A 287,093-nucleotide genomic window follows, 5' to 3' on the forward strand; every position below is an offset into this window, starting at 1 on the left:
GGCAGGCAGATCTCTGTAAGTCTGAGGCCAGCCTGGTCTACAAAAGCTAGTTCTAGGACAGACCCCAAAGCTACAGAGAAACCCTGTCTCAAAAAAACAACAACAACAACAAAAAGAGGGGTCACTTGCACAACCACGGCATCAGGCCAAGTCTACATCAGCAAAAGACCTAAATTCCTAATGAAAATAGGATAATTTCCCTTTTTAAATTCTTGAGATAGGGATCTCCGTGTGCAGTCCAGACTGGCCCAGGGCTCACAGAGATCTGCCTATCTGTCTCCCTAGTGACCTAAATTACCCATGAAATTCCTGTTTGATGCTTACCTCTCTTGACGAAGACGTACTTCCACAGAAGGAAAAAGTAATTGTGCAGTTGTCGGACCCAAATCTGACGTCAGGAAAGGAGAAATGTTTACTCATCTTACTAAAGCCATCCAGCAGCTGTCAGAGATGAAAAGTCTGGCACTACAGCGTCAGTACCCACTGGCTGACTGTGTGGATGGCCAGATCTCAATCGGTAGAAGTAAGGATCCTTCCCCCATTACTGCCTTGGAGCTAAAGAGTTGAGGCAGCACTGAGCAGTGACAGTAGTCAGCAGAGCCGTCAGACTTGACACTGGCAGAGCACACATGGTTCATCTCATGTGCCGTGAGCTGTAACCTTACCTTAGACCTTAGTGTCTCCCATTTGGAAGTGTTGGGACCCTGCTGCCTTATTATCACCTCAGGACCCAATGGGCAAGGCTTGCGGGGACCCTCCCAGGGATTCCCGAATTACACTGTGAGTGACCTTCGGGCACAGAACCTGACTTGGCTTTGGGGACTAGCTCCAAAGATGCTGCTAAATGTAGACATGCATAGTTGAGGATGTCCCCAAGACCAGAACTTCCTCTCCGGATAATGGAAATTACAAATTTTTTAAATTTATATTTACATGTGTGTGTTTTGCCTGCATGTGTGCCTGTGGGGGTGTGGTGCTGAGAAGAACGAGAAGGTATTGGATCTCCCAGAACCAGAGTTGCAGGTGATTGTGCTGGGAATTCAACCTGGGTCCTCTGGAAGAGCAATCATTGCTCTTAACCACGGAGCCATCTCTCCGGCTCTGGGAATCACAGTTGCTGTGCCTTCCCTTAAGGGAAAGGAGAGACTGTGTGGAACGTCCATTTTGTTTTGTTTGGTGCTGGCAGATTTTATGGGTTGAATCCTTTAGGCAAATGAAATTCCTTCACTGACCTCTGCATTGAGAGGTTAACAACACATAGAGCGTTTAGGTTATTATTTATCTGTGTAAACAGCAAACTCTCTGGGTACAGTGTGGTTCCCATGGTGTTACATTGTAGGAATTGCTCCAAAGGGATGATCAAGTTCACCTGAGTCAGAGGATGTTCCTCCCTCTGGTCAGGTGCAAGGCATCAGGAGGGTTGCTGTCCGCCTCCAGCCTCTGATTCCCTTCTCTGAGAGCCCAGAAGCTGTCATCTTGATTTAGATTCCTCTAAGCTTTGCTTCAAGGTGCTGGGGGAGTCTATTTCTCTGCAGTTCACAAAATTGTTTCCAGAGGCCTCCATCTACACTCAACATACTCAAGAGTGTCCGTCTCTGGAGTCTACACTCCTTTTACTAATAATTGCCACCTAAACTTCACAGTGCCAAAAACAACTGAGCACTTACTGTGAGCCGGGTGTGTGCTCACATGTGTGCTACTGTGAGCCGGGTGTGTGCTACCGTGAGCCGGGTGTGTGCTACTCTGTGTCTTCCATCATGATTCTGAGTACAATTAAGAGACCAGCATGAAGAAAGGTGTGTGTGTGTGGAGGGGGAAGACCAGCATGAATGGTGACCGGATGGGTTGAGTCTAAGAAGCGCATCTTCAAAGACCATGTTAGCCTCTCCTGTGAGAAATACTACCTTTTTCTCTTTTGCCTTTGGTTTTTTGTTTTGTTTTTATGTTTTATTAATTATGTATACAGTATTCTGCCTGCTTTTGTGCCTGCAGGCCAGAAGAGGGCATCAGATTTCATTATGGATGGTTGTGAGCCATGATGTGGTTGTGGGAATTAAACTCAAGACCTCTGGAAGAACAGCCAGTGCTTTTAACCTCTGAGTTATCTCTACAGCCTGCCTTTGGTTTTTTGAGACAGGGTTTTTTTTCCATAGTCCTGGCTGTCCTGGAACTCACAGGGTTGGCCTAAAGTCACAGAGATCCACCTGCCTCTGTCTGAGAATATGCCACCATGTAGCTCACAAAAAATGACACGGAGACTTAATAATTACAAAAACTGGAGCAAGCTTAGGCTTGTCCTACTAGTTCTTATAATGCAAATTAACCCATATTTTTACATCTCCGTTCTTTTACGTGGCTCGGTTACATTTATGCTGTGCTGCCCATCCTCCTCCTCCTCAATTCTGCCTGTCTTCTTCCCAGAGCTCTAGCCAGAAGTCCCTGCAATACCTCCTGCTATTGGCTTTTTAGCTCTTTATTAAACCAGCCACATGACACATCTTCACACAGTGTATAGGAATATTCCACAATACCATCATGCCTGGCAGAAACACTACTTTTCAATGACAGAGTCCAGCCAAATCTTGATTTTGTCATCTACTCTAACTTAACAAGTTCAAATAAAAGTTAGAACCGAGATTCTGATGTGAGACAGAAGGACTAAATCGAACCTGTCCAGCTTTAGCAATTACCTGGTACGAGGACAGTCCATTTCTAGATAGAGAGAGATGATGGAGCCTTAATGTGCGTGTGTGTGTGTGTGTGTGTGTGTGTGCTTTTGTATCTGTGTTTGTATGTGTACACTTGTGTATGTGCATGCTTTGTGTGTGTACATGTGTGTACATGTGTGTGTGTACTATGAATCAAACACAAGGCTTTGTGCATGTTGAACACAGCTGTACCACATTGGTCACATCCCTACTCAGCCCTATTACACAATTTCTTTTAGTTTGATGCAACCCAGATGGCCTTGAACTGGTCCTCCACACCTGTTTTGTTTTGTTATTTTTTTTTAAGGTTTTGGCCTTTATGCCTGATAGGCAAGTACTCTACCGCTGAGCTGTATCCTCAGACATTTGTTTATTTTGAGACAAGAACTAAGTTATCCAGGCTGGCCTTGAACTCATTCTGTAACCCAGACAGGCCGTTAACAGTCTTCCTTCCATTTCAGACTCCTGTGTAGCTGAGACTACAGGTATCAGCCGCACCACCAGATATATCTCTGTAATGTCAGAGAGGAGAAGCCTTCTATCTCTGTTCCTCTGGTGTGAGGAAGAGCCGACTTCATGGGAACACAGCGGCTGCCCTGGTAGAAGTGAACCACATGATGTCTTTCCTTAGTGGTGTGGCCAAGCAAGACTGAGGGGCTCAGTACCCTTTGTGTTGGTCCCCAGCTGTCCATCTAGGTTATTTAGGGTCCAAACTTTGCCACAACCAACAAGCTTTACAGGGGTACTGCTCAAAGTGGCAGAGTCCCCAAAACAGAATTCATGTGTTTTCAGCCACAATACTGCTGTTGAGAGAACAGTGTTTATGAAGTAGCACTTTTTTCAACTCAGACACTCAGAAACGGTGGATCCATGCATGGCACGGAATCAGAATGTCCCCTGGTCACATAGGTGACCAAAGGCAAGACAGTTGCTGGAGGAGAAAATACCTCGACGTTATGTTCTCTCTGTCAGATTTGTCCACTATAGGAAACTCACCCCCAAGTGGCCCAAACAATAAAGACCTTTGTATTCCGAAGCGAAGATGTAGGGCAGGATGCAGGGCTCGTGCGAATGACTCACCAAAGGCATCGCGGTCCCTGCCAGTTACAGTGTCCTAGTTCTGTTCCCCTGGAGCTGGAAGGTAGTCACCAGTGCTCCTGGCCAAGAAAACAAGCCAGCTGCTTGCCTGAGTTCAGATGTGGAGTAAAGTTGTTCAAATCAGGCATCATTCCCAGCAGCCGATCACAGTTCACTGCTTGGTTCAAATTCGTTGGAAGTTTCATAGCCTTAAAAAGAGTCCTTGGCAAAAGAGAGAAGCTTGCGGTGATTGGGTTAACCTTAAACTAATTTGGTTGGGTCTATCCCCAGAATTGCAGACACTCCCTCCATGGTATTGTTTCCTGACAGTAGGGAGGAGAGATAATTCCATCAAATAACAGTTCCCACTCCAAGTGTCCTCATCCGTTCCTCTCCAGTCTCCATCGAGGAGGAGGTCTATGAGCAGGTCCAGAGCCTCATCTTGTCCAAAGTTTAGAGTTGAGCCCCTAGCCTTAAGCCCGGGGTATGGAGGCAAATACCTTTCTTCTTTGATTTTCTTCCCTTTCCAGTGATACTTTCTGGTCCTTCCTAGAGTGAATCTCTTGGAACTGAACAGGAGAAAAGTGATTCTGGAGCCCATGGATAGTCAAATCTCTGTCCCCTTCAGCTGCAGTTCAATCCTGTGTTGAATAGATGACCTTTGCTCAAGCTGGCCCAAAGCCATAGCAACCGGCACAGAGGCTAAGAGTATTATTAGATACAACTTTAGGTCAGGCTTTGGAACAATAAGATGGTTAAGGCTAGGAAGTATGTACTGTTCTGTTCATGTCCTGTTCCACACTCCAGAAGTCTGGGCAGAGTTCATGGTTTTGTATCCCTCAAGACAAGGTATGCCTAAGCCAGTTGATGTAAGAGCATCAACAGCCCTTTCTGGGAAAGTTGCTCCCACCCTGGAAAAGGTCACATTCATTCACGCATGCATTCATTCATTCGAGCGTTTATCGAGCGTTTGCCAGAAGTACAAGGCCTGGGAACACTAGTTGTGAATGATGTGAACACAGTCTCTACTTGCAAGGAAAAAGGCAGTCAGCCAACAAGGGAAACAAGGGCAAGTACTAGTCACTTTTTCATTTCTGTGGCCAAATGCCTGTGAGGAACAATTTAAAGGAGTGAGGGTTTCTTTTTGGCTGATAGTTTTAGGGGTTTCAAATCAAAATGGGGAGGGCATGGCAGAGCATATGTCCAAATCTTGATTGCCAGGAAGCAAAGAGAGACTTCCTGTTCCGGTAGCCCCCTCTGACTTCTTTTTATCCCATAGGCTCCTAACCTATGGGATCATGCCACCCACATCCAGGGCAGCTCTCTGGGAGCCCTCGCCCTTGCAGTGTGCTTTACTGATCTAGGCACACTTCTCAGCCCAAGCACGTTGATCCTCTAGATTACCCATCATGCAATAATCCTGGAATGGAAGACATATGAACACCTCAATCAGGGCTGTGATGTAGGTGAAATGGATATTAAGAAGTATCTCTGGCCAGGTATGATGGCACATGCCTTTACTTGCAGTACTTGAGAGGCAGAGGCAGGCGAACCTCTGTGAATTAAAGGCCAGACTGCTCTGCATAGTGAATGCCAGGCCAGCCAAGACTGCATAGTGAGACCCTGTCTCAAAAGAAAATCCTACAGATAGATGATAGATAGATAGATAGATAGATAGATAGATAGATAGATAGATAGATAAATGGATGATAGATGGATGGATGATGGATAGATGGATGGACAGATAATGGATGGATGGGTGGGTGAATGGATGGATGGATGGGTGGGTGGGTGGATGGATGGATGGGTGGGTGGATGGATGGAGATAAAGTGTATCCATGGGGCTGGAGATGACTTGGAGATTAAGTTTAAGGCTGCTTTTCTAGAGGACCTGAGTTTGGTTTCCAGGATCTACATGGTGACTCACAATCACCTGTAATTCCACTTCCAGGGTCTGACACCCTCTTCTAGCATCTGAAGGCACTGTATACACATGGTGTGCAGACATACAGTTAACACACAAATATATACATTAAATTATATACATGTTTTTCTGTGTGACAGCCCTGGGTGTCCTGGAACTTACTCTGTAGACCAGGCTGGCCTTGAACTCACAAACTCCTCCAGCCTCTGCCTCCAGAGTGCTGGGATTAATGGCATGTGCCTACACACCCAGCTAAATAATAATTTTTCAAAGACTTACAGATGTATCTGAATGTTCCACTGAGAAAGTGACTGTCAGAGATTTTAAAGAAAGCCAAGTACTTTTCCATTCAAGTTCTTTAAAACATAAAATTCATAAATGGAGAAACCAAAATAGCACCATTGGGAATGACAGAGACTCCATTCAAAGATAAAACTTTGGGTCCCAAGATGGCTCAGAGAGTGCTTGTGGACAATCTGGTGACCTGACTTTTATCCCTGGGACCCATACAGCAGAAACAAAGACCTAAGTCCCATAAGTTGTCCTCTGATCTTCAAGCTTATGTCATGGAGTGTGTGTGTGTGTGTGTGTGTGTGTGTGTGTGTGTGTATACAGTGTGCTCGTGGAGGCCAGAAAACAACCTTGAATGTCAACCCTCAGGCGCTTTCCACCTTTTGTTTGAGACGTGATTGTCTTTGGCCTGGAACCTCACCACATAGAACAGGCTGCTGCTCACAAACCAAGCCCTTTGCCTATGGAGCCGCTTCTCTGGTCTGGAAACCACTTCTTCTTCTTCTTCTTTTTTTTTTTTTGATTTATTTATTTATTATGTGTGCAACATTCCTTCCTTGTATGCTTGCATGCCAGAAGAGGGCACCAGATCTCATTACAGATGGTTATGATCCCATGTGGTTGCTGGGAATTAAACTCAGGACCTCTGGAAGAGCAGTCAGTGCTCTTAACCTCTGAGCCATCTCTCCAGCCCCTGGAATCCACTTCTTTTAAAAAAAATTAAAGTTTATTTTATATATATGAGTGTTTTGCTTGCTTATATGTGTGTCCCACATGGATGCCTGGCATCCCAGAATCTAGAAGGCACAGCCTCTGATCCCCTGGAACAGGTGTTACAAATGATCTGGAGATACAGAGGGCTGTGAGCCACATGGGTGCTGGGGACTTGACTCAGGTCCTCTGAAAGGCAGTAAGTACTCTTAACCTCTCTAGACCCCTCCCCCCTTTATTTTTCATCTGTGTAAGTCAGGATCTCATACAGCCCAGGTTGGCTTCAAACTTACTATGTAGCTGAGGATGGCCTTAGACTTGCTTCTTCTGCCCCTACCTCCAAAGTTCTGGGATTACAGGAACGAGCATGGTTCTAAGTCTTGGAGACAGTGTGTATGGATGCTGTCTGTGGCTGATACTATAGGCTAGTCCATTCTTCTCCTCTCTCCTCTTTTGCCTCGCTCTGCTGTAGAGACTACATCTGGAGGCTACATCTCCCAGGCTCCCATGCAGTTAGCAGTGGTAATTGACATGTTGGGTACATGAGAAGCAAGTGGAACTGTGCTAAGGAAGTTTCTGTTGAGGGAATGACAGCGTGTGATGTTTCCGAGTCTTTTCCACCTGGCTGACATCTGAAACCCAAGCCATGACAGTGAAGTCAAAACCAGAAGCAAAGTCACCAGGATCGCAGACGTCCATTCTGTGTCACCTAGGAATCCAGCGGTCACAGAAATGCTGGGTAAGAAGCTGGGATGTGACTCAGTTGGCATTTAACCCATGAAGTTCTATATTAAAGCCCAAGCATATAAACCAGGTGTGCTGCACAGGTAGGTGTGGTGCACAGGTGTGCTGCACAGGATTGGTGCACAGGTGTGTTGCACACCTGTAATCCAGTAGAGGCAGCTGAATCATAAGTTCACAAGGCCATCTTTGGCCTACATAGTGAGTTAGCAGCCTGTCTGAGCTACACAAATTCCTTGCTCAAAAATAAGGCAGGCACTAGATAGGCATCACAGCCCCCAAGAGCACTGGCTACTCTTTCAGAGGATCTGAATTTGGTCCCCAGCATCTATGGGGTGGGGTGGGGGTGGGCGAGGCTGCAGAGACTGCCTGTAACTCCGTCTCTTAGGGAGCTACCCCTCCTGGCACCAGCACACACGTGGTATACACCCACGTAGACATATGCACATAAACAAAAATATTTTTTTTAAACTCGAGCAAGGTAAAAATTTCTGTTTCCTGGGATACCTGTGTGTAGCCTTGGGCTCATGCACGTACTGTTATTTGTGGTTGGCTCAGTATTTCGTGCTGAGTCTGAAACTGTTCCTTTAGCCATTAACATCAAGGCCATGGAGTAAAGGGTGACCTGGGACACACTCTGGGTTCAGAAGTGTTTAGACTTGAACGACAGGAGGGAGTCCCAAAGGAAACAGGGGTTGCCAAGGTAGCATGTGACAGGAGCAGGGACAGAACCAGAAGCGGGTGGGGAAGGAAGCTAGGAGAGAGAGCCAGAGGCTGCTTCCAGGGCTCCCCACCCCCCACCCCAGCTTCACTGTTTAGGCTTGCTGTTCCCCCCGCCCCACCCTGGCCCGGGCCCCACCCCAATGACAATATAAGGGCAGCACTGCCCCCGACTTTCAGGCTTTGGCTGCAGACCCCCCCGACCATGCCAGCAGACCTCAGCGGCACCTGGAACCTTCTCAGCAGTGACAACTTCGAGGGCTACATGCTGGCCCTGGGTAGGACCTGAGGGTTGTGCAGCAAAGGGGACAATGGAGGGGAGCAAGACTCTAGCTTCGGGTCTCGGGGTTGAGCGAAGGCAGTCTGTCCTGTCTTGTCTGTTCCAGGTCCTCCTGTCTCCCGTGGGTTATGCTCTCAGTTGGGTTATCCTGCTCAGTCCTGCCCTTGTCCCTGACTCTCCGCACCCATCTTCAGCCCCTCTGTCCCCCTTGTCTTGTCTGACAACCAATGGTCTCTGCCCACCCCAGCCTGGTCCCTCCGTGCCCCTTAGATGCGCCAGTATTCCTGCCTACCCAATTCTGCGTGGGGACGGTCGGGACCCACTGGGGCCTGGTCTCTGAACCAGGCGGATAACAACTACAATCTCCTCGGGAATTCAGTTCCCCTGCCAGAGCAGGGTCTGCTCTGAGTAAGGAACACCACTGCAGACTCCTGCAGATGAGCAAGCCGGTAGAGTCAGCTTGGGCTGTCCATGCATGCGGTGGGAAAACAGTCCTGGACCCTGTTCTGTGACCACCAATGGGGTGTATGAGCCCACAAGAGGGCGTTTGGTCACTGTCCCTGCTTCCCAAAGGACTCCCAATATGTTGCTGCCCTGGCAAACTGAGTCTGTTCAGCTTGCTCTGATTTTACGGATTTGGCAGCCCCTGTTATTATAAGGGGAGTACCACGGTTTGCTTGGCAGGCTTGTTCTGGGATTTATTTGTTTGGGTTTTTTGTTTGTCTCTTTTGAGACAAGGTCTCGCTTTTAGGTCGAGCTGGCCTGGACCTCACTATGTAGACAAGGCTGGTCTCAGACTCCAGTAAATCCTCCTGTCTCAGTCTTCCAAGTATAGGGATTACAGGTCTAAGCTACCATACCTTGGTACACTTGGTACTTGACAAACTCTTCCTTTTGCCTTCCAGTAAATAGAACAGAATTCAACACCCCAGTAAAAGCAATTTTTAAAAAGTCCTCTTGAGGGACTAGAGAGATGACTCAGTTAAGAGCCCTTACTAGCTGCTTTTCCAGAGGACACAGGTTTGGTTCCCAGTTGCCCTGTTACAGGGAATCCAACGCCCCCATCTGGCCTCTGTGGGTACTGCACACACGTGGTGCACAGACATACAGGCGGGTATCACATATACACATGAAATAAATAGATAAAATATTTATATATAAATATAAAAATATTTATAAAAATACTCTTAAGTCACTGCGTGTAGTGGTTCACATCTTTAATCCCAACACTTGAGAGGCAGAGGCAGCTGGATCTCTATGAGTTCAAGTTCCAGGACCGCCAATGTTGTTACACAGAGAGACCCTGTCTCAAAAAACCCCACAAGAAAAAAAAATTCTCTTGAGTCAAGCATGATGGTACACACATATAATCCAATACTTGGAGATAGAGGCAAGAAAAGCAGAAGTTCAATGTCACCTTCAACTCTGCACCAAGTTCAAAGACAACATGGGTTATGTAAGAGCCTGTTTCAAAAGAAATTTTCCTCTGACTTACACATACATACCCACACATAAGTAAATGTAAAATGTTAAGATAAAAATATAATAAGAACAATAACTTTCCAGGTATTGACTTTGCAACTCGTAAGATCGCCAAGTTGTTGAAGCCACAGAAGGTGATTGAACAAAATGGGGATTCCTTTACCATCCACACATACAGCAGTCTAAGGAACTATCTTGTTAAATTCAAAGTTGGAGAAGAATTTGAGGAAGATAACAAAGGCCTGGACAACAGAAAATGCACGGTAAGGCAGTAGGGTGTGATTCAGAGGTAGGGCTCTCACTTTGCATGCATGAAACCCGGCTAGAAACCTATGGTGCTAGAAACGAAAACAACATAGACTTGGGGCTGGAGAGATGGCTCTGCAGTTTAAAGCACTTGCTGCTCTTGTAAAGAACCTGGGGTCCAGTTCCCAGCACCCACATAGCGACTCACATCCACTTCAACTCCAGTTCCAGGGATGCCCTCTGCTGACTTCTGTGAGCACCAGGCATGCACACAGTATACATGCATACATGTAGGCAACACACACACACACACACACACACACAAAAATTCTGAAATGTAGCATAGGCTATCAGTTTCACAGGTTAGCTCGGCATCATCCTACCTGATGATATTAGGGATCCTGCCAGAGCAAAGCATTCTTTTCTCTCTTCCTTCACGCAGAGCTTGGTTACCTGGGAGAACGACAAACTCACTTGTGTGCAGAAAGGGGAGAAGAAGAACAGAGGCTGGAGCCACTGGATTGAAGGGGGCCAGCTCCACCTGGTACCTACCACATTTTGTTCTTTAAAAACCATTTTTGACGGGGAGGGGGAGAGTTTTAAATCTCTATTTCTTTATTTTTATTCGTGTGAGTGTATACCTGCATATGTGTGTGTACCACATGCATGAAGTGTCTGCAGAGACCAAGAGAGGGCACTGGCTCCCCTTGGAACTGGAGGTACTGGTGAATGTGAACTGCACAGTGTGAGTTCAGGGAACTGCACCCTGGTCCTTTGCAAGAACATCAAGTACTCTCAGCCTCTGTGCCGTCTTGCCATCCCCTTGTTCTAATTCTTTATTACATTTTTTAAAATTTTTTTATGATTTATTTTATGTGCATTGGTGTGAGGTTGTCAGATGCCCTGGAACAGGAGTTACAGACAGTCATGAGCTGCCATGTGGGTGCTGGGAATTGAATCTGGGTCCTCTGGAAGAGCAGTCAGTGCTCTTAACCGCTGAGCCATCTCTCCAGTCCTCTTTATTACATTTTTTACTATTTTAAAAAATTGTCATAACAGTATATTTTATCATAGTCTTTGTCCTTGCCCAAGTCTTCACAGACTATCCTGTCTCCCTAACTACCTGATTCCATGTTCTTTCTCAGAAACCAAAATAAACCCAAAAAAGAAAGACAGGATGAAAGAGAGAAAGAAAGAAAGAAGAGAAAGAGAGAGAGAAAAAGAAAGAAAGACCAAACTATAACAACAATAAAAACTTAAAGTCTAGTTTGCATTGATCCACTTCCCCTGAGCATGGGGTTAGCCCTTGGAGTGTGGCTGATAATACCCAGTACTGTTGGACAAAACTAGTTTCCCTTCTCCAAAGAAAGTATCAATTGCAAATAGGTTCGTGGCTAGGGGCGGGGCTTTGGCCATTTTTTTTTCTCCCTGGTTGGATTTTGTCTGAATCTGTGTAGGTCCTGTGCATGCTGTCACAGTCTCTGTGAGTTCATACGTGCATCAGCCCTGTTGTGTCTGGGAGATGCTGTCTCCTTGGAGTCACCCACCACCTCTGGCTCTCACCATCTCTCAGATCCCTGAGCCTCCAGGGACGCCTTAAGGCGTCCCACTCAGTGCTGAGTGAGCCAAGGTCTCCCACTGCCTGCCCGTTGTCCCATTGTGGGTCTCAGTCAGTGTTCATCCCCGTCTCCTGCTGGAGGAAGCCGCTCTGATGAGGGCTGAACAACGCATTAGCCATGGACAGTCGCCCTGCCTTTCTCGATCATTGTTTTTCCTTTTCCTTTTGCAAGTTACCTTCATGTCCTGCTCAGGATGGTCTGCCTTTTTATTCAATATTGCAACATTTTCTGGGGACTGGAGAGATAGCGTAGTGGTTAAGAGCACTGACTGCTCCAGAGGTCCTGAGTTCAACTCCCAGCACCACATGCGAGCTCAAAACCATCTATAGTGGGATCTGATGCTGTGTCCTGTCTGATACCTTCTTCTGTCATGGTCAACCATGCAAATAATTTTTTGTTTTGTTTTGTTTTTTGAGACAGGGTTTCTCTGTAGCTTTAGCTGTCCTGGAACTTGATCTGTCAACCAGACTGGCCTTGAACTCAGATAACTCCTGCCTCTGCCTTCTGAGAGCTGAGATTAAAGATGTGCCACCGTTGCCTGACTAAATGAATTAAAAAAACTCATTTTCTGTGACTGGAGCCATGGCTCTATGATTCAGAGGACTGGCTGCTCTTCCAGAAGGCCCCCACTCAGTTCCTAGCTGCCACATTGTGGGCCACAACTGTTTAGAACTTCAGCCTCCTCTGGCTCTTTAGGCTTGTGTGCACAGACGTAAATGCAGACAAAACACCCATGCACATAAAAATAAGAACTTATGCCAGGTGGTGGTGGCATATACCTTTAATCCCAGCACTCAGGAGGCAGGCGAATCTCTGTGAGTTCAAGGCCAGACTGGCCTACAGAGTGAATTCCAGGACAGCCAGGACTGTTACACAGAGAAAACCTGTCTCAAAAAACCAAACAAAAATCAAAAGAACCTTTTACTGGGACTGGAGATGGCTTCAGCAAATGAGAAGATGGTGCTCTTGCAGGAACCTGAACCTGACTCCAGCACCTGTGTTGGGCTCACCGCTCCTCTAACTCCAGCATCTGTGTTGGGGCTCAGGGCTCCCTCTAACAACTCCAGCACCTGTGTTGGGGCTCACCGCTCCCTCTAACTCCAGCTCTAGGGGATCCAACACCCCTTTTTGGCCTCTGATGTTAAGGGCACTCATGTTCACATACCCCACACAAGCACACACACATAACTAAAAAATAAAAGTAAATCTTGAAAAAGGAATGTTGTATAGCTTTCTAGATAGTTTTTCTGTTGAATTCACTGTGTATTTATATTTTTTACTTTATTTCTTTGGACTTTTTGTTTTGTTTTATTTTGTCTTGAGACAGGGTCTCTCTGTGTAGCTCTGGCTATCTTGGAATTCACTATGTAGACCAGGCTAGCCTCAAACTCAGAAAGCTGCCTGCCTCTGCCTCCCAAGTGCTAGAATTAAAGGTATGCACCACTACTTCCTGTCTAAAATACACATTAATCTAAAATTTGTAATTTTGCAATAAATTAAAAGAGATTGTTTGTTTGTTTGTTTTTCAAGACAGGGTTTCTCACCCGGGCAGTGGTGGTGCTCACTTTTAATCCCAGCACTCAGGAGGCAGAGGCAGGCAGACCTCTATGAGTTCTATGAGTTCGAAGACAACCTGGTCTACAAGAGCTAGTTCCAGGACTGGCCCAGTTCCAAGGAAACAGGGAAACCCTGTCTCAAAAAAAACAAAACAAATAAACAAACAAACAAACAAAAAACCCAAAACAACAACAACAAAAAAAAAAAACAACAACAAAAGAGAGGCAGATTTTTCTGTGTAGCAGTTCTGGCTGTCCTGGAACTCACTCTGTAGACCAGGCTGGTCACAAACTCAGCAATTTGCCTGCCTCTGCCTCCGGATCAAAGGTGTCTGGCGCCACTCTCAGCTGAATTCACCATGTGTATTTAAAATCATATATTAAGGTGGCGAGCTGGCTGTTTCGTGGTCCATTTGGCTGAGGGACTGACATTTTAATGAAACACCCTTGATTGAAGTATCGAAGAATACCTTGTAGGTTGTGGTGGTACAGCTCAGCTGGTGGAGTACACACTCGGCACGTGGGAAACCCCAAAGTGTAAGCGCAGCAATTGGGAGATAGCAGCAGGAGTGCCAGAAGTTCAAGGTCATCTTCAGCTCCAGAAGAAGTTGGAGATTAGCTTGAACTATATGAAATCCCCAAAATAATAGTGTCTTGGGGTGGTCTCTACTATGAATAAAGCTTAGGTCCCTGGTGCATCTTGTTCCCTTGAGAGGCTGAGAGGCCAGGATACGGCTCACTCGGTTGCTTCTTTAAGGCCTCCTCAAGAGGAGCATTGATTTTTTTTCACAATCAGAACTTCCTGACTGCAGCTTACAGCTCAAACTAATCAACAGCTTTAAAACACAATCTAGAAGGTATAAAATTCTGCTTTTCGAAAGTATAAAACTGGGGCCAGATTTGGCACCGAGCGCCTTGAATACCAGTAACTGGGAAGCAGAGGTCAGCAGATCTTTGTGCATTTGAGACCAGCCTGGTTTACATAATGAGTTCCAGGACAGCCAGGGCTATGTAGAGACCCTGGCTCAGAAAAAGTATAAAACCGTGCCTTTGTTTGTGGGTTTACACTAACTCCAGGAAAGACCATCAGGATTAAATTGTTGACACCTGTTTTGTGTCAGAATGGGCGAAGTTAGGGCAGAGAAGACCCTACATGTGGTGTTGGGAGGCAAAACCCCATTTGGTGCCAAACATGCTGAGAATGTACACCAACTTTCTTCTTATTTCTTCTTCCTCCCCTTCCTCTCACAGGAAATGTTCTGTGAAGGCCAGGTGTGCAAACAAATGTTCCAGAGAGCCTGAACCATCCTGCAGCAGAGCCCACTCGAGGCTGCTAAGTGCTGAACTGCCCGCAGAAGGCGTGGGTGTTTATCTGTCCTGGTAATTGGAAAGATGTCATTCAGCCTGTGCTAGAAGCTATTTGGCTGCAGAACAACTTCAGTTTGAATAAACCTGTCCAAGTGTGCTAATTGTTTTTTCTTTCCAAATTTAACGTGATCTCTTTCTATCTATCATTCTATCTATCTATCTATCTATCTATCTATCTATCTATCTATCTATCTATCTACACACACACACACACACACACACACACACACACACACACACAGACATTTGAGAGAGGGTCTTACTATGTAGCCCTGGCTGACCTAGAACTCACTAGGTAGACGAAGTTGGCCTTGAATCCACCTGTTGGCCTGCCTCTACCTCCTGAGTGCTGGGATTGAAGGCATGTGTCACCAGGCCAGGCCCAACACAACCCTCTTTTCTTCTTTTCTTTTCTTTTCTTTTCTTTTCTTTTCTTTTCTTTTCTTTTCTTTTCTTTTCTTTCTTTTGAGACAGGGTTTCATTGTAGCTTTGGAACCTGTCCTGGAACTTGTTCTACATACCAGGCTGGCCTCAAACTCACAGAGATCCGCCTGCCTCTGCCTCCTTAGTGCTGGGATTAAAGGCGTGCACCACCACCGCCCAGATCACAACCCACTTTTTAAAGGAATGTTTGAAAACCTGCTCCAGTGTGAAGTGCACGCCAGGGAACAGGACATAATTGCTGCCTCCAAGGCTAGTGAGAAAGGTTGCTGAAGTAGCTTCGGAGAGGAACAGGTTGTGGCACTGGCAAGGGTGGGGTAGTAGAGGTGACCTTTAAACAGGTGCAAACAGGAAGCATTTCCCCGAAAGGTCAGAGGGGAGTGTCATAGGGCTTTCTTTGGACTGCCAGCTCCTGAATCATGAAACACAGAGTCTTCTTATTAAGTATGAAATTTTGGCCTTAGCTTAGGTTTGTTCCCAACTGGCTCTTAAAACTTAAATTAAGCTGTGTGGTGATGATGGTGGTGCACCCCTGTAATCCCAGCACTTGGGAGGCAGATCTCTGGGAGTTTGGGGCCAGCTTGGTCTACAAAACAAGTTCCAGGACAGCAAGAGCTGTTATACAGAGAACCCTGTCCCAAAAAACCAAAACCAAGACAAACAAAACCTCCCCATCAAAACAAAACAAACAAAAAATTAACCCGTTTACGTTTTACTATGTGGCTCATTACCTCTCCCCAGCCCAGTGTGTCCTATTTCCTCTGAGTCTGTCTGGTGAATCCTGCCTTCTACCGATTGTTCCCAGAGTGCCTATCCTGCCTATCCTCTCCTGCCTCTCTACTGACTGCTCAGCTCCTCATTAATTCAATCAGAAGGTGCCTTAGGCAGGTGAGGTAAAATTGAGGCACATCTTCACAGAGCACCCAAAGATTATCCAACAACGGGAGAGCTCAGGGGAGTTGTTTGCTCCTACATGGCAGCTCACACAGCCTTGAATGTGCAATCCTTTGGCCTCAGCCACCGATGCTAGGGGTACAGGCATGCTACTTCACATCAGGCATGCAGCCTGGGATGATGTGTGAAGGGCTGAGCACAGGAAATGCATGGGTAGGGGGAGAAGAAACTGGAATGACAAGGAAGGGTCACCAAAGAAAGACCTTGAATGACAAATTTTAAAAAGTCCCAGTTTGGGTGACTGCAGAGATGGCTAAGAGCCCTAACTGCTCCTCCAGAGGACCCAGATTTAATTCCCAGCACCCATGTGGCAGCTAACAACTGTTGTAACCCAAGTTCCAGGGAATTCTATACCTTTTCCTAGCCTCTTTGGGCACTAGGCATGTATGTTGCACATAGACATACATACAAGCAAAATTCCCACACTCATAAATAAAAATTCAGGGCCAACAAGATTGCTCAGTGGATAAAGTCACTTGTTCTCGAGCCTGACAATATGGATTCAATCCCCACATGGTGGAAGTAGAGAACTGACCCCCCTCCACAAATTGTTCTTTGACTTCCACATGTGTATCATGGCATGTATGTGCACACACACCCAATGTAGCAGGAAGGTTACAATAAGGTGTGATGATTGAATACCAATTTGACAGGATCTATAGAATAGGCAGAGACAAGCTCTAGGCATACCTGGAAGGGATTATCTGGCTTTAGTTAATAGAGGTGAGAAGGCCTACCCTAACTGGGAGGACCATTGTCTGGTTTGACCCCCTCCCCACCTTAGGTGGGCTTGTAACCTGGAGCTGTGAGTCAGCGCAAACCCTTCTGTCTTTGTCTCCCTATCCTCAGGGTATTTTGACACAGCAATAGAAAGGTAACCTAAGCAGTAGGGGGCCTGCATGATCACAGAGGATATGCAGATAAGAAAGTACCAGCAGGAAGACCTGTTAGAGAAAGTCCCAATAGCAGGCTAGGGACTCAAGTCTGGAGAGAAGCAGCCATTTTAGATGGAGAATCCATGGCTCAAGATAACTGGTGTGTAACGCCTGGATGGAAGATGAGCACCGTGGGAACTTGACAGCAGCTGAAGGAGGAGGAAGGGAGATGGAGGTGTGTGGGGGTGTTGCACAGCAGTGGGGTAGATCAAGGGGCTGCAGGGCAATGTGCATGAGTTTGAAGTCTAGGGACCACCCAGGTAGATGGGACCACCACTCCACTCCGGAGCCTGGTTGAAGTCAAGCATAGGGAATCTAAACACAATTAGCATTCCCTGTCCTGGTGGTCAATGTTGCAGTGTATACAAGACTTTATGGATAGTTCATTGATATTTAACTTTTTTTTTTTTTTTCTGACAGGGTTTCTCTGTGTAAGAGCCCTGACTGTCCTGGAACTCACAAACATCCATCTGCCTTTTCGCCCAAGTGGGGATTAAAGGCATGCGCCACCACCGCCCGGCGATATTTTAACATTTTATTTGAAAATATATAAAAGAAACATTGTGTTGGCCATCTTCACAGAAAAATGCTAATTGTGCTGAAAGTCTAGAGGTCGAGGCTTCAGTCAGGGACTCTTCATTTTCCTCATCAAGATGATTTTCCCGTCTGCCTCGGAGGGACTCAGTAAAGATTTGGGGAAACAGCAGATAGACCAGGACCATAGGACTCGAGCGTCTGAAGCCTCAGCCCCACTGTTTATGCCTGGAAATAACCGAATACTTTCAGAAGGCAAAGGAAGGACTTCAGTGGAAGCAAGGATGTGAAAGCTGCGCCAGGTCGTGGATGCATCTTCCCGCCCACGGCTTTCCTTTTCCTTGCTTGCAGGCTGGCGCCAGCGGTCGGCGCTAATAGGGCTCAGATTGAAAGAGTGGCCACCGCGAGTTTCAACCCGAAGCGTCCACCAGGGGGACTTCTTCGGTGTGCAGGGCTGAGAAGGGCTGCCACGTGTCCGGGTGAGGACCGCGGGGAGCCGCGGGACGCCGCGAATACTCGGTCATCCCCCAGAGCGAGGGCTGCGCTGTTTGTTGGCCAGGTGCAAAGCTGCAATGACACAGAGAAAAAGCAACTTTTATAGAAAAAAGAGGAAGATTCTGGCGACTCCGCTTCTGCAAGGTGTCTGAAGCGATCCAGCTTCCCTGGGAGGATCAAGAATTTCAGCTCGCAGCCCGGACTCCAAAGGGACTGGAGAACAATGGGAAGTCTGTGGTTAGGGAGTGACCTGCAATTCTCCACAGGAACACCCGGCGAGAAGCAGAGAGGGCACTTGGTCCTTGGTTGTAGCTAAATTTTATTTATTCCAGCCCAGTAGGGATACATAGACCCTGTCTAAAAACGATAAATAAAAACAAGCAAACAAGCTGGGCTGTGATGGCCCACACCTTTAATCCCAACACTTGGGAGGCAGAGATAGGTGTATCTCTGTGAGTTCAAAGCCAGCCTGTTGTACAATAGCTAGATCCAGGACAGCCAGGGCTGTCACACAGAGAAACCCTGTCTTGGAAAAAAAAAAAAAAAAAGCAAACAAAAACAATTAAAAAATAACTTTAGTTTACATGCAAGTGTGCACACACCTACACACACACACACACACACACACACACACACACACACACATTCTTTTGGGCAGGTAGGGGTTTAGAACTTTATAGCTCTGGCTGGCCTGGAACTCACTGTAGACCAAGCTGGCCTCAAACTCACAGAGATCCACTTGCCTCTGTCTCCCTAGCACTGGTATCAAAGATGTGGACCACCATGCCCAGCTTAATTGTTGTAAATACATACATAGATATATGTGGGTCTAGTAGATGGCTCAGCACACAAAGTCACTTAACCCTGACAACTTGAGTATGACATCTGGAATTCACATGTTAGAAGGAGAGAACTGAGTCCTGAAGGTTGTCTGCTGACCTCCACACCTGTGTTCAGACATGCACACAAATAATAAGTAAATACATGTTAAAAATACACCTAGAGAAAAGACAAGATCTCCTGAGTAAATTGGGAGCATGGGGACCTTGGGAGAGGGTTGAAGGGAAGGGAAGAGGCAGGGAGAGGAGCAGAGAAAAATGTAGAGTTCAATAAAAATAAAAAAAAAAAACACACCTAGGGTCTAGGAAAGACTTAGAGATATAACGCCAGTGTGAACAAGAGCTGTCTCCATGGCAGCACACTGGGCCAGCGTGCAGAGTCCCCTGGGCTCAAGTGAGCATTGCAAACAACAAAAAGCACATAAAACTGACCATATTGGTCACTTTAAACAACACAAATGACAGCACTAAGACCATGCATACTGGCCAGATGCGGTGGTGCTAGTGGTCAGCCTGGACTATAGAGTGAGTTCCAGGTCTGCAGGGCTGTTACACAGAGTAACCCTATCTCGAAAAACCAAACCAACCAAACAAACAAACAAAAACACTCATACTGCTGAGTGTAGTGTGCACGCCTTTAATCCCAGCATTCAGGAGCAGAGGACTGTGAGTCTCTGTGAGTTTGAGGCCAGCCTGGTCTACAGAGTGAGTTCCACAACAGTTAGAGCTACATAGTGAGACCTTGTCTCAAAATTAGTAAACAAACATTCATTCTGTCAGGTACGGAGACACATATGTAATCCCGACATTAGGAGACGGTACGTTCAGGAGTTCTAGTCTAGTAGAGAATTCAACGCCACTAGACTACATAAGACCCTGTCTCAAGCATGCAAATAAAAACCAAATCAAAACAAAGGATCTTCCCACCCTTGTGCCACCCCCCACCACCTGAAGAACCCTTTCCTTATCCCATATGGATGCTCTGTCCCCAAAAAGAATTTACTTCCCAGACCTCCACCATGTATCTGTCTTTAAGAATGTCACCACTCTAGGAACCTTGGAGAAGGGAGATATTGCAAAAATATTTGTATTTCTAGGTGTGACATGGTGTGTGGGGGATCAAAGGGCAATGATGGGTACCTTCTTGTCAAAGGACAGCGACGGGTATCTTCTTGTCAAAGGGCAGTGACGGGCATCTTCTTGTCAAAGGGCAAAGACGGGCATCTTCTTGTCAAAGGGCAATGATTGGTATTATCTTCTTCAGTTGCTCTCCACTTTTGTTTTTGAGACAGGGTCTCTCGCTGAGCCTAGAACTTGCTCATTTATTTGGACCGTCTGGCCAGTGAGCTCCAGGGAGAGGGAACTGCCTGCCTCAGTACCCTACTGAACACCCAGTGCTAGGATTACAGGCAAACACAGGCACAACCACAACACCTGACCTTTTTCTTTTTCTTTTGAGACCGGCTTTCTCTGTAGCTTTGGAGCCTGTCCTGGAACTAGCTCTTAGTGGCACACACCTTTAATCCCAGCTCTCTGGAGGCAGAAGCAGGTAGATCTCTGAGTTGAAGCCACTGGTCTACAAAAGAGTTCCAAAAACAAACGAGAGAGAGAGAGAGAGAGAGAGAGAGAGAGAGAGAGAGAGAGAGAATAATAGAAAAAAGAAAGAAGTGAATTCTGATCCTTTGCCAGAGCAGTAGATGCTCTTTTATAATTTTTCAAGATTTATTTGTATTACTTGAAGTTCCGTGTACTTGGGGATTGTATACGCATCAAATAGGCTGCTGGTAGAGGGAGAGACATGGAATTCCACCGGAGCTGGAGTTACAAGCAGTTGTGAGATGCCTGACATGGACCTGTGCCAGAGCTAGTGTGTTCTCTTAACTGCTGAGCCATCTCTCCAGTTCCTAAGACTGAGATACGCCTCCCTGTGTGGCTGGACCACGTTCGGCTCGCCCTTTCTTCCACAGCCTTCTTTCTCACTGTGTAACAATGCCGCTCTGGGCACATCACACCTGCAGTCCCAGTCCTTGGTTGGCTGACGTGGAAAGATGCCACAATCCAAGGCCAGTCTGGGCTACAGAGTGAGTTTCAGTCCAGCCTGGTGGGACACTCTAAGACTCAAAAGCAAGCAAAACAGTGTTTAAAAAAATCGTTTTTGAATTCCTGTCCCAATCCTTTTGGCTGGGAAGTGGAATTCCTGGGTCATGGGATAATTCTGTGAAAGAACGGCCAAAGTCCTCCACAGTGACATCACTAGTTGACCTTCTCACAACCCACAGTCAGGGCGCAACAGCCAACAGCTGTCAATCTCTGTCTTTTGACAGTACCCATCCCTGTGAGTGTACTTTAATAAAAAAGATGGTAAAATCTATATCGCATAAAGTTGACTATTTAAGGCCCAGAGAAGCAGTCTGATGGTCTAGTATGAATGAAGCCCTGGGTCTAATACACAGAGCTGAAAAACAAAGTTACAGTTTTATTTTTAAAACGTTTATTTTAATGCATATGTATGGGCTTTGTCTGCATGTCACAGGTGTGCCTTCCAGAAGAGGGTATCAAAGCCCCTGGCACTGGAGTTATAGATGGCTGTGAGCTATCATGAGGGTGCTGGGAGTTGAACTTGGGTTCTCTGTGAGAACAGCAATACCCTGAGTCATCTCTTCAGCCCTTGTTTTCTTTCTTAAAGATTTATTTATGTGCATTTGTGACCGTGGGTGGACAGGTGTGTGTGTGTCCCTGGAGGTCAGAAGTGGTTGTCAGGCTCTCTGGGAGCTGGAGATCCAGAGCTGTGAGCAGCCTGACATGGGTGCCGAGAACCCCACCTGAGAACTCCCTGAAATAGCAGCAAGCACTCTTTTTGGTTTTGTTTTGTGTTTCGACACAAGGTTTCTGTAGCTTTGGAGCCTGTCCTAGAACTCTGCTGGGATCAAAGGCGTGCACCACCGCCGCCAGCTACAGCAAACACTCTTAACTTTTAAACCCAATCACACAATTCAGTGCACCAAATAAATACCCTAGAGTGTTGTCCAATCTATCACCGCTGTCTACCTCGATAACTTCTTGCATTGAAAATTATTATTTAGCCAGACGGTGATGTGCATGCCTTTAATCCCAGCACTGTGAGGCAGAGGCAGGCTGGTTTCTGTGAGTTCAAGGACAGCCTGGTCTAAAGACAAGTTCCAAGACAGCCAGGGCTACATAGTGAAACCTTGTCTCAAAAAAATCAAAAATACAATTAACCAACCAAACAAAACCCCACACTGATGAACAATGAACTTCTGAATACTTTCCTGCATCTGTTTTAGGAGGGTTGGCATGGGCTTCCAGGTCAGGCTACAAGAACTTTTCATTCCCTCAAATGGGAGCTTCATACCCAACAGGATTCCACGGAGCTTCTGCCGACCCCAACTTGCTGTCTGTCTCTGTGGATTTGCCTATTCTGACTCCTCACATACATGACATCATATAATAAATATGTGATTTCTTCCACCAAGGATATTATCTTCGAGGTCCGTCTGTGCTGTAATGTGCACCAGCCATTTCTTCCCCGTTTATGTCTGGGTGACATTCCATTTTCCAGCAAGGCCATGCATGACTGGCTCACATCTGTCAATGGCTGTTTAATGACTTCCACATTTCAGCTGTTGTGAACAGTGCTGCGATGAACATTTTTGTATTAAATTCTGCTTGCATATCTAATTTCAGTTATTTGGGATATCTGCCCAGGCGTTAAATCTCTGGGTAACATAGTATGCGTGTAACTTGGTGAGGGGTTGTTAGCCTGTTTCCCACAATACTCAGATCATTTATAGTCCCAAAAGCAGTTTATGAACTTCATATTTTTTCCTTTCTCCCTTTCTGTTTTTATTTCTCTTTCTTTTTTAATATTTATTTATTATGTATACAATATTCTGAAGGCCAGAAGAAGGCACCTCATTACAGATGGTTGTGAGCCTCCATGTGGTTGCTGGGAATTGAACTTAGGACCTTTGGAAGAGCAGGCAATGCTCTTAACCACTGAGCCATCTCTCCAGCCCCTTTCTCTTTCTTTTTTGTTTTGTTTTTGTTTCTCTGTGTTGCTTTGGAGCCTGTCCTGGAGCTACTACCTCTTGTAGACCAGGCTGGCCTTGAACTCACAGAGATCCGCCTGCCTCTGCTGGGAGTTGAGTGCTGGGACTAAAGGTGTGCGCCACCACCACCTGGCTTGCTTTATTTTCTTTTGAAATTTTTCATTTACCATCGTCATCTGTATAAGATGTGTATATAGAGGTCAAAACACAACTTAGTGAAGTCGTGGTTTTCTTTCCACCTTTATGTGGGTTCTGGGGATTGAACTCAGGTTGCTGAACTTACATGATAAGAGCCTTTCCCCACTGAGTCATCCTGCCATGGATGGTTCCTATTTTCTACATTAGAGGTGTCTCCTCTTCGTGGGTGTGTCTCTGTGTGTCAACAAAGTCTGCACACATTCAAATCAAACCCAAGACCTCCTGCATACTAGGTGTGTGGCACTCAGCTACACCTCAGTCTTCAAAGGAGAAGGAAGACTGCGAAGAGAAACAGAGAGGGGTATAGACTCAGTTTTTTGCTTGAGACAGGGTTTCTCCATGTAACCCTGGATCTCCTGGAACTTGCCCAGTAGACCAGGCTGTATTAAAAGTTTGTATCACCATGCTTGGCTTGCTTTTTTTAAAAACCAGATATTTTCAAGAATTGGAGAGATAGCTCAGTGATTAAGAACACCGTTTGCTGTTCCAGAGGACCTGGGTTCAATCATCAATACCCACAAGGTGACTCACTGCCACCTGTAATTCCAGTTCCAGGTCTGACAAGTTCTTCTGGCTTCCTCAGACTCCAGGTGCAAACTTTGATCACAGACATACATGCAGGCAAACACTCATACACAGAATTAATAAAAATGTTTATTTTCATCTTTATTTGTGTGTGTGCCCACAAACTCTTGTGTACACGTGTGCAAGTGCATGTGAGAGAGCCACACGTGAGTGCCCATGGAGGTTAGAAAAGATTGTCAGATCCCCTGAAACTGCACACAGGCAGTTATGAGACACCAGACATAGGTAATGGGAAGGGAATTTGGATCTTCTCCAAGAACTACTGAGCTATCTTTCCAGCCTTGTTTTTTTTTTTCCCCCTGTTTGTTTCTGAGGCAAGATCTCAAATAGCCCAGGCTGCCCTTGAACTGAATTTGAAAAGTAGTCAAAAATGACCTTGAACTTCTGATCCTGCTTCCTCAGCCTCCGAGCACCAGAATTACAGACCTGTGCTGCCCCGCCTCCTTTGTGTGGCCTGGGTATTGTGTGCAAGGCAAGGACTCTGCCAACTCAGCTACATCCATAGCCTCATGAAGCTATTTTATCATAATTGCTTAGGTTGAATTCAACTCTGCATTTATTTGTAGAGGTTCACCATGAATCATTATTAAGACCTTAGAATATGAAAGAAGAGTCATAAAAAGAATAATGAATTCAATATATATTATTCTGACATTGAAAAGGAAATTTTTTTAGGTCACACCAAAAGCATTAGTATATTATGAATAGGCATAATGAGTAGATCCTTAAAACTGTTTCATAATTTAAGTAATAAAAGAGTGTGAAACAAAAGATTTAAATTTGTGGTTGATTTACATACAATAGTAACATTGGTGAGCATGAGCTGATATAATCACTACACGCCATGGTGACAGCAAAGCCAAATGGGTTGATGCACACATTGACGCAGAATATTATAATTAATCAGAGTATAATCCAGCACTTAGTGGACGGGGGAGGAGTAGGAGGCTCAGAAATCCAAGGTCATCCTGGTCTAGATAGTGAGGTCCAGACCAGCCAAGACTACAGAGTGAGACTCTTTTAAACAGAAAAGACGTCCTCTCTAAAAAACACAGTGGTACACACCTGTGATCTCAGGGTTTGGGAGGTGGAGGCAGGAGGATCAGGAGTTCAAGGTCATCCTTGACTAAATAGGGAGTTTGAGAACGGTCTGAGCAATGTGAGCCCCTAACTACCTAAATATTGATAAAAATCCCTTGCTCTGGGGCTCTAACTCGCTGGTAAGGTGCTTGCCAAGCATATGGGAGGCTGTGGTCTGGAGTTTAGTACTGCAAAATAAGAACAAAAAACTAAGAATCATCACTTACAAAGATTTAGGAAAGGGGCCCGTGGAATGGCTCAGGGGGCAAATGTGCTCGTCATCAATCTTCCAGAGTTTGATCCTTAGAACCCGGAATTTGGAAGGAGAGCACTGACCCCGGAAAGTAGTCCCCTGACCTCCATACACATGCTATAGCAGGCACACGCCCATACATACACACTCAACACACATAATAAATAAATGTAAAAACATTTCATTCTTTATTATTTAAATACTTTTAAATTTTTTGTATTTATTTTATTTTTGTGTGCATTACTGTTCTCCCTGTAAGTATGTCTGTGAGCGGGTGTCAGATCTTAGAGTTACAGACAGTTGGGAGCTGCCATGTGGGTGCCAGGAATTGAACCAGCGTCTTCTGGAAGGGCAACCAGTGCTCTTAACCGCTGAGCCACCTCTCCAATCCCATAAAGATGTGGTAAGTTACATGAAGTTTTTTCTTTTCGGCAAGGAGACCCCGAGTGCTCACATGGCTCAGTGCCGTCCTTGTTTGTAAGGAGATGAGCGAGCTGGAGACACGGGCACTGGGTTGTCGATCAGTGTGTAAGACCTGCACTCTCGGGCGTGCGCCTGTTAGAGGAGACACGGGCCTTGGGTTGTCGATCAGTGTGTAAGGCCTGCACTCTTGGGCGTGCGCCTGTTAGAGTAGACAGTGTTGCTTTAGCTTCTCCTTATTCCGTTCTAGCCACAAAACTGAAGCTGGATTGACCCCACGGACAGAACATTTTGACATTAAATTTTAAGCTTAATATATTAGTGGAAAAATTTTGGAGCAAGAGATAGAATTAGCTCATTTGGCTATAAAATGAAAGCAGGGTCAAAATGTTCCCATTTCCAAGGGATTCTGAGCAATAATTCCTGACTGGATGGTGGTGGCACACACCTTTAATACCAGCACTTGGGAAGCAGAGGCAGGTGGATCTCTGTGAGTTTGATGCTAGCATCTAGCATGATCTATAGAACTGAGTTCCCCAACAGCCAGGGCTGTTCCCAAAAACCAGAAACAAACAAAATAAATTCCCGTGTTTTGAAATGGGAAAATATGGTTGGAAGGAAAATTGCTGCTGGGTAGATTTGTGTGGTGATAGTTTGTTTGTGTTTTAACAAATAAAGCTTGCCTGAAGGTCAGAGTGCAGGATGTTTTGCTGTGAAGAGACTTCATGACCACGGCAATTCTTTTTGTTTTGTTTTGTTTTGTTTTTTTGTTTGTTTTTTTCGAGACAGGGTTTTTCTGTAGCTTTGGAGCCTGTCCTGGAACTAGCTCTTGTTGACCATGCTGGCTTCAAACTCCCAGAGATCCACCTGCCTCTGCCTCCCGAGTGCTGGGACTAATGTTGTGCACCACCACCACCTGGCTGACCATGGCAATTCTTATAAAGGAAAACATTTAATTGAGTCTATTATCATCATAACAGGGATCGTGGTGGTGTGCAGGCAGATATGGTGCTGGAGCTGGGAGTGCTACATCTTGCAAGCAACAGGAAGTAGACAGACACACTGGACAGTGTCCTGAGCATAGGAAATCTTGAAGCCTGCCCCCCAGTGACATACTTCCTCCAACAAGGGTATACACACTCCAGCAAAGCCAACTTTCTAATAAAGCCACTCCCTGTGTGCTTATGGGGGTCAATTACATTCAAACTACCACACTTGGCTACAGCTTGATCTCCACAGGACTGTGTGGCTATGCCTAACGATAGGCACGTGTGGTTGCTAAACCCAGGAAGTAAGCCCAGAACTGCTGACTCAGGGCCTTGATCCATTCTTGTTCTTAGGAACCCCTCATCATACAGCATTATGGGCAAAGCCCTATACAGGACACGGAGGTGAGCTGGTCAATTAAGGCATACTAATCATGACCTTGCCTGTGACATACAGACAGACAAGGAGAAAAAACAGAGAGCTAGACTACATGTTAGTTACATGTCAGAAAGGTTTAAGAGAAAGCATGAGCAACATCTGAAGGTTTTTCGTTCTTCCTTTCCTGGGGATGTGGCTCAGTGGCCTCTCCCCAGTCCTGTGCAAAGGAAAAAGATGAGTTCATCTGGTAGACGGCTTAGCAGGTAAAGGGACTTCCCACCAAGCCTGTTGACGTGAGTGCAATCCCGAAACCCACACAGTGGAAGGAGAGAACCCATTTCTAGAAGTTGTTGTCTGGCTTTGCAAAAATGAAGACTTGAGTTCAACCGCTATATGGAGGCATGTGCTTGTCAGCCCACAACTGGGGAGGTGGAGACAGGAGGATCCCAGGGCTCACTGACTAATGTCTAACCAACAAGAGACCCTGTTTCAAAGGAGGTGGATGGTGTTCCTGAGATGATATCCACGATTGTCCTCTGGCCTCACATACATGCACACACATACATAGATGTGCACAAACACAAACAGGAACACACACATGTATACTTTTGGTAAATTAATGAATGCATGAAGGAGGAAACCACATTTAATCCAAAAGCTAAAAGCTAAGAAGGAATAAACCATGCAAAATAAACCACTGATCCAGGAGATCAATCCTCCAGGCAAAGGAGACACCACTGTCAGGCGCCAAGGAGGGAAAACGTTTACCTTTCTGAACCGTGAAAGGGCAGTGGAGTTGAAGGACTGCAGGAGGCAGGGTGTGTTGTTGGCGGAGGCTGTTCGTTTGTTTTCGGGTGCTTAGACCCGAAATAATCACACAGAAACTATACTATTTGCAATACTTCTTGGCCAATAGCTTAAGCGTATTTTTAACTAGCTCTTATATCCTAAACTAACCCATCTCCATTAATCTGTGCATCACCATTAGGTCGTGCCCCACCGGCAAAGTTTTGGTGGGCTCCAGTGGAGGCATCTGTCTCCTGTGGCAGCTACATGACTACAGACTTGACTATTATAGATGACTATCTATTAATCTGTATTTCTTAATTATTCATTACATTTTTAAAGGAGTTGCACAAACATGATGCCTTAATTAAGAGCAGAAATATACATATAATAAAGGTGACCTTAAATTTGTATCAGTAGACCAAGATTCATACCAATGCAAAGCATCCATCTTTATAGCATATCCCCCTTTAAATGTAAGGACCATTTATAAACAATATTTGGGAATTTGGATGTAGTTTTTTATAAATTATTTTTTGCTTTTTGTTGGGCAAAGTAATTTTTGGGGCTGTTTATGGCGACCTTTTGATGGATCTTGTTCCATAAATCCACACTAGTCTGGAAGGAATATATAGATTTTTATCCTCTGTGGAAACAAAAGTAGGACTTCTTTTAAAGCAACATATCTTTAGACCCAAATTTTGAAGCCAAGATACCTTTAAAACATATATTGGTTTAGCTTAGCAGTCCCCAGAATCAAATGTCTCTCTGTAGTCAAAAAATTAAAAGAAAACACAATATGTAGCCGGGCGGTGGTGGTGCACGCCTTTAATCCCAGCACTCGGGAGGCAGAGGCAGGCGAATCCCTGTGAGTTCGAGGCCAGCCTGGTCTACAAGAGCTAGTTCCAGGACAGGCACCAAAAACTACAGAGAAACCCTGTCTCGAAAAATCAAAAAAAAAAAAAAAAAAAAAAAACACAATATGTATAATCCAGACTCTGCATATATTCCATATTTATGTGGTTTATTTTCTTTTACTTCTTTAATCTATGACTGTCTGTACTCTTTTATATTACTTTTACTGTCTCTTTAATAACTGTTTTATTTTTTAAAACTATTTTTTGTAACTGTTTATGTTCTTTTTTTTTCTCTATCTAGCCTACGTACATTTTAAAAACATACTATGACCCATTTAGAGGTTCATTTTTATTTGTCTTTATTGCATATCTGTAATCATTTTTTGACCAGGAACACTTTTAAAATGGTAAGCAGCTTGATTGTAGTGGCCGTGGATACTGGCTCCGCCTCTCTCAGCCTTTTAATATGGTGGAAGCACATTTACCACCAGCTCTGGGACTGCTGGGTGTGAGCATTACTCATCATCTCAACGCTGGGAAGCAGTTGACCCGGGCTGCCACCAAGTAACTTGCAGCATGCTGTCCACAATCCCCATTCAAGTGCTTTGTCTGAAAAGACAAGAAAGACAGGTAGCTAAAATGCAGAGGACCTTATGGCTCCTGCCTGAGCAGGAGCTTAGGTTTAGTTAAGTGAAGGTTAATTAGGCAGCTGCCTGTCAGTGTAGCAGTTCTGCCTGAGATAATCATCTTACAGGAGAAGGGATTCATCTGGCTTACAGTTTTGGAGGTTCCGTTCTGTGATTGGTTGCTCCTGCTGTTTTTGGGGCAAGGCAAAGGAGAACATCGTGATGGAGGGGTGGTGAGTGAGACTTTGCACTTCATTCCCAGAATGCAGAGCGGGGACGTGTAGCATGACTTCTAATTATTCTTTTTTTTAAATTTAACTTATTTTATTTTTTAAAACAATCTTTTATTTTACATACCAATTTCAGTTCCCTTTCCCTCCGCTTCTTCCACTCCCCCTACCTTTCCCCCACCTTCTAATTGTTCTTAATAATAGAAACTTGGAGTCATATATTAGGGGGTGAAAACTGAAAGATCAGAGAAGCAGAGCAGACAGTCAGTAGAGAGCTCCTATCTCTACCAATGCTCAGACCTCAAAAGGGGCGATCCTGTCTCTATGAATCTCTGTAGTTACACAGAGAAACCCTGCCTCAAAAAACAAAACAAAAAAAAATTTTTTTTAAAATTGGCATCCTGGCCCTTCCACAGCATGCTTCTTTGTCATAAGCCTAAAGACAACAGGTCCAAGTCCTCATGAACCAAAAACAACTCTCTCTCTCTCTCTCTCTCTCTCTCTCTCTCTCTCTCTCTCTCTCTCTCTCTCCTCTCCAGGGTCTCTCTACAAAACCTGGCTGTTCTGGAACTCACTATGTAGACCAGACTGGTCTCAAACTCTCAGAAATCTGCCTGCCTCTGCCTCTCAAGTGCTGAGCCAAGGTGTTTGTGCCACCGTACCTGGCTAGGAATGTTGTTTGACATTAAAGAAATGAAACACTGTTGTGTGCTGCAAGACACAAAAATCATGGGTGCCAGATGAGCTGATTGGTTGTGATGGTGCACACTGGTAGACAAATGCTGAAGAGAGTTCAGGAGCTGGGGAGTCTGAGTACCACCTGGGCTACACAGAAAGAATAAAGGAAAGAAAGAAAGAAAGAAAGAAAGAAAGAAAGAAAGAAAGAAAGAAAGAAAGAAAGAAAGAAAGAGAAAGAAAGAAAGAGGGCTGGAGAGATGGCTCAGTGGTTAAGAGCATTTGCTGCTTACAGAAGACATGGGCTCAGTTCCCAGGCCCTGTGTGTGGCTCATCTGTAACTCCAGTTCATGGGGATCTGATACCCTCTGCTGGCCTCCTCAGGCACTACATACATGTTGTGTACATATACACATGCAGGCAAAACATATGTACCCATAAGAGAAATCTAAAAAAAAAAAAAAGATTTATTAAGAAAAAGGAAGATGGGAGGATGGAAGAGAAAGAAAATGCAAGAGAAAGAGAGAAAAGAGGAAAAGACACAAGAAGTAGAATATTTGCTTTATTTGTTGTGAAAGCTGAAGAGTAGGTGAATCCATGGAGACAGAAGGCAGATTAGTTACAGGAGGTAGTGGCGGGAAGAGGAAGGACATTTAGTGTGTTGGAGGGTTCCTTTCTTGGGTGATTAAAATGTTCTGGAATTAGAGAGCAATGATGTTAATCAGCTATAACTATCTTAAAGCCATTGTATACTTTACATGTGTGATTTAATCTGAGGTTACATTGCAATTACGACGTTTTCAAAAAAGACAATGTAATTAGCGTCAGTGTAACTAGGGTCCAGGACAGCTCACGCAGAATTCCTTTTCTGAAAAGAAGAATGCCTTCCTGAAAAGCCTGCAGACTTCAATTTTAGTCACAAATTCTTTGCATATCTAGTAGTCATGTTCCCGTTTTTAGCATGTAGCAAACAAATTGTAGCTATTTTAGTCACTTCTAGGCCTTTCGTCTAAGATCAAATGTAACTCGTTTAAACTAGAGTAGAATGTTTAAGATTATCGTTCAGCTAGGAGTAGCTGTGCACTTGGGAGGGTGAGGCAGGCTGATCTCTGTGAGTTCGAGGCCAGCTCAGTTTACATAGCCAGTTTCAGGCCAGTTAGACCCTGATACAAACAATAAAGAGACATAAATAAATGGTACAGTTTGATAGTCTGTGATGGTGGCGCACATTCCAGCAGGAGGATTTCAAATTTCAGACAATCTGAGATACATAGCAAGATCCTGTCTAAAGAACAGTTAAGAACAAGATTATGGCTTGTGTACGCCAGACAATATATACTTTGAAGCCAATTTCGGATTTTCATGGTACTATTATTTTGCTCAATTTAGACATATATTGTAAAGAAGTTTATGTCGGACTGAGCGGGCTGTACAATGGGCTTCCTTAAGAAGTTGTTTAACACATTTCTCAATCATTTGAAATGTCTCTCATTCACTGACACTTTCAGATTGTATCAATACTCTCTAGCACAAAGAAGAGCGCCTCTCTAAAAGAAAAAGGTAAAATAAAATAAATTAAGTTCCTGTTAGTTTTTTTCCATGGGCTTTCCTGGGGGAGGGGAAGAGCGCAACAAGGCATCTGCAGCCTGGTGCAAAAACGCTCCCCGCAGAGAGCAAACGTTTCTCCGATTCCTCTCTTCTAGTTTCTGCCGCAGCTCGCAGCATCCAAGAGGTGCGGGAGGCCAGATTCCCACGTCGTTAGACAGCAAACCCGCACCGCGGAAACCCTAGGGGCCAGCAGCGACCCCGGCGGGCCCGCCTCCGGATTGGCGCAGCCGACCCTCAGCGTGCCTACCTGAGCCCCGCCCACCGCGCCCCTCGCCTACGCGCGGTTTCCATGGAAACGCCCCGCCCCGCCTCCCTCCCTTCTTAGCCTGGCAGCTCCCCTCCCACCCATCCCCCCCCCCCCCCGCCTGGCGCCGCTGGGGGGGGGAAGGGGGTGGGACAGGGGGCGGGGACAAGATGCAGGGGAAGAGGAAATCGGCGGTGCGGCTCCCGTCGCTTATTGGCTGCCGCGTCCGGGTGCCAGAAGCCCCGCCTCCCCATCGAGGGTCACGTGATCCCTTTCAAAGATGGCCGCCCTGTTGTTTTGATGAATAATACTTGGTGGGGCGAGGGGGTAAGAGTAGGGTTGGAGGGGTAGGAGGATTCACTCTCCCAGCGAGGGCTTCGCCAGTCCCGTCCTTCCCCTCCCCCTACCAGGGTTCTTGCGTGGAGGCGGGGCGAGCCTGGCCTGCTTTTAGAGGGGAGGGGCTTCCCGGTCCTACGCTGGGCTCCGGCTGGGCTGCCGTAGGGTCGCGGCGCCTCGGGGGTATCCAGTGTGCAGCGGAGCCGTTCCCGCCAGGGGCCAGGGGTGGGACCCGGAGCAGGGTCTGCGGGAGAGAAACGCAGCTGCCGCGTCACCGCCACGAATACACGGCGCGCAGCGGGCACGAGCCGAGCTGGAGACCGCGCCGCCCGCTCTGGGTAACCTGGGAAGCTAGGGGAGTCTGTGGAGCCTGGAGAGGACCCCGTAGCTGCGGCCGTGGCCAGAGGAGGCGGCTCAGGGCGCTTGCAGCTGGAGGAGGTTGGGGCGATCCGAGCGACCGGAGCCAAGGCGATTCAGTGCCTCGTGTTCTTAGTTTTTAACCTCTGACTATGCAATTCTGAAACCTCCCCCATTGGGGGGAACCAGACAGCCCGCTAGATACCTTCCCGTCTCCTTTGCTCCCGCCCTGATCTCAAGAACTGAGGATCTCTTCCCTAACGCCTTTCACCATTAAGAGGAAAGCGATGGAGGAGCTGAGCGCTGACGAGGTGAGGAGGCTGGGGCGTGGGGGGCGGGGGGGCACCTTGAAAGGATTACTTGGCAACTCTTAGGCGCTTTGGACGGGGACGATTTTGCGCTAGTGGTGTCGGGCTTTTGGGATCGGGAAGGCGACAAAATGGCATTTTTAAGAATAATGAGATATTGTGAAAGTAGTCCATTCATCATCAGGTTGGTTGTATTGTAAGAAGCCCTTGCTCTACTTTGGGCTACGGTCTCCTCAGTATGTTTACTCAATCACTAAAATACTCCAGGGATAGAGAATAGAGAATGCAAGACCCCGGAGAGGGTCTCATGTTTTCTTCTCCTTTATTCTCTTTCCTTGTATCTTCATTCGGAACTTCACTTGCTTTTTTTTAGGGTCTGAAGACAAGGAGAACATCTTGAAGGTGTTCGGTCTTTTTAAAAGGGTTTTCAAGAAAGAGGGCAAGATTTAGATCATGATATATTGTGTATGCCTGTGTCTTTAGAGCTTTAAAGAGCACTAGTATAAAATCATAATATTTAATGGTTGTTTTAAAAGGAAATATTGGAAATCCCAGATACATGTGGCCATTTCATTGTATAAGTTGATCAAAGATACCTTTGTGTTTGAGAGGTAGTTACAGATTCCTTGATATTTAACAGTGTATATCCTTAATAGTTTAAAAGATTCCAGTTAAATCGTAGTAATTTTAACAGACTACTAATGACTGCTGGTGTTCTATTTTACTTTTTTTTTTTTTAAAGCTCCCCCTCCCCCTTAAACTTGGGTTGCGCTGTGTATGATTGTCAGAAAAACAGTGGCGGTTAGGGCACAAGGAATTTCCTGTGAGGTTGACTTTTCCCGTCTTTCTACAAATTGAAGGCCTTCTTTTCAAGACCCCCGCTGGTTTAGTTTCTTCCACTGCTTCTTGTAAACTTCCCCTGCAGTGTATGGAAGTAGTCGTCTGTCATCAGGTTGGTTGGAAGAGGTTCTTGCTCAGCTGTTGGCCATGGTCTTCTGTTTATTTAGCCACTAAAATTCTCCAGGGATGGAGCCTGCACATGGGTGAGTGAAGGGTCAGGTGGGAAGAGAAACAATTTTGAGGATTGTGATACTTGAGTTGTTAAGTCATTTTGTGTCAACTAACTTGGTTTTCCTCAACTACAGCAGGAGTGTAATCTTAAATCAGAAAAGTCTTGAGCAGTTTCAGGAAATACTGCCTTGGAAACATCTGGTATTTTTTTTAAAGTTTTTAAAAGTATTCATCGATTTTTCTTTAATTTTAAAAAGACACAATCTGTGTTTTTCAGTAATCTTTTACTTCCAGAAAGTACTGTTTTTTTTCTTCTGACCTCTAAATAGTTTGTGTTTTAGAGGCCTTCACAGATTTGAGTTTTTCCTAATTTTTTTTCAAACCAATATAGTATACAGACTGGCCACAGATACTGTGTCAAAGGTGTCTTTTCATTTTGCTTAGTTCTTGAGATGATGTAACTCTCTTAGTGACCATGAAAGGAATACATATAACCTTTGTGGAAGAAATTTTTCAAGGTCAACAGGACACTAAAACATTTATGAAAAATTAAATTCACCAGTGCAGGATTAGTATAAAGTTAAAGTCAGCAAGTTAGTTGGCCTGACCACAATGGCAGTATGATAAGTGGGCTTTTCCCCCTCATTAGAATCTAGAACAGAATCTCTTTAAAGTTTTCTTTTTTTCTTCTTTTTCCCTTTTTTACATCTCACTGTGTAGCCCTGGCTGGCCTCCAATTTACAGAGATCTCCCTGCCTCTGCTATGGATGCTGGGAATTAAGTTGTCTACCAACTTGCCTAGCTTTAATCCAATTTTTTTTAATACTGGGTTAAGTACATTTCTCATCAGATAAGTTTTCAAAGTTTTTTTTTTTTGCCTTTGTATTGTTACTTTGTTAGTAGAAACCTGGATCACAGATATTGCAGGTGATGTTGATTTGGTTAAAAAACAACACACGTGAATTATTGACTGTTGAAGGATAGCTTCAGAATTAAAGCAGTCACGCCAGCGATCCCCTCACCTTAAGTTAGGAAACTGGGTTAAATCAGAGTTTCATATTTTAACAAAATGAGAATATTTGTGAATGTTTTCACAATAAAGGCTAGAAGAATAAAAACTGACTTAACCAGACTAGGTCCCTTTCTCATAGGTCACCTTGGATTCTCTTACTTTTTCTGCGTATTTGAAAGGGTTGTTGGACTGCATTGCTGTGTGTTATTTATGTAGTGCTTTACAGTGAGCTCTGTACTCCGCAGAGCAGAGCCGTGACTAAGTTCAGCCTCGTTTAAACTCCTTACATTCCACAGCATCATCGTTTGCATTATGTTCTTGCTACTCACGTGTTGTTCTCATGGACCAAGGCAGTGCTGCAAGTCGGGCAGGCGTTTTCAACTGCTTTTCAACAGTGGTAATGAAATTGCCTTGAAATGATTTGTACCTTTTCTCCCCCTTTTTCTCTTATAAATCTTCCTGACCTACTTCTGAGAGATGGCTGCCTGGGACTCAGGGTGTGGTCAAGGCTTTAGAAGAGTTAAGTGTTGTTCCCAATATATGACCTTGGAGTTTTCTTTATTTTTTTATTTTTTTTAAATCATATTTAACTCTTTTTTTTTTCTTTGAGACAGGGTTTCTTTGTAGCTTGGAACCTCTCCTGGAACTAGGTTTTGTAGACCAGGCTGGCCTTGAATTCAGAGATCCATGTCTCTGTCTCTGTCCCTGTCCCTGTCCCTGTCTCTCTCTCTCTCTCTCTCTCTCTCTCTCTCTCTCTCTCTCTTCTGCCTGCAGAAGAGAATAAAGGTGTGTACTACCACCGCCCCGTGGATTTTTCTTTATTTTTAGTACAGGGTGTGGTTATATATTCCAGGCCGGCCTTAGATTTGTAATCCTCCTGCCTCAGCTTCCCAAGTGCTGGGATCACAGAATAGCAGTGTTCTCTTAGTGGAAAAAGATTGACAGTTGTGAACAGCCTTAGAATGGTGCAGCCATTGTTTTATTTGGTAAAATAATTCAATGAAGTAGGAACCGGTTTGTATATTTTATAGGTGAGGAAACAGATTTAGGTTAAATAACTTGGCAAAAGAGACCTGATTTAGAGGTCACATGGTTAGAATTCAAACTCCAGCCTCCTGATTCCCAAGCCCCCTTTATTACATTTCACTGTTTACCAGGTGGCCATTGACTGATCACAGCATCTGTATAAATATCCTGTTACCATTATCTCGCTGACACTCCTAGTTTCTGTAAAGCGGTGTTTTTTGTGAGTACATTCATAATGTGGTCTGGTCTTTTTGGAATTGATTGACTGATGTGCAGTAATGTTCCCTCACCAATTCCCCCCAACCCCAGCCTCAAATGGTTCACTCCATAAGTTAGGAGGTTTTGTTGGGGGATGGAGATAGGAATCTAAAATTACAATATATAGGGGCTGGAGAGATGGCTTAGCAGTTAAAAGCACTTGTTCTTGCCGAGGACCTAGGTTCAATTCCCACCAGCCACTCGGTGGCTTTCAGACATCTGTATCTCCAGTCCCAGGGTGTCTGGTGTCCTCTTCTGACTTCTCCAGGCACCAGGCACATATGTGGTACGTATGCACATATGCAGACAGAAGACTCACATAAAAATAAAACATAAAATTTATTTTAATGTACAGTGTAGTTGTGCAATGTACCATTGTAGAGGTACACATGAGACACTCAGAATAGGAAGAAGGGATGCCCTGTGGAATGAGGTCTTAATTAAGACATTAGAAAAAGGTTATGCTGTGTTGTTGCCCCAGAAGGGTGCTGGGAGTGGGTGTGAGGGACAGGGGCTCTGAAAACAACACCAAGTCATGGTGCTGGGGCGTGGGAGTTGTTTGCTGGTGGCACTGACTGTCATCAGCCTTGGAGAGCTGTCTGAAAGTTTCAGCTCTGTCTGTGAGACTGTGATCTCTCCCCTGCAGGGTGTTAAGGCTTTAAGATGACTGGTCGGAGGCTGTTGTTAACCATGTGTCAGGCAGTAGAGCTCCATGGGATGGAGATATTGACAGTGAGAAGTGGGGGCAGGCACACCAGACATTGACGGGGAGAAGTGGGGGCAGGCACACCAGGCATTGACAGGGAGACATGGGGGCAGGCACACCAGGCATTGATGGTGAGAAGTGGGGGCAGGCACACCAGGCATTGACAGGGAGACGTGGTGAGCAGGCACACCAGTAATAAATACTGAGGTTCTAAATTAGTCTGGTTTTTTCCCTTCTTTTCTTTTTTCCTTCTTGTTTGAAATGAGATCTCACTGTCCATAGCCCTGACTGCTGCCCTAGCACCCTCTGTGGTCCATGCTGGCCGCAGCCTTGCAGATTTCTCCTGCTTCTGCCTCCCAGGGCTAGGGTGTGCTCTCATGGCCCGTGCTAGAACCATGCTAGAACACTTCACTGACTTCATCCAGTTCCAGCACCAGCTGTGAAGGAGAGGGGGACGGAGACTAACTTGGTTCTAACTAGGGGCAGGGTTGATTGGGCTTGAACACGGACAGACTTTAGAGAAAGCAAGGTGAGTTCTTTGAGATTGTTGAAAGCATTTTTTAATCAGCTTGAGTCGTGGCTCAGCCAGCTAGGAGCGCCTAACGCTCTGCCCCGGTGCCAGGTGTCGCCGGTTGGAATCCGCCCGGCGGCAATCTGTTCGTTTGGGGCTGGAGAGATGACTCAGTGGTTAAGAGCACTGACTCCTCTTCCAGAGGACCGGGGTTCAATTCCCAGCACCCACATGGCAGCTCACAACTGTCTGAAGATCCAGTTCCAGGGGATCTGACACCTTTATACCAATGCACATAAAATAAAAAGTTAAATAAACTATAAGAAATGTTTTTTTTAAAAAAAAAAAGAAAAAAAGAAAGCGTTTTTTAGTTTGGTGGTACAATTCCATTGGGAGAGTGTTGGTCCAGCATTCCTGAGCCTCTGGGTTCTATTCCCAGCACTGTATATAACCAGATATGGCGGTGCATTCCTGTATTTGAGAGTTTGGGACACAGAGAAGGATGAGAAGTTAGTTTGAGGTTGTCTTCAGCTACATAAGAGTACAAAGCCGACCTGGAACACATGAAGCTTGTATCAAAGATACCCAATGAATAGGTGAGTTCACCTGGGTTCTCCCACCTGACTTGTGTACTCTTATTGCATCAGTTCCTTTTTTCTCTCTCTCTTACCCAGAGATACACGTTTGTTTGTTTGTTTGTTTGTTTGTTTGTTTGTTTTGAGGCAGATTTTCTCTGTGCAGCCCTGGCTGTCGTCCTACTGGAGACCAGGCTGGCCTCAAGCTCAGTGATCCACCTGCCTCTGCTTCCTGAGTGCATTTACCTGCTTCTGCTTCCTGAGTGCTGGGATTAAAGGCGGGCACTACCAGTGCCTGGCCATTTATTTTTAAGTGTGTGTGTGTGCGCGTGTGCAAACATACATGCGTGTGAGAGAAAGAGTGCACTACTTGTGCATAGAGTTGCCTTCAGAGACAGGAGGCCGATCTTTCTGGACGTGGATTACAGATGGTCGGTTGTGAGACCTCTGATATGGGTACTAGGAGCCAAACTCAGGTTTTTGCAAGAGCAATGTTTGCTTCTCATTGTTGAACCATCCAGTTAGCCTTTTGCCTCCTCTTTTTTTTTCTTCCTTTGACAGGGTTTTTCTGTGTAACAGTCCTGACTGTCTTAGAATTCGCTCTGTAGTCCAGGCAGGACTTGAACTCAGAAATCTGCCTGTCCTTGCTTCCCAAGTGCTGGGATTAAAGGCTCCACTGCCTGTCCCTTTGCTTCCTCTAAAAGAGGAGACAGGCTAGGCAGTGGTGGCGCACGCCTTCAATCCCAGCACTCAGGAGGCAGAAGCAGATCTCTGTGAGTTCAAGGCCAGCCAGGACTACAGAGTGAGTTCCAGGACAGACTTCATAGATACTGAGAAAAAACAAAAACAAACAAAAAAACCCCAAAAAAACCCAAAAAACAAAACAAAACCTAAAGAAGATAAAAATAAAAAAGAGGAGACAGAATGATGATGGTGACATTTACTGGCACTTCAGAGTTCTTTGTGCTAAGCTCTGAGCTCCCTGTACACCTTTGCTATTATCTCTATTTTATAGATAGGAAAATCAAGGTTGATAGAAATTAATTAGCTCGCCAAAAGGCATGTAAATAGACAAGCACTCTACCAGTTGAACTACACACAGCTCTAAGACATACAGCCAGTTTAATGTGGGCTCTGGATCCCAATCTAGAGCCTAATTGTGGAGTTCTCAGTCCCTTTTCTAGAGCACCATTAGAAACCTCCCTTATGAGTAGGGAAGAGGGGCAGTGGAAACCAGGAGACTTTTATTCTCCAGTTGTTGTGGCTGAGAGTACAGGCCTCAGACAGCCCTGGATGCTGTGTGGCTTGAAGGCAGGAAGCATCTGTAGTGGGCTTAGTCGCGGTTTGCCCTTAATTTTGCTGCTATTCCTTGCTGTATGCCCAGTTCTACTGAGACCTGCTTCTAGGTCTTCATTTCCCTCAAAGGAGGCAGACACATAGGCACAGCAGATGGTTTTTCATGATCATCCCTATAAAGGAAAATAAAGTAGCCCGAAAAGATAGTGAACACTGGGGTGGCTTTTGTGGTTTTTGTTTTGTTATTTGTATGCCAGAATGTAGATGTGCATAGGTGGTTGAGAGACATCATGTAGGTGTTAGGTGCTTTTAACCACTGAAGCCATCTCTCTAGCCCCAAAACATTGGTAAAATGAATTATTATTATTACTATTATTTTAAGATAGGGTCTCAATATGTAGCTCTGGCAGGCCTACAACTTTACGTATACCAGTCTGGCCTCAGACTCACAGAGATCTATCTACCTCTGCTTGAGGTCTGGGATTAAAGTCAGTTATTATCAGTTGGCATTTTTGAAGGGAGAGAAGCTTTGCTGTGTAACCCAGGCTGGCCTCAAACTCCTGAGCTTAGAAGAGCATCAGCCTCCTGAGTAACTGAGACTCTAGGCATGGGACACTACCCTTGGCTTAGAAGAAGGTTTCTTGCGTCTGTGAATGCGTATACATGCGTGCATGCGTATAAGAAGATCAGAGGAGTCTTTTTGCTTGCTGGCCTCCTTATTTTCTGAGATAGGCCTCCTCGTTTGTCTTAGTCATTGTTCTATTGCTGCGGAGAGACACCATGATCATGGCAATACTTACAAAAGAAAGCATTTAGTAGAAGCCTTGGAGTTTCAGAGTCTTAGTCCATTATTATCATGGTGGGGAGCCTGGCTGCAGGCATGGAGTAGTCGAGTGCTGCTGTATCCTGATCTGCAGGCAGAGAGAAAGAAGATGCTGGGCCTAGTATGGGCTTTTTGAAACTGCAAAGCACTGTGATGCTCTTCTGCCAGCAAGGCCACCTCTTTATCCTTCTCAGATAGTGCCACCTCCCAATAACAAAGCTTTTAAATATATGAACCCTTAGAGGGAGCATTCCCACCCCCGCCCACCTCCCACAAGTCTTCTCTGTATTGCATTGACTGTTCTGGAACTTACTCTGTAGAGATCCGTCTGCCTCTGATCCCAAGTGCTCGGATTAAAGGTGTGCACCACTTGGGTCCTTGGGGCTTGCTGTGTGGTGGCCATAGTGATGAGAGCTGGAGTCTTCTAGAGTTCTCCCCTGTGCGTGTCAGCCGAGATGCCTCTGTTTCCACATGTTAGTATCTGGAACCGGGACTCTTCTCACTGTGACTAGTGTAATTATTCTTGACCAGTTGGTGTGTGACACAGCCATTTCCTGGCATGTGCAAATGTGGTTCTACCTGTTGATGTCGTCCCTTTGAGCACTAGACCTGCTAAGTTTGCTTGCCTTTTTGAGTGTCTTCAAAAACAAACATGCTTTGGGTTGGGAAATGGCCCAGAGGCTAAAATGCCTTCTCCACAAGCACGAGGAGAGAGTCTGCAGCCGCCAGCGCCCACCTAGAAAGCCGCTATGGTGCTTGGGCCTTGACGCCAGCGTTGAACAGGGAGACGAGATTCCCCGGACTGATGACCAGCAAGTCAAGTGAATTGAGGAACACCAGGTTTAGTGGGAGACCCTGTCTCAAAAGCCAGGGCGATAGAAGCGACACCAGCAGCAGGCTTGTGGCCTCCGCGCGGGGTTTGCACCACACACAAGTTTACAGCACACACTGTGCTTTCATGTGGCACCGTCAGCGAGCATTACTCTGTCTGAAGTGGGATGGAAACAGCACTGGGGTCTGGGTTTGCCATTGGAGTCCTGTCAGCAACTCTTCATTGTAAGGCAACAACCAAGTGTGTTATCAGCGTTAGAAGGGCAGAGAGCGTTTCATGAAGCTGTGCTGCACTTGGTCCCTGAACATGTAGTTAGAGTTGCATTTTGTTTTGTTTTTGAGACAATATAGCCTTTTCACAATATAGCCTTAGCTGATCTGCAGCGCACTCTCTATATAGATCATGTTGGCTTTGAACTCACAGATGTCTGTCTGCTTTGGCCCCCGGAGTGCTGGGATTAAGGCGTGCACTACCTGCCACACCAGTCTCTAGGGCCTGCTTTTACACCAAGCATGCATCTGAAGGTCAGAGGTGCACCACACTGTTTAAAAGAGACCTCAAAGCAAAGCAACCATGCATGACCTTGTTTTTTGTCTCCTTTTCACACAGGGTCTCACTGTGTCCCATGTTGACTGTGCCCTCGGGCTATAGGCATAAAGCCCGCTTGTGCCTGTCTGTTGACGGGGCATTTTGTTTGTCATGGGCAGCCTTAGTTTTTTCTCTTACAGGTACAAAACGTCCTGGTGCAGCTGCCTGTCTGCAGCAGTGAGACTTTTGCTCTGGTCCTTTTCTTTCTTGAGATAAGGTCTCACCATGTAGCCCTGGTTTTCCTGGAATTTGCTGTATAGACCAAGCTGCTGGTCCTGCTTCAGGATTGCCCCTGTCTCAGCCTCCCCAGTGTTGGACTTAACGGTGTGCACTAGCATGTCCAGCTAACAGCTCATAGTTTATGAAAAACTGTATGTGTTTTTAGACGTTGGGGCTATTGCAGTCAACAAATAGGAACCTTCTGCCCACGGAAGGCTTGCACTGCGCCTTAGGGTTTCTGTTGTTACGTAGCACCATAACCAAAGCAGCTTGAGGAGGGGAGGAAGGGCCTGTTTCACTCACAGCTCTCAGGTCACACTGTCACTGAGAGAAGCCAGGGCAGGAACTGAAGGCAGGAACCTGGAGGCAGGAGCTGAAGCAGAGGCCATGGAGGAACAGCAGTTACTGGCTTGTTCCTTAGCCTTCTTCCATAGCCCAGGCCTAGGGGATGGTGCTGCTCACTGGACTGAGCCCTCCCACATCAATTGTCAGTCAAGACACAGCTTTACAGACATCAACACAGGCCAGTCTGGTCTGGGTAATCCTTCAATTGAGACTTTTCAAATGGTAAGCTCTGTTAAATTGACAATAAAAACTAACACACATTTGATATTATGTTATCAAAGAATCCTTTCTGTCTTCTGTGAAGAGGATAGATCAGTAGGGAAATGGTGACTTCAAAGAGGTTAGGAGGCTGTTGCAGAAGCCCCAGGGAGAGGCGGTGTGTGTTTGTGTGTGGGGTAGCCAGAGGTGGTGGTGGAGAACGTGAGTCAGACCATCAGCAGTTTGGAGAACAGGCAGACTTGGGTGATGGGCTGGCTGGCTGTGGGGTTGAGAGAGAAGTTGAGGATGCTGGAGGAGTCAGCATGTTACTCCGTCGATGGTGATTAGAGAGAGATACTGAAGCCAGGTGGCCGTTGATTTTTCTCCGACAGAAGTCTGCCAGGAGGCGAGAGCTGGTGTGGCCACTCTGCTCATCAGGGCCCAGCCACTGTCTTGGCCTTGTTTCCCTAACTAAGGCTTTGTCTCCTGGTGTGTGTCCACCTGCACTTCGTCAGAGAGAGGAGAGGAGAAGGGCAGGCACAGCCTGGAAGAAGCACACATCGCTTTGTTCACCTCTCTGGGCAGAGGCTGAGCCACCCACAGGGTTACTTGTTGGGAAGGCTGAGAAATAGTTTTCACTGGACAGCTGAAAGTTTTCATGTTAGGTACTTCTGTCTAGACCTTCTTCCCAGATCTAAAACTGCACCTTCCCGAGGGAGACAGCCCCACATTAGCTTTCAAGTCCAGGAACCTTAGATGGAAACACAAGCTCTCTCCTGCCGCTGCCACATATGCTGGAGTAGGGCTAGGATGTTGGAAGTGCCTTGCTGGGAGAGGAAAGAATGTAGCTTATGGGCGTACCCCTTCCTGGCCTTTGACCATTGTCACCTCCTTCTAGGGCCTTGTGTGAGGGCTTACTTTTGCATCGTTCGGTGTGGGTTTCTGCCCTCCCAACCAGCAGCCCCTTTGGTCCCTCCGTGGCTCCTCATTTTCCCCAGTTGTCCTAGTTGGGGTTTCTATTGTGTGATGAAACACCAGGACCAGAGCAACTTGGGGAGAAAAGGGGTTATCCTGTTTATACTTCCAAGTCACAGTTCATCACTGAGGGAAGTCAGGGCAGGAACTCAAGCAGGAAGGAACCTGGAGCAGGAGCTGGTGCCATGGAGGGTGCTGCTAACTGTTGCTCCTCATGACTTGCTCAGCCTCCCCTCCCTCCCTCCCTCCCTCCCTCCCTCCCTCCCTTCCTCTCTCATTCCTTCCTTCCTTTTTCTGGTTTTTCGAGACAGGGTTTCTCTGTGTAACAACCCTAGCTGTCCTGGAACTCATTCTGTAGAGCAGGCTGGCCTTGAACTCACAGAGATCCAAGTGCTCGGGGTTAAAGGCTTGCGCCACCAGCAGGTATCTTCAGCCTATCTTACAGAACCCAGGATCACCAGCCCAGGGTCCACCCCCACTCACAAAGGGCTGGGCCCTTCCTCATCAATCACTGATTAACAAAATTCTCTGCAGGTCTGCCTACACCCTGATCTTATGGAGGCATTTTCTCAACTGGGGTTCCCTCCTTTCTGATGCCTCTGTTATGTGCCATAACATTAGCAAGTATACTTCTTAATGTTTTCTTGGGCCAGTACTGAAGCTGGCCTGGACACTCTTCCTGAAATAGGACAGTTTCTCCAGCTTCCGCCCCCGAATGCTGACAAATTGGCTTTCTCCGTCTGAGGAAACCTAAACCGTAGGCCTGGGCACTCCTTAGCAGCTCCATCAGATCCATGCTTATAACTTGCTTTTATCCCTGGACGCTGATGCCACATTCCCTACAGTGGCCTGAGGCCAGGAAATACTCAGATCTGAATTGTTCAGCAGCTGCCCTACAGCTGTAGGCTATGTTGGCGTTTGAGCTGTTTCCTAAGATGTCATAGATTTAAACATTTTGCTTTACTTATTTTATGTGTTGGGCAGGGGCATAGCATAGGGTCATGGCGTATGTGTGGAGGTCAGAGACCCCTTGCTAGTGTTGACTCTCTCCTGTCACCTTCAGGGTCCCAGGGATCAAACTCAGGTTGATAGGCTTGTGAGTAAGTGCTCTGCCTGTGGAGCAGTCTCAGTTACCCGGATGTCCTAAGTTTTACCAGATGACTTACTGATGCCTAAGGAGGGTCATCTGCTCTCCATTCTGCAGCATCCATGACCGTGCTGACCTCTGAGTCAGGGTCATTAATAGCTGTCAGTAAGAAGCAACTTCCACTTTTCAAAATCCAGATGGTAGTTATGATGGTGATTTAGCAGATTTAGCAGGATAATAATGGCCTAAGCTGGCCTTGAACTCACAGAGATCCGCCTCCTGAGTACTGGGATTAAAGGTGTGTGCCACCACGGCCCAGTGCATTCACATTTTTAAATGCCTCTGGAGAGGTCAAAATTAGGTGTCTTTATCACTCTCCACTCTATTTTTTGAGATGGTCTTTCTGAACCTGGAGCTCACTCATTGGCTTGGCTGCCTGACCAGTGAGCTCCAGGGATCTGCCTGTCTCTGCTCCTACCCTACACACTGGGCCCAAAAATGTGCTCCTTGAAAGCCCAGTGCTGGGGCCCTGAACTTGGCAGGTATTTTACCAACTGAACCATCTTCCCAGCTTGTTTTTACAAATTTAACGTGTGTGTGTGTGTGTGTGTGTGTGTGTGTGTCTGTCTGTCTGTGTATTCCGCAGCACTAGTATGGAAATCGGAGGACAGCTTCTGTGGAGTGGTTCCCTTTTTTACCTTTATGTGGATTCCGGACCGTGAACTCAGGTTGTCAGACCTACATGGTAGTTGCTTAGGGAAAAATGTAGATAGAGTTGACTGTGGGACTTAGCAGTGTGGTTGTCACGAGACCTTGATAGGACCAGTTGTCCTGCTGCCTAAGTTAGAAGAGAATGGGGAAAGTGAGCTTGGAAGTGAGGTGTAGACCCTGGGAAACCCCTGAACGTAGTGGTGGAAGCCATAGGTTTAAATGAGAAGAAAAGTTTGGAGGATAGGTTCTTTTAAATTTTATTTTTCCCTATTCTGATCACTACTTTTATCTTCTTTTTACAAAGTTAAAATGGGTGGAGGATGGTGGAGGCTGGAGAGATGTCTCATTGGTTAAGAGCACTGCATCCAGAGGGCAGGAATTTAATTTCCAGCACCACATCACACACTCACGACCATCTGTAATTCTAGTTCCAGGGGATCTGACGCCATCTTCTGACCTCTGCAGGTACTGCCATCATATGGTACACAAACATACATGAAGGTAAAAACATTTATACACATAAAATTAGAAAGAAAATTAAGCTTGGGTTAATTTATTTATTTATCAGGTATTTGTATACATTTGTATGTTTGTCTAGTCTGATGCTTTGGGCCTGAGTCCCATATGTAAATTGTGAATCAGTCTAGAGAACACTGGATCATATTGTATTTTTTCTTTTGGCTTTTTAAAGCAGTGCTTTCATTATTCTGTAGCCTTGGTTTGTCCAGAACTCTCTATGTAGACCAGCCTGGCTTTGAACTTGTGGCTTTTATTGCAAGTATGAGCTTAGAAGAGTCAGCTCTGGTGGTTCGTTCCAGCTCTTAGGAGGTGAGGCTTCATCCTGGTGCTATACAGTATATGTGTGTGTGTATATACACACACACATATACACATCTACTTATATACAATAAATATATAATATACATACACATACACACATATACTTATATACAATAAATATATAATACACATACACACATGTACATATAATATATAATACACACACATACACACACATATATGTAGTTCCAGCTCCTCCTGGGTCACATCGCGACTTCTAGCCCCTCCATTCTGGGCTGTATAGTGAGTTCCCTCAGTCTTGGGCTGTATAGTGAGTTCTTGTTCATCCTGGGCTGTATAGTGAATTCCACCCCGTCCTGGGCTGTATAGTGAAGTCTTGTCCATCCTGGGCTGTATAGTGAAGTCTTGTCCATCCTGGGCAGTATAGTGAGTTCCACCCTGTCCTGGACTGTGTAGTGAATTCTTGTCCATCCTGGGTTGTATAGTGAGTTCCACCCTGTCCTGGGCTGTATAGTGAGTTCCTGCCCTGTCCTGGACTGTATAGTGAGTTCTCGCCCCTCCATTCTGGGCTGTATAGTGAGTTCCTGCCCCTCCATCCTGGGCCGTGTAGTGAGTCCTGGGCTGCCTGCGACCTTGTCTCAAAAGAACAACAGCTTAAAAAAGAAACTGCTGACAAACATGCAAATGATGAAAGATCTGATTGTTATTATCCAATTTAACGTTAACAAATACGTGTAGGGTGCCTTCTCAGGGGCATGCTGAGGTCGGGGATGAGAGAGGCCTGGTCCTCCAGTGAGGCAGCACTCCTGTCTGGGCACAGGAGCAAACAGCTGGAGTTGATGTGCTAAGTAGATGGGAATAGCGTGCTGTGGACGTGTGACCATCTGAGGTGGGGGCAGGAGAATGTGGGCTTGCAGAATAGGCCAAGGAGGATAGAGACTTCACCATGTCCTCTGGGCAAACTGTTCATTGTTCTGGAATTGTTTCTAGGAGTAGACCTAGGGTGTTGCTTTTGTTTCTGAGGCAGGGTGTTTTTGTTTCTGAAGCAGGGTGTTGTTTATGTAACTTCTGTTATGTGTACGTCTGTTCTCACTCGTAGCCCAGGCTGCCCTCAGGTGGGTGCCTCTGATTGCACGTGTGTACCATCGTGCCTGACTCGGAAAGGTTTTAGTGTGATTATGAGGCACAGGCGAGCATTTAACCCCCAACTCACTGTCCCATACTGCCAAGCAGCAAGGGCAGCCTCAGCTGTGGGGAGGACTTGGGAGGAAAAGGAAAAGGCATCTCAGTTCACTGTTAGTTTCCTGTCCCAATACTGGTCACTCTGCCTTGAATGGCCTATTCACTGATATAGCTCCCGTTGGAACATAGACTCCCAGCTCATGCTCATTTTTAGCCCCTTTGTCTAAGTTTTAGCATGGGGCTGGGCACAGAGTGGCCCAGGACAAATGTTTGTTTGAGTACATGGGTGGACAGAACATGATAGTGTGTCTCTTTGTGACCCCAGTTCTTGCCTTGTGTTAGTGGCTTTTGTTTTGGGTTTATTGCTACATTGAGGCGCGTTAGGTAAGTCGAGGGGATGCTTGGAAGAAACCCTTTCATCAGAGTCGTGATTCTGAATCAGATACACCTGTGTTTCCTTAGGACTGGCTGTTTGGGTGAGCCTCTCTCCGTGTGTGGGTGACGGGAGCACTGGCTCCTGGTGTTGTTCTTCCGCTCGCTGGGTCTGTAGTGTGGCACTGTCTTTCCTGAAGGTTGACTTGTAAACATTTGATAATATTGTTGGTGCTCACCCAACTTCTAACAAACCTTTGATATGAAGTAAAGCCATCGGCAATACTGGTCATGATGTAGTAGGCTTTTAGCAAACTGATCCTGTTTATGTGCGGTTAGTTGTTCCGGCTGAGGATTAAAGCACAGCTTTGCTCGCATCGGGTAAGTTCTTTATTACTGTGCTATATCTCTAGCCTCCTCTCACCATTCTTACAGTTTACAAAGTGTCACGATGTAGCTAGACTGACTAAGATGTGTGTGCCTCGCACAAAGGCCCAGTGTCGCACACCTCATTTCCCCTATTTGTTTGTTTCTTTATTTAATGTGCACTGGTGTTTTGCTTGTGTAAGGATGTCAGGTCCCTGGGAACTGTAGTTACAGACAGTTGTGAGCTGCCATGTGAGTGCTGGGAACTGAACCCGGGTCCTGGAAGAATACTCAGTGCTCTTAACTGCTGAGTTATCTCTTCAGCCCCTGTTTCTCCAATCTTAGTAAAACTTTTGCATTTTATCATGTACAGTACTATTTTGAGCCTGTCTTTAATTTTTTTTTTTTTTTGAGACAGGGTTTCTCTGTGTAACCACCTTGGCTGTCCTGAAACTCAAAGAGATCCACCTGCCTCTGCATTGTAAATGCTGGGATTACAGGTGTATGCCATCACTGCCCAACAAAATTTATTTTTTATCTGGATGTTTTGCCTTCATATATGTATGCATACTGCTTGGGTACCTGGTGCCCTTGGAGACCAGAGGAGAGCGTCAGATCCCCTGGAACTGGAGTTAGAGACAGTTGTGAGCTGCCACGTGGGTTCTTGAATCCTGGTCTTCTGAAAGAGCAGCAAGTGATCTTAACTGCTCAACCGTCTCTATCCTTTGATAGTATAAAGTCTTGTTTTCATGAAATATGAATTATACATGAGGCCATAACTTACATAAAATATCTTTAAAAAATATAATCCTGCTCGGCGGTGATGGCGCACACCTTTAATCCAAGCACTTGGGAGGCAGAGGCAGGGGGATCTCTGTGAGTTTGAGGCCAGCCTGGTCTACAAAGCAAGTTCCAGGAGAACCAGAACTACACAGAGAAATACTGTCCCAAAAACCAAAACCAAATAAGAAAAAAAAAAGGTGTGTGTGTGTGTGTGTGTAAAATCCTGGGCCAGATAGCTTTGCAATAAAGAGTACTGATTGCTCTTTCAGAACACTCAGATTTGATTTCCTAGAATCCACATGATGGCTCACAACTGTCTGCAACTCCATTTCCAAGGACTCTGACCCCCTCTTCTGACCTCTGATGGAAGCAGGCACACAGGTGGTATACAGACATGCAAGCAGACAAAATACCCATACAATCTCTACATAAATACATACATACACATACATATATTTATCTTATAGTATTAGTGGGGGTTTTTGTTTTGTTTTGTTTTTTGCTTTTAAGATGGGAACTTACTATAAATCTTAGACTATCCTTGACTTTGGGATCCTCCATCCTCAGGCTCCCAAGTATTGTAGTATAATTTTTATCTGTAAATACATATTAGACGGGCACATCAGGTATTTAGGTCTGTTGTCTGGGGTTTCTGTTTTGTCCAGTTCCACGCAATCGTTAAGTCCCAAAGAAATCACACAGTGGTCTAAATTAGTTATAAACTGATTGGCCCATTAGCTCAGGCTTCTTATTAACTCTTATAACTTATACTAGCCCATTATTTTAGTATATGTTAGCTACAGGACTCCCTACCTTATTCGGTGGGGGAGTCACATCTTGCTTCTTCTCTGGTTGGGTCAGGACTGCGGAGGAATGGGCTTCTTCTTCCCAGAATTCTCCTGTTCTCATTGACCTGCCTCTATTTCCTGTCTGGTTGTCCCCCTCCCCCATACTTCCTGCCTGGCTACTGGCCAATCAGTGTTACTTAAGATATAATTGACAGGATATAGACTAATGTCCCACAGCATAGGTCAGTCACAAATGGTGTGCAGATTGCAGTTTTTCTTCTCCCTGAGACAGGGTTTCTTCCTGTAGCCCTGACTATCTTGTAAATCACAAGACTGGACTGGCCTTGAACTCAGAGATCCTCCTGGCTTTCTCTGCCTCCCAAGGGCTTGGATTAAAGGCGTGCACTACCACTGCCCAGCTCAGACTACAAATTTTCAGAGATAATAAAATATATTTACAGAGAAAAATTTAATATATGGATGTCCTAATGTGGAAAATTAATTTTGGGAAGGAAATAAAAATTACTAGAAAGTGAAAAAAAATTAGTAGCCTTTATTATTTATAGTCACTTGGCCCCACCCCATTTTTTAGACATTATCTCACTCTGTAGCCAAGGCTGGCCTGGAAGTCACAGCAGTCTGGCCTGTCACTCAAGTAGCGGAATTGCTGCCTTGAACCACATCAGCCCTTCTCTAGAATTCTTTTTGTGCAATTTAACAATAAAATTCCCATATTTATAATATTGGGAACATATGGGGGGTTTCAGAAAAAAGTAGCAGTTAAAATTTCTGAGTGAAATGAGAGAAACAAAGTTGTTAAAAATTAAAAAGAATAATTTTCTTTGCTGCATATAGATTCTCCTAAGAGGGGCTTGTTTGGTCCATTTTCTGACCAAACTCAGGGAAGTCATGCTGGGCGAGTACTCTACCACCCAGCCAGAGTCCTCCCACCTCCAGGAAGAATGTACTTGGGTGTAAACAAAGATCATTCCTTGAGACAGTCAGAGAGTGTAAATACAAAGTGTCAGCACACATCTTTAACCCCAGCACTTTGGAGACAAAGGCAGGTGGACCTCTGAGTTCAGAATCAGCCTAGTCTACAGAACCAGTGCCAGGACAGAGGGCTACATAGTGAGACTCTGTCCTCAGACCCTCCTTCCAGGAGCATGTTAACACTAAACCTGTCCTGAGTAAGAAGCGTATAGCCTGTTTGAACTCATTTGCGATGGAGGTAGCATCTTGGCATTTCTGGGCTAGGATAGTAATGTTGTGTGCTAGCGTTTGTCTAGCCTTAGTTAGCATTATTATTCTGTATTAGTTTTGACCTTGTGATGTAGACTAGCCGTCCTTGCTGAAATGTTTCATCACAAGAAGAGCCACCTTTTGTTTGTCTGAGACCTGCTTTTACTATGTAGCCCAGGCTGTCCTAAATGCCTAGAGTTCTTCATTTTCCTTCCTCAGGCTTTTGATTGATTATAATTTTGATAATCAATTAAAAAACATAACTATTTCTAATTAACTGGTTTGATTTTAATTTTACGCTTATTATTTGTGTGTTTGTTTATGTGTTGGTGCACATGGCCAACAGTGTATGTGGGGTTGGTAGTGGGGGTACAGGGGACCATTCTTTGGAATCAGTTCTCCCCTTCCTCTGTGTAGGTCTCATGGGTTGAACCCGGCTCATCAGTCTCACGCACAGGCATCTTTACCCCTGAGCATTCTTGCCAGCCTGTAGCAGGATTTTCAAAAATTCTTTTTTACTTAATTTTTCAAGACAAGGTCTTGCTGTGTGGTGCAGGCTTTGGGAGTCGAGAGATATACCTGCAGCTACAGGTGTGTGCTCCCCTTCCCAGCTAAAATATTTTTAACTTTTTTCCTTTTTTTCTTTCACACCATGTCCAGTTAAACAATTACTTTTGTGTATGTGTATGGTTGGTGTGTGTGTGTGACAGAGAGAAGGGGGGGAGGGAGAGGGAGAGAATCCTTTCCCCAGTACTCTTAAAAAGGCTTTTGGTGCCGTTTGACACCTGGGGTTTACCAGTTACTCGAGTCGGTTTTGTGGACCAGTGTTAGAAGCAGCTACTGCTTGGTCTCGACTCATCATCTCTAAGTGAGATTAGAGAAGGATTGTCTGTCCTTATGTGTTTGGTGTTTAAGGGTGTCAGGTTCCCTGGAACTGGAGCTACAGACAGTTGTGAGCTGCTGTATGATTGCTGGAAATTGAACTCGGGTTCTCTGGAAGAGCAGTCAGTGCTCTTAACCATTGATCCATCTCTCCAGCCCAAGAATCTTTTTTTTTTTTTTTTAAGCTGAGTGTATTGGCACATTCTGTTTTTGTTTTTGTTTTTGGAGACAGGGTTTCTCTGTTGCTTTAGAGCCTGCCCTGGAACTCTGCTCTGTAGACCATACTGGCCTTGAACTCATAGAAATCTGCCTGCCTTTGCCTCCCCAGTGCTGGGATTAAAGACCACTGCCTGGCCCTTATTGACACATTCTTGTAATTCCTCTTGGAGAAGCTGAGGCTGGAAAACCACTGAAAGTTCAAGGCCAGCCTGGGCTACACAGTGAGACCTTGTTTCAAAAAAGCAAAACAAGCTGGGTGGTGATGGCGCCTTTAATACCAGCACTTGGGAGGCAGAGACAGGTGAATATATGTGAGTTTTGAGGCCACCCTGGTCTACAAGAGCTAGTTCCTGGACAGGCTCCAAAGCTACAGAGAAACCCTGTCGCAAAAAACCAAACCAAAGGGCTGGAGAGATGGCTCAGCGGTTAAGAGGTTAAGAGCACTGACTGCTCTTCCGGAGGTCCTGAGTTCAATTCCCAGCAACCACATGGTGGCTCACAACCATCTTTAATGAGACCTGGTGTCCCCTTCTGGCCTGCAGGCATGCATACAGACAGAACACAATATACATAATAAATAAATATTAAAAAAAATCCAAACCAAACAAAACAAAAAAAATCAAAAGAAAAAGAAAAAAACAACCCAAACTGAGGGTGTAACTTTAGTGGGAGACGTCTTACCCAGGTTCAACCTCAGCACCAAACAAAACCCCCCAGGGAAGCCAAAGATGGTGGCCAAGCCTTAATCCCATCACTACTGAGGCAGAGGCAGGCGGGAAGTCTCTGAATTAATAGGGTGCCTGGGCTACTAACAGTGCTGGGCAGCCAGGACGACATAGTGAGGGTCTGTCTCAGAAAATAAAAACCAACCAACCAACCAAAAAACCCAAACCAACCAAATGAGCTAACCAGGAGCAGTGCAGTTAAGCAGTTTCTTTTGGGGGCTGTCCCCTGCCATCTGATGTCTCCAAGTGGGGTCTCTGGATGCTCCCGGTCTCTCCTGCAAACTCTTAGTCAGCTAATGAAGGTGATGTGCCCTATGGCAGCTTTGTTGCACACTCATATTATTGTCCTGGAGCAGAACCTAAACCAGAGGAAAGCAGTATCTGAGCCTCAAAGAGATTAAAGAACAGAAGGATGGGAGACGGCTCTGGGCTGAAATGTATCGGTGTGATTTGTCTCTGAGAAGACTGTTTCGCGGGTCTCTGGGGGACAGTGTTCATTTGGTCAGCAAATGTTTGCCAAGTGCTCTCTGGATGAGACATTGTCAGGGCTGCTGAGGCTGGAGCAGTGAGCAAAATAAACCAAACCCTGCTCTCTCCGAGTCAACAGATGCTAATCGAGATGGAACTGTACAGCACCATATTCTGATGCTTACTGTGCAGGGCAAATGCTTCCTGAGAGGCGATCTTGGTAGATGTGGCTGCAACCGACCGAGGTTGTGGCTAGACCCAGCTAGAGGGTCACTGGCTTTGAGGCTGACTGAAGGTGAAGCAGTATTTGCTCAGCCACGGCCTGTGGTTATTGCTTTATTTTCAGGTCAAGAGGTGAAGTACTTCTTCCCTCCTCTCCCCTTTCTTCCTCCTCCCCCACCTGCTCAACATAGCATCTCATTGTCTAGGTCAGACTGTCCTGGAACTTAGGATGCTGCTGCCTCAGCCTCCAGAGTGCTCGGATTACAGGAGTGTGTCACCACACCGAACTCAAGGGCTTTTTGAAAAGTTTGTAGAGCTCAGTGACTGTCACCCTCCTAATGCTGTGACCCTTTAATACAGTTCCTCATGTTGTGGTGACCCCCAATCATCAAATTATTTTCATTGCTACTGTTATGAATCATAATGTAAATATCTGACATGCAGGATATCTGATATGTGACCTCTGTGAAAGGTTGGTTTGACCCCCAAAGAAGTCATGACCCCCAGGTTGAGACTGCTGGTCTAGAGCCTGTGAGACTGATCATTGGGTGAAGGGTCTTCCCATCAGGTTTATAATGGGAGTTTGATCCTTGGGCCTCACGTGGTGGAAGATGAGACCCTTGTGCCATGGTGTGTGTGCAACCCCTCCCTCAAATCAAATGTTGATGAATATCTTGGAAAATCCCCCACCTTTTGAGTCTTTTGGGGGACAGGGTCCCATGTAACCCATACTGCTCCTGAACAACCTGTGTATCTATTGATGACCTTGAACTACTGATCTCCCACCTCCCAGATGTTGAGATTTGGGATTCCAAGAATGAACACTGTACTAAGTGTAAGCCTTTATTGTTATATATTTCTTTGTGCTGTGCTGTGCTGAGGATGAAGTGTTTTTTGTTTTTGTTTTGTTTTGTTTTTTTTTTGTTGTTGTTTTTTTTTTTTGAGACTGGGTTTCTTTGTGTAGACCTGGCTGTCCTGGTACTCGCTCTGTAGTCCAGGCTGACTTTGAACTCATAGAGATCCACTTGCCTCTGCCTCCGAAGTGCTGGGATTAAAGGCTGTACCACTACTGCCGAACCTTTATAGGTTTATTTTGTTTTATGTGCATAAGGATATTTTTAACTTAAATTTTGTTTCATGTACATGGGTATTTTGCCTGCTTGTATGTCTGTGTACCACTTGGCATGCCTGGAGCCTGCTGAGGCCCGAAGAGGGTGTCAGTGCCTGTGGACCTTGATTTGCAGGCTCTAAACTCTTGTCAGCCATTCAGGTTTTCTGCAGTCTGTCCTAGTTCAGCTGACTTTATATCTCTTTATTTTAGAAAATAATTCAAATAAGATATTTAAAAATTGTAAGGAAGGGGCTGGAGAGATGGCTCAGTGGTTAAGAGCACTGACTGCTCTTCCAGAAGACCCGGGTTCAATTCCCAGCACCCACATGGCAGCTCACAACTGTCTGAAGATCCAGTTGCAGGGGATCTGACACCTTCACACCAATGCACATAAAATAAAGTTAAATAAACCATAAAAAAATTATAAGGAAGCTGGATGGTGGTGATACACACCTTTAATTCCAGCACTGGGGAGGCAAAGGCAGGCGGATCTCTGAGTCTGAGGCCAGCCTGATCTACAGAGTGAGTTCCAGGATGGCCAGTGCAAGAATCCCTGTCTTGAAAAATCCATAACCAAAACAAACCGAAGCAAAATTCAAAAGCCCTGTAAAGAATAGCATTAAAAGTAACTCTGTGGAGATACGCAAGTTTTGAGCTGTGTCCTTTGGGTCATACAGTGGCTCAGTGGGTGAAGGCGTCATGTGGATGCTGGCGGTCGAGCGTGCGTCCTCTGCTTAAGCAACAGATGCTCTTAACCGCTGAGACGTCTCCAGCTCGCTTGATTTTTTTCTTTTTAATGGCTTTAATCTTTTTTAGAAATCACGCCTTCCTTAGTCCCAGTTTTAAACATGCTCCCTTCTGGGCAAAATACAAGATTTTCAGATCTTTCTACTTCGTTTTTTAAAGTCCCCAGTTCTCATTGGAGGAGCAGCTAGCAATAGTCATGTCCCAGCCGGGGTGCCGGGCTGCCCGGAAGCCCCTCCGCCATATTAAGTAGTTCTCCTTCTCCCTTCATTTAGAGTTTTAATACAGTTTCCCTATGTATCTCAGGCTGAGCACAGAAATGATCTGCCTCAGGCTCCAAGAGATGGGACTGCAGGCATGCTCCACAGCCTCTGGCTGACCTGAGTTTCTTGCAGATACTTCATACCGTAGTTTAATTAAAACTCCTCCAACACCCTTCCTTCCCGTGTATGTGCGCACGTGTGTGTGTTGAAGCCTGTAGAAGCAGAAGGTTGAGATAATTCAGTTATTTTTGTTTATGGCTCTGTATTATTATTATTATTATTATTTTTATTTTTATTTTGAGCCAGTTTCACATTGAACCTGGAGCTTGCCATTTTGGTTGGCCAGAGAAACTCTGGAAACCACTTCCACTATCCAGCTTCCCACTTCTGGGATAGAGATACAAGCCTCTATGATCTTTTGGGCTCCAACAGTTATCCCCCACGTTCCCATGACCTGGCACTGCAGGTACATGCCTCCTGCCTGACTGCCTTGCTTGCCTGAAGAAATCTCTTGTATTCTCAGTTTACAGAATTTTTTCTTCATGTAGATAGCCAAGCCTGAAATCTACACTTTCCAGTACTTCTTCATACCTCACTTCCAAAGAATGACCAAGTTCTATTGTTGTGCTCATTAAAAAATATCTCTGAACTTGTCCTTTCTCTTCTATGTTCTTCATAGTAGCCGAGTGTCATCTGTCCCAGTTACTCCCCTGCGTGTACACTTCATTCAGTCTTTTCCTTGCCTTCCTGAGCAAGTCCAGACCTCAGGGTGGTGAGCGATTTTATCTCAGCCTGCCTGCCCTGACTTGTGGCTCAGCTCATCTGGACACACTTGCCTTTGCTGTGGGAAGCAGTGTGGGTTCCTGTAAATCCACCTGCCTCTCAGTGCATCTCCGTCCTTCACCCTGACTGCTTTCTCTCTCTTTGATAAAGAAACCCAAGTCAGATGTGAGCATAGCTCAGGCTCTTGACCCTGGGAGGGATTAAAATGACATTAATCCTCAGTGTAAGAGAACCCAGTAGTGAAGGTGAGATGCTGCTGTGTGTCCGCACACTGCCGCGTGTCTCCCGGGAATGGAGACCACTGTAAGACAGAGCACAGCCTCCTGGACTTAACACGCCATGGGATTTCATTCAGGGATTCATGAGTCCTCTTCTGAGACTTGAAATGGAAAGATGCCTGAGTCACAGCATCAGAAAGAAAGCTGAGTCGTGCTCTGACTTTCTTCATCTTGTCATAGCCGCTGTGGCGCTCTGATGTCTTCCCACCCTGCTTCCGGTCACCCTGGCTCACTCTGCTCCACGTCCATCACACACTTTTAGTTTATGTATATGTAGTATGAATTCTAGTTGGTCTTAATAGTAAAAATCCAGTGTCAGATATAGGGTTAATGCTGAAGATCAGAGAAGCAGAGAGGCCAGCCGTAGAGAGTTCTTTAACTCTACCAATGCTCAGATTGAAGGGGCGGTCCTGTCCTTAGACTGCATCTCTAGACTTCATCTGTCCACCAAACCCCAAACTGCTATGAGCTCCTGTCTCCTCCCGTCTTATATTCCTCTCTCTGCCCAGCCATATTGCTCCTGTCTCCACCTCCCTAGTGCTGGGATTAAAGGCACGAAATCCCAAGTGCTGGAATCGCCATTGTGTGAGCTCTGTTTCTCTTTTAGACAGATTAAATCTTGTGTAGCCCAGGATGGCCCTGAACTAACAGATCTTTCTGCTTCCCAAGAGGGACTAAAGGTGTTTGCCAGCACTGCCTGGTTTCTAGTGGCTTAGCTCTGCCTTCTGATCTTCAGGCAAACTTTATTTGTTAAAACATAAGCAAAATATCACTACATATATATGTGTGTTTTTTGGAATACATGTATTTGCACCATGTGCATACCTGCAGTATCAGAAGAAGACCTCCTGTCCCTTGGAACTGGAGTTTTGGATGGTTGTGAGTCACCATGTGGGTGCTGGGAATTGAATCTGGGTCCTCTGAAAGAGCAATAAGTGCTCTTAACCACTGAACCATCTCTCTAGCCCCATCAACTCTCAACTTTTTATTCTGAAAGACTTCATATCTACAGTTAGGTTGAATAAATTGGAATTATCAGCTGTTAATTTTTTTTACCTTTCAGTTTATAAATTTGTGTTACCCCCCCCCCCCCCACACTGTGCTGAAGTGTTTGCGGGTTTGGTGTGCCATAGAGACGCGGGACATGGGTAGTGGTGGTTGAAGGCCTCATGGAGAAGGTGACACAAGAGACAGAACCAGAAGGGTGCCGAGCAGTCCCGTGGATCGGAGCATGCTAGGGGAGAATGGGCAGCTGGCAGGAAGTGTTCCTGGCACTAGGTGTGTTGAAGGAACAAGACTAGTTCTCTGTGTGCGCAAACTCCCTTCCTTGGGGGCTGGGACTGCATTCCCCGTACACTGATGGCATGTTGTGGCAGTTCTAGGAATTACTTCTGGATTGGGTAGAGTTCACCATGACTTCTTTCCTTTGCCTGAATAGTTAATAGTGTTTTCCAGTGGGAGTTGCCTTGGCACCCTGGGTCTTAGTGGGAAGGCAGGATAGAGCATAGCAATGTCCAAATGTTTCCAAGCTTTAGCGATGCAGTGGGAAGTAATGATGGTTTTCATTTTTGTCATAGAAACAGTGAAAGAAGAAATGAAAAACCCAAAAACTTGCCACCTTGCCACTTACATGTTATATGAGATTTGCACTGATAGTTTCTGTCACATGGTAAATGTGCATCCTCTTAAATGTAAAGAAATTAGTGCATGTCTGTAGCAACTTGCCTTTCAGTTCAGCTTCTTAAAATCTATAGTAAACGTGAAAAGCATAGATATACACTCCATTTAAAATATACCCCATTTTAAACCCCAGTCACTGAGTGCAGTTAGAGGAAGAAATCACTGGTAGAGCATAGCCCTCCATAGCCCTCCATAGCCCTCCATAGCCCTCCATAGCCCTCCATAGCCCTCCATAGCCCTCCATAGCCCTCCATAGCCCTCCATAGCCCTCCATAGTCCCCCATAGCCCTCCATAGCCCTCCATAGTCCCCCATAGCCCTCCATAGTCCTCCATAGCCCTCCATAGCCCTCCATAGCCCTCCATAGCTCTCCATAGCCCTCCATAGCCCTCCATAGCCCTCCATAGCCCTCCATAGTTCCCCATAGCCCTCCATAGCCCTCCATAGCCCTCCATAGTCCCCCATAGTCCCGTATAGCCCTCCATAGCCCTCCATAGTCCTCCATAGTCCTCCATAGCCCTCCATAGCCCTCCATAGCCCTCCATAGCCCTCCATAGCCCTCCATAGCCCTCCATAGCCCTCCATAGTCCTCCATAGTCCTCCACAGTCCCCCACAGTCCTCATAGTCCCCCATAGTCCTCCATAGTCCCCCATCACTGCAAGCAAGCAAACAAAGCAAAAGGAAAATTGGGACTGGGAGGTTTTTCAGTGGATAAAGCCCTTGCTTGCTTTGTAAGCTTGAGGCCAGAGTCCAGTCTCCAGCATCTAGATAAAGCCTGGCGGTTGTGGTGGCTCTCGTGCAGCTTGGGAGGAGGAGACAGGGGTGAACTGGGGTGCTGGAGATCTGAATGCTTGGTCAAGCAAGAACTTTCTCAATTATGCTGTCTCTCTAGCTCAGTGGTTCTCAGGGTTGCAACCTCCTTGAGAGTAGTGCAACCCTTCCACAGGGTGGCATATCAGAGATTTACATTATAATTCATAGCAGGCACAAAATTACAGCGATGAAGTAGCAACGAAAATAGTTTGATGGTTGGGGGTCATCACAATGTGAGGAACTGACTTAAAGGGCCGCAGTGTTAGGAAGGCTGGGAACCACTGTTCGAACTTCTCCTAATCTTGTTTTCAAATCCAGTTAACTAAACCTAAGCTAGTTACTATGTGAGACGCTCAGGTTTAGGGTGAAGGGAGTGACTGGTATGTCTGCAGCACAGGCAGCAGGAGGAACTGCTCCGTTGTAGTCAGAGGACTCAGGACATTTCCTTGGTCTGAGAGTGGCATACATCCTAGGTTCAAGTGAGTTTGTCCCTGTTACCATTTGCTGTAGTCGAGGCTTTTGTCTTCCGTATTCTTGGTAGGAGTGTGTCCAGGGTCTGGCTTCTTTCTGTGATGCCCGCTCACATCCAGCAGTTGTACTGGTGCATAGCCCGGGTGAGGGGTGGTGGTGGTGGGGTGTTGGGGGGGCCGTTTGTGAACCTCTCGCCTAGTTGTCAGTCAGTCACCAAAATGGGAAGCATGGCTGTGATCTGCTCTGTGTATTCTCAGTCCTTGGTAACTGGAGCGGTCGGGGAAGAATGGCAGACTATATTTTCTTTTTGATCATATGGAGAACAGCAAGAAAAGCAGCCTAAGTATTTTGCTCTTGAAGCATATAATAAAATTTGTGTCTTTTTGCTTTGTTTTTTTTAAATATTTATTTATTTATACAATATTCTGTCTGTGTGCATGCCAGAAGAGGGCACCAGACCCCATTACAGATGGTAGTGAGCCACCATGTGGTTGCTGGGAATTGAACTCAGGACCTTTGGAAGAGCAGGCAATGCTCTTAACCTCTGAGCCATCTCTCCAGCCTAAAATTTGTGTCTTAACTTTTGTTTCTTTCTCCTTTTGGATGAAATTGACTTTTATTTTAATTCTTTTAGATTTATTTTTATTTTATGCATGAGTGTCTTCTATCTTTTTGTTTTTTTGTTCTTTGAGGCAGAGTTTCTCTGTAGCTTTGGAACCTGTCCTGGAACTCGCTCTGTAGACCAGGCTGTGAGGCTCAGTGAGGAACCCACATAAAGCCAGACGCAGTAGTGTGTGCTTTTATTCCCAGTGCTTGTGAGGGGTACAGGAAAGAAACTGCCTGGATGACCACTCTATTAGGGGAAGATTTTTTTTGTGGGTAAGAGAGAAAATAGCCAGGGATCTGGAGGAGTGCCGAGCAGAGAGAAGAAAGCAGCCTGGACGTGGGCAAGGCTGGGGAAGGGGGGTGGCGGGGTGGGTGGCGGGGGTGGGAGTGGGGGACAGCAACAGACCTGGCATAGCCAGAGTAGCAAGATAGGGCAAGAGTGTGGGGCTGACAAATGATACAGATTACATGAGGCCAAGTAGCTGGATGGGAGGAACTCCTTTTGGGGATAGAAAACCTGTCTCATCAGTTCCTCAGGAGCGCTGACTTTTATCTAACCACCAGAAATCCTGTGGGTCAGTTTGAGCTTATTTCTAGACATACAGGGGTGCGAAGTAGGGGGTGAAGGGTTGCGGTGGCTGAGACTTGACAGATACCCTGGAGGAAGGGAGGGCAGCTAGCATGCCCAGTGCAGTGGGGAACAACAAGACCCAGGTTTTACTAGGAGAAGGTGAGGACTGTGACTTGGGATTGTCCTCTGACTTCTCAAGTTCAGACTCACCTGCACAGCAAACACAAACCAAAACCAAAACCCAGAGTACTAGCTTTGCCTTGTTACTTTTCTCAGTATATTGGTTTCGAGGATGGTTGGGCTGCTAAGCCTGGGAATGGTTGTGATGGTCTTTAGTACGTGGATGTCCTTGTGTTTGTGCTTTGGTTACAGAATGTCCTTTCTCTTTCCCTTTTGCAGATTCGCCGGAGGCGCCTGGCCCGACTTGCTGGTGGACAGACCTCCCAACCGAGCACCCCGCTGACGTCTCCCCAGAGGGAGAACCCTCCGGGACCTCCAATACCTGCATCAGCCCCAGGCCCCTCCCAGAGTCTTGGTCTCAATGTCCACAACATGACCCCAGCTACCTCCCCCATAGGTGCAGCAGGTGAGCCTCAGCCTCCGACCTGGAAGCAGTTGTACCTCTGATGTCATCATCCCGATGTTACCACTCAAATTAAAGCAGTCAGTAGCCTAAAGGTCACTGCTGCGTATTTCACTGTTTCAGTTCATTTTGATAGTGACCGGTGAAGACTTGCAAGCCCCCCCCCCCCCCCCCCCCCCCGGCTCCACCAGCAGGCTCAGGTCTGGCCTTTGAAGCTGGCCAAGACTGATTTGACTCTGCTGGTTTTGTGAATTTGGTTGATGTGTCTCTCCTCCACCCCATTCCTTCTCTCTAATAGCATGTTCTTTACCCGAGTCCTCTGTCATCTCTTAAAGTACTCTAGGGGCTGGGGAGAGAGCTTGATGGGTGATTCCTGCACACGTGTGAGGACCCACATTCTTATTCTCTGGACCCTTTTAAAAACTGGTTCGGAGACTCATGTCTGTAACCCTAATACTGAGATACTGAGTAGGTAGGGACTTTTAAGACTCACGGCCAGCCAGTCTAGTCAATAGGTAAATTCCAGGTTCAGTGGGAGGCCCTGTCTTAAAAAAATAGGAGGAAGATACCCATTATCAACTTTGGGTTCTTTTTGAGGCAGGGTTTTTCTGTGTAACCCTGGCTGTCCTGGAACTCACTCTGTAGACCAGGCTGGCCTCAAACTCACAGAGATCCACCTGTGTCCTGCCTCCTGAGTGCTAGAATTAAAGGTGAGCGCCACCACCACCTGGATCCACCGCCAGCTTTTGATTCATGCTCGTGAGCACGCGCGCACACACACAGAAACAAACAGAAAAATTATTTGCAAATGCAAGATTGAAATAATGGTCAAATGGCGACTCTCTTGTGTTTGGGCTGCATTGGTACAGACTTTTCCTCTAAAATTACATTGGATGGCAGACGTGTTGTGGATGGCAGAGCACTTGCCAGCATGTGTGAGGCCCAGGGTTCAATCCCCAGCTCTACAGGAATCAGCTCCACCTATGTATTTGTAGCTGTCTCCTGGTACAAGTTCTTTTCTTTAAAATAAGTGAGCTCCTAGGCGGGCGATGTTCAGGGTCTTTTCCTTCTTAGGAAAAGATGATATCCACTCATGCGTGTGCCTGAACGTATTTTCTCACATGACTCTTCTATTAAACATGGTAATCTCATAGTTTTGGCAGTTGCGGAGAAGGCGCAAAGGTGCTGTGAAAGCTGTGTGTGTCATTTCTAATAATCTGATGTCCAGCTCTCTCTCCAGCTCTGTGAGCTCTGCTGTAGCCGTCCAGACAGCCCCCTTTCTCTTGAAACCTAAGAGCATTTGCAGTTTCTGTCGCCTTGGGTCCTTAACCCTTAGTGGTGGCTTCTCTCTGTGGATAAAAGCCTGTCCATCATTCTTGTAGTGATACAGAAAGAACACCCGTGTGAGCACGTGGGCTGAGTAGCTCTGGCAGTTTGCAGATAAGCATTCAGGATTCCAGGACTAAGTTGTCTTTTCCTTGGGAAGTATGTTCACAACTGTACTGCCTCCTTGCTGTGATTGGGCCATCCCTGCAGTTCTGGAATTTGTTTTCCTTGCTAGGTTGTAACACAGTTCTGGTTACATCCATTCCCCACCTGCTGTCTGCCTCCTGCCCTGGAGCAAGGCTGGAGAAGAGCTCCCACAGTCACGTGGTCTGGCCATCTCATTTAGAATCCGTGATCACAAGTTTAAGTAGACCCAAAAAGTCCAGACAGCTATGCCATGTTTCCCTGTTCACTTTCCCACTCTGCTACCAAGTGTGCAACACCTCATTCTCCATGCACACTCTCAGTGTGGAGGAAACACACATGCAGAAGGGAGCCTGTATAAGCTTCGTCATGGCTTCCATCTGGCTCCCTGTTCTTGTTAGGACACACTGTGCTGCCCCATCAATGCCTGTACTTGTGATATCATGTCCTATCACCACGCAAAGCCGCGCTTCCCATGGCTTCTTTTCTTTCCAGTCTGGGGAGATTTTGTACCCCAGGTGAGCTTTCGCTAGCTGTGCCGAGACATCGCAAGCATGTGCACAGTGCGGTGCTTCTCCCTTCGACACCGGTGAAATGGAGCTTGTTTCTCCCATTTCCCTGCAGCTCCCACACATCTCCAGTCTTCTGGAGCAAGTCCTGGTCCTCCGTCTTTTGCTCTTCACCCTGTGCAAACCTGAATGAGTGTGGGGTGGGAGCTCTGCTGAGTCTGTTTATCTCTGTTAGCCTCACTTGGTGGCTTCACCCTCTCTGCTTTGAAACACCCTTAGCTTCCAGAAGATCATCTTGTCCTGTCTCCATCCTCTCTGTTCTTTTTCGGTTCCTTGCAGGATTCCTTTCCCTCCCCTGATGCACAGCAGGATGCCAGGGTTCACTGTTTAAACTCTTGGTCTCTTTATCTGTGTTTATTCATTTAATTGATCTCATCTTGTTTCTTGCCTTTAATTTTTCCTTCCAATTTGATAACTCCTTGGTTTACATTTCCAGCTCAGACCTGTGTCTTGAACTTTAGACGCTAGTGACCCAATTGACTTCACTTTCATATCTAACTGGCATCTCATCGTCCAAACGTTAGAAGTGATTTCTGTGTGTTTGCATGTGTGTATGTACAGGTATATGTGCACATGCCTATTCCTGTGTGTGGAGGCCAGAAATGGATGTCAGCTGTCCCACCTTATTTTATGAGAACTTACTGAACCAGAGCTTGTAAATTTGGCTAAACTGCCTGACCAGCAAGACCCTGAGGTCCTCTTCAACTCTGGAATTGTGGCTGCGCACTACTACCCCCAGCTTTATGTGGGTCCTGGAGATCTGAACTCAGGTTCCCCTGCATGCACGGCAAGCATTCCCAGCTCTTGAGCATCGAGTTTAGGGGGTGGTGAGATGACTTAGCAGATGAATGTGCTTGCTAAGCAGACTTGATGACCTGAGATCAAACTCCAGAACCCATATAAAATTGGAAGGAAAGAACTGGCTCCACAGGGTGATCCTTTGACCTCCCTATACATACTGTGGTGTGCATGAGTTGTCCCCCCCCATCATAATAAAATCAAGTTTTGATATTTCCACATATCTTACCCCAGACCTATAAACTAGAAAATCAAAATCAAACCAGGCAAGACAGCTCAGCAAGTAAAGGTGCTTGCTGCTAAGCCCGACAGCCTGAACTTAGTCCCCTGGACCTACGTGGTGGCACGAGAGAGCCAATCTCAGCAAGTTGTCCTTTGACCTACTACTACTACTGCTACATGCGCGCACACACACACACACACACACACTCACACACACTCTCTCTCTCTCTCTCACACACACACACACACACACACACACAGTAGCAGTCACCCTCACCCCACCACGCAAATAAATGAAGGTGATTTTTTAAAATAAATAAAACCCAAACCAATCAAAGAAAATGTTTTTAGTGTCCCTTTCTCAGGAAAACTCTCTTTGACCGCTATCTGAAATCGCACACATTCTAATGTAGCACTGCTCCTCTCGGCCCTGGCCTCCATCCTACTTGTCCACCTTGAGTTTTCTTGTTTTGATTTTGAGACATAGTCTTGTCGTGTAACACAGGCTGTCTTCAATCTTGGGATCCACCTGCTTTTACCTCCTTAGTGCTGACTTTCCATGCCCAGAGGACCATGTCTGGCTGTGTGCCCTGTCTTGTCTACCTCCCCTGATGGTATAGAAACTCCCTGGGTCAGGAAGTTGTGCTCACTTTTGTGTCCCCAGTGCTGTCACTAGAGCCTGGCAGAGGATTTAAGGTGGGGTGAATTAGTGAATGAATCACCAAGAGGAAATGACCATACAACATGGGCTTATGTAGCTTAAAGAAATTCCCAGAAATTATGACAGTTGTCATTTTAAAAATGAAGAGTTGTCAGGTATGGTATGCCTTTCTTTAAACCCAGCACTTGGGAAAAGAGGCGGGTATACCTCTAAGAATTAATGGCTAGCCTGGTCTACAACCAAGGCCATATAGTAAAACCCTGTCTCAAATATAAATACGTTTAAAATAAAGTAAAGCTGCCTGGTGGTGGTGGTGCACGCCTTTAATCCCAGCACCTGGGAGGCGGGGGTATCTATGAGTTCAAGGCCACACTGGGCTACAGAGTGAGTTCCAGGACAGCTAGGGCTACACAAATAAATCCTGTCTCGAAAAGCCAAAAAAGAAAAAAAAAGCAAAAACAGAAAAAGGACAAAAGAAAGGAAGAAGGAAAGGAAGGAAGGAAGAAAGAAGGAAAGAAAAAGAAAGAAAGAAAGAAAGGAAGAAAGAAAGAAAGAGAGGAAAGCAAAGCTCTAGGCTGCAAGCTGACTCCGCTGTTTCAAGGCACTTGTCCATAAGCTTCATGGCCTGAGTTCAGTCCTTAGAATTAGCATAGATGGAGAAAACCTCCCCTCATACACACATGCCCATACTCACACACACACTCACCCTGTACACATATGCCCATACTCACACACACTCAACACTTACCCTATACACACATATCCATACTCACACATACTCGCCCTATACACACATACTCATACTTACACACACACACACACACACACGCACACTCACCCTGTACACACATACCCATACTCACACACACTCACCCTGTACACACATACCCATACTCACACACACTCACCCTATACACACACAGGTGAATAAAGAGATAAAATTTTAAAAATGAAAATGAAAAATTGGAAGAGGCTAAGGCAGGAGGATCGTGAATTCACAGCAACCCTGGACAGTATGGTGAGACCATCTCAGAGAGAAGAGGGAAGTTGCCCTGTGGAAGTGATCGCTTGTGTGTATTCCCTGCCAACCTGAAAACTGGTCTAGAACGGCTGTGAAGGAGAGATTTGTATTTCAGAACGAAGAAATGTGTTTCCCGTTAGAGCTAAGTCTGTAGGTCTGTGAGAGAGCCTTTCCCAGCATGCGCTCCATCCTACGCTCCAGCACCCCAGACACAACACGTGGGACAGGAAAGCTCCACCAGTGTATCCGGCTTACTGTGGCTGTAAACAAGAAGTGTTTACGCCCTTGCTTCCTCCTTTTCTCTGTTGCTTACTTATTTATTTAAGATTGGGTTTATTGAGAATGGGTTTCACTATGTAGTCCTGGGTAGCCTAGAACTTGAAATGTAGACCAGGCTGACCTTGAATGTACAGAGACCCTCCTGCCTCTGTCACCTGAGTGCTAGGATTAAACGTGTGGTTGTGCCACCACACCTGACAAGATTATTTTAAATCATGTATGTATGTATGTATGCGTGTCTGTGTGTGAATAAGTGCACGTGTGTGCAAGTGCCCACAGAGACCAGAAGAGGGCATTGGGTCCATCGGCGCTGGACTTACAGGTGGTTGTGAGCTTCCTGACATGGGTGCTGGGAACTAGACCAGGACCTCTACAAGAGCAACAGTGTTCCTAACCGCTGAGCTGTCCCTCCAGCCCTTTGCTCATCATGTTGTTTTGTCCCAAGCCTCATGCCAGCACATTCTCGTGAGTCACATCGGGCCTGGGGAGAGCAATGGTTTGGTTGGCAGCGTTAGAGTCAAAGTAAGAGAAGAGTTTTATGCAGGTCCCTCCGTTCCCTGAAGCCAGCAAGTCTGCCTCGCTGTTTCTCCTAAAGAGAAGTTATCTCTGTACTATGCATTTCCTTCTAAAATTAAAGAAACCAGACAAAATACTTCAGATGGATATGGAAATATAGGCAGTGCCTGTGAACCCCTCTGCGGAGGCTCTGACACTCCACCTGTCCCCCCCCCCACACACACACACCATGGGCCCTAAAGTTCTGACCTTGTACACCATTCCTGAGGCCTCTTGAGTTTTTCACTGAACTGCACTTTGAACCTAAGGATGGAGAGAAAAGCCCTCTAAGGGAGCAATGAATTCAGTTGGAAGTGAGCAGAGAGTTGTTTGGGGAAGTGTGTTCTGTAGGGATCCCGGCCATGTGTGGGGAGGTGAAGGCAGGCAGTTTCACAGGTAAAGTGAGGAAGGTTATGTAAGTTGTTTTGCATTGTCATTGGTCACATGAATCAATAATAGGAGGGCTCGGTCCAAGGTTGACTGGGGGAGTTGCTAGGCAACTGTCCTTATGGAAAGGTTGCTGTGGCCTTTCAGCAAGGCCATGGTTCTCTTTTGTTAGGTGTGAGAGTGTGGGAGCGCCTTGCTCATGCTGCTCTGGCTTCGCCTTGGTCTGGGTTTGACAAGAAAGACTGAGTTACACGACACTTTTGAGTCTCTTAAGACCTGGTGTGTATTTGCTAGACTTCCACTGCCAGTGATTGCTGATTGTGTGCTTATGTGGAGGCCAAAGGTCAGTCTGAGGTGTCATTCCTCAGGTGCCACCCACGAAGCTGCTAATTCGGACTATATGTGGTGTTAAGTCTGCCCTGGGCCTAGGGATGTAGCTGTGAGAAAGAATACCTGCATAGGATGTGCAAGGCCCTGGGTCCAATTTCTAGTGTCAGTCACGCATGCTACCTTGTTTTTGTTTATTTGTTCTTTATAATTAGTTTTATTTTTTTATTTGTTTAGTACCCGCCAATCCCAGTTCCCCCTCCCTCCTCTCCTCCTGCCCCGTATGTTTATTTTAAGACAGAGTCTCCTTGTGTAGCTCTGGCTGGCCTGGACCTCTCTCTAGACCAGGATGGAATTAAAGGCATATGCCACCATACCCAGTCACAAAGCTACCTAAAAAAAATAAAATAAAATAAAGGGCTGGAGAGATGGCTTAGAGGTTAAGAGCATTGGCTGCTCTTTCTGGGGTCCTGAGTTTAATTCCCAGCAACCACATGGTAGCTCACATATAGTGAGAACTGGTGCCCTCTTCTGACATATAGGCAAAAATGCAGACAGAACACTGTTTATGTAATAAATAAAATTTAAAAAATAAAAGAACATTATTAACTTTGAAAGTGGGATAATCCTCGTATATTCGCTTCAGGCGTCATCCTCGCTCCCCGGAACTCTCTTGTTGTGCTTTATCTGACGCTTTGGTGTGTCTAGGTTGTTGCTAGTGATGTACCAGATGCTGTAATGTCAGTCATGCAGCCCCCACCTAGTATTTATTTCAGTCTTGCCGCACCTTAGAGAACAAGGCCGTGCTATCCCTGAGGAGAAGTCAGAGCAGAGTCCTAGGGCAGTAGTGACTGATGCAGGGCATAGAAGTTCATCCTGTGTGCTTGAAGGTCACGCACAGCGTTAGTGGTTGTGTGCATTTCGAGAATTAACTAAGTGGAAGCTGTTCTTTCGCAGCGCATTGCCTTTGCCTAAGAGTGGTACCAAGAGGACAGCAGAGTTGTGATCTTTTGTTCTGTTACCATTTGCTTATATTAAAATCCTTTTTCCTCTTATACTTGGTTCAGGCTTGGGAGAAGGAAAGTTTTGTGTGTGGTCTAGAAGCTGATTTACAGCTGGGCATGCAACTAGTGGAACAGTTTTCACCTCCCGGAGGCCTTGAGTTCCATTGCTAATAAATACAAACAGCTGGGCATGGTTTATGCCTGTAAACCCGAGACTTGGGAAGCGGAGACAGGAAGATCTCAAGTTTGTGGCCAGTGGAGGCTACACAGTGAGATCTATCTGAGGAAGTGGAATAAATAAAAGCAGATCTGGCTAGAGGCAGAGACGCAGGCCAGAGCCCCTAGGCCGAGGGCTGCAGCGGAACCCAGAGACCCTGGAGGCTCCTCCTCTTGGTTGGAGCGGTTCATTAGCATGCAGTTGTGTTTTCCTGGGGCTACATTAATCCCCTTGTGAATCCAGAGCAGGTGTCGTCAGTGTCTTGCTGGTGACAGGCATATCTATGCCAGTTGTCTCCATCGTCCTGCCACTCCTGCTGGGACAGCCTCTGCAGCCTGATCCTGGCGCCGGCTGTGCACGGTACTGCTGGCATTCCTTTACCCTGTTTGCAGGTATTGTGAAGGCAGAGGAGCAATACTGAACACAAGAACTCCTGGAAAATCTGTCCCTTATGTGTGCATGAATACACAGTTGTACACACTCACAAATACCAGAAGACAGCATATAAAGGGGTAGAGATTTTTCTCCTTTATCCCCATCATTATTCAGGTAATAAACTGTGACACTAACTTAAATGACAGGTTACAGAGTTCATGGAAAACTGCTTGATGCCACATCTATAAAGTTAGAAATAGCTCTCAGATTCCGTGTGCGTGTGGTTGCATGCATGTGTGTGTGGCAGTAGGAGGATAACCTCAGATGTCATTCCTTAGGAACCTTCTTCCTTTTGTTTTGAGACAGGCTTTCGTAGACCTAAAACTCTGCCAAGCGGCTAGCTAGCTTCCAGAGAGCCACCTAACTCCCTCCACGAGCTCACAAGTGTGCATTGTGCCCAACTTTTTCTTCTTAAAGCATAGACCCTGGGGATTTAACTCAGCAAGTGCTTTACTGTTTGAGCCATGCTCTCAGCCCCTTTCTTTTAGATTTTTAAGAGTCTTTTTTTTTTCCCCCCTCCCCGATTTTTAAGAGTCTTGTTATGTATAGGCTAATGTCAAACTCCAGACACTTGGCTCTGCCTCTTGATGCTAGGATTACAGCAGGTACTCCCATCATGGCTTCAGAGAGCGTGATTTTACCTATAGAAGAGGGTGAATGCAGGGTTGGATGAGCTCTTTAAGATCAGCCCACATCCCTGTCTTTTATAAAAATATTCTAGTTTATGTGTTTAGTTTATGTGTGGGGGTGCTTCATTTGCTTGCAGGTCTGTGTACCTCATGGATGGCTGGTGCCTGTGGAGTCCAGAAGAGGGCACCACATCCCCTGGAACTGGAGTTGGGGATGATTGTGAGCTGCTCTGTGGGTGTTGGGATTCAAACCCTGGCCCTCTGGAAGCGCCCTTAACCACTGTGCCATCTTCCCTTTTTTGGGTAGATTTTTCAAGACAGGGTTTCTTTGTGTGTCCCTAGCTGTCCTCGAACTTACTGTGTAGACCAGACTGGTCTTGAACTCAGAGATTCACCTGACTCTCCCTTCCAAATCTCTAATTTCTTTTTTCTTGTTTGTTTTTAAAGGTTTTGGGGGTTCCTTTTGTAAGTTCTTTGCATTTATTCATTCATTTATTCATGTGCATGAGTGTGCCTGAGTGTATGTGTATGTGTGTTTACTTGCCATGCCCCATGTCTGGAGTTAGAAAGCAACATTTTACTTCTATTCCTTTTGAGGAATGTTGTTGCCATGTGGGGTTGTCGGGTCAGGCTTGGCAGCAAGGGTCTTTTCCCCCTAAGCCATCTCACCGGCCCTGGGATGCTTCTGAATATTATAATTCATTTTTATTTTTTATTTTTCCCAGCAAGCCTCTGGATGTGAGAGACAGGCAGACAAGCAGGCAGACATACAGACAGAGGCAGGTTGAAAGGATGACCAGAACAAGTTCAGCAATAACGAGTCCTAAGTGGGCATTTGGTGTGGTTTGTATCCGAGAGGGCCTGTTGCTGAGGAGCCATGGTGATACAGGAGGAAGGACTCAGCGAATCCCTTCTTAGTTTCTTCAGTGTCTGCTTTTCCCAGAGTGTGAAGTGCCTTCTACAACCTTCCCCAGCCAGAGCCTGCCAAGAGTCGAGCCCCCTTGCATGTTTGTAGTTCATGTGTATTAAGAGCAAACATGGCTTTCTCTTTCGTTTGCTCCATGCACCCTCACTTTTAAAAGATTGGTTTTGTAAGTTGATAGGTGAAGGTTGTTAATGTTGATGATGAAGTTATGCCTAGGCTTTCACCTTTCAGTATCTGGCCTTCGGAAGATGGGAGAGGGAATAAAACAGTCTTAATCTCAGAGGTCACTTCCTCAACTCTGATTTCTCTAGCAGGAAGTGGAAGAGGGTGGCAACAGCACAGCGTGGTTTCGGGAGAGAGTGACCTTTCGTTGTTGCTTTCATGTGTTTTAGTCATGATATTTTATATTCTAAGTAAAACTGAAGGGGCCACCAAACTTTGTAAATTTTTGAAACGAGTAGATCATTGTGATGTTCAGAGATGACTATGTGATTGATTGTGGGGAGAATGGGGTGTGAGCACATGTGATGGATTGTGGGGAGAACGGGGTATGAAGTCATATGATCGATTATGGGGAGAACCGGGGTGTGAGCACACATGATAGATTGTGGGGAAAACCCGGGTGTGAGCACATGTGATTGATTGTGGGGCGAACTGGGGTGTAAAGACCTTTGAAGGGCAGGACAAAGTGAATTCAGATGATCTCACAAAAATACTACAGACATGCTGTACTGTCAGTACGCCATGGTGCTTTGTTCCTATTATGTATAGTCTGTTATATATAGTACACTGTCCTAAATAAAGTTTTTATGGTGTGTATACCCAAGTTAAGGTCAGAGTGAATTCTTGAGTGCCTTTGTGTACCCTATCCCCTGCCCAGACAGGGTTTCTCTGTGTACTCCTAAATGTCCTAGAACTCACTCTGTAGACCAGTCTGTCCTAGGACTCACAGAGATCCGCCTGCCTCTGCCTCCCTAGTGCTGGGATTAAAGGTGTGTGTCCTCACACCTAGCTAAGGTGATTTTTAAAGTTCTGTAACAAATAAATTTTAAGACATTGTTGAGCAAATTTCTCTGAGAAGTAGTCTGCCCCTCTGCCCTGATGCTAGTTTCATGTCACTGTGAGCTCTGTGGGGTCAAAGATGGTGTCACTTTTTTATTTTCTCCAATATATTTCATCATCAAATGGACGGATCTGTACAGAAGGAGATGGAGCGGTGAAGTTCTGCTGTATTTTCAACATGTCTGAGAGTCTCAGTTTTGCGGCTAAGTCGAAAGACCGGCCACAAACACCTACCCTCCCACCATCTGATTCTTTCATCGACATTTGTTAGTGGCTCCTTTGCATGTCTGTCAGTTCAGTAATGTATCTTATTTCCAGTGCATTTCAGGAATGTCTCTGTACTGTTGGGTTGGTGAGATGGCTAACTGGGTGAGACACCTGCCTTCAATCCATGGAACTCACATGGTGGAGGGAGAACTGACTCCTGACAGTTGTCCTCTGACGTCCATGGGGGCACACAGAAGTGCACACATGTTCTCTCTCTGTTTCTCTCTCTCGCACTCATAAAATATACTAAAACAAAATAAAAGACGACTTCGCTGTTTTGTCATTTTTTTGTCCAGGGCCACAGTTAGAACGTCTGAGAGTCATTCCAAGCACCCCGTGCAGCGCCATGTACGTGACGCATGACGACAGTCATGATCTCTTGCTGACACTTACGGGGTCGGCTGACAGGAATCCTCACTACCAAGCATCGTGAGGGTGTGTGTGTTGCTGTTGCCTTTACTCCTGGACTTGTGTCACATGGGCCTTTCTCTGTCTCACCTCTTGTGTTTAGGAGTTGCCCATCGGAGCCAGAGCAGCGAAGGAGTCAGCTCTCTGAGCAGCTCACCGTCCAACAGCCTTGAGACGCAGTCTCAATCCCTCTCCCGTTCCCAGAGCATGGATATCGACGGCGTCTCCTGTGAGAAAAGGTAACTTGATGCCACCTGTTCTCACTGCTTCTCTTGGAGGACGGGAAATCTGTACTCTAGTCTTTAGCCTAGTAGTCTGAAGTGACAACCCAGAGACACCGTGTCATTACCAACCTGATTCCAAATTTCATTCCTAGGTTGAGAAGTTTTTCTGTTCTGAATGAAATGTTCTTTATACAGTTGCTTGAGTCAAATGTCTTTATGAGTTAGAGAGGTAGCTCAGCGGTTATAAGCAGGTACCACCTCTCCACAGAATTTCAGTTCAGTTTCCAGATGCCTTTTATGAGACGTAAGGTATAGATGATTAAACAAAATGGCCTCATAATAAACAAGTGGTACATGTGAATAGATCTCAGCGTGTAAATGATAATACCAGTGGGTGCAGCAGTAGCGAGACAGAGAAATCAGAAGGGTTAGATGGCTCTAAAATATTCAGCAGCCATAGCAGGTAAGCCAGAAAGGCTGCTATTAGACCAAGCGCCCTTAGATTCTTGTGTTTAGTGTCTCCCGCTGTAACCCTACCATGTAGTACCAGAGTTCCACAGTTGACCCTTCTTTCCACATTTTGTGCCCTGGGCCTCCTTAATTCACTCCTCTTGGGCTTTGGGGCCACTGCTGAGGACTAGCATGGCAACACCAGGTTTGTAACCCAGCTACCAAATAAAGTGAGAGCTGGCATCGACTTTGTGACAAAGGGAGGACTCCGGCCTGGGCAGAGCGCATCTAGGTGCGGGATTTCGCCACGCTACTTGGCAGCATGCACTTTAGACTTATGAACTGCTTACCTCTGAAACTTCTAGTTCCAGTATTAGCTGAAGGAGGTAAAGGCAAACCGTGGGCTGTTGTGTGTCCTGTAACCCAGCTTCATGACTAGAAGGAAGCTTTCTGTGACGACGAGTTTACCTGCAGCCATGACAGCTCCAGGTGTGCACACGCTTAGAAATATAACATCAGCGTGCCGAAAGCGAACACTGACAGGGTGTCAAGAAGCCATCGCCATCTGTAAAACCATCCTCAGGGGCTTCAGACATGTCTCTTTTAGCCAGGAATAGATCAAGGAGAGGATGGACATGAGGAAACATACAATCTAATTGATCTAATTGAAAAATATAGGACTTTACGTGCTCATCAGGTAGAAAGTTACAAGAATCAGACACATAAGGGCCATGTGTTTTGACTTGTATATTAAGCCAGAAAATTAGCATAGAACTTAATAAAATACCCTTATACATTTTTTTGTCAAGGAGAAATCATAGTGGAAATTTGTATGGCTCTAGAATTAGAGCAAGGCGTGATGGGACCAAAGCAAGACCTGTTGAGACGTTTTGGTTGGTGAGACAGAGTGGCTGGCTGTGGAATAGAAATGAGTACCCCAAATGCCACATTTGTGAGAGTGAGACAAATGACAGAGCATCATTCTTGTTGGGGTCAAAGGGATGATTTAGTACCTGGTGCTGGACAGTCACTTAATGTAAATAACTCTGCTTGCATCATGCATTGTTTAAAAATAGCACGTCCTGAAAATCCATTCTGCTGATAGCTTAGATTTTGAAAGTGATCTCAAGGAAATGATCCCTTGGGAGAATGAGTCCAGCACGTAAGATGGACTAGATGCTTCCATGCCAGTTCATGAGGAGCTCTTAGGTTTTCAGAAGGGAACCAGTGTTACTCTGCTTTCCTGATAAATGCAGGTTGATATGTTAAATAAAGCTTGTCACAGCTTTGACGCTGGGAATTTAAAAAAAGATGAAAGCCATGTTTGTCTTTTGTACTTAAAGCATGTCCCAGGTGGATGTGGATTCGGGGATTGAAAACATGGAAGTGGACGAGAACGACCGAAGGGAGAAGAGGAGCCTGGGTGAAAAGGTTGGTGAGGAGGAGGACGCTCCGTTCCTGCTGGCTGGTCCCTGTTCCCCCACAGAGTTCTCACTGCATAGTCCAAGCTTCCTTGGAAGTGTCAGTCAACCTGTCTATTTGGGTTGGGTCCCTGTGTTTTTGTTTTGTTTGTTTGCTTGTTTTGGGTTTTTTTTTTTTTTTTTTTTTTTTTTTTTTTTTTTTTTTTTTTTTTTGAGACAGAATCTTGCTGTATAGCCCTGGCGGGCCTGGGCTGTTCACAGATCTGTCTGGCTGTTTGTTCATCGTAGGGATTTGAAATTTAATTTTTGTGGGTCTTTACTAAGACAGTAGATCATTTTATCTTTGGCTGTATTCTGAAATAATTAAAGCAAGGACATGTAAAATGTACCAGCAAGTACAGACTTGGTGAGGCCTTTCTGTCTTTTTTATCTGAGCTCTGATCCCTGGGCTGGGTGACTTGGGTTTGGGTGTGGATGTGGGTATAGGTGCCATGCAGGTTTGGGTGTCACGTGTGGTATAGGCCAGTATACCCCGTTCCATTCAGGAAGTTCACAGAACTACTTTGGTGACCTTGTAATGGTTCTTAGACAATAGCTTCCTTGTGGTGCGGTCTCTGTTTGTGAATTTATTCATGTTCTTGTATGTAATACTGCCTCTGTCATGAAAGCTGTAAAATTCCTCAGAGGAAAGTGTTTATGTACCGGGGACGTAACCTGGTTCTACAGTGCTCACTCAGCAGGTAGATGACATGGGCACATTTTGTGCCTCATTCTTCCTGGTTACTCCTGACAGTGCCTCTGCTCTCCCATCAGTAATGACATCAGCTTAATGAGACCTTGACATTGTAACTTACTCCCCAGCCCACAGAATCTCATGTGTACCTCTGGATGTCTTGAAACTTGCTTTGTGTAGCGAAGACTGGCCTTCTGTTTGTAGAGATCCATTTGCCTCTGCTTCCTAGCCTGTACCACCTGCCCGGCTGAACAGTTTTATGCATTTAAAAATATATCTGTTAATAAATGAATAAAAATGGAATCAAATGTCTTAACTCCTGTCTCCTACTGTAGATTAATGCTCAGATCTTCCCACTAGGAGACTTCTTCAGGTCCTGAAGTGTCCGAAGAGCAGGCCTTACAGCTGGTCTGTAAGATCTTCCGCGTCTCCTGGAAGGACCGGGACAGAGATGTCATCTTTCTTTCTTCTCTTTCTGCGCAGTTTAAACAGAACCCGAAAGAAGGTGGGTTCTTTGTCAGGGTCCCCCCCCCTTGCACTTGTGTGTAGAATGTGAGACTCTGTGGGTCTCTGTCCCCATGGTATGGAACCGCACTTTTTGTTACAGGGCTGCTTCTGATGGAGACACACCTGTGTGCTCACTTTCTTTTCTTTCCACTGATCTGATTGCTACATGATTTTTTTTTCTTTTGAGATTTTAAAATGGGGTTTTACATCTGCATTCATATGCTTGTGCGTATTGTGCATGTATGTATGGTCAGGTGCCTCTCAAAGCCAGAAGAGAGCATCAGATCCATCCCCTGGACTTGGAGTTACAGATTGTTGGAGGCACATGTGTGGGCGCAAAGAACCGAAGTTGGGTCCTCTGGAAGAGCGGCAAACTAACTGCCAAGCCATCTCTCCAGCTCCAATATATATTAAATAAACAGATGGTTTTACTGTCTCAGGCGAGGTTTTTACCTTATGGTGGAATACTCTCTGAGAGGGCATTAGTGCCTGAAAAGTTGCATGCAGGCTGGCCCCGGGACTCAAGACAACCATCTGTGGCCTGCTGACTTCAGCCACAATTGAGAAGATCTCTTACCTTACTGCAGGTCCGTTGTCACTGTGGGCTTAGTGCTTACCAAGCGATGCGTAGATAGTCAATCCAAATCTTTTTATTAAATTACTTAGCAAAATGGAATATAATTATGTTTTGTTGTCTTCCTAGATTCTATTTTAAGAGATTAGCTGTACTAAACTATACTAAAGGTATTTTGCAGGCACTGTGGCGCAATATAATCATTTGCAGTAGAGGAGGGGTAGGGCCACATCGCTGGGATACAGCTGTCTGGGTTGTAGGATCTTTCGCCTTTTGCCCATTGAGGTCTATCCCTGATCTTCAGGAGGGCATTTGTATATGGAGTGCTAAAGAGATACGTTTTCAGTGCACAGTCACTGTTCACGGTTACAGTTCCCTTTTCACCCGGCCTGCCTTCTTCAGGGCAGTGGAAGTCCTGTGTTCCTGGAAGGTCGGGGGTTTCTGATGTTAGTGTCTTTCTGATGTTAGTAACTGGCTGGGAAGAGCCAAGCGACTGTGGGTTTTAAAGACTTGCCACACAATGCTCTCGCTCTTAACTCCAAGGTTATCACGATTCCCTTGTACACATCAACCATAAGTTTTAATGCTCTAACTAGGTGAAACTGACGTGGATCAGGCTTTGGTTGTTGGTGTCTAGGATGTATCTAAAGATCAACAGCAAATCAACCAGGAGCTACAAAGAACAAGAAAGAAACTAAACTGGGATCTGCTCCAGAAACCAGATGGTGACTGAATATGGAGCCCTTCATAGAACCTTTGGAGCTTGGACTTTCTTGCTGTGTTTGTCATAGTATAGCACAGGCAACTCTGGTAGGGACTGGTTTCTTTCTACAATAAACAGTCATCCGTGGTAGCTCTCCGGCTGCACTCTAACTTGGTTTAAATAAAATTTAATTTTGGATTAGTTTTATATTTACAGGAAAAAAATGAGGAAAATAGGAAGAACTTATGCATAACCTTTACTCAGTTTGCTCTAATATTACCTCTGTACAACTGGTCGCTCAGCTTCTTCTGATGTCATCTCTATACAGAGATGTGGTCGCTCAGTTTCCCTTAATGTTGCCTCTTACATAGCTGTGGTATGTTTACTCAAACTTGGAAATGACTATGGACTGAACCAGTGAGATGGCCCAGTGGGTAGAGGTGCTTGCCCCTAGGGATAATGGCCTGAGTGCTGTCCCCAAAATCTACATGGTGGATGGAAAGCTATCCTGAAAGTTGTCCTCTGATCCCTACATGGGCATGCATGTGCACATATATACACATAGAGAAAAATGTACAATAATATTTAGAAGAAAAAGAGGGGCTAGAGAGATGGCTGAGCAGTCAAGAGCACTGATGCTCCTTAGGGCCCAGGTTCAATTCCCAGCACTCACGTGGCTGCTCACAACTGTCTGTAACTCCAGGATACAACACCCTCACACAGATACGCATACAGCCAAAACACCAGTAAAGTAAAAATAAATTAGAAAAAGAAAAAGAAATCACTGGGAAGAACACCGGACCTTTGTTGGGGTTTCAGCTAATATCTTTTCAGTGTTGAGAACCCAGTACTGCCTAGCACATAGCATCACTCTGGTTCTGTTTGGCTTATAGAGGACCATGGAAATGACAACCCGTGAATAACCTGCTTTTTGCTCTGCCTTCCCAACAGTGTTCTCTGATTTTAAGGATCTGATTGGCCAGATTTTAATGGAAGTGCTGATGATGTCCACTCAGACACGAGATGAAAATCCGTTTGCCAGTCTGACAGCCACATCCCAGCCTATTGCCACGGCAGCTCGGTCACCTGACAGAAATCTCATGCTGAACACTGGCTCCAATTCAGGAACAAGCCCCATGTTCTGCAGCCTGGGCTCCTTCAGTGCCAGCTCGTTGTCTAGGTCAGTACGATTCTCTTGCACATCTCACTGGTAGTAAAAACAGCTGTGGAGAATGTTGAAGAGCTGCTCCACAGTGTTGATGTGTGTGTGTCGTTGATGTTACAGTGTCTTTAACATGCGGGGAAAGCAGGGGACAGGGTGGCTGTGGCCATTGCAGGTGGTGCTACCCTTCCTTGATTGAATTTCTTAGCCTTCTGTGGTTGGTTAGGTTGTTGACACACATGACTGTCTCTGCTGCATTATTCTTTGGAAGGGGTCATTGGCACCTCCACATGAATGTAGCAATTAGCATCTGATCACTTTTGAAATGCTTATCTACTTAAACTTTAGAGTTTATAATATGATTGTATTATCCTTTAAAAGCTGACGTTATCCATTTTTTGTTATCTCAAGTGTTTCTTTGATTTTTCTCTTCTTTCCTCCCTTTTCCAACTAATTTAGCCTCTATGAGACTAGCCCTGCTCCTGCTGCCAGTTTCTGGAGCTTTGCACCAGGGCTGAGTCCTTCCTTGGCCTCACCTTCCCATGCAGCCCCCCAGGTGGCTGTGCCTCCCGCATCCCTGAGCCCTCACAGTGCAGCCCCCCAGGTGGCTGTGCCTCCCGCATCCCTGAGCCCTCACCGTGCAGCCCCCCAGGTGGCTGTGCCTCCCGCATCCCTGAGTCCTCACAGTGCAGCCCCCCAGGTGGCTGTGCCTCCTGCATCCCTGAGTCCTCACAGTGCAGCCCCCCAGGTGGCTGTGCCTCCCGCATCCCTGAGTCCTCACAGTGCAGCCCCCCAGGTGGCTGTGCCTCCCGCATCCCTCAGCCCTCACAGTGCAACTTCGGGAACTGTGGCTGGAAGCCAACCCTCATCCCCGAGGTATCGACCCTACACTCTCATGCACCCATGGGGTTCTTCACCTTGCCCCACCCCACGACCCTCAATTCAGGCTAACTCCTCAGGCTTCCCTGCCCGCCCAAGTAGTCCCCGAGCAGTACCTGTCAGCTCCTACAGACAGAGACCCCGCAGCAGGGGCCCCGCCTTCCCACCCGGCTCGCCCAGTGCTGCCAGCAGACGTCCCTCCTCCCTGCGGACCTCTCCTAGGTATTTATTTGCAGGAGAGCTGTGTGTGTGTTTGCAGTGCAGGGAAAGAAATTAACACGTTTGGAAAGAACTGCTGTGTGGCACTGACCTCAGTTGAGTTCTGGGAGTCATTGGGTTATTAACCTGTGTCGCTCGCTAGCTCTCTGGTGGGCATGTGCCCTGCCTCCATGATTCTACCAGGCTTTGGCCCATGAGAAAGTGAAGATTGCAGTGTTGTACGCTCTTTTCTTCCCGTCCTTCTCATCCTGTCGTCTGTACAAAAACCATAGAATTGCATTTTTTTGCGACCTAGCTCATGGGTTTCTCATTATAAATGAATCTCAGAGACTGTGGTCAGTGTTGCATTTGAGAACTGGGGCTCACAGAGTGACACTGTGGACTGGACAGGGTCTGCTCTCTCTGTTAGTCATGCCTTATGCCTTGACGTCTGACTGCATGTGATTCCAGTCTCTCAGAAAGCAGCAGCAGCAGCACCCTCGAGTCCGGTGGCCCCCTCTCTCAAATGTACTTCAGGGGACCGTGTTTCTGCATGTCAGTGCAGCTTCAGTGTGAGACTGCCTCCAGACGACAGCGCTGCGGCAGCGTCTTCCCTCTCACTTCCTTTCTTCCCTGATGCCCTTCTCTGCTTTTGTTGTGGTAGTATGTACGACAGTCCTTTCTCCTTCCTCTTCCTCGCACTTTCTGGGGACAGTAGTGATGAAGAAGATGAAGAAGAAGAAGATGATGATGATGAAGGTGGTGGTGGTGGTGATTTTTCTTGTGTCCAGTTTGGGTCCAGGTATCAGAAGAATGGAGTCTTACCCCTGCATGTGCTCTAGGTGCTTAGGAACTAACTTTAGCAAGCCAGGCTTCGGGCTCTGCTTTGAATCCAGACAGGGTAGTTGTTACTGAGGGAAGCCAGCAACGTGCACTCAAGTGCGAGGACCTTACACTGGGACGAAGGGGCACATAGGACAGTTCATAGTTGTTGCCCATTGAACTGGTAAGAAAACTTAGCTGAATCATTTGTCAAAAACCCGAAAAAAGATGGACTACCACTCAAGCTCAAGATCACCCACCTTTAGGGAGGAAATGAGGGGCCCTCCAGTTACCCGTTATGAGTTCGGTTGCAGAGATTGCAGGTGCTGGGGAATAGCCCTGCAGTTTGGCTGTGTGTCCGTCCCTTCCACATGAAACTCTGTCTCGGCAATCTGGATGAACGTGTGGGCTCGTGTTGTCCAGGGTAACTGGGATTCTCTCTTGCATCTCCCAGAGCATCTCCTGGGTCTCAGTGAAGCAGGTCCCATTTGTTTCAGGACAGTGTTCCTGCTGGAAACTGAGTGAAAAACTCTGGATTTCTAGTTGGTTTGAGCCCAAAAATATGACCTTTTGTTTCTACGTCCCTGATTCATCGCCTTCACAGTTTTGCTTTCCAGCTGAAGTCCCCTCTGGACCCCGTTTGTGTTCGTGCCCGTCCTTGTTCACAGAGCTCAGACTATAAATGGAGATTGCAGTAGGAGCTGGGTAGACTTGATTAAGTTCGACAGCTCATAGAGAGGGACTAGAATGTTGACGTGGGGATGAGTAATGATTCAAAAGCTTGTTGTTTGTATTAGGTTGAAAATTTTGTTACCATTTCCCATGTAAATATTCCCAAAGGGATCCTGTGTGGCTCACTGTTCACACAGCAGACACCCGTAGGGATCCCGTGTGGCTCACCGTTCACACGGCAGACACCCGCAGGGATCCCGTGTGGCTCACTGTTCACACGGCAGACATCTGTAGGAGTCGTGTGCGACTCACCGTTCACACAGCAGACATCCATAGGAATCGTGTGCGGTCACCATTCACATAGCAGACATCCATAGGAATAGCTTTTTGTCATTGTAAAAATGCTTCATCTGTTTCACTTTGAGTTTTCTACAGGGGCAGTTCTTTTTCTAATTCTTAGCAAGTCACAGCCTGCCTTTACTAATGTCTCTTCCTAGATTCCTGCTTCTGACCTCACCTGTGATCTAGGTTCTGTGCTTAGTTGCCGTTATCCTGGTGCTGTGCTCTCTTTACTGGGACGTAGACTCTAGAAGCCAGAACCAGAGCTCAAATTCTACCCCTCCACAGCGCCCTCTTTCTGACTTTTGTTCTTTGTGAGGCTCTGGGTCTCTACTAGTCGCCTCACCGCTGTTGCTTCTGTGCTTGGGCAGAAGGTGCAGACGTCTGTAGGCTCAGTTACAGGACTGTATCCTTCTCTTAACTGGCGTGACCTTCTTTTGCTACACGGAAACGAGATGATCTGGATTGTCTATTAGGTATCTGACTGTAGATTACTAGTGGATAGATTTCAAATTGTCTATTAGGTAATCTAATTGTAGGTTACTAGTAGATTACATACAAAGTATATGAAGATGGTCCCAGAGCATATAACACTACACAGATAAAGAACACGTGGAAGTCAGAGTACCAAGAGATAGCAAAAAAACTTGTTAATTGGTTGAGTGAGAGTCTTTCTTGTGCCTGTACAGTCCCATGTGACTACAGTTCACACAGAAAACATCCGTGGGGATGACTTGTTGTTCATGGGAAAGGCGCTTCATCTGGTTTGCTTTGAGTTATTGGTAGGTAGTGTTACGTAACTGAGGATGCCCCGTGACTAAGTCCTTCTTCTACAGTATTGGGATAGTTGGCCAGAGTAATAGTACAACAAACAGATCAACAGGGTTATAAATAAGAAAGGAAGAAGTCTGATTATTTTTGTGCAGGACATGTGATTTTGTAGCTTTTTTAAAAGATATGTTTGTTTTATTTTATGTGTAGGGTGGTTTTGTCTCCTCCTGTCTGTAACAAATTGGTGCCTGGTGCCCTTGAATCCTCTGAGTCTGGAGTTACTGACAGTTGTTTGAGGAATCCCTTAGATGGATTTTTCTTAGGACTGTCAGCTCACAAAACAACACAGAGACAATATTAATTATGAACGCTCAGCCTATAGCTTAGGCTCATTCCTAACTAGCTCTTATAATTAAATTAACCCATTTCTATTAATCTACTTTTTAACATGTGGCTTTTTATTTTTCTTTCATTCTGTATGTTTGACTCTTCTCCATGTCTCATTGGTGTCTTTTCTGCCAGCCTCAGCTAACCCCTTGAAGCCTCTCGTTGCCTGTAAGTCCCGCCTACACCTCCTGCCTAGCTATTGACTGCTAAGCTTTAAGCCAATCACAACAATATATCTTCATTCAGTATACGAATATCCCACATTTCTCCATTTTTGTCTAAATAAAAAGGAAAGGTTTTTTTCTTTTTAAAGAAAAAACTCTAATAGTAAAAAAACTCTAATAGTAAAAATATATTTAGTAAAAACAGTTATTAGGTAAGAATTATATTCACAATGTCCAGTCCATTTGTAACTTGCATATTTGGAAAAAAATCCTGTATTATCTACCTTATCTTGATTATTTAAAGTTTTATACTTAAACCATTTTATATCATACCTTGTAATACCATCCTAAAACAATCTTTTAAACTTCAAACCACTAGGTACAATACCTTAAGCAACAGTAGAAACATATATACAATATAACAAAAATAGCCTTAAATTTGTATCAATATATAAATTTTCATACCAATGTAAAATATTTAAGACTAATGTTTTTTGTTTGTTTGTGTTTAAAAGTAGATTCAATAATCTACCCATTTTCCTATCATTTCTTTCCCTTTTTTTGGTTTTTCGAGATAGGGTTTCTCTGTGTAGCTTTGGAGCCTGTACTGAACCTTGCTCTTTAGACCAGACTGACCTTTAACTCATAGAGATCCACCTGCCTCTGTCTCCTGAGTGCTGGAATTAAAGGAATGCACCACCACTGACTGGCTTTTCCTATCATTTCTATTAAAAAAAAAAAAAAAAAAAGGGGGAGGCATTTTTCTTTTCAGAAAGAGATCCCTGAATCTAACCTCCTTGCTAAATTTTCTCCCTTACTCTAACCAGTAATAATTTGAAACCCACCCTCCTTAAATGATGACAGACATTTAAAATCCACCAACCAACTAAAACCCACCTACCCCATCCCTTGGGAATGTGGGCATTGTATTCTTAAAATTGCTTCCTATTGTCTGGGGGGCAGTGGAATTTTAGAGGACCCTGAGATAGTTGGGATAATGGTCAAGTTCTGGGAGAGCTAGTTACGTCATTTGTTGTCCAGTCTTTGCTGATGGGAAAGTGCAGGACTTGAAGTCCTGGCTGGAGGAGTCTGAGGCTGGACCATCTCAACTAGCAATTTTGAAGTTGTTCTGGATACAGAATTTTGAGGAAACTGCAACAGAGGCACTCTGACAGGCTGGATAGCCTGGGCTACTTGTTTTCATTGGTGTCTAGTCCTTTTTTTTTCTGAAAACACAAACTTTTAAAGGTAACATATATATCTATATTAACATAAGTATGGAATGTGTGATGTGCACAAGTCAGTAAAAGATGATTTTTTATTCTGTGTTTGAGCAGGTAAAAGGCATCTGTCAACTTTCTGAGTCCACTTGGGCTGCGTACCCAAACTGTAGCCAACAAGATTTATCATGTCTCACCAGTCTTAGAGCTGTTCCCGTAGTAGGGGGATCAGCATATACACGACCTGTTCTGTAGTTTTTTTTCTTTCTTTTATGTTTGTAGCCAAGGATTTAAGACATCTTCCCCAATCAAATCTGATCGTCATTGATTTTGAAGAGAACCATAACTTCCTGTTACCTGTAGAAAGAAAGGCATAACCTTCCCCCAGTCCAGCCTATTTTCTGACTTCCATTTTGGAGGTGAGACATTTTAAAAATTATATAGGTTGGTTTAATTTAGCAGTTTCCATAATCCAGTGTCTCTTAGCAAACTCCCTATACATTTCCCATCTTTCTATGGCTTATTTTTATATTGCTTTATTATTTTTTACTTTATTTTTTTTCCTATGACTATCTACACCCGTTTTTATTTTGTCTACTTAAAGGTTTTCTTCATCTGGACCACTTTACTGCTCACCTGTAGTGAGCGTTCTCTGACTGTGAGACAAACCTTACATGTGACTCTGCATGCTGTCTCTGTCCCCCACCCTGCTCCCCTTGATGTGTCAGGCATTTTTACCTAGCATGCCATTTGCTCAAGCGCTCTGCTGCACAGCAGGTCTACAGAGTGAGTTCCTGTACAGCAGAGGTACACAGAGAACCCCCGTCTCAGTAAACTTAGGGGAGGGAGGGAAGGAGGGAGGGAGAGATGTGCCTTTGTATGCACCTGAGCCTACCCAAGGGACTGCTTTCTCCCAGGTTCTGTGTGGCTATTTGACTCCCCACATTGGACCGCATATGTAATTGACTTTAATTTGTACCACCAGTTCACAAAGAAAATGACACAGTGACTTATTATTAATTATGAAAGGTCAACCTTTGTTTAGGCTTGTCCCATTGACTCTTATAACTTAAATTAACCTGCTTCTATTAATCTACATTTGCCATATGGATTTTACCTTTCTTTCATCCTGTGTGACTTATTCTCCATGTCTCATTTTCATCTCCTCTGTGCCTTTATTATGTCCTCCTACTTCCTCTCTTTGCCCGTAAGTCCCGCCTAGCTATTGACCATTCACCTCTTTATTAAACCAATCACAGCAGTGTATCTTCACACTGTGTACAAATATGCTACAATGTATGGCCTCAAGCATTTGTCTTCATCTTGGTCATACAAATACAGAGGTCATTTGGGCTCTTAGCCACCCCTTTGCCTAGTTGTAGGAACTTGGGGGAGCCTCTGGCGATCAGGGCCATTTAGATTACTAGCTGCTGCCCGTCCTGGTTGTAGGAGCTTGAGTGGCCTGGCCCAGCAGATGACACAGTTCACCAGCCTGTTAATCCCTTCTGATTTCCAGTTCTCTGTGTGGAAGGACAGACCTTACATCATTCCCATTGGAAAGACAATCCTGTCTTTTATTGCTTACCATTCCTGGTATCCCTGGAGATCTGCGGGCTTAAGGACCTTTATGCTATGCTCCCAACATTGTTAACTGACATAAGACTGCTGGAAATTGAGCTCAGATCCTCTGGAACAACAGTCAGTGTTCTTCATTGCTGAGCCATTTTTCCAGCCTGTTTCTGTAGCTTTTTAAAACTTTATTTCTTATAATTTTATGTGTATGTGCATGAGTGTATTTATGTGCACTGCAAGCATGTAGGTGCTCTTGGAGGCCAGAAGAGGACATTGGGTGTCCTGGAACTACAGGGGTTGTGTGCAGCCATTTTGGGTACTGGGAATCAAACTGGTTCTCTGCAAGAGCAACAAATGCCTTTAACCACTGAACCATCTCTCCATCTTTGTGATCCTTTGTTAAAATACTCTGCCAGAAAACTAGTACAATATCACTTTCAGCAAGGTGGCAGGATGCAGGAAAAATGAGTCATTTTTCTGTATTACAGTAATGATCACACTAAGAATGAAACCTGGAAGCCAAGCATGGTGGTGCATGCTAAAGCATGATTAATAAAAACTCAGAGAAATTGGGGTTAAACCTGAAGATCAAAAAAGAAAAACAGCCACTGGCTCTTACCTTGACCTAAGTCTGAAATGGCGATCCTGCCTCCAGGAATCTCAGAATGAGACTGTGTCTGAGAGCTGTTTCCTCCAGTTTTATAATCCTCTCTAGGTCTGAGATTAAAGGCATGCACCACCCAATTTCTATGGCAAACTAGTGTGGCTACTGGGATTAAAGGTGTATGATACCATAACCTGGTCTGTAAGGTTGACCAATGGGGCTGTTTTACTCTCTGATCTTCAGACAAGTTTTATTTATTAAAATAAAAATGAAATGCCACCACAGCATGCCTTAATCCCAACACTCAGGAAGCAGTGGCAGGTGGATATCTGCGTTTGAGGCCTAGACTACAGAGCACGTTCCAGCACAACTAGGACTACATAGAGAAACTGTCTCAATAAACCAAATAAATAAGTAAATAGAAAGAAACCTGGAAAACAATCCCTCATGAGTTTTACGCAGTTAAGAACAAAATGTATCAAGGACAACCAGCCTCTAAAAAAAGGAAGGACTTCTACACTGAATTTTTAAAACTTAGAGAAAGAAGTAAAAGAAAGTACCAGAAGTACTTGGTGTCGAGGGTCAGCCGAGTTCATGTGGAAGTGCTCTGCCACCACTGACCACTGCGCTAAGGGGAGTAAGCCAAGCTCTCAAATGCAGAGTCTGGACTTAGAAGTAAAAACTAGTGGGTGTGGAGATGGCTCCCCAGTCCCCTCCTCCGGCAAAGGACCAGCCTGACAGCTTGAGTTTGGCCCACACAGTGGGAGAAGAATAGGAGAAGACTGACTTCTGAAGATTTCTTCTACCTCCCTATTGGTGCTGTGTTTCATGTACACACACACCACAAGCGTGTGTACATATTCATATGTATTCGCACATACATAGCATAGTTGTATACCTTAAATAAACATAGTTTTAAAATGAAGCAAAGATGAAAAGGCGTGGGGGAAGGAAGATCCCTTCTACGGGAAGAAACACTTCTCTTGGAGTGAGGGAAGACAACACCTTGTGATTCAGACACCACGAGGAAAGCCTTCTAATTGTTTCTTGGGAACTTGGTATCTAGGAAGAAATTGAATGGTGTTGTCTTTTGTATTCTTCCTTGTTTGCCCAGTTATCCCAGTGAAGGTCATGAGTAGAGAAGGGAAGCTGATGTGTGCACTGCAGTTCCTGTTAGAGGGTGGTGGGTGCAGTGGGGGAAGAGTGGGCAGGAAGTTTCCATCTCCCACTTGTCCCGTCCACTAGCCTGGCCGCTGACCTCGCTCTCTGCACCTGCTGTCTGCAGCGTTCTGCAGACTCATGCTCCTGAGGAACAGCGCTCAGTGGTGATCACACATTCACACACAGGCACGCACACACGCACACCCGCAAAGCTTGGTAAATGGGAAGTGAGTTCCCGTTAGAGAATGAAATGCACTGGCGCCCTTTAAGAAGCAGGGGTTGGTGCATTTGAAATGTAATTCAGTCTGTCTGCATATGAGGCACGTATTATTTTTTTTTAGACATAACATTCCTGTTATGTGCAATGATTGCCTGATTAATTCGGATTGCTGGTGTAATTGTCAGAAAGTGGCTTATAGTTTCTTAAATGGTGATGTAAGTTTTTAAGCTGTTTTTGTAACCTATATTTGAAACCTTTCCAGGATTTTAGAATATCAGCGATCTGAAAGTGTATGAACCATCCCCTTTTAGAAATAGAACAGAGCAGTTGTTCAGTGTGCTCAAGGGGAAGGTTCTGCTGTGTTGTTGGTGCTGGCTTTCAGTTCCAGGACGTCATCTTTCCTCAGGACCTCATCTACATATTTGCCAATGTTTAGAATGTCATGTATCCATATAAATACACCCTTTCAGCTCTGGTGCGGTATTCACAGTGTGGATGTATCGAGGCTTCACAGTCGTCTTGACCACTGACTCTTAGCCTCTACTTAGTGTTGATGAGAGTGGTTGCCTCTGGTACCTCAAACGTCATGCTGATAGACACAGAGTTTTCTCTCTATTTCTGTGTTGGGTGAGAGTTCATCTTTCTTCTTTCTTTTTTTCTGATGAAAATCAGCCGATTGTTTGATGTCTGATTCATGAACCATCTCTTAGCTTTGAAAATCCCCCAATTTGTTCTTGGTCCTTTCTTTGTGTTGTCTAGCTAGATTGTTATGTGCCCTGTCACAGGGTCCACTATGTAACCTAGGCTGATCTGTTATCTACTACTTTGCCCCTGATTACTGGGATTTTAGGTGTGCCACGGACCTATCTTCTCTCTCCCTGAGTGCTGGGATTACAGGTATATGCTAGGTTACCTGTTTCCTCTCTCCTTGAGTTCTGGGATTACAGGTCTATGCCAGGGTACCTGTCTCCTGTCTCTCTTCATGGTCTAGTGGAAGGAACACTTGCAACAATGTTTGAAGTGACAGAGATTGTTAATTGAATTGGAGTATGTTGGTGGGAGCAGTTTGTGACTCAGCCACAGTTGCATGCTGCATTCCCTCAGACACATGCTCGTCTGAGTATTAACTCACTGCCTGCAGCTGGTAAGGAGCCACAGGCATCAGGTGTAACTTGTTCTTTTAATTTCAGAAAATGTTTGAAATATAGGCTTATCAGGAAAACATTTAAGTTTTTCATTTTAAACACCAAGTATGTTTTCGTTGACATCTGTGAGAGCTGCTACAAGGAAAATTACTGCGAATTACACATACATGTAGGCTGTATTAACAATGCCCGTCTTCAGATTGTGTGGTAGAGAGTCACAGATAAACTCAGACTGCTGTGGGTGGGGCAGGTTTCCCAGGACTCGCTGCACTCTGCACGCTTGTGCTGGGAGAATTTCTCCTGTGCTTCATCACACAGTGCGTGCTTCTATTGTCTAGCCAGTTAGGACCTGCCAGAGGACGCCATGACTGAGTAAGGCACACCCAGACTTTCATTGCTACCTCGAGAATGAATGTACCCTGCTTTAGCTTCCCAGGCTGCCTTTGTCCAGGATCCAGTGAGGTGCCCTGCAGACCGGAGTCCTGCCCTTTCCTCTTGACTGCCCCTTAGCCTCCTTCCCCACTTTCTTTTAAAATTTTTATCAGGCTTTATTATAGATTATGGTAAATCAGGTTTGTTAGACTCTGTCCTGAGATCTTGGCTCTATAACATTATTTCCACACCCTGTTTTCATCCTCAGGTCAGCTATGTGATTCCCCAATGCTAGGGTGATTTATTCCTGGATTTCCCAAAATTAATTATGCACTCCTCTGAGTGCATAGCATATTATTGCTATCTCAGTTCCTGGGCCTTTTAGTTTCTATACTTTGTCTGCTTGAGGTTGAAGGAGAAATGTTTCTATCACGATTCTGGTATTTCCATCTTTATCATCTTCCATATGTGATGTGTGGTTTTTGCCTTTCTCCCCCCCTTTTTTTTAGAATTCCCTGACTTCTTCCTCTGTCTTAAACTTCTTGTGGTTTTTGTATGTAACAGATGAGTGTGGTAGTTGAACACCCAGTTTGGTTTGTGATCTCTGAGTTTAACCTCAGCTTTACTCAGTATCCTTGAACCTAACCACTGTGATGTTTGGCCTTTGTGTGGGAATAGTCGCTGCAAATAACAGCAGTGTTCCACACTGCCCCCTGCAGGTGTGGTGAAGGCTGTGAGTGCAGGTAGCAATCTTAAGCTGGAAGACAGCCCAGGGGCGCTTACTCCTTGCAGGACTTTTGTTTCCTTCCACCTTGGTATTTTCTGTAAGTTCTGACCTGTTGTCAATGCTGAGTGAAGTCTGTTCAGGTTAAGTAGCTGTCCTGGAGGTGAGAGATAGTATTCATAGTCACTTAGAGTGTCTCTCCTGAGTTGATGGATTATAATACTGTCTGGCCACTTGTTTCTGCCCAAGTGATGCTACTTGGTTTGGCTTATGAACCCGCGGTTGACTCTAGCTGCTCTATAGTCAGCAGTGATTCCCAGTCCTTCTGATTTATAAGGTGCCCTCCCTAGAAAGACCAGGTCCCATTGATAGGCTAGAACATGTTTATAAGAGATCACTGGTTGGGCTGGGAGCAGATAAAGCATCAGTGAGCTCCAGTCTGGCTGCATGGGTGTTTGTGCTTCACCGTGGATGCCGGGTTCCTAACAGGCTTTCTGCTGCAGAGTGTCAAGCTTCTCTATAGAAGTGGTTGCTAAGAGGTAAGCATTGTTAATGTTTTTTCTCTTCTCCAAAGTTTGGGAGCCTCTGGTGGAGCAAGTAACTGGGATTCGTATAGTGATCATTTCACCATTGAAACCTGCAAGGAGACAGACATGCTGAACTACCTCATCGAGTGTTTTGACCGAGTTGGAATAGAGGAAAAAAAAGCACCAAAGGTACTGTGAAGTGGATTGGCCAGAAAGAAAGCAAATTGGCTATCTTATGTATGTGCTTGTCGCTGCTCCAGGAGAAGCTGGTCATCGATTAGTCAGGAGTGATGGAGCAGCTGGTAGGTACCAGGCAATATAGTGGCAGCTCAGGATCTGTCTGTAACACATTGCTGTGGAGAGGTGATGCCAGAGCTCAGACATGAGCCTACGTGCCTTGGCTCTGGAGCCTGTCCTTCATCTGCCCTGTGTCATGCATGGTCAGGAAGCTCACAGGAGGAAAGGTGCAGTGTGCTCACAGACATCTAAATCCATAATCAGCTGAGGCCTTGTTTCTGGGATGTGGTGAACGTCATGGTAGACAAGTGTGGTACAGCCATGTTGCTGTTATCATGGTGGCCAGGAAGCAAAGAAAAGCAGGAAGAGCCCCATGATGAGCTGTATCACTCAGTAACACTCTGACCTACGTCCCTTTATGAGGCCTTACCTACCAGTTCTGCTGTATCATCAGTCAGCACATTGCTGAAGCTAGAGCTACAGCCCTGGTGATCTCCTGACCCCTCTAATTCTCATCAGTGGGCTACCAGTCCTGTAACGTGCCAGCCTTCAGGGGACATGCTTATCTTGAAACCAAAGTACCACTTGCCTGATATAATTCAGAAAACAGCCAAAGCAATGCTGTGGATTGCAGGACCTGTAATCAGTCCATGAGCTTAGATTTCCACAGTTGCCCAGTAAATGCGAGCAGCCATGTAAGAGTGAGAGCTGCCCCTCAGAGATGGAGCTGTAATTATCAGAATTATTAAATAACAAGCTGTAGGAGCACACTAAACCACGGAAGCATTACCCTCCCCCAGCCCCTTATCTTGAGATAGAGTCTCACTATGTAGCCCTGGCAGGCCTTGAACTCACAGAGATCCACTTGCCTCTGGCACCTGGGATCAGCAGCACGTGCCGCCACACCCGGCCCATCTCATTCTCTACCATTTCACTATTTAGCTTTGCTGTGTTAGTTTTAAATTTGTGGGGTCTCTGCAGGGATTGTTGTCCTTCGTCCTAGCAAAAGCAAAGAAATGCCAGGTAGAAGTGGTGGTGCACACTTTTCAGTTCTGCACTCTGGGAGCCTGGGGCAGGAGCATTGCTGTGAGTTTGAAACCAAACTGGGCTATTGTGTGAAAGACCCTGCCTCAAAGTATGATATAAACCCCCTCCCCCGAAAAGAAAATAGCTTGGGTGTACCCCCCCATTTCTGCTCCGTGTTCCCTTACTACCTCAGTACAGGTGGCACAGGTCAGTGGCACACTTCCTGTGGTTTGTCCATTCTGAGCCTAGGGAGAGGAAAGCGGGGCATTTTCTAGCCATTGCTCTCCTCCAGCCCTTTTCAGGGTTGTCATCCTGACTCTGACTTTCTCTTCCAGATGTGCAGCCAGCCAGCAGTCAGCCAGCTTCTGAGCAACATCCGCTCGCAGTGCATCTCCCACACCGCGCTAGTGCTACAAGGTTCCCTCACACAGCCCAGGTATGACTGACTCGCACGTTGCTTGTTTCTGGTGTTCGGAGGGAGGGCCACCTCTCACTGGATTCCGTCTTTCAACTGTTTTATGCTAGGCTAGATAACTCTGTGATCTGTACAGGGAATGGGTTTGATTCAGTCTTCAAAACTCAGACTGGAGAGACTGAACTATGGTTAAGTTCAAACAATGGCTGCTCTTGCTGAATGAAGTCTTGAGTTCGATTCCCAGCATATACTTGGTGGGTGATAGTATCTATAATCCCAGTTCCAGGATATCTGATTCCCTCTTCTGGCCTCTGAGGACACTGTATACATGTGGTGTAATATATAGACATACATATAGGACAGACACTCACACATAAGATAAAAATAGATCCATCTAAGGCCTGAGTCTTTCCACCCTGAATACCATGGAAATAAAAGAATGTTTTCATCTTCTAAATAGTATAGAGCATATTTTTGAAAAATTTTAAGAGTTCTGTGTACCTTTTGAAATATGTAGAGCCAAGGCAGAGTATTAATAATTTGATTTAAAACCTAGTGTTTGAAGTTAGTGTGTGTGTGTGTGTGTGTGACAAAATGATTGTGTTCCATGTGTCTCCACATTGGTTTCTATTACTAGGTGTTAGAGAATAGTGGGGGGAACCAGGTGAGGGGACACATACCTATATTCCTAGCAAGAAGCAGAGGCAAGAGGATCGCCACCAATTCAAGGCCAGTCTGGCCTATGCAGTAAGTTCTAGGCCAGCCTGGATTTAATGGTGAGACCCTTCATAAAAACAAGATAAAAATAAAGTACAGTAGTGGGGAAATGATTTGGAAATTGGTCAAAGTTTTGTGATTTGCCTGTTTCAGAAAATTCTGTATCGCTTTCAACATTAGTAAAAGAATGCATTTTAAAAATTTTTTATTTTACGTGTATTATCTGCTTGTATATCTGTGTACCATGTGCACGCCCGGTGGCCACAGATGCCAGAAGAAGCCACTGGATCCTTCTGGATCTGGAGTTAGAGACAGTTGTTAGCCTCCACGTGGGCACTGGATATTGAACCCAGGTCCTTTGGAAGAACAGCTGGTATTCTTTAAGTACTGACATCAATCCCTCTAGTCCTGCATTTGCTGTTTTTTATGCCAAAATACCTAAAGGAAAAATGGGAAAATGCATTTTTCCTTTCTGTCTATTCCCTGTAGTATAACTGTGTTTTGTATTCTTTTCAAATGAAGGAAAATTAAGTTGTATGATGCCACATATCTATACTTCCAGAATTTGGGAGGTTTAGGTTGAGCATTGCTTGAAGTCTATTGGACTCCATAGTGATTCCTTGTCTTTAAAAAGCAAGTAACATGCTGGGCAGTGGTGTCACACGCCTTTAACCCCAGCACTTGGGAGACAGAGGCAGGCGGATCTCTGTGAGTTTGAGGCCAGCCTGGTCTATAGAGTGAGTTCTAGTACAGCTAGAACTGTTACACGGTGAAGCCTTGTCTCAAAAAACTAACAAAAATAAACCAAACAGAAAAACAAGTAACAGTGGGACTGGAGAAATGGCTCAGCGATTAAGAGCACTGGCTGTTCTTCCAGAGGTCCTGAGTTCAATTCCCAGCAACCACATGGTGGCTCATGACCACCTATAATGAGATTTGGTGCCCTCTTCTGGCCTACTGGCAGGATATATATATATATATATATATATATATATATATATATATATATATATATATATATCTTTTTTAAAAAGTTTAAAAAAACAAGTAAAAAAAAAAAAGAAAAAGTGTTTGATTACTAATCTTTTCCTCAGTGTGGATGAGGCATAAACAAATAAATGAACAATAATTCTTTTTCATTGTTTAAAGGAGTTTTAGGTTCACTGTGTGTATGAGCATTTTGCTTGTGTGTGTGTGTGTGTGTGTGTGTGTGTGTGTGTGCATTGGATCTCCTGGAACTGGAGTTAGAAGCAGTTGTGAGCCACCACATGGGTGCTGGAAACCAAACAGACCCTCTACCAGAGCTCTTAAGTACTGAGCCATCTCTCTCGTTCCTGTAATTCATTTTAGGTGCATTTATTATTTATTTTCCGTTGCCAAGGATCTGACCTGGGGCTTCGCACATGCTAGTAAAGTCCCTTGTCACTGAAGTTTCAGCCCTGACTCTTCACTTTGATAGGACTCCACAAAGAAAGAGTTGCTTGTGTAATTTCTTCTGGTGTCCCATTTATAATTCCAGACATCACCAGGGTTGGAAAAGGTCATGCTTTGAATTTTGAATATCTGGTAGGTTGTATGTTTGCGTGACTGGGTAGGCTGTGTGGCCATGGTGTTCCATGTGCTTCCATCACAGCCCTTGCTTCTCCTGGGTTTGCAGGTCCTTGCAGCAGCCGTCCTTCCTTGTGCCGTACATGCTGTGCAGAAACCTCCCGTATGGCTTCATTCAGGAGCTGGTGAGGACCACTCACCAGGATGAAGAGGTGTTCAAGCAGGTAAGTGGGCCAGTGGGCACTTCACCTCTTAGCTACGTGCATCTGCGCTGATGTCAGGTATATCGTGTCATGGAGTAGGGGAGGGACTCATGCAGCTCCACCCCTCCCCTGCAGTTAGTGGTGGCTGGGGGATGGGATGAAAAGATACTTTCTTGAGTGATATAGCCACTGATAAAGGTGCCCATTCTCCTATGGACAGCTGATCCCCTGTGTTTCGTCAGGTAGCCCTAAGTAAACTTATTGGGTCAGAAGAAGAAAGTGTGTGTGGTGGGGGGCTTGAAAATAAAGAAGGGACTGGTTAAGAGGCACTAATGGGAAGGAGACATGGGAGTGTAATGCGGTGAATACGATAAAAGTTTCATATTAAAATTCCATAAAAGAGCCATACATAATTAATATATGCTAAAAAGGAAACAAATAAGAACATCAAATGTGGGAAATGCCTCTGCCCAGATTTCACTGTGTATGTTATTGGTTGGCACGAATTCCTTGACTTTGTTTTATAGCTAGTGTATTCATAAGTCTTGATTTTAAGATCTTTGAATTCTTAAATATTTGTAAAAGCATAATCCAGGTCACATCAGGTATGATGGTGAATGCCTTTAATCCCAGCACTCACCAGTCAGAACCTGCTAAATCTCCATGAATTAGAAACCAGCCTGGTCTACATAGTAAGTTCCAAGCCAGCCAGGGCTACAATAGTGAGACTTCATCTGAATGGGGGATGAGGATGGGAGGAAGAACAATTCAGGACTCCAGAAGGAAAGTTGTGTTTCAGGGTATGCCCTCTCTGATGTTGGTTAACTGTGGCCTTTACTGATGTCTGTGGGCATGCAGAAACAATAAAGTGGCATCATGAAATCTTTCTCCTTAGGGAGATAAGTGAATTCCAGTGGACAAAAAGATTGTCTCAGGAGGTTTAAATGAAGCAGCCTTTAAGTGTGGTCAGCATTAATGAATACTTTTTCTTTTCCATAAAAGCAACCATTTGAAGAACCCAGAGTAGTTTTAAAATCAGGCCCAAAATCACCTGAAAGGGACATGTTATGCTTATGTTATTGATAAACTTATGCAGAGACCACAGAGTGACCTTTGGTTTTGTAAAGGCGGTGACCTGAACTCAGTGGCAGTTGACAGTACAGCTAGCTCGGTCTCCGTGGCTCCAGGTAGCTGGCGTGAATGCCGATGTCCTTCCCATGTTACCTTGAGTTTATGTGGAGAGAAGCCCTGCAGAAACAGAGCTGCTGACTGCATCGGGCCACGTCCTCCCTTCTTGCCTAATAGTTTGGCAGATGTGATTTGCTGAGTCCTCTTTCGGCCTTCCACGTTTCTTTTAATATTGGGTGGTGCTTTCTGCGAGTGTAAGACTGAGGACGCACAGCTGAGATGCACTACGAGGCGCTCACTTGGAAAGTAACAGCGCTTTGCAGGGTCATGGTCACAAATATAATGCGGCACCCAGCTACGACTGCCTCCATGGGCAAATGTGCTTGCTGTGTAGGCCGGATGCCCTAGAGTCGGTCCCCGAACACACAGTAGAGGGGTAGTACTGACTCCCAAAAATTGCCCTGTGACCTCCACGTTTAGTACATACCCACTTACACACATTATACAAACACAGTAAGATACATTGAAACAATACAATCCTTGATGTATTTTGGGAAACATTTTATGCTTATTCTTATTTTGCTTGTTGATTATCGAATAAGCTCTTAGCTGCACAAGGGGATACTCTACTAAAAAAAGTAAAGTTAAACTATTTCTTAAAGCATATCTAAAGATTTTTCAGATGGACAGTTAATGGCATTTATCTGTGTGATTCTAGAGCTTGTTTTGCCTTTTCCTCTTGGAGGCAGTTTTGGCATCTCCTGCCCCCGCACTTACTGTTACTCCCCGTTTTGAGCTAGCTTACAAAGGCACATTACTTCTACCCTGATACCCCAGTTACGGAAACCACGGTGATCTCTCCCAGAGCCGCGTTTTGATTGCGCAAAATGCTCCGCAGGCATGTGTGATCTAGGGCACTGTTTTTGGTCCCGTGTCTTCTCTTCTGCTGAAAGTTCTCTGTGTTGGGATGAGCTCTGTGTCTTAAGGGGTGGGTCCAGATTTTCTAGTGGCTTCACATAAACTCCCTTTCCAGCTCGTGGTGCAGATTGCCAGCCGCTGTGCTCATTCATTTTCCCATTGATGTTGTTAGTCTTGGGTTTTAGCGCACTCCTATTGTGTGACTCAGTGACGGGACTGTGAAGTTTGAAGGTGGGCAGTGCTGAGCAGGGCTTGCACACTGTTACCATATCGTGCCAGCCTTGTATGTTTCTGTGCCCTTCAGTTTCCAGATCAGGTGACTATACTAATTACACTATGTATGCAGGTAAGGCATTGTTCGTCATTTATTTTTCAGTTTGAACATTCATCAACTGTCTCCTTGCTCTCGGTTAAGCTGAATATAACAAACAGAACAAAACTGGTTTTGAAGTGTAGATGGATTTGAGGAGAAGGTGGAACACTTGGGTACTTTTCCTACAGATCATAGGTGTGTGTTAATCAGTAACTTGGGGAGGAGGGAGGATGCTGGTGAGGCAGGCATCCGCAGTGCAGCAGGGACCCCTCACAGTTAGCTGTGCTGGCTGTTGTTGGATGTGAGAGCATCCCGCTGGAGTGTTCGTGCACATCAGCATCCTTTTCTGGAGAACCCAGCTCCTGTACTCTGTGGTGAGTTTGAGTGACAGGTTAGCACTCAAGAATTCGGCAATCCTTTATATGGAAGAAAGGAAAAAAGTTTTCTCCTGGGGGAGGCGCAGGAATGCCTGGCCCCGTGGCCCCAGTACCTTGTCCGACATGCTTTGTTTGCCTTCAGCCTAATGTTTGTGCCTTTCCTTCTTACAGATCTTTATCCCTGTTTTACAAGGCCTGGCTCTGGCTGCCAAGGAGTGCTCTCTCGACAGTGACTACTTCAAATACCCCCTCATGGTAAAAGACACTTTCTCTTAGATCTCTGTTCAGTCTAGTTTTCAAATGTTTTAGTTTTTGAGACAAGTCTCATATCTTCAGACTGAAGATAACTTGATTCTGGTCCCACCACCTCCACCTGTCATGCACTGCAATGCTGGCTGTAGATTAATCCCGCATTCACATGTAAAGCCTGAGAACCCAGTGTGGCTGGACGGAATGTGACTGTGTGCTGAGCTGTCTGGGCACAATGCAGCCATCTGCACTCCACCCCTGCCTGTCCCAGAAGGCAGTAAGTGTGCAATGTCACTGTTGGGGGCAATTTGCTGATTTTCAGAACAGCAAACAAACTATACTTGGGATTTCAAAGAGAAACCCTTAAGAGTCTGACTCATCTTAAAATGCTTGCTGTGCAAGCCTAAACCCATGTACGGATGAGGGAGAGTACAGCTCTGTAAGGTCTCCTCTGTCCAGCACATACATGCTGTATCTCCACACACACAGTAAAAATAGATGGAAAAATAGCATCAGCAAACTGGGGCTGGAGAGGTGGCTCAGCAGTTATGAGTGTTTGCCCCTCTTCTATGGAACCTGTGCTTGGTTTGCAAAACTGCCTGTAACTCCAGCCTCATGAACTTTGTCCTCTTCTGGCCTACACAAGTACCTACACTTAGGAAGCATATGCACATGTGCACATAAATGAAAGTAAACTTTTTTAAAAATCCCCAATGAATGAAACCATTTTAATATCTTCCTATGTAGCCCAGGCTAGCCCTGTACTCATGAACCTACTTCTGCTTCCTAAGTGCTTGGCTTACAGTTGTGTGTACTTGTGCCCAGCTGGGGGAAAATCTTGGTTACTGAGCCAGAGCTAGCTCAGCAGGCTAAAATATTTTCCACATGAGCCTGTGACCTGAGTTTGCTTTCTGTGGCTGCACATAAAAAGCCGGATATGGGGGCTTGTAACTGTAGTCCCAGTACATCTCACAGAAGGTCAGAGGTGGACACAGGATAATTGGCCAGAAGCTCATGGGCCGACCAGCTTGGAATAAAAGCATCGTGACAGAAACCAGAGGTTCTGACCCTAAAAAGGTGGAAGACAATAACCAACTCCTGAAAGTTTTATTCTGACTTCCCAACATGACTGTGGCATGTGTGTGCCCACTCGCATACACACATATGCGCACATACTCACCTAAGTGAATATGTTAACCTATGAATAGAACCTGGGGAGATGACTTAGTAGTCAGAGTGCTTGCCTGAAAAGCAGGAAGCCTGAACCCACATAAATCTGGGTGTGTCGAGTGCCCTGCTTGTCATTCTAGCCTTAGAAGGTGAAGCTGGAGGATCTCTCGATCAGGCCAGCTAGAGAAACTAGCCATTGTTACTGACCTGGGAGTCTGATGGAGAGACTCTGCCTCAGTGAGAATAAGCTGGAAGATTCCCAGCATCACTCTTGTTCCTCCACCCACGTGAACACACATGTGCATCCTTGCAAACACCCATCCCTACCTCACCCACACAGAAACAGATTACTAGGGGTAAGGTCAAAGGGCACTGTTCTACCCTGTGAAGTAATGCAGTTTATCTCTGTGTACTGGGCAAAGTGAATCTTTGAAGCCATGCATCTCATCTGTGGTCTTTTCTTCAAAACAGTTGTGCCTGTGATGCTCAAATAAGCAGAAGTTATGGACAGAATCTTTAGCTAGATTTCCACTGGGGATGTAACTGTTGTAAGCCACTGCTGTGCTTGTGAGAGCCATGGTGGTGCCACCTTTAATGCCAGCACTCAGGAGGCGGAGGCAGGCAGATCTCAGAGTTCCAAGGCAGCCTGGTCTACATAGTGAGTTCCAGAACAACCAGAGCTCTGTAGAGAGACCCTATCTCAAAAAATTTAAAAAACAAACAAGAGACTCTTTTGTTTAGAATTTGCTTCTTTGGAGTTTTGGGAGACATGCTTTCAGGTATTCCTTTTTGTTACAGGATTGTGATAGAAAACCCACCAAGCCATGAAACTCAGTTACTCTATGTATATTTACAACTTTGTATAAATTGATCATAGAAAAATTGATACTTTGTTCCTTGTACTCACTCTATTGATTTGATTCTATTATGCCATTGACACCTTGGCATCTGGTACCAGATCACAGAGCTCAGGAAACAAGCTCTCTTCCCTTAGAGCCATGCTTCTCATCCTCTCCAATGCAGAGACCCAGTGGTCCTCAGCCCTCCTGACGCTGAGACCTTTAACCCAGTGGTCCTCAGCCCTCCTGATGGTGAGACCTTTAACACAGTGATCCTTAGCCCTCTTGACGCTGAGACCCAGTGATCCTCAGCCCTCCTGACACCGAGACCCTTTAACCTAGTGGTCCTCAACCTTCCTGATACCACGACACATTAACATAGTTCCTTATGTTGTGCTGACCCCCCAACTGTGAAACTATTTTTGTTACTACTTAACTAATTTTGCTACTGTTAAGAATCATCCTGTAAATATCTGTGTTTTCCAATGGTCTTAGGTGAAAAGGGCTCATGGCCCACAGGTTGAGAACTGCTGCTTTGGGCTGTTAATAATTCATGGTAAAAGTTATATCATAACAAAATATCTTGAGAGTTATATACTGTGATAAATGCTCACAAAGGTGACAGAAGGTTGACTTAGTCAGAACTGTCGCAGCATTAGCAGGGTGAAAGTCCTCAATGAATGAGAGTGTGAGGCCTGGCCACGTCTGGCAGCTCACATAAGCCCAGCCGTTGAAAATCTGAAGCAAGAAAGCTAATCGTGAATTAAAGACCGGATCAGCTACTCTGTGAATTCTAGGCCAGCCTAAGCTACAGAGTGAGCCAGGTCTGTTAAAGCAGGAGGATCAGGAGCTCAAGGTCATCCACCTCTACTAGCTTGTGTGAACCTAGTTGTGAGATTACCCTGGGTGGAGGGAAGCATGTAAAGAAAGAAGTTAGATCCTGGTGTTCTGTAGTTCTGCACTCAAGAGGCTGGGTTGGGAGAACCAGCCTGAAATTCACGGTGAGTTCCAGATAAGCCTGGGCTGCATAGTAAGATCCTGTCTCAAAAACCAATAAGCAACAACAAAAACCACCAAGAAAGTAGGTAAATAAAAATGCAGATCTTGTTTCTGAGACTGTGTTGGAGTCATGTACCTCGGGTTTCCTATAAACTGTATGGGGGCTGGAGAGATGGCTCAGCGGTTAAGAGCATTGCCTGCTCTTCCAAAGGACCCGAGTTCAATTCCCAGCAACCACATGGTGGCTCACAACCATCTGTAATGGGATCTGATGCCCTCTTCTGGCCTGCAGGCATACATGCAGACAGAATATTGTATACATAATAATAATAATAGTAAAGAATGGTGTGAGCCATTCCTTTCTCTCTCTCTTAAAAAAAATAAACAAAAATAAACTGTATGGCGAGGGATGAAAGGGTGTGGGACTGTCACTGTTGTTTCAGCTGAGGTTTTCAGTCGGTGCTGCCTGTACCGTCACTATCGTGTAGACGCTCCTTTGGGACTGCTGACTTCACTGCCCCTGGGTTAGTTTAGTGTTCCAGTGAAGAGAGTGTGGTGACATATCAACAAAATGTCCTCAGTGAACGACAGAAGCATCCTTTTTGGTAGTCAGTGGTTTAATTGGGACCTGCTGTTGATAACAGCACAATAACAAGGGTGCATCTAAAGGGCAGAGAGGAAAGTGAGGCGGGGATGGGAAATAGGCGGGAAGAGGAAGGCTGCTGGGGCTCGCGCAGACATAGCTGGATTATTGGTGGATTATTCCTTTGTTCTATGCACTTAGGAGGTTGGGGGACATAGCAAAGTCTCATCTGAAAGAAGCACACACACACACACACAATAACAGAAGCAACAATAAATGATGATGATGTCATCTGGCTGCCAACCTCCAGAGTTTGTCTTCCCTTGTGGATGGTGTGCTGCCTGGTGGTGACATTGCCTCAGGCTTTCCCTGTGGTGTTAGTAGGGTATCCTACGCTGTACAGTGAGAACTTGCACGCCTCAACAGTTCTCTGTATCAGTGATGTCACTGTGTCTGTTCATGCTTGATGGCTGGTAGGCAGCTTCTGTCTAAGTCACGGAGAAATTAATTTCATATTCGTGTGACTTGATGGACTTCGGCTAAACTGTGGCCATGACTGTGTGGTATAGAATGAAGACCGCACCTGCCTCATGCCGGAGGCCGCGTCACCCTTTTAAGTGTTCTGCATCTGGTAGCTTCTTGGGTCCAGGGTAAAGCTCTGGTTAGTGCTGGCAGGATTAGCACACACAGCCCATGCAACAAATCTTGTATTATGAAATGGCATGAAGCAAAAACTCAGTCTTTAAGACTACATTCGCACCAGAGTGTCCGAGTGATTCCAGCTGTTCTCTGTGTGCTCTGTTCCCCAAATGCTTTTTTTTTTAATTTAAATATTCTTTCATGCAATATATTTTTTATCATGTTTTTCCCCTTCTCACAAAGGCTTTTGTTTTGTTTGAAACAGGGTCTCACTATGTAGCGCTGGCTGTTCTGGAACTCCATAGACCAGACTGGCCTCCAGTTCACAGAGATCCTCCTGCCTCTGCCTCCTGAGTGCTGGGACTAAAGGTGTGCACCAGGCCACATCGACAGGGTTGCTTTTCTTTTCATTGTTGTTTTTGGTTTTTTGAGACAGGGTTTCTCTGTGTAGTCCTGGGTGTCCTGGAACTCACTCTGTAGCCCAGGCTGGCCTCTAACAGATCTCGCAGAGGTCCTCCTGAGTGCTGGCATTAAAGGCATGAGCTGCCACCACCCGTTTTTGTGTGTGTTCTTTTTGTTTTGTTTTGCCATTCATGTGTGTTCCTTTACTAAGTAGGAAAAGTAGTGAAGTTGATGCCCTCATAATGCCCATCGTCAAGTATTTGTAGTGGAAATGAAAGCTGTCCCTTGCTGTCCACATGACAACATTGTGAAACAGAACATACCCGGTGATTCTGTCCTGTCTCATTTCTAGGCACTAGGTGAACTCTGTGAAACCAAGTTTGGGAAGACACACCCTGTGTGCAGTTTGGTAAGTGTCGCCTGGTGAACCTATGCGCTGACTCTGTCACCATGCAGAGGACAAGTAGTGTCAGCTGTAGACTTCTCTTGAAAGACATTTGAATGGGGGGGTGGCATATACCCTCATGTTGTAAATCGCTGTTTTATGTGGTGTCTTCTGTGCCGACGTAGTTCCTTTGTCTGATATCCGGGGGATAAGTGCTCTACAAGAGTAGCAGGTGCTGTGGGATATGAGCAGATCCTCTGAGGAACATCACAACGGGTCTTGTAAGCTTCACTCATGAGTGTCCTGACCTCTTGTAGGCAGGTAGTGGCTTAGGGGAGTCATAGTCCTCAGGGGTCTGCCCGCTGCTGCGGGAACCTTGCTGCAGTGGTGGCACCCGCGCGTGCTCAGGCCCGCGTCTTTGCTCAGGTGCAGTGCTACACAAGAACAGACGCAGTGCTGGGGAACGAAGGGATTGGGGGAGCAGAGAAGAAAAAGGACAGTGGGGAGACACAACATTCTGAGAGAATAAAAACTGTAAAGTGCTTGTTATAAAAGTGTGGAAGTTGGAGAGCACCCACTGTCAGGGGTCAAAAAATATTAAAAGGAACCTGACTTGTACCTTGTATTTTGGGGGTGCTTGGTGGCCACAACCACCTATATAGCTGATTGCTGGGCACTCTGGGCTCCTCCCACACCATCTCCCTCAGCAGCTTGATGGGTCCCTCTGTGTTGCCTCTAGGTCGCCTCTTTGCCCCTGTGGTTGCCGAAGTCCTTAAGCCCTGGTTCTGGGCGGGAGCTGCAGAGACTCTCCTACTTAGGGGCCTTCTTTAGCTTCTCAGTCTTTGCGGAGGATGATGTGAGTACACATTTGACGCCTGTTCAGCCTTTCCCAGGTAGTCACTGTATGCTGATTGAATATTTCCCCTTTTCTTTTTAGGCAAAGGTGGTTGAGAAATACTTCTCAGGGCCCACCATTACCCTGGAGAACACCCGTGTCGTCAGCCAATCACTACAGCATTACCTGGAGGTGGGACGGGTAGGTGTTGAGAAGGGAAGGCAGAGACGAGGGCCTCTCGGGGAAGAAAGCCTGTCATGGATCAGTGCTGCCCAGGTCTCTCGCGTCACAGAGGCAGATGTTCTTCAAGAAAGATGCTCTGTGTGGAGCTCTGCTCATTGCTGTCAGCTCTTGTTGCTGCTTGGGGGCCCAGCGCCTCAAGGGTGCAGACAGGTGTCTCCCAGAGAGCCCCACTGTGACATGAGTAATGACTGATGCCCAGCTATGCCGTTTCTCTGGGACTGTCACTGAGGGCTGGAGTGATGTCTGGTGGTCATGCTGTCCCTCCATCTTGCCATAGCCATGGAAGCCATGAGGATGAGCAAAAGCTGATAGAGTGTGGGGCACCCTTTGCTGATCCCAAATACAGTTAATATGTCTCTTGTCCTAAACTGTAAACGTGAAGTGCCTTTGCGAATTGAAACCATATTGGTCATGGGACGGGAGTGACAGAGGCTGGTTTATTAAACCTGTGGCTGCCCAGCATCCTCCCCACTGCATGCTGCTGCGCTCCGTGGTCCTCCTGCTCTCTCTCACACTTCTATGTGCTGACTGTCTTGGCTTCCCTACAAGGAGAGGGAGGGTGAACGGTAGGCTAATCTCAAAGTAAAAACCAAGTCAATTGTTTTTTCTTTTCGAAAATAATTCAGCAAGAGCTTTTCAAGATTCTGCATAGTGTGTTGTTAAACGGCGAAACTCGTGAGGCAGCTCTCAGTTACATGGCGGCCATTGTCAATGCTAACATGAAGAAAGCCCAGATGCAGGTACGAGTCCCCTAATGCCTCAGGTGCTCATTGAACCTGTTTGTCTTGCTCAGACTTAGTGCAGCTCCTCCCGGGCTGAGTGCTGGGGATCAGGAAGACAGTGTGGAACAAGATAGGCAAGCCTCCCACTTGTGTGGATCCTGAGTTCCCTGGTAGGACGTAGACGTGTAAGCACAGTATTCCAGACAGCAGAAGAGTCCGAGATGGAAGCACACAGGGTTTGGGAGTGTCTGTGGAGGACCTGAAGGAAGGCACAGGAGTGAATTTGATCAGGTAGCAGGGCGGCCTCTCTGAGGTGGCATTGTGTAAAAGCCTTGACTGAGGAGCCTGTCATTACAAGGCTAGAACACACACAGTACCTATACAGTGAGTGTCTGCTGTGTCCTGTCCCTTGATGTTGTCACTCGGTGCCATCGGTAGCTCAGCACCCAAGAACCATGCAGTCAAAGGAGATCACACAGAAATTTCACCCTGTTTTATGTGAGCCTCAGTTTTATGTTGGGCCACATTCATAGCTGGCCTTAGCTGCATGTGGTCTGTAAGTTGGCCACACCTGCGTCATTTCTCCATGCCGCAGGGTCTCCATTTGGTGAATGGGGTTAGGAGTGGCCGCTGACCTGTGAGCCTTTTCTACGTAAATCATTAGAATTGTCCCTAGGGTACAGTGGCCGCTCAGCTCTAATGGCTTCTTCGTTACTCACGTGGGCCTGTCTCATTGTTTACATGACAGAACTGTCATGTGGGGGTAGGGGTGCAGCTCGTTGTGCTGATTTATGTTCCTGAGAAATATGAGAACGGAAGCTACATTTGTTCTGTTTTTGCTTTCCGGTTCTCTGACCTTAACTCCTCTAACTATGAATTGTGTTGTGCAGACAGGGGTTATCACAGAGGTCGGTGAGGACATGGTAGTGGATAGGTGGAAGCTTGCTTGCCTGGCATCTGCTAGCTGATTGACAGTGGTCACATTGGTCCCATCTTCTTTCATAGAAATCTGTACTTAACAATTTTTGTTTTGTACTTAACAGTCGTTTGAATTGCTTTCACCTTCTGTCCCAGGCAGATGATCGGTTGGTGTCCACAGATGGCTTTATGCTGAATCTCCTTTGGGTCCTGCAGCAGCTAAGTACAAAGATCAAGTTAGAAACAGTCGACCCCACTTACATATTCCACCCGAAATGTCGGATTACTCTCCCGAACGATGAGACACGGATAAATGCAACGATGGAGGATGTGAATGAGTGGCTGGCCGAGCTCTGTGAGTCACGTGTTCATGGCTGGGTCACTTGTCTTTCATCTGCATGGCTCTGGGAGATAGAGATGCATAGTTAAAATTAGCATAGTAAAATTTCTTCCTTGAATACTGAACACAGATAGACACATAGAGCAGATGGGCAGGAAAGAGAAGACTCAATAACAGCAACTGTATTACAGATCCTGTGTTGCATTGTGGCAGTTGAAGATATGGCTGTTATAAGGTGTAATGATAAATATCTTGCTTCTTGGTAGTGTAAAATATATTTGTAATTACAAAAATCAAAACCCTTTTTTTTTAATATTTTAAAATTATGTGTGGAATAAGATGAATTCCTATTTGCCTGGAAAGGAAAATGCCATGATCAAATGTACACCTTCTAGGAAAGTCATCACCTGGTGCTCAGTCTTACTTAGTACATACCTGTAACCCCAGCACTCAGGAGGAAGGTGGGAGAATCACGAGTTCAAGGCCAGTGTGGGATACATAGCAAAATCCTACCTTACAAGAACAAGAAAAGAAAGAAATAGATGTTGTTTAATAAATTCATTTCCTCAACCTAAATGAATTCTGGGAATATTATAAAATTTTAATACTGTTGAAGGGAAAAGGGGGGCACACAGAGGATGGTGATAGAGCAGCAGTGGACGTGGGAGGGGGCACACAGGATGGTGGTAGGGCAGCAGTGGACGGGGGAGGGGGCACACAGAGGATGGTGGTAGGGTAGCAGTGGACGGGGGAGGGGGCACACAGGATGGTGGTAGGGCAGCAGTGGATGGGGGAGGGGGCACACAGGATGGTGGTAGGGCAGCAGTGGACGGGGGAGGGGGCACACAGAGGATGGTGGTAGGGCAGCAGTGGATGGGGTAGGGGGCACACAGGATGGTGGTAGGGCAGCAGTGGACAGGGGAGGGGGCACACAGGATGGTGGTAGGGCAGCAGTGGACGGGGGAGGGGGCACACAGAGGATGGTGATAGAGCAGCAATGGACGTGGGAGGGGGCACACAGAGGATGGTGGTAGGGCAGCAGTGGACGGGGGAGGGGGCACACAGAGGATGGTGGTAGGGCAGCAGTGGACAGGGGAAGGGGGAACACAGGATGGTGGTAGGGCAGCAGTGGACTGGATTGCTTTAGTTTTTAAGTTAAGGATTTCCTGTGTTATCCATGCTAGCTTCAAGTTTCTAGACTCAAGCAACCCTCTTGCCTCAGTCTCCTAAGCAGCAAGACTGCCCCTGAACATTGCAACTGGTTAAGGGCACAGTTGCGCAAGAGAAATCACCCCTAATGGTCTTTAGCACAGCAGGGTAGCAGTGGTCAGCAGTAGCTCAGTGCATGTTTCTTAAAAGCTGCATAGGGGGGTTGACTGTTTCCAGCACAAAGATAGGATAAATGCTCAAATGACATACTATACACACGTGGTAAATACCAACTCTGCCCTGTATGTGAGTCGTTACATACTGATTAAAAACTACTACATATGTGGCTGGGCGGTGGTGGCGCACATCTTTAATCCTAGCACCCAGGAGGCAGGGGCAGGCGGGTCTCTGTGAATTCAAGGCTAGCCTGGTCTGCAAAGCAACTCTCAGGGCAGCCAGAATTGTTACACAGAGAAACCCTGTATGGAAAAACCAAAACCAAACCAAAACAACTGCAAAACAAATAAACAACAAAACCCAAAACCTACTATGTAATGATATTCTCTCTGTGATTCTACTTTCTGTCTGTACTCCAAAAGTTGATGTTCAAAGTACATAGTTCTTCCTAGAAAGTAGGGAAGCAAGCATGTGGGAAAATGACTGTGGTAGATTAATATGGCCTAATACCATTGTCAGATTGAAGTGATGTGTACACCTTGGGAAATGAAGATGATATTGTAGGATATATTAGGAAGACATATCATAAAAGGTTGATCTCTATAAACATCCAATCAGCTAAGACAGGGCACAGGGCCTTTAATTAAATCACGTAGGAGTTTGGTTTTCTCACAGTGTCACTTAGGTTTGTCATTTAAAAAATATTCTTGGAGGCTGGCGATAGTGTTGTATGGTTTTAACCTAAGCACCACAGAAGCAGAGACAGGTAGATCTCTGTAAGTTCAAGGACAGCTTGATCTATATAAAGAGTTCCATGACAGCCAGAACTACAGAAAGAGACCCCGTCTCAAAAAAAAAAAAAAAAAAAAAAAAAAAAGGAAGGGAAAGAAAGGAAAAAAGAAAAAGGAAGAAAACAAAGAACGAAAATGCTTGGACTGGGGAAGGGCTCCCTCGGTCAGGAAAGTGCAGCCATGTAAGCGTGAGGACATGAGCTCACCTTCCCAGCAGCCACAGAAAAGCTGGGCATGGCGGTGCACATCTGTCATTCCCAGCACTGATGGAAGAAGACAGGACAATCCGAGTCATTGACTATAGCTTGTCTGTTGGTAATACCTGAGTTCAGTGAGATAGGCAACCAATCTCAAAAAATAAGCTATACAAAGACACAAGACAGTTTCACATATGCAGATGCAAAATATGTCCTTACATCACAAAAACATGCATACAGAAAGTATTCTTTACCGATTTCCCTTCAGAATAGAACGTTTTCCTTAAGGCTTGTAATTGATTTTAGTTAAGGATGCTTGTTATTGCTTTTATTCTAGATGGAGATCAGCCTCCATTTTCTGAGCCAAAATTCCCTACGGAATGTTTCTTTCTCACCCTGCACGCTCACCACCTCTCTATTCTGCCTAGTTGTCGTCGCTACATCCGCAGACTACGAGCCATCCGAGAGCTCAACAGGTATGTGCCATGATCCCTGCCCTGGCATTGGTTACTGTTACTGCTACCTCTTAGGCACAAGCTCTGCTGTGGTCAGTAGATCTGATGCATTGCAGTATTCTATCTGCCTCTACTACCGTGCTGGTGCCTCCTGTTTGTCCTGTGCTCTGTATGTGATAAAGTGGTGCAGAGGTTGATCTCTGAGCCCTTGGTGTTCACCTCTGGATGCGGTTGCTAAAAACTTTCCGCTGGGTGTGAACATTACCAGCAACCAGTTTGAGGAGCTCCTGCCTTCTTGGCATACCTTCTTGCCCTGGACTGTCAAACCCTGTTTTCCGTGGTAATCAAGGAAACATGTAATCCCCCTTTGCCCTGTTGTCTGTGTCTGACTAGCGGCTCCAGTTGTCAGTCATCAAATCAGCTTTCCTGGTGCTCCAGCTTCTGCAAGCCAATAATATCCCAGGAACAGACATTAGTTGAACAGGCCATTGAAACAACCTCGGTTCTAGTCTAGTACAGCTTTCAAAGAAGCTGTCATTGAATATCTATAACTATACATTCTGACTATTTACTATAGTTGACTCTAGGCTCCTTTGTTTGTTTGTTTGTTTGTTTGTTTGAGACAAGTTTTTTCTTGTAGCTGTGACTGACCTAGAACTCCCTCTGTAGACCTGACTGGCTGCAAACTCACAGAGATCCACCTGCCTCTACCTTGCAAGTGCTGAGTTGAAAGGCACCTGCCACCACTGCCCAATGACTCTGTAGATTCTTAAAAAGTTTGGTTTCCACATATAATTGTGTTATTTGTAGATGGTCACAGTCCTTTTTCTTTTCTATACATTTAATTGCTTGACTTATAAATATATTTTTTTTCAATCTTTATTTATTTATGTACAGTGTTCTGCCTGCATGTATGCTTGGACACCAGAAGAGGGTACCAGTTCTCATTATAGATGGTTGTGAGCCACCATGTGGTTGCTGGGAATTAAACTCAGAACCTCTGGAAGAGCAGCCAGTGCTCTTAACCTCTGAGCCATCTCTCCAGCCCAGCTATAAATTTATGAAGGAATTTGTTAGATTCTTTTTTTTAAGAGTTATTTAATATTATTTGATATATATGAGTGTTTTTCCTTCATGTATGTCTGTGCACCACATGTGTACAGTGCCCATGGAGGTCAGAAGAAATCAGATCTGGAACAGGAGTTACACATGAATGTGGCACCATGTAGGTGCTGGAAAATTTACGAAAATCCTTTGCAAGATAAACAGTGTTTATAACCCCTGAGCCACCTCTTTTGCCCCAGGGTTTGTTTGTTTGTTATTGTTGTTGTTTTAAGATTTGTTTTAATTTTATGTATATAAGTGTATTGTCTGCATGTGTGTATGTGTACCATACTTGAGCGTGGTACCCTCAGAGGCCAGAAGAGGGCATTGGATCCTCTCAACATGGAGTCACAGACACTTGTGAGCCACGATGTTGGTGCTGGAAGTGGGATGCTAATCTCTGAGAGCAGCAGTGCTCAACAGCTGCCCTGTCTCTCCAGCCCCAACCTGCAGTTTTGTCTAAATCAGCATTAAACAGAAGTCTGAAACCACTAATGGATGCCTAAACTGTAAATGCTACAAAACCTTACTTGTAATGTTTTCTTACGGATACATGTTTATGATACAGATTGATAAATTAAGTACACTAAGGGATTAATAACTAATAACAAAATAGAACAATTATAAATATGCTATAACAAAAGTTATGACACTGGGCATGGTGGCATCCTTCTCTGGCACCTCTGCACTTGTGAAGTGGAGACAAGGTTCAAGGTCTCCTTGTCTGTGTCAGTCAGTATCTCCCATTCCCTTTTCCTTTCTCTCTTTCTCTTTTTCCTGTAGGTAGAGTTTATCTGTGTCTCAGCAGATGTACCCAAATTACCATTCAGAGACTATTAATTAAATGCTCAGCCGATTGTTCAGACTTGTTATTAGCTAATTCTTAAATTTTATATTTTACACACTGTAAAGGCATATTCCACATTTCCCCATTTTTATTTAATTAAAAAGGAAGGTTTTGCCGGACAATAGGGGCTCATGCTTTTAATTACAGCACTTGGGAGGCAGAGCAAGTTCCCGGACAACCAGAGAAACCCTGTCTTGAAAAACCAAAAAAGGGGAAGGTTTTAACTTTAACATAGTAAAATGATATACAATAAAAACAGTTATCAAGTAAGAATTAGAATTGCAATATCTAGTCCATTTGTATTTGGCAAAATAGAGAAAATACTCCACCAGCTGTCCTCTCCTGGAAAGTCCAGAATTTCGTACCTAATTTACTTTCTACCATTATTAGGGATAACTGTAACTATAGCTGTCTCATCTTCAACCCCATCAAAGACCCGAGAAGGATATAATATTATCTGAGTAAACAAGAAGTTCAGAGCAAGTGATTTCCAAAATTATGAGATGACAGAAACAGGTAGCTGCCTCAACAGTCACCCAAAGTTCTTCAATAATGTTGGGTTATTCAGCTTTGAGGCCAAAGTCCAAGTATATCTGACAGACAAGTGTGGAATATTCCTTTACACTGTGTGAACATGTGTCACTGATTGGGTTAGTAAGAAGGCTGAGTGACCTGTACCTGGACAGGTAGAGGTTGGGGGGAACCTGCAGAACAAAGAGCACGAAGGAGAAGAGGAGGAGTCTCTCAGAATCTGAAGGAGACACAGAGAGGAGATGAATTTGTCTTACTGAGGAAAGTTTTCGAGCCATGTGGCAGAATGCAGATAAGGAATATGGGTTAATTTAAGGTATAAGAGTTAGCTAATAACAAGTCTGAGCTATTGGTTGAACATTTATAACTAATAATACGACTCTGAATGGCTATTTGGGAGCAGTCGCTCTGACAGAGAAACTCCACCTGCATATGGCACCCAATGTGGGGCATCTACATCCACAAAAACCTGATAAAACATCTAGATAAAACCTGAGGAAAGGTTAAAGTTTTTAAACTTACAAATTGGAGCCAAACACAGCTTCCTGATAATGGCTGTTTCTTGGGTAGGATCGAAACTAAGTATAAACAGAGGTGCAGCTCCTTTAAGAGAAGGCTTATTTGGTACTAGTGGCTAACATGAATGCAGCTCCTTTAAGAGGCTCTGCTACAAAACATGTAAATGGGGTTTTTGGGAGGCAGACTCAGTTGACAGCATGGACCCAACAGCTTTCCAGAGCTGGGTGGTAAATTTGACTCACAGTAGTAGATCCACCTACATTCTCCCCATTGGTAAAGAGTCTAACTTACAGCCCTGGAACTCACTGAACTCACAGAGATCCACCTGCCTCTGAGTACCCCCTCCCTGACACACATACACCACGTTGTTGGAATTAGAAGTGTGCCTAGCTTAGCACTATTTCATTCACAGTTTTTATAGTTACACTTTGGGGTGGGGTTGACTCTTACTATGTTTCCTAGCTGAATTGCATTGAATGTGCTATGTCTAGCTGATGTGATATGCCCTGTGTGGTTTTGGGCTTTTGAAGCCAGCCATGCTTGTTCATCTTTCTCATGTTTTCCTCGCCTTGGCTAATTTTATCCACTTTTAATATCAGCCACTAAAGACTGTGGACATGGCACATGTCCTCAGTGGGTGAGGAAACTGGCCACCAAGCCTGGCACTCTCAGTCTAGTGCCTGGACCCAAAGTGTGGAACAAAAGAGCTGACCCCTGCGAGGTGTCCTCTGTCCCCACACAAAATAAGCAAGTAAGATAAAATTAAAAATATTTACAAAAAGAGGTTTTTATAAACGTCAAGCTATGATTGTGGATTAGAGTGTTTCTTCCCCTTGGGATAGATTGTCATCTGAGATCCCATGACTCCCACTGACCCCACTGGACATCTTCATCTTCAGTGCTCAATACAGTATTGTGCCACTTGGAGATTCAGTGATATGATATAAGGAATCAGGGAACTGTGATGTTAGAGTTTAACAGTCTCTGATTTTCTATACAGTATCATGAGGAAATTGTGGAGTCCTGGGAAGTAAGCAGGTGTTTAGAATAGGCGGCATGTTAAGTAATGACGATGGTCCCCCCATAATAGTTGTTCGAGAAGCACCTAGAAAGAGCCAAGGTACCTTAGAGAGAAGCAGTCACCTAGAAGGAACTGAAGCAGCTAGAGAGGCCCACTTCAGGTAGAGGGAGAGCCAACTAAGGAGAGCAGGAACTGCCATTGGTAAAATGCCATTTGCTTTGACAGTTGATGAGGCAGAAGAGCTTAGAAATGCTACAAGAAAGTTCTTGTTAACCTCTCAGTGCAGTAGGGTAGCAGAAGAGGATTATAGTTCATCATATCTCAAGTGCAATTTTGTTCAGGGTGGTGGATGTAGACAGTAGACGGGTGGATAGTGTCTCATGGAGCTCTGGCCTGGAACTCACTGAAATGACTGTGAACTCACAAGAATCTGCCTGCACCTACCGTCCAAGTGTATGAAGACATATAGCAAGGCTGGAGAGACGACTCAGAGGTGAAGAGCACTGGCTATCTTCCCGAGAGCCCACGTTCAAATCCCAGCACCCACATAGTAGCTCACAACCATCTATAATGAGATCTGGTGCCCTCTTCTGACATGCAGGTGGAACACTGTGTACACACATAATAAATAAATCTTATTTAGCAGATTTCTGAGTTCCAGGATAGCCAGGGTTATACATAGAAATCCTGTCTTAAAACACTTCTTTCCCCCAGAAGACACATTATTATTTTATGAACAACCAGAAATTTTAAAAAATGCATCAATTAATCCAGAACTTACTATAGTAGGATATGCTCTGGTTTTGTATTTTATTTTGTTCTGAGACTGAATCTATGTGGAACTCTGGTTATCTTGGAACTCCCTATGTAGATGATGCTGGCCTTGAGCTCACAGAGCTCCATCTGCCTGGGCCTCCCTAGTGCTGGGATTGGACTCATGCACCACCATGTCTGGCCTGTGGACTCTACTTTTTAAAATTCCTAAGTGTGTAAAGAATTACGTCAGAGAGTCCATGGAATGGTGAATAGATACGATGGACTTGGGTATTTTCTTTTATTTGATTGTTAGTGTGCTTTGTTTGTTCATTTCAGAACTGTGGAAGATTTGAAAAGTAACGAAAGCCAGTGGAAAGATTCCCCACTGGCCCCCAGACACCGAGAAATGCTGAAACGCTGTAAAACTCAGCTTAAGGTTTGTACCGTTAATTGGCATAATCACGGACTGGCCTCACAATTGTAACCTTTACCCCAGAATAAGCATCTTGATGAACAGTCGTATGTCCTTAGTTTTTCTTTGTCGTTCTTTTCCCTCAAGGTAAAACAGGTTAATTTAAAACTTGTTGATACCTTGAATATTTCTATATAAGATTATTTAAATCCCAATAGAGAATACACATATGCCTATACCATGAATTCGTAGTAAGTTCTCGTCCTCAGCCTTGTGAAAGACCCTTTCCCCGCCACACACACGCTCTAGTACACACAGCCACTCATGGCCATGGTGTTTGACAAGTGCATTGTGCTAAAGATCTCCTTCCCTTCCCTTGTTTGCCATTTCTAATTGAAAACGATCTGTTACATAGAACCTAACTGCAGACAGCAATATCACTGCTGATAAAACCCAGCTAAACACACACACTGGCTGACCTTGCTCAGGAAGCAGAGAAGCATGTGTGCACCTTTTTGTGCTTACGTTCAGACTGTAAAGCTGACTGTTGGCTGCTCATGCTTGGTGGAATTACAGAGAAAAGTATCGCTTTGACTTATGTGACAGGCTGAGATTTCAGGTTTTCATTTGCTAATAGACTAGACTACTTTTAAGATCCAAAGTAGAGATGGCCATAGTGGCTCCTACTTGTAACCCCCACACTTTGGAGCCCGAGACAGGGGTAGCTTTGAGTTTAAGGCCAGCCTGGGCCACAGAAGGAGGCCCTGTCTTAACAACAGGATGCAGAATAAGCCAGGGCTCCCCTTTCAGATCTGTACCCCCTTAGTATTTCACAGTTGCAGTTCAAGGGACCTGTAATACACTGTTGGAATCCACTTAGCGCGGTGTCCGTCTGTGTGGATCTTATTCTCATGGCAGTCCTCTGGGGTGTAGCGGCCTCGAGGGCGGCACATAAGTGCTGGTGTGGAAAGTCAGATTCAATTTATCTGGTTTTTTCCACTAATTTTCCTGACACACAGAGGGCCTCCCAGTCAACCCTATCCCCCATCCAGGTCCTTGAGAAGTGTTATCAGTGACTAACCTCGCACTAGCTGCGTGTGGTCCTCTGTGTTCGATGGTTTGCATGGCATCCTACTGTTTTCAAGAGAAAGACCTGGCACAACAGCCAGTGTCCCGTAGCTAGTTGGAGAGGGCACTCTAGACACTCTAGAACTTAGAGTCTGGTCTTAGCTCCTGGCCTCTCTCCCTGCCTAGTCACAGTGAGGGGCCTTGGCTCCAGACTAATCTGTGGGTGGGGGCACACCTACTTCCACAGAAACTGGTACGGTGCAAGGCCTGTGCTGACGCTGGCTTACTTGACGAGAGCTTCCTGAGAAGATGTCTGAATTTTTATGGCCTTCTCATTCAGCTGATGCTGCGCATCCTGGACCCTGCGTATCCCGAGTGAGTGTGTCTTCCCTCTGCCAAGTCACCACTGTGCCTGCTGTGTCCTCGTCCTTGTTCTTCATCATAACTAAAGGCAACCCTTACTCTCTCGAGGGTTCACGTTTCATTTGCCAGATTGTGTTTATGTTACATAGACTATGGAGCTATATTAATATTTCCCCGTGTGTTTTTAATGGGTGGCATTTTAAAAAACTGCTATAACATTGGGCAAGTAGAAAAGCAAATCTATAAATTAGAAGCACAATGCTAGAGATAGCAGCCTACTGAGTCCTCCGCACCAAGTCCCGGAGAGCCAGGCATGTCAGTCACTGCTGTTTTAAGTTATGGCTGTTTTGTGTTCATTATGAAGTTCCTGGGTCACAGGGATTTGTGAGGTTTGGCCTGTACCCCTAAGAGTGATAAGGTTATATAAGATATATGCATGGCTTGTGGGCTCAGTTTAAGTTGCTCAAAATGACCAAATATGAGCTTTGGACCTCTTGCTGTTTTGCCTGCTGCCTTAACTCAAGCCAGAAAGCCTAATGAGGCAAGCAGCACACAACGTGTGCCCGTTTCCTTCATCCTCCTTCACTTCGGGAGATCACAGCTGTTTGCTGTATACATTTTACACACTTGTGTTACACAGGAAGGGCTTCTCTTTCCAAAATGAGGTATTTACTGGTATCACACCCCTTGTAATCAACGTGCCATGATTCCAGTTTGTAAATTGTGCTTTTTCTTTTTCTTTCCTCTTTCACAGCGTAACACTGCCTTTAAGTTCAGATGTCCCCAAGGCATTTGCAGCATTGCCTGAGTTTTATGTAGAAGATGTTGCTGAATTTTTATTTTTTATTGTACAGTAAGTACTTAATATATGTATGTTCTGCTTATACACTGTACATGGTGCTATGAGCTGTGTTTCGAACCTTCATTTAAACCTGGGGCTGGGTAACTTTCTTTACCCAAGTGCTGCTCAGAAATTGGAGAATTAAACCCTGTTCAGCAGCAGCTGATTCCAATGCCATCTCCAGAACAGAAGCGGGATGAGCAGTGTAGGTGGTGAGAGACCTGAGACCCGAGACCTGAGATGAGTGGGCGACAGTTGAGTGCGCTCCTTAGAAATGTCCCATTGAACATCAAAACCAGATGTTTGTAAAATTGGAGAAGGTGTAAAGGAAAGGTTGCACCTTGTCTAATATTTCAGAGAGTTTAGTTTTTTGTTTGAATTTTTGTTTTTGTTTTCCTACAATACTCACTCAGGGGCTCAAGTCTTCACCTATCTGCCTAGATTTGATTCCCAGAACCGCCAAAAGAAAACCAAAACCAAATAAAACTCTTCACCTTTTGCTTTAGATACATCACTATAACGTGGAAACAGTACTAGGGTACAGTGGGATGTGTGTGAAGTCTGTTTACAAAAGCAAAAGCAGGGGCTTGGAGAGATGGCACAGCTGATAAGAGCTGGCTGTTCTCGCAGAGGTCCTGAGTTCAGTTCGCAGCAATTGCGTGGTGGCTGAGAACCATCTGTAATGAGATCAGGTGCCCTCTTCTGGCGTACAGCTATATATGCACACAAAACACTGTCTATATAATAAATAAACAAATAAGTATTTAATTTAAAAAGGCAAAAGCAGCATAGACTCATTGCCCAGAGTATAAATTGCAAAAATTTTCTAGTAACAACCAAAATCCAAAATTAAAGCAAGTTGAGTTACTATCTTAAAAGCTATCCACACCTGAGCATGGTGTCCCACACCTGTAATCTCGGTACCTGGAAGCTCAGGCAGGAGGATTATTCTGGGCCAGCCAGGTCTACATAAAGAGACCATCCTCAGACAACAAAAGAACAGAAAAACTATTCCCAGACAGGCCCAGTCAATAGTGATACATGAATTCTGAATGGTAAGAAATTTAAAGGGTGATTAAAGGTTTTAGTATGGTTGCTAAGTAAATCCAGTGTTACAATTTAAGTAGCTTCAGTCATTTATTCCAAACACAGTAATATAGACATGTACTTGGAATTTTTTATTTCTTAAAATTAAAACATTTTATTTAAATTTTTTAAATTACATGTATTTATTCCTGTGTCTGCATTTGGACCTTGCTTGCTATCCAGCTTCTCCTGTGGGAATTGGTCCTCTCCTGCTGCTGTATGTGTTCTGGAGACAGAACTTAGGTGTCAGTGCCTGTACCAGATTCAGCATCTTGCTGGCCTTAGAAGTTGAAGTTAAACATCAGCTCCATCAAAATCTTTTTAAAGCTGGGCATGGTCATGCATTCCTATAACCCCAGTACTTGGGAGGTCGAGACAAAAGATAACAAGTTCAAAGGCAGTCTAAGCTATATAGTGAATTTGAAGCCTGTTGGAGCTGTTTGAGACCCTTTTAAAAATTAAATATGTGAATTTTTAAAATATGAAGATCTTTTGTTGTTGTTGTTTGTTTTGTTTTGTATTTTTCGAGACAGGGTTTCACTGTGTAGCCCTGGCTGTCCTGGAACTCACTGCTCTGTAGACCAGACTGGGTTTGAACTCACAGAGATTCCCGCCTACCTCTGCATCCCGAGTGCTACAATTAAGCGCATGCACCACTGCTGCCTGGCATGAAGGTCTTTTTGTGAAGAAGTTCAGTCATGTTTTAGCTTCCTTTCTAAAGCGCAGTGAATATAGCATGCTGCAGCCAGCACACACATTAGACTTTGCGTCCAGCGAGCATGTCACTTGAGCCATCCAAAGGGACCCAGTGCCTGTCTTCCTCCACTGTGCCCTCTCGCGCTCCTTTCTTTCCTGCTAGCAAACTCTTCCATGGTTCCCCGGGCGTTGATGGAGTGTCCTTGTCTCTCTTTAGATACTCGCCCCAGGTGCTGTATGAGCCCTGCACTCAGGACATTGTGATGTTCCTTGTCGTGATGCTGTGCAACCAGAACTACATCCGCAACCCATACCTAGTGGCCAAACTGGTGGAGGTCATGTTTATGACCAACCCCTCTGTCCAGCCTCGAACTCAGAAGTTTTTTGAGATGATTGAGAACCATCCTCTCTCTACCAAATTGCTGGTACCTTCCCTCATGAAATTTTATACAGGTAGGTTCCAGAGGGTGCCTTCTGGCATGTGGTTATATGACAGACAAGGTTGTTTCAGAGTGAATGTAAACCTAAACCTGCGACCTGTTTGAGGATGCCCAGCTCAGGAACAGTAGCCTGTTGGGAACCCGACTGCCTCCTTTTCCCTTCCTCACTCTTACTTTGTTCCATCTGATGAGATTTCCCTTCAGCCTACTCAGATTCTCAGAAGTCTAAAATAAGCACACATTGTCTTAGATATTTTGTTAGCATCCTTCCTTTGGAGATAGTCCAGTGTACTGATGGATAAAAGGCCCCCTTTGGGGTATAAATCTTTTGATCTCATAGCCATGGTCAGGATTATTAGCTCAGGATACTTAGGTGCAAATGCTATTTAGGTGTGTATTCAGGACAGGTTGCACATTGCAGGTTGGAGGCCAGTCTGGTCTACAGTGGAGTTCTAGGCCAGTCAGGGATTTATAGTGAGACCCCGTCTCAAAAAGGAAAAGTGTAGAAAATTCAAGTAATAACCACATTCCATAGGAGATGATGTGTTAGTATTTTATAATAGATTTTGTTAAGTATAATTAGTATTCAGTTGGTGGTCTGGGCATGTTATTGTAGCTTCATGATAAATTTGTGTGTGTGTGTGTGTGTGAAAGAGAGAAAGCAAGAACGAGCACACTAGCACACTTAAGAAGCATGTGCGTCAGTATTATTTGCTCTTTCCCTTTATCCTGGAGCAGTGTGGATAGACGATACCTTTCCTAAAAATAGTTGCCGCTCATGGTCGCTTTCCATTTGAGCCACATAACTGTCGCAGAGATGGGCACTATAAATACCTCCACTTTACAGATGAGGAAACTTGAGCTTAGGAAGGTCAAGAAACTTGCTGAAGGTCACTGGCTAGTGAGTGGCAGGTGCCCAGCAGCTGGGTTCCAGCTCAAGTGTGCCTGACTGCTTACAAGAGCTGTGAGCCTGCAGGATACCTCCCAGATAACTCAGATAACTCCCCACATCTATGCCGCACCACATCAGGACCTCCCCGTTAGATCCTGCTCCTGAACAGGCCGCCCTAAGATGGGCTGTAGAGCTGTAGATAGATTGCTGGAGCCAGCACCTCTCAGGCTACAGTGTTCTGCACTTAGCAAATACTTACACACAGTCTTATTTCAAAATAAGAGGGTTTTTGTGTATCCTAACAGCCTTCCTTAAGGAAGTCTGTGGATGGAGCTAGACATCTTTCCAGGCTTCCCCTTCCCCAGAGCTGACTGGCTGTACAAAGCAGCAGCCAGGGCAGAGTCTGTCACTAAATATTCAGCAAATATTTGTGTTGGGACTTCTGTGGGAGGACTCAGATCCCTCATTTGGGAGGCAGACATGGGAGATTTGGAGGAGCTGGAGACAGTAGGTGTGGGAGAAAGAAAATGGGGTACTTCAAGAACACTGACTGGGGAAGGTCTGAGGAAGTGATACAAACGTGAGCTTCAGTAGGTCGCAGTTGCGGAGTGGTACAACATGATAAATCTCAGCTGCAGACCAATAGATGCATGAGCCTCAGTAGATCTCAGCCGCAGAGTGTTACAGGTGTGAGCCTCAGTAGATCTCAGCTGCAGAGTGTTACAGGTGTGAGCCTCAGTAGATCTCAGCCGCAGAGTGTTACAGGTGTGAGCCTCAGTAGAGCTCAGCCGCAGAATGGCAGAAAAAGAGAGCAGTAAAATGAATCTGGAAAGAAGGTAGCAGGAAGCTTTGTACAAGCTGGGCATGGTGGCGCACGCTTTTAATCCCAGACTCAGAAGGCTGAGGCAAATGGATCTCTGTGTGAGTTCAAGGCCATCCTGATCCAGGACAGCCAGGGCTACATAGTGAGACTCTTTCTGAAAGAAAAAAAGAAGCCTTGCTGAGAGAGGATGAGGTTTGTGAGTTTAGCAAGGGTCAAGTCTAGAGCTAAAACTTGGAAATTAGAACCTGGGTGGGGGTGATTTTTTTTTTAAATATTTATTTTATTTATTACGTACACAATATTCTGTCTGTGTGTATGCCTGGTGGCCAGAAGAGGGCACCAGACTCCATTACAGATGGTTGTGAGCCACCATGTGGTTGCTGGGAATTGAACTCAGGACCTTTGGAAGAACAGGCAATGCTCTTAACCTCTGAGCCATCTCTCCAGCCCCGGGTGGGGGTGATTTTGAGGAAACTTTAGGAGCAAATAAAAAAACCAGAAATGCTGGGAGAGGTGGTGCTGGTGGGCAGTGAACTAACACTAGTGGCTTAGCTTGGTGTGTCTGGGATGCAGCCTAGAACGGGCAGCTTTAGGTGATAATGGAGGTACGTGGGCTACTGGTTTTCTGTCCCTTGCAAGCTTTGGTTGGGTCACTGCTGACACCTTCGTTCATATTTGTGCACAATAAAATGGTACTTGGTTCTTCCAGAGAAGAGCCAGCTTAGTGCGTGCACACAAATACTTCAGGTCCTAGCACGGGAGGAGTGGCTTAGTCTCCAGATCTTAGCACGGGAGGAGTGGCTTAGTCTCTTCCTTAATTATTAGATAACAGGTTTTCACCCCCCCCCCAAATTGTAGATTTTGGAAAATACAGAAAATAGGAAGAAAGGCGGGGGTTAGTGTTTAAAATGATAGTGTGATATGTACCAGGCCCTGGGTTCAACCCACAGCACTACAGAAGACCGTGCCGAGCAGAATTTAGATGTCCCCCATCATCTATGTGCTCAGAGTCTGTAATACTTTACTACAAATCTGTTATATTTTTTATTTTTGGTGTGTGAGTGTGTGTGTGTGTGTGTGTGTGTTGCATGAATAGAGGTCAGAGAACAAATTGCAGGTTCATTTCTGTCCCTCCAGCATGTGGATCCTGAGGATTGAGCTCGGGTCTTCAGGCCTGGCGGCAAACATTTCTTATTGAACCATCTTGCTGTCTCTCGGTCATTTTAAAAAACTGTCATTCTGCCTAAAATGTGCATTTATTTTTGTAGTCTCTGGTTTTCAGCCAGTGTGTGTAATATTGTCTCTTAAACATTTGGATTGCTCTTTTTTTCCCCCTAGCCCAAAACAGTATTTCTGTGCAGTGGTAGAGCAATTGCCTAGCATCTCAAGGCCCTGGCTTCAATCCCCAGTATAAAAACAAGGCTGGGAAGTGGTGGTGCACACATTTAATCCCAGCACTTGGGAGGCAGAAGCAGGTATATCTGTGATTTCAAGGTCAGCCTGCTCTACAAGAGCTACTTCCATGACAGGTTCCAAAGCAATACAGAGAAACTCTGTTCTCCCCCCCAAAAAAATAAAATAAAATAAAATAACAAGTAAGAACAGATGCAGTATTTTGATGGTCATGCTTGGAAATTGGTCTCTGTCCAAACCTGTGAGTTTTTTCTGGAGTAGTCGGTAGGCCAGTGGAAAGCATGCTGATTGTTGTGCTACAGTTTGTGAAACTGTTGAGGTTGGGGGTTGTTACATTTGAGACAGTCCCATGTGCCCAGACTGACTTCCAAGAGCTCCTGACTTTCTGCCTCTCAGTGCAAAGATTACAGGTGTGTGCCACCACACCTGCTACCAGATTGTCTTAAATGGGTTATGTCACTGTTTGTCGTCTCCCCTCCCACCACCCCCATGTGCAGTGTGCCTGTTTTCTCAAATCCTCACTTCTTTTCAGTCTTATTATTACTTTTTGTTTTTCGAGACAATGTTTCTCTGTGTAACAGTCCTGGCTGTCCTAGAACTCACGCTATAGACCAGGCTGGCGTCAAATTCATACAGCTTTGTTGTTTTGTTGTTGTTGTTGTTTTGGTTTTGATTTTCTAAGAACAGGGTCTCTCTGTAACTTTGAAACCTGTCCTAGAACTAGCTCTTGTTGACCAGGCTGGCCTTGAACTCAGTGATCTTCCTGCCTCTGACTCCAAGTGCTGGGATTAAAGCCGTGCGCCACCACCGCCCAGTATATAGTACTTATTTAAGTTGTTCTGTTACCAATAAAGACCCAGGAATCAAGTACCAGGTGTGAACCTGAGAGGTCAAAGAATCTAAAGGTGGAGGAGCAACCAGCTGACCTCTCCACACTTCCCAGATTGCAGAGCCACAAAATCTGAGTCCCTCCCTATTCCTTCCTGTGTGTCTTCTCTATCTGTATTCCCGACTTTCTATGGCTAATTCCAGTTAGCTCGTTGTTGGCTTTGTCCCCAATTCAAGGTTAATACTAATACAGTCTAGGGTGTCACAGTGCGATCAAATATCCTGCAACAGAGATCCGCCTGCCTCTGCCTCCCGAGCACTGGGATTAAAGGCGTGTGTCACCACTGCCCGTCCCATAACTGTCTTTACCTGACAGTTTTTCTCCTTTTTGAAATCCACAATGAATTTGGAATATAATAGCGTATGCTATTAGGCATTTGCATATCCTGGTTTGATTCCCACCTGGCTTACATCACAGGAGTGCTGATGGTACAAGTCGTGAGTGTGGGGGCAGTCACCGTGCATTTCTCTACTTGAGGATGTGCTTGGAAAATGTGTCTGACACAGAAATGTTTAAAATAATAGACATGTAATAGGTACATAGAAAATTTAGTCTATTTTTTCTTCTCAGAGATACATACATGAACTGCTCTAGAATTTCCTTAATTTAAACTAACAGCATAAAATGGGATGGCGATGTGATAGAAGAGTTTTTATCGTCGTTGAGCTAGATGCTGTCTTTCCCACATTTGTGTAGCCGTTGCATCCACTGCAGGCTGATGTCATGAAACCTTGATCTTTAAAGTCAAGTTATGGGGGAGAAGTACACTTTAATCCCAGCACTCTGGGAGGCAGAGGGAAGTGACTCTCTGACTTCCAAGATGTCCAGGGCTATGTAGTGGCACACAGTCTTTTAAAAGAAAGAAGCCAATTGGTGGCTTTGATCCCAGCACTCAGGAGGCAGAGACAGGAGGATCTCTGAGTTCAAGGCCTGCCTGGTCTACAGAGCGAGTTCCAGGACAGTCGGGGCTGCACAGATTAATCCTTTCTTGAAAAACCAAATTAGTTAATTAATTAAAAGAAGAGTTGGGGGAATGAAGTCATGGTTTCTCCTATGCTTTCCACGGGAGACATGGGCAGTGTTTGCCAGCTCTGCCGTCTTCCTGTTGCTGTGGTAACTGCATCTGGAAGGTCATAAAAGACAAATGTCTTTCCTCCATAGATGTCGAGCATACCGGAGCCACCAGCGAGTTCTATGACAAGTTCACGATTCGCTATCACATTAGCACTATTTTTAAGAGCCTTTGGCAAAACATAGCTCACCATGGCACCTTCATGGAGGAGTTCAAGTGAGTACTGGGCCCTGATAGCGCACGCAGCTTGGTTGCTGGTGGGAGAGCTCAGGTGGGAGCTGCTGAAAGCTTTTGCAGCAGGTTCTGTGACTGTTTGCCTGGCTTCAGTCTCCTACAAGGAGCCACGGGAAGCACTCGATGTGGCCCCTATTCTAATTGTCTGCTTCCTCAAAGTTGTCAACCCTAGGAGTGGCTTATATGAGGGAATGTTCTGGGAAATGCGCATGTAAAGTGGCTCTTGTGTTTTCTTTATTATATGCTGTTAAATGAAGCTGTCAGATTGACCCAGAAATGTTGAGAAAACAAGATTTAGAAGCACTTAGGTTAAGGTTGCTGTTTAATGTTCACTTGGTGTGCGTAGGTGCCAAGCCATGTTAATAACTATTCATGTGCCAGCTTAAAACTGCGGGGCCTTGTTTAAGCCTGGCCAGTAGTAATTCCTCTGAAGGAAGAAAGGTGAGTACAAACATCAAACCCTTGTGTTGTTCCTCAAAGGAAGTTTTGTCTGTCGTGTGTCAGATCTTTGTGGTAACTGAGCTACTAGTTGACATCACAGCAGCTTCCCTGCCCACAGGGCAGCTTCTCCCAGGTAAACTAAGTTAAGCTGCTCTTCTGATCAGTTAGGTTCCAGGCGGTCCCCAGCTTGCGCTCGATGGTGCTTTTTGGAAATGAATGTCCTAGTGTCCCCACATTCCTGAGACCTGTCCTTGTTCACAAAGTTCCCTCTTCCCCAGCATGGGCTTCCTACCCTTAAGTACACTTGGTGGGTCCTGTGTGGGTCTTTTCTTTTGCCACAGATTTGTTAGTTTCAGGACTTAGCAGATAGGCCAGACTGTTCCAGTTCACCATGGTGTAGTCGGCAGGGTCTCCCTAGACCCAAAGCTTTGACCTCTATGCAGTGAGTCCCTGTCTTCCTTTACCAATGTGACAGGACTTGTTTTTGTCTGTCAGTCTTCTCTGCAATAAGGAATAGCTCTCCGTAATTTCTTGTCTTCTGTGTTGGGTGAGTCTGTGCTGGCTTTGTCACACCGAGTCAAACCCATTCCCTTCCCAGCCTGTGAGAGTGTGTCCTCTACTTACAAACACTGAGCAGTGAGCTGGCGCTGTGCTGTGAGCAGGAGGAATTCCAGCATTTGCTGCTTCTCCATGGTATAACTATATACATTGTTGCCAGATATAAACTGCCAAGGAAATCAGCACAGAACATTCTGGAATATTTAGCAGTTGGTTCATACCAGCCATTACAGGGCTGGTCCAGCATGCTACTCGAAAGAACTTATCACAGTGAATTAGGAAGAATAGTAGGGCTGGAGTTAGTGGCTCATGACTGTTGTCTTACCTCTGTCATGCTGAGGCAGGAGAGTCGTATGAGATCAGCCTGGGCTGTGTAGACCCTTCTTAAAACAAAACAAAGTAGCAACAAGAAAGACAATAGTGAAGTCTAAGGAGTGTGTATGTGCAGGGCCTGCAGTCTCCCAGGTGATCCCGTTGGTGCTTGGCGGAGGCTCACGTTCTCAGTGACCGGCCACATGTGTAACCGCACTGTCTCGCTGCCCTTTCAGTTCTGGAAAGCAGTTCGTTCGCTACATCAATATGCTGATAAATGACACGACCTTTCTGCTGGACGAGAGTCTGGAGTCACTGAAGCGGATTCATGAAGTGCAAGAGGAAATGAAGAACAAAGAGCAGTGGGACCAGTTGCCTCGGGTAGGGCGGCCTTGGTGCTTGCACAGCGCTGCAGAGTGTGCCTCTGGCTGGCTCCGGGGCTGCACCTGCAGGGCTGCCTGGAGACACCAGATTGAGTTGCTAGGACTTTCCTGCCTGTGGGCTTCCACGAAGTACCATTTCAGGTTTGAGCGAGGAGACAGCTAAGAGTGGGGTGGAGGATGTGACTCAGTGGTCGAGGGCTTGCATAACCTGCTTAAGGTCCTGAATTTGATCCTTAGTTCTGCCCCTAGCCCCTGGGGAGAAAAAAATCATTTTCTGCTTGAGTTTCAGGCAAGAATGTTCCTTCCTATCCTCAGACTGGCTGTCAGGCCTCCCCTCAAATCCAGATTCTCATTTTCAAAAACAGTCCGGTGTGGAGAACAAGAGAGGTGGCTCATCAGTTAAGAGCACTTACAGCTCTTCCCCAAGACCCAAGTTCAGTTCCCAGCATCCTCATCTGGCAGTTCACAGCTGCCTTTAAGTCATTTTTGATGGTTCATGCCTTCTGCACACATGTAATGCACATAAATTCAACACATACACATATTTGTATAAACAAAAACTTATGTATGTGTCAGTATATAATTTCAGAGGGTGAAGGTAAAGCTCAGAAGTAGTACATAGGCTTGTCCTGTGGGGATGTTCTGAATTCTGAAGCCACCCGATACAGGGAGAGCTGGTCCTTTTATTTGTCCTGGCCACCCGGCTAGCCTACACCCAAAATAATCACACAGAAACTGTGTTCATTTAAACACTGCCTGGCCTCTATTGCCTAGCTTCTTATTGGCTAACTCTCACATCTTGATTTAACCCATTTCTAATAATCTGTATATCACCACGAGGTCATGGCTTATCGGGAAAGATTTAGCATGTCTCACCTGGTGGCTCCATGACAGCTCGCTTGTGCGCGCGCTCGCTCTCTCGCTCTCTCGCTCTCTCGCTCGCTCTCTCTCTCTCTCTCTCTCTCTCTCTCTCTCTCTGCTTTCTTTCTCCCAGAATTCAGTTCTGTCTTCTCCACCTACCTAAGTTCTACCCTATCAAGCCAAGCAGTTTCTTTATTATTTAACCAACGAAAGCAACACATAAACCAAAGGACCTCCTACACCAGCCACCAACATATTTTTAATATAAAATCTTAAATCCAAAAAATGAGAAATGGGAAGCCTTTCCCAATGCATTGTGGACACTTCCCCTGCCTTTTAGTTAAAGGACTGTTTAGAGGCATTTTTGTGTGTGTTATGTTTTGTGTGGTAGCCAGGAAATAAATCTCCAGGCTTCTGTCTGCTGGGTTTGTTCACATGGCCTTCTGTAGATGGCTGAGAATCTCCTAGGATTCTGTTGGAGCTTTTTCTTGGTTTTCCCATTCAGTTGCTATTAGAAAAAGGCCTAGTTGCAAAGTTCCATGATAAATTCATGCTGTACCAGTAACAGTCCACTGCCCTCTTCTGACACCTAGCAGACCCAGAGTCACTTCCCCTAGGGTCTGCCCTTTGAGATACCTGTGGGGCCTGAGCTCACAGTGACAATGCGGACTGACATCCTGTTGTGAAGTCAAAAGTGTCTTCACTATAGGGCACTGAAGGACATTTGGGGGAATCCTCCTCTTCCCCCCCTCCTCCTCTCCCAAGGTGGAGTATCATTGTGACCCTGGTTTCTGGTTGGCCTGAAGCTCATAGAAATCTACTTGCCTCCGCCCTCTGATAGTTAACATTAAAGGTGTGTACTACCATACCCCAGTGTAGGGAAGCTTTTCATTACAAGTATTCCTGCAGCTTTGATGAGAATTTCACATCTTGTCGCTTCCAAAGGGTTCTGCCTGGGTGTCCATGACTGCCTGATTCCCTGTTTCCCCACAGCCCTTGCCTCTGACACTGTTGAGTTAGTGCAGCTCTTCCACTGGATCACGTTTGCCCCACTGCGTGTCTTCTGCCTGTTGCTCTGCCTCATTTCTAGACGCTCTGCATCTGTTTGCTCCCATCTTTCTTGGGGTAGAATCTACATGGCCCTGCTGCCCTTTGCCTTCCCCAGTGTGCCTTAGCTTCCAATCAGGCTCCAAACTGTTCAAACCATGCTGAGAAACCAGATAAGGCAAATCACAAGAGCCTCAGCTCTTCCATTCAAGGTGGGCTGGGTCTGTGACCTGCAGGGACCTTGTAAGCAGTAGCCCAGGACAGACCTAGCTTCAATGTGCGGTGTTCTAGTGTTTCATTGCTCTTCCCAAGCGTCAGGTGTCCTGTCCTTAATGTGTGAAAATACTCCCCCTTCTGTCCAAACCCTGCTTGTAAACCCTCCCGTGCTGCCTAGTGGAGACCTCTTAGTTGGTCTCTGGACCTGAAGCGCGTTCTCTTTATCTCAGTCAGTGTATTTATTTGAGGCAACAAATACTACTGATTCTTCTCTTAATGGGTTTTTAAAGGCACAAGTGTCTCGAAGGTGCTTTTTTACAAACCACTTTTCCTTGAGCTTTGATCAGAGGTTGCTGCCTGCCTTCCGCTTCCTCATCCCCCAACCTCTGAGCAATGGTAGATTTAGGGCTCAGGCCTCTGCTTCTTCTAAGTGTTCCCCACCCTTCCCCTGGGTAGCGTTTCTCAGTGTGGTACCAGCAGGATGCTGAAGCATATTGAAGCGTTGTTACCTGGTGTCGTAGCAAACTCTATAATAAGCATCTGTGCCTGACACTGTGTTCATTTCACAGCAGTGATGTGTCTGCCCGTGTTATCCTGTCTCTGTCATCATTATACTCCAACCCCTCCCCAACACACCTACCCCCACTCCTCACACAGCCAAATACACCTGCACATTCTCTGATGACTCTGCTTGAAGTCCCTGCCAGGTGATCTCATCTTTTCCAGTGCTATTTTAAAGATGGCAAGTGCAGCTCCACTGCTGAGAGCACTTCTGCCCACAGACCTCTGAGCAGTGCTGGCTTGCTCTGCCGTTCGGCTGTGCATGACTCTCAATTCTGGCTTGTCCATGTTGTCCTTTAAATCTCCTGAGTTCCAGTCTACAACCATAACAAATGGCAGCTTCATTCTACCGATTGCCGGGTTGTCTTATTTCTTCTCTGCCCCCTCCCCCATCTCGAGGCTTTTATCTCCGTGAGCTAAAGCTCTCACTGGTAGAGTGCTTGTCCTACATGCATGGAGCTTTGGGTTAAGCTGGATATGGTTCTATACCTGCCATTACAGTACTCCGGCTACGGAGGCAGGAAGGTCAGTAAGGGTGTGTGACCTTTCTGTGTCTACTAGTCACCATTCTGTTTGGCCTGGGTAATTGCAGTGCAGTCTTGGGCTCCCAGCCTCCACCCTTTCTGGTGCACATAGCATAGGGATACCCCCCCCCCCGAACTCGCCTCCTCTTGCCCCACTCCTACACTGGCTTCTCAGCTCTTCCTGTTTGCACTTGCTGTCCCCTCTTCCTACAGTGCTGTGCATACAGACTGTTGTGACCCCGATACCACTCTTCTCTCTCCAAAGCCTCCCTAATCCTTCACCGTCACTGTCAGCCTTTCTAGGTGTCTGGTTGAAGGGTGTGTTAGGAGTTTTCTGTTTTTGCTTTTTTGTTTTGTTTTGAGGCTGGGTTTCTCTGTGTAGCCCTGGCTGTCCTGGAACTCACTGTATAGACCAGGCTACTCTTGAACTTAGAGATTCTGCCTCTGCCTCCCGAGTGCTGGGATTAAAGGCGTGCGCCACTGCTGCTGCCGCCGCTGCCACCACCACCACCACCAGGCAACAGCCAGCTTATTTTCATAGTTTTGGTTGTGCACCTAGCCTTTGACCTTAGATGTTTGTAAAATGGAGATTGTGTTTCTGTAGCATATGTTACAGTGCTGTAATTTGCAAAACACAAAGTTTATTTTTTAAATTTAAATAAAAACATATGAACCAGGAGCTGGAGAGTTGACTCAAGCTTGTCTCCCAGCACCCACATGCCACTTTACAGCTGTCTGTAACTCCAGTTCAAGGGGATCCAACACCCTCTTCTGACCTCCACGGGTACAGAGTACACTGGCATTCATCTAGGCATAATATGCTCACATTAAAAAAATAAATAAATATGTATATATAGATGGATGGGTGGATGATGGGTGGGGTGGATGAACTGGTTTGCTATTTCTCTCATCTTAGAAGAATTACCTTTTATAAATGTAACTGTGAGGTGGTTTTGTGAGGTCCGCTGCTTAAATTTCAGGATGAAAGAGAAGGGCTAGCACAGTTATACTCAGGGCCACACACATTCTGGCCCTAAGCATGAAAGGTTTGTTGTTATATCATCTTTGGGGTGTCTTGTTAGAGCACTGATCTCGATAGATGATTTTGTGTGATCAGTTGTAATAAAGTTGCGGGCTTCTCGCTGGTTGTAAAGTAAGTGTTCCCCTAATTTTCCTCGTCTATCTTGCTCCAGCCTATGTCAGAGCCCACAGAGTGTTTACAAATGAAGGAGCTGGCACTCAGATTGACACTGAGGACACTGAGGCCTGGCTCTCGCTGTGTCTTTCCTAATGCAGCCTTTTCTCAATAGGCTCATTCTAGACTGAAGAGCTGGGCAGCTCCCCATCCTTACTGCAGAGTCTCTACCAGGCACGGACTGCAGCACCAATCCCAAGGGTGCTCACTGGCCTATAGCAGCTATTCCAGATGTTTGTCCCGCCCCTCCCCTGGAAAAAAAAAAAAGACCTGGAAGCTGTGTGGTAGCACACAATTGTAATTCTACTGCTTAATACTCCTTGGGGCCAGTTAGCCTTATCTACTTGGCAAGTTCCAAGCCAGTGAAAGAAACTGTTTTAAAAAACAATAACAAACAAACAAACAAACCAAAGAAAAGATGTGTTGGGAATAGTCCAGGAGTAAGGTTATTCTCTGGCCTTGACTTGCATTACCTACACATGTGAACATGCACACACAGATCTGCTAAACTGAGTGTAGTGGCATGCGCAGGTGATCTTGGCACTAGCGTGGTGGAGGCTGTAGGATGAGAACTTCCAGGTCTTCCTTAGCCATGTAGCTTTTTGGTGGTCAGCCTGTGTTGCATGGGGCCCTGTCTCAAAAAATGAGTAAGTCATAGCTGATGAGCTGGCTGCAAAGCCTTCATTGCTCTACTGATTTTTCCCCGTGAATCAAAGTCTGTTTCCTATCTGATTTCCTGGTCTGTGGCAGGATGGGGGCAAAGGATGGTGCCGTAGGTAAGCATGCTGGAGCTGTACAGAATGGCAGCTGACGGTGCCGAGTCTCGCAGTTCACACAGGAGCCATCAGCAGGCACTTGCGTGTATGTTTGCCTGCATGTGCAAGCTTACACCACATGCATACTTGGTACCAGTGGAGGCCAGAAGGCCTCAAATCCCTTGGTGGTTGTGAGCCACCATGTGAGTGCTGGCAGTTAAACCAGGGTCCTCTGCAGGAGCAGCCAGTGTTCTTAGCCACTGAGCCACCTCTCCAACCCTAGTCTCAATATTTTTAATGTTGATGACTAAGTGAAAGTTGTTTTTAAGGGGAGTGAACCCTCTCTGTAGCTCCAGTGTGTGCATCAGGTACTCCGATAGTCTGAGTCATCCTTCCTGAAACTCAGTGTGGCTGTTCTCATGAGGTCAGTTATAGTAAGGAGGTCGCTTGTTTGTTTCCTGACTGCTCAGCCCTGAAATAATCACACAGAAGCCATATTATTTGCAATACTGTTTGGCCAATAGCTTAAGTGTATTTCTGGCTACCTCATATCCTAAACTAACCCATCTCTATTCTGTGCATTGCCACATGGCTGTGGCTTACTGGGGAAAGTTCTGTCCGGTGTCTTTCTCTGGCAGGGACTACATGGCTTCTCCTCACTCCTTCCTCCCAGCATGCAGTTTAGTTTTCCCCAGTATACCTAACTTCTGCCCTATTAACAGGCCAAGACCGTTTCTTTATTCATCAATGGTATTCACAGCATATGGAGGGAAATCCCACAGTCAGTAACAGGCTAGGGCTGAGGTAGAGGTCAGTGGTAGAGCCTGTGCTTAGCATGTGCCGGGTCCTGGGTTGTAATCCAAGGCCACCATACTACGTGTCTGGAAGCTGTCTGGACAGTGTGCTGGTGGTGTGGTCGTTTCCTCCTTCCCAGAGTACTGTGGCTTTATCACACTCTAGGGTGTAAGCCAGTCATGTTTTTCCTTTGCACTTGACATTTTTATGAGCAGGTGGCTGGTACTGAAATTTCTTTGGCAACCATTTGGTGTTTCCTAGGATCAGCAGCAGGCCCGGCAATCTCAGCTTGCTCAGGATGAGCGCGTTTCACGTTCTTATCTTGCGCTGGCAACTGAAACCGTGGACATGTTCCATCTCCTCACCAAGCAAGTCCAGAAGCCGTTCCTCAGACCAGTGAGTAGAAACTGGGGTGCTTGTGTTATCTTTGGGGTGGCACATGCAGCACTTAGAACTCAGCACATTTGTTAATTTTAACCACAGAAATCAGTAGTGAATTTCTTTCTAATTTTGTTCTATCAATTGATAACATGTTATATGGTATTCTACCCGCCTAAAATGAGACCCCTTAACATGTACTCAAATGCTCGCTTCTAGGTAGCTTGCTTTTTTCTATTTACACAGCACATCTGGATTATGGGTTTGTGACACAATTTTATTGTTACTGATTTCTGTGTTTTATGTATCAGAAAAGTATAATAGATTCAGATTTGGAGGACATTAAGTAAAATGATTGATAGAGGTCTTCTATGCTTTTTAAGTAGCTTTGTAACATCAAGGCCACTGAAGGCCAGTGGGAACTGAGTAACTTTGTAACGTCGAGGCCGCTGAAGCCCATTGAGAACTAAGTAACTTTGTAACATCACGGCCACTAAACGCCCGTGAGAGTGAGAACTGAGTAACTTTGTAACATTGCAGATGCTGAAGGCCAGTGGGAACTGAATAACTTTGTAACATCAAGGCCAGTGAAAACTGATTAAGGCTTGTGGTCGGTTAGCGGCCTCTCAGTATTCGACCTGATTGCTAAGACCCACTCCTGTTTCTGAGGTTGAAACTGAGCAGTATACTCTGAGAGACCTGCTTGCTTTGACCACCCCGGTGAGAAGCTGTGATGTGATGCTTTGTGGTATGGCGGTCCAAGGGGAGGGGCCATCAAAGGGAGCCGAGGCCTGTCAGCAGATAGCTCTGTGTGTCCCCTCCAGTTGTCATGTGAGTTCTGCCATGTGTCCCTCCAGTTCTCCGTATTTCCTCCTTGCTCATCACATGATTCATGTTGCCTCCAGCAGAGGCCCTGTCACCCAGTGGCCTGTCTGCAGCCTGAGACTGGGTCCTTTCCTGTCTCTTGATAAGCAGATCTCAGCTCAGCAGCAGGGAGAAAACAGCCCACCATCCACTGCCTGTTTCCCTCAAGGATGTGCAGCAGGGATTTATTAACATTCTCTACGAAGCCCTTTGAAGTTGTGTAGACTCCGTGTCCTGGGCAACTTGTCAGCTGTGCTCATGCTAATAACCTGGATATAAATAAGCTGGGCTGTTTTCCAATAAAGCTTTATTTACAAAATAATGACAATATTCAAATAAAACTTTGTTTGACAAAAGAAGAATATGACTGGAATTGGCCACAGGTAGAATAGTGCTAGCTCTATTCTTTCTTTATTCAAGATTTATTTTTACTTACAAGTGGGTGCTGTGGTCAGTGTTGTCACGTTTGCCAGTGCCTCTGGAGTCAGAAGACGGTGTCAGAGCCCCTGGAGCTGGAGTTACCCAGCAGTTTTGGGCTCCCTGTTCTGGAAACTGAACTTGTGTCCTCTGGAAGAGAAGCCAGTGTTCTTAACAGCTGAGCTATCTCTTCAGCCTTCATTTCTACCTTCTTTATTGGCTGGCTTAAGCACTTCCTATAGCCAAGAAGTCCAGCAGCTCTGCCCGCTTCTCAGTCCCGACTGCTCCACACTGGACTAGAGCTGTGCCCGCTTCCCTGTTCCCGGCTGCTCCACACTGGACTAGAGCTGTGCTTTGTAGAGCAGGAGGCCCTGTAGTGCTGTGTGTCTGTCAGATTTTTGTAAATCCAGTCATTTCATGAAAACCCCATTATTTAAAGGATCTTTCTTGGTCAGTATTTACTCTCTGATTCGAAGCCACTTTTCTCTGAGCTCAGAAGCTGTGTCTGCCCAGCTGTAGCAGCTGCTGTCATCTGTAGGTCTCAGATGCTGTTTTGTCTGTATTTTCTGTTTTAATTCATCACACTGACTAGATTTAAAACTCCTGATAAACATTACCTCCTCCTTCTGTGTCTCTCTTCAGTAATAAATAAGATGCCCTGGGCTTGGCTCTCAGGGACTTTGGAAACTTACGGAAAGTCCGTGAGGCGATGCCTCCTAGCTGTAGAGTGATAGGATTGTGAGTGATCTTCCTTCTTCTACATCTCTGGGTGAATTTGGGGTGATGCTTATAATTAAACATGTGTGTCTCAGGGGTGGAGAGATGACTCGATGGTTAAGAGCACCGGCTGCTTTTCCTGAGGATCAATTCCCAGCACCCACATGGCAGCTCACAACCATCTGTGACTCCAGTTCCAGGGGATCTGACATCTTTACACCGATGCACATAAAGTTAACTAAATTATTATTTTAAGTATATATCTTTACAGAAGACTCTCGTGGACATTCGTCCAAATGCCGTCTGTATCATCCCATTATGAGGGTTTTCAGATCCGAAATGGGGGTGAAAAAAAATGTCTGATGACTGCGTCAGCTTTCTTTAGCATGTGCACAGCACATTTCAGGGGTTCTCTGGAGCTTAAACCAGCCAGTTCCTGTGTCTCCACTGGAGTGGGAGTTTCTGGTCCCCGACAAATTCAGCAGCTTGACCTGTCTTGTTATCCTCTCATTTCCTAGGAACTTGGACCCCGATTAGCAGCCATGCTGAACTTTAACCTCCAGCAGCTGTGTGGCCCTAAGTGCCGGGACCTGAAAGTTGAAAACCCAGAGAAGTACGGTTTTGAGCCAAAGAAGCTGTTGGACCAACTGACGGATATTTACTTGCAGCTGGACTGTGCTCGCTTTGCTAAAGCCATTGCTGATGACCAGGTGAGTGCTAAGTGGGTCTTTCCCAGAAGGCCTGATACCCGTCACTGGGCTGTGCACTTTTGAATCTTCTGACTGTGCCTTCTTGGCAGACCCTGTGCATATTTCTCTTTCTCTCTCTCTCTCTCTCTCTCTCTCTCTCTCTCTCTCTCTCTCTCTCTTTCTCGTATCTCTCTCTCCTTCTCGGTTTCAGAAGTTTTTGGTTCAGTGACCATGAATGAAACAAAAGATTACATTTGGTCCATGAGGAGATGAACTGGCTGCTTCCTTGGGAGAAAAAAAGCAGAGTTGATCCCCTCATCCCTCAGACCCCAAATAGATTCAGTCTCCAAGCAGTATTGGCATTTCTCAGGAAATGTAGGTCTTCCCCGGTACTCTGCCTGAGAGCTGCCGTGAATCCGCGGCTTCCAGCCAAAGCCTCCTGCTCTTCACATCACTCCAGGTCCTTCGTGAAGAGAGACTGGGGGTCAGGTCAGCCACCAGTACAGGTCATACTGTTCTCCACACCTTCTCTCTGTGATGTCACAGTCGTCACAAAAGGGGCTCCCCTAGTGGCATAGTCCTGTATCCCAGATACCCAGGAGGCTAGAAGCAGCACAGATACAAGTTCAGGGCTAACCTGGACTTACTGAGATCATTTTGAAAATAACCTTGAGCTGGGAATGTAGTTCAGTGGTAGAGCATCCGGCTGTGCAAAGTCCGTGGCTCGGTCCTCAGTTCAGCCACAGAGCTCTTAAGAAGGAAAACCAAGGGCTCCTTCCTTCCTTGGTCTCTGGTCCTGCTTCTACTTTTTCCCAGGTCTTTTGAGATAAGGTCTCCTCTTGACTAAGCTGGCCTTGAACTCCTGATCTTAAAATCTGCCCCTCAGCTACTTTGATGTGTGCCTTCATGCACACAAATGTCCCTGACATTTGGGACATTTTCAGCATAGTAGTGGCTCCTATTAACTGTGTACCACTTCTGACCACCTCTCATGTTTACATTCATGTAGTAATCATAGAATTCTATGACTCAGTTTCTACTAGATTCTTCGTTTTAAAATTTAAAAAAAAAGTGGAGCACAGAGGAGCACATAGTGTGGTATAGAGGGCAGATCTGTGGCAGCGGTCTAGCCTGTACCATAGTGTGGTGTAGAGGGCGGATCTGTGGCCAGCAGTCTAGCCCTGTGCCCAGATTCTTCTCCCTTCTACCTAAAGGCTGAGAAGCTGTGGTGTTGATTCTTAAGTCTCTGTCTTCACACACATAACATATTCCAGTCTGATTCATGCTGTGTTATCCATCCTTACACATTCTAAAAGTCTCCCTGTATCTAACCCAAAGGAGTAATGTGAAAACATAAAAATTGTTTATGCTTCCGTCTTAAGTTTTTTGAAACAGGCTGGCCTCAAACCCAGGATCCTCCAGTGTCTCCCTCCTGAGTACTGCAGTCTCAGGTGTGTGCTTCCACACACTGCCTCAATGCTTTTTGATGTTTCTCCTATTTTTTGGAGACATGGTCTCTCTCTGTAGCTGGTTGCTTCTCCATTGCTGGGATTGTGGGTGTGGTGAGTGAGGATAGGGGTAGATATGCAGAGCAAGCAAGCATATGTAGTTATTTGGAAATGGAAGTTTTTGAAATGTAGCACTGAGGAGGCAGGGGTAGGTAGATGGGGGGAGGGGTCCAGTACTGCAGCGGAACGCACCTATGAGATGAGTCCATATGTTGGCGTCAGTGTGGATCCTGCTCAGAAGTTCACAGGACATCTGGCTGGTGACTGACTCTTCTGCCTTTCCTCTTCCCAGAATTCTCCTAGTCTGGTTGTCCTGCCTATATTTCATGCCTGGCTACTGACCAATCAGCATTTTATTAAGCTAATATGAGTGACAAATCTTTTCAGGGTGCAAGAGCATCATTCCGCAGTGCCAGAACCTCTTGTTTCCTCTGGAAATGAAAGCAGAACCTCTTTACCTAAGTAACATATCTTTTGACTTACATTTTGAAGTCAGGATATTTTAAAGTATATAGGTTGGTTTAATCTAGCAGTTTTTAATCATCAAATTTCTCTCAATAGTTATTTGCTTATTAACAGTCAAAAAATCTAAAGACAGCACAATAATATACGTAATCCAGACTGTGTTTTCCATCTTTATGTCACTTATTGTATTTATTTATTGCTCTAGTCCCTAAAACGGACTTTAATTTTTGTTTTGTTTTGTTGTTTTGAGACGGGGTTTCTCTGTGTAACAATCATGGAACTCTCTCTGTAGACCAGGCTGACCTGTAACTCACTGAGATCCGCCTGCCTCTGCTTCCGGAGTGCTGGAATTAAAGGCGTGCGCCACTACCGCCCGAATCTTTACTATTATTTTGAGTCATTTTTAACCTGTGTCTCTTTCTACCCTTTTTCTTCTGTCTCACAAACGTACACAGATTTTTTTTTTAGCACACTGCAACCCGTTCAGAAGGCTTTTTGTCTCAATGTGTCCTTATTGTATGTTTCTAACCCTTTGTTTCCATATGAGCAAAAACCCTAAATCTGCCATGCGTCATGCGCATGACTTGTGACTTTACCTGTCCTCTAGCGTCTTTCTTCCCCAGCGGCTAGCTCGTGTCTCCCTCTCACTCTGCCCTTATTCCTCTCTGTAAATGGAAGTTTTTCTGTCCCGTCCACCTGTTAGCCATTCTGAGGCTTAATACATACTATAATTGTTTGGCCAATGGCTTAAACCTCTTGCTGACTAACTCTAACTATAAATTAACCCATTTCTAATAGCTTATATTTTGCCATCAGACTTGTGATTTGCTAGTAATGTTCAGACCTGCTCCCCACCTTTTCTCTCTCTGTATCTTGTTTGGACTTCCCGCCTAGCTTGACTTTGCCTGTCCATTAGCTGAAATAGCTTTATTCATCAACCAACAGAAGCAACACATACACAGAAGGACCTCCCACATCACCTCTCTGTATTTTCAGTTTGGCTGTCCCGCCTAGTCTTACTCTGTCTGGCCATAGGCCAAATCAGCTTTATTACCAACCAATGAGAACATACATATTCGGTGTACAAAAGGATTATCCCACATCATTGGAGTGGTCCAGTGCTGTAGAATATCTGACATTAAATAGCATTGGATTCAGGAATGGGTGTGTTCTCGCATGCTTGGTGATTGGTTATTCTGGGGTTTTGTTGCTGTTGTTTGTTACTGTGATCTGTTGAGATAGGACCTCACCATTCAGCCTTGGCTGGCCTGTGAGACTTCCTTCCACCCTCCTATTCTAGCCCCTTAACTGGCAGGAAGGAGTACACATGTGATGGCCACCGTGCCAGGCATAAGCGAGCCTAGAGAATGGACGGTGAATAGAGCAAAGCAAGCCCTAAGTGTCGCCATGATCAGGCAGTGGTGTGTATTTGATTTTTATCTGTGCTCACCTTCATGTGAGAAAACTGGAATTTATCTTGTTTCATGGGCTTCTAGGGTACCGCGCCCCACAAAGATTGAAATAAATTAGGTTTCTTTCTCTTTTTAGTAGCTAAATTTTAAAAGAAATGCTTACTTGCTCCCAGAGTATAAAAATTCACATTTTTCTGGGTCCTGTAGCCTTTTCCATAGATGACTGTGGAGTTTGCTCATGTCATTCTCTGTCTGCATTCGTGACTATATTCATTATTGTCTGTGCACATGACACAATGTTGGGAAACTGGAATATAGAATTTATAGTTGTAATTTTTAGAAGCAAAAGATCAAATGCATTGCACTTGGATTTTTTTTTTTTTTTTTTTGAGACAGTTTCTCAGTAGCTTTGGTACCTGTCCTGGAACTAGCTCTTGTAGACCAGCCTGGCCTCGAGATCACAGAGATCTGCCTGTCTCTGCCTCCCGAGTACTGGGATGAAAGGCCACCACCACCCAATGCACTTAGACATTTTCTTCCTCTCAAGTGTATTCTCGTCTCATTGCCTTTCCTCATCTGCAGAGGTCCTACAGCAAGGAGCTGTTTGAAGAAGTCATTTCAAAGATGCGGAAGGCAGGAATCAAATCCACCATTGCAATAGAGAAGTTTAAGCTTCTTGCTGAGAAAGTGGAGGAAATAGTGGCCAAGAACGCACGGGCAGAAATTGACTACAGCGACGCGCCGGATGAGTTCAGAGGCAAGTTCTTTTGCTCGTGTCCACGTCTGTGGTGCAATTGGAAGTATGTGGCATCAAGAGGGCTGTCTTTGTCACCGTTCTACTGCCGTGAAGGGACACTGTGACCTGTGTAGCCTTGGCTGTCATGGAACTCGTTCTGTAGACCAGGCTGGCCTCAAACTCACAGAGATCCACCTACCTCTGCCTCCTGAGTGCTGGGATTAAAGGCCTGCACCACCACTGCCTGGCCCCAAAGCAACTCTTATAAAAGAAAGCATTTCATCAGGGGCTTACTTACAGTTTCAGAGGGTTAGTCAATGACCAATATGGCAGGAAGCGTGGTGACAGGCAGGTGGGCAGGCATGGGGCTGAGAGCTGACATCATGATGCACGTGATTCCACGCCAGTGACATACATCCTCCATCAAGGCCACACCCTCTTAATCCTTTCCAAACAGATCTACTAACTGGGAATGAAACTTTCAGATGTATGAGCCTCTGAGGACCATTCAGATCAAAGCCACTACAGGGGCACTGTCTGTGTTTTTTGATTGTTTTGTGACATGCTATAGGTGTTTCTTGGGAGTTGTCTAAAATTATGTATACAAATTTTGACTTATATTGTAGATTAAAAGATATGAACATCTTTAGTGTGATTTCACCAGATACCCATGAGGACTTTAAAGACTGCTCTACCTTCCTAAAGGGAAGAGTCTGAGTTTTCAGGCAAAGGGTCCTGTCCCAGGGGTCTGCTTCCTTGCTGTTTTCTCCTCCTAGATGCAGGGACCGGAAGGTCTGTCCACAGCTCTCCCTCTGGCTGTGTCTCTCACGGGTCGGACAGTGTGCTTCTTCAGTCGTAGCTTCCACCATTGGGTTAGTGTGCTCTACTTTGTCTCTGCAGACCCTCTGATGGACACCCTGATGACCGACCCTGTGAGGCTGCCCTCTGGCACCATAATGGACCGCTCCATCATCCTGCGGCATCTTCTGAACTCCCCCACTGACCCCTTCAACCGCCAGATGCTGACGGAGAGCATGCTGGAACCAGGTAGGAGGCTCAGCCTGCCTTGCAGCGTTGATGCTCGTACCCTGGGACCTATAATCCCAGCTAATGGGAGGATGAGGCGGAAGGGTAGCCTGTTCAAGACCAGCCTAGACCACTTAGTTGAGACACCACTCAAATAAATAAAAAAGGCAAGTTGGCTAAATCTCTACCCACAGAACACTTGCCTAGCGTGTGTACATCCCCAGACTCAGTCCCTAGCACCACCATCAAAAACAGAGACACTGCATCCAGAAAGTACCCAGGTTAAGCTCTTTTTGTGGAAAAGACAAAGCACTCTGCTTGCTTTTTCTGCAAATGCCCCCCTCTCTGTGGCTGCTTCTGCCACAGTCTTCAACACGCAGAGGGAATGAATGGCCTCCTTCCACTTAGAACCACACACTGCAGAGCCTGTCCGTCTAGGCCATTAATCCCCGTCTTTCCTCCCTCAGTGCCAGAGCTGAAGGAGCAGATTCAAGCCTGGATGAGAGAGAAGCAGAGCAGTGACCACTAAGCCGTCCCTGTCGCACTTCTCTGCTGGAAACAGCCACGCCAGCCAGCCAGGCCGAAGCAGCATCCACCTCAAAGCTGCTGCTCAACCCTGCAGCCAGATGTGGCCAGCTCCTGAGAGCCCACCCCGAGTGACCAAACAGTGGAGATCTGAGAGACATGATGAGAAGAGGAGCCCGATTCCTGTACATATATTTAAGTGACAAACGTCAAAAGCTTGAGGGACGAGTTTTACGATTGCCTGTGTAGTAAAGCGCGTCCTTCGCCTGTCACGACCTGGGGCTGTGGCGACGGAAGTCTAGTGATGGCGAGCGGGTCTGGGCAGCATCCCCTGAGCTTTCGTTTTGTTTTGTTTTTTTCGATGTGACTAGAGAACTCGGACATTTTGCTGCTAAAGAATCTCCCCCTTCCTCACCCTCCTTGCGCTGTGGGTTTTTTAAAGAGAAACAAAACCAGACTCCTTTCCCAGCCTCCAAAAACGTATTCTGTGAGATACCTGTGCCTGCGACAAGTGTTAATCTTGGGATCGTATTTTTATATCATATTCACATACTTGTTTTTTTAATTGGTGTTAGATGACATGATTAATAAAAACGGCAAGATATTTTCAGAATTTGAATTTCAGTTTTTTTTCCCTTTTGAAATAGCCCTTTTACATTTTTTTTTTATTATTATAAACAAAATGAAGAGAGCCCTGTTGCCCTGGCCCTTCTACCAAGCCCTCGATTAAGATTCTGAGGAACAGGTGCAGCATCGGGATGGCTGAAGTGGATCAGGACTTGTGTGACTTGTGGGGTTTGGGGAGATGAGGGTTGTGTTTTTGTTTTTGTTTTTTTAATCCAATGTGACAATTCCAAACCTATTGCCATTATCCTCTGGGAATCAATAGATTCCTCAACCCTGGGTTTATTTGTATGCTGTGTCCTTTTGGTGTTTGGCCTTACCAAAGCAAAAACAAAAAACAAACAAAAAAAATAGAGGGTAGAAGAAATGTGGAAATCTGTCTGCTTGTTTCCATGCTCGGACAAACGCCACCACGCTGGCGCACGCGAGCAGAAGCCCTTTGTATTACCGCTCCCTACGCAACATACTTGAATTCTTGAACTTCCTGTGGGGTGAAAAAAGGATTTGAAACCATAAAGTGTTCTAAGAAAATGAAATCTTCAGAAGCATATTTTCTTTTCTTCCCCTTCTCCTCTTCTCCACAGACAATGTGCTCTGTTCAGTTCCCAACACAAACTCCAATAAACAGTGATGCCCATTCGGAAGGAGTCCTCTGTGCGTAGTCTTTTTGTGGAAGAGAAATGGGCGGGGACCGGCTGGACATAGAGTGGCGCACACCTCTAGTCCCAGGGCTTCCAAGGAAGAGGCAGGAGGATCTCTGAATTTGAGACCAGCCTGATCTACATACAGAGTTCCAGGCTATCCTAGGCTACATCATAAAATGCTATCTTTAAAATAAATAAACAAGTAGATAACTGGGCAGTGGTAGTGCACACCTTTAATGCCAGTGCTCAGGAGGCAGAGACAGGTGAATGTCTGTGTGTTCAAGGTCAGCCTGAGTGAGTTTTCAGCAGTTACAGGAGCACTGTGGCTCTCACAGTGGGAGCCTGGTCTAGTTCCCAGCATCTACAGATCACAGCTGCCTGGAACTCCTGTTTCAGTGACTCATGGGCACTGGGCACACACATGATGCTCACACATATGCTATCAAAGCATTTACACACATAAGAATAAAGGGACGAGGGCACAGAAGAGCCAAGTGGGTGTGCATGCAGAGAGGTGCTCTTTCTGGAGCTAGTTAGGAATTGCTAGTTTTTAAATAAAGCATTATGGGCCATTGAGATGGTTCACAGAATAAAGGTGCTTGCTGCCGACCTGGTGACCTGAGTTTGATCCCTGGAATCCATGTGCTTAAAGGAGAGCGCTGACTCCCACAAGTTGCCCTCTGTCCCCCACACATGGTATAGCACACCCCCATACAATAAATAAATGTATAAAACGTTTACTTGAAAATAAAACCGTCTCATCCTCATCGGTCTTCCTTGCTGTGGCCCTTGGTTCGCATTCCACTCTGCTGATGTGAAGGGCCTCAGCACTGTCTCTTCAGGTACCTCAGAGATCTCTGTGGTCAGCATGCTTACTCAGGTCCCATCCATTCCATTAGCTCCTCCAGTTAGCACAGGCGGTAATGACCCCAGCCACAGGAACCACTTAGACGGTACTTCCTACATGCCAGGCACTGTGCAAAAGCCTTTGTATTTATAGTGCTGGCCCCAGGTAGATAGAACTGCCTGTTTTTCTCTGGTTTGTTTGGCTGTTTTCAATAGGTCAGGATGCCAGCTGCAGACAGTTAGGTACCATGCCCATTGTCCCCTGGCAAGTGTCCTGGCTCTGGGGCCCATGCCATTTGTTTCCTTAATGTCTATTTCTCTTGAGTACATTAGACTCACTATCTCCCCTCCCCATCCCAAACACACAGTTTGGGCTAGAATGTAGCTCAGAGGTAAGAGCATCTACCGAGCATGTGTGAAGATCTGGGTCAGTTACCCATGATCCTACCTTTCAGATGATTCTATTCTATTTGCCTGTTACTGGGCTTATTATCCACAAGCCTACGAAGTTAATTATGTTCATTAGAACTGTGCCTAATGTTTGTTGGTTTCAAGGTTGAGGAATGCTTATCTCCTGTCCACCCCTAGGAGGTGCTGTCCTCACCCCATCAGTGTTAGGGGTGCTGCTTCTGGCTGCCTCTTCATTACTGAAGTGTTCCAAGGGCAGTCTTTAGGAAAGGTGAGGCACGGGTGCAACCCATCTCCTTACCTCTAGGGGGCGCTGTTTTCTTTATTATTGGAGTCTTAGGGTAGGTGTTTTATGGGAATTCATTGTTTGCCTTCAATCTACTAATTATAGGATCCAAAATATTTCAAAAGTAGGTCTGGATTGAAAGGAAGATGGTCCAACAAGGAGACCCGGCATCCTATCAGCAGGAGGGAAGCCCTTGAGCAAAAAGAGGACAGGTACATTGTGCTCATCTTGTGAGTCACCACTATGTGGGTTCTGAAAGGGAGTGGGAGAACACCTCTTCTGTCTTCCTGGTGATGCTGAGGTCCTACTCAGGACACATACGTGCTAGGTGAGCACTTGACACCCAGCTGAGAGACATCCTGGCCCATCTCGTTTGCTTAGACCTCGGCTCACCGAACAGTGAATTTCCTGCTGTTTGATTCCTCTCCTAAAATGATTTGTGCACCTTCTGGCTAAGTTTTTAAAAGGTCTTGATGTATATGTGAACTGCCTGTGCCACGTGTGTGCAGTGCCTGTGGAAGCCAGAAGAGGGCAGGGCAGAGGATCCCCTGGAGCTGTCTGGGTGTTAGGGACCACACCAGAGTTCTCAGTGAGAGGAGTACGTGCTGAGTCCTCTCCAGCCCTTAAAGACATTTTTCTGGAAGAAACATGAGCACCGTGTCGCATCAGCCTGTGTTGGGCTGTAGGGACTCATCTGGGACTAATGGCTCGTGATTGCATTTTTTAATATGTACAGTGTACAGACCACTCTTAGTGTGTATTAATAACTCATTTAATCCTCAACAGCCATTGGTAGGAGATGATGTCCTGAGCCTGAGACACGAACCTAGAACATCTGCCTTCGCCTGGTCTCGTCACCATTCCTGCTGCCTGGTGGGATCCTTTAGAATGGTCTATATTCAGAGTCGTTCAGAATGCCCAAGGAAATAGAAAGCAGAGCAGTGTGGAAGGGATTTTCTTGATGTCAGCCCCAGGCCTAGTGGTCTCTTTTTGTGTTTGCTTTTGAGACAGAGTCTTACTGTGTAACACAAGCTGGCCTGGAACTCACTGTGTAAGCCAAGCTGGCCTCACTGATTGCTATAGAAAATGTCAAAAGCATCAAGAGATGACTCAAAAGCTAAGGAGCATCTCCTGTTCTGCAGGGCAAAGGAGGCTGGAGGAGCGGTCTCAGAGTTGACAAGAGGCACCAGGAGCTTTCGCTTTTTATTTTATTATTTTTTTATTTTTATTCTTTTCTGGGCTAGGGGTGAGGGGACATTTTAGGGTTTCTCTGTGTTCTGACTGTCCTTGAACTCGCTTTGTAGACCAGGCTGGCCTCAAACTCACAGAAATGTGCTTCCTTCTGCCTCCCAAGTGCTGGGATTAAAGATGTGCGCCACCATGCCTGGTACCCAGAACTTCTTAATACGGCCCACAGATCTTAGCATGTGGGTGCCCGTGGAAGCTAGAAAAGGGCATAGGATCCTCTAGATCTGGAGTTACAGGCAGTCATGAGCCGCCTGACATGGGTGCTGGGAATTGAACCAGGGTCCTCTGGAAGAACAATAAGCATTCTTAGCCGCTGAGCCTTCTCTCCAACTCCTCTGCCTTATTTTTTATAGCCAACGTGGTGTTATTGCCAAGCTTTTCCTATCCTGAAATGAAATCATAGGTAATGTAACCCACCTAAACGTGGTGCGTTGTTGCTGCTGCTGCTGCTGGTGCTGTTTAATGTTTATTTAAAATGATCTCATGTCGTCCATGTTGGCCTCAAACTCACTCACTACTCAGCTGGGAATGACCTTGAATTTTCATCCTCCTGTCTACATCTCAAGTGTTAGAGTCGAAAACTTACACCATCATTTCTGGTCTGTGCGGTGCTGGGGATCAAATCCCAGACTTCTCATATGCTACCGAGTCTACCAACTGAGCTACATCTCAAGCCTCCCCTCCCAGCAGCTATTATTAGAAAACACAAGAGGATGAGCTGCGTTTATGGTGATGCTCTTACAATAATCCAGGAGATAGCCAACTGCGAATGACTCAGAACAAAGCAGCTGGAGTGGAGCCAGGGAGAGAGGCTGGATTCTGGGATAGGTTTGATGATGGAGTTGAGATTTGTGAATAGGTTGGGGTCGGGAAGAAAGTTCATGTGACTTTGAAGGACATCAGGTACAATGATGGGGACACTGAGTGGAGCAGGCTTGGGGTAAAGTGCGAAGATTTTAGGCTATCTAGCCGGGCAGTGGTGGTGCACGCCTTTAATCCCAGCACTCGAGAGGCAGAAGCAGGCTGATCACTATGAGTTCAAAGCCAGCCTGCTCTACAGAGTGAATTCCAGGACAGCCAGGGATACACAGGGAAATCCTGTCTTGCAAAACCAGTAAAGAAAGTGGAAATGCAGTATAGGAAATGTCCGGACTGGAGACATAAGTTTGGGGCCGAGAGTTCTTGGAATGACTGACAGCTGTCGGATTGAAGGCGTCTGACTGCGGTGAGCGTGTGAGATGACCGCGGTGGCAAGCACCCGGAGTCCCAGGAGGACTGGGACTTCAAGGTCATCTTTGGCTACTCTGCTAATTTAAGATGAGGCCAGGCTGGGCTCCGTGGGACCACTTCAAAAAGAACAGAAAAATAATATGAGCAGTGAACGGCTATGTCTGGAGTCTCAGCTGTTAGGAGGTAGAAGCCAGAGGTTCGGGCGTCCAAGGACAGTCTGCTACATAAGGAATTCAGGCCCACCTGGAGCTACCTGAGCCCCTGTCTCAAAATATCCACATCCAAACAAGACAAGCTCCAGTGTGCTCTGTCTTCATCTGCCGCTCTGTCTTCATCTGCCGCTCTGTCCCAAGCCGCTGTCGCCTGCATTGAGTTTAATTGCCCAGTTCTGAGGACCTAAGTCTTGTTCTTAAACAGATCACCTAAATTTTGTCAGTTAAACCAGGAACTGAGATCCATCGTTGTAAATTAGGCTTGAGTTGACTGAGCTCGGGAAGTTCTCACTGGGGGAACTGCTATGTTTGAGGTCAAGTTGGAGCTGGGGCTGAAGATATCTTGAAGGCCTCCTTACAACATTTCTCAGTCTACATACCTATAATGGCCTCTAAGCTACTCTTTGGAGCATTTTGTCATGAACAATAAAGAGACACGGGCAGGAGCCTTGCTTCAGTCATTTCCAAACCCCCAGGGAGCCCAGGGCGTGTGGAGGACTTATGACGTTGCTGATTTCCAGCAGACAGCCTCTAAATCTTCCATCCTTTTGTATCATCACTTTATAGTGGTTTAAATTATTTATGTTGTTTTGTTGAAAGCGAAGCCTGTTAGAGAACTGTCACCAAGGGAAGGGCAGGAAACGGCAAGCACACCGAATTGTGGCAGGACAGAGACTTTTCAACGTTGTTATAACTTAAGACTCTTGGTGAAAGAGTGTGTGTGTGTGTGTGTGTGTGTGTGTGTGTGTGTGTGTGTTCATCAGACACAAGAGACAAAGATGACTGGATGTCAGTGCTTCTCTGGTTACCTTGTCTCTAATCTCTGCGCTCGCTCTCTCTCTCTTTCTCTCTCTCTCTCTCTCAATACAGCCTCACCATGAGCCATGGCTGTCCTGGAACTTGTGGTATAGATCAGGCTGGTCTTGAACTCACGGAAATCTGCCTGCTTCTACCTCCCAAGTACTGGGGTTAAGAGTGTACACCACCATATCTAGCTCCTGTTTCTTTTTCTATACATCTGTGTGTATCGTGTACACTCATGTATATGCATGTATACGTTTCTATGTGTATGCAGGTGCATGTGCTTATGTGTGAGCATACATGTGGAGGCCTGAGGTTGACAGCACAAATCTTATTAGATGGTTCTCCATCCTATTTATTGAGGCAAGGTCTCTCAGCGGAACCCAAAACTTGCCAGTATGGTTTGGCTATCTAGTTTGCCTTGTTTCTGTTTAGAAGTCTATGGTTTATACCTGTAATTGTTATTACATTTTTACCATACAAAATACTAGGTTTCGTTATGACATTTTCAAACATGTAGCACATGTCTGCCTCATAGCCACACACTTCCTTGTCTACACGTTTATAACTGCTTGCATTTTATTTCTCTCCCTCTCTGCCTCTCTATGACATCTCAAAGATGGAAGGAAATTGATGATGAAATTACTTTTTAGTTTTCTTAAACCTTGAGGTCTTACGAGGAAAGCACACTGTTAATAGCTACCCGTAGTTAATTTCTGACTGCCACCCCAGAGTCAGCTGCTTCTGCGAAGGGTACAGATTTAATTACTTCACCCTCCTTTGAAAATATCCCAGACCTCAGTTATTTTTCAACAGCTGTGAAGAGCGAGGCCATGAACAAGGCAACGTATAAAGAAATCATTTAACTGTAGGTCTGTTTATAGACCACACCTCATAATCCTTCCCAGACAGTTCCATCAGCTGAGAACTGAGCATTTGAACACATGAGCCTAGGGAGGCCTTTCTCGTTCAAACCACCACACCCTGTCTTAAAAGTCTGTGCTCTGGTCCTTGTGTACCTCCCTGACAAAGACCATGGAAACCACATCTGGAGAGCCGTCCAAACTCACTGCTTTTTGTCCAGGATCCTAAGTTGCAATTAATATTTAATATAGAACTACCCTCCTATTGTGACCCCTTTATATTAAAACTTTGTGTGTATTGAAGTGGCAAAATAAAAAAAAGTTGAAGAGGAGATCAGAAGGATAAATGCCATGGGCAGACACTGGTAAGTATGAGGGATGAGGGACTGGGGGTGTTTCCCAGTAGGAAAGTGTTTGCCTTGGCATGCATAAGGTCCTGGGTACCATCTTGGTGCCAGAGAAGGAGAGAAACGAGGTGGGAGAGACAGACAGATGAGAGAGACAGAGACGGGGATATTAAGAATAAAAAATTATCCAAAAAAAAAAAAAAAGACAGTGAGCCGGGTGGTGGTGGCGCACGCCTTTAATCCCAGCACTTGGGAGGCAGAGGCAGGCGGATCTCTGTGAGTTTGAGGCCAGCCTGGTCTACAAGAGCTAGTTCCAGGACAGGCTCCAAAGCCACAGAGAAACCCTGTCTCGAAAAACAAAAAAAAAAAAAAAAAAAGAATAAAAAAGTATGCTAGGCAGTGGTGGCACATGCCTTTAATCCCAGTATTTGGAAGGAAAGCAGAGGTAGTCAGATCTCTGTAATTGAGAGCCTAGTCTAGTCTACAGAATGAGTTCCAAGATAGCCAGAGCTGCACAGGGAAACCCTGTCTCAAAAACGAATAAACAAAAACCATATTCAATCAAAAGCTAGGCATGGGCAAGTGTAGTGTTGCGCACTTGGAATGCCAGCTGTGGGTGAAGCAAAGGTCAGAGACTTAACGAGTTTGAGACCAGCCTGGATTATATGATACCCTGTCTCAGAAACAAACTAACATTACAGAGTGAGGCCCTGGACATACACGCTTGCGCACACGCACACATACACACATACACACACACACACACACACACACACACACACACAAGTAGCCAAACATGTCAATGCACATCTGAAACCTCAGTACTTGAGAGGCTGAGACAGGAGGATTGTAAATTCCAGATCAGCCTGTGTCCAAACACACAAATCTAGTTATAGATTAGGATTGAATTCAACCCTACACCCCAACTTTCCCTTTAGTTGACTTTCTTGGCAACCAGGACAGTCAGTCCAGGTTCTCGGGTACCTTTATGTTTGTACGTGCGGTGCTGGGGACTGAGCCCGGGGCCTGGCATCGCACGAGAGGCCAGTGTTGTGCTTCTCAAGCCCAGCCCCTATTTTCCTTCCAGAACCCCAACTGACGGGAACAAAAGGGGACAAACCTTTTGAAGAGATAAGCAGCTCCTGTCTCTTTGATGGCCACAAGAGCCCGAGATTGCTGCCAAGTGCGCTCTTTAGCCACCTCCTTGTACAAAGTGCATCTTCCTGTTTAAGTTCTTGGCGGGGACGATGATGGTGACCTAATTCCGCTGTACAGCGAGTGGGGGAATGAACTTCTAAAGTGCATCTCTGGTATTTGCACAAAAGAGAATCAGGTTGGTACCTTAATATCGATGCAGTTTGGAGATGTGTTACTCTTTCTTCCCTTGTCGGTTAATAGTTCATTTCTGTTTGTGTTGTGTTTGTTTTATGTATAATGAATCCAATGCTGTGCTTAAAAGCATGAGTCGGTGGCCTGAGTTTGAGTCCTGGATCTACAACCACAGTGAATTGTGACCTTCAAGAAATGACCTTTGTGTTGTTTTCATAGGACTACTTTAACAGATTGCCACAGGCTAGCCCACTTTCGTTCTTCTGTAGTTCTGCTTTGTGTGTGCGTGTGCATGTGTGTGCGTGTGCACGCACATGCCATGGTGCACACATGGATGTCAGAGGACAACTTTTGGAAGTCAGTTCTCTGCTTCTACCACGTGGATTCCAAGGGTCCAACTCAGGTTGCCTGGCAGGTGCTTTTGCCTGCTGAGTCATCTCATCAGCTCTTCTGGGATAATTCTTTTTGTTTGTTTTTGTTTTTCCAAGACAGGGTTTCTCTGTGTAACAGCCCTAGCTGTCCCGAAACTCGCTCTCTAGACCAGGCTGGCCTCGAACTCATAGAGATCTGCTTGCCTCTGCCTCCCGAGTGCTGAGATTAAAGGTGAGCGCCACCACTGCCCGGCTTACTTCTGTTGTTTGTATGTGTGATGCTGGTGACTGGGCCGGGGATCGGACATAGTGCAAAAAGCTTGGCAGCACTCAGTGGCCATGGACTGAGATCTCTGAAACCATGAGCTTCGTAATGTGACTGTCTCAGGTAGTTTGTCACCGTGAAGGAAAGCTGACTGGGAGAGTGGCAAGGCCAGGTGCTTCTCCCTCAGCCCTCTTTGCCAGCAGACATCTCATGGCACAAGGTATAGTCTCATCTAAAGAGCCTGCTGAGAGTAGCAACATTTTAGGGCCAGTGAGATAAAAGTGCTCAGCAGGTAAAAGTGCCTGCCCACCAAAGCGGACACCCGGGTGGGAGCCCCAGGGTTGAAGCTGTCCTTCACTCCTCACACACACCCTGTGGCACATGTGTGCTCACACACATGCAAACACAAAATAAATAAAATGTAAATTTACTATAAGGGACAAAGTTCAGTTCCCAGAAGCACTGTCTGAGAGCTGGAGGACTGAGATGCCTGGAGCTGTCAGGACTGTCTCCTCCGACTGGGGACTTGGGACTGGTGGAGAAGATGCATCCCTTAGAATATTGCAACTATTTAGCAGTGTGCGTTGTGCTCCGAATGCTAGGAATCTCCTCTTCCCTCACGCCCTTTCTCTCTCCCTTCGTTTGTCTGTCTCTCTGTGTGTGTCTGTCTCTCTTTGTCTTTGTCTGTTTCTGTCTTGTGTGTATGTCTATTTTCTGTCTGTCTCTCTCTGTCTCTGTCTGTTTCTGTCTGTCTGTCAGTCTGTGTATGTGTCTGTCTATTTGTCTCTCTCTTTCTCCCCCTCTCTGTCTCTTTGTCTCTGTTTGTCTGTCTCTCTCCTCTGTCACCCACACATACCCATGCTGGGATTTGAACCTGGGGCCTTGCACGTTAGGCAAGCACTTTACTATTGAGCTATATCCACAGCCCATGCCCTGTTCTTGTTTTTCACGGCTCCCTCCTGGTGGCTGAGCTCTCTCTGGTGCTGCAGGGAGCCCATTTCAGTCACAGTCTCTTGCCCACGTGTTCCAGGACCATCTGTCACTGGCACAACAGCCCAGTAAACAACAATTTCGTTCTCAAATCATGGCTTTAAGAGCGAAGTTAATTGATACAAGGTTGTTCCTAATTAGTAAAAATGCCTGTTAGGGAAAAATAATGCACACACTACAATTCAGAAGAGGGAATCGATGCAGAGCGTTCTTATCTGGCTGAAGTGAGAGATGCCCAGTGGGACCAGCGAAAATCGAAAGACGCCCTGATTATAGAGGCTGGCGGTGCATGCGAAAGCCAATAGCTGATTAGAACAGAATCCCGAATAAATCACTGCAAATCAGAAAAGCACATCAAGACAGGTAGTGGTGGCGCACGCCTTTAATCTTAGCACTTGGGAGGCAGAGGCAGGTGGGTGTCTCTGAGTTCCAGGGCAGCCTGGACTACAGAGCAAGTCCCAGGACAGTCATGGCTAGAGAGAAACCCTGTCTTGTGGGCAAACACATCAAATAAAAGCTTCCTATTCGGCCAGACCAGGCAGCCACGCCTTTAATCTCAGCACTCCAAAGGCAGAAGTAAATGGATCTGAGTTCAAGGCCAAGTCGGCTACAGAGTAAGATCTTGCTTCAAAAACAAAAACAAACATTCATTCAGTCTTTACTGAAGCATCAAAGTTTTTTTTTTTAATTTATTTTTATTTGTGTATGTGTATATGTCTGTGAGTGCCAACATGTGCAGGTGTCCCTGGAGGCCAGAAGAGAGTGGTCTTGGGATCTCCTGGAGCTGGAATTATAGGTAATAGCACCCAACATGGGTATAGGTATGCCCAGTATAGGTATGGCACCCAACATGGGTGCTAGGAACTGAACTTGGGCCCTCTTAACCACACCATCTCTCCAGCCCTAGAGTTTGGATCTCGATCCTTTCTTTCTCTCTCCTCCCTCCCCCGTACTTTTCTGAGACAGGGTCAAGTTGTGCATCTTAGAGTCACCTTGAACTCACTGCCTGGCATTGAAGGGAAAGGGAGGGACAGTCGCGGTTTGCTTTTGCTGTTCCTCTAAGGTTATCAGAAAAGGTCGCTCTGAAGCTAAACACTTCCTCTCTTCAAGGTCGTCTAGAGGAATCGCCTCTTTATCATTTTTTTGTTTTTCTACCTATTGATTTAGTATACACTCTAGTGCACGTGTGTGTGCAAGTGTGTGTGTGTGTGTGTTTCCCTCCTCCACCAGGTGGGTTCTATGGGTAGGACTCGGGTAACCAGGTTTGGTGACAGATGCTTTTACCCAGACAGCCATCTCACCAGCCATAGAATCTTATCTTCTTGAAGGTGTCCCTTCTGTCCTTTACCCAACAGGCCTCTCCCTTCCTGTGTTCATGTTTGTCCCATGTTGGTGATTGACGTAGGCTTCAGGCATGCCAAGCAAGCTCTCCAGCTGCTGAGCTACATCCGCATGTCTTAGGGTTTCTCTTGTTGTGAAGAGACACCATGACCACAGAAACTCTTATAAAGAAAACATTTAACTGGGGTTCAGAGGTTCAGTGCGTGATCATCACGGTGGGGTGTGGCAGCCTGCAGGAATCATGGAGCTGGACAGAGCGCTAAGAATTCTACCTTTTGATCCGCAGGCAGCAGTAGGAGTCTGTGTTCTGTGATCATCTGGGCATAGGTTGAGCACAGGAGACCTCAAAGCCCACCCCCACAGTGACACATTTCCTTTAGCAAGGTCACACCTACTCCAACAAAGTCACACCTCCTAATAGTGTCACTCCCTAGGGGGGTCATTTTCTTTAAAGCCACCACACCCCAGCTCCCTATAGATGCTTTTTAAAATGTCAATCTCTGTTGAGGCTAGAGAGATGGCTCAGTGGTTACAAGTACTGGCTGCTCTTCCAGAAGACCTGGGTTTGATTCCAAGCAGTCACACGCCGATTACGTCTATCTGCAATGACAGTCCTAATGGATCTGATGCCCTTCTGCTCTCTGTGGGCACCGCATGAACACGATGCACAGATGGACATGCAGGTTTGGCATGCACAGTAAATTTTTTAAAATCTTAATTAAAATCAATCTTTGTAAATAATCCGAGCAATAATCCGAGCTTCCCCTAACATTGAGATCTCTCATCTTCAACTTCCTTCAAACTTCTCTAGCTAAAATTTCAGGCTGGTTGGGACGGGGCTTGGTAGTGGACTTGGACTTGTATTTGCCTAGCTCTGGGTTTGGTCCCAGAGAGGGAGACGGCGGTGTAATCATGATAAGCAGGGTTAAGGTCACCCTGAGATACCACTCTGTGACCCTGCTTCAAATAAATAAATAAATAAATAAATAAATAAATAAATAAATAAATAAATAAATGTGTTTCTTTTGTTAGTGGGTTGCTGTTGTTGTTTGCTTTTATTTTATTCATTCAATGTGCATTGGCATTTTGCCATGGGTGTTGGGTCCCCTGGGCCAAAGTTATAGACACTTGTGAGCTGCCATGTGGGTGCTGGGAATTGAACTCAGGACCTCTGGAAGAGCAACCAGTGCTCTTAACGACTGAGCCATCTCTCCAGTCTTGTTTGCATTTATTTTGTTTGATTTTTAAGACAGGTATCTCATGTTCCAAGTTGTCCCTGAACTTACTATGCATCCCTGACAAGCCCGGAATCACTATGTCGAGCAAAGTGTCCCCAAACCCACAGCAATCTGCCTTCTTCTGTCTACCAAGAGCTGGGACTGAAGGTATGAATTACCATGCCCAGCACCTGAGGGACTCTTCAAGAACCATCAGGCCCAGGGATGGGCCTAGTCCTAGTACTTGTAGCTGTTGAGCTATCTCTCCAACCCCTGAGAAAGACATAGATGAAGAAGTAGACACTGGGTGCATGCTTGAGGAACTCTGTGAGTAGGGGACCTGTGTTTGCAATAACTGTTCTCACAGATTCATTTTTTTCCTTCTGGATTCTGCCAAACAGGGATGCAGCTCTGCTGGTAAAAGGCTTGCCTTGGTCACAGGAGGCCCTGTGTTCCATTCTGAGAACCACAGAAGCTGGTTGTGGTGGCACCGCCACATCGTCCCAACACTGAGGAAGCTAGAGGCGGGAAGCTCAGTTCAGAATCATCCTTCCTTTGGTTTTTATTTGTTTGTTTGTTTGTTTTGGTTTGTTTGGGTTTTTGTTTGTTTGTTTTTTGTTTTTGTTTTTAGTTTTTTGAGACAGGGTTTCTCTGTAGCTTTGGAGTCCTGGAACTAGCTCTTGTAGAGATCTGCCTGCCTCTGCCTCCCGAGAGCTGGGATTAAAAGTATGTGCCACCACTGCCTGGCTTGGTTTGTTTTTCTTTTTTTTTCTTTTTTTTTAAATATTTATTTATTTATTATACAATATTCTGTCTGTGTGTATGTTTGCAGGCCAGAAGAGGGCACCAGACCTCATTACAGATGGTTATGAGCCACCATGTGGTTGCCGGGAATTGAACTCAGGACCTTTGGAAGAGCAGGCAATGCTCTTAACCACTGAGCCATCTCTCCAGCCCCTTGGTTTGTTTTTCAAGACAGGGTTTCTCTGTGCAGCTTTGGAGCCTCTACTGGAACTTGCTCTGTAGACCAGGCTGACCTAGAACTCACAGAGATCCGCTTGCCTCTGCCTTCCAAGTGCTGAGATTAAGGGTGTGTGCCACCACCACCTGGCCATCAAAGTCATCCTTCTTCCTCCATGAAAGAGTGCCTTCCTCACCTGCACTGACCCTTGTGCTCCACTGCAGCACCGCATAAGAAACCAGGCATAGTGGTTCATGCCTGCAGTTACAGCATTTCGGAGACAGAGACCAGATGACCGAAGTTTGAAGTCATCCTCAGTTTTAGAGCGTGTTTGAAGCCAGCCTGGTCTATATGAGACTTTGTCTCAGAGGAAATTGAAAACAAGTAAACAGCAGCAACAGAAACAAATGCAATGGTTCAGATGGTAAAAATGTTACTTGTGTGAACCTGATAAACTGAGCCCAAGTCCTGGACCTGTAGTGGGAGAAGAGACCCATCTCCTCCCCCTCACAAAACATCACATGCCTACCTGTACCTTCCCCTTCACAAATATATTAATAACATTTTTAATTACTATATTTTTAAATGGGGGGGGGGCTGGAGAGATGGTTCAGCGGTTAAGAGCACTGACTGCTCTTTAAGAGGTCCTGATTTCAGTTCCCAGCACCCACATGGTGGCTCACAGCCATCTGTAATGACATCTGATGCCCTCTTCTGACAATAGAGCATTCATATACATAAAATGCACAAAGAAATGAATCTTTGCTGGGCAGTGGTGACGAATGATTTTAATTCCAGCACTTGGGAGGCAGAGGCAGGCAATCTATTTAGACTAACCAGCTTGGTCTGTAGAACAAGTTTCAGGACAGCCAGGGCTACGCAGAGAAACCCTGTCTCTGAAAGCAAAGACAAACAACAAGCAAACAAACAAAATTGTCTTTTGTTGAGAGTTCCAGGTTAGTTTCAACTGCATAGTGAGATCCAGGCTAGCCTGGGCTCCATAGCAAGACCCTGTCTCAGAAGAAAACCAAGTTCACCTTTAATCCCAGTAAGTAACCAGGGATACATAGTAAGACTCTAAAAAAGGGAAGAAAGAAGGAGGGAAGGAGGAAGGGAAAAAGAAAACTGAAAAGGGCAGGTGGGTGAGGCCTGAAAGTCTGGGCTTGAACCCCAGAGCCCACAAACAAAATTCCATTCAATGGCTTGCATCAGTAACTCCAGCACTTCCATGACAAAGTAAGAAACGGATACAGTAGAATTGCCCCAGCGTTCCATGGGTCAGCTAGCCTCAGATATGCAGCAGAACAGAAGCAAGAGGCGATTCTGCCTCAACACGGAAGAAGGAGAGAACCAACTCTTGAAAGTTGTCCTCTGATGTTCACATGCACCACACACACACACACACACACACACGCACACACACACACACACACACACATGCACGCACACATGTGCACACACATGCCCGCACACACACACACACACACACACACACACACACACACGCACGCACACACGACTAATAATAAACGAAACCTAAAAGACAACAACAGAGGCTGGCTGTGTGCATCATTCCTTTCCTGATAGAGCAGACTAACTGGTTCCAAAGTACGTTCAGATTTCGATTTTCTGGTTCCAAATAACCTTGGCATGTGTGGTGTCACCATATGTTAATATGAATGAGTCAAACCAAATCACACTCTGTTGTTAAATAACTCATAGGGCATTAATTGACACTCAGGAGCTTCTTATACTTTGATATCAAAGTTTAATGCAATCTGTAGTCGCACCTAAATAAAGTAGGTATTGGATAAGATGTAGAAAGAATTTGTATAGGGAAGTAAACATGGGGGACTTAACAGGCTATAGATTTCTAGTTTCCTAGGACCAAAACCATAAGTGGCTCCTATTTTTAAATATGCAACATGAGCCGAGGGAACATGTGTCCCCTGACCTTCATTAAAGTGCCTGGAGAATGCTTTCTCTTCAGGCGCCTGGACAGCTCAGCAGAGGTCTTGAAAATCTTCCCTCCCCAAAATAAAAATAGATTTTTCAAATGGTTTTGGCAGTAGCAGTGGCAGCTTGTGGCAGTTGAGAGTGGAAGCAACTCACAGCCGCACTAAAGCTGAAATTCCAAGCTTGCCCCCCACCCCTGGCCCCACCCCACCCCCCATCCCCACCACTCCCGCTGCCCCCTTCAGTTAACTCTCAGAGTTTCCTGTGGCCCCAGTGAGGACATCTGTGTCCCTTCTCCACATTTTACCAACTGTTTGGCCAAGATGTGGAGGCTTTGACAGTGTAGGCTGGCAGCCTAGTATGCTTTAAAGCCAGGTCAGAGGAGGGTTCTGGCTTCTGTGTCCCGCCCACGTGGCTTCTCAGGCTGGGCCCAGCTGCCACGGTCCCCAAGCACTCTGATCCAGTGGCTGTCCTAATCTACAGAGGATTACTGTGGTATCATGGTTCAGATGCTTCTGAACAAATATAGCCCATAATTTGTAGCGTTTTTATTACCCAGAGCCGCACACTTTCTAAGCAAATGTTCAGCTGAACTATGTCCTCCAACCGGAAAACTATTTTTTTTTTTAATAGTCATTTAGCTTCATTTTATGTGCATTGGTGTGAAGGTGTCAGATGCCCGGGAACTGGAGTTCCAGACAGTTGCGAGCTGCCACGTGGGGGCTGGGAATTGAACTCGGGTCCTCTGGAAGAGCAGTCAGTGCTCTTAACCCTTGAGCTGTCTGTCCAGCCCCCAAGAACTATTTTTTAACAGGAAAAGTTCAAGAACTATATATATTGAATTCACCTATGTCCCTAAAACAAAACAAAACAAAAAAAGAAACCAAGTTTTTTCTTGGGGCGAGAATTGTTTTGTTTAAAGGTTTATTTGTTTATAGTCTGTGTGAGTGCCTACATGCATGTAATTATTTCTGTGTGTGAGTGCCCACGTGTATGTGACTGCACCACAGATCTGCCTGGTGGTCTAGAGGGCAGAAGAAATTGTCAGATCTCCTGGAACTGGACTTCCAGTCATGAATCTCCTTGTGGGTACTGGAAACTGAACCTGGGTCCTCTTCCAGAGCAGCAAGGGCTCTTAAGCACTCTCCAGCCCCCCAGCCCCACTTACAAAAAACAAAACAAAACAAAAAAAACCTTTTTATTTTTTTGTGAGACAGAGTCTCATAGTGTAGCTCTGGCTGGCCTGGAACTCACTATGTAGACCAGGCTGATCTTGAACTCACGTAGCTCTTCCTCAGCCTCCCAAGTGCTGGGTTTAAAGGCCTGAGTCACTATGCCAAGCTTTTATTTAAGTTTTTAATCTATGTGAATTTCTGTTTTATACGGTATGAAGAAAAAAATCGTGCTGAGCACTCAGCATGATCCCAGCACTCAGGAGGCAGAGGCAGGAGGATCTCTGTGAGTTTGAGGTCAGCCTGGTCTACAGAGTTCCAGTACAGGCTCCAATGCTACACAGAGAAACCCTGTCTCGAAAAACCAAAATAAATAAATAAATAAATAAACAAACCCCAAACAAACAAGTTTTCCACAGTTTTCATTGTTGCTCTTTGAGACGGAATCTTGGAATCTGGTACAGCTTGTTGTCCTCAAGCTCAAGGATGACCTTGAACTCCTTGAACTCCTGGTGCTTTCTCAGCCCCTGCTGAGTGAGTCTGCGGCACCGTGCCCTGCTATGTCACATTCCAGTATCCTTTGTTGTCCCACGCAGGCTAGCACGGGCCCAGCTACTGGCTTGTAACCCTGCTGTGATCGTGCTACCTTCCACAGCTTGTGTGCACGTGCACCTGACTCCTCTGTTCCGTTTCTAGTGGTTTTCCTTGTGTCATCCGTGCAATGTTACAGAGTCTAACTATGGGCACATGGCCTTTCTCGCTCCCTTTCTTTGTGCTTTTATTTCTTTGCATTTCAGGGGTAGCCCCATCGGACCATGGTGCATTCGCTCACTCAGTAATTTGTGATCTCAGAATTTTTTATACAAAATCTGTTAACTGACCAATTGAATGACTGCAGAATGGCTTCATTCATCAGAGGGTCAAAAGTTTGTGCATAGCAGTATTATCTGCCTCTATTGATGGTTCTGTTTTCCTGCCGCACTAGCTTCAATGAGATTCTTTTTAGAGTGAGCGCTACTGAGTGGTCAAACCATAGTCACTACCCTAGGGGTCTGTAATCTTGGAGCTCTACGCTTGGACTTAAGTGGGTGCCTCCGACAACATGGTGGAGCTCTGTTTATTTAGCCATTGCACTTTCTGTCTTGACTTGGCCTTCAGGAAGCTAAGGCAAGGAATCCATGCTCAGAGGTAGCATATTTCTCTGGCTCTAGTTTTTTGATATTACCTTTCTTTCTCTGCATTCTGCTTATTCGAGCCAAAGCAGCCTCTTTTTGTTTGCTTGCTTGGTTTTTCAGGACAGGGTCTTACTATGGACCCCTGGCTAGCTTATTCCATATATAGCATAGGCTGGCTCCCGATTTGCACAGTTTCTCATGCCTCTGTCTGCTGAGTGCTGGGATTTTAGATAATCCACCATTCCCGGCTCGAGCAGGCTTTTCTTCATAGCTTCTTATTTGCTTAAAAAAACTTTATGATGTATGAAGATATTAAAATTAATCTGGAGGAGTGGTGGGGGTATGGTGGAGGAAATGGGAGGAGGGGAGTGGGAACTGGGATTGGTATGTAAAATAAAAATGTTTTCTTTTTAAAATTTTTTTAAAAAATTATTTATTTATTATATATACAGTGCTATGCCTGCGTGTATGCCTTCAGTCTAGAAGAGGCCACCAGATCTTACTACAGCTGGCTGTGAGCCACCATGTGGCTGCTGGGAATTGAACTCAGAACCTCTGAAAGAGCAGGCAGTGCTCTTAACCTCTGAGCCATCTCTCCAGCCCCTTACATTTTTTTTTTAAAATGAGGAAAAAAAAAATAAAATTAGTCGGGCAGTGGTGGCCCACACCTTTAATCCCAGCACTCAGGAGGCAGAGGCAGGCAGGTCTATGTGAATTTGAGGCCAGCCTGGTATATAGAGAGAGTTGCAGGTCAACCAGAACTGTTGCAGAGAGAAACCCTGTCTCGAAAAATCAAAACAAAACAAAGTAAAACAAATATATTGAATAAGGTTTAATTTAGGTTTAGCATATTTATCTCAAGCATTTTAAAAGGATTTATTTTTTAATTTAAAAAGTTATATGTATGTGTATATCTATGTGTTGGCATTTACACATGAGTGCAGGTGCCCTTGGTGGCCAGAGATGTCAGGTCCCCATGGTGACTGTGAGCTGCCCAAATGCAGGTACTGGCAACTAAACTCAGGTCCTCTTCAAGAGCAGGAAGCCCCCTTGACTGCTGAGCCACCTCACCAGCCCCTCCTCAAACATTCATTCATTGTGAAAACGTTCGAGGTCCTTTCTCCTAGTTTTCTGAAGTGCACAGTGTGTCACTGTGACCGTGGACATCCTCCTGGGAACAGCACAGCACATCAGAACCTCTTGCTCCTGTGCAGATTTGTTAAGGGATTCATCTCTTCCTCCTCCTCCATTCTAGGGATTGCACCCTGGGCCTCCCATCTGCTTAACAAGTGCTCCACAGTTTAGCTACCCTTCCGGGTCAACTTCTTGTTTTATTATTTTATTATTATTTTTGTCTGTTAAATATTTGTTATTATGGCATGGTGTATGAAGTGTGTGTCCAAGTCAGAGGACGACTTTGCTGAGCAGGTTCTCTCCTTCCCTCCTTTCAGGGGTTCTGGAGGTGGAACTCAGGTTTTTAGGCCTCAACAGAAGCACTTTCACCCACTCAGCGATCTTGACGACCTTGCTTGCTTCTCTATGTAGCCCAGGCTGGCCTTCAACTCACAAGTTCGTTCCTCCCAGTTTTTAAAGCAGTTTTATTGCTTGTATGTTTCAGTATGAAGTACATCAAATCTTTTTGTGGGAAGATGAAGTATAAATTCTAAATAAAATGAGAACCGGTCGTAGGGGAGTCTTTAATCCCAGCAGTCGGGAGGTAGAGGCAGACAGCTCTCTGTGGGTTTGAGGCCAGCTTGGTCTACAGAGTGCGTTCCAGGACAGCCGGGGCTACAAAGTGAGATCCTTTCTCAACAAAACAAAACAAAACAAACAAATAAGTACAATGAGAACTGTTCAGTAAATGTGGAATTACTGGGGCATGGCGATTTTCCAGAACTGTTAGTGTAGAAAGTTAATTTTCATTTTCTAGTGTGTAGGCCTTTCTCTACCCAAAAATACTGTACTAAAGTCAGGAATGAGAAAAAAGAAATCCTACTTTCAATTTCTGCTAGTAAATCCAAAAGACGTTACTCAACTTTCAAAGGCAGTGTGATTGCCAGGTTGTCACTGTAATTTTTTTTTTAAGTACTGAATTGAGTTGCTCATGAACGGGTGTGGGGCTTTTCCTCTGAGCTGAACCTAAATCTGATTTTTTTTTCTTCAAAAAAACATGGCTCGTAGAGCTTTTTTGTTCTCCTGAGTTCTGGTAACCCCCTTCAGGGGCTTCTCTCCCGGGCCGCTCAATCCATTCACTGGGCGCCATACAAAGCGTTTTGTTCCCTTGGCTCACACCAGCGCGCCGTCTCCCAAGGAGACGCTGAATGCCCACGAAGTCATGCCTTCCCATTACTCATTCCTCCTTTTCTCCCAAGGTGGCGTGTGGGAGGTGTTGTGCTGGGGTTCGACAAGAATAGGCCAGGAAGCTTTCTGCTGGCTACACTCCAGCCTGCGCGTGCTTCCCTTCCCACCGCGCCGGGCTCGGCGGCTTCATCGTGTGAGCTGTTTTCCAAACGGACAATGACTCCACACTCGGCCGCTCCCACAGAATCCCAGCCCTCGGATGGCAGCTGGACCGTCCAGTCCTGCCCGGTCACTCAGCCAACCTTTTGTCCCTTTACGAAGCAGGTCATCCGGCCACACAGGCGCGGCTGCTACGCACGAACACCCTTGGGGGGTCACCGGCTTCGCCCACCCGACACGCCCGCACCCGCATCGTCGCCTGGGCCAGCAGGGGGCGCGCGAGGGTCTCCGTCGCTCCGCCAGCCTTTCCCGCCCCCTCTGACGGACTCGCCTCCCTATTGGTCGTCCGTCTCCCAATCTTCCTCTCGATTGGTTGCCTTTTGCGTCGATCTCGGTTGCTGGGCTGGCCGAAGTGACGCGCGCCGCTCTAGCTCGGGGCGGTGTCCCGCGCCGGTGGCTTCGGGCGGAGTTTTGGCGAGCGGCGACGCGGTGTAGTCAGACGGCCGAGGTCCTGGGAGGCGACAGCTCGCGTCCGAGCTTCCCCCTGCTCCCTCGCCGCAGCCACCGCCGCACCCCGGCCTCCCGCCAACCCTCGATGCAGAGCTGGGCGGCTGCGTGATGGGGATGCGGAGCGGCGCCCTGCGGCTCCCGGCGGCCGCTGCTCGCGCTGAGCTGCGTCGGTGCCCGGCCTCCCGCGCCCCTGCGCGCCCTGGCGTCTTCTGACTTCGGCCGGCTCGCCCGTCGGTCCGCAGCGCCGCTGAGGTGAGGAGGCTGAGCGGAGAGGCGGAGCTGGGGCGGCTGAGGGGAGGTGGGCGGTGGTGCGGCGGCGCCGGTCGAGGGGACCGCTCCCGCGGGACACACTCCCGGCTGGGTTCGGGCCTTGGGGGGGTGGGCGAAGCTAGGAAGCGGCGCGGCCGGCCGGGGCAGCGGGTCCGCGCTGAGGAGCCTCGCCCTCGGTGGAGAGCCTAGGCTGGCCGATCGCGAGCTCCGGGTTTTGGTCCAGCGGCCTGCGGGTCCCCCGCAGTGCCCTGCACCAGCCCTCCGCTTCCTCCGGGCCGCCAGGCCCCGCTCTGTCCTCCGGCCAGCAGAGCCGTCGCTGTCCCGCCCCGTATCTGCGCACATTGCAGCTCTGAGGGAGCCGGCCCTGCCCGGCTTCAGGCTAGCTCACCCTCTCATCCCCATTGTGGTTGGCATCAGGGTTCCGACTGGGAATGTGGCAATGCCCCTGTGCCCGATGCAGGTAGGAAAGGGCATCCGGTGGCTCGGAGGGCTCAAGGGCTGGACGGAGGAAGGATGCAAAGGGAGGGGGGCTTGTTGGATGCTGGCCAGCTGGGAGGAAGGCTGGTGTGGGCTCGACGTTCAACCGACCAGGATTACTCTGGCAGCCATATTGGGAGGATGATCTGACAAATCGTTTAGGAGCCAAGTCCGGTTGCTGGAAGGCACCGAGTGACAGCCCTGGCAGCGTTCAGGGTGACTAGCCGCACCAGAAGCCAAGTTGTGGGGGTTGGGAGGCCACTCGGAGCAAGCGAGTCATTGTTCATGCAACGCAAACCCTCGCCGACTGTGAACGCAAAACTGAGCCCCCAAATCACCCTTTCTCTTTGGTGAATTGCTGCAGGAGCCTTCAGGGTAAACTGGCTAGGAGGGTCCATTCTTGTTGGGTGGGACTCTGGGATTCTGTCCTTATCACCGCTATCCATTGCTGCCTTGGCCCTCGAAGGCCTGTTGGTGCCCATCCTCTGCGAAGGCCACTTTACCACGTTGGAGACTCTCAGCATATTGCATTGCGTGGATAGATTTGCACAGTAGCCCAACGTGCAGAGATTAGGTAAACTGGAATGTTCTGATAGCAGAGAGGACTTGCAGCAGTGGCTCTGAGGATGCGGCTTGTCATGGCTGTGGAATCTAGAGGTAGCCTAAATTAGATTGTCAACAGATCTCTTGCTTATGCAGCTCTCACTGTTCCAAGCAGCTGTTCTGGCAGCACTGAGCACGCTGCTTTGTGTCATTATGTGCCTGTCCTAACCCGGACAGAGTGGTGATCGGGTTTGAAGAACAGTTAAAAAGCGACATTACGGTGGATATTCCATTCCAAGGCTGTGTACTTGGCTTAGTCATAACATTTTAGCTTGTGTTTTCATTTGAGAAGTGTGGTAGCGCTTTCTAATTTTGTTGGTATTGATTATGAAGTCATTGAAGTTGTTAATGTTCTATTTGAGGATGGATTATGAAGATTACTCATCATGGTATTTTAAAGTAGATCTAGAAATGATCAATAACTGGGTTCAGAGTGAACCTGTAAATGTGGTTTCCTATATTTTGAACACGCACAGGACTTGGGGAGATGGCATGACTCCTGCCTTCTTTATGCTCTTCAATATAAACTTTTTTGGTTTTTTGAGACAGGGTTGCTGTGTAGACCAGGCTGGCCTCGAACTCACAGAGATCTGCGTACCTCTGCCTCCCAAGTGCTGGGATTAAAGGCATGTGCCACCACCGCCTGACTCAATTTAAACTTTATTTATTATATATGTATATTTTGTCTTTGGCAATGGGTGAGGACTGAGGAGCCAACTCAGGTCTTAGGCATGTTAGACAAGCTGTCTCCTACTGAGCTATACTTCCACCCTCCATATTCCATTTTTTTAGTGCATAAATTCTTTGTTTAAATTTTTTATTTTTTTGTCTACTTAAGAATGATTACTAAAAAAGTTCCAGTGTTTTTCTAAGAGAAGTCAACACTTTAGTTTTTGTAATTTTTATCATTAAGCAATCTCTTTAACCTTCAACAGATACTAGTTTTTTTTGTTTTGATTTAATTTATGTGTATGAGTGTTTTACTTGCATGTGTGTATGTGCATCACGTGTGTGCCTAGTGCCCTCTGAGGACAGATAAGGATGTTGGCATGGGCCTGGAGTGACAGGTGGTTGTGAGTCACCACATGGGTGCTGGGAACTGACCCAGGGTCCTCCTCAAGAGCTTTTAGCTGCTGAGTTACCTTTCTAGCCTGAAGTCAGTGGTTTTTCCTGTACATTAATATTCAAGAAATATAGAATGTCTGTTTTATGATTCCATGTCAGAATCATAATATTATTATTATTATTATTAAGAAATAAGAAGTAGTTGTAAGTATATGTTAAGAACTGTGATTAAATATAATTTAAGTATTTGATAAAATCAGACCTGATTGTGAGTCTGAAGTGGAGGAAAGATTTAAGTCTGTATAGGTCTTAACTGTTGAATACCTTTCTGGAATTTATCCAATTAAGTACAATTTCTAAGGCATAGGTCAGACTGTTTTCCATTTCAAGACCAGATGTGAATGCAGTTTTCTTTTTTTCTACTAAATTTGTGCAGGGAACAAATTATTGCCCAAGAAAAGTCTTCTAGCAGTTTCCAAGGCCAAAGCTTTCTAGCCTACTTTTTTGGTTTGGGTCTTGTTCTATGTACAGAATAAAGACAGCAGTGGGTGCTTGCTGCCTTGTTTGCAAACCCATTTCCAGGCTACTCATTGTGATCAGCCTTTCCCAGGAGAAAGGTATTCCTGTGGTCTAGTACACCAACATGGTCTGATTTCGCGGTGCCCTGAAGTTAAAGGTGTATCCTTCTTATTCCACCAAGTTCCCTTTGAAGGGGTCTTGTTTGAGCAGATACTAGTAAATTTGTGGACTCTCTGAGAAAGAGAATAGATATGGACACTTCTAGAACCTTTATTTTGGTGAAGGATAGAAGACATTAAACAGATTTGACTGTGATAGGAAAATCTTGTGAATTTGGATTTTTCTTTTTTTTCTTTTGGTTAACAACTCGGTGATTAATTCGTTCTCATAGTCATTAGGAGATAATCCAGCCCCTATAGGGATTCAGGTCTTTATCCTAAAAGAATGTCAGCTCTACCATCTGTACTCAGACTCCATCTCCCTTTATTCTAGTACGGTTGGTGTGCTGCTGCTTGTGCTGTGGAAGCTCCTGTGGTTTCTAGCGAGCCTTTTGTCTCCTTCTCATGCTGTGTAGTATGAATGATCTTGCGATTGTTTGAGACTGCATATGTGTTTTAAGTTAAAAGACTGAAAATACCTGTTGGATACAAAACCTTTGGTTGGGGGAGCAGAGGACTGAACCCAGAGCCTAGAAGTTGTTAGGCAAATGTTCTACCACTCAGCTAAATCTCCAGCCTCATAAGACTTTTAAATTTAATTTTATATTTTAGAGATTTACTATCATGTTGTTTACAACAAAGCTTGTCATTCAGTTATATAGTTTTCTGTCATTTCTGCCTTTGGTAACTTGGGCCCTTTGGCCTAGTTTTCCCTTCCATTCAAATTGTATTTTGTTTGTTTGTTTTTTGTTTTTCGAGACAGGGTTTTTCTGTGGCTTTGGAGCCTGTCATGGAACTAGCTCTTGTAGAACAGGCTGGCCTCGAACTCACAAAGATCCGCCTGCCTCTGCCTCCCGAGTGCTGGGATTAAAGGTGTGCGCCACCACCACCTGGCACAAATTGTATTTTATTGTTATTTTTGTGTTGCTAAAAATTGTACCCTGGGCCTTGCACATACTGGGCCAGGAACTCTACTACTGAGCTGAGACTCTAGTCTCATACAGATTTCTCACATCATCTTGGCAGATGTCTGCAGCTGTATTGCTTCTACAACTACTTCAAACAACTACTGTTTGAAGTAGTTGTAGAAGCAATAAGGATAAAGTATTCTACTCATTTTGAGCACTTTCTATATGCCAGACCCTTGTGTAAGCGCATTTATTAATTTAATTCAGAGGCAACCATGCCAAGAAGATACTGTTATTGTCCCATTTCTCAGTGAAGAAACTTAAAATACGAAGTTGACTTCCCTACCATCACTAGCTCTAGCTGAGTTATCCTTATGCTGAACTTCCTAAGAGACCCATCCCTTCAAATTCCTCACTTCTGCTCAGACTCTGCCTTGGCTCTTTTCTAGTTGGTAAAGTTCTGTGCCGCATCTTTTAACATGTCATCGCTTTCAGGTCTCACCCCGATAACTTAGAGCCCCCTCTTCTGTAGTCTCTGCTTGTGTATTCCATGTTAGGTCTCCGAGGCTCTTAGTTTCTTCTTCTCCCGTACTGTCCTGGCTGGCGTTTATTGCCCCAGCTCTTTTCTTACAATATCACCATTGGCGGTTTTAAATCCTTTGCTCTTCTGACAGCCAGCTTGAGTCATTCCTGCATTTATACCTTCTGTACATACTCAGGTTTCATGGAGAAGCTTCACAGGGCTGGGGATTAGTGCCACCATCCGTATGAAGTCCCTCAGTTCGTCTTTGATGTTTGGTGAAACAGGTCTGCTTGGTGTCCTCTCAGGATGTTCACAGTGGCTTAAGTCTCCCACTGCCTCTGCTTAGCAGAATATATATCTACTGCCTTCTAGGGAAAAGGCATGAGCTCCTTCAGTCTTCCCTTCCTCTTCTGACAATCGTCCCTGCCCTCCTCCTCTTCTCCAGCCTGAGAAAGGTTATCTTCCCCCAACTGCAGCTAATCCCTTGCCTTGTGCTCAGTGTATCACTGGCTCCTAATCTTTCGGGATTTGTTTCACTGGTTGCTCTTATTTCTCCTTTGCTGACTTTCCCTCACTGTTCCTTGAACATTCCTGGCAAGTTCTACCTTAGGACTCACACTCTGTCTTTAGCCTGGATTGTTCTTTCTCTCTAATCTGCTTGGCTGACTCTTTCACCTCTTTTAGATTTTCGCTTATATCTCAGCACTTCACCAAAGCCTCCCCGACTTAGCTGTGTAGCAGCACTTCTCCTTCTTGACTTTACTTCCTTCCCTTCAGTGACATTCACAATAGCTCACCACTTTTAATGCCTCTTTCCCGCTAGAATGGGAGTTCCTCCAAAACAGGGATTCCCTATATGTATGCAATGTATTGATTAAACATGCAAAAGTGTGAGTCTTTTCTATTAAAAAAATTAAGCGATAAGGAGAGAAAGATTTCTTCTTCATTTTTGTTCCCTTTCTCTTGTTTATCACAGTCAGTTATAATGGCATTTTCTCTTTTTGCCAACCCAGCATGAGCGGTTGTAGATCCTAGGGGATCTAGATACATCTTGGATACTGTTCTTGTTCAGAGTTCCAACCTTTATTGCAAGATGAAGGCAGAATGGCATGCATGTTTTCATCGTTCTAGAAGTATTGCTCACTTCAGTTGCTCTGCTCTTGAACTTTTGTCTTCTTTTGTTTTGTGGTGCTGGTGTCACCTGGGTCCCCTGCGTCTGTCCATTTACACAGTTATCAAGTTCATTGCACACAAAGTTTTGTATAACTTTTAAAGGTTTGCTGTGTTGTTTGGTTCTGAGAACCAGCACTTGGACCGCATAACCATGTATCCCAGTTAAAATACATTTTTGTTTACTTATAATTTGTAATATGAGGGCTTGGGAGATGGCTCAATTTTTTAACAGCAATGGTTGCTCTTCCAGAGGACCTGGGTTCAATTCCCAGAACCCACATGGCAGCTCACAACTGTCTGTAACTCCAGTTACAGGGGATCTGATACCCTCATACAGACATACATGCAGGCAAAACCACGAATGAACATGAAATAAAAAAAATTAAAAAAAGATTTCTTTAAGAAATTTGTAATATGAATTGCCTTTGGAAAGTATTTGAGCAAATTACTATAAGCTCCACATATATAAAAAAGTAAGCAAAAATCTGTGTACTGAGAGATAACTAAAATATAGCTTGCCTGGGCTAATGTGGTTTAGTTTAGTTTTGAAACATTTTGAAATCAAAGCAAAAAGGAAAATATTAATCATAGGGTTTTTAATCTGGCAAAAAAAATGTTAATGGTTTGTCAAGAGACACTTTTTCCAGTGCTGAATTCTTAAGTGGATCAGGTGTTGTAGGCTTGCCTATAAAGCCAGCAGCACTCGGGAGACTGCGGCAGGAGGAGGTGAGCCTGGTCCTCAACCTCCCTAACGCTGTGGCCCTCTAATACAGTTCCTCGTGTTGTGGTGACCCCCAACCATAAAAATATTTTTGTTGCTACTTCATAACTGTAATTTTTCTACTGTTAGGAATTGTAATGCAAGTATCGGTGCTTTCTGATGGTCTTTGGTGACCCCTGTGAAAAGGTTGTTTAACCCCCACCAAAGAGGTTGAGACCCACAGGTTGAGAACCTCTGGTCTAATGGAAAGGTGTTTGGTCGTCCTGTACAAAGAGGATCTCTGTGATTTCAAGGCCAGTCTGGTTAACTTAGTGAGTTCCAGGACAGCTGGGCTGCATAATGAGATTCTGTCTTGTAATAACAAAAACAAGCAAATAAACAAACGATCCCTTTGACAAACTAATCCACAGGCTGGAAGGATAGCTCAGTCGGTAAAGGCACTTGCCACTAAACCTGATGACCTGAGTTCGATTCTCAGCATTCACAAGTTTTCCTCTGACCACCACACTGCTGTGTGTGCATAGACACACACACACACACACACACACTCACACACATAAGTGTAAAATGCTTTCAAAAATCCCAATATACTTGTTTTCCAGGCTGGAAATATAGTATAACTGAATTGTTTTCAGTGAAAAATATAGCTGGTGTGATTTAAATGAACAATTTTATATACAGATTAGGGAATATCAGTCCCAAACTCATGGTTCTATCTTGGGGAAAGCCTGCAATGTTTATATTTTGTGTTTTCATCTAAAAGAGAACATACCAAATTCAGATGAGTTTATCATGTGATACTTTGTTGCACATGGAAAAGTTGGCCCTTCCTTCTTGCCTCCAAAGGTGAGTTATCACCCAGTATGTAGGTGTGATGAGAAGCTGATTTTAGAAATAAATATTAATACATTTTAATTGTTTTTTGTTTAAAATTTGCCATTTTGTATCATATTAAGCTGAACTTATTTTCCATTGGACAGATTCAGGAATAGTCACCATTTATTTTGATCATAGGAGAATGTTAGTGGAATGTTGGCGTTTGAGTGGCGAAGTTTCACATCTGCCTCCTCTCTCCTCTAAAAGTCTATAGACTATGGCTAGTCATTAAAGCTAGTTCACTTTTGGATAGATTTAATATTAACTAATCAAATTTTGGCTCTTTGAAAAAATCTATTCTGACTTCCATTTAGAATAGTTTATTTCAAGCTGATGAACCATAGGGACTATTGTTCTCCAGTCCCTGGGTGCCTCCCCCAAACTCCCAGACTGGGGGTGGAATCCAGGGCTTTGTGAATCTGAGACAAGCACTCTACATACAACTGAGCTACATTTCCAACTCCAAATTGTTTCTTGAGGCATTTCTTGATTTCTGAGAGAAAAAAAAAAAAACACAAAAACATGTCAGCAGTGCAAAGGAAGATTCTTGATTTCATGCAGAGGCAGAGGACATATGTTTGGTAAGTCTAAAAATTATATCAGTTTATTTTAGACAGTGGTTTAAAGAAAACAGTTGGGAAGCCTGGCTGAGCCTGTTCAGGCACATTGGAGACTGAAAATCTGATCTGTTGGAGACTATTCCTGTGCAAACTGACTCTTGGCATTGAGTTCGGATGCGACAGGCAGCATTCCCGTCTCACAGAATGACTAAAGACCAAAGATCAAGAGTACACACACACACACACACACACACACACACACACACACACACCCTCTGTCTCTGTCTGTCTCTTGTACATACACATACAAATTCTTACATATTTGGAGCCATTTTACTGGTATCGCCATGGTCCTAACACCTGCTTGGTCTTTATGGAAGTTATTGGATAGAGAAATGCGTAAATGTTACATAGAAAGGAATTATTGATAGTATCTATTTATTTTAATGTGTATTGGTGTTTTGTCTGCCTATATGTCTGTCAGGTCCCCTAGAACTGAAGTCACAGTTGTGAGCTGCCAAGTGGGTGCTGGGAAGAGCCACCAGTGCCCTTAACTGTTGAACCATCCCTTCAGCATCTATTTATAGCATCTTAAATGGGGCTCTACTGTAGAGATTTACTTCATTTTGTGATATGTTTATTTGTTGTGATATTCTATTTGTAATCTAACAAATAAAGCTTACCTGAAGATCAGAGAAGCAGAGTGGCCCGCCACTCGAGAGTTCTTACCTCAACCAGTGTCAGACCGAAAGGGCAGTCCTGTCTCCGCGGATCCTAGACTGCCATCTCCAGACTGTATCAGAGCTCCTGTCTCCTCTCAGTTTATTTTCCTTTCTCTACCCAGCCATGTCACTCCTGTCTTCACCTCCCTAGTGCTGGGATCACCTTTGTGTGAGCTCTGCTTCTCCTTTGGACAGATTGTGTTGCCCACGGTGGCCTTGAACTCACAGAGATCCATCTGCCTTTGCCTTCTGGGATTAAAGGTGTGTGCCACCACTGCCTGACCTCTATGACTAACTAGTGGCGTAGCTCTGCTCTCTGATCTTCAGACAAGCTTTATTAGATTTTAAACAAAATATCACTACATTTATTCTTTTGGAAACATAGTCTGATTCAGTATAGGCTAACTTTCAACTTTTGTGTAGTAGAGGCTGCTCTTAAATCCGGTTTTTCCATCTTCCTGCCTTCACTCTTCAAGTGAATGAGATACCTGACTTACTTATTCTTTTTTTTTTTTTGAGGCAAGATCTCATGCAGCCCAGATTAGAGCTTGCCATCTATATAAGATAACCTTGAATTACTGATCTGTTTTACTACCCAAATGCTCTGATTACAGGTGTGCACCACTTCCCATGCCTTTTTTTTTTTAGTCTTTAAATTACAATTCATTTTTTGAAAATATAGTTCAGTCACAGGCATGGTAGTACATGTCTTTAATTGTAGCACTCAGGAGGCAGAGGCAGGGGGATCTCTGTGAATTAGAGGCCAGCCTGGTTTTTGAAATTCCAGGCTAGTCAGAGCAACATGATGAGATCCTGTCTCAAAAGTAACAAAATAAATATAATAAAAAAATAAAAAAATAATAAAAAATATTTTTTCCAATGAAAAAGTTCATTGGAAAAGATTATCTTTTAAATTTTTTTGATATCAGTTATTGCTCCAGAAAATTGAGCTTATAATAATTTCTTTTTTGGTATAGAAATTACCTTAGTATGATGAACTCAGGAAAACTCGATTAAGGTTGTCACTGAAGCAAGCACCAACCCAGTCCTAAACTTTACGCATCTCAGTGAACTTCTTAGAAAACTTTTTAAAGATTTATTTATTTTATTATTTATGTGCCTGGTGCCCATGGAAATCAGAAGTGTGGGATCCCCTGCAGTTACAGAGTGCTGTGAGCCTTTGTCTCTATACCAAGAATCAAACCTCTGTCCTCTGTAAGGCCAACAAGTGCTCTTAACTGCTAAGTCATCTCCTCCTCCTCCTTCTCCTCCTCCTCCTCCTCCTCTTCCTCTCCTTCTCCTTCTTCTCCTTCTTCTCCTTCTTCTCCTTCTTCTCCTTCTTCTCCTTCTTCTCCTTCTCCTTCTTCTTCTCCTTCTTCTCCTTCTTCTCCTTCTTCTCCTTCTTCTCCTTCTTCTCCTTCTTCTTCTTCTTCTTCTTCTCCTCTTCCCCTCTTCTCCTTCTCTTCCCCCCCTTCTTCTTCTTCTTCCTTTCTTCTTTTTCGAGACAGGGTTTCTCTGTGTAACAGCTCTGACTGTCCTGGAACTTGCTTTATAGACCAGTCTGGCCTCGAACTCATGGACATCTGCCTGCCTCTGCCTCCCTAGTGATGGGATTACAGGCATGAGCCACCACCACCTGGCCTCCCCAACTTCTTTCAGTGAGCTTCTATTCATAGTAGTTTGTTTTGTTTTGTTCTTTCGAGACAGGCTTTCTCTGTGTATCGCTGGCTGTCCTGGAACACACTCTGTAGACCAGGCTGGCTTTGAACTCACAGAGATCTGCCTGCCTCTGCCTCCTGAGTGCTAGGACTAAACACATGTACTACCACTGCCTATCTTATTCCTAGTAATTTAAAAAGACTCTTTCTTGGTTAAAATCTGTTTTTAAAATTTTCTTTTTACATTTTAATTTTTTTATGTGTATGTGTGTTTTGCCTGCATGTTTGTCTGTGCACTGTGCTTATGCAGTATCTGTGGAGACCAGAAGTGGGCATTGGCCCCTTTGGGACTTAAATTACAGCTGGTAAAAAAACTGCTATGTGAGTGCGGGGGATTGAACTCAGGTCCTCTGCAAGAGCAACAAGAGCTCTAAACTGCTGGACCATCTCTCAGGCCCCCTATATAATGCTTTTTAAGAAGAGAGAATGAAGTGAACTAATCTCTTTTAGTAATGTAATCTTACATATTTTCTATAGAAGATGAATATGACAAAAATAAATCAATCCTAAATAAATCAAAACAGCCTGGTGTGTTTGGTTGGTTTTCTATTGCTGTGGTGGGGCAGAAAGAATTCTTTGGCTTACAAGGCTGGAGCTTGAGGCAGAAACCAGGAGGAGGAGCTGAGGGAGAGACCACCAGTGGGAGGCAGGTGACTGGCTTGCTCTCCAGGGCTTGCTCAGTTTGCTTTCTTACACAACCCAGGACCTCCTCCCCAGGGGTCACCTGAGCCCTTTCCACACTAGTCATCTATCAGGAGGATGCAGGCTTGCTTACAGCTGATCTTATGGGGGCGTTTTCTCAACTGATGACTCCCTCTTCTCAGGTGACTCTAGCTTGGTCAAGTTGACAAAATTCTAGGTAACACATCTGGTATTATTCATTATAAACAAGTACTCATTCCTGTTTCCTTGCAGAAGAATCCATTTGTTTTCTCCTTACTCCTAATAATCCATGTTGCTTCTGAGAATAAATGGGAATCTGACAAGATTCAAGATAAACAGACAAAATGTGAGAAATATTCAAATGGTAAATTTCAGTGTTTTATTGTCCTTTTAGTGAATGCTTCTGGAAGTTTTGCTTCATTCTACTTTCCTAATGCTTCTAACTATGCCATAAGGAAAGAAAACTAGTCAGTAAGACAGTCTAGAACTGGGGTGCTTAAGTAACTTAGAGTGCAGATTGTGACATATCGTGTGTATATGTGTTAGTGTGTACCTATATGTGCAGACAGAGAACAGCCTTAGGAATGGTTTGATGTGGGATTTCCCTCTGTATGCCATGATTACCATTAATGAATGAAGAAACTGCTTTGGACCTATAGCAGGGCAGAACTTAGGTAGGCTGGGGAAGGGGAACTAAACTGAATGCTGGGAGAAAGAAAGGCGGAGTCAGGGAGAAGCTATGGGAGCCACAACCAGAGACAGATGCTGGGAACTTTACCTGGTAAACCACTGCCACATGACAACACACAGATTAATGGAAATCGGTTAAATTAAGATGTAAGAGTTAGCCAGTAAGAAGTTAGAGCTAATGGGCGAAGCAGTGATTTAAATAATATGGTTTCTGTGTGATTATTTCGGGGCTAAGCAGCCAGGAACCAACAAGCAACCTCTCTTCATACTACAGTGATTTCGTGGGAGTCATCCATTGTTTTTGAGACAAGGTATTTCATTTTCTGAAGTTTATGATTAGGTTGGTTGGCTGGCCAGTGAGCCACACAACCTCCCTGCCTCTGGGACAGGTGTTTGTTTGGTTTTTGAGAAAAGGTTTCACTGTTTAATCTTGGCTGGCTTGGAACTCACTATGTAGACCATATCATACAGATTTGTCTGTCCTTGCCTCTGACTTCTGAGTATTTCTGAGTACTGGGATTTGAGGCGTGGACCGTCACACCTGGCAAGTTGTAGTTTCCTGATGGACATTGTTACAGAGGACTACAGTTGTAGGTAATTTACACAGTAACTCTTCGTAGTTCACTTCATTGTAATTTCAATTACTGTAAAATTTTAACTCATTTGTGAAGATATTCTCAGTTTTACCACAGAGTTAAATTAAAAAGTATTATATTTTATGTATTCTTGCATGTTTCTGTTGTGGGAAAGGTTTTTCACTCATTGTGTTTATTGGATTAGATGGGTAGAGGAAGCAAACTTGTATTTCAGTGAGAGCTATTTTGACTTTGGTTGTGTGAAGTTGAATGAAATCTGGCAGAATATTGAGGGGGGGGATTAAGCCTGCTACAGAATGACTGAGGATGTTAAGGATATTTCTGTTTTGGTTCTTAGTTGTAAGTCATGTAAAAAGCTGAGCTAGAGCTTCCAGTGTTTTCTGTTTTATTTCTAAGGCAGAAGCTTTGAGTACTTTACCAGGCCCTGGGTAGAACACACAAAGAAACACTTAAAAACATCTAAGTAGTCACATAACTATCAACATTTTAGTGTTTATTTTTTCTATTCCTGGTTATCTGGAAAAATATTTTTACCGATTTCTTGCCTGAAATCATTTCTATTGGTTGATAAATGATGTTTCTTTTACAGTCTCCTCCTAGTTTTTCTGTTTGAAGAAGTTGGGTGACTTGTTGAGTGTTTCTTCCCATATTCTGGATTTGGATAATGTCTTTGATGTGTTGTCCAGATTCTCTTACTTTTTGTGTCTTGCAAAAAGGTGAATTTCTAAGGCTTAATTCTATTCATTTTTCTTCTAAGGGGGTGGGTGTCAGAATACTTTCTAGGCAGTAGGTAGTAGGTCAGCAGGTAGTAGGTAGGTGTGCGGTGTATTTCCTTTTATAGGACACCAGGAAGCATGTTCTGCTTCTAGTAATGACAGAACGAATTACCACTCTTTTATGTAATGTGTTTTAGCAACCACTGTTGACTGTGGCAGAAAGCCTTTATGTTGCCTAAGTTGGAAAAGAGAAACATTCTAATTTTTTCTGTGTTTATTAGCTTGATTTTTTTTGTGTTGTTGTTGTTGAGAACACACAATTGAAAGTCATGAAAATATATCTTTTAAAAATAAGAAATTAAACTGGGTGGTAGTGGCGCATGTCTTTAGTCCCAACACTCCGGAGCCAGAGGGAGGTGGGTCTCTCTGAGTTTGAGGTCAGTCTGGTCTACAGAGCAAGCTCCAGGACACCCAAGGCAACATAGAGACACTTTGTCTTGAAAAACTAATAATAATAGTAACCGATAATAATAATAATTTACCCTTATCTACTATTTGGTTATCTTGGATATTTTATACAAGATATGCTGTTTGAATTTAAGACTGTACATTTGGTGTGTGTGTGTGTGTGTGTGTGTGTGAGACAAGGTCTTTAACCTCCTACATAGCTGAGAATCACCTTGAACTCTTTGATCCTCTTGCCTTCACTTTCCCAAGTGATGGATGGGATTACAGAAACATGCTGCCAGTGCCTGGCTGGTTTTTGTTTTGTTTTTCCTTTTTCCTCATTACTCTATCTCTAAAGTGGGAACTTTTAAAAAATGACATCTATGTCCTTTGACATGTCCTGGTCATTTTTGACAGATGTTTGCTTTGGGACTAACTACAGTGTCTTAAGATCATGTTAAATTCCTTTGCTGAGATGGTATGAGCCTCTCCCCCAGCCCAAGTTCAAAATGATTTCTGAAGGGGCTGGGCTGTTCCCTTTGAGGAGCTATTGCAGATCAGCCTGAGATAGGGTGCAGTCATGTAAAGTGACGATAGTGTTCTCGCTGTAAGTGCTTAGGAAATACCGCTGCTTTCTGGAATGTGTGGGCCTGTTGTAAGGGAGGTCTGGTGAGGAATCGTAAAAGCACACGAGGGTGAGTGAGTGAAGGAGTTGGGCTAGAACATGGAGGTGTCCTTTGACTTTGGTCGTAGCCTCTTGGGAAGGAAGAGTGGCATGGAGAGTCATAGTGTAGGAAGCTGGAGTTGGGGGCTGGACTCTTGTGCATAAGATTGGGTGCGTGAGTTTTGAACCTGAGCATTCCTGCACAAACTGGGCATGGCCTCGTAAGCCTGTAGTTCTAGTACTACAAGGGAAGGAGAAGGCAGATTGTGGGGCTCACTGGCTGCCAGCGCAGCCCCCCGTGAGGGATGTTCAAGTTGTGTAGATACTGTGTCAGGGAGCACACACAAGAGCAGTTGTATTGACAGTGTGTCAGGGATCACACGCGCACACACAGACACACACAGACACACACACACACACATAGGAAAGCAGTTGTGTAGATACTGTGTCAGAATTCCATTCTCAGGCTCCAAATGGTGGATGGAGGGGACCATTTCCCACAAATTTTCCTCTGACACACAAAATAAATCAAATGTAATAAAAAGTTAAAAACAAAAATTCAGTACTTGATGTCTCCCTTAAGACTTTTGAATACTGGCCAGTGGCTGTCTTAGGTTTATTGCTTCTCAGATCTGTTTTGTACAGCCCTGCTAAAGGACTGTTGGGTGAAAACAAAACTCAGAGAACAGTTCATTTGTTGTGAGAGGCCTAGGCCTGAATCAGAGTGCAGGGGATGAGAACGAGAGGTAGGGAGACTTAGGCAGAGGAGGATGGAGAATTCCAATCCAGCCTTGGCTACATGTGAGGGAGGCCTTGCTTCCAAAAGGAAAAAAGGTGGGAATTGATAGCCTTCTAGTTGGGGAGATGATTGAGTTTCGGACATCAATAATAGTTAAAATGATAGTTACATGCCAAAGTCCTCTGGGGGCTGAAATGTTGATGTGGTTTGTCTTTCTCATCTGTTCTTTCCTTCCCTTCTCCTTTCTTCTTTTTCCCTCCCCCGTATGTCTGTCTGTCTGTCTATCCATCCATCTGGTGATTGAACTCGGATCTCTGAGTTACATCCCCAGCCCTTTTAAAAGTTTTATTAGGAGACGAGGTCTTAATGGATCAAGTCTAGACTGGTGTTGAACTAGCAAACCTCCTGGCCTACCTGTGTAGCTGTGATTACAGCCATATGCTACCACACCCATATTGAATTATGTTTTTATATGCAACTTTTCCCTCAATGATGCTTTCTTTTGTGGGTGTGGTGTGTTGGAGGGGATAGTACTGAACTGATGACTATGCATATGCAACATTAATTGGGAAAGTTCATAACTCTAAGCTTTCATTTGATAAATGTGGCCACAGAAGTATTTGCTATATTAAGAACTCTTCAGTTTATGTAAAATAAAATAAACAGACTGAAAAGAAACATTGCAACATGTGTGTATTAAAAAATTAATATCAAAAACATTGCAATAACCAAAAATGATTGAACCTAGCAAAGAAACAGGTTATTTTCCCATCCTTTAATGGACACTGACCAGGCTCTTACACCAGATACTGTTCTACATACTAATACATAAGACAAGAGATTTCTGAGCAGTTTGGACTGGTGTGAAAGACAGAAAGAGAGAAAACATTTCCCAAAAGGAAAAATTTCAAACAGTGATGAAATTATTAAGAAAATAAGCCTGAAGGTGGTGGTGCGGCTTTACTCGCAGCGCTTGGGAGGCAGAGGCAGCTGGATGTCTGAGTTTAGGCCAGCCTGGTCTGCAGAGTGACTTCCAGGGCAGCCAGGACTGTTACACAGAGAAACCTTGTCTTGAAAAAGTGGAGCCAGGTCTGGTGGCACGTTCTTTTAATCTTACCACTTTGGAGGCAGAGACATACAGACCTGTGAGTTGGAAGCTAGCCTTGTCTACACAGTGAGTTTCAGTCTAGCCAGATCTCAGTAGTGAAATCCTGTCTCAGAAAAGAGGACTGGAGAGATAGCTTAGTCAGTAAAGTGCTGACAACCTGAATCCAATTTGCAAAACCATGTTTAAAAAAAAATACAAAAAAAAAAAACCCTGAGTGTCATGTGTTTGTAATCCCAATGTTGGGAAGATAGAGGCAGGAACATTCTTGGGACTCACTGGGTTTAAGGCCTGTTCATTCAGAAGGCAGAGGCAGGCAGTTCTCTGTGAATTCAAGGTCAGCCAAGTGTACACAGTGAGTTCCAAGATAGCTAGATCTCAGAGAGATCTCTCACCTCAATGAAACAAAACAAAACAAGAAGGAAATTGCGCCTGATACTGGAAACCTGGAAACTCTACCCCGGGTTAGTGGTAGAAGTCATAGATCTTGCGAGAGAACCTACAGCTGCCACTTTGCTATCCCAGAATATTCCTCAGTTACATCTAAATATTCATCCTTCTCCCCACAGACTGCTGTAGTTCTCGCCCCTCAGCAAGGATCCCAACATTCTCTGCAGCAGGTGGAGACCTCTACAGAAAGCCACAACTGATCAAATGCAGAGTTTTGTGAAGCCCCGTCCCAGTGATATATTTACAACACAACTCTCAAATGTAAGGTTCAGGAATCATTGTGGAAAGGGCAGAAGGATTGTCAGAGCTAGAAGAGCAGGGAGTTTGCTGTGAGATTTTGTCTCCTAGAAAAGTCAAAGAAGCTACATCCATGAAGTCTCAACAACATAGCTTTCCAAACATAAACTTAAGAGGGCTGACACCAAGGGCATGTATTGTTTTGTTTTGGGGTTTTTCGAGACAGGGTTTCTCTGGGTAGCTTTGGCTGTCCTGGAACTCACTCTATAGACCAGGCTGGCCTTGGACTCACAGAGATCCACCTGCCTCTGCCTCCCGAGTTCTGAGATTAATTAAAGGTGTGCGCCACCATACCAGGCTCACCAAAAGACATGTTAACATGGAGCTATAGGCAACTAAGCAATGCTGAGAGCAGGAGAAAAAATATTCATAAGGGAAGAGCGTCCCAATTGATTATCCAATCCCAAATGTTCAGCCCTGAAAACTTACTCATAGAAGTAACGTTATACAGAGCAGATATATTTATATATTCACACACACACACACACACACACACACACACACACACACACTTGAAATAACAGACAAAAGCTATGAATTTGAAAGGGGGTGGGAGTGTGGGAGAAATTGGTTGGAGGGAGAAAAGAGGAGTAAAAATGATATACTCTTCAAACATTTTAAAAAACCATTTAGCTTATATACCTTGGCATGTAATTTCTCAGTGGTTCAAAATTGATAATGATTAATAAAAAAGTAAAAAGATGTGATTCAATTCTGATATGGGAACTGTTTTGTTTTTGTTTTTTTTTAAGAAAATATTGGTCAGATTTTAAAGTTCTATTGGGTTCTATGATAAACTCATAAATACTTTGTCCTTTTAGCTTTTTGATTGTTTCTTCTTGAAGATGTTTTTGTAATGAATAAAAATTTCTTATTGGTTGTTTCTTTTGGAAATTACTTATGGCTTACTTTTTATTCATTTTCTTCCCTATGGGCTTGCACTGTTTTTAGTCTGTGGAGAGAGAAACTTCCTCTGACATGTTTGTGTTTTTCCTATGGTCTCTGCAGTAGTGGAGTGGAGTGGTTTGATTGAGCTCACAAGTCACTGGCAAGTCTCCTGATTGTTGTGCAGGGCCTTTGAGGGTCAAAGAGATAGTCTGTCGTAAGTAAAGGAGCACACTAGGACATTCTTTATTTTTTGTTTTAAGTGTCACAGAACCAAGTGTTTCAGATTGTCAAGTAGAGAAAAATCCATCAACTTCCCTTAAAGTAATAAATGGTGTTTTTACTGGGGCAGTGGTGGCACATGCCTTTGATCTCAGCATTTGGGAGGCAGAGGCAGGTGGATCTCTGAGTTCGAGGCTTTTTAGGGTTTGAGAAAAATAATAAGATAGGAAAAGGAACTTCCATCTTTCCTGCTCGGTAAGTTACTGTTGGGAATGTAAGATCTGTAGCCGAGAAAGGACAGACTTTAGAAACAACTGACCACGCTCATGAGTCAGCCTGCACATCCCTTAATTCTAATCACCTGTGTGCTCTGTTTCTCTTTTAAAGGAACTTTGAACATAACTTCAAAAGAAGGTTTGACTTTTATCCCTGGACTGCATATATAGTATAAGGCCACCAGGATGTCGGGAGCCTCAGTGAAGGTAGCTGTTCGAGTGAGGCCCTTCAATTCTCGAGAGACCAGCAAGGAGTCCAAGTGCATCATTCAGATGCAGGGCAACTCAACCAGTGAGTACAAGCTGTTTTCCACCTGTACTTCCCTTCTCTCCCCTTCCTCCCTCTCAGTGTGCTCAGAATAAGTCCTAACACTATGACCTTTGCCGTTCAGAATGACCCGTTGGAGGGCTTCCACTTAGAGCTATTTGCTGCAGTTCGGGATGTTAATTCCACTCTTTGTTTTTGAGAGAGCCTCAGTAGCTTAAGGAATTCCACTAGTGTTGATGGTACATGACAGTAAAGGTATAAGCAGTGATTTTTACTAAATTCTGAAGTAAAATATAACTTTAAAGCCCCAAGATTATTTTTACTTCTTTTATTAAATGCAATTTGAGCTTGCTAAGATGTTTTTTGACTACGTTTGGTTTGTACGTTGATTATGATTGTAATGTACAGTAAACTGCCAGGCATGGTGGCACACAACTATAAATCTTGGGGCATTGAGGCAGGAAGAAGTTTGAGGCTAGACTGAGCTACAGAGTGAGTTCCAAGATTGCCAGTTATTTAGTGACCATATCTTGAGAAATGCAGTGTGGTCAGCACATACTCCAGCAGTCGTTTCCTCCTACCTTGACTCTCTGTTAAACTGCTTAGAGAAATGTGACTTAAGCTGTTTCCATTGCATGTGTATTACTAAATTATTTTATATGGGTTTATAGGTAAAATATCATTTTAGATAGACGTAGACACCATCTTTTAGTGACTACTTTGTAAATAGAGCAGACTTATTGATTTTTTTCAGGCTGATTACTGCTACACCCTCACAGTGGAATTCTTATTACAATAGGAATAATGTGACATACTAAAATAGCTGTGTGTTGCTAGTGATCCATCCGCATTAATTATTTTCTTCATTGCTGCAACAAAATACCTGACAGAACAACTAAGGAAGGAAAGGTGCCATCCCCTTGTGGAGAGAAGGACATGGCTGCAGGGGGCTGGAGGCTGCTGGCTACATTGCATCCGCAATCAGGAATTAGAGGGAGGGAGGCAGAGAGACAGAGACTGCTGCTCAGCTCACTTTCTCCTTTTTAAAAATAAGACAAAACAGCCAGTGCTGATCATCTGGCCAAGTACCGAAAGTTCTTGCTTCTGAAAGCTCTTTAAGTGTTGGTTCCCATACAGAACAATCAAGTCATGTGCCATGAGCCCCCTTTTCAATTCTTTTCCTTAAAAAAAAAACTGTTTTTAAAAGATTGGGTCTTATATATCATAGGTTGATCTCAGACTTGTATTTCCGATCCTCCTGCCTCTACCTCATGAATACCTACAGGCCCTATGCCTCCATACCTGACTTTATACTATGCTGAGAGTTGAACCCAGGACTTTCTGCCTGTGAGAAAGGAACTCAACCAACTGAGCTGTAATCTCAAATCTCAAAAAAAAAAATCATGATACTAAATAAAAGATATCAAAGTGATACTTGTCATAAACTAAAGTTTTTAAGAAGAGCAAATGCAGCCAGGTGTAGTGGTGTATACCTGTAATGTCAGTACTAAGGAAATTAAGGCAGAAGGATGGTGAGTTCGAGGCTAGCTTTGGTTATGGAGTAAGACCCTGTCTTGGAAATAAAAATTCGAGCTCAGATGTTAGCTCAGTGAGTAAAGTGCTTTCTGTGCGGCCCCAGACCTGCATTTGGGTCTAGAGCCCTCATTTAGGAAAGCTGAGTGTGATTGGGTGGTGGTGGCACAGCCTTTAATCCCCTCGCTCAGGAGGCAGAGGCAGGTGGATATCTGAGTTTGAGGCCAGCATGGTCTACAGAGTAAGTTCTAGGACAGCCAGGGCTATGCAAAGAAACCCTGTCTTGTAACAAACAGTCAAACAAAAAGACTGAGTGTGAAATCACATTGCTGGGGAGATAAAAACAAGGCATTTTCCTGGGGTTATTGACTAAGTCAATAATGAGACAACTGTAGGGTGCACTTGAGAAATAAACAGATTAAGACTATTTGTTTAAAAAATTATATTTTATGTTTATGACTGTTTTGCCTGCATGTGCACCATGTGCATACCTGATGCTTGAGGAGACCAGAAAAGGGTTTTTGATCTCCTGAAACTAGAGTTACAGATGGTTGTGAGCTATCACATGAGTCCTGGGACCTGAACCTGAATCTTCTGTAAGAACAAGTAGTTTTTTGTTTGTTTGTTTTTGTTTTTCAAGACAGGATTTCTCTGTAGTTTTAGAGCCTGTCCTGGAACTAGCACTTGTAGACCAGGCTGACCTTGAACTCACAGTTCTGCTGGCCTCTGCCTCCCCTGGGACTAAGGGCACGCCCCACTACTGCCCGGCAGACAAGTGTTCTTACTAAATGATTAGTCTTAGATTGAGAGGGTACATGCTTTTTTTTCTTCCTCCCCAGACAGGGTTTCCCTGTATAACAGCCATGGCAGAAACTGCTTTGTAGACCAGGCTGGCCTCGAATTCACAGAGATCCACCCGCCTCTGCCTCTTGAGAATGTCGAGAGTAAGTGTGTGTACCACACCGTCCATCCTGTACATGAATTATTGAAAAAAATGGATACAGGATAGCCGTATGTGTTATATACTAAAAGGCTGTTAATGCTGGCAAACTGGCCTGCCTGGATTTTAGCTCATTTCAGATGGAGTACAGTGAAGTGTGGAGTGCCTGCCCTTCTGTAATAATTTTTATCAAAAAGTAGAAAAGTATAAAGAATACTTTGGGGACCATGCAAAATCAGAAAGGTTATTGGCAGCCTTTTTATTTAAGTGCCCTGTGGTTTCAGGAGGTACTTTCTGGCACAGGCAAATATTACAGCCTTCAATACGCTGGAGTCCTGAGCACAAACGACTTTGCTCAGTAATATCCTTTCCTACCTCCCGTTTCTTCCACTTCAGATGCGTTTCTTTATTTGTCTAATTACGTAGTAAAAAGGAAAATGGTCAAAAGTAATGTCTTAACTTTTGACATTCATGCTTGAGTTAGGTGTGAAGTTGGGAGACAGTGAGCACACACTAATTCCCTCAGACAAAGAGGAGCTGGGTAGAGCTGCTTTTCTCACAGGTGGAAGACTGAACTGTAATATTTTCTTTGTGTTTCATAGAATTCTGTGTCTTGCCCTTGGGTAAATCCATTTGTTTATCAGTCTTTCTTGCCTGGTATCTTAGAATTTTTATTCTTTATGCTTAGGCTCAGTGGGATAGACGTGGTTTTTTAAATTGATTCCTAGCGGTGCATTTTAAAGGCTTTCCTGGCTACACATACACGTTCTAAACCAAGTGATGCAAATCACTACTGGCATGGAGGACGTCCCACATCTGCTTACTGAGAACATGGCTGTCGGAAGGGTTTGGCCATTTTGGAAGTTTGAGAAAGACTGTTGTAGAAAAGAATGCTTTTATTTTATTGTTTTGCTCTTTTGAGACAGGTGTCACTCTGTAGCCTAGACTTTTCTCATACCCATGGTTAGTGAGCCTCAGTCTTCTGGGTGCTGGGATTGTAACTGTGAGCCACACTACACACTGGTAGAAGGGACTGCTTTTAAGTTTGTACGATGTTTCTATTATGAATTAATCTAAATCAGTCATCCGAAAAGAGAAGTTGGGTGCTTTATGCCTGTCCACAGCAGAAGTTAGGGTGTGTCTTCCAAGGCACAGCCTTGCCTCATAGCCTGCTCCTTCTGAAATCTCTCTGCCGTATTTTTGCTCCTTCCTTTTCCAGAGAGAGGAATCTTTACTTCTAAAGCCACGTGTAATTGATTAAATATTTCTCAGAAGTAAGACAATGTCCAGGTCCTATCCTGCACTGTCTGCAGCCTTCTCTTTTCTCAGTAATGTCAAGGTCAGGAAGGATTGTGGTCTTCAAGGCCACCTTTCTTTGGCACAGGCTTGTGTATTTGGGTACTGACTTTGTGTGGACCTTTCCTACTCTGGTCTTCAGCCCCTTCCAGTTTGTTTGTTTATTTACCAACTTATTTGTTTATTTATCTGTTTAGTGTGTGTGTGTGTGTGTGTGTGTGTGTGTGTGTGTGTGTGTGTGTGTAGCAAATGTGTGTGGCTATGTGGGTGTGGAGGTCAGAGGACAACTTTGAAGATTCTTTACTTCTTTCACTTTCCATGAGTTCTGGATCTTCAACTGAGGGAGCAAGTTTGCATGACAGAACCCACTTTACTCACCAAGCTGCCTTGCTGGCTCTGTCCCTCTATAGCCGTTGCTTTTTCCTTCTAGGATAAAGTTCAGGGTCATAGAGAAGGGCATAGATTGTGCTCTCGTTTATAGATAAGGTGTCAGGAGTACCCCTTTCTCTCTCTCTTTCTATTTTTTTTAAGACACTGTCTCTTGTAACCCAGACGGGCCTCTAACTCACTATGTAGTGGAGGGTGGTTTTCAGTTTCAGCTTCTTTCTGATCCTCCTATTCCACTTTCTGAATGTTGAAATTAGAGGCAGTCATCAGTCTGTCTATATAGGGTACCAGGGACCAGACAACAGGCCCTGTGTGTGCTGAGTGATATCCCTGCCCACTGCTATACTTCTTTTTGTTTTCTATTTTGCTTAAAAAGTATTACTGTATTTGATTACTTGAGCATATCATGTTGAGACATATTTGTATGTGATAGAAAATAATACTGGTTTTGGTAAATTAGAAGTATTTCTTCTGTATTCTACTTCTATTTATCTACTTGCTTTGAAGGGTTAGTTGGGTTTATGAACACAAATTAGTAGAATATTAGTGTTGGAACCTGGTTTTTGGTGTGTGTGGTCTATTTTGTGTTTATTTAGAAGTTCCTGCTATGGAGTTCTATTTATAGCACAGCATTGAGGAAGAGATGATGTATCTTTTGGCTGTTTCTACAAACAAAAGAGGATTCTTTTGATTTAACAATCATTTTGCAGCAGAATTACTGTCAATGTTGTAACTATTTTCTTTATATTAGGAAAAATCTGGGTAGTTTTCAAATAGTTATTCTAAAGACATTTTGGTGTTTATCCATATACATATTATTTATTTGTGTGTGTGTGGAGGTCAAAGGACAACTTAGGGAGGTGATTCCTTCTTTGTACCTTGTGGGTTTCAAGGATTAAACTTGGGTCATCAGGCTTCATGGCCCTTTTACTGAGCATGTAACCAGCCTTACTCATCCGTTTCTTAGCAGATCAGAATTAGCGTGATTAGTTTACTCTCTCAGGGTTCCTTAATCTGGCTGTGATGATCATCTTCACCGCTCTATTGCAGGCCTGGCCTTTGGGCAAAGTGTCAGTGTACAGGTTTTCCCTTGTGCAGTGTTGTCATGAATTTGGAGGAATCCTGAGGCTGTGTTTCATATCCATTGCACCTTCCTTAATGAAGTGTTCAGGAAATAGAATTTATTACCTTCCTCTTTGGTCATTATAGACAGACAGATAACACGCCTCCCTCTCCCCCAACACAGCGTTTCTCTTTGTAGCCCTGGCTATTCTGTAGACCAGGCTGGCCTCAAACTCTCAGAGATCCACCTGCCTGTGCCTCCCGAGTGCTGGAATTAAAGCACTGACTATAGATAATACCTTTAAGAATAAAAATAGAACTCTCTTGTTTGCTCCATTTTCTGTGAGAATAACAGTTTGTACAGTAATTGTCCCTCATGTTGGGAAACCATTATTGTTTAGATAAAGTGATCTGTCACTTAATAGTCTGTTGAATGCCTTCCCCATTCCTTGGCACATGATTCATCCAGGCTTGATGGTGTAGACCTATAATGCCAATAGGAAAGGTTGAGGCAAGAGATCTGGATTTTCAGGTCAGGTTGGGCTACTTAATGAGTGTGAGGCCAGTCATAGCTTCATAATGAGAACCTGTCATAAAACAAAGCAGTGTGATTCCAGAGCTAGTGGGATAGCTCAGAGGTAGACCAGGTGCTTAGTCGATATGAAGCTAGACTCAGTCCCCCACCCACACCTCATGATTTCAGGAGTTTGATTGACAGTGACGTTTTGTGCTTATGATCTGTGCTTCAGTTATGTCATCTTTTGTCTTCAGACACTTGAGCCTTGGTCTTCCTGTAGTAAATGGAGATGTTAAGCTTGTTGTAGTTCACTGATACAGCCACCACTTACCATGTGTCAGGCATAGGCTTCAGTTTCCAGAATCAGTACAAAGGGAAAAGAAGGATGTTGCTAATGTCTTTCCAACCTCCTCTGGGGCTGTTTGCAAGGATCAAATAGAATGATGTATACTTGTAGGATGAAATTTGAAAAATAATTCTGTGACACTAAAAATAATCTTAGTGTCAAAGTTATTTTCAGTCAGAGTTTAATTTTTAATTAATTATTTTTTATTTCATGTGCATTGATGTTTTACCTGCATTTATGTCTGTGAGGGTGTTAGATCCCCAAGAACTGAAGTTACAGACAGTTTTGAGCTGGGAATTAAACACAAGTCCTCTGGAAGAGCATCCAGTGCTCTTAACTGCCAAGTCAGCTCTTCAGCCCAAGTTTAATAATTTTGTTTTATGTTTTTACATTTATTTTATTTTATTTTATATTTTATTGTGTGTATGTGTGTGCATGTGCATGCCATGGCACATGTATGGAGGTCAGAGGACAGCTTGTGAAAGTCATTTCTCTTCCTACTTTGTGGATTCCGGGGATTGAATTTGTCCAGCTCAGCAGCCAGCATCTTTATTGGTTGAGCCATCTTGCTGGCTAAGGAATATAAGTTTAAAGTCAGAAATAATAGTGCATAAGTTGGATAGGACTTTTTCTGTTGTGTACTTGGAACTGTTTCATTCATCTATTTATTCAAACTTATTCTACCCTGTGTATGTGTGTGGTGTGGTATGTGTGTGCTTTGCGGTGGTGCACATGTGGAGAACAACCATGATGCTAGTTTTGTTCCTTCTGCCACACATGGGTTCTGGAGATCCAGCTCAGCTCATCAGGCTTGTGCCGGAAGTGCCCATGCCTGCTGATGTGCCGGAAGTGCCCATGCCTGCTGATGTGCCGGAAGTGCCCATGCCTGCTGATGTGCCGGAAGTGCCCATGCCTGCTGATGTGCCGGAAGTGCCCATGCCTGCTGAGCTATCTTGCTGGCCCAAGAACTGCATTAAAAAATATTAAATTACATTTATTTATTTGCTTATTCATTTACTTAGTTTGTTTGTGTTTAGTGTGTGTATGGGGGAGCATTGTTTGTGCCATGGAGCACATGTGGAGATAAGAGTACAACATTTAGGTGTTGAGTCTCTCCTTCTGTGGGGATTCTGGGGATTAAACGTGGGCCATCAATTTGGTGTCAAGTTCCAAAGCCTCTCATTGGCCCAAGAACCGATTTTATTATGTATACGCTTCTTCAGCTACTTGAATTATTTCCATACCAAAACAACTCAGCAAGAGGCAGCTGGGGGCTGGCGAGATGGCTCAACAGGTAAGAGCACTTGCTGCTCTTGCCGAGGACCAGGTTCACACTGGGGTGGATGACTCAGAACTCAGGATCCAGGGGAACCCCATACTGCCTTCTGATTTCCATGGGAAATCTCTTTTTGCCTTGACTTGGCTGGAGCAACTGTGTAAACTAGGCTGGCCTGGAACTCAGCTGCCTGTATCTGCCTTCTGAGTGCTGGGATTAAAAACGTGTGTCACTATCCCCTCCCAACAATACGATCTGCTAGGAATCTGGTCTTTGCTTTCTGCTTCCCATTTCAGAGTTCAGTTTTAAAAATCCATGTCCATAGCATGGACATTGTGATTGCTTTTGGTAGCCTGGTGAGGTGTGAGACTGAGAGTGAGCTAGCTAGCGAGCTGGAGAGCTGATCTGCTTCCCGTCAGGCGAGGCATCCACAGCCTCAGTGTCTGCTCTGTCGAGGACTGTGCAGCAGAGTAGATTAAATGCTGTTCACAGTTGTGTTGTTAGTGTGGGGGATGTGGGCATGAACAGAAAATTGGGTCTTTGTCATTCAGCAAGCAGAGGGCACAAAGCTTGTAGTTTTTAAATCTTGTTTTGGATATAGTGTAAGTAATTGAAGTAGTACGGTGCCTGTTAGAAAACCCTGGCGTGGGGCATCTTTATAAGGAAGAGAAGAGAGGGGAAAGGTTGGAAATTTCTTAGAAGCCTTTGTTTTGACAGGACAGAGGACACATTGAGGACATGAGTTAACTACCCATATATTGTTTCCCCAGACATGTTCTGGCCAGAAACCAGAGAACCCCTTTCACTGAAAAACTTGAGGCAAAATATGTACAGGGAAAACCAAAACCCTTTACTTTTTACATATTTTTAATTGTGGAGAAAATGTGATTTCTAATTCAAAACAACACATAAGTTGTCATATTTAGGCACTTACAAAGTTTATTTATTCAGTCCTCAGAATAATCTAACTGGTTTCCTTAACTTTTTTTTTATTTAAAAGTTTTTTTTTGTTTGTTTATTTTGTTTCATTTTACATACCAAGCACAGTTCCCTCTCCCTCCCTCCTTATCTTTCTCATTGCTTTGGAGTCATTGAGACGAGGAGACTTTGTCTCGCTCACCTGGGCTCCCCTTTATCTTGTTATTAGACCTTGGCTGTCTGGCCTGTCCCCAGTCTTTGTAAGAGTCACCTGTGCTGTTACTGTTTTACTATTTCGTTCAGTAACACTGTTATCCAATCTGGATATAATCTTAGATTAAGATTGGCTTTTTTGTTTGTTTGTTTGTTTTTTGTTTTTTAAGGCAGGATTTTTCTGTGTAGCTCTGGCTGTTCTGTAACTCTCTCTGAAGACCAAATTGGCCTTGGACTCACAGAGACTCACCCGCCTTTGAGTGTTGGGATTAAAGGTGTGTGCCACCACTGCCCAGTGTTTTTCTTTATTAAGTGAAATCATAAAATAGAAGGGCACAAGTGTCAGTTCAAATCTTTGGGCTACTCAGATAGAATAAGATGGGGGCTTTCCAGAGAGCCCCCCGTCCCCCTTTTTTCATTGAGATTGCCTTACTATGTGGCCCTGAATGGCCTGGAACTTGCTTTGTAAATGAGGTTAGTTTTAAACTCATGGTTATCCTCCCAGATTTGCCTTGTTAGTGCTGAATTACAGGTCGGTGCCAACAGATGCAGCTTCATCTGTTTGTTTTCAATATCTGTTTGTTTAGTGTGTACGTATGTGCCTGAGCAAGTAGGCAAGTTCGCATGTCTTGGTGCATGTGTAGAGAGGAAAGCACAATTTCTTAGAGGCAGGTTCCCGCCTTCCAGTTTGCTGAGGCTTCTCTCTTGATTCTGCTGCTGTTCTGTGTTTGCCAGGCTCATTGGCCTTCAAGGTTTGTGTGTCCATGTTTAATGGTGTTTTTTGAGGCCAGAAGAGTATGTCAGATCCCTGGTGACTGGAGTTAGAAGTGTTAGTGAGATGCCTGACAGGGTGCTGGGATCTGAACGCTAGGCCTCTTAACTGAGCAGCAAGCTCTTAGCTGCTGAACATCTGTGCAGCTGTTGACTCTGAGAGTCAGAGTCAGGTTTATGTGGCTGGTACTTTTACCCTTGAGCTATCTCTCTGGCCCCAACTTTATCTCCTTTTAAAATTGTTCAAAATTTGCTTAGGAAGATCAGAATTGTTCATTGAGAAGCTCTTCATTTCTGGTGTGGGAGTGTGGGGCCTTACTGTATAGCTCAGGCAGGCCTCACCTTGCTTTTTTCCTGCCTTGATCTTCTGAGTGATTGCATTACAGGCATGTGCTACCATATTCAGCCTTGAAAATTTTAGAAAAAAAAAAACAAGCATGTTCTAAATTCTATTTTATTATTCTATGTGTATAAATATTTTCATGGATGTCTCTGTATCACCTATGTTCCTGGTACCTGAGGAGGTCAGGAGAGGTCAGATCCCCAGGAACTAGAATTACAGGTTGTTGTAAGCTGCCTGGTGGGTACTAGCAGCTGAACTCAGGACCTCCGGAAAAGCAGTCAATGCTCTTAGCCCTGGCGCTGTCTCCAGCTGTATCGCACTGTATGTCTGTATCTATGTGTTAGAACTGTACTGATATGGAAGAGTTGTAGTTTTCCTTTTATTTTTTTCTCTTTCTCGCTTTGCTTCCTTTCTCCCTCTTTCCCTCCCTCCCTTCATTCTTTCCTTTTTTTCTTTTCCAAGACAGGGTCTCTTTATATAGCCCTGGCTGTTCTGGAACTCATTGTGTAGACTCAGCTGACTCGAACTTATAGAGATCTCCTTGCCTCTGCCTTTGGAATGCTGGGATTAAAGATGTGTGCCACCACTCCCAGCTTCTTTTCTTACTATACATTTTTTAGTCTTTGGGATTGAGTATATGGTGAGTATGTATAATATACCTACACCTGTTTTTATCGTGTTAGAGTATGTAGTTATTTTGAATAATTAAAGCACTTTGTGATTACATGTATTTTGTTCAAATGTACTTTATGCCATTTTACTATATTTCCAGAAGACTCTACTAGGGTATGGCTTTAGGTTTTGATTCCATAGTTTTGTAATATAAGTGGTGTACATATTTTTATTTTTGTGCCATTTTTTTCTTAATTTTTTGACATAGGATGTTTTTGGCAGAGGAAGGCTTCTCTGGTATCACTGGTGTTTTTTGTTTGTGTTTTTGAGGCAGGTTCTTACTGTGCAGCCTTAGATGTCCTCAAACTCATGATCCTTCTGCTTCAACCCCCTGAGCGCTAGAATTACAGACATGAACCACCACACCTAGTCCATCATTAGGAGTTTTAACCAACCCAAACATGCTTTTTCAGAAGAGCCCAAACATGCTTTTGAGAAGAGCGAATATAAAGTTACAGTGCTCCCACACTGATATGTTAATTATAGTTGCAGGCAGAGTCTTAGTAGTTTGTCGACAACAGTGTAATTACTACATTAGTGACTTTGAGTTATTAGATAAACAAATTTATTCTTGAGAATAAAAAGGGTTTTAAATACAAATCTTGTTTTAAGCGCCTTGTTTTCTGGGGTTCAGTAATGAAAACATTTCTGCGTCTTTGTGCTGTGGTAACTAAATTAGAAAACAGGCAAGGAGAAGAGGAGGGAAGAGAGTAAAATTGAATATTTAACAACTTTGGAGGTTGTTTTTTAACTTTATTTAGTTTATTGTGTGGCTGTGCACACTGTGGTGTGTCTGTGGAGGTCAGGGAATAACTTGTGGGAGTCAGTTCTCTCCTTCTGCTGTGTGGATCCCAGGGACCAAAGCCAGGTTGTCAGGCCTGATTGGCCAGCACTTTTCTCTCTGAGCTGTCTTGCCAGTTCTCTAAGGTTTAGCTTTTTTAAAAACTATTTATTGTTTATTTATGTGTATTTGTGTGCCCCTATGTGAGTTTATTTGTACAACTGTGTGTAGGAGCCCAAAGAATTCAACAGTTGTCAGAAGAACCCTTAGAACTGCAGTAGAGGTGCCTGTGCACTACCATGTGGGTGCTGGGTTCCTGCTGCACCTGGGTCCTCTGCAAGAGCGCTCAACGCTGACTGCTGTGCCATCTCCCTGCCCCTCTGAGGTTGATCTTAACTTGAAGTGGCTGTGAGAAACAGAACATGATTAGTTCTGGTTCATTATTAAACTAAGGCCTTTGAATTTCATGATCGTTGTTTTAAAGACAGTCCTCTGTACTATAGGTAGCAGACACCATCTTGCTCTTCTCTGTCCCTTTTAAGGTAACCAATGTTGACTGTGGCATGAGGAATTAAGAGTTTGAACCCAAAGGCAAATGGTGTGAAGATTTTCTTGAGAGGATAAATGAGAGTTCTAGTTTCCCTTTGATTTGGGAAAAGAATCCATCCAGGACTTAAGCCCTGCACCTGCTTTTCAGTTTTATAAAGGAGGACTTAGACGGTGTCATTCAGGAGGGGGGCAGAAGGAGCACGGCTTTTCAGTCAGCCTGAGCTCTGAGGTTCTTCCCCTACCATCCCATCAAGTGTGTATGTGTCTCTGTGTGTATTTGTATGCATGTGTACATGATGTTGTTTTTTCTCTCTTGTTTTTGATACTTCCTGACTGCACTTTCCCCTCTCCCATTCCTCACACCCCATCTCCCTTCTCCCCCAGATCCTCCTCAGATTCCCTTCAGAAAAAAGCGGGCTTCACAGGAATATCCATGTGCATGGCTTAACAAGATACAGTAAGCCTAGACACAAGCCCTCCTCAAGGCTGGGTGAGGCAATCCAGTAGGAGCAAAAGAGTCACACGAGCATCTGAAAGAGCAGAGACACTCCCATTCCCACTGTTAGGGGAACACCTCAGAAACAAGCTAACAAACGCATTATGTATGCAAAGGCCCTAGTGCAGATCCATGCAGGCTCTGTGATCGCCAGCCACTTCAGTCTCTGTGAGCCCTTCCGAGCCCACTTACTTGATGTCTGTGGGCATGTTCCCCTGGTAATCTCAACCACTCTGGCTCCTACATTCTGCCCCTCTTCTGTGGTGTTCCCCAAAGTCCTAGGGGAGGGACCCAATGGAGAACTCCAGTTTGGACTCTATTTCTCCACGTAGTGTTTTGCTGTGAATCAATTGGGCTAGGCACTTATCATTGACCATGGATGTAGCAGGTCTCAGACCCAGACAAGGCCCTGGTTGCAGCCCTGGTCCAGACAATACCATGACCCCAGCTGACAGCCCTAACTATTCAAATCAGCCTGACACTGGCAATGGCACAGCCCTTGGACACCAGTATGATTACAGGTGTGGCCCAAACTCCGGGCATCCACATGGGTCCTGGTAGCAGCATGAGCAAGGGACACCAACACAGACCCATGCTGTGGCAGGACTACAGACCCAGATGTGGTCCTCGACAGCAGCTCATGGTCCCAGGTGGCAGTGCAGGTCACCTAGATTGGCATGGCCACCATGGCAGCATGACCCTGGACACCTACATGACCCCACCACCAGCCTCTGCATGGACCCTAGTGACAACAGAAGCCACAGACATCAACACAGGCTCCTGTAGTTGCTCTAAGACCCTGGATCGAGACTTGGCCCTTGGTCACAGCTCAGGCCAGATATATTTTATTTTTTAATATTTTATTTATATGTATGTTACTTAGATATATACAATATTTCCTAATTAAAAATATTACCAGGAATAATAGGCTGGATATCCCAGATAGCCCTATGATAGAAAAAAATCAGTAAAATGATTCCTAACGAGCTGGACAGTGGTGGCGCACGCCTTTAATCCCAGCACTTGGGAGGCAGAGGCAGGTGGGTCTCTGAGTTCGAGGACAGCCTGGTCTACAGAGTTAGTTCCAGGACAACTAGAGCTGGTACACAGAGAAACTCTGTCTCAGGAGGGGGGATTCCTAATGATATCCTTATATATCAGACACCTTTTCTGTACTCAAGTACTTGAATTCACGCTTCATACACACACACACACACACACACACACACAAAATGGAAAACCAATATAAAAAGAATATGGCTGGTGAAGTGGCTCTGGTTATGAGCACTTCATAGGATCTGGGTTTAATTTCTAGTGCCCACAGGGTGGTTTACACCATCTGTAAGCCCAGCTGCAGTGGACCCAACATTCATCTGCACTCTTCAGGCACCAGGCATGTAAGTGATGCATAGACACAAGTGCAGTAAACTCCCATAGAAGACCCCCCCCCCAAAGAAAATCTACAATTGCAGATACAGAACTTAAGTAGAAATTAGGGGATGGAGAGATGACCCAGTTGTTAGGAGCACTGGATGCTCTTCCTGAGGACCGTCTGATTTTCAGCACCCATTTGGTGGCTACCAACCATCTGTAACTCCAGTTCCAGAAAATCTGATGCCCACTTCTGGATAGACATACATGCAAACAACACACCCTACACATAAAGTACGATGTTTTCTAAAGGTAGTAGAAATCACCGTGCCTTTTGAGGTTCCTGATAATGCTTTCCTCCCGAATAAGATAAGTAACAATGTTGATACGTGTGTGTGTATGTGTGTATGTATTTTCATTTGATAACTAAATATTTCAAATATGAGTAGATTTCAAGAGCTAATTCCAGGATAATCTCTAAAGCTACAGAGAAACCCTGTCTCGAAAAGAAAAATCAAATATGGGTAGATTTAATATTATTTATAAAAACTATTATACAATTATATACTGTCGTGTGTTGCTTGGGATTGAGCTCAGAGTCTTATGTGCTAGGAAGCCACTGAGCTAGAACCCAAGCCTTATAAAGAGCTTTGGAAAAATTGTATATTTTTGTTCATTGTTTTGTTTTGTTTGTTGATTTTATTTGTTTTTTTGTTTTTTTTTTTTTTTTTTGAGACAGGGTTTCTCTGTGTAACTGCCGTGACTGTGCTGGAACTTGTTCTGTAGACCAGGCTGACCTCGAACTCACAGAGCTCCTTCTTCTGAGTGCTGGAATCAAAGGCCACTGCTTGGCCTATTTATCGCTGACATAAGTGATTCTTTAAAAAACAAACAAACAGGAGGGGGCCGGGAATGTAGCATATGGTAGCATACTTGCTTAGTTTGTGCAAAGCTCTGGCTTCAATCCTAGCAAACAAACAAGAAACCCAGATTGGTTGTATAACTATCAGAGGCTTCAAAGATCTGAGAGAAAAACTTGCTGAGAAGGAAGAAAAGGATTTCATGTGAACTTACTACACTCTGATGTAGACTTTCTTTGTTTTTCTCCTTAGGGAAATGATAAATCAAGGGACAGGATCTGAGAATTAGTACTTTCTCATGTTCTTGGCAGAATGACATATGGATTAAGTGTTTGATAACAGTCAGTTTTCTAGATGTTAGAAGTGCTTATTTTAACCATGCTTTAGAGTGGTAAAGATTGATTTCAGGGACATGCCACCACCTCATAGTTCTTACTAGTTTTTAGCTCTGTCCCATACAACAGGATTTTATATTTGTGTTCTTGGTAGAGTTTGTTGTCTAATTCTTATTGTTAAACTAGGAAACTTTGCCAGTTGTTGATAGTGCATGCCTTTAATCCTAGCATTAGGATTGGGAGGCAGAGGCAGGTGGATCTCTGTAAGTTCGAGGCCAGCCTGGTTTACAAAATGAGTTCCAGAACAGCCAGAGCAAAACAGTGAAACCCTGTCTTGAAAAGCTAAAAAAAGCAAGGAATAAAAGAGAGTTTTAAACAATGCCTATGGTTTAATTTTAGGGGGTAGCTATATGCATATATCTACATGCAAATATATAAAATGCCTTCTTCTGTTTCACTTTGGTAATCATTGTATGTAGAGAATAAGCATTTACATGATGATGTCTTGGCTATTTGTGGCAGCTCTGCAGATTCAAATTCTCGATCTGCTCTGTGACCTGAGGAATATTGAGCTTTTCTTTGATGACTTCTTTACAAAATGGGGATGAGAAAACATTTGCCTCACTGAGTGATTGGGAAGATAAAAAAGATTACTAAATGCAAAAGACTTAACAGGTTGGAGAACGATGTGGCAAATTCTGGCTGGTGTTGTACTCTTGTTAGACTTTGATTAAATCACCATGTATTTGTAGAGATGTTCTTTCTAGAACCACGTTCTCTTGTCACATGATTATGTGTAATGTGAGCCTTATTAATTCTCTGTCAGCGTTTGAGGTTGCCACATAAGTATGTGGCTGTACCCAAAGGAATCCAGCCAGAGGGAGAACTTAGCATCGTAGCAACGGTTGCTATTTGTGTACTGCACACCAGCTGCTGAGGGCAGGTTTACTTTTCAATCCTGTTGTCACGGACAGTTTGGGATGTAACCTTGCCTCAGCGAAATGATTTGGTTGAGCTATCCAGTCTTGGAGATTTCATGACTACATGTTTGGGAGAGTCTGTCTCATGTGAAATATGAGATAAAGCTTTGTATATATAAAAAAGAAGGATTAAACTTCAGCATTGCTGCAGTGTGGTATGGTGGTATTAGTCACATGAGAAACCATTTTCAATATGTGCAATGAGATTTGTGATTTATTAGTACACTGTGGTTCTGCATAAACATCCATGCACATATATACATGTAGTAGATTACATATTGTCTATTGTGAATTTCAGAAAACACAAACTGCAATGACTACCTCATTACCAAATGATTTTTTTTTTTTTTTTTAGTTTTTCAAGGCAAGGTTTCTCTGTAGCTCTGGAGACCAGGCTGGCCTCAAACTCACAGAGATCTGCTTGCCTCTGCCTCCTTAGTGCTGGGATTAAAGATATGCTCCACCACCTCCCGGCTCCAAATGCTTTTTCGAAGTAGATAACAAGCATTTCCAAAAGAGTTTGTTTCATATTGGGTTGGATTAATATAATAATATCTTTCTAACTTTTATTTCTAATGTGTTGAAGTATTTTCAAACCTTATGAGGTTCTTTGAGATAGAAACAGACCATTTCCAAGTTTTAGCCACTAACTTACCTTTGAAAGGACACTCAATTCTAGAAGATTTACTGAGAACCTATTATATGTTACGTTCTATTCTGAGTACTAGTAACATCCAAATGAGTGTGTGGTCTGATCTGACTGTGTGTGTCTATGTTCTAGTATAAATTGTCTCTTAAATGATACTTTTATTTTTTGATTGTCCTATTAAGACTCAATAGTATAAATATGCTGTTTGGGACGATTTGAGCATATGGTATAATATATTGAGCTAATGAAGCTTATGATTGAAGGACTTAACACAATTTAATATTTTTATTCTCTAGGTATTATTAACCCAAAGAACCCAAAGGAAGCACCAAAGTCCTTCAGCTTCGACTACTCTTACTGGTCTCACACCTCGGTGAGTCCCCTGCCTCCCTTTGTCTTTCTTGTCTTACTTTTATCCTACGTTGTTTCAAGATCCAATTCTAATTTTCCGAGTATGGTCAAGGATGAGTTCTGTGTGTGTGTTTGAGGAAGATGTATTGTTAGTTTTTTGTTGTTTTGAGACAGATCTCATTGCCCTCATTGGCTTTGAACTTACTGTATACTCTAGGCTAGCTTCAAACTTGGGCCAGTATTCCTGATTTACCCTCTCAAGAGCTAGAATTACAGGCATGGTCTGTAACACGTGGCTAATGAACTCCCAGTTTATAAGTTCATTTTGAAAAATTATTTGTTTGTTCATTCATGGTGTGTGTGTGTGTGTGTGTGTACGCGCACACTCATGTGAGTATGTGCAGGGGATGCATGTGTGTACATACGAAGACTGGAGGTTGATATCTGGTGTTCTTCATCACTTTCCACCATATTGAGACGGGTTTTCTGCACCAGTAGCTCACTGACTGGCTAAACTGTCTGGTCCGTGAGCCCTTTGATCCTCCTGACTGCTGCTTAGCATGAGGGTTAAAGATGCAGCTGCCATGGGCGACTTTGGTGTGGGTCCTGGGATTCTAAACTTTGGCTTTCATGTTTGCACAGAAGCACGTTACCCACTGAGCCATAGCCCTGGCCTCTTAATTTATTTTCATTTTTAAAGACAGTTCTTTTGAAGTCCTGGTATGGTGGCACACACCTTTAGTCCCAACAATCAAGAGACAGAGGCAGATGGATTTCTGTGAATTCCAGGATAGCCTGGTTGATACATCAAATTCCAGGCCAGCCAGAGCTGTATAATGAAACTCTGTTTTAAAAAACAAAACAGGACTGGAGAAATGGCTCAGCGGTTAAGAGCACTGACTGCTCTTCCAGAGGACCCAGGTTCAATTCCCAGCACCCACATGGCAGCTCACAACTGTCTGAAAATTCAGTTCCAGGGGATCTGACACTTTCACACCAATGCACATAAAAAATAAAAGATAAATAAATCATAAAAATTTATAAAAAAAATAAAAAAATAAAAAACAAAACAAATTAAAAAACTGGAATGAGACAGAGTCTGACTTGGCCTCACTATGTATAGCTGAAGCTGACCTTGAACTTCTGATCCTTCTGACTCTTTCTCAGTGACAAAATTACAACTCTGTGTTAATACATCCAATCATAAGTTCAGTTTTGATGCAGTGAATACTACCTGAGGAATAAAATATTTACTTTAGTCAAGTATTTTGGTTCTTCTTGACTCCTTTAGTCAGTGTAGGACCAAATCTTGGTGACTTTAAAGACTGCCTCTAAACTTGAATTTCCTTCCATTTCTGTGCACTTGTGTCTGAGGCATTTTAAGTTGTCCTGTTTTGTGAGGAGAAGTGTTCCATACTGTTTGCAAAGCCTAGTCAAGGAGAGGGTTGAGGAAAGAATTGAAAATGTTCTTCACTAAAATTGTATTTTTCTTTGAAGACAGGCACACTGTCTACAGTAAGTTCAAAGAAGTAGTTTGGTATGTGAACCTGACCTTTGGTCTCTTATTCCCGTTTTTTACTTAAGAAAATCTTGGAGCTCTAACTTCTACAGTGCCTTTCTATGTGAATGTGTGTGTGTAAATGAGAAAGAAAAATATGTGGAAGGCTCTTTAAAAATGTATAGTTTAAATGACTGTTCTGATTCCAAACATTTTTAATGTGGAAGTTGTCAAGTTAATATAGGAAAGACTATTAGTAAGCTACTATAACTTTTCTTCTTAATCTTTGCAGCCTGAAGATCCTTGCTTTGCATCACAGAATCGTGTGTACAATGACATTGGGAAGGAAATGCTCTTACATGCCTTTGAAGGATATAATGTCTGTATTTTTGCCTATGGGCAGACTGGTGCTGGGAAATCCTACACAATGATGGGGAAACAAGAAGAAAGCCAAGCTGGCATCATTCCACAGGTAAAGCAGTTGAATGACAGCACCTGTGCCCATCAATACTTTCAGTCTCAGATTGCTTTTTATTTGCCAGAAAATGTATTCGGAGCTTGTCTGTTCCCTCAGAAGTGCTTCGTATGAGAGGAAAAGATTGGTGTATTTTTAAGGGAGAGTTAGCATTTTCTAGAGACATTGCTGTTTCTGAACTGCCACACCATCCTGTCTGTTAGTGTTGTCAGCTGCTTATGCTGGGACCCGCAGGAAATGCTGATGTGATTTTATCAGAAGTTCCTCTATAGCCGGATGGCGGTGGCACACACTTTCAATCGCAGCACTTGGGAGGCAGAGGCAGGAGAATCTCTGAGTTAGAGGCCAGCCTGGTCTACAGAACAAGTTCTAGGACAGCTAGGGCTACACAGAGAAACCCTGTCTCAAAAACTCAAATTAATAAAACAAGAAAAATTTCCTATATAGATCACCTCTAAAGAGTGTATTTTTATTTTCCTTTTTTTGTGGTTCTAAGGAATACTCTAGGGCCCAGTGTTTAAGGAAGTACTCTGCCGCTATTTACATTCTATCCCTTTGTTTTTTTAATTTGTGTGTTTTAATTTTTTAATTAGTATTTAATTTTTAAAAATTTAATGTGCTATGATGCCCAGTTTATGAGGTTACAGGGATCCAGCCCAGAGGTTTGAGCAAGCTAGGCAAGCATTCTGTGAGCTGAGCTGCACCCTATACCCTCTTTAGACTGTAAGTTTTGTTTATGATAAATAATGTTGCCTTCGAGTCTTTGGTTTTTGCTTGCGTATTTACCTTTTGACTCAGTTTCACTACATAGCCCTGGCTGTCCTAGAACTCAGTATGTAGATGGGGCTGGCCTGGAACTCACAGAGATTCTTCCTGCTTCTTCCTCCAGAGTACTTGCATTGAAGGTATGCACATCACATGCAGGCCATTGCAGTTAAGTCCTTGATTATAAATTTTTGCTCATTTTTAGTTAGTTTTATTGCTGTAGTGATGTATACCAGTTACTTGAGTATAGGATGAAGAATCAAATTTGAGGGCTGGAGAGATGGCTCAGCGGTTAAGAGCATTGCTTGCTCTTCCAAAGGTCCTGAGTTCAATTCCCAGCAACCACATGGTGGCTCACAACCATCTGAAATGAAATCTGATGCCCTCTTCTGGCCTGCAGGCAGACACACAGACAGAATATTGTATACATAATAAATAAATAAATAAATAAATAATCAAATTTGAATAAATGGAGGTTTCTTCCTAAGGAAACAATATCAATGTTCTGTTGTTGAAGGAGAATAACAGGAGCATATCAGAGTATAAAATATTTTTGCTTTTGTTTTTTGAGGCAGGGTTTCTCTGTAGCTTTGGAGTCTGTTCTAGAACTTGCTCTTGTAGACCAGGCTGGCCTTGAACTCACAGAGATCCACCTGCCTCTCCGGTGCTGGCATTAAAGGTGTGCGCCACCACTGCCTGGCTAGAGTATAAAATTTTTATTTAAAATATTGTGTTTGAGGTTTATGACATGCACATTTGGAGAGAGAAAAAGGGAGACTATCATCTTATTGCTGTGAATAATGAGGTACTTCTCTGGGCTGGGCTGTTGACGGTCCCTTTTATTCTGTTCTCCTAGCTGTGCGAAGAGCTCTTTGAGAAGATCAATGACAACTGTAACGAAGAGATGTCTTACTCTGTGGAGGTGAGTAGAGCGTGATTGAAACCAGGAGCTTTTAGATTCCTGTCCCTTCATTCCCTCACATTATTTTTGAGAAAGGGTCTCTTAAAACAATCCTAGTCTCACTCTGTAGACCAGGCCGACCTCGAACTCACAGAGATCTGCCTGCCTCTGCCTCCTGAGCGCTGAGATTAAAGGTATTCGCTACCGTGTTCAGCGTCCCTCTATTATCTTTTTAAAATATTCATTTAATGCTTGGTGGTGTGGGAGGTAGAGGCAGGTGGATCTCTTAGTTCAAGGCCAACCTGGTCCAAAGATTAAGATCCAGGACAATTAAGGCTACAGAGAGAAACCAAGTTTTGAAAAACAAACAAACAAAATAATCCATTTATTTAATTAATTATTTAATGTATTTGTGCATAAATCTACAATCAAGTGTCATGATGCAGGAATGGAAGTTGCCAGAGTTGATTCTCTCCTTCCACTATGTGGAATCCCAAGGATTGAACTTAGGTCATCTCACTGGGCTGGGCCCCATTGCTTTTTTCTCTTTTCTTCTCTCCTCTCCTCTCCTCCCTTCCTCTCCCTTCCCCTCCCCTCCTCTCCCCTCCCCTCCCCTCCCCTCCCCTCTCCTCTCCTCCCTCCCTCCCTCCCTCCCTTTCTTTTTTTAGTCTGGAGATCACAGAGATGCCCTGGCTCTGTCTCAGCAGTACTGGGATTATGGTGGTCCCCGCCTTGGCTGTGCTGTCGTCCCCACTGTGTTAGAAGACTCACTTTGTGACTGCTCACCTAAAGCATTCCCTTAAGTTTATGGGTTTAGACTGTTTCTGATTTTGGGTTATAATGAATAATGTTGCAATAAGAAATAGTTCAGAGTTCTGGGCTGTCATTTCTGGGTGTTGTTATGTATCTGGTTGTTAAGGGATACATTTGACTGGCAAATGGCCTTTTTGAAAGAAAGGTTATAGCAGTTTTCATTCTTCCTGGAGAAACTGGCAACCATAAAGTGTTTTTATTTTTAACTCTTTCCCAATTTGGGACTGTAGAGATGGCTCAGTGGTTAAGAGTGAGAACTGCTCTTGTAGAGGCTTTGAGTTCTGTTCCCAGGACCCAACCAGGCAACTCACATCCACCTGCAGTTCTACCCCTGGGGTATCTGATGCCCTTTCCTGGACTCTGCAGGCCTCTGCCCTCACATTTTTACAAACATGTTTATAAACTTAATTTAAAAGATAAAAATATTATTTTTTGCCATTTTGATAGCATATAACTTTTTGTTAAATTTGAATTTCTTTGATTATTAATGTGTGTGATCATCTCGTAAATTATATTCACACTTTAATATTTGGGAGGCAAAGCAGCTCTGCTCGCTGCTGTCACACCAACACAGACTTTATTTACATTGAGAATCAGTTTTTCTTTTTACTTGATGTAAACTCTTTAATATTGCTAGTGTGTGGTTTTAAAACTGTTGTACACACGACAGAAGAAAACACCCTTTGTGTGTATTGGGCTTCATACTAATGGAAATGCTCTTGTAACACAAAGCTGCTGTTCTGGGAAATAAAGCTACCTTTGAAGAAAATGCTAGTGATTCCCCCTTCTCCCTTAAACAGGGTTCTTCTGTGTAGCCCTGGCTGTCCTGGCACTCACTCTGTAGACCAGGCTGGCCTTGAGCTTACTGAGAGATCCACCTGCCTCTGCTGGGATTAAAGGCATGCGCCACCACCCCCCAGCCCTTTTAAAATTATTTATTTATTTATTTATTTATTTATTTATTTATTTATTTATTTGATGTGTGGTGTGATTTTTGACAGTATTTACATGATTTCTACTTATTTTATGCAATTGCTTTGGACTTTTTTCTTTGTTAGTTAGGGGTTGCACACATCTCTGAATTTCTAAAGAGCTCTGTTTTATGGTGATCATATACCAAAAGGGGAGTGTGCTTCTTTTCAACTTTCTCTATAACTTGCTTGTCTTGGCCTAGAACAGTCTTTAAATCAGGTGCAGGACTTTGAGCTTATAGATAATTAGAGAAGATACCATTTTGTGTTAGTGTTTGGAAATCATTTGGGGTGCATCTTTAAATCCTGGTGGACAGTATGGTTCCTTGCCACATTTCCTGATCTCTTTTCCTACTTAACCTGTTTGCCCCAGCCACACTGACTCTTTTTTTCCTCAGTTTCTATAATGGAGCAGTAGCATTCCTCTCTCAAGGCCTTAATGTATAATCTTCCTATTGTCTGAAATCTTCTTCCTTTTTGTATCTTTTTGTTAATTGTTGGAGAATTCCTTGATTGAATAATGTGTTTTGATGAGCTCCTCCTCCCACTGTTTCCCTTCCAGCCTTCCCCTCCCCCACCACTGTAGCCTTCTAATTTCATGTGCTTGGTTTTTGTTTTGTATTTCCTTTATTTTAAGCTCACTGAGTTCACTTAGTATTGCCAGTATGTTCCTGGATGTAAGGCCCTCTCTGAGAATGAATATCTTTTATCCCATAAATTTTCAAAAATTTATTTTTTGCAGTACTCAAGCTTGAGCACAGGCCTCACACAGCCTTTCCTGTGAGCTGCGTGCCCAGTCTTGTAGTGACTGATTATGTAGGGTTTTTTTTTTTGAGACAAAATTTCATTTATTTCTGGTTAGACTATGTAGTCCAAGATGACTTTGAACTTTTGAAAATCCTTTGTCCACTTCAGTGCTGGGATTATATAGATGTATGCCACACTATCTGGTTTACTGATGCTAAGAATTGAACATAGGACTTTATATACTAGACAGATACTCTACTTTTGTAGCTTTGTTACCAGAAATATTTAAGATTATATTGTCTGAGCCTTCCTAAGTCTTCAATAAGCCATTGTCATTGACAGACTCTCACTCCTTCTGTTGGATGCATTGTCTGTAGTTAATGACACTGTGGTCAGTCTTAAAGAATTAGTGACTGGGCTATGGAGATAGCTCAACTTAAGGTGCCTGCTGTCAAGGAGCCAAGATTGGTGTAAACATGGAATCCCAGCTCTGAACTGTAAGCGGGACTGCACTTTAATTTCCTAGCTGCCCAGACTCAAATGATCACACAGAAACTATATTAATCACAACGCTGTTTAACCAATGACTTTGGCGTGTTCCTAGCTAGCTCTTACATCTTAGATTAACCCATTTCTGTTATTTATTTTACCATGAGGCTCGTGGTTTACAGTAAAGTTCTGGCGTCTTCGTCGTTCAGCAGCTGCATGGTGTCTCCCTGACTCTGTCTTCTTTCTCCCTGCAATCAGTTTAGTTTTTCCACCTAGCTCTATTCTGCCCCACCATAGGCCAAAGCTGCTTCTTTATTAACAAATGGTAATAAAACATATTCACAGCATACAGAGGGAAACTCCACACCACCAAGCAGGCAGAAATAGTCAGTTCTCTGGTGCTCTCTGGCCAGCAAGCTTCATGCCAATGAGAGACTCTGTCTCAAAAAAAAAGTTATAGTTTCTGAGGAAGTTTCTAGCTTTCACTGCATGTCCACATATATGTTCACATGAACACACACCACATCCACCACCAACACACCAACAACAATAACAGCAACAAAAGAATTAGTCATTGATCTCTTGTTTTCTCTGTCTGAATATTTTTGATTTTTTTAAAATTTTTTTATTTTTTATTTTTTGGTTTGGTTGTACTAGCTCTGTATGTCTTGGAACTCACTTTGTAGACCAGGCAGGCCTTGAACTCAGAATGGCGATGCCAAGCATCTTGAAGGCACTGCTTGACAAAGCTAATACCTGCCTCTCCCTCCCAAATACTGGGATTAAAGGTATGGGCCACCACCTCCTGGCTATCCCTTGATTTTAATACTAATCAAAATATTAATTTCCAGGCTTTTAGAATAACCTCATGTTAAGCCTCAAAGCTGACAGTAATACACATTTTTAAAATTCCAATAAAGCTGGATGAGATGGTACATTCCTGTAATCTTAGTACCTGGAATGTTGAGGCAGGAGAATTGTAAGATTGAGACCCAGTTTAGCTACAAAAGATCCTGCTTTAAAGGGAATGGGCACTAATACAGTTCTACTGAAATATATGTTGTGTCTAAGACACATAACTGCTATGTATACCTGTTTGCCCTCTCTTCCTTCTTGAGGAAAGACTTTTTCTGACCCCTATAACCTGATGTCCACAGCACTGATAGTAGAATACAGGGTCCAGGACTATGGTGTTCTGACCTATAATTGTACAGCTTTTTACAAATGTTTTCTTTTTTAAAAGAGACAGGATCTCCTTTTTTCAGTCCAAGCTGACCTTGAATGCATGATTCTTCTGTCTCTGCCTCCTGAATACTGAGTTTTCAGTATTCAGTATTTCAGGTCTGAAACACTATACTTAGCTTTGTAAAAGTGTTTAATGTGTGCATATCTTTTCCAAATTCTTTAATTTACTTTAATAAAATGTTCCTAGGTGAGCTACATGGAAATCTACTGTGAGAGAGTACGAGATTTGCTGAATCCCAAAAACAAGGGCAATTTGCGTGTGCGTGAACACCCACTTCTTGGACCCTATGTGGAGGATCTGTCCAAGCTGGCGGTCACTTCCTATACTGACATTGCTGACCTCATGGATGCTGGGAACAAAGCCAGGTATGGTAGAAAATAGACTAATGACTGAGTTCTTTGGTATATTTTGAGGTCCTTTTTCCAGTGTAAGGATTGAAACCACGTTTGTAACTATTAAGTTGCTTTTAATTGCAGAGTCCTTTGAATCTTGGCTATGCTGGAGTGGTATAGGTTTCAACACATTAAGTAGATGTCTCTTCATTAAAATAGTGCGTTGTTGAAGCAGGTCAGAACTTTAGTTAACTCTTGATATTGATTAAGTCATGGTAAAATGTTAGCTATAATATCTAGATGACGCTGTGGTAGTAATTGATTCTGGAATAAATGAGCACCAAATGAAGAATAAAAATTAAACGCTCTAGTGATTACTAAAAGGATAGCTGGAGTTTGAAGAGTGATTCTGATGGCTGCCTTTGGAGTTGTGGGATAACTTGATGGGCTCACAAATAAGACTGCACTTAGAGCACTTGTGTCAGTGACAGTCCTTTAGGCTAAGTTCCAGACTGTTGTCCACGATTGTTATGTGTGGTTGTAAAGAGCCTGCTACCCATTTCAGTTCTTATGGAAGAATTCTCTTGTCACATGATCACCTTTGGGTTTATTTAGGACAGTGGCAGCTACCAACATGAATGAGACCAGTAGCCGTTCCCACGCTGTGTTTACCATTGTTTTCACCCAAAAGAAGCACGATACCGAGACTAACCTGTCCACCGAGAAGGTAGGAGAGCTTCTGATCTCTTGTTGTGAGGAGATTTTGTGGAGAAAAGCTTGAGAAATCCCTTTTATACTACTGCACTCTGCTAGTTTTGGATGGGATTAAGTGTTGTTCTTTGACTTTGTGGAGGTGGTTTTAAATCTCCACTCAGCATTTACCCCACACCAGTTTTCAGTGTGGGTCTTTAATGGAACTGAAAGCTAGAAAACACAGTTAAAATATAATTTAAAACTTTGGGTCTAATAGTTTACTTATTTCATGCATGACAGTTAAGTAGTTCTTTCAGGGAAAAATACTTTTTCTTCTTGACTGGACGACAGTAACCATTGATAAAGTTATTGCAGGGATGTCTGCAGGTGGTCAGGCATGCATGGGAAATTTCTTGGGAAATAACTTTGTAACAACTCTAATGTTGTTCAAACACCTTTGCTTGTTTGTTTCTGTTACTGAGAATTGAACTCAGAGCCTACATGGTAAGCAGACCCTCTACTACTGAGCTATTCCCAGCCCCCTGTTTTCCTTTGACTTTGTCTGTTTGTTTTTCTGGTCCTGAGGATGGAAACCCAACAAGCATACTAGGCAAGCTTTCTCCAGCAACTGTTGATTGTTAATTTCTCATTTCTTTAGTGGATAAATATTGTAGAACTTGGAATAAAATCGCTTGCTTTGAGCGATGGCTTTGCTACTTTTTAGTTATATAACATAGCAAACTACCTTAACCCCCTTGTGCCTCTATTTTCTCCTTCTGTAACAACTTCAGAGAGTTGTTTAAAGGGTTAAGTTCATATAATAATGCTTGGCTCCAAGTAACCACTCAGTATTTGTTAATTTGTTGTTGTAATTAATACAAATATATTTATGATATGACTTAACCTCTTAAGTGGCATTCAGTGGTTTTTTTTTTTTTTTTTTTTTTTTTGATTTGGGATGGGATGAGTGAGGTGCTAGGAATTGAACACACTCGTATTAGGTAAGTGCTCCCCCTGTGTTGTGTCCCTGGTGTGGCACATCTGAATCTAAATTTATTCTACTGATCCTTAGACAGGATACTCTGCCCTTTGCCCTGTAAAGGGAATGCTTTCTGCTAGTGTTGTCACTAAGAGCTAGGATCATTTTTTGTTTAGTGACTCTTTTTGTTTGTTTGTTTCTGCTAATTAGACTCAGGGTCTTTTGTGTTTCAGACAAAGGTTCTGCCGTTAGCTGTACCTCAGCCCAGCAGCTTTTAAGTCATCTCTTCTGGATACTTTTGTTCAAACTAATAAATTTTGAACAATTTTATTGAGGTATTATTAAGGTGTCATATTGAGGTCTTATAAAGGTATTATAAAGCATCATCCAGGCAGGTCTTTTTTTTGATTTTTTAAAATATTTATTTATTTTTATGTGTATAATATTCTGTCTCTGTGTATGCCTGAAGGCCAGAAGAGGGATCCAGACCTCATTACAGATGGTTGTGAGCCACCATGTGGTTGCTGGGAATTGAACTCATAACCTTTGGAAGAGCAGGCAATGCTCTTAACCGCTGAGCCATCTCTCTAGCCCCAGGCAGTTCTTAATATGCTTTTTGTCACTATAGATTAGTTTATATTTAGTGATGCAGTATGTACTACATTTTTGCCAACTTTCTTTAGCTTATGATAATTTTGAGGTTTATTTGTGTTATTATGTTGATAGTTGGTTCCTTTTCCTTGCTGACAGATATTTCATTATTTCATTCACCTGGCCCTGGGAACATTTATACACATGTGTGTATGGAGATTTGTTGTTTCTTGTTTTTCTGATCATTATTTGGTTCTTTAGTTTGACCTAGAGCTCTCTCAGCTTCATGAGCCTCCCAAGTGTTGGGATTGCAGGTTGTACACAGCACGCACAGCAGGTTGTACACACCATGCACAACTGGCAATTTGAATCTTATTTTGTTTTTATTTATATTGGTGAATACTTAAGAGTAGAATTAAGTCTTGTGTCAGAAGATATGTGTTTAGTTTCTGGTATGGGTTTGTTTTGTTTCATTTTTTGAGGAAGGGTCTCTTTATTATCCTGACTGTCCTGAAACTCACCATGTAGACCAGACTAGTCTTGAACTTACAGAGATCCGCCTACCTCTGCCTCCTAAGGGTTGGGATTAAAGTCCTACTTAGCTTCTTAAGAAACAGCTAAACAATTTTCAAAATAATTATTGCCACTAGAAGTGTATAAGAACTCCAGTTGTGGCCGGGTGGTGGTGTTGCACACTTTTAATCCCAGCACTGGAAGGCAGGGGCAAGTGAATCTCTGTAAATTTGAGGCCAGCCTGGTCTAAAAAGCGATTTCCAGGACAGGATCCAAAAAGCTACAGAGAAACCTTGTCTCAGAAAGAGAGAAAGAGAGAGAAGATGAGAGAGAGAGAGAGAGAGAGCGCGCACTCCAGTTGTTCGATTCTTCATGTTTCATATGGCAATTTAATAGGTTTCATGTGTGTGTGTGTGCACATGTATGTACATGTGCATGCATATAGAGGTCAATGAATGTTGAGGCATGACCTCAGTATGTATCTCTGCCTGGCCTGGAACTTGCTGTGGAGACCAGTCTGGCTTGGAATTCACAGAAATCTATCTCTGTCTGCTTCCTGGGTGCATGGACTCCTGTCTTTGTTGTTAAGTCTTGAATTTATTATCACTGTATAGAGCAGACTGCCTTTGCGCTCATATGGATGATCCTCCTGCCTTTGCTCTGGCTCCTGAGTATTGGGATCACAACCATAAACTACACACCTAACTATCTTGCTTATTTTTTAATTTCCATGTTATTGTTCTTTACTTAGGTCAGTAAAATCAGCTTGGTGGATCTCGCAGGAAGCGAACGAGCTGATTCAACTGGTGCCAAAGGAACTCGATTAAAGGTATTTATTTTAGCAAAATGATCTAGTCAGTCAATGTTTTGTAACAAGGGCCTACAGATCTGTAGCTGTGGGCCAGATCTAGTTTCTGCCTGGTTTTACAGTTAGTTTCTGTTGAGAGATAGCTGTAACTTTTAATTTATATATTGTTTGTGGTATTATTTATTATTTTGATACAGGCTGGCCTAGAACTTAATATGTAGCTAGGATGGGCTTGATCTCTCTGTATCCTGAGTGTTAAGACTAGAGGTGTGTGCCACCATGTCTCTTTTATGTAGTGCTATGTGTGTCCTAGCCAAGCACACTACCAGTCTGCTTTACCCCCGTCTTCTGTGACCTTTTTTATGCTGCACTGGCAGAATTGCATCAGAGATGATGTGACCTACAAAACCCAATGTTTAAATCTATTTTTTAATGAAAAAAACTCTCAATTATTGATCTATAATTTCAATGAAATGGTAAGTTAGATAACAAAATAGAGAAGAGTTTTTGATTAAGAGTGAGAGTTGTATTATATTTTGAGAAATGGGCAAAATTTGGGTAGATGGAAGAGACAGTAAAATGGGAATCGGATGTACAAGATACTGGTGTAAGAACATGTGTGAGCTCAGACAGAGCTGTTGTTTCACAAGGACAGGACTTCCATGTTGGTAGCTGTGGGAGGAAGGCTTGCTTCTGTGAGGTTTCACAGCACATGCAGAAAGGATAGGGAGGTGGGTGTGTGCTCTCAGCTTGTTACCAAGTGAGCAGAGGAAAGACCAAAGGCTACATATGGGGATCTTTAGAACTTGTGTCTTACGGAAACAGATATGTGGGGCTTAGGAGGTGACTCTGGGTAAAGAGCTTGCTGCTACTCCAGGACCTGCGCTCAGATCCCAGCACCCACAGGGGCTGGGGTGGGGGTGGGGAGCAGGCAAAGGCAGATGTGCTCAACTTGGAGCAGTATGAGTGGTGTGCGCAGGAGAAATTCTTTGCTGTGATTCTTTCATGTTTGTGTTTATTTTAGGAAGGTGCAAATATTAATAAGTCTCTTACAACTTTGGGCAAAGTCATTTCGGCCTTGGCGGAGGTGGTAAGTTTTCTGTTCCACTCTCAGAGGAGCTGTCTGCTCAGCAAGTAAACTGCTGATACTTACGTGTCTTTATGTTTTCGGCCTTTTTATTTTATTTTATTTATTTTTATTATTATTTTTTTTAATTTTCAAGTAGGGCTAGGGTATAATACAGCCTTGTACTGGAAGTGGACTGAAAACGGCTGTACCTGTGTAAACGTAGAGCAAAGACTCAAAATTTGACTAATTTTTTTGAGCCTTACTTCACACCTTATAATCAAGTATATTTTTGGAGAATTTTGAGCAGTGTGACTTTGGAGAATGATGTTAATTTAGAAGCCAATAATATATATTTTAAAATATAGTCATGTATCATTTAATGAGATGAATGTATTCTTAGAAATGCACCATTAGATGATTTTGTCATTGAGTAAGTGAAAAGAATACACTAAAGCAATGGAGAAACAGTATGGTGATATGTAGGCGAGTCTCCATCAGCAAGTGCCCTGTGCTGAACAGAATTATGTGCACTTGTATGTTCTATATGACTGGCAGTATAGTAGGTTTGTTTCCACCAACATTTCTATAAACAATGCATTGTGATACCACCTGAAGAGAGCAACAACATTGTAACTTTTCAATTCCATTATAATTTTAACAGACCATAATTGTCTTTGCAGTGCATATGTGGATTAAAGTCTTTGTTTCAGCAACACAGGCACACTAAAGCTAAAACAAACTTTGCATAGTCTTCATTATTTAGGTTTAAAATCTAAGGTAGTTTTTGTATGCTCTAATTTAGATTAATGGGTGATTCAAATCACTTAGAATTAAATCTTTTCTTGTCTCTAGAAAGTACTCTGATTTCCATTTATTCTAGAGGCTTATCCTGTGTTCTTTTTCTCTCCTTGAAATGCTTTCATTTGTAGGATAACTGCACCAGCAAGGTATGGCGGGGATTAGTTACACTGAACTAGTCAAATGGTTTTCACATTTTTAGAGGGTAAAAAAGGGCATCAGTTAGAACAGAACCTTCACAAAGGGTTTGTGGCTGTTTTTCTGGCTCTAGAATTTTGAATGATTGTTTAGGATGCTGTGAATCATGAGACTTCACACTAGAAATAATTAAGGAACATGAAGTACTTTGGAGAAGGAATAGAATAAAGGAAGAAGAGAGAAATTTGAGGAAGCTTTTGTGTTGTGTCATGATGTTTGCTCCAACGTTCTGTAAGAGTGTCTCTTAATAGTTCTGTAAGCCACTCGGAAGAGAGAAGCTTATATTTCCTTGTAGTCCTTATCTAAAGCATAGCTAATTTGTTGAGATTATTGCAAACAAGAAACATAAAACAAGATTATATATTATTAATACATCTCTATCTTTTTTAAACTTATTTCCCACAATAGAAGCTTATGAGTAATTTGAAAGATTTTTGAAGTAAAGGCTATAGAATCAATTTAAACTCTTAACTGAAGCTAGAGAAAACTCTCCATATCTTTCTTTACCCAATAGCATAGATTTTTCTCTTCCATATATTTCTTTATAAATATTCTAATTTTTTTGTTATTATTATGAACAAAAAATATTTGGAGCACCTAATAGTTAAGATGTATGAGATAATGGTATATTTTTCTCTTCCTTATATTTCTTTTCTTTGTTATTCTTCTGAATATTCTTTTAATATTCAGAGTACCTAATAGTTAAGAATTATATGAAATGTGGTCAGGGTAGAGGCAGTATTTGCATTAAAAAGTTTAGTATTCAAATGTTTAATTTGTTTTTGACACCTTTTGGGTCTTGTTTTCAAAAGTTTTCTTTATTATTGTTGTGGGGAGGCATGTGTTATGGTACATGTCTGAGGACAGTTTCTGCAAGTTGGCTTTCTCATTTCGGGAACCAAATTTGGTGTTATCTACTATATCTAGTCCTGAGCCATATTACTGGTTATGTTGTTTTCTAACTCCTTGCCAAAGATATATGCTTGAAGTATTTATGACTGAAATACTGAGTTTGTTTTAAAATATTAGCAGGTCTAAAGAAGTGGATAGGACATTAGTGAATAGTATTATTGTTAAATTTACTAAATTTGTTTCTTATAAACTGCATATCTGCTGAAGCATTTATACCTTGTGCCTGCAATTTACTCAAGTGTTTTGGGTAATGGCAAGATAATAATGGTTAAAGCTATGTGGTAAGTCTACCATGTGTATTGTAATACTATTTTCTTGACTTTTTGTATTGTAAAGATTTCAAAATAAGAAAATTTTGCATGTGCTTTTTGAAGAATCGGGCTGTGAGTGAAATGTTTCAATCATGATGGAATTCTATTGCAGTTTGATTTTTTTCAGAAGTTTAGACTGGTTTGCATTTCATGTGAATTTTTCCCCATAACATTGCTAAAATTAGTCTCTTCTCTTTGATAGAGTAAAAAGAAGAAGAAAACTGATTTTATTCCTTACAGGGATTCTGTTCTTACTTGGCTCCTTAGAGAAAATCTAGGTATGTTGACCACGAGTTCCCGTTAACTTTGTAGTTGTCATTAGTCCTGTCTAATGATGTCTTTTATGGCTCATTATTCCATGTCGGCTTTGGAGGAGAATCTTCTCTAGATGATTCGTAGTAACCTTGAGTGCTTTTTGTTTTTCTCTGGTTTTGCTTTTGGTTTCCCCTGGTTGGATTCACTTACTTTGTGGCACTAACTGAGGAGCAGTTCCTGTCTTGTGTACTCCATACAGCCACTTCAAATGTTGTTCCTTCTTCGGGGCTCCCTACTCCTGCTAAGGCTTATCTTATGTGCCGACTGTTTGCCTCCATGTGTGTGCCTGTTGCCTGCAGAGCTTATAAGGCAGCATTGGATCCCCTGGGACCAAACACTGCTGCAAAAGCGGTTAGCACTCTTCACCACCGAGCCATCTCTCTGGCCCCTTCCTCAGAGTACTTAGAAGCTCATAGTCCTTCACATTTTACATAGCCAAGTACACCATAGTCTTTTTGTTAATAGAGCCTGTCCTGGAACTCACTCTGAAGACCAGGCTGGCCTTGAACTCACAGAGATCCGCCTGTCTCTGCCTCCTGAGTGCTGGGATTAAAGGCGTGCACCAACACCACCCATCTCACCACATAGACTTACTCCTCCTTACTGCTAATGCTTTTTGATCCGTCAGCCTTTCTCTTTATCCTTGTTCCTCCTCATTTAGAAAAAGCAACCAGTCAGTTTTCCCATCACAGAGCACAGTTTTGCTGGAGTGGTTGAGATCTTGATTAGAGTGGTTGTTTAAGATAGGGTCATATGTGACCCAGGCTGCCTCTCTTGTGCGGGACTGCCTCCTTTACAGGAACTACAGGCATGTGCTACCATACCTGGTTAGAGTGGTTGCACGGGAGAGAGGGGGAGCTGAACAGGAGATTCAGAGAGCAGAATGTTAGGAAAGCAGTACATAGCAAGGGAACATTAAAGAATATTTTTGTGTTCCAGGCGTGGTGGCACATAGTCACAATCCCAGCACTTAGGAAATGAAGGCAGGAAGATTGCCAGCTCAGACCAACAAGGCTACAGGAGACCTTGTCAAAACAAACAAATGAAAAAAGGAAAAAACTTGTTGGCTTTTGATTACATTTCAGGGTCTGCTCTCAAATTTAACATAGTAAATAAAATTCTCCTTTTAAAAATGAGTATAATTTGAGATACTCATACTTCATTTCCTTAGGTGGCAACTCTCGAACTGCAATGGTTGCTGCTCTGAGCCCAGCAGATATCAACTACGATGAAACTTTGAGCACTCTGAGGTACATTCTTTGATCTCAGTAGCTGAGCAGATTTGTATGCCATAGACTTTCTTATATGTTGAAGGCTATCATGATCTTTCTTTCTCATAATAAGGAAGGCATTATTTTTGTTATGATGGAGTTCACTTCTGTGACTTCCAGATTCATTGGAATAAGTAAGAGCTATTTTTACAGGAAATAAGTTCAAATTACTTGAGTGAGATATTGGATAACTTTTAGATAATAAAATTTTCTTATAGTATTCATTTATGTTAATAGACGTGTTCCTTTTTATAGCTATGTTTACGTTGTAAAAAGTAATACAATTATCAGCACATGTAGCTCTGATAAATTACCAATGGAATATTCATTAAATTTTTATATATAGGAGATTTTAATCTGAAACTATCTTCCCTTCTCCCATTAAAGATATTTTTAATGCAGACTAGGTTTGAGCCTTCTCTCTGGTATTTATTTTTGTTGTGATCTTAGCCAAATCACTTAAGTTCTTCTGAGCCTGTGTCACCTCTGTAAAGTCTCATACAAATAACGTTATTTATCAGGGCTCTTCAAGTATTTGCTTTAGAGGCAAATGGTATGTTATTTATGAGAAGTAGAGCCTCTGAGAAATGTCAAAGATGCATTTCTTTCTGTATCTAGATATGCAGATCGTGCAAAACAAATTAAATGCAATGCTGTTATCAATGAGGACCCTAATGCCAAGCTGGTGCGGGAGCTGAAGGAGGAAGTGACCCGACTAAAGGACCTGCTTCGCGCTCAGGGGCTGGGAGATATCATTGATAGTAAGTGAAGAAGGAGTCACAGAGTCTTACTTTCCTCTCCAGATTTGTAGACTTAAAAAAACTTAGGGCTGGGTGTGGTGGGCACTCAGGAGGCAGAGGCAGGCTGGTCTCTGTGAGTTCAAGGCTAGCCTGGACTACCTGGTGAGCTGCAGGCCAGCTAGAGCTACACAGTGAGACCCTGCCTCAAATAAAAAAATAAGTAAGTAAATAAAATAAGCTTAGATTTTTAAAGACTCGATGAAACTAAATGGTAGTAAAAATGGTTTTACAAGTTTTTTGTCTTAAAAAAAAAAAGCCAGTGAAATGAGATAATCTTAGAATTTCTTTATGCAAAATGTCTCCCAAAGCCATGTAATGTTAAGTTCATTCTGAAAAATTCACCATTTCATAAAAGTATTACTTGGAAGCTCTTGTTTCCCTAGATTGGTGCAGCAGTAATAATTCTTGTGTAAGAATTCATCAGTTCTGTCTACTTTCAGATGAGAGTTACCTTTGAAAAACCCTGTTCTCTGTGGAAAAGTGAATAGAAAAGGCTAGTTCTTGCTAAGTTCAAGAGCTAGACTTTCAGAAAGTACTGCTGTACAATGTTCTTATTTAGTGCATGCTTTTAAGACTTCAGCCATCTCTGTGTATAGTATGGAATCCATTTTTTTCTTAGTTATGATTGGTAATGTAGCTCATTATTGATCATTATTGCTTAGCATGTGCAAGGCTCTGGTTTTAGCCTCAGCACTTTAAAAAAAAAGTTCTTGCCATAAAATAGACTTTTCAGACAGAATATGGGTTTATTTAGTAAAACATATTTTTATTTTTAATGTAAAAATATTATATATTTTGAAATACTAATAGATTTTAATTTATCTCCAATTTATCTCTTATTGATTAAAATCTGAATTTTAAGTAATATAATTTGTGAAAATTATAATATAGATTACTGAATTTTCATTTTCTTAGGTTCCCAAATGCCAAATCTCACTCTATGTCACTACTGAGTCTGAACTTTGACCCTTCTTGTGTTTTCCCTCTTGCTTATCTTTAGTTGACCCATTGATCGATGATTACTCTGGAAGTGGAGGCAAATGTGTGTATATTGTGTATTGGCTGTGTCCCGTATGCTGACTTGCTAATCGGCCTTTGCTGCGTCAGCCTTACAACGAGCTTTGCATGCCAGCAGCCCTAACAGGGAAATCCCAGACAGAGTGCAATGTGAAGTCAAATTCTCTTGTTTATACCCTTCTCCATTCAGCAAAATAACTTAGTGAATTTTAGTGTATGCCTCGACTGAAGTTGAGAGGTGTAAAAACTTAAGTCTTCCACTTGGTCTTCAGTGTTTCTACCCATATAGTTAAATCACACTCAAAATTACAGTTGGCAAGGCTAATGATGGTAGCAGCTCACTTTTATTGAATGTCTGTAATATTCCTGGCCCCGTTCTAGGCACCATAAACATATTATCACTATTAACTCTGTTATTGATAACGTTACTTTATCCCCATTATACTCTAGCCAGGAGTGGTTCCTTCTCTGAGCTGCCACGGTTTCTCGTGTTTAGGTTAGGCAGTTTAACTCAGAGCTCTTGTTTTAATCACTACTATCAACACCCCCTTTTCCCTCTTGATTTGTTTCCTTCTATGAACCAATTATTTAATAGGAAAATTCCTTTTTAATTAGCATTGTAAATGTGAGTCTGTATAATTACAAAAATCATTTCCAGTTAGCCAAACTGTAATTAAAGAGCCCTGTGCGTGCTGGGTTAGCACTCACCTGTGCTTAGACTCCATTGGTTTTCTATGTATCTTGGGCCTTATCTTACTTGATCATTAGATAGACATTTTTCCTCTTTTCTTAAATTACAGTTAAAATTTTAAAATAGATCTCCAAAGTATATGACTTAAATGGAAATATATATTGCAGAAGATCACAAGCCATTTTTTTCTATATAAATGTTAAGTTGACAAGGAAATAGTTGCTTATGCATTCAGTATAATTTATCAAGATATGTCAAATCTCAGTTTGGGGATTTTTGGATTATGTTGATCTTTTTATCTGTAGGAAGCCATTTCAGACAAGAGAATACATAGGAGAACCCAAATGTAGTACCAGTTACTGTACTGACTCGAGCCCAAAGGACTGGCATGCCCAAACCCACTTGTGGCTCTTGGCCTGGAACAGCTCTGTCTGAGATCTCCAACGCTGAAGGATATTGGTGTGGAGAGGATGCCTTCTTGTCCTTGCTTTTGTGTTCCAGCTGCTGCTGCTGCGGGCCTGTTGCCTATCGCTTCTCTGAGCAGCTGTGGCATTTCCTGAAAGCCATGCATGACTAAGCTTTAATCTTATATCCACAAAGGAGAGCAGCCCTGGCTACTCTGCAGTTTCCCTTTGGTTTAGGGCTTGCATGTGTCCACGGGACCTTCTAATCTCCATCTACCCCCGTTTCCCACCTTGCTGCCATCAGCTGACAGATGATTTTTGCTCTGAATCCTGTTCACCTTTGCAAACATGCCTCTTTGCTTGTTTCCCCGTGTTCTATATTTGCAGATGGTAGTTTTCAAACTGTCTTGAAGCAACTACCACAGGCTTTAAGGGGATTCAAGAACTGGTTTTCATTAAGTAGGAACCATTAGTAAACCCAGAGAGTGACTGTTTTCCCAACTACCTCTATTGCCTTATATCCTTTAAGGAAATGTAGTTTTGATATAAACTCAAGTAATGTAGATTTTTCTTATATTTAAAAACGAGAGCCAGCAAAATGGTCCGGGTGTGTGAAGGAGCTTGCTACCAAGCCTGAGGGCCAGATTTAGGTCCTACATGGTGGAAGGAGAGACCTGACTCTCACAAGTTGTCCTCTGACCACTCAGGGACACACACAAAATAAATAAATGTAATAAAGAAAAATTTTAACAGAGAAATGCAAATGTATGTCGTAGCACCCACCTGTATTCCCTGCAAAATCAGCACTCAGGAGTGAGAAGCCAGAGAGTCAGGAGTTCAAGGTTATTCTTGGCCTTATAACCAGAATGAAGTTAGACTGAGGTGCATGAGACCCTGTCTTCAGACAAACAAAGAAAACCAAAAAGATTGTACCAGTAGCAGTGGTTTCTTTGCTGTCATTTGAGAAGGATGATTAATGAATGCAATTACAAAAAAAGCGAAGTAGTGAGCGTTGTTATTGGTAGACTTTACCAGCCTGAGTTGAAGATCCTAATTTCCAGTTGTGTGCTAGACCTTGGTCAGGAAAACATGTCCTGAAAACCGGGCTGTCATACTAGAAAGGAGACTTAGCAGTGCCCAGTTATTGTGCTGTTAGGCACAGAAGGGCTTCACTTAAATCATCAAATAGTTTTTCATTTTTGTCTGCTTTGACTCAAATGAAAAATACACTAAAACTTGTTAATTCACTAATTATTTTTTCCTGTTGAAATAACCATTCAATACAAAGTTATTATCATACTTCCTCAAAATTCTTCTCATTTCTACAATTACTTCTTTTCATTTAGAATGTATTTTTGGCATATTAAAATGCTGTTATGCTCAGACTACTAGATGCTCAGAACCGTAACTAACATCTGCATCCAACGCTGAGCTTGGCCGATGTGCAGCACTAATTGCTATCCCTTCTGTTTAAAACTCCTGGAGTTTAAAGCTGCAGTCAGGCTGTATTGAGGACGGAGGACGGCAGGAGGAACTGGAGGGCCGCAGTTTGCCTGGACATCGCTGAAGTTCTGGTTCCAGCTCCCGTACCTCTCACTTCTAAATCCAGAAGTGGCTGACTGCTTAGGATCGAATATCACAGGGCAACATGTTTTAGAACTGCCATTTGTACGGTTTAGAGCCTGTCTTTGTGTGTCAGCGTGTGTTAGTCTTGCGTTTTGATGCTCTCCTTTCTCACACTGGTGTTCCTTCCTGTCTTTTTTCCTCCTCTGCTTCTCGCCTTCTCTTTTTCTACCTTCCCTTCTTTCTGTCTCCCAGATCTGAAAGATTTTCAGAACAATAAGCATAGGTACTTGCTAGCCTCTGAGAATCAACGCCCTGGCAATTTTTCCACAGCATCCATGGGGTCCCTTACTTCATCTCCATCTTCATGCTCACTTAGTAGTCAGGTGGGCTTAACATCTGTGACCAGTATTCAAGAGCGGATCATGTCCACACCTGGAGGGGAGGAAGCCATTGAGCGTCTAAAGGTGAGTCTGAAGCTTGAGCACACAACACTTTATGCCATTCCAGAAGGCAAAACTAGGACTGAATGGATGAATATCTCGAAAGTTTTGTCTTAGCACATGGAGACACTAACAGTTAGAGGTACCTTGAAAATGAATTTGTTTCTGAAGTTAATTTCTTTTTATCAGAATGTTTTAGTTTGACTTGGCCAGAGATGGAAAGATCATAATTTAGCCATGCAAAATAGCCATTGAGTAGAGACTTACAGTAATTTGGGGATAGTTTATAAGTCATAGTGAAGTTGCTTGTTAGAAATTTAGTTTTAAAGCCAGACATGTTGGCATGAGCCTGTTGACCCAGCGTTCAGTAGATGGAGAAAGGAGAATAAGGCATTCGGGGTCATCCTGGCTACATAGTGAGTTTAAGGTCGGCCTAGACAATATGAAACCCTTTTTAAAGTGGTAATAATTACATTTTAAGTGAAATAACTAGTTGGAAAATTTTGTTTCATTGAAGATAGAATTCTCTATAGCGCCATTCCTCTGTTAGTAAAATTAATATGCAATTAACTGGAAGTTTGGACATTTGAGCAGTGATATCAGGTTTATTAGGTTGCATGAAGCTATAACTTTTAGAAGTCCTCACAAAGCCTTTAGTTATGAGAGAAGCAGGCTTCCTCCTGTTTGGGGCCCTGGGGTCCCTGGGCCGTGGTGCTGTACATTTGCCGATTGCCCACTGTGTTGGCTACAAATACCTGAGAAGAAGCAGCTTCTTTTATCTCATGGTTTAAGGTCAGTCTACATGGAAGCCATGTCTGTACAGTGTGAGGCTGCTTGTTCACATCGTTGTTGATGAGGAAGCAGAGAAAGGATAATGCCAGTACTCAGCTGCCTTTCTTCTCCTCCTCTTTATTCAGTCTGGAATCCCAGTTTGTAGGCTAGTGCTCTCACATTCATGATGGGTTTTCTCTCTTGACTCAACTTCCCTGGTAGTTCTCTCACAGACAGTCAGACAAGTATCTGACCAACTGTAACGTTATCCCTGGCTCCACCTCTGTGGATGGACTATTCTTTTAGGCTGTTGCTGGCTCTACCCACTTCTGTCTTGTGTTGTGAATTTGAAAGTCAGAGGCAGTGCCTGTCCTCTTCCCTTCAGTGACTACAATGGGAGCAGACAGGCTGAGAACAATTGCCAGCCTTCTTGCCAGCCATTAGACCTTATCAGGAGCATCTTGTTTTCTCTGTTTGGCTCACTACCTCCAGGGATATTGTTTCACTCCTCCTTCTGGCCTTTGTGTTCCAGAGTACCAGGGCAGGAGAAAACTCACTTAGAATATGGGGGTTACAGTCCTGCTACCAGTCAGGGATCCTCTTCACTGTTCTAAGGTAGTTAGAACAGTGGTACTCTAATAGGTAAAGGTGAAAAAAGAAAGAGTGGGCAGCGGTGGTGCTTGCCTTTAATCCCAGCACACAGGAGGCAGGGGCAGGTAGACCTCTGTGAGTTCAAGAGTCAACGAGAGCTGTGTAGAGAAATGCTGTCTTGAAAAGGCAAACTAACTTGTTGAGCATCTTCACTACTGAAAGTGAATCAGCGTCAGATCCTTCCATTGTAGTTTTTGGTGAAGCTGTAATGGATTTTATATGAAGTGGGCTTCAGAGTTCTCTTTCTTATTGTCCCATCCTTTCCCTTGGCATTTTACTTACTTCAAAAAGAAGGTAACTCCAGAAATAAAGCCAGTGCTTTTGTGCCTTGATTCATAAAGTCAGTCAAGTTCTAACATGCCTGGCAAAAGGAGAGGAAGGAGAAATCTTTCAGGGATGTGAGGTACAGGGTGATCTCTGCTGTTGTAAAATTGACTTGGAAACTTTCCTGTAGACTTTATTGATGTTCTGTGTGGGAGAATGTGTTCATTCACAAATTTTCTCATAAGTAGGGGTCAGTGATCATGTTGCCAGCATTTGGGAGAAGTGAAACTTCCCTCTTAATATTTTATATCCAGTGTTCACTGTAGGGAATTTGAATCCTAACTATTAATATATTGTGCCTTCCTAAACAAAAGAAAATATTACCTTTTCTCACCTCTGATATAAAGGAGAATTTTTTTTCCGACTGCTAGCTAGAACCAACTGAAAATAATGCCACATGTTAGGAGGTTCTTTAAGAATTAGGTCACCCAGTGTCTTCCAAATGGCTTCTAGGGAATAATGCTGTCCTTATTCAAAGAACTCTGCCCTCAGCTGCCTAATCTCCTTAAAACAAAGCTGTAATATGTTAATCAGCAAATAAATTGCTCCCTTAATTTTCCCTGAAACAACATAAGTAAAAGCTTTCTTTCCCTAGCTTTATTCTAGAGTGCAAATGACTCCTTTCCCGCTTTGTGCTCAGTGCCCTGCGGTAGCTCACTGAAGCATACACGCCTTAGTTCTGCTCTTATTTTGTGAATGGTGAGAATTCCTTTGGGACAGACCTGCATTTTAATGATGCAGGCAGAGAAGATCTTTGGTCCAAAGTGTGGGACAGCATTTGTACAATGCAAACGCTTGAGAATGTCTTAGGAGCTGCATTCCTAAGGCATGACACTGCAAGAGGAAAACACTGCAATGGAAACCAGCAGCAGTGGAGGCTCATTCATCTTCCTAATGGTGTGTTTGCCTTTGCTTCTCTGTATTTTTAAGTATAGACCAGTGTTTTCACTGCTTTTACATAGGTGCTGCTACTTCTTTCTCCATTGTATGGCTGATTTCCATATAAAATGCTAATATCTCGATTCCTCTATAAACCTCTCTGGCAAAAAGAAAAAAAAATAGTGGTATGTAATTTTACTTTAAAGCCACAGCTTGAACTGAAATCCCTTTGTGTGTGATTTGGTCTTTTTATTCAGTAAAATTTCAAGCATGCAGCTATAGCCACTGGCTCTGATGTTTATAGACTGGCATCAAAGTCAGTACTGTGTGTGCCATTGCACAAACTTAGCCTATAAATATCCACAAACATCCATCCCAGGAACAGGCAGGGCAAATGCTGTACTAAGCAGTCTGCGGACCCACACTTGGAGCTTATTCAGAAAGCATGCTGTCCAGTACAGTAAGCCCTTAGCTATCTGACAGCTTCCAGGAATGTTCCATGGAGTAATCATTCAACCTTCTGAATGTCAAAACCTAAACTACCCTCTGTGTGTGTGTGTGTGTGTGTGTGTGTGTGTGTGTGTGTGTGTGTGAGTGAGTGAGAGAGAGAGAGAGAGAGAGAGAGTGAGAGTGAGTCTGATTTACCCTATCAATTTTTCTGCCTTCTATTGAATCATCAAGAAGAAATAAAAAGCTAGGCAGAGTGGCACATACTGTAGTCTCAGCACTTGGAAGGCTGAACCAGGAGGACCAGAAATTCAGCATCATCCTTGGCTAAATAGCCCCATGAGACCCTGTCACAAAAAGACTGGCATGCCTCATGAATGTAAAGAAAGTCAGGAAGACCAGGATGGGCTTGGGTTAATCACATAGTCTTTTTGTCTTCAGTTTTCTTATCTGTGGAGTGATTATGCACTAAAGGCTTCCTAGTGAGCCACTCAGTTGAGACATTTTCTTTAGCCTGTTCTTCGAGCTTTTTAAAACAATAAAATTCTTAAACATCATAAATATTAGAACTTGAAGCTATGATTAAAAAAAAGAAGAAAGTGCTTGCATTTTTGGATGTTTTTATTACCCTCCCTCTGTCTTGTGCTTGCACGTGCATGCATGCACACACACACACACACACACAGATTCACTGTTTCCTCCTTCTGTCTTGTGTGCACACACATGGATTCACTGTTTCCATCCTCTATCTTGTGCACACACACACACGGATTCACGGTTTCCTCCCTCTGTCTTGTACACACACACACACAATGTGGATTCACTGTTTCCTCCCTCTGTCTTGTGTGCACACACACGGATTCACTGTTTCTTCCGTCTTGTGTGCACACACGCACACACTACATGAATTCACTGTTTCCTCCCTCTGTCTTGTGTATACACACACACGTATTCACTGCTTCCTTCCTCTGTGTTGTATGCACACACACACATGGATTCACTGTTTCTTCCGTCTTGTGTACACACAGACACACACAAACACACACGGATTCACTGTTCCCTTCCTCTGACTTGTACACACACACACATGGATTCACTGTTTGCCTGTTTTTATTAGGACTTGGAAGGTTTGTGTGTCTGAGGGTTACTTAGTTTTAGATTTAATATTTATGATTCTTACCTTCTAAAAAAGGAGAAGGGCCCATCACTTTGGATTCTTCCTTTATCTTCTAAGAATATTGTGTGTTTGATGCCTTCCTTGCTGAATATGGTTTGTTAAATTCTGTGCATCCTTCCATAGGAATCAGAGAAGATAATTGCTGAGTTAAATGAAACCTGGGAAGAGAAACTTCGTAAGACAGAGGCCATCAGAATGGAAAGGTTGGGAACTAACAATCTGGGATGCTGCTGAGTTTTCTGGAAAGTCTGAGTTGATTTCGTAGTAAGAAAAAAATGAAAGAGGATTAAAAACAAGGGCACTCTCCCCACCTGACACAGCACAGACACATCCACGGGGGAGTGCATCCAACCACATTTACACGCTGAAGTGAAATCTGCACATTGAAAGAGTCTCTAAGGCAGGGTTCTCAGCTGTGGGTCATGACCCCTCTGGGGGTTGACTGACCTTTTCACAGGAGTTGCATATCAAAGATTTACATTATGATTCATAACAATAGCTAAATTACAGTGATGAAGTAACAACAAAAATATGTTTATGGTTGGGGTCACCACAGCATGAGGAGCTGAATTAAAAGGGTACAGGATTAGGAAGGTTGGGAACCACTGCTGGTTCATGTGCTTAATAGTTTCTTTCAATTGAGAAAAGGCATACTAAATAAAGGAGATTTTTCATTTGTAAAAAGTAGATTTTACTTGGCAAAGGTTCATATGCAAAGAACTGTGAATCTCTTTAGAGTTACTTCATCTAGAACCTTTTGGGTAAAAAATATAGTTTAGCTTGCAAACTTTTAAAATTCTTGTTCTGTCTATATATACTGTTGGAATAAATGCACACTTCTTTTTTAAAGTCAGTTCTTATCTTCCCCCTTTATGAAAATAAGGGAGAAATGAGCTCCGATGTGCTACCAGTAAATGTAACCAAGAACATTCTTACTCGCATTAGATTTTTTTGAACTAGAATTATTGGGCCAGGTGAGATGTCTCAGCACAGAAAGGCACTCTTCACTCAGGCCTGTCATGAGTTTGATCCCTGGGCCCCACTTAAAGGTGGAGAAGAGAATCAGGTCCACAGTTACCCCCACATTAGGCACTCACACGTACACACACACACCAAACAAAAACAAAGAAATAAAATGAACAGAAAATGAAAAACCTTCCTAGAATTACTATGCCAGAATGGGGACGAGATGGGAATATTGGGAAAAATCACATTTACAGACCATGCTTCATATGCCCAAGCCTACCCTCCAGCTCACCCCAGTATTAAGTCTGTGACTTCACTGATGCTAAACCTAGAGTGCTGACCCCCAGGTTACTTTGATTGCTTTCTTGGATGCTGGGGAAATTGTGTTTTTCAAATTGGATGCACAGACTTAAGGAATACAGTCTTTCAAAATTTCAACAGAAATAGCATGGGGACATTCTCTGACTTATTTAAATATTGTTTCTCTCTCCCACTCTCTTTTTTTTCCCACGGAGCTGAAGACCGAACCCAGCGCCTTGCACTTGCTACGCAAGCGCTCTACCACTGAGCTAAATCCTCAACCCTGAATGTTGCATCTTTAAAAAATAAGTTCTCATTAGTGATAAGCATATCATTCTATAGCTCTCTTGCCAGCTTTAGATACAGCCAAGTGTTTTGTGTTGCCTGTCTTGTTTTCTAGTTCTTTTTAAATTAACTTGTTACTTTGGTATCGGTATACTGATTTACTTGGGGTTTTTTGATTGTTTTGTTTTTTGTTTTTCTAGAGAAGCCTTGTTGGCTGAGATGGGAGTTGCCATACGGGAAGATGGAGGAACACTTGGTGTTTTCTCACCTAAAAAGGTAGGAAGCCATGTTGTAAAACTCAAGCAAACAAAACAGTTTGTCTTCATGTCCTTCTGGCATAGCCATTTTTATCTAGCGCCTTAGCTTAACTTCAGATGTTTCTGCTTTCATCTTACAGTACAAGGGCAACTTTGTTGTAAAATGATTATAGTGTTTACAAAAGATAAAACCCAGGGTAGTGAGTCTGAACCTTGTAAAGCCGTGGGTATATTTAAGCATCTTTTTGTTGCCTCTCTTATCTTCCTGACCTGACCATAGCACCAGTTGCTTTAGTTGTGTTCCTTTTAATGTTGAGTGCTTGCCTAGCATGCAATTAGCCCTGGGCTTGATCTCTAGTCCCATACATTTTGGGACGGTGCCACCTGTCTATAGCCCTAGTGCTTGAGAGCTGGAGGCTGTAGTCATCAGCTCTGCTCTGCCACTTCTGGGAGCCATTTTCATCTGGTAAGGTTTGTGAACGATAGTACTGTCCCTTGATTTCTATTGCAACCATCTCTTTTAATAAAGCAGCCCAGGTCCTACCCTCTAGATGCCTCTGCTCCCCTTTCAGCATGCTTTTTTTTTTTTAAAGACATGATGAGATTAGTCACTTTTCCTACTTCTGTAATCACAGTTGTAGAATAGAGGCCTTTTAGTTAATTAGACTGATAACGTGTCTTGTGTGTTCTTTTTGACTTGAATTGCTTCTTAGTGTTGGACTAGAATACATTATTAAATAATTGTTTTGTGTGCTTATTTATATGACAACAGTAGAGCATGTATTGATGTATCAAGCCTATGTGTCAGCACTGATAACTTCCTTCAAGTGTCTATGGTACCCTGCTGTGTGTAAGGCCCCAGTGTCAGCGTCTACTACTGTATCGTTAGCAAGTACATGCATGCGTGGACTCTGTTCTAGGACAAAGTATAAGGTCAGAGTTTAGCATTAGCACTTTTGCTCGACGTGAACCAGTGTTCTTAGGATTTCGTGAGAAATTTCTTTTGCTTACCTTTAAAAAATCATAGTCACAAAACTGTCTTACAAATTTCAATGTTATTTTCAGCAGAAAACATTGATTTAGCTGGGTATGGTGGCACTTGAGAGGTGAATGCAGGGATATGAGATTCCAGCATCTGGTTTATAATAAATTCAAAACCAACCTTGATCATACACAAGAAGAAAGGGGCTGGAGAGAGGGTTCAGCAGTTAAGAACACTTGCCATTTTTCCAAAGGACCCTACTTTGGTACCTGGCACCCAAGTCGGGAGGCTAAAAACTACCTGTAACTCCAGCTCTAAGGAATCCAAAGCCCTCTTCTGACTTTGTGGGCATCTATGCACACACAGAGTTCATTTACACACACACACACACACACACACACACACACACACACCACATATGGAAATAAATCTTTTTAAAAACGAAGAAATTAAGCTAGGCATGGTGGCGCACATCTTTAGCACCAGAACTTACCATCACTGGGAAGGCAGAGGCAGGGGGATCTTTGTGAGTTGGAGGCCAACCTGGTCTACAGAATGAGTTCCAGGACAGCCAAGTCTAAACAGAGAAACTGTCTTAAAAAGCCAAAAATAAAATAGAAAGAAATTGTTTTAAAGATTTTGAGATATATAGAATATCAACAATTATATATTTATGTGAAGTTGAGTTGTTTTTACCTTAATGATCTATTTATTCATACATATTACCTATATTGTCGAGATGTTGGCAGTCATGGCTTTGATAGAATTAGAGTATGCTCTTGCACATCTCGAAAGATTTTTCTCCTTGTGATCCGGGCTCTCACACATCCCAGGTTGCTTAAGACTCTCTATGTAGCAGAAAGAGCCTGGCTCCAACTCTTGAATGTTATAGGCATGTGGTACCCTTCCCCGTATATATGGTAGTAGAGATCAAACTCAGGGCCAATTGTCTGTGAGGCAAGCCCTCTACCAACTGGGCTACATCCACAGCCCTTAAAAATTTTATATGAAAGCTGGGCAGTGGTAGCGCATACCTTTAATTTCAGCACTTGAGAGGCAGAGGCAGAACTCTGTTAGTTCAGGGCCAGGCTGGTCTACAGAACAAGTTCCAGGACAGGCCCCAAAGCAACAGAGAAACCAGGTCTCAAAAAACCAAGATAGATAGATAGATAGATAGATAGATAGATAGATAGATAGATAGATAGATAGATAGATAGATAGATAGATAGATAGTTCCATGACCCTGTATGTGTGTTAGGAACCATAACTCACTTATAGAACACTACATATAGACCTGGATTCTATCTTTAGCACTGGGAAAAAAGTAAACAAAAAAAATCTGATAAAAATAATTTGGTGCTCGCTTCGGCAGCACATACACTAAAATTGGAATGATACAGAGAAGATTAACATGGCCCCTGCGCAAGGATGACACGCAAATTCGTGAAGCGTTCCATATTTTTTTAAAAAATAAAAATAAAATAAAATAATTAAAAAAAATTGATATTTAGCCAGGCGTTGTAGCACACGTTTGGCTTAATCACAGCACTTAGGAGGCAGAGTCAAGTAGATCTCCGAGTTCCAGACTAGCCTGGTCTGCATAGTGAGTTTCAGGACAGGCAGGGCTACACAAGAAAATATCTTGAAAAACTAGATAAAATAAAATAAGTAATAATACGGTATTTAGTCAGAATTTAAAATAGCCCAAACAGTTGTTGTTGTGTAGGCAGCATAAAATTAGAAGCAGAACTCTCTACTTTCAAAGATTTTTCTTGCTTTAATTATCTAGACATTCTCAGGAAAGGGAAAAACACTGCGGACCACATTTAGACTCAGTAGAGACTGTTACTGAGACTGCCCTTTCTTTTTTTATAGAGTTAGTTTTACTTTAAGTGCACTGGTGTTTTGCCTGTATGTACTTCTATGTGAGGGTGTCAGATCCTGGAGTTACAGACGCTTGTGAGCTGTCATGTGGGTGCTGCAGTTGAACCCAGGTCTTCTAGAAGAGCAGTCACTGCTCCCTTAACCCCTGAGCCCGCTCTCCAGCCCCAGACTCCCTTTTCGTAGTTCCCTAATGAGACTTTAAGGAATGCTGCCCATCAGCTGGGCAGTGGTGGTGCACACCTTTAATCCCAGCACTGGGAAAACAGAGGCAGGTCGATCTCTGAGGCCAGCCTGGGTCTACAGAGAAAGTTCCAAGATAACCAGGGTTACACAGAGGAACCTGTCTCACTAAAGCAAAAATCAAACAAAAGGAATGCTGACTTTGACTCTTTCTGAGCAGCCCAGTTCTTGGATCAGAAAGTAAAAGCTGGTGAAGATGCAGACGATTCTTTCATTCCCTTCCGACGTCCTCACCGCTCATCCGACTGCTCTTCCGGCCTTCCGTGCTCGCCTGCACTGTGTGGAGGAGATGTTGGCCCCAAAACCATGTGGCTTATTTTTTGTATTCCTATGAGGGCTTTTCACCAAAGAAGGGTGATTTTTTAAGATTTTTAGAAATATTTAGTGTTAGATGAAGAATACTTTTAGATGTTTATGTTGTTGCCTCTTAGTAACTTTAATTTTTTTTTTTTGTAAGGTAAATACTATAATAGGACAATAAGTCGGGCCATAAACTTATAGTGGGGGAACTTCAAGGGTATGGCTATTTTAATAAAAATGAAAAATCTGTTTTAAGAATTTTGATTTCTTTCAAGAGATATAGCCCTGGCTGTTCTGGAACCCACTCTGTAGACCAGGCTGGCCAGGAACTGCCTCTGCCTTCCAGATGCTGGGAATAAAGGTGTGCGCCGCCACTGCCTGGGTGTTTACAAAGATTGTATTTAACTCACCCAAGAGCTGATCTGTTTCCCCTTTACCTCTGTGTTCACGATGCTCTGACCTTGTGAGGATCTGGGCCTCAGCTCATCAATGACAGTGCTTGCCACTAAGCAGACAGCCTGAGTTTGAACCCTGAACCCACAAGACAGGAGAGAACCACCTTCCTCAAGTTGTCCTTTGATTCCCATGTGCCTTTTGTGTCATATGTGCATGCGCATACACATACAGCACATGTATATCCATACATACAAAACAAATGCTTGATAAAAACAGCAAACAGCTTGGTGTTAGAGATGGCACAGTGACTAAGAGCACCTGCGACTCTTCAGAGGGCCCCAGTGTGTTTCCTGAACACCTGCTGGGCAGCTCACAACTCTGCCCCTTTGGGGGTCGACTGACCCTTTCTCACAGGGTCTCCTAAGACCATTGGGAAACACAGAGATTTACATTATGGTTCATGATCGTAGCAAAATTACAGTGATGAAGTAGCAACGAAAATAGTTTCATGGTTGGGGGGTCACTACAACATGAGGAATGTATTAAAGGGCCGCAGCGTTAGGAAGGTTGAGAACCACTGCTCTAGAGGATTTGATGCCTTCTTATGGCCCCTGCATCAATTAATTTATATTCTCTCTCTCTCGTTCTCTCTCTACCTCCCTCTCCCCCCCCATACACACACACACATACACACAACACACACACTTAAAAAAGAAAAATGGATTTTCTTAATTTCAGAGCTTGTATTTCCTTTTTTATGTTTCTGTTTTGCCTGTGTATGTTCTGAGTGCCAAGTGCATGTGTACTGTCCACGGCCAGCTCAGATCATTAGATCACTGACCAGTTGCCCTGGAGGAACAACCGAGCTATGTCTCCAACTCTTTCTTTCTTGCTTTCTTTCTTTCTTTCTTTCTTTCTTTCTTTCTTTCTTTCTTTCTTTCTTTCTTTCGTTTTGGTTTTTTGAGACAGGCTTTCTCTGTAGCTTTGGAGCCTGTCCTGGAATTAGCTCTTATAGACCAGGCTGGCCTCGAACTTGCAGAGATCTGCCTGCCTCTGCCTCCCGAGTACTAGGATTAAAAGCATGCGCCACTATCACCCAGCTCCAACCTCATTTTTATTTTTCCTTTTATTTTTATTTTTTGAAACAGGTTTTCACTACTTAGTCCTGACTGGCCTGAAACTCTCTGTGTAGATCAGGCCGGCCTTGAGAATTCAGCTGTCTCTTTCTCCAGAGTGCTAGGATTAAAGATGTGTGCCACCATGCCCAGCAGAGTCATGTTCTTAAACAAGATGTGTTAGTCTAATTTGAGGAGACCTATAGAGCATGCCTTTTTTTTATTATTAATTACAGAATTACACCTAGGACTTTTATTGAGCCTTTTCCTCCAGGTACTCTGGAGAATCTGAAAAGCTTTTAGGCTTTCCATGTAGTATATCCCTGCCCCAAACTGATAATCTGTAACCTTTTTCAGACACCTCATCTTGTTAACCTCAATGAAGACCCACTAATGTCGGAGTGTCTGCTTTATTATATTAAAGATGGGATTACAAGGTAATTTGCTTCTAGTTTGAGCCGTTTAATACTTTCTTTTCTTCTAGATAATTGATAACTAAAGGGAATTGTCTAAAAATTGTAGGAATTTGCTATTTCTTCTTTCTGGAGTGGTTATAAATTACCTTCTCTTCTGTTCCCAGTTTTAAGTAGAACCAGTTAGGGCATAGTTTCCCTCTAGAAGAACCTGAATGACACAGATGGGTTCACTAAAGAACTTGGTTTGCCCTGTTTCCCTGTGGTGTGTGAATACATCAGTGCACTGATCTTGTAAGGAGATCCGTCTTCCTTGAGAGTAGAACTTGGAGTTGGGAGCATCTGCTGTACAAAGCAGTGTGTTTTCATGTACGTCCAAGGATGCTCTTTGGGGGAAAGCAGTTCATTGTTTCTAAGGGCTTTTTGTGTCTGAATTTCCCTGGGAAACACTTTCCCTGTGTTCAGGGTTGGCCAAGCCGATGCTGAGCGGCGCCAGGACATAGTGCTGAGTGGGGCCCACATTAAAGAAGAGCATTGTATCTTTCGGAGTGAGAGGAACAACACTGGTGAAGGTGAGAGTCTGTGTTTTAATTTCTCAAGCAACTTTTCCTCTGGCGTACTCCTCGAGACCTGGCATTCCCTGTCTCTGTTAGTAGAATGTTGAGAAATGGAGATGCCTGTGATGTTTATAAATGCCAGGACAGATATGGCTCCTTAGCGTGAAAATGGCAGGGTGAAAGGAGCCCTTTGTTACCTGCCAGGGGCTGAGCAGGATGCGGGCAGTTAGGCTAGGTCTGAGTGTTAGCTATTTAGTAGGGAGTAAGAGAAAAAGAATTATACTAGATAGATAATGGGAGAACTGAAGAGTCTTTAATATTAATCTAATAGAAATTATTTTTCTTAAAGGGAAGAAAAAGTCAATCTTGGGTGAATTCCCACTACAACCCAGTTCATGAACAGGCCAGCAGCTGTCTAATGGATTTTGTGCTAGGCACTAGCTTCTTCATCGGCCAAAATGCTGGCTGTTTGTGCATCATACTTAAGATTTCTGCTGTATCATATTTTATCAGGATTAATATTTTCCATGAGTCCTGATAGTGACCATTTTCATGGTTTGATTGCAGTAATTTATGATAATAATATCGGTTTGTATTCTTCCTAGTTATCGTGACCTTAGAGCCCTGTGAGCGCTCCGAAACATATGTGAATGGCAAGAGGGTGGCCCAGCCTGTGCAGCTGCGCTCAGGTGAGCCGGCAAGGGGTCTGCAGTCCTCAGCGATGCATACAGCTTGTGATTGACCGCGGCTCTTTATCTAAAGCCCAAAGTTACTTAATTCATGTTTTTATAAAACTACAGAACTCTCTTTTTAATCTTGCTTTTGTTGTTGCTTGCTTGTTTGATTGTTTTGTTTGTTTTTGTTGTCGTTGAGATAGGGTCTCACTAAGTAGCCCTGGTTGGCCTGGAATTCACTGTGCAGACCATGTTGGTGCTTCCCGAGTGCTGGGATTTAATGGGTGGATCATTACACCCAGCTGAGTGTCTATAGTCTTAGATTAAGAGAGTGAAATTGTATTTCTTTTTTTGAGATAAGTTTACACTGTGTAGCCTGGGATGGCCTCAAAGTTGTAAATTTCTTGCCTTGGCCTCCTAGATACTATTCATTAAAAATTGATTTTCTGGAACTGGGGCTATAGGTGGTGATAAGCACATTTGCTGGTATACACGGGTCCTGGGTTTGACTCAGCACTGCAAAACAAATACATTTTTGTTCCTATTTCTGTTTTGTTATAGGGAACCGTATCATCATGGGTAAAAACCACGTTTTCCGTTTCAACCACCCTGAACAAGCACGGGCTGAGCGGGAGAAGACTCCCTCTGCTGAGACCCCCTCTGAGCCTGTGGACTGGACATTTGCTCAGAGAGAGCTCCTCGAAAAACAAGGGATCGATATGAAACAGGAGATGGAGAAAAGGTAACCCATAAGTGTTGTGCAGCCTGGGTGATGTTTGGAGCACGCAGTGGCTTTTACAGTGACAGCCTGGGTATTTCACAGAATGCTCTTTTTTTGGTATTTTGTCTAGAAGTTGTTTGTTTTGCTTCTAGGCTTCAGGAAATGGAGATCCTATACAAAAAGGAGAAGGAGGAAGCTGACCTTCTTCTGGAGCAGCAAAGACTGGTAGGAATCTGTCCTCATCTGTAGCTATTGGGAAGGGCAGTTGGCGCTCACACCTTCTAGCAAGCTCTCATTGGTGTCACACATTAACCGCCATTTTCTTAATGAACTGCCGTGTGTCTTCTGGCAATCTTGGTCTGGGAGAACATTTGTAGGGTACTATTTTGTACCTTTTATCTCTTAACATTAGATCTTCTGTCAGAGTCGGGAAGACAAAATGAGAGCTTTTATGATACCTTTGCCCTTTGGTAGTGCTTTATGGATGTGTTCCAACAGTGGTCTTTTGGATATAACTGAATATTGAATTTGGTGGGAGTTTGCCTTGGTTTTGTTTCTGGCCACTTGATAGTACTAATTCTCTGCTCTTAGGCTGACATGGGATTGTTCTTGTGCTGGGCAGATTGTTTTTTTCGTTTTTTTGTTTTTTAAAGTTAAACTGTGTCTAAAAGTGTTGCTGCACAGTTGCATGTGTTAATCCTCTTCTGTTCCCCTGCATGGAGTCTGAATTCTCAGGGAGGTTCTCAGTGGCTTTGGTGCTGCAGTGTGGTGGGGGCTGCACAGCCATCTCAGACAGGCTCACCTCCTTGCTCTGGGTTGAGAAAGGATTCGGGTGGACAGCTGGAAAGTCAGTTGACCATCCCAGCTATAATGGGTTAGGATTTTGTGATAATTGATTTCCCAAGTTTTATAGAAATGTCTTATGAATAAATTGCTCTTAGTGGATTTTAATATTTAAAGCCAGCCACAAAGCTCTGACAGTAAGAAGTTCAGTAGTGCTGGATGTGGTGGTGGTGCACGCCTTTAATCCCAGCACGAGGGAGGTAAAGGCAGGAGGATCTCTCAGTTCAGGGCCAGCCTGGTCTACCTACTGAGTTCCAGGACTTCCAGAGTTACAAGAAGGGACTGAATACAATTGATACTGTTTAAGAAGTTACCCTTTAAAAAACAGCAGCAACAAGGGGGCATTAATATGAAATCAGGGAGGAGGACCTTGACGTCTTCCCTTAACATGAAATACAACATACAAGTTAACAGCCATATGCCACACTCTGTTCTGCTGGAAAACTATTGCATTGCGGCTCATGAAAGCCAAGATGCTAAGTAAAAGCAGCCTTTATCAGAGTGCTTGGTTCTTAACTTACTATCTTTAAAATTATAGTGAAGCCCTCAAAAATATGGATTGGAAGAATAAATTAAGTGTTTGGAACAAAGTAATATCAGTGTTACAGGAAGAGTAGCTCTGGTGGCTTCCTTGGCTTTGGCTTTACGGCTACGGCTTGAAAGCTTTGGCACATGAAGGAGCCTTTCATCGTAATCACATAGTGTGCCCTAATAGCACTCCTCTCATGGTCAGAGACATCAAAGCGGAAAGGCGTCACGAGGCACTGTTTATTAACAGTAGTATCTTCTATTTGAATGTATGTTGCTTTGTAATTTACGGAGAGCTTTAATGTCTGTCATCTTACTTGACCCTCGCAGCAGCTCTGGTAGATGTGTATGTAAATGAAGTGTATAACGTCGCCTTCCATTTATGGTTGGGATCAGGACTGAAAACATCGTTGATGTGCCTATGCACATTTTAAAAATTTGCCTCAGTAGTGGCCTCTCAGTCACTGGGCATATTTTTAAAAATCTAGGTAGTGATTGAGGTCCGAGGGTGGGATCTGCAGTTCTGAGCTTCTCAGATGTTCCCAAGTGATAGCACACGAATGGCCTTGGGAACACACTGAGTGCATAGGTGTCCTAGAGTAACTGTGTCTGGTGCACTCCATCACCATTTTATGCCTTGAGATAAAAACACTGACGGAACCCAATGTGGTGTCACATCTGAATCCAGCTACTGCGAGGCTGAGGCAAGAAGACCCTGAGTTTATAGTAAAGTTTGCATAGTTCAGCAAGATGCTGCCTTCAAATCTAAAACAAATAATCAGAAAAGGGTAGGGGTTGTGGTTCAGAAGGACAGGGATTACCTAGCATACAAAGGCTCTGGGTTCAATTCTGAGGAAAGAGAAGAAAGCAGGGAGGAAAGGAGAAAGGAATACTAATAAAGAGAAAGTAAATTGTCTTTAAGATGTTCTTAGTGTCGGTTTTTAGGGGGCCATCCATAGTCTGCAGGTAATGAGGTTCTGTTTGTCATTTGTTCTGTGTATCTAATGGTAACCTAGGATAGTAAGAACAGCTCCCTAGTGGCAAGGAAGTTGCTTTCCATTCAAAAGTCTCGCTGTCTTCTACTTAAGTTTCTTGAACTTGAGAGGAACTGATATCTAACACTTGTAGCCTAAAGATTATCTAACAATACTGGTGGAAAATATGTTTTTCATGATTCCGTATGTTGACCAATACAAAAGGATAAAGATTCAGAGGATATGAAATAGTTACTGTTTTCACTAAATATGTTATTAAAATATTCATGTTCTTTTTAGATAGCAGTTATCATCAAACATTTAGTTCTATAATTTTTAAACATAGTGACAGCATTAAAAATTGGAATTCTGAGTCCACAGGATGGCTCAGTGGGTAAAGGTGCTTGCCATCAAACCTAAGAGCTGAATTTCATCTCTGGAACCCACATGGTGGAAGGAGAGAGTTCCTTCATGCGTTTGTCTCTAGCTTCCACACATGCACCATGGCATTAGCAGGCTTTCACATGCACGAGTATACATGCATATGTATGCATAGATACATTTCATAAGTTTTTAAATTGGAATTCATGACTTTTCTGTAATGATAGCTCCCGAAATGCACCTCACTCTTCTGTTGCTGAGCACTCCCTTCCAGTTAGTACTTTTATACACCTATGTGTCTTTTATCCTTCCTGTCTCTCTTTCTCGTTTACACATACGCATTTGTAGGACTTTTCAGCAGGCCTACTGTGCACTCGCTGTATAATGAAGGTAGATGGATCATTAGTGACAAGGGAAAAGTACAGTGGTTTGATTTGAACTTTTAAATTTGTCTAGACTATTATGTTTTATTTTAGCGTTTAAAAGGTATTTGTTATTTCTCAAGTATGACACTTAAGTAACGATTAGAACAGTTGTCATTTCTTAAATTTAGTAATAGTTACTTTATTCCTAAGCAGTTATAAAAGAAAACAGCCAAGAAAAAGGGTGATCGTTCTGTAGAAGTGTCAAAGGAAAGTGTGCTCTATAAAATTGAGAGTGTATATATATACACATACACCATTCAATCCAGACATGCTTTTTACTCTTATCTACTGATGTCTTGAGGTTGGGGAAATGATTCACGCAGTAAAGTAGCTGCTGCGCAAACATAGAGACCTGAGTTCAGTTTCCAGAACTCAGGGAAAGAGCCAGGCGTGGCAACTAGGCAGGTAGGTAGGTGTATCTATCTCTAAAGCTCAGGGGCTGGCCAGCCTAGCTGAACTCATGAGCTCAGAACATTGTCCTTGGACCTTCGCGCGCGCGCGCGCGCGCACACACACACAGGATTAGCCTTCTAGGCGAGCACTCTGGCCCTGAACTTCACTTAAAGCTCCCACCAGCTCCGCTGGTTTAAACTAAAAAGGAGAAGAGGGACAAGAGGCCGCCATGAGCAAAGTTTGCTATGCAAGCCTGAGGACGTGTGTGTGGCTCCCCCCGCACCCGTGTAAAACCCAGGCATGGAGTCATGTCTCTCTCTAACCTGGAGGAGGAGGAGCAGGTGAATCCTGGGGTCTCATTGGGCGCTAGGCCTGCACAGGGTACATTGTGTTGCGATGCCAGTTCACTAGTTTAAGCCTAGGTTTAAATTTTTTTTCCTTGCATTTTGGAAAGAAGTAATGCTGTAGCTCAGATAACTGAAAGACAGCCCAAGTGTATCCACGTCACAGAGCCAGACTCTGTTCTTTGTGTTTGTGGCCAGCGTTGTCACTTAAAAGTGACAGTCCCCGGCTGGTGAGATGGCTCAGTGGTTAAGAGCACTGACTGCTCCTCCAGGAGACCCGGGGTCAATTTCCAGCCCCCACATGGCAGCTTGCAGCTGTCTGTAACTCCAGTTCCAGAGAATCTGACATCATTATACCAGTGCACATGAAATAAAGTTAAAGTTTTTAAAAAATAGACATCTTTAATTAAAAAAAAAAAGTGGCAGTCCTCAAGCAGAAGTTTTCTAGGTAGAAAACATGAATCATTTTTTCTGTAGAATTTTTGTTGGTTGGTTTTTTTGTTGGGGGCAGTCTTGTCTACTAAGCCCAGGTTGTCCTGGAACTTGTAGCAATCCTCCAGTCTCAGATTCCCATGTGCTGAGAGACTCTAGGTGTGAGCTCCCAAGCCTAGCTTCTGAAATACTCTGTTATACTAGAATTGTGAAGTGCTTGCTTAGCATATACAAGGCCCAAGCACCCTCTCCCTAGGAAAATGTTTAAAATACACTGTTACTTAGGAATTTTTAAATTATGCTTAATTTAATTTTTATTCTAGTAACTTCTCAAAATTTTAGAGGGGAGTTATTATTGATTTCATTGTGTAAAAATAAAAATTGCCCATTATTCCTTTTTAAAGCGCTTTCTTGTTCTCAGAGTAACAAACTTTAATGTAAAAATGAAGTGGATTAATTTACTATGCAAAAGAAAACGGCAAATCCAGGATCTGCTTCTAGAAAGACTAGTTCAAAATCCCCCCCCCCCATCCAACAGGAAAGGGAATTTGGTTGATAAGAACCTTTATGTTCTGCAAATAGGAATTCTTGGCACTTTTAACATCCTCTCTGTTCGCTTCTTTCTCTACTTTCTTCTAACTTTTTTCTAGGGTTGCTCACTTTAGTAAAGCTAAACAAAACTTGGCATCCTGCAGTTTTACTAACCTTTGTTAATCTGCCTGCTCGTCACATCTTTGTGTGGCATCCGTGCTCACTCTTGGGGAAGAGATTCTGGAAGAAGCAACAGCAATAACCAAGGCAAATCTGGGGAAGCGGATGCATGTTGTTAGCATGTGTGGAACATGGGCTTTACATGTTTTCTGGGTATGATGGAAGGGTTATCTCACACTAGTTCACGTGACTAGAGTGAGAGACTATCAGCCCTCCAATAATGTGGTTCATTTACCTCAGAAAGTGGGTATTTGGATCAAGAATACAAGCATCTTTATATTACTAGTAATCTACATATACATAAGTCTTAGTAGACTTCCCCATTTAGGTTTTGTTTTGATTTTTAGTTTTTTAATTTGTTTTCTAGTATTTTGTTTTATTTTTTAAATTTGGTTAAGACATTTTGCTTGTTTTTCTTCAATTTGATTTTCCTTTTTTACATTTTAATTTTGGTTATTTGGGGGCCATTTTTTTATTTTGTTTTTCCAAAGGACGCGGATTCTGATAGCGGGGACGATTCTGACAAGAGGTCCTGTGAAGAGAGCTGGAAACTTATTACTTCTCTGAGAGAAAAGCTACCTCCCAGCAAGTTACAAACCATTGTTAAAAAGTGTGGCCTCCCCAGCAGTGGAAAGAAACGAGAACCAATTAAAATGTATCAAATCCCTCAAAGAAGGCGCCTGAGTAAAGATTCCAAGTGGGTCACAATCTCAGATCTTAAGATTCAGGCTGTTAAGGAGATTTGTTATGAGGTTGCCCTCAATGATTTTAGGCACAGTCGACAGGAGATCGAAGCCTTAGCCATTGTTAAGATGAAAGAGCTTTGCGCCATGTATGGAAAGAAAGATCCCAATGAGCGGGACTCTTGGAGGGCAGTGGCCAGGGATGTCTGGGACACTGTTGGGGTGGGGGATGAGAAGATGGAAGATATGATGGCCACTGGGAAAGGTGGGACAGATGTGGATGACCTCAAGGTTCACATAGACAAGCTGGAAGATATTCTGCAAGAAGTCAAAAAGCAAAATAATATGAAAGATGAAGAGATCAAAATCTTAAGAAATAAAATGCTCAAAATGGAGAAAGTCTTGCCATTGATTGGCTCTCAGGAACAGAAAAGCCAAGGAAATCAGAAAACAAAAGAGTCTCTTGGTGCTGGTGCTAACAGCATCTCTGATAATGGAGTCAATAAAGGAGAAACTGGAGACCTTGGCAAAGAAGAACGTGTTTCCCAGCTGATGAATGGGGATCCAGCTTTTAGACGTGGGCGTCTACGCTGGATGAGGCAAGAGCAAATCCGTTTTAAGAACCTGCAACAGCAGGAGATAACAAAGCAGCTTCGTCGGCAGAATGTACCCCACAGGTTCATCCCTCCTGAAAACCGGAAGCCCCGATTCCCCTTTAAGAGCAATCCTAAACACAGAAACTCTTGGAGCCCTGGGACACATATTATTATAACAGAAGATGAGGTTATTGAGCTGAGAATTCCAAAAGATGAAGAAGGAAGAAAAGGAAATAAAGAAGAAAGCCAAGAAAAAGTTGGTAGAGCACCTTCTAAAGACCCCCAGTCAGCATGGGGCTCCCAGGGCACAAGAAGTCAAGATCATATCCAAGTTAGCAAACAGCATCTTAACAATCAACAACCACCACCTCAGCTACGTTGGAGAAGCAATTCTCTCAATAATGGCCAACCGAAAAATATGCGCTGCCAGGCAACTGCCTCCTCAGAGTCTTTAAACTCCCACAGTGGCCACCCTACTGCTGACCTGCAAGCTTTCCAGGCCAAGCGTCATATTCACCAACACCGTCAGTCTTACTGTAATTACAACACTGGAGGTCAGGCAGAGGGCAGTACAGCCAGTTGCTGTCAAAAGCAGACTGACAAGCCCAACCACTGTAGCCAGTTTGTGACACCTCCAAGGATGAGGAGACAATTCTCAGCACCCAATCTCAAAGCTGGTCGAGAAACCACAGTATAAATAAATTACTGGACAAACTTGAAACTGTAGCAAAGCAAACAGGCAGTGTTAATGTTAGCTCATGGATTGTGTCGGTGCATTATGATTTTAATGTTACGTTCCTACAAATACTAAATGGTTTTTATTGTTAAAGTGTAAAACACTGGTAAATGTTTTGACACCTCCCTTTGGCTTGTGTATTATCAGTGGGAAGGTTCTAGAATTTGGTATAAAACATCTAGGCCCTGATTTTTGTGATACTTCCCTCCATGGTGTCTAGATTACTAATGCACTTACACTGGTTTGTCTTGTTTTGGTGTAAGTTTTGTTATTTTTTTATAGTACTTTAGAAATTGATTTGATATTTGAAAAGACCTGCCACTTGGTTTATGCAAACAAACACTCAAAAGAAGACTTTGATATATAGAATAAGTGCCTCTTAGTCCCCATAAACATTAGAAATTGGCTTAAAAATAACATGCAACTGTGTGGACACAGCCTAAGATTTCACCTTGATGTCTGTTCTTTTCATTAAATATAGTTGGCATTTTTAGAAGTTCAGACCCAAGCTCTTCAGACATACTTTGTCCTACACAGTCTTGCATCTTACACAGCATCATCTTACTCTATATTTGTAAGGAACTAATTCAGTGTTTTGTTTTGTTTTGTTTTTTTCTCACACAAGGTTTCTGTGTAACCCCAGCTGTCCTGGAACTCACTCTGTAGACCAGGCTATCCTCAAACTCACAGAGATCCACCTGCCTCTGCCTCCCGAGTGCTGGGATGAAAGGCATGCACCACCACCACTAGGCCCTGACTCAGTAATTTTAGTGTATCAGAACATATGTAAAACTTGCTGTGACTCTAAAATCTTTAAATGGGCACTCTCTGAGCTTCTATTTGATTGTGTTTCGAAGTTTACTATCTCACATATAGAAAGAACTGTATTTGCTAAAATTATGCCAACAGAAATACCAACAAAAATTTTATGTGCTTGGAGCAATGTGTATACGTTTCTAAGAAGATTATCTGGTGAGCAAAGGAGATGGGACATGGGAAGAAGGCTGATTCTCACCTCTTCGTTGCCTTTTCCAATAACTGATGAGCTAATACAATTAACTATGGTTGAGTCTGGAAATGACACATGTAGTCAACTGTTCTTTGGTCAATGGTAGTAATGCTCACAGATACTCAAGCAAGGAGAGATGAGTCCTGATGAACTGTCAATACCTCACTTCGCCATGTTGTGGTTGCATTTGCCTCAATGGAGAATTCTCTTTAAAGAGAAAAAGGAAGAAACGGTGGATTTAAATGGAAGGAAAGATTGGCTTTCTATATACATTCTGATCTCTTGGACTTGTCAGAAGCTTTCCTAAGAGTCAGCTTGAAGAGCTAGAGATCACCAAACTTGACAGTGTTGAAGATTCCTTAGTCTCACCCAGACATCTGCCAAACATCTGTCTCCCCACGGTGTGAGAACTTGCAGCCAAGAGCCTCAAGGAGGCCGTCTAGACTGGGACTGTGTGATGATTTTTTTTGCTCTGTGTGTGGGTGCTATGCTTTATTAGAGCATTACTTTTCATTGTAGCAGGCTTTTTTCCCTCTCTTCTAAGAAAATGTCTTAGTGCACAGAAAGTTGCTTCCACCTTTTTTTTCCCCTTTAGAAAGGAATTTGGGGAGATGGAACTAGAGCAGCTCTAGTCTTCAGCGGAAGTTTGTGTGGCAGACTCAGCGGGCGAGCGATACCTGCTCTCTGTTGACTTCCTGAGATGACAGTCTGTGCCATTTGGTTTGAATGTACTCTTGGGAGGCTACTTCATGTCAGTCACTTCAAATCTGTGAAAATCTACAGTTGTCTTTTCTTTTCCACACATAATTATACTGACTTTGGTTGGGTTTTTTTTTTTTTTGTCAAGAATTTCATTTTCTAGGGGCTGGAGAGATGGCTCAGAGGTTAAGAGCATTGCCTGCTCTTCCAAAGGTCCTGAGTTCAATTCCCAGCAACCACATGGTGGCTCACAACCATCTGTAATGGGGTCTGGTGCCCTCTTCTGGCCTGCAGGCATACACACAGACAGAATATTGTATACATAATAAATAAATTTAAAAAAAGAATTTCATTTTCTAAAATTAACAGTAATAATTTCTTAGGTTCCAACTCTAGCAAAAAAAATCCTTGAAATAGCATATTTCAGGTCCACAGAGTTTGGCTTTTAGTTATAGATAAAATACTCGCTTTACTACTGAACACTAGAGTGGGTTAACTTGCCGCTGTTGACATTGGAATAAAGAGTGTGTAACATTGTCATGGGAACTGGTAGGCCCACGGGGTAGTCCAGAGAATTAATTTTGTTCTTTGCCTGCTAATCTGAGTGCCCTCATAGACTGAAATGATAAGACATCTAAAGGAGCCCTTCACTTTCTAGGTGACCAGGAAAGAAATGAACCAAGGCTTGACTGCTAGCGATGTCCTCTAGTGCATCTCAGAGTACTTACCTTAGAAAACTGTGTGCACAAATTGCTTGATTGATTCACTGACATATTTGGCACCACCATGGGTCCTTATTACTTTGTTAAGACAGAGTCTCATTGATTTTCCCACGTTGGCCTCAAACTTGCAATCCTCCATCTGCCTCAGCTTCCCTCAGTTGCTGGAGTTAGAGGTTTGTGTCACCAGGGTCAGCTTTTTTTTTTTCTTTGTTTTGTTTTGTTTTTTAAATGGTGGTATCTCTCCCTCAGCTTAAATTAAAGACCAAAGAGAAATTGTCCTCATCAAAGCATTGTTTGATAATGAAAATATTCCTAGTGTTATCATCGTGAAATGGGGGAAAGTGTTTGTGCTTGAGAAATTAGATAATGATCTGACATTACTGGGACTGAATTTTCTAGAATAGAATGTAATTCTATGGACAGTTAGAAAATCTGGTTAATGAATTTAAACCAAAGGGCCTTTCCTTTATTCTTGTTTCTGATTCTTCTAGTACAGCAAACTGTTTATTACATTGAAGTGACTTGAAGTGACCTTTTGTGCTTAAGTTTAAGATACTTAAAACACCGACTTTGCCACTCCAATGCCTGGATTTGTAAATGCTATCAGATTATAGGAAGTTACGCAGGCTTCCTGTGGTCAGCTGCTGTACCTGGTGCCTCACTGGTCCTTTGTTGACTTGCCTTAATGGTTTACACAGACGCCCAGGAGGAGGAAAGGCTTCCTGTGATCTGTGTACCTTCATGAAGGAGGCTTAGGTTCAGAGCAAAGCAAGCATGGGTTCTGCATCGTTAGGGACAAATTCATTAGAAACAATTTTTATAATTGTCTGACTGATGTCATCTTCCCCAGATTTTAAAATCTGCTCTAGGTAGACTTAGTTTGGTCCACTTTAGGGTGTGGAATGTGCTGTTTTTCTTATCACTGTAAAAAGAAGTTGTGAATCTTCTTGTGGATGAACTGTGGTTTTCTTCTCAATTTCTTAAAACAATGCTTGAAGATTGTCTGAGTGTAAGACCTGCCTTTTCAGAAAGGGAGAGTTAGTTTGTAATGTTAAAAAATAAAGTCCTCAATAAATAAAAGTTGAAATGCTCTTGGAAGTGTGATTTATCTCTGTGTTGAAGAGGGAAGTGAAACAAGACTATGCTAATTAATCAGTCTGCTCCCGACCCGTATTTACCGCCCTTTCAGCGGAAGATAGTTGTGTGCCAAGTATCTTTTTTAGATATATTTTGTATGGACCTTTTTAGATCTATTTTGTATGGATTATTTCCAAGCTTTTGTATCTAATATCCTTTTCTATTTTGCAAAATTGTGGCCAAAGAATGTAGCTAAGTGGTATGCTAGTGCATAACCTATTACACAAAGTCCTGGGTTCTATCTCTAGTGCCACAAAACAACAAAAAAACAAGTAATTCAGTCTTCCCTGGGAACTTCAAATGAGCGAGAGTAATACTTTTTGATTTCAGTTTGTATTAAATTTTTCCATTTTTTCATATATAGTTCTGGTTTGAAATTCCTTGAAGTGATGACCATTTCTCTCCCCTTTTTAACCTCTGCTTTTCTCCACTCAGATTATTGTTAGTTTGCTAAAGATGAAGCAGGACAAAGCAGAATTTTCATTTTGTTTGTTTAGTGGGCCATTAGTCTTGTTAAAAATTTGAGCCAAGCCAAGGGCTGTAGAGAGAGCTTGGCAGTTAAGAGCACTGGCTGTTCTTCCAGAGGACCTGGGTTCAATTCCAGCACCCACGTGACAGCTCACTACTATCTGCAACTTAAGTTCCAGTGGGTCTGATACCTTTACACAGACATGACTTTAAAAAAATTTGAACCTAGCAGGTTTTTCAAATTGGAAAATAACACAGTTGTGTATTGCAGTTTAGAACACAGCACACATGCACAACTGATGTGCACGAGTTCTTAATATGAAATACGTGCTTTATGAGACATGCTAAGTGTGAATTGTTCTGGGCCAGGGCTCATATTTTCCCTTCGAGTACTTTGTATTTCTCTGCTCGGGGAGCACGCGTGTCCTAGGACCCAGGAGTGATTTCTTTGCAGTGCAGTGTATGCAGTGGTGACTGTGGGCAGAGTCACATCTGGCGAGGATAGTGGGAGGGGAGGCTTGTGAGGATGGCAGCCTTCAGCCAACAGCAAGCCCAACAGCAGAACCGAGGATTTCCCAAAGTAAAAAGAATAAAGGAGGGAAGGATCGAATGGAAGAGTCCAGGATAGGACTGGGGAAATGTGGATTACTTGGGATGGTCAGATGGCCATATTTGTCATGGTGGGCAAAAGACAAGAGATTGGAGGGAATGGGGATCAAACTGTCAACCCAGTGGCAACATGGAGATCCCTTTATTAGATCTGTCTTTTTAGAAAGCCCACTGTGGGCACAGTATAGAGCAATGATTCTCAGCCTGTGGGTTGCGACCCATGGGGGTTGAATGTCCTTTTCACAGGGGTCACATGTAAGATACCCTGAATAGCAGATGTTTGCATTTGGTCGCAACAGTGACAAAATACAGTTATGAAATAGCAGTGAAGTAATTTTATGGATGGGGGTCACAACAGCACGAGGAACTGAATTAAAGGGTCACAGCATTGGGAAGGTTGAGAGCCACTGATATATAAGGTAAATTGTAGCCAGGCCGGTTCAGAACCGTGTGAGCCGGTTGGGAAGTTGCTGCTTGGTTCAGGTTAGGAAGAGCGCTTCTCTACGCAGTGCCGGGGGAGGAAAAGCCTTAGAGACAGCGATGTCATAACTAAAGCTGGTCTACAGGCCAGGCGGTGCCTACAGGCCAGGCGGTGCTGGCACGTGTCTCTAATCCCAGCAACCACGCTAGTCAGCCATAGAGGCTGGGCAGTGGTGGTGCACTTTTTTTTTTTTTAATTGTTTTTTGAGACAGGGTTTCTCTGTAGCTTTGGAGCCTGTCCTAGAACTAGCTCTTGTTGTGCACACCTTTAATCCCAGCACTAGAGACAAATAGAAGATGGGAGGAGACAGGAGTTTGGGGCTCAGTCAGCCGTTGGAAGTTTGGTGGAGAGAGAGCCTTGCAATTTGCAGTCACATTGAGGACAGGATCGCCCCTTTGTCTGAGCCCTGGTAGAGGTAAGAACGCTAGTGGCTCGGCTGCTCTGCGTCTCTGATCTTCAGGCAAGCTTTATTAAAACACAAATAAAGTATCACTGTATGGTGGCTCACTCCTGTCATCTCAGCACTGAGGAAACTGCCACAGGGAGATCTCCTGGGCCTCTTTTTCTCTCGCTCCAAAAAAAGGAAAATAGGAGTAGGGGGGCGGCTATAGGAGGCTGGCAAGGTGGTTCTGTGGTTAAGGGCACTTGTTGCTCTTGCAGAGTTCACAGTTTCAAATCTCAGCATCCACATGGCTCACAACCATCCATAACCCCAGTTCCAGGGATCCAACAGACAGGCAAAGCATTCATATACATAAAATAAATAAGTCTGAAAAGATATCTTGCGATGTGTTAAAAATCGCTGGGACCATGGGGAGCAGACATAGGCTTGAGATTATTTTCCTCTTGATGAGGGGCACATTTAAATGTGGACAAGGTGTGAGGTGACGCCTGGGGTTTGGATATACCCCTTCTTATGATTCCTTGTTGATTATATCTTGTTGTTTGATTCCAAGTTTCTATTGTTAAAAACTGCCCACCCAGAAAACTCAGGGTAGGGACTTTGATTTTGTCTAAATCGTCTTAGAGACACCCAGCTGTGTCACCGTCGCCTCTTACCTCCTAGCCTGACCCGTGCCTGTTCTCGCATCTGCCTTTCACTGCCCATGCTGTGGCCAGAGTCATCTGAATCCAAGTTGCTTCCTGTCAGTGGTCTCCTGGGCCTTCCATTGTACTTTTAAGCCTGAACTGTAGTGGTGTTTACAAGGTTTTACAGAGTGTGCTTATTTGCCGGCCTCTGAGTTCACATCGACAATATCACAGCGCAATGCCACTGGCCTTTTATTTCTCCTCAGTTACACGTCCTCATGACAGTAACTTGTTTCCTGTCACGCTTAGCTCTTCCAAATCTTTGCTTCCGTGCCATTCTTCCTACCCCAGCCCACCCCAGCCAGGCATTGTGGCACAGATCTTTAATCCCAGCAGTTGGGAGGCAGAGGCAGACCAATCGTGATGAGTTCAAGGCCAGCCTGGTCTTCTTAGTAAGTTTTAGGACAGTCAGGGCTACATAGTAAGACCCTGTCTCAAAAGAAATAAATGATTTTTTGAAATAGGGTCTCAGATATCCCATTTAACTTCCTATGTAGCTGAAGGTGACCTTGAGCTTGTGTTCTTGTGTTCCTGCTTCCACCTCTCTAGTGCTCACATTGCAGACTTGCACCAACACACCTAATCTATACAGTGCTAGGGTTTTGTTTTCTAGACAAGCAGTCTATCAACTCACATTACTCTAGTAATTCCAGCCTGTGATTAGCCTGTCTATGCACTTGCTTGTTCTCCATGCAGATGTAAGCTAATAGAATGAGGGCCTTATTCTTGTGTTCATTTCACCAGCCTTCTGTGCACACAGGACTCAGAGCAGTCATTCCCGAGTATAGTGTCACAGTGTCCTAGAGGTCTTGTGAGAACAGGTTGATGGGTCCACCGCCAAAATTAATGATGCCTAGGTCTGGCATGAGACCTAATCATTTGCATCCAGAGTACCTAGGTGATGTCTGATCCCTTAAGCACCTTTGAAATCCAAAACTGTTGAGGTAGAACTGGTGTTGGAAATCATTTTCTAGTAAAAAGCCAGATTGTAACACTTTAAAATTGGTGTTGGGATGGAAGCAGATGGGGCTTTGTGCGTGTACTGGAGTCTACTCCTAGTCCTTAGTAGTGCTTCGAGCTTTGTTGACCATGTGGTTAGGTGTCTGAATCCAGCCCACCAGCCATGGTGTGCTGGTCCTTGATCTAAAAGATGGTCATTTTTGAGTCCTTTTGATCTAGAAGATCAGGACATGACTGTCTCTGTCTGGAAGAGAGATGTGTGCCAGATGCTTGGGCAGTAAATGACAGTGTGGTCCCTGTGCTTGTGAAATTCAGAATTACGGAGAAGCAACCACTGGACAGATAACCAGACTGATTATCAGTACTGTGTGACCAGCCAAGAGAGAGATGTAGGATGCGGTAAAAGGTCTGATAGGTGGCTCCAGGAATGGAAGCTGCCTTTCCTGCTCCTTGGCTGACGTCAGTTTCACTTCACTTTTCCTACCACCCCATCTAAAAGTGTCCCTCACATTCCTTTCTTCTCCCTGGTCTTCCTCGTCTATCTTCTACCTTGCTGTCTATTCTCCAGAATGCTTCTCTCTACCAAGGTTAGAGTGTGGGAATGTCTACTGTTTGCCGTCTCTTCTCCCCTCACCTACGGGCCCTTTTTCTTACTAACCTCTGTATCTGTAGCATCAGGTCCTTAGTAGGAACACAGAAAATATATGTCTAGAGGTTAGAGAGATGGCTTAGAGGTTAAGAGAGTCTGCTGCTGCTGTAGAGGCCTGGAGTTGGATTTCTAGCAACTGTGTCAGACAGCTCACAATCACCTGTAACTAGCCAGTGCCACCTTCTGGTCTCTGAGAGTCACGTGCACACACGTGCACACTCATGCATGTGTGCACATGTTCGTGTGTACACACGCGTACACACACAGATATTGTGACTCTGTCCTTGGAAGCTCACAAGCGGCTAGGTTTGGAAAAGGACGTCAAGTCAGAAAATGGTTCTTCTATTGAACTACCAAATTCTGGTCAGAATTTAGGTGGAGGTTGGTATTTTCCCCATTCTGAGCATCATGAGAGATCTTTTACTCCCTCTGAAGCCTGGCGAGAACCTCTGAAGAAAGCTGTCCTCACACCTTAGCTGGCAGAGTCTAGACTTTGTTCTGGTTGGCAGTTTGACCAACTCAAAGACTTGTTCTTGAAAAACTCCCCAAGATGAAATGTGGGTTTTTCTACCTGGTGATTGTGAGATGAAACAGCATGCCTTTCTCCTTTTGCTGAAAGAATCCCATATTATAAACAGGTCGCAAGGGGAGAATAATTAATGGCTACCAAGTGCACATTTCAAGACTACAGAGAAGCTGAAAAATGGTGCAATGAACTTTATTTTTTTATCTGTATGTGATGTGCCTTCATTAGTTTATGTGCACTGGGGTGCCTGCCAAGGCCAGAAGGCATTGGATCTCCCGGAGCCGGAGCTACAAGGTGATTTTGAGCCATTTGATACAGGTGCTGGGAGCTGAACCCAGGTCCTCTGGAAGAGAGCAAGTGCTCTCACCCCTGACGTCTCACCAGCCCTCATCACTTTTTCACCTTTCCTGATCAGTTTGAAAGCGGGAGGCATTATGGTAGCTGACTCCTCGATGCCTCTATATCTATACCACCTAAAATCAGTGCTAGTCTATTAATATGATTATCTTCCAAGAAATTTAATGCTAGTTCTACATCGTGTAATATACACCCATTTAAAAAGTTTCTTTTTAGCTGAGCAGTGGTGGCACACGCCTTTAAACCCCAGTACTCAGGAAGCAGAAGTAAGCTGGTCTCTGTGAGTTCGAGGTCAGCCTGGTCCACAAATCAAGTTCCAGGACAGCCAGGGCTACACAGAGAAACCTTGTCTTGAAAAACAAGCAAACAAATAAATAATCTATTTTTATTTTTCTCATAAATACAAGTTTTAGAAGAATGTGTGTTTTAGCCAGGTGGTGGTGGCACACGCTTTTATTCCCAGCCCGTGGAAAGCAGAGGTAGGCAGATCTCTATGAGTTTGAGGCCAGCCTGCTCTACAAAGCAAGTTTCAAGCTGTCTTGAAAATCAAAAACAAGAATGCGTGTTTTAATCTGAGATTCAGTCGACATTTATACATTGAATTGATTTGACTTGTTAATCTTTTTGTTATGGACTGGTGAGATGGATCAGCAGGTAAAGGCACTTGATGCCAAGCCTGCTGACTGAGTTCCATTTCAGGAACCCACATAGTAGAAGGAGAGAACCGATTCTTAAAATTTGTCATCTGACCTCCACCTCACTGCAGCACGTGTGTGCCCACACTCACACACACACAATAAGAAACAAATAAGCAAACAAATTAATAGAATTTAAAAATTTAAAAAGTGGAGAAAGCAATAAAGAAGCTACCAATGACACCTGAACTCACACACAGAAACATGCATGTGCATGCATACACACAGGGGTGTCATTTGATTAGCATCATTCCGCGTAAGAGGCCTCTACGTGTTTATCTGTTGATCCTTCTCCAGGTGTTTGGTAAGAAGATCATATACGATAAAATCTTTAAAAATGAAGAAATTATTGCTTAGGAAAAACTTTGCTTTCCTAAGACCGGTTGTTAGACCCAAAACTCAGTCCCCTGTTTAATAATTAATAATAATAAGTCTTAATTAATAAAAAGAACAAGACTGTTTTCCCCATCATCCAGTGACCACTGCTCCCTTTGTGGTCATACTGCTTGTACCAAAAGTCCACGGAGCGAGGCTGAAGAGACACCTCAGCGGTGAGGAGCATGTTCTGCTTTTGGAGAGGCCATGAGTCCAGGTCCCAGCACCCACACCAGCAGGCTGCTCACAGCTGCCTCCACTCTGGCTCTTTGGGCTCCAGCACCCTGTTGTGACTTCTTCCTGCACAATCCCACACAGACATAGAATTTAAAAGGGTATAATAAATCCTTCAGTGAGGAAAGAGAATACATGGGTCAGGTGGAGAAACAGAGGTAAACCTGATTTGTATTGTGCTCATTTCAATCCATATACTGGTACATATTTAACATAGACTTCCCCTCGAACCAGCTATTTCGGTTCAGGAGTACCGTGGACTTGGAATCTTCAGCCGCAAGGAGCCTCAAAATCTATAACCTTAATTCTCTCCCCTTTCAACTAGTTAGAAGAGTGGGGTCTCAGGAGGTCCTGGTGACATGAATCCTCCCTGGGATTTTCTTTCTCTGGAATCCTAGATGTGTGAGATACTGTCCCCACCCGCTTCCTGTGTTTGTCCTTTGCTGCCTTTGCTTCCCCTCCTTCCGTTTCCCCCTTTCCTTCTTATTTCCTCCCTTCTCTACATGTTATCTCCTTTCTTTTCACTCAGGACTATGAGAGTAAATTGCAGGCCTTGCAGAGGCAGGTCGAGACTCGTTCTCTGGCTGCAGAAACAACTGAAGAGGAAGAGGAGGAGGAGGAAGAAGGTGAGAGCTGGAGTCTGATCCCATTACAAAGCTGGGTTCCTCGGATTTGCCCTGGTCTTTATTGCCCTTGTACCGAGCTTGCTGCAACTCCAGGTGGCGTCTGTTGGGTGGTGGAGGGCTGGTAGCGTTCCTAGAGCTTCCGCAGTTTCTGAGCACTGTCTTCATACAATCTTTCGGGAACGTCACATAGACCATCTCTCATCACTGCACGTTTGAACTTCCTGGGTCAGGCTCATGTAAATATAGAGCTTAATCGATGCTTATATAGGTTATTCAGTTTTCTAGTTCCTGTCACAAATTCCCTGCTGAGGAATTTGGGACATTGGTGTACTCAAAGCCATTGCTGGCAGAATGGTTTGATTATGACAGAGTCTTGCCGGGTAGACATGTAGCCTTGGCTGGCCTGACACTGTTGTAGACTGGCCTTGACCTAAAGTCAGCCTTCCTGCCACAGTATTCCTAATGCTGGGTTTATAGGTATGAGCCACTCCGACTGGCTCATTCCTGTCAGATTGCTAATTATATTGTTTAGTCATGCTTGCCTGTCTCAGTTTGTAAAACTTCTTAGCTGCTTGGGGGCCTTTGACTGTTAGTTATTGTCGAGTTATGAAAGTATACAATATAGTAAATACCAGGGACTTTTAAAAATGTACCTACACATTATAAATATGTATGGAAAGGGGGGCTGGCAAGATAGCTCATCAGGTAAGGGTGCTTTTTGCCAAACCTTGTGACCTAACTTTGACCTCTGGAACCACACTGTCAAAGGAGAAATTTGACTTTTACAAGTTGTTTCTGTTTGTTTGTTTTTCGAGACAGGGTTGCTCTATGTTGCCCTGGCTGTCCTGGAGCTCACCCTGTAGACCATGCAGTCCTCAAACTCAGAGGTCCACCCGCCTCTGCCTCCTGGGTGCTGGGATTAAAGGCGTGTGCTGCCACCACCTGGTGACTCTTGCAAGTTGTATTCGAGCCTCTACATGCAGCTATGGCACATGCCCGTCCTCCAATAAATAACTGCAAGACAAAGTTTACAGTAAACAAGTATAACAAAATAAGAGGGATGCGCGTGATCCCAACACTTGGAGGCTGAGCAGGAGGATGAAGAGCTCAGGGCCACTCTTGACTTCATAGCAGATTTGCAGCCAGCCTGGACTGCATGAGACCCTGTCTCAAGCAAGCCAGGCGACCCAGAACCGTAGTCTTTACATTTTAGGTTTTTCTTGAGTACGTTTATACTGCATAGGAGGGATGAAGTCCCTCACGGTTGTTAAGTCACTGTTATGTTTGCTCCCTCTGCTCTTTCAGTTCCTTGGACACAGCATGAGTTTGAGTTGGCCCAGTGGGCCTTCCGGAAATGGAAGTCTCACCAGTTTACTTCGTTAAGGGACTTGCTCTGGGGCAATGCAGTATACCTGAAGGAAGCCAATGCCATCAGCGTGGAGCTAAAGAAGAAGGTATGGTGGGTGATCTGGAGGCAGAGTACGTTCACTTAAATTAATAGCCTTAAATTTGCCTTTCACTTGGAGGGACTCGGCTGTTCTGTGCCGTGAAACAGCTTTATTCCTTCTATGTGCCAGCACAGCATAGGTTGCGATTAAAAATTAACATAGGTAGTAATTAAAAGTTTACAGTAGTTGTTTTCTAGCTCATTTTACAAACCTAAGTATTTTAAATGTGAGCTGGATAAACCTGTCAGTAGATAAATGCTTTTGTTGGATTTCTCGGGAAAACCATAGTTTTCTTGTAGTTCTCTCCCTTCCGCTTGTACCTCCGAGACCTCTGTGCCCTTTCTCCCTAATCTGATCCTCTTCTGAGAGGCCTGAGACATGATTAGCAGACCAGTGTATGTGCTCTGCACTCAGGCTGGCCCAGCAGCAGCTGAGCTGACCTAATGGCTCTGTCGCTCTGTGGCCTCATCTCCAAACTGGGGTGGCAGCAGAACCTTCCAACCGGGGGCAATGAGAGACAAGAGAAAACAACTTCATGCGGAGCACTGCCAACAGCGCCTAGACACGCCGACAGCCCCAAACTGCTGCTGGTGACTGAGCACACCGCTTGTGTGCAACGTCCAAATATTGTTCTTAAATTTGGAGTCCTTGGTTCTTCTGTGTGCCTCACTGCTCAAGAGCTGGGGACTGTACTGGATAGTAGGAAGAAACACAGACCACCCGACTGGAAAACTCTCGTCTTCTCCTAGGCGAGTGTTTTACATTTGTGAACTGGGGTAGGTGACATCTTCACTCATGATTTCAGAAATACATTGTATTCTCTTCATTGAGTGAACTAAAGTCAGGAACTGTATCTTTTCTTATTGCCATACCTGTTGCTTAATTAATATTTGGAGGTAATAATACAAGGCAAAGAGTAAATAATAATGCAAGAAGTAAATGATCGGCACAATACTTGCTACATAGTAAACGCTTGAATGATTAGTTGTTACCCTCTGCAGTCCACCAAAAGGCCGCATGTGCACCCTCCCATTAGGAAATGGCTATCCTCCTTTTAGTCTCTTGTTTATGTCCCACAGGAGTCTTTATCCTCCTACTAAAATGTATTTACTGAGGTTTTAGTTTGTAGGGGAAAAGTCGCCACCCCAGGAAAACAAAGTTTGTGAACACCTTAGTTTAAAATTAAGATTGTTCCCTCAGTTAAAATGTGGACCAGGTCTTCAGTTAGCCACAGCGGTCTGTTGGATAGATATTCTGTATTTGACCACTTTCCCCTTAGCAGTGCTATATCACCTTGTCTCTGAATCTCCCAGAACTAAGGCTCAAACCCAGGGCCTTGCGCTTGCTAAATCCCCAGTCCCTTGTGTCTGACCCTGAAGTGCTGAGACGATCATATGCACACTTGTCCGTCTTTGTTCTCTCGCTTCAGGTGCAGTTTCAGTTCGTTCTGCTGACTGACACACTGTACTCCCCTTTGCCTCCTGAATTACTTCCCACGGAGATGGAAAAAACTCACGAGGACAGGCCTTTCCCTCGGACAGTGGTGGCAGTGGAAGTCCAGGACCTGAAGAACGGAGCGACACATTATTGGTCTTTGGATAAACTCAAGTAAGAAAATACTCACAAAAGAATATTTTTTAAAAGAAAATAGCCAGGTGTGGTGGCGCACGCCTTTAATCCCAGCACTCAGAAGGCAGAGGCAGGAGGATCTCTGTGAGTTCGAGGCCAGCCTGATTTATAGAGCAAGTTCCAGACTGCCAAGGCTACACAGAGAAACTCTTGTCTTGAGAAAAAAAAAAAAAGAGGGTTGCACTGATTGCTTAAATGGGTTCCCTCATACTCACCTCTCTCTGAAGATGACGTCAGTTCCTTTTCTGGGGCCTCCAAGCACAGTGACCAGTCAACAATATTGTCATCTGTCCATTTTCTCAAATCAGTGAAGCTCATTTCTCAGACAACTTGCACATTTGTTGATTTTTTTCAATTTGCTATAAGCCCTCTTATATTTTAGATGAGCCAAGTTTGTATTTATTTTTATCTTGGATCCTCTTACTCTTAGTCCTGGGCCTCATGGTAATCTTTAATAAACAGGGGAGTGACCATTTCATTTCTTTTACATTGAGTGTGACAAAATAATTCCCTTTATCTAATTGTATTTGAGATGTCAAACACCATTGAAGTTCGTGTCTTACCCGACTATAAGTTTAATCAAATCAGATCACACGCTTGCGCGTGCCTCTGAGAAATTCTGACCCTATGGGCCGTTTTTTACTTCCAGTGGCTTCTCTCTCTGCTCACACATTTTGGATTCTGAGTGTTTTGGTTTCTGTGCTGATGGCTGTGCCTGGTCTAATAGCATTAAGTGATGGGGGTGGCTTTTCTTAGAAGTGGTTTGTGTGCAAGCAGTTTCCAGAGCGAAGTTTAGTGCCGTCTCCTGATCTGAACTCAGTTTGCCCTGTATTTGCTAAACAGACAGAGACTGGATTTAATGCGAGAGATGTACGACAGAGCGGGTGAGATGGCTTCCGGTGCCCAAGACGAGAGCGAAGCCACCATGACCGGCAGCGACCCCTTCTACGATCGGTTTCACTGGTTCAAGCTTGTGGGAAGGTATGTAGTGATTTTGTTGTCTTTTGAAAAATAATAGCAAGTACTTTTACTTTTTAAAATGTTGATAGAGAGTATGGGGGAAAGGAATATGTATATAAAAGCTTCTTCTCAGGTGGGGTTTGGTGCTCAGCCTAGGATGTCGGTTCCCAGCACTAGAAGAAAAAATAAACAAACCAAAAGCCACCTCCTGTCTGATCTTCTCCACTCAGAACCACCATAGTCTTTAGTATATCTGCTTCAGTTCCACAGTGTGCATTGCTTTGTCAGACTTGTAGCCAGAGCATCTGACGGTCATCTTGGGCTCTCCGCTTGCAAAGCACTTTGTACTTGACCCGGGTAAACTGAGAAGAAAAAGAAGACTTGTCAGAATCCCATACGGCTTAGGTAGAAATCACAGGATGTGTTCTCAGACTGCGGTGGAGAACCTCCGAAATCTGATCGGTATTTTCTCGCTTCAGTTATTTCCTAGGGCAAGTTAACTGCACACCGTGCTAGCCTCTTCTTTTATAAAGTTTCTTTTATAAAAACATCGCTCTCAACATTTTATGATACCTTAGTGAGTGTATTTAGAGTTTAGTTCTAAAGAGTTTTAGAAATGTAAAAGCAGAGAAATGTAAATTTTTAAAAAAGATTTTACTTTTTTTTTGTGTATGGGTATTTTGCCTGCATGTGTGTCTGTATTCATATGCATGTCTGATGCTCACCCGAGCCAAAAGAGCGCATTGGATCCCCTGGAACTGGACTTCCAGATGGTTGTGAGCTACTTGAGGGTGCTGGGAACCAAACCCAGGTCCTCTGCAAGAGCAGCCAGTCCTCTTAACCACTGAGCCGTCTCTCCAGCCTCAGGTGAATCTTGAGCTTACTAGTTCCAGAATTTTGAGTTACTCTTTGATGCCCTGCGATGGTTTGTAAAGAAGCCAACTGAAGGCAGTTACTGAGGTCAACCTTTTCCACTCCACTCTGATAGTAGACAAGGCTTTGCAGAGGGGGGCTGGCCAGACACGTCTCATGCGAGCCTCTGCTGTTTTGGTATACAGTTTCATCCATTTGGTGTTCTGCTCCGAACTGACAAGAGAATTTGCTTAAAGCCTTATTATTTTCCTTGTGAGTGGCTTTTGGAGGACAGGATGCTGATCTTTTGTGCAAACTGGAGAACATCGACAACCTGAGATGGTCCACTCGTGGATGCTCTTTGCGTTTCTTATTCTGAGGCTCTGTCCTTATAGATCTTCTCAGCCTGCCCTGTTCCCTTTCCCGAGCCATGCAGTTTATCCTCACTTTTCACTTCTGCTTTTCTATTTGCTTTTACCGTGTTGATTCTGTTAGTGGATTCTGTCCTGTTGGCACCTGAGCGTCCTATTTAACCAACTCTTCCTCTCTCCCTGCCTGTGTTAATCGGCGTCTTACCTGGTGTCTAGCTCCCCCATTTTCCACGGCTGTGTGAATGAGCGCCTTGCCGACCGCACACCCTCCCCCACTTTTTCCACGGCCGATTCCGACATCACTGAACTGGCTGACGAACAGCAGGATGACATGGAGGATTTTGATGATGAGGCATTCGTGGATGACACCGGCTCTGACGCAGGGATGGAAGAGGGATCAGATCTCTTCAGTGATGGGCATGACCCGTTTTACGACCGATCCCCTTGGTTCATTTTAGTAGGAAGGTTGGTGAGGTTATTGTGAGAAAGGCAAAAAGGGACCAGCTCTTGTTCTAAATGCCTCTTTGTGCAATTTTGAATAATCCTGCTTTAGCCCCTTTCTTCAAGAACAGTCGTGTCTGAGTCTTCCAGTGCTCAGAGGTCTGTGAAGGCAGTGAGGCTAGAAAGTGAGCACAGGCGTTGTCTGGGAGGCACGGTGTAATGGGTTCGACACACGTTACTGTAGTCTAGACGCTTCGTCTCTGAAGGGAAGCAGATGGGAATAAAATGAGCAGGAGCCAAGAAAGCCCCAGGTTAGGCTGAGGAATCGGTGGCACCTCAGAAACTAGAGGGCTGCAGTGGACTTTCTCTAGAAAAGAATCAGGAGTGCAGTGGACTTTCTCTAGAAAAGAATCAGGAGTGCCCAGCTCTCCTTTGTTGACAGCGCTGTCTTGCTGTATCTGGTTTCTGAACCTATCTGCAGGTCCTGGACTTCTGCCAGAAATAACTTGTAGGGTTTATAATCATGGATCTTAGGAAGTTATCTTTGTCACCATCGTTAGTATTTGTTTGTGGTACATGAAACTTTTACCTTGAGGTCCCAAGCTGAGTCATTGTCTCCAGCTCTTGGTGTGCACACCCCTGTCAGAGGTGCATAGGTTCCTGATATTTCCACGTCCACTCTTCATAATGAAGTAATTTTAGCTTTGATAGTAGAATGCTCATTGCTTTCAGCTGGGTATGGTAGTGCACACCTCCAATGCCAGTGCTTGGCAGTGGAGGCAGGAAGATTAGAGTTTATGGTTATACGTGGCTACATAGAGAGTTTGAAGCTAGCTTGGGGCATGTGAGACTCTGTCTTAAAAAAAAAAGAAAACAGAAACAAAGCCAAGCGGTGATGACAGCATTCAGGAGGCAGAGGCAGGTAGATCTCTATGAGTTCGAGGCCAGCCTAGTCTACAGAGCTAGTTCTAGGACAGCCAAGGCTATACAAAGAAACCCTGTTTGGAAAAAACAAAGATTAAGGTTAATGATGCAATAATCTACCACTGTTGGGCGGGTAAGCACCAGTTCCTCGTCTCCTGACACAATAGAGACATAGGGTTCAGACTTAGTTGTCACATGGACTGGACCCCTGGTGGGAACTCGTCACTCACTGGAGAGGATGATGGTGAGAGCAGAAAGAAAAGCTTTAGGTAGAAGTGACACAGAAATTGCTATGGTGGCCTGAGTTCTGTAATACAGATTCTCCATGAACAACTGAGATGAGATTATATAGTCGTGAATATTGTTAGCCTGTGGTGCACTGCCAGTGTTAGGGCTTTAGAGAAGCCAGTTTATATTGAAATGAGAGAAGTGTGCACGAAGAGTGCTTTATTTATTTTCTGATCTGTATCCCTCAGTACATTACTGTTCTAGTCTAAGCAGACTGGCAGTAGAACCAGATTCTGATCATTAGCTTGTTCATTTTGCCTTCACTCTTCTGTCTGTTTGCAACATCACACTGTGAGGAGAAGGCCTGGTAAAGAGAATCCCAACACAGTGGTCAGGAGGACCTTGAGTCCTGGGCTTCTCCGACACTCACTTAGGACAAACAACTTAAATGAGTTAGAGGAAAGAACCTTTTAAAAAATCCATTTTTCAGGCTGGAGAGATGGCTCAGTGGTTAAGAGCACTGCTTGCTCTTCCAAAGGTCCTGAGTTCAATTCTAGCAACCACATGGTGGTTTACAACCACCTGAAATGAGATCTGGTGCCCTCTTCTGGCATGTAGGCATGCAGGCAGGAAGACCACTATATACTTAATAAATTAATAAATTAATTAATTAAATACCTTTTTAAAAATCTATTTCCCCCTTTTTTTATATTTCATTATCTGTACTAACAGAATGAATGTAGCCATTAAGACTTCTGCTTAGAGCCAGGCATAGTGATACACAGCAGAGGCTGGCAGATCTTTGTGAGTTCAAGGCCAACCTGATCTCTGCATAGTGAGTTCCAGGAGAGCCAGGGCTACATAGTGAAACTCTGTCTCCAACAGAAAAAGAAAAAGAAAAGAAAAGAAAAAAAGACTTCTTCTTAGAAGTACTTGTATCTTGAGTTGGTTTTATGAAAGATTTAAGTCAGAATCCTCCTTAATGTGGCCACTCACTGTGCTAAGTAAGATGCATAGGTTTTTTTTTCTAGTTTTATTCCGTCTGTCATATATAAGAATAGATATAAAGCAGTCCACTACACTGATTTTCATTTAGAATATTTGTGGAGCTATGGGCTTAGGAGTTGATGTTTTCATTTGTTTGGATTTCTGGGTTCTAGAGCTAACACTTTCTTGCAAGAAGGGGGCTGAGGTGGTGAGCTGGGAAGAACTCGGTAGTGATTTCCCTGGGTTCGAATCTTAGTACCAAACAGAAGCTCCTGGGAGAAGGTGAAGTCGTAGCAGCCAGTAAGTGAAGACCAGCTCTCCAGTTTTGCCCCAGCAGCGTCACCCAGTTGTGCGGTGGTGACAGGACCTGGTGACAGGACGTGCCACATTCTAAGTCCTTTCCTGTTGTTGTAGTTCATGGTGTCAGGTTCCCTATTGGCCCAGAATTATAAACAGAATTCACTGTAAAAATTTGCATGTTTTCCTTTGAATTCCATTGATAGGTGTGTTTCTTGGCCATGGCTGCCTCTGGTGAATCCTTGTGTCCAGAGCAAAAGAGCTTGTCCCTTTAGCTATTCTCTTACGGCATGTTGGGATGTTATGAAACGCCATCATAACTCGGGCTGAAATGTAAAATATATGTTAGTCTTCTGGGCTAAAGGGGCAAAAGATGGTTATTCTGTGACCTTTCTCAAGTATATAAACTGATGTCTTTTCTATGAGTATCACCGTAATTATGCTGATTTTCTTTATGTTGACAAATTAGCTTCTCTTGCTGATGTAACTTCACATCATTTTCTACTCATGTGTCTTTTACATCTTCTCCCCTCCATCCCTGTTCTCCTTCAGTCTGCTGGGTCAAAGTATAAGGACATGCAATACAGAGTTAATCATGAAATTCGAGTTTAAAAGCTTCCAAGGAGAAGCCTTCCACAGCGTAGGGCTAAAGACTATGTTCTGATTACAGTCACAGAGCTGTCTAGTGACTGTGTCTGTGTCACTGAGCCAGTGCCCCTGCCTTGCCGTAGACTCTCCTAGAGGTGGAAGTGTACAGTGCCTTCAGTGCTTCAGTGTTTAGAACAGCCTTTGTCATGGGCAGAAGGAATGTCAGCGTTAATGTGCAGTCTAGCATTATTTTGTGATGATAAGCCTGTGAATATGTTTTTTAAAACAAGTAGCTCTTGGGCTGGTGACTTTGCTTAGCAGTACAGTATCTGCCTAACATGTCAAGGTCATAAAGAACACATGCACTACATTGGTTTTTAATTTTGTCTAATAATTATACTTTACATAGTAAGTAACAGCAGGAATCTCTAAGTAGTCTATGTGGTCAATATCCATTGTAAGTTTACTTTTGAAAGGTCAGACTAGTAGAAAGTTAGGTGGCTTGCTTTTCTGCCCCTGGTATGACCCATTTTCCTGAAAAGTTTTCCACTTCTCTGTAAAGATAAAGGATGGGTCACCCTCCTGGGTTCTAACATACGTAAACGTTTACTTGCTAGATATTTATTGAGTGCATTTACTGCAAGCCATGCCTCTGCAGATAGGTGAGCAAACCAGAGCTGGCTCCTGTCCTCAGTCTTGTAGTCCAGTGAGTGATGAAGACACTGAGTGACCTAAGGCTGTGAAATCAAACCATGGGGTGGAGGATACAGGCGGACAGGACTGCAGGAAGAAGAGACATGTGATGGCGCTTAATGGCCCAGGCATTGGAAGTGGGCAGGTCTGAATGGAATGCCATTGGGGCAGGAGTGTAGTCTGTGTGTGTGCTGACTTTGGAAGTGAAATTAGCCATTTGGTTCCATATGCCAAATTCTTAGTTTCTGAAACTGTTGAGGTAGTGGTGTTTGATCCTACTGGTAATCCTTTTTAGATTACATTTTCATTCATCAGTTTCTGTTCAGCGAAAGTTAATCCTCTGTGTTAATGTGTTAATATTCGCTCTCTTGCTTTGGAGCAGACTGAAAGGGAATTAGACATCATGCTACAATTTCCTGTTCATTTGCAATTATTTGTGTTTGCTTTTCATGCGTGCTTCATTTATGCTCTTAAATGTTATTAATGTAATGCATTGTAACCTATTGTCATAATCTCTTTTATTGTTTAGAGTTTAAATCCTTAGCATCCATTCCTTCATTCTTCTCTCTTTGTAATGTGAACGTTAGATCAGGAAATGCAGCAAATGGTCCTGTGCATCAGGGTCAGTTGTATTTAGTTCCTTGGGGTAATATACTCGTTGTCTTTTGTTTTATGTACAAAGATCAGCATATACCAAGTGAGAAGACAGGAGTAACAGTGGGAACTAGATTCCACTTTTTCTTCCAGTCATTGGAACACGTGCCCTTTGGACTTGTGATGACCAGTTTTAATTGCTTAAAAAAATGAGCAGGGGCAGGTGAGATGGCTCAGTGGGTAGTGGCGTTTACCACCAAGCCTGACCACCTGACTTTAATCTATGAAACCCACATGGTTGTCTTCCATCCCCTCACCTACAACACACACACACACACACACACACACACACACACACACACACAGTCTAGTGAAAGCACATAAATACAAACGTTTAAAAAAATCTACAAAATAGTGAACCTTTTAAAAGCACGAAGATGATAGGACTTATGTAGTGTGTTAGAAATATCAAGTATTGGCCAGATCTGGAAGTTTAGGCCTGTAATCTCAGTTACTTGGAAGACTGAGGCAGAAGGATAGAGATTTTTAATGCTTGCCTAGGCTGCAAAGTGAGTTCAAAGACAGCCTGAGTAATTTAGTGAGACCCTGTCTCTGAAGGGCTGGGCTGGTTGAATGCTGAGGTCTTATGTAATGAGTATGAACCTCTAGTTTCTCCCCCAGGACCACAAAAGAAGAAAATAGAAGGAGTGTTAGGAGAGACTTGTAACTCCTCTTTTATTGATGACTTTAGTTTGAGGAACAGAGACCCACTGCATAGGGGCTGGCTCTGTCCTCTCCCTTAGCGTTCACCTTGATGCCCATTCTCCTGCCAGCTCACTACTCTGGCTCCAGAGCTCTGCTTACATGTCTGCTTCTCTCACCTTTTAAATAGTCCTTTAAGTAAAGCAAAAACTCATAGTGCTGTGATGTAAAATCCACTTTAGAACTAGTAACTGTATTCCAGACACATTTCCCTGCCTTTTTTATCTCTTGGTTTCTGTTTTGTGTATGATGAGAAGCCAGATCTCTTGGTCCATCCTTACCTCTGAAGGTTTAGCTCTTCAGTGAGCTCCTCTCCTCTGCAGAAATCACAGTTTTGAGCATCTACTTCCAATTGTTACTCTTCCACCTATGGTGTAATTTTTTTAAGAGAGTAATTTGATCTAAGTCGGTCTTCACACTTGCTTATGTATTGATTGCGTGAGAAGGCCGCAGGAGGCAATTTAAGACGTCAGAATTCAGAGACATCTTAAAAGGCCCAGAGACCAGCTTAGTTTGGGGAAACATTCTCTCAATCGATGGAAAGTCCCAACCTCTCCTTCCTCAGATGTTCTGATGTTTGTCTCTGGGTTTCTGTCTCCAGGGCATTTGTGTACTTGAGCAACTTGCTGTATCCGGTGCCCCTGATTCACAGGGTGGCCATCGTCAGTGAGAAGGGGGAAGTGCGGGGATTTCTGCGCGTGGCTGTGCAGGCCATTGCAGGTGAGTGACCTTTTTCTCAATGGGAGCTGTGGATTCTTTCCTACAGAAAAAGCAGGATGGGGGATGGAGAGATGGCTCAGTGGTTAAGAGCACTGGCTGTTCTTCCAGAGAAGCTGGGTTTAATTCCCAGCACCCCACATGGCAACTCATAACTGTCTGTATTTCCAGTTCAGGGAATCTGACACCCTCACACAGACTTATATGCAGGCAAAACACCAATGCACTTAAAATAATTTTTTTAAGAGAAAGAAATCACAGAAAAAGCAGGCTAGCTCTATGTGGGTGACACTTGAGCCACATATATAAGTGGCAGTGTTTGTTCAATTGAGGAAGGCCTCCTTAAGCCTCCTCTCTGTTAGTGTATCTACATCCTCACCACCACAGGTACCATAATAGATGTCACTTCAGTCTGGGATATTGCCTGTTTTGAGAAAAACTGTGTGTAACTATCTAACTCTAGGATTGACTTTGAAAAAGTGATGAGCAGTTTAGACAAGCATGGAGGATTCTGTAGTTTGAAGTCAGCCTGAGCTATATAGTAAGACATTGTTTTTGCTTGTTTGTTTTTAAAAAGTCAGGTATGTTAGCACACACCTTTGATCCCAACATTCAAGAGGCAGAGGCAAACAGATTTCTCTGAGTTCAAGGACAACCAGGGATATATAGTAAGACCCTCTCTCATAGGCTCTTTTGGTTTGAGATAGTTTTTTTTGTTTGTTTTTTTTTTTTATAGCTTAGGCTGACCGCAAACTCAAATTCTTCCTACTTCAACCTCTTAAGTGTTGGAATTATACACCACAGTGCTTGGCTCACATATCGAACATTTTACTTTTGTGTTTTGAATTGTTTATAGTTTAAGGTTTCACGGTGTGGTCCAGGTTGTCCTGAACTCAACAGTTCTCCTGTCTCCATGTCCTGAGTGCTGACCTCACAAGTGTGAGTCCCCACACCCAACTGATAGGCCTTGAACGTCGGAATAACCAAGGATTTTAGGTTATTCTGGCCTGGTTTTCTATTCGACTTTTTTTTTTTCTAACTGAGCATAGTGGTACATACTGTAATTCCAGAATTAGAAGGTAGAGACAGGAAGATCAGGAGTTGAAGGTCAGCCTTAGCTACAGAGTGAGTTTGAGGCCAGCCTGGATTCATGTATGAGATCCTGTCTTAAAACAAAAGGTCATTTATTTCCATGCTAAATGTAATCATGGATCAAACATGCTTCACTCCCCATGATTGTGCCAACATTTTGTGGAAAGAATATGGCCGTTTTCTGTACTGTCTATCCTAACTCATAAACGCTGGGCTCCATGTGATGGAAACTGTCACAGTCACCCACACTGAGTTTTATGTGTCTCTTCCACAAGTTAGTATAATGTCTCAATCTATGTTGCCTATTATTGAATATATAGTCTTGCCAAGATATTAAGGGGTCAGAATTCCTAGGTGTAACATTATAAACAAACTCAAGATTGAAACCAGTTCTTTTTAACTCTTGTGTCTTGAGCAGAGGGAGGTGTTAGTCCTCAGGAAGGGTCGGGAGCGGCAGCTGTGGCATTTCTGCAGCGCTGTTCATTCTCACACTGCGTCTCCTCCCGACGTTATGATTGTCTAAGCGCTGTTCCCCTTACGTGCACTATCATCCCATCTTTGTTGGCTTCTTTCTGTTTAGCGGATGAAGAAGCTCCTGATTATGGCTCTGGAATTCGGCAGTCAGGAACAGCTAAAATATCTTTTGATAACGAGTACTTTAATCAGGTAAGAAGTATGTGGGAAAGAAGGAACACCTTGAGGAAAGAAAAAGGGTTTATGAGGAAAATGTCCACCGCTGGCACCCAGTTCCTTTGCCTAGAACATTAGCAATCCTAAGATGCTGGTCACTCCACAGTAAGATATGGCTATGTCTAATAGTTACAAAGATGAAAATGCATTAACAGACTGCCTTTTCTCACACAGCTCTTAGCCCACTTACTTACTATTTTGTACAAATAATTATTTGTTGTATAAATAAAAATATTTTTATTATTGTACAAATAAAAATTGATCAAGACACGGAAGAATATGTCATTTACTGAGCCTTGTCTTACTTCCAGAGTGACTTTTCTTCGGTTGCAATGACTCGTTCTGGCCTGTCTTTGGAGGAGCTGAGGATTGTGGAAGGGCAGGGTCAGAGTTCTGATGTCATCACTCCTGCCGAAGAAGTCAACCGAATGAATGACTTGGGTGCGTAGGCCAACTGCTGTCACCGAGGAGATTCTCAGGGGAAACATTGACTACCACAGCCGAGCAGTGGCTCTGGTCAGCTGGAAACAGGGAGAACGCCCAGGTCCTCCTCTCCATATTACTTGACCAGTATGTGTATCATTAACTCTGCAGATTTGAAGTCGGGCACTTTGCTGGACGGGAAGATGGTGATGGAGGGGTTTTCTGAGGAGATTGGCAACCACCTGAAGCTGGGCAGCGCCTTCACCTTCCGAGTCACGGTGCTCCAGGCCAGTGGGATCCTTCCAGAGTATGCGGACATCTTCTGTCAGTTCAAGTAAGCCACCTGCCATAGTTACTCTGCTGTTGCTGGAACAGAGCACCCTGGCAAAAGCAGCTTAGACAGAAGAAAGGTTCACTGCAGACCGCAGCTCCGGGGGGCTGGAGTCCACCATGGCAGAGAACGCGGCATGACAACGTGGGCAAGAGGTTGACCAGTCATGTTTTCATTCACAGGCAGGTTCAGAGAGAGAGAGAGAGAGAGAGAACAGGAAGTGGGTGGGTCTATAAACCCTCAAAGTCTGCCCACAGTGATGTACTTCCTTAGCAAGGCTCTCCTCCTCAAGGATCCATAACTTCCCAAACAACTGCCGACTGGGGACCAAGTGCTAAAATACTTGAACCTATGGGGGGCTTTTCTCATTTGAAAACACCACACGGCCCTTTTGCTGTGCCCATCCAGTGAGTTAACTGCAAAGGTTCCTTCTTGCCGTAGAGCGCCTTACCTATGTGAAAGACTGAGGCTCTTGAGGGATAAAGATGGCAGGTCTCTAAGAGAGCACTTTCTTCACCCAGGGTGAGACTCAAACCCTGCACTGGCATGACGGCCCAGGGTTCCCCATGGAGCGTACAGCATACACTGTGGAGGACTCAATGGAGTCCCCTTACTCCAGGAGCATGGTCTCTGATCCAGAGAAACCAGGAGCTGTTCCTGCTTTTCATGACACAGTGTCTTCTTTAGAGACAACAAATTGTCTAGCCAACAGTGTTACATATTTAATACTTTGGAAAAAGGAAACTCACGTAATGTAAAGGAAAACACTGTATGGAGTTAGAAAAGGTGTGGAGACGATGTGGGTAGGGGGCCCTGGAGCGCTAGAGCAAGGCTGTCGGTGTCACTGAGATGGTGGCTCAGACCCACAGGCTCAGGGCTGCCTCTGGCAGATAGAGTTGATGTCCAGAAGGGGAGGGGAGAAGGGGAGGCATGAAGAAAAGGAGGAGAACAGAGACACCGCCGAAGGGGCTCTTCCAGGGTGCCTGTTCCCAGGCACTTAGGTAGGGGCGCATGGAACGCCAGTTCCAGGGACTCTGATATCTCTTCTGGCCTCTGTGGGCACAAACGTACATGAATGTGATACACCAATGTATCACATAAATTTATATACACATAAAATTTAAAACAAAAATTTCAAAATGTGTGTATTTTTTTTAAGGAGTTCAAAAGATATTGTATAATTACAGAAAGCATCAGCGTCAGCAGTAGGGGTCGTTAGTAATCTGGAGCCTTTGGCCGAGGTGCTGTCATTCTCAGACATGTTAACTGGTGTGAAAATCAAGATCACTGTTTAAAATCCCTCCTCCCTCCTGGGCGCTGGAAAACTGGCTCAGTGGTTAAGAGTACTTGTTGCTCTTGCTGAGGACCCAGGTTCAGATCTGAACACCTACAAAAGTGCTTAACAACCATCCTTAAGTCCAGTTTCGGGGCTCTGACCACCTCTTCTGCCTTCCATAGGCACCAGGCACACATGTGGTACATATGCATACATGCAAGCAAAGCATACATACACTTAAATCTAAAAAAAATTCTTAAATAAGTCAGTCAGTGGTGGGGGTGGGGCACGCCTTTAGTCCCAGCACTTGGGAGGTAGAGGAAGGCAGATTTTTGTTGGTTTGAGGCCAACCTGGTCTACAGAGTAAGTTCTAGGGCAGTCAGAGCTACACAGAAAAACACTGTCATGAAAAACAAAAACAAAGATTTTTAAATATTCTTTCCCCCATCTGACCTTTTAGAGTTTAAAACGTGTGATAAGCCCTGTGGATAAACTCTTGCCATCTGCTGGAGAACAGGCACATCTTTGTAAACAGTGAGATCTTAGCTTTTGAGAAGTGGGTCCCTGCCGTGGGAACACAAAACCCTCAGGTTATGTCAGAGGCACTTTCTGGAAGATGACTTTGGGCATCTCTTGTCCAGATAACAGACTGCTAGGCAAGCCTGCCATCGGGTTTACTGTGCCTGTGCCTGGCAGAGGCTCAGATTTGCCAAGCTTTCTCTAAATGATATGATTTCATTTTCAGTAAAACAAATGAGAAACTTCTACAAAAGAACAAGAACATATTTTGTTGATTGGTTTGATTGGTTTTTCGGGGGAGGTTTTTTCATTGGTTGTTTGGGCTTTGGGAATAGGTTTGTTCATTGTTTTTTGAGTTTTGGGAGTAACGTTCATTCATTGAGGTTTGGGGGTATATTTTTTTCATTTGTTTTTATGGGTGTGAGGAGTAGATTTGCTTGTTTTAATACAGGGAGATCTGTGTAGCCCTGGCTGGCCCAGAACTGCTGTGTAGACCTCTCTGGCCTGAGCCCTGCCATTCTCCCCACTCTCCTTCCTGAGTGCTCAGGTGATGGTCATGTGCTACAGTAGCCTGCTACAGATTTGTTGAGTTGACTTCTTTACTCTCGTGAGCCATGCTCTGTATATGTCCATTTGTCTGAATAATAGGGGTCACTTAATTTTTCATCCATTTTGAATCTAAAATGCTGTCTGTGTGATAGGGAGATGCTGGCATGGAATGAGATAATCAATACTTGACGCAGTAGAAGCAGAGGGAAGTGCCTTGTTAGCATGCCCCTAGCTGCGGAGTCCAGACCCCGCTAGACACACAGCACACACCCTGAATCCTAGCACCTGGGGGCAGAAGCAGACAGCTCTTTGAGCATCATAGTGAGGCTGTCTCAAAACCAAACAATATCTGATGAATTCTGATGCAGTACTCATCTGTCTCTGTTTGTTAAGCTTTTTGCACCGGCACGATGAAGCGTTCTCCACCGAACCCCTCAAAAACAACGGAAGAGGAAGTCCCCTGGGCTTTTACCATGTACAGAATGTGAGTGACCTGAGCAGCTTGCCACACACCTCTCAGGCTTATGTTCCTGGTTTTGTTGGCTAAGGAAGGGTGATCATGTGAGGTGTGAGCTGTCTGCTGTGCAGAGAGAATGAGCAGTAGAGATGGTGGCCCAGGCAGTGAGGTAGTCTTCAGGGGAGGAGCAGCCAGTCTCTTCCTGGGTGGCAGTGGCCCAGCGAGTGTATGCAGTCTAGTCTCCCAGTGAAATCTTCCATCCATTTGAATATGAGTTTTTAAAAAATATTCCTACCCTAGAAAAAAATGAGTATGTTTCGTTATCAGTTTTGATAATCTGACACAGTATCCTGTAAACTCTAGGATATTTGCATTGTTGCTTACAAGTAAAGTAGAAGATACTAAAGACCTTCTGTAGCCAAGTTAAGTTCAGAGTGTCTCCCTGGTAACATGCACCAACTTGTGTATTTCATTCAAACTTGTCTCACAAGTCATCTTGAGGGCAGTGGTGCGATGGCTCGGTGGATATAAGCACTTACTGATAAGCTTGACGGCCGGAGTCCATCCCTAGGCCCCACGTGGTGGAAGGGGAGAACTGGCTCCCACAGTTGTCTTTCGACTCACACACGCATGCTATAGCACAGGCACCATGCACACACAGAGAAGTTAATTTAGCAAATCTTCATCATAATACTGATGTTCGTTAAGAATTCATTTTGTATCAGCCCTGTCCCGGTTTCTGCACCATTGAGCCCCCATTTCTACACCGTGACTGTCACAACCCTGTCCTGCAGTTGAGGGAGCTGAGCACCAAGCAGGTCCTGCCTCTCACCCAGGCTACAAAGCTGGAATTTAAACACAAAGAAGCCTGTCTGTAGCATCTAGAATCTTCACTGCCTTCCTTCTCCTTTTTACTCACATCTACTCTATAAAGAGAGGGGGACTGGGCTGTGTCAGTAGCCAGACTGGTAGAGTGCTTACCTCACAGGCATGAGGCCCTGAATTGAAACTCCAGCACAAACAAAAAGTTTTAAATATATGAAGTGAGAGAAGAAAAGACAATCAAAGATAGAGTAAAATTAAAAATAAAGCATGAAATATGGGCTAGAGAGAAGGCTTAGTAGTTGAATGTATACTGCTCTTGTAGAAGACTTGAGTTGGGTTCCCAGACCATAATTACATAAGACTCCAGTTCCAAGGACCTCTTTGGCCTCTGAGGACACTTGTTAATATACTCAACATGCACATAGTCCAAACCCAGGCATAGACATATGTACATATCTCTAACTAAAAATGAAGTGTGTCTTTGATAAATGCCAATCAGCTGTTTAACAAGCCACTGACTCATGAAACCACAGATGTCCCCAAGGAGCTTAGAATTAAGGGGAAATATAGTCATAGAGTATAGGGACATGAAAATGATATTCTTTATATTCAAAGGGAAGGTTTCCATATAGAAAGACTTTAGACTACTTTTCTGGGTGAGGGGAAATGGTTCTGAAGAGAGAGGGAGGTTTTCTGAAAGGCGTAGCATAAATAAAAGGTGGACAAAAGAAGAAAGGGTGTCTCAAACTGGGTGTTGGGCCTTGCTCATAGTCCACAGCCAACACATGTTTTTCTTATCCTCTCTACTAATTCACCTGGGCTTTGGAGGGAAGACCTTCCTAGCAGAGTTGCTGCCTGGGCCTTTTCTGAGGTACAGCAAAGGAAAAAGCAAGTAGAGAGAGCAACAGGCAAGTCTTGAAATCATGAGCAGCAATAAAGTGGAGTCAGTTCTGCTGCTCTGTGCACGGTGTAGAATACTGTCGCTTGGTAAAGTCACATTCGAAACAAAACCAGAGGGAAACCTGTCATGTGGTGTAGGAGGCCTGTGCAGTGAAACCCCCAGCATGCACAGGATGCTTAGCAGGGCTGAAGGGCTGCTGCAAGCACAAGCCTGTGCTTTCTCATCATCACCTACCCCAGCCTCACTGGACTTTCTTCTTACTAGATTGCAGTGGAGGTCACCGAGTCATTTGTGGACTACATCAGAACCAAGCCCATCGTATTTGAGGTCTTTGGGCACTACCAGCAGCACCCACTCCATCTGCAAGGACAAGATCTTAACAGGTTTGAGTCAGATGAGCAGATGTTGTTGCTGTTTTGGTTTTTAGTTCTTCAGTTCCAGAGAAGAACTCTTTGCATGAATGCAGATAACTGAATAGTAGATTCATACATTTCCCTGGTTTTGCTCTTGAAATGTCACTGCCTTCTTGTAGCTAACCGAATCACTAAGCTGAGATACAGCAAGTCGGATTTTGTCCAGATGACTTTGAATGCCTTCTTCTTGTTGTAAAAAGAAATTCTTAATAGGGTAGAAAGTTGGTGCTGTAGAGCTAGAACACAAATGTGGTTATTTCTGATGCCTTTACATTTGGAGACTCGGGGTGGAGTCATCGCTACTAATGAGGAAACACTATGCCCAGCGTGTTTCTGTTTCCTTAAAAAGGTTTAAACATTTGGAATACAAAAAAAAAAAAAAAAAAAAAAAAAAAAAGCAAGGTGGTGATGGCACACACCTTTAATCCCAGCACTAGGGAGGTAGAGACAGACGGACCTCTGGGAGTTTGAGGATAGCCAGGTCTGCAGAACGAGTTCCAGGATAGCCAGGGCAACATAGAGAAACCCTATCTCCAAAACCCAAAAAAAGGGTATAAGCATGTCACTAACGGCAACACTTAACTCCATCTAGTCCTGGTAAATGTTTTCTTCCTCTCTTTGCAGTCCTCCTCAGCCTTCTCGGAGATTCTTTCCACCACCCATGCCACTCTCCAAACCAGGTGAGCAGCAGCTAAACTTCCTGATGTGCAGATTCTGAATGGTTTTCAGATGAGAATCACACGGAGAGGGCTGGAGAGATGGCTCTAAGGTTAAGAGCACTGGCTGCTCTTCCAGAGGTCCTGAGTCCTGGTTCCAGCAACCACGTGGTGGCTCACAACCACCTGTAATGAGATCTGGTGCCCTCTTCTGGACTGCAGGCATATATGCAGACAGGACACTGTATACATTTAAAAGAAAGAAAGAATCACACTAGAGTTCCTTCTCTCTGTGTCCTTATGTGTTCCTGTTCCTATTGTGTGTTTCTAATAGGAACACGAATGCTGGGTTCCTGATCTGAGATAGGAAGTCAGAAACTATTGGGCTTTGTCTCTCTGGCCTTCTCATTCAGACTTGATAACCTCCTCCTCCTCCTTAAATCTCTGTGCTTTGTATGTAATTAGTTTGTCAGTCTCTTAACATTTATTTGAGTATTAAATTTATTCTGCCTGTTCACCTTTGCTGTTGGGACTTTTGTTTTTGATTGACACATAATAATTATACATATTTAAATTATAATACAATGCATTTGTCAATATATGCTCTGAGGAACACATGTATATATCTGTATAATTAGTATATCCATATCTTAAGCACTTCTTATTTGTTTGTAGTGTGTACATGCAAAGTCCTTTCTTGTTACATTTTAACACTGATAATAATAGATACCCTGTTTTACAATAGAACAACAGAATTGTTGCTCTTCATTTATCTTGTTTTCACTTTTCTTTATTTTTGTCCTTTTTCCTTACTGCCCCCACTTTACCAAACTCCCACCCTCCCCTGCGCTCATTCTCCTCCCTCTATTCCATATCCCCATTGGCTTCAGACCATGAAAAAAAGATTGAGCTGATACGGTTCCTCTTGTCTGGCTATGTGAATGTGCATATGTTGGACACGTTTTCTGAGCACGCCAATGTGCTAGCTTCCTCCGCTGTTGCCACCTTCCAGAATGAGGCTGATTCATTGCCGCCTTTGCTTGTTCTGCCAGTTCCCAGCTTCCAGAATGAAAGGGTACCCAAACGATGTGGTTAGTAGCTAAACTAGCTCTGCCTTAGATGTAGGGTACCTGAACAATAGATATGGTTAGTAGCTAAACTAGCTCTGCCTTAGATGTAGAACCAACTTTAGGCATTTCTCCTAAAACCTGGCTCATCATATGTGATATACCAATATTTCGGTTTGTTTCCTTAGTTTACAGTAGAGCTTGTTGTCAAGATCACGTCCCAGTTCCTTCAGGGAGGCTGCAGGGGCACCTTGTTACCTCCATCTCTTTGAGGATGAGGTGCCCTGATTTCTTTTTTCTTTTTTTTTTCTTTCTCTCTCTTTTCCCTGAGACAAGGTCTCTAGCCCAGGCTTACCTTGAACTAGCTATATAACTGAGAATGTTCTTGAAGTTCTGGCCCTCCTGTCTCATCTCCAGAGTGCCTGTATATGTATAAACCATCGTACCTAGTTTATGGGGTGCTAGGGATTGGACCCAACCCTCATCCATACTTTCCCTACTCCGCTGCATCTCCACCGTGGACTCCTGATACTTCGTTTATATTTTTTGCAATAATATTTTGATTTTCATTTTTAAAATAGGAATTGGTTTTTGTTTGTTTGTAGTGTTAGTGATCAAACCCTTGTCCTTGTGCCTGTTAGACAAGCATTTTACCACTGAGCTACATTCAAGCCTTCACCCCCCTTCTCTTCTCTCCTCTCCTCTTCCCTCCCCTCTTTTTCCCTCCCTTTTCCTCTCCCTTCCTGTCTTCTCCCTTTCTCTCCCCTTTCCTTTCTTTCCTAAGTACTTAGGGTTTGCTTACTTAGATGACTACCAGAGCAGTGACCAGTTTTCTCTTTTCTTTTCTTTTCTTTTCTTTTCTTTTCTTTTCTTTTCTTTTCTTTCCTTTTCTTTCCTTCCTTCCTTCCTTCCTTCCTTCCTTTCTTCCTTCTTTGGTCATTTCATGACAGGGTTTCTCTGTGTAGTCTTGGCTGTCCTGGAACTTGCTCTGTAGACCAGTCTGGCCTCGAACTCAGAGATCCACTTGTCTCTGCCTCCCAAGTGCTGGAATTAAAGGCATGCATCACCCGCCACTGCCACTACCACCTGGCTACCAGTTTCCTTATTAGCAGCCCCAGCACATGGAAACACAGTTGGGTAACTATGGCCAATGGGCTGTTCATTGGAGAAATGCATGCCCCGTGGTTGATAAAGCCCCTTCATATACATTATGTCAATGGGTCTTCACAATATTTTTTTCTAAGTAGCAGACTAAATATTATGATCCACATTTTATAAACTGAGGAAAGTCTCGCAGCATAAGAAGCTCAACCGAAGCCATGTAGCATTGTATTGTTAAGACTATGGAACTTACATCTGAAGAAAATGTGTACAGATTCCTGATCTATAAATCACACCAGTGGCACTCGGATCCTTCTGCATGGGAGGCAGAACTGCTTCCCCCACAGACATTATTTATAATTTGATTATCTGGGGTGTGGCCTGGATTTCACCATCTTTAAAATCTTTGTGACTCTTGGGTGTGGGGAGGTCTGGGAGCTGTGAGTTGGCAGACAGCCCTTGTGACATGCCAGGTTCTCCCCTGGTGCCTCCCAAGCATCGTCTCCTCAGTAGTGTTGTGATGTGACACCATGCCCCCAGATAGGAAGCTCTCAAAAGTAAATGTTTTGAATGGTTTATGCAGCACATTTATTTTCTATAAAACCCATTTTCACTCACATGTTTAGAGCAGTGTTTGAGGGGGAGGGCCTCTGCTTGCTTTCCTTGTGCTCTGGATTAGAGGCACTGGTCACTTAGTGTTGAACCTTCTCTGGAACTTTGACATTGAAATCTGTCCTCTTAAAGACTGAGATCAAAGATGCCTGTGTTGGGGCTGAAGAGATGGCTCAGTGGTTAAGAGCCCCAGCTACTCTTCCTGAGGACCTGGGTTCAATTCCCAGCACCCATGTGGCAGCTCATAACTGTCTGAAACCCTTGTTCCAGGGTCTCCAGTGCCCTCATACAGACATGCATGCAGGCAAAACACCAATAAACATAATGTAAAAATAAATGGTTAATTAAAAATAAAGATGCCTATGCTTTTGCTAAGTGAACTTGGAACATATTTTGACATGTTATATAAACTTTCTTTAAAGTTCCAGCCACCAAGTTGAACACCATGAACAAGACCAGCCTTGGGCAGAGCATGAGCAAGTATGACCTTCTGGTCTGGTTTGAGATCAGTGAGCTGGAGCCTACAGGAGAGTAAGTTCAGTTTCTAAATGTTTTTAATTTAAATTTTAGAATTAAGAGATAGGGTTTTGAGCATGTTTTGGCTCATGTAATTATCTTGTCAAGTTCCTCTTTTGGATTGAATTTGGGTGCCTTGCTATTTATGTCTGAATGAGATGTTTGCCAGAGGCCATCCAGTAGAATTGTTGACACTTTTGTTAGCAACAGCAATATGATGGAGAGTAAATGCACGTGGTTATGAGGGAAGACTACTGTATGGTTCTATGAAGGTACGCTTCAGGTTCAGATGGAGGTTACAAGGGAGTAGTGAGGTGGCTCGGCAGGTAGAGGCACTTGCTGAGCCTGATCCCTGGGACACACATAGTAGAAAGTGAGAACCAACTACTGCGAGTTGTCCTTCTACCTCCACACGTGTGGCATGCCCCCCCCCCAGCAATAAGTAAATAAATATAATGTAAAATTAGAGTACTAATCTCAGTGAGGGCAGTGGGGCGGGGGAGGGGGGCTTTGGATATTTCCCTGAATTAAAATTTTCAGCCTTAGCCAGGTATGGTGGCTCATCCCTTTAATCAGATCTCTGTGAGTTCAAGGCCAGCCTGGACTAGTGAGGTCCAGGACAGTCAAGGCTACACAGTGAAGACCTGTCTGGAAAAACCAATAAAGAAAAAAATTTCAACCTTGCCACTTTATTTTCTACTGTGGCATTGTAGGGTGTTTTGCAGTACCTGGCCTGCACCTGTGAGAGGCTAGCAACAGCTCTCTCCAGCTGTGCTGACCAAAGATATCCCCTAGAAAAGAGCCAGTCTCCTAAATGAGCAGGAACATGAGCATCCTAGTCCTGATGAGCTGTGTTAGAGTAGATAATCAATGCAGTTGTGTTTGCAGTTGTCTCTGAAATGCCTTGGGAAGCACACAAAAGAGAACCTGCCCCTGGTAGAAGCAAGCAGCTGCACCTGTTACCACAGTGGGGAGTAACTGTTAGGTAGCGCTGCTCTGTGTGAAATGCAGCAGGCCACGTCAGCAATGGTCAGCACCATGAACATTAGTGGATGTCAGCTGTGCGTGCGTGTGGCCTGTGCTCAGTAGAGCTCTGTAACTCCTCAGTTGTCAGTCACTTTGAAGGATGCGACGTTCCGTAAGCAGGTCTGTGACGTTAAGTAGTTAGGGGCTGGAGAGATGGCTCAGAGGTTAAGAGCACTGGCTGCTCTTCTAAAGGTCCTGAGTTCAATTTCCAGCAACCACATGGTGGCTCACAACCATCTGTAATGAAATCTGGTGACCTCTTCTGACCTGCAGACATCCATGCAGACAGAATGCTGTATACATAATAAATAAAGAAATCTTTTTTTTTTTAAGTAGTTACACTGATTGTTTCTAATGAATGAATTGCTTTCTGGAGCTTAAAATATTTAGAATTGGAAATTCTTGTTTCCACTCAGTTCTATAACAGTTGCACATTATTTACGGAATTGTTGCAAGGGACAGACATGGAACCAAAGCCCATCACTGTTCTCTAGCCCTTGAGTCAGGCTGGACCATGACAAGCAGATGCGTGAGAAGGGGGACAGACACCCGTGGCTCTGTGATGAAGTGCTTGCATGGGTTGGACATGGGATCGGAGTGTAGGAAAACGAAGATCCCCGGGGCTACAGCAGCCCAGGAAGACTTGGCAGATGAAGTAGCCTTGACTTCTGTCTTTTGTGTTTTTACTCTGACAGGTATATTCCGGCTGTGGTTGACCATACAGCAGGCTTACCCTGCCAGGGGACATTCTTGCTACACCAGGTACTGAAGTTTGAGAGAGAACAACAGATTTCTCAATTTCCATCTCTATTTGGAGGGGGTAAAGTGGGAGAGCGTTTTGCTGTCCCCACCCCCCCCCCTTTTTTTTATCAGGGTAGGAAATGACTGGGAATTGAACACAAAATTTCAAATACTGTTTCTGTTTTTATTAGAGTTCTCTAGAGTAGCAGTTTCCAGTGTGGCCCAGCTTAGAGGTGGGTCTTCCTACCTCAAGATCCAAATTAAAAGTGTATGTTCCCATCTCAAAGATTCAGGTTAGAAGCAGATCGTCCCATTTCAAATTATTTAATTAAGCAAAAAACCCTCGTGCTCACTTCGGCAGCACATATACTAAAATTGGAACGATACAGAGAAGATTAGCATGGCCCCTGCGCAAGGATGACACGCAAATTCGTGAAGCGTTCCATATTTAAAAAAAAAAAAACCCTCATAGGTGTGCCCTGCCATTTTTGAGTTTTAGTTTAGACTACTTCCAGATGCAGTCAGTTCCAGATGTAGTCAAAAGAGTCATCATACCATTTTTTGTTTTTGTTTTTTAATATCCTCTTTATATGTATAAAAATATTTAGGATAGCTATTTGTTTCCACCTAGCTTTTATTTAAATTAACCCTTTTCTTTTAATCTGCATTCTTTTACATGGCTCGGTTACCTTTATTGCGTACTGCCCATGATGCTTCCTCTGAGTCTCCTGGTGTCTCTGCCTCTCTGCCCTTCTTCCCACTGTCCTCTCTGCCCCGAAAATCCTGCCTAGCTATTGGTCATTCAGCTTCTTATTAAACTGATCCAAGTGACAAATCTTCATGGTACCCAAAATGCTCTACAGCACCAGGTCCTTGAACTTAGAGATCCTCCTGCCTCAGCCTCTCATGTACTGGGATTACAGGCATGTGCTGCTAGTCCAGCCAGAAGTTCTTCACGGGCGCAGATGATGAAAGTTTGAATGGATTAAAAATACACTCTATAAATGGTTGCTACTTATTTGGTAAAATTATATTCAAACCCAGTATGCTGCTACACTTTTGTAATACCAGCATCCAGGAGGCAGAAGGATTATGAATTCAAGGCTAATCTTGGCTTCTTAGTACATTCCTGTCCATTTTGAGCTAAATATCAAGATTCTATCCTTTAAAAAAAATTTAGCCAGGCCAGGTATGGTGGTGTCTCAAGCCTTTAATCCCAGCATTTGGGAGGCAGAGGCAGGCAGATCTCTGAGTTTGAGGCCAGCCTGGTCTACAAAGTGAGTTCAGGGACAGCCATGGCTACGCAGAGAAACCCTATCTTCAAGGAAAAAAAAATCAGCCATTGCTCAGAACGACTTGTCTAGATTTCCATCCATGTTGCATGGGGTTCCTACCCTAGAGCAGTGTTCACAACCTTCCTAATGTGACAACCCTTTAAGATAGTTCCTCATGTTGTGGTGTCCCCTAACCATTAAATTATTTTGTTGCTACTTCGTAACTATAATTTTGTTACTGTCAGGAATCATAATGTAAATATCTGATATTCAGGATACCTGATGTGCAACCCACAGAGGGGTTAAGACCCACAGGCTGAGAACCACCCTAGAGCATGTTCCAGAGGCTCAGTCAATCAGTCTGTTGTTCTCTCTGCCTCCCCCACCTCTGTGTCTCTTTCTGGATGTCTGTCCCACTCCCACCCCGGCCACTCTTTCTTTCTCTGTCGCTCTCCCAGGACGCATGAGCTCCTCTTGCCTCAGTCTTCATGCTGTGCTTACAGGTGTGAAGCACTGTGCCCTACGGGCATCTCCTAAAACCAGCTCAGCAGCCGCCTTGTTCAGTTTCTAGCATATTCTTCTACATTGTAATCTTATTCCATTCCCTAGGGTATCCAGCGGCGGATCACAGTGACCATGATCCACGAGAAGGGCAGCGAGCTCCACTGGAAAGACGTCCGTGAGCTGGTGGTGGGTGAGTATATTCCATCAGCCGACGGCAGCCAAGGGCAGCTGGCTTCTTAGAAATGTCATCATTCTAGTATAGAAGTGTGGAGAAGGCGGGCTGGAGAGATGGCTCAGGGGTTAAGAGCATTGCCTGCTCTTCCAAAGGTTCTGAGTTCAATTCCCAACAACCACATGGTGGCTCATAACCATCTGTAATGGGGTCTGGTGCCCTCTTCTGGCCTGCAGGCATACACACAGACAGAATATTGTATACATAATAAATAAATAAATGTTAAAAAAAAAAAAAGAAATGTGGAGAAGACAGAGTGGAGAAAATAAAGGCCATTAGTTTCAAGTTCTCTTGAGTGCTGGGGTTGTAGCTTAGGAGTAGAGTGATTGCCTAGTAAATGCAAGGTCCTGAGTTTAATCCCTCCTGCTGCAAATAGGAAAGAAAAGGGGGGAAAAAGAGAAAAAGAAACTCCTTTTCCCAGTTCCTGTTACTATGCCATCCTGCTATTAACTATGAGTGTGGATCTGAGCTAGAGGTTATGAAAAAAATCTCTGCTTATTCCAAATGTGCAGTTAGTTGATGTAAAATAATTAGATGAATCAGTACCATGTTTCAGTGGTAGAGCCCTTACCTAACATACACAAAGCTCTGGCCCACATCCTGGCATAGGAAAACAAAATGAGACAACCTTGGGAAATCATGTTGGATCCTACACTTATCCAAATGATCTCTAAGCACCTAGTTACAGAGATTGAAAAGTGTGTGTGGCCGGGCAGTGGTGACACAGGCCTTTAATCCCAGCATTTGGGAGGCAGATTTATGAGTTTGAGGCCAGCCTGGTCTACAGAGCGAGTTCCAGGATAACTAGGGTTATGCAGAGAAACCCTGTCTCAAAGAAAGAAGTGTGTGTGTGAGAGAGAGAGAGACAGAGGAGAGAGAACATCTAGGCAAGTGTCCTCCCACTGAGATAGGGTACCGAAGATTGAATCTAGGTACCCGACATTGAGTCTTGCACGCATTCTACCACTAAGCTATCTCCTTATATCTTTTCTTAAAGACAGGGTGTGGCTAAATTGCCCAGGCTGGCCTTGAACTGGTAATCCTGCTGCTGTTGCTGCGTAGCTAAGATTACAGGCCTGTGCCACCAGACATTTTGATTTAACAAAGTTATGTCTGTAATATGCTCATCTTCCGGTTTCCTTCTTAAGGTCGGATTAGGAATAAACCTGAGGTAGATGAAGCTGCCGTTGATGCTATCCTTTCCCTAAACATCATCTCTGCCAAGTCCCTGAAGTCTTCCCACAACTCCAGCAGGTAGGGTACCCTGGGACACGGAGGTGTCAGCCCTGTGTGGATTGAGGGACTCACATTAGATTCCCTAACGACTCCTAGGACCTTTAATCCCAGTCCTGGGAGTCAGAGACTGGAGAATCTCCATGAGTTCAAGGCTAGCCTGGTCTACACATCAAGTTCCAGAACGGCCAGGACTACATAGAGAGACCTTGTCTCTAATTAATTAACTAATTAATTAAAAATAAAAACAAAAATGTTATGTTTTCAGGGCTGACGCTTTGTGTGTACACATTCATTTATCAAGCCTCAAGTCTTTTATTGAGTTGTGGGGTCAGTTGTTTAAATTCTCATTCTTTCTTGTAAAAACCACACTCATAATGTATTGTGCAATTTTCTAATTGGTGGAGCAAGAACTGGCAGCTGAGAGGAAGAGGTTTAGAGTACTTAAGTTCTGAAACCATGTGAACCACATAGTGAAAGCCTGTCTCAGATTAAAAGAAAAGAAAAGGAAAAAAAAAAACCTCACCTTAATTTAGCATTAAGTTAAATAATTCAGAATTTTCACATTAGAAAAAAAACCATTTCAGTTGGTCTCCACAGAAAGTTCTTTTTACCTTCATATTTGATTGATATGCCTAATGTTTAATTAAATTGAAATTATTATAATAATAAACACAGCTGACATACAAAGGATTAAGAAGGCTAGAGAAGTTTCTCAGCAGTTAAGAGCACTGGCTACTCTTCAAGAGGACTCAGATTGGGTTCCCAGACCCACATAGCAGCTCAGAACTGTCTGTAACTCCAGTTCCAGTACCCAAGGCATGCGAGACACCTCTCTAGTTTGGAATGTTCACATTTTTATGTTTTAGGGAGGTAGAGGCCTGTATTAGTCACTTGTGTTGCTATGACGGCAGAGACCTGTATTAGTTACTTGTGTTGCTATGACTATGATGGCAGAGACCTGTAAAGTTGCTTGTGTTGCTATGATGGCACACCTGGCAAAGTGGCCTCAGGAGGGAAGGTTTGTGGCAGTTCAGGAACATGGTCCCCAGGGTGAGGCAGCAGGAGCCTGAGGCAGCTGGTCACATTGCACTGCAGGCAGGAAGCAGAGGGAGGAGCACTGGCGTTCAGCTCACTTTCTTCTTTGGATTCAGTCTAGAACCCCCACCATGGGATGGCACAGCTCTCCTTTAGGGAGGTTTATCCCTCCTCAGTTAACTAGCTAGACAAGCCTTCGCGCACATACCTACAGAGCTGTCTCCGAGGACGATTTCTAGGCCCTGTCAGGTTGATACAGTTTTAAGTATTGCAAGCTCAGGTTAGTGTGGTGAGTTGCTAAGTGTGTTTGACTAAGGGGACTCATGTTCTCGTATCTAAGGGCTAGTGTTTAAATTGAATGCATAGATTGTAGATTGGTAGTACCTTATATGTATCTTAGAGAATAATTGGCCAGATCCCAGTTCCCTTTCTTCCCACACCTACTCTTGTGTTGACCAATTACCTTGGTTTTCTCTTAGCTCAACAGCAGTTTCTTACCATATCCAGTACAAGGTCCCCGTGGCAGAGGGCGGGCAGGGGTAGGGGGTAATAGATTGATCTCCTTATCTCTTCATATGTCCATGAAGTCTCAGAAGAGTGCATGGTACTGTAAGTTCCTTATTAGATTGTGTCCCAGAGGTCTCTGTTGTTGTGGTTGTTTGCCCACTGGAATTCAGTTTGCTTGTTAGCATAATTTGCCTTTTTTAAAAATATTTTTTCTGTGTTTCTGTCTGTATATTTGTTTCTCTATCTCTCTGTCTCCGTCTCTCTCTCTCTCTCTCTCTCTCTCTCTCTCTCTCTCGGTCACTAGACTAATGAAGGCTTTTTTCTATTTTGCAGGCTCTTTCTTGATAAGGATATTCCTAGGTACTTTCTGTTGCTTTTTTGCACTTAGAGGTCCTAGTTTACCCGAATGCTTTCTGTCTCATGTTGCTTTGTTTGCTGTTTTGATTCAGTGGTTTACGCCTGTGTAAACCTAAGCTGTACCTAGAACAGAGCAAGACCTTAGTGTGCAGCCTAAGAACACCGCTGGTGCCGTAGGTCCTCCCGCCGTGTACACAGCTTCATGTGTAGCTTCTCCACTGACTGAGTGCTCTAAACTAGTTTCTCATTCCATTTACTAAATGTCCTTTTCTACATCCTGAAATAGAATAGCTCACATTTCATATGAAATTTCAGGCTTTGTTTTCTGACATGGCCTCTTCCTGTCTCCCCACCCCCCACTCTCTCAAAAGCGTGAAAGGCTCATTCTCTGTAGCTTTGCAGGTCCCGCTCTTCTTTGTTTGGTTCTGTGCTATTTGGGTGTTGTGTCTGTGAGAAGAAGTGTTAGTTCGTTAGTTTCTTTAAACTGTTTATTATTTTATGGTGTTTTTTTTTTTCGAGACAGAGTTTCACTATATAGACCAGGTTGGCCTTAAACTCACAGAGATCCTCCTGCCTCTGTTTCCTGAGTGTCAGAGTTAAAAGCGTGTGCCATTCCATGTAGCCTCATGTATTTTAAAACATTTATTTTTTAATCTGTATGTCTTAATATGTTTTTCTTTTGGGGGGGTAGAAAAAAATTTAGCCGGGCAGTGGTGGCGCATGCCTTTAATCCCAGCACTCGGGAGGCAGAGGCCATCCTGGTTTACAGAGTGAGTGCCAGGACAGAGAAACCCTGTCTCAAAAAAAAGGAAAAGAAAAGAAAAGAAAAGAAAGAAAGAATTAAAGAAAGAAAAAGTTAGTTCCCCTTTGTCTTAGCCAGGTCTGCACTAGAATAATTTTTGCTTCAGGTTATGTGAAGTCTTAGCTTGAAAATGAAGTGTAAAAAGACCTTTCTTACACGGCTGCAAACATTGCCTCAACTGGAGGTCAGCTGGGAAGTCTCAGGAGTGGTCCAGGTGGCGCTCAGTGAGGATTTGGGATTGAATGAATAAGCACTAAGGACAGGAACTGTGATAGAAATCTCTGCCATTGCACCCTCTACTCCAAGGGAGCTTTATTTTCTTTAGCATGTATGTCCCCAGCCCTGGCAAGCTGACAGGCAGTCCCATCCCAGACATTGTGGCAAGTAGAGACAGCTCTCAGCCTGGCAGAGCCCTTTTGCTGAATGCCATCTCCAGTTGTTAGAGTTTTCCTTCCTTCCTTCCTTCTCCACCCTTCCCCCCGCCCCCCAGGGTTTCTCTGTGTAGCTTTAGAACCTGTCCTAGAACTCACTCTGTGGACCAGACTGGCTTTGAAGTCAGAGCTCCATCTGCCTTCCTCCTGAGGGCTGGGATTAAAGGCACTGACACTTCTGCCAGGCTAGAGTTGTCCTTAAACCAAACTTAATAAAGATTTTACGTTAAATGGGATTTTGGGTGCATGAAGGTTTTCTGGTAAATCTGTAAGCCGTGAAAAAGGCTTTCCATGTTTGGCTTTTTTGTTGCCTTCTGAGTCTATACAGAGAATTTTCCTGACTTACATTTATTCCCTCCGGAACTTGACACTGAGAAACATCCCATTCCAGAAAAGAGCTAAGAACAGCTATACAGAGCACTGGAACCTGGGCCCTGGGCAGATGAGGTGAGGCAGGAGGAGGATGCATGGGTGCGCTTAGACAGATGACAGCTGCCCACTTCCACTGGAGACCTAGAAAAGCAGAAGTAGTGAGCAAGGACCGTTCGGAAGGGCAGAAGGGCAGGGAAGAACAGGGCTGCAGGGAGCAGGGTGAGCTCACTCCTGTGTGAGCTAGGGGAGCCGTGTTCTGCCTGAGAGCTGTGTTGTGAGGCTGTGGGGTAACGAGGCATCTCCCGCACAAGGTGTCAGAGTTCTAAGGAGGAAAATGGTACAGAGCTTTGATTCATCTGTAGCCCAACCAGCATCACCTTGTCTTTCATTTTTGCCAACAGGAAACATTAATCCTTGAAGAACTTAAACTCGTTTTGTGGATGTCTGCTAAGTTCAGCTTCTGATGATTTCTTAAATAGAAGCTTGGTTTTCAGACGTGTTTGGAAGGACTAAATGATAATTAACTACCTCCAGTGTTGTGAAATTCTCTCTCCTGTTGATAGATCAGTCTGTGTTCATTCACTGAAATAATGTTCTCCACAGTTAAATTCTGCCCGTTCCTCCCTCTAGCCATCCCAGATACAGTGTTTCTAAGTGTCAGAGGAGCTGTGCTGTGAGGTTCAGCTCTCTGGGCTGTGCGGACTGGTGCTTATGGTTGCTGGCTCCTTCTCATCTCATCATGAAAGCAGACAGGATGGCTCACTCTTCTTCTTCTTCTTCCAGACTCTGTCACAATCTTCATTCTTTGGAGTGTTCTCACAGTTTATGTTGTTGATGGGGCTGCTTTTATTTGAGAACGAGTTTTGTGCTGTGCCCTGGCCAGCCTGGGACTTGGTATTAGGCCAAGCTAGTCTCAGGCTTCAGCAGTCCCGACTCTGCCTGAGAGTGGAGACTGCAGCCTTGTGCCACCGTCCCTGGCAGTGTCCCTGGCAGTGTCACTGCTGTCACGGTTATAGGAGGAAAGGTCATCAGAAGTCAGGGATGGGAGCTCAACTCAGTGTCCCTAAATGATGGCTGGGCACCTGCCTCTTCCTCTAGGAGATACGAGTCCCCGCTGTTAGAGTGTAATCGACATTGCAGGGGTTGGCATAGGACTGCTTAGGATCCCTGACACTAGCAGACCCTCGGCTGCCCTAACATCAGCTCCTTTTGGTTGACACATTGTCTTTCTGACCCCAGGACCTTCTACCGTTTTGAGGCTGTATGGGACAGCTCCCTACATAACTCCCTCCTTCTGAACCGAGTGACACCTTATGGAGAAAAGATCTACATGACTTTATCCGCTTATCTGGAGGTAAGGGACCCAGAATTTGAGCAGGCCCTGAGAAGTGTGCAGTGACAGGGAACGGTCAGCAAAATTCAACTTATTTTTAATTCTTTTCTCTCCGTATCCTTAAATTTTTTATTTGATTGTACTTTGCTAACTGTTCTGATTGTTTTAGATTCCGTTCCAGGGCTTAGTTAGTCAAAAGATAACAACTTTTTGATTACCTAAGCTTCAGGAACCCAGTCACCAGTTAAGACAGTTTCACACCATGCTTTCCTGGTCATAACAGACTCTAATATTAGTTCTGTCTGGGAACAAGCCTGAGTTCTTCTGTTGTTAATTTTACTTTTTGAGACAGAGTCCCATGCATCCAAGGCTTACCTCAAACTTACTATGTAGCCGAGGGTGACTTGGGACTCGTGTTTCCACTCCCCGGACACTGGATTACAGGCGTGTACACCGTGCCTGGTCTGAGCCTGAGTTCTAATCCTTGTGCTGCCGCTTACTGCCGTGTCCTGATATGAGCTCTCTGGATCTCAGTTTCTACATTTTTACACAGCGTGTGATGACAGCATTTTCCCTCAAAGGAAAACGAATGTGTTCATTATGAACACCTGACCTTCCATTACTATCCTTTGAGCGGCTTTTGAAACCATCGGTGAAGTAGAAGCCTGCCTGTCTCCACACCAACTTACTGGCTAGCCTCTCATCACAGGTGCTCTGCCTGCGTTCATTCGGCACCTTATCTTGTCTGTTTGCAGTTGGATCATTGCATCCAGCCAGCCGTCATCACCAAGGATGTGTGCATGGTCTTCTATTCCCGAGATGCCAAGATCTCACCGCCACGTTCTCTGCGAAGCCTCTTTGGTAGTGGCTATTCAAAGTCACCAGACTCGTAAGTGTTTAAACAAGTTTAGTTTCCAGGTCTTTGCCCAGTTCAACAGAGAGAAACAACAGCCCTTAGGTGCCCCATCTGCTGTTGCGATCTAGAAACCATCTGGGTAACTGATACCTGAGATGCGGTGACTCACATGATGGCATGTAATGCAGTTTAGTGGATGCGTGAGCTGGTGGAGGCATGGAGAATGTTGTATGGCAGATACTTCCAGAACAGCTTTCCAAGGCTAATTGTCACTAGTAATCATATTTTTAAGCAAATTGGCAATAATATTTTTGTCTTTGTAAGCATTATTGTATATATTTAAGGCATACAAATACATTTGACTAGTTATGGCATGGACACATGACTATCACCACCCAACTTAACGAAGAAAATGAGAATTTCTATAATACAGTGAAAGGTTGAGAGACCCTTTCTGTTCATAGTGTCCAGAATTGTTGATCGTTTCGTTCCAGTCAGAAGGTTTCCTGTCTTCTCTTACATCAAGAAGTTTTCCATTTTCTCAGTTATGTTGTAAATTTTCTGGTTTATCCTATTCTTTTTATCCTATTGAAATAACAGTGGCCAAAATAAAATGAAAATAAGCTCCTCGTAAGAGAAAACAAGTAAACAAACAGTTACTGATAAAAGTAAGCAGTGTCTTAGCCAGGACCAGAAAGACAGCTCAGGGGTAAAGGGCCTGCCATCAAGCCTGAAACCCAAGTTTGAACCTCAGAACCCACCTGATGACAGCACGGAACTGACTCCCCAAGCTGTCTTTCAACCCACACACATACACATACACACACACACACATGCACTCACACACACAGTATCAGGGAACTGACTCCCCAAGCTGTCCTTCAACCACACACACACACACACACACACACACACACACACACTAAAAATGAAAAAAGAAGTGTGTATGTGGAATTTGCAACCCCTTCAGAAGACCCACTCTTTCTTAAGTATACAAATCTAGGTTTTCCCCACTTTTATGCTACAAGAAATTCAGCCGTTGTTCTACTTTATTTTCAAATAGCAACCGAGTTACTGGAATTTATGAACTGAGCCTATGCAAAATGGCAGACACTGGTAGTCCAGGTAAGCGCTCCCCATACCATATGCTTCAAGAGTCTTACTCATGTCTTTTAGAAACTGTGTATTTTACAAACCAGGAGGTAGGATACATAAATACACGATGTATGATCTGTAGTGTGATTATAAAAACGGTGTCCAACAGGCTATGCGAGGCTGTGAAATTTAAACCTGTTGAGAAGTAAATAGCTTTGACTTAGAAAGCCTTTCCTGAGACCGGGTTTGATTCGGGCCAGCAACCTCTGTCAGTCCTCTTGCTATCACGTGTCAGGGCCCAGGTTCTGAGCCGCCTTACATGGCTGTTCAGAAAACCTCACAGCTATTACTACACTGCCTTAACGAAGATCATTTGTCAGCCTTGCATTATTGAACTTGTAACATTATCAGCTTTACTGAGAAACCATCAGTTTTACAGTCAGGGCTGAGACATAGGTCAGTAATAGTAATAGTTTAGTATGTGCAGGGCCCTGGGTCTAAGCCCAGCATCTCAAATGGAAACAAGTTTGGAGAATAGCTTTGGGAGAATGCCATGGATATATATTCTCTCTCTCTCTCTCTCTCTCTCTCTCTCTCTCTCTCTCTCTCTCTCTCTCATATTTAGACAGTGTTTCTCTGTGTAGTCCTGCCTGTCCTGGAACTCCCTTTGTAGTAGATCAGGCTGGCCTCAAACTCAGAGATCCACTTGCTTCTACCTCCCAAGAACTGAGATACTGACATTAAAGCCATGTACCACCACCACCTGGCTTTCTTTCTCTTTTTTACCACAGGGTCTCACTATGTAGTTTTGACTGTCAGAGAACTCGGTGTGTAGGTCGTTCTGGCCTTAAACTCACAGAGATTCCCTGCTTCTGCCTCTGCAGTGCCAGAGTGAAAGGCAGTGCCACCATTCTAGGCATCGATGCTGTTAATAAAATCTCACAGATTTTAAGGCCAAATTTAGTTTGCTATGTAAAAATGTGTAAGAGTTAGGAATTTGTTTTGACCTAAATTGGAATCAGATTTTTCTCTGGGGGAATAAAAAACAAAAGATACATTTCCTCCTATGTTAGGCATGCAGAGGCGGAGGAGAAAAGTCTTGGATACCTCTGTGGCGTATGTGCGGGGAGAAGAGAATCTGGCAGGCTGGCGACCTCGGGGAGACAGCCTCATCCTGGAGCACCAGTGGGAGCTGGAGAAGCTGGAGCTGCTGCACGAGGTGTGGAGGGCTCGGGCAGGAGAGCAAACACCCAGTCCGCTCCTGCCTTCTCAACACTTACCTTAGATAATGATGTTCATATTCTCAGGTGGAAAAAACACGCCACTTCTTGCTGCTTCGGGAGAGACTTGGTGACAGCATACCCAAGTCTCTGAGTGACTCATTGTCCCCCAGCCTCAGCAGTGGGACCCTCAGTACCTCCACCAGTATGTCTTCTCAGATCTCCACCACCACCTTTGAAAGCGCCATCACACCCAGCGAGAGCAGTGGCTATGACTCAGCAGACATCGAAAGCCTGGTGGACCGAGAGAAAGAGCTGGCTACAAAGGTGGAGGAGCATCCCTTCTTTCTTGCTGAGTCCCTACCACGGGGGTGGGGAGGATGGCAACTGGGATAGTCTCTGTATTCTTTGAAGACACTGACACTGAACGTAGAAATAATAGGGATCAACTCTTGCCCTTAAGCTTAAGCCTGGATAACAAGCTTATCATAGGGTGTGCCCCATAGAGGTGGTGTAGTGAACTGACCTTGGAAGTACAGGGAGGCCTCTAGTAGCTTAGGGAATTCACGTGGTGGTGGGGGCGTGGACTGGGTCCTGTGAGGGTCATCCAAGACAGTCCAATGGGTCCTGGGAGTGATATAAATATTTTAAATGGTATTTGTTTCTATGTTGTTTTAAACAAGATTTAATAATTATTTATAGAAATAATGGTATATAACTCAGTGGTAGCACATTTACCCAGCATGTGCAAGGCACTGAGTTTGACCTTAAGTACTACAAAAAATACGTTAAATTAAACAACAACAACAACAATAGTTTTCTTTAGTGAAATGAAAAGGATTGCTTTGTGAGACTGTGGAAGAGAGCTTCTTGTGACAGTGATCCAGGAAGGAATGATGAAGCCTTTTTAGGAGCAGGAAGAAGGGGTTCTGGATGGATGGGAGAAGGCAAAGGGTGGATGAGGATGACTCCTGGGTGTGTGGCTGCTCGGTAGTTGGTGACAGAGGAAATGGAAACTGACGGGGGTTTTCTTCGTCTTGTTTAAGTAGTCAGCTGATCTTCTAGTGTGTTTAGGAAAATGTATTCAACCAGAAATGTTACGTTTTTGTTTTTTGTTTTTCCAGTGTGGGGAATTGAACTTAGCTCCTCATATATGCTAGGCAAACACTACCACTAAGCTATATTCCCAACTCATGTCCATGTCTTTTATTGAATGAGAATTAAAGGGATGTCCATTCTTCTGGGTTTTCTGAAACAGAATCTTCTTGTATTTCCTTGGCTGAGCTGGAACTTGTTACATAGAACAGGCTAGCCTTAAACTTACAACAGCCCTCCTGGCTCTGTCTGCTGAGTGCTAAAATTAGAGGTGTATAGTGCCATGCTTGGTCCCACTGCTGTATTCGTAAGCACTTTTTTTTTTTTTTTGAGGTAGGGTCTCTCTATTACATAGTCCTAACTGGCCTAGAACTTGCTATGTAGACCAGCCTGACCTTGAATTTACAGAGATCCACCTGCATCTGCAGGGGCCACTGTGCTCAATTCCTGAGCACTTCGAAATTATGATGTTTGTAGTCATTTGTTTGGTTGTGTTAAGAATGTGGTAGTGGCACACCCCGTTAATTGCAGCATTCGTGAGTTCAAGGCCAAACTGGCTTACAGGGTGAGTTCCAGGCCAGCTAGCGTGGTTACACAGAGAAACCCTGTCTTGGAAAAAAGAATGATTCTTTAAATCCATGTGTTTTTATGGCTTTACCTAGATATATGCTGGCTTTCCTCAGCATCATCTTAGTTACTCTAAGGCAACATCTGAGCTCTGGAATAGGTGTTGGACATGCCAGCTTTCCTTGTACACAGTGGTTCATTTAGCCATTGAGTTTAATGTTCAACCTTAACCAGTTCTTTCTCTCTTTTGTAGTGCCTGCAGCTTCTCACCCACACCTTCAACCGGGAACTCAACCAGGTCCATGGCAGCATCAGTGACTGTAAGGTGAGCACACAAAGGCGGCTGTTTTCACCATGGTGACGACTATTTCCTTGCCAGCTGTCCAGATTTCCTATCACAGCTTTTGTGCGTTCAGTCCCTGCGGTGGGTATAGATTTTATTTGGAGGGATATACTATTATTCTCTGGTATATCTTCTGATTTTGTAGTCAGAAGTCTCCTTCTATGATGCTTAGGACCACTGTCACACAGGAAATATTTTGTTTCTTTCCTACTTCCCTTAGGGAGCATCTGCTGTAGGAAGTGGTGTGCTTTTGTATGACACAAAAGTTGTAAGACGGCTAGAGAGATGGCTTAGCGCTTAAGAGCACTGGCTGCTCTTCCAGAGGACCCAGACTCAATTTCCAGCACCCACATGGTGGCTCACAACTATCTGTAACCCCAAGATCTGACACACTTACACAGACATACATGCAGGCAAAACACCAACTCACATAAAATATAAATAAAATTTAAAAAAAGGGTTGTAAGGCTCCTGGCTGTGTCAGGCTCGATGCCTTCAGCAAAGGGTGAGGATGATACATGAGTGTACTTGTGTGTCCTTCACAGTCTTTTTTTTTTAATCTATTTATTTATTATGTATATAGTATTCTCGATATTCTGTCTGCATGTATGTCTGCACACCAGAAGAGGGCACCAGATCTCATTACAGATGGTTGTGAGCCCACCATGTGGTTGCTAGGAACTGAACTCAGGACCTTCAGAAGGGCAGACAGTGCACTTAACCACTGAGCCATCTCTCCAGCTCTGTCCTTCACTGTCTTAATCGACTTTTCTTTCAGCCTTCCCAACTACTGCCTGCCTAAGTCTTTGTATACTTCATATACCTTCTTCTAGACACTCTCATGTTTGGATCCGTCAGGTCTTCTGGTTTTTGTTCCAGCATTGCCTTCTTGGGAATGGGCCTCCTTCAGCACCCACAGCAAGCTAGCAGCTCTCTGAAACTCTTGTTTTTCATTTTTATTGTCTTAATTTTATATGTATGGGCATTTTGCACACATGTAGATCTATGCACTGCATTTGTGCCTCGTGCCCATTACGGTCAGGAAAAGGTGTTGTCTCCCTTAGAACTGAAGTCACGGATAGTTGTGAGCCACTGTGTGGGTC

At 44.1% G+C, this 287,093-nt stretch overlaps 3 protein-coding genes and 2 non-coding genes across 16 annotated transcripts in view; all 5 read left to right on the forward strand.

The window, feature by feature from the left end:
- Positions 1-8,324: 8,324 nt before the first annotated feature.
- Rbp7 (retinol binding protein 7) lies at positions 8,325-14,820 on the forward strand. The gene is made up of 4 exons (XM_048418143.3): positions 8,325-8,450; positions 10,019-10,197; positions 10,623-10,724; positions 14,607-14,820. Exons 1-4 carry the CDS (start codon positions 8,378-8,380, stop codon positions 14,655-14,657), a joined length of 405 nt encoding a protein of 134 aa, XP_048274100.2. The 5' UTR covers positions 8,325-8,377; the 3' UTR covers positions 14,658-14,820.
- Positions 14,821-32,179: 17,359 nt separating this feature from the next.
- On the forward strand, positions 32,180-140,467 carry Ube4b (ubiquitination factor E4B). Of its 2 annotated transcripts, XM_087906869.1 has the most exons (29): positions 32,180-32,922; positions 60,862-61,048; positions 72,385-72,520; positions 74,299-74,386; positions 75,470-75,614; positions 77,845-78,073; positions 78,515-79,156; positions 79,797-79,934; positions 89,880-90,021; positions 91,431-91,531; positions 93,885-93,999; positions 96,886-96,969; positions 101,948-102,004; positions 102,720-102,836; positions 102,918-103,016; positions 103,685-103,798; positions 104,855-105,053; positions 107,690-107,828; positions 112,922-113,021; positions 114,313-114,440; positions 115,183-115,281; positions 117,269-117,504; positions 122,670-122,796; positions 124,362-124,506; positions 130,724-130,858; positions 133,357-133,548; positions 137,495-137,669; positions 138,549-138,695; positions 139,142-140,467. In XM_087906869.1, the coding sequence occupies exons 1-29, from the start codon at positions 32,899-32,901 to the stop codon at positions 139,201-139,203; spliced, it is 4,302 nt and encodes a 1,433-aa protein (XP_087762995.1). In that variant the 5' UTR covers positions 32,180-32,898; the 3' UTR covers positions 139,204-140,467. The 2 variants fall into 2 exon arrangements, with proteins under 2 accessions (XP_087762995.1, XP_087762996.1); XM_087906870.1 differs by lacking the exons at positions 78,515-79,156; positions 79,797-79,934 and having other exon boundaries at positions 32,182-32,922.
- Positions 140,468-160,410: 19,943 nt separating this feature from the next.
- The window catches only part of Kif1b (kinesin family member 1B), a 135,555-nt gene continuing 8,872 nt past the window's right edge, over positions 160,411-287,093 (forward strand). Inside the window, exons 1-45 of one of the 11 annotated variants that reach the window (XM_048414937.3) lie at positions 160,421-160,707; positions 176,938-177,079; positions 178,610-178,789; positions 195,357-195,433; positions 197,202-197,381; positions 199,006-199,071; positions 203,503-203,681; positions 204,264-204,375; positions 207,176-207,253; positions 208,257-208,322; positions 209,231-209,248; positions 210,723-210,798; positions 212,007-212,085; positions 212,725-212,867; positions 213,907-213,948; positions 216,837-217,048; positions 221,397-221,476; positions 223,025-223,100; positions 228,356-228,435; positions 228,877-228,983; positions 229,574-229,657; positions 230,204-230,384; positions 230,516-230,588; positions 247,949-248,045; positions 249,351-249,499; positions 250,923-251,101; positions 251,966-252,103; positions 253,522-253,770; positions 259,421-259,539; positions 261,209-261,294; positions 261,630-261,759; positions 261,913-262,075; positions 264,810-264,900; positions 266,864-266,982; positions 267,637-267,692; positions 270,871-270,979; positions 272,686-272,752; positions 274,615-274,699; positions 275,890-275,995; positions 280,721-280,835; positions 281,570-281,703; positions 282,734-282,795; positions 283,839-283,984; positions 284,073-284,312; positions 285,901-285,972. In XM_048414937.3, the coding sequence (XP_048270894.1) occupies positions 178,684-178,789; positions 195,357-195,433; positions 197,202-197,381; positions 199,006-199,071; positions 203,503-203,681; positions 204,264-204,375; positions 207,176-207,253; positions 208,257-208,322; positions 209,231-209,248; positions 210,723-210,798; positions 212,007-212,085; positions 212,725-212,867; positions 213,907-213,948; positions 216,837-217,048; positions 221,397-221,476; positions 223,025-223,100; positions 228,356-228,435; positions 228,877-228,983; positions 229,574-229,657; positions 230,204-230,384; positions 230,516-230,588; positions 247,949-248,045; positions 249,351-249,499; positions 250,923-251,101; positions 251,966-252,103; positions 253,522-253,770; positions 259,421-259,539; positions 261,209-261,294; positions 261,630-261,759; positions 261,913-262,075; positions 264,810-264,900; positions 266,864-266,982; positions 267,637-267,692; positions 270,871-270,979; positions 272,686-272,752; positions 274,615-274,699; positions 275,890-275,995; positions 280,721-280,835; positions 281,570-281,703; positions 282,734-282,795; positions 283,839-283,984; positions 284,073-284,312; positions 285,901-285,972 (4,827 nt within the window). In that variant the 5' untranslated portion in view covers positions 160,421-160,707; positions 176,938-177,079; positions 178,610-178,683. Of the gene's footprint in view, positions 160,708-176,937; positions 177,080-178,609; positions 178,790-195,356; positions 195,434-197,201; positions 197,382-199,005; positions 199,072-203,502; positions 203,682-204,263; positions 204,376-207,175; positions 207,254-208,256; positions 208,323-209,230; positions 209,249-210,722; positions 210,799-212,006; positions 212,086-212,724; positions 212,868-213,906; positions 213,949-216,836; positions 217,049-221,396; positions 221,477-223,024; positions 223,101-228,355; positions 228,436-228,876; positions 228,984-229,573; positions 229,658-230,203; positions 230,385-230,515; positions 230,589-235,885; positions 240,931-247,948; positions 248,046-249,350; positions 249,500-250,922; positions 251,102-251,965; positions 252,104-253,521; positions 253,771-259,420; positions 259,540-261,208; positions 261,295-261,629; positions 261,760-261,912; positions 262,076-264,809; positions 264,901-266,863; positions 266,983-267,636; positions 267,693-270,870; positions 270,980-272,685; positions 272,753-274,614; positions 274,700-275,889; positions 275,996-280,720; positions 280,836-281,569; positions 281,704-282,733; positions 282,796-283,838; positions 283,985-284,072; positions 284,313-285,900; positions 285,973-287,093 lie in introns of those variants that run through there. The other 10 variants (XM_048414948.3, XM_085690269.2, XM_085690268.2 and 7 more) reach the window with 10 other exon arrangements.
- On the forward strand, positions 225,420-225,526 carry LOC125389692 (U6 spliceosomal RNA). The gene has a single exon (XR_007228517.1). It is a non-coding gene; the product is annotated as a U6 spliceosomal RNA (small nuclear RNA).
- Positions 273,077-273,183, forward strand: LOC148121597 (U6 spliceosomal RNA). The gene has a single exon (XR_015738224.1). It is a non-coding gene; the product is annotated as a U6 spliceosomal RNA (small nuclear RNA).

This window comes from Myodes glareolus, chromosome 6 (genome assembly GCF_982192425.1).
Source record: "Myodes glareolus chromosome 6, mMyoGla1.1, whole genome shotgun sequence".
Taxonomy (NCBI): Eukaryota; Metazoa; Chordata; class Mammalia; order Rodentia; family Cricetidae; genus Myodes; species Myodes glareolus.

Bases quoted from the DNA above. Each gene is read 5' to 3' on its own strand.
- Rbp7 (XM_048418143.3), top strand. From the start codon at position 8,378: ATGCCAGCAGACCTCAGCGGCACCTGGAACCTTCTCAGCAGTGACAAC. The intron at 8,451-10,018 runs GTAGGACCTGAG...ATAACTTTCCAG, and splicing joins GGGCTACATGCTGGCCCTGG to GTATTGACTTTGCAACTCGT. The intron at 10,198-10,622 runs GTAAGGCAGTAG...TCCTTCACGCAG, and splicing joins TGGACAACAGAAAATGCACG to AGCTTGGTTACCTGGGAGAA.
- Ube4b (XM_087906869.1), top strand. From the start codon at position 32,899: ATGGAGGAGCTGAGCGCTGACGAG. The intron at 79,935-89,879 runs GTATCAGAAGAA...TCTTCTCCAAAG, and splicing joins TGTGTCCAGTTTGGGTCCAG to TTTGGGAGCCTCTGGTGGAG. The intron at 117,505-122,669 runs GTAGGTTCCAGA...TTTCCTCCATAG, and splicing joins CCTCATGAAATTTTATACAG to ATGTCGAGCATACCGGAGCC.